Source organism: Choloepus didactylus, chromosome 18, assembly GCF_015220235.1.
Source record: "Choloepus didactylus isolate mChoDid1 chromosome 18, mChoDid1.pri, whole genome shotgun sequence".
NCBI lineage: Eukaryota > Metazoa > Chordata > Mammalia > Pilosa > Megalonychidae > Choloepus > Choloepus didactylus.
In genome coordinates, this window is record NC_051324.1 from 225,541 (window position 1) to 509,993 (window position 284,453).

The 284,453-nt window shown below is 50.6% G+C and overlaps 7 protein-coding genes across 14 annotated transcripts in view; 4 read left to right on the forward strand and 3 right to left on the reverse strand.

Annotated features, from left to right (window-relative positions):
- Positions 1–39,063: 39,063 nt before the first annotated feature.
- MAP2K3 (mitogen-activated protein kinase kinase 3) lies at positions 39,064–63,990 on the reverse strand. Its single transcript, XM_037808662.1, has 12 exons — positions 63,837–63,990; positions 52,541–52,607; positions 52,145–52,193; positions 51,270–51,383; positions 50,978–51,097; positions 49,632–49,748; positions 48,660–48,711; positions 47,372–47,499; positions 46,327–46,404; positions 41,194–41,333; positions 40,362–40,407; positions 39,064–39,971 (listed from the first exon to the last, which is right to left on the reverse strand). Exons 1-12 carry the CDS (start codon positions 63,883–63,885, stop codon positions 39,888–39,890), a joined length of 1,044 nt encoding a protein of 347 aa, XP_037664590.1. The 5' UTR covers positions 63,886–63,990; the 3' UTR covers positions 39,064–39,887.
- Positions 63,991–82,658: 18,668 nt separating this feature from the next.
- NATD1 (N-acetyltransferase domain containing 1) lies at positions 82,659–93,519 on the forward strand. Its single transcript, XM_037810221.1, has 3 exons — positions 82,659–82,825; positions 88,524–88,642; positions 90,901–93,519. Exons 1-3 carry the CDS (start codon positions 82,729–82,731, stop codon positions 91,015–91,017), a joined length of 333 nt encoding a protein of 110 aa, XP_037666149.1. The 5' UTR covers positions 82,659–82,728; the 3' UTR covers positions 91,018–93,519.
- Positions 91,236–92,878, forward strand: LOC119513814 (proline-rich protein 36-like). Its single transcript, XM_037809260.1, has 3 exons — positions 91,236–91,607; positions 91,651–92,579; positions 92,674–92,878. Exons 1-3 carry the CDS (start codon positions 91,236–91,238, stop codon positions 92,876–92,878), a joined length of 1,506 nt encoding a protein of 501 aa, XP_037665188.1.
- A 9,144-nt stretch (positions 93,520–102,663) lies between the features above and the next one.
- On the reverse strand, positions 102,664–143,511 carry LOC119514552. Of its 4 annotated transcripts, none has more exons than XM_037810386.1 (4): positions 141,166–143,511; positions 104,387–106,081; positions 103,549–103,641; positions 102,664–103,287 (listed from the first exon to the last, which is right to left on the reverse strand). In XM_037810386.1, the coding sequence occupies exons 2-4, from the start codon at positions 104,744–104,746 to the stop codon at positions 103,009–103,011; spliced, it is 732 nt and encodes a 243-aa protein (XP_037666314.1). In that variant the 5' UTR covers positions 104,747–106,081; positions 141,166–143,511; the 3' UTR covers positions 102,664–103,008. The 4 variants fall into 4 exon arrangements, 3 of the variants coding, with proteins under 3 accessions (XP_037666314.1, XP_037666313.1, XP_037666312.1); XM_037810385.1 differs by having other exon boundaries at positions 102,664–103,317; XR_005212852.1 differs by lacking the exon at positions 104,387–106,081 and having other exon boundaries at positions 102,664–103,317.
- Positions 143,512–143,629: 118 nt separating this feature from the next.
- On the forward strand, positions 143,630–159,705 carry TMEM11 (transmembrane protein 11). 2 transcript variants are annotated; one of them, XM_037810387.1, is made up of 2 exons: positions 143,630–143,703; positions 155,754–159,703. In XM_037810387.1, the coding sequence occupies exons 1-2, from the start codon at positions 143,642–143,644 to the stop codon at positions 156,268–156,270; spliced, it is 579 nt and encodes a 192-aa protein (XP_037666315.1). In that variant the 5' UTR covers positions 143,630–143,641; the 3' UTR covers positions 156,271–159,703. The 2 variants fall into 2 exon arrangements, with proteins under 2 accessions (XP_037666315.1, XP_037666316.1); XM_037810388.1 differs by lacking the exon at positions 143,630–143,703 and adding an exon at positions 145,692–146,615 and having other exon boundaries at positions 155,754–159,705.
- Positions 157,782–212,074, reverse strand: DHRS7B (dehydrogenase/reductase 7B). Of its 4 annotated transcripts, XM_037810381.1 has the most exons (8): positions 211,970–211,998; positions 207,860–207,950; positions 182,048–182,226; positions 169,937–170,046; positions 169,019–169,235; positions 165,620–165,712; positions 163,790–163,942; positions 159,985–161,051 (listed from the first exon to the last, which is right to left on the reverse strand). In XM_037810381.1, exons 3-8 carry the CDS (start codon positions 182,199–182,201, stop codon positions 160,846–160,848), a joined length of 933 nt encoding a protein of 310 aa, XP_037666309.1. In that variant the 5' UTR covers positions 182,202–182,226; positions 207,860–207,950; positions 211,970–211,998; the 3' UTR covers positions 159,985–160,845. The 4 variants fall into 4 exon arrangements, with proteins under 4 accessions (XP_037666310.1, XP_037666309.1, XP_037666308.1 ...); XM_037810382.1 differs by lacking the exons at positions 159,985–161,051; positions 207,860–207,950; positions 211,970–211,998 and adding exons at positions 157,782–158,019; positions 184,862–185,116; XM_037810380.1 differs by lacking the exon at positions 207,860–207,950 and having other exon boundaries at positions 211,970–212,074.
- Positions 212,075–259,659: 47,585 nt separating this feature from the next.
- Positions 259,660–284,453, forward strand: part of USP22 (ubiquitin specific peptidase 22) — a 49,501-nt gene continuing 24,707 nt past the window's right edge. The window contains exons 1-6 of the mRNA XM_037808598.1: positions 259,660–259,930; positions 265,401–265,533; positions 273,813–273,926; positions 275,809–275,910; positions 276,828–276,997; positions 281,074–281,221. Coding sequence (XP_037664526.1) covers positions 259,793–259,930; positions 265,401–265,533; positions 273,813–273,926; positions 275,809–275,910; positions 276,828–276,997; positions 281,074–281,221 — 805 coding nt within the window. The 5' untranslated portion in view covers positions 259,660–259,792. The remainder of the gene's footprint in view (positions 259,931–265,400; positions 265,534–273,812; positions 273,927–275,808; positions 275,911–276,827; positions 276,998–281,073; positions 281,222–284,453) is intronic.

Here is a 284,453-nt window from a genome sequence, read left to right on the forward strand (position 1 = left end):
GAGGCCAGGTGAGCACAGGGTCAGGTGAGCACAGGCCAGGTGAGCCTAAGGCCAGGTGAACACAGGGTCAGGTGAGCACAGGCCAGGTGAGCACAGGCCAGGTGAGCCTAAGGCCAGGTGAACACAGGGTCAGGTGAGCATGAGGCCAGGTGAGCACAGACCAGGTGAGCACAGGCCAGGTGAGCATAGGCCAGGTGAGCACAGGCCAGGTGAGCACAGGCCAGGTGAGCCCAAGGCCAGGTGAGCATAGGCCAGGTGAGCATAGGCCAGGTGAGCCTAAGGCCAGGTGAACACGAGGCCAGGTGAGCATGAGGCCAGGTGAGCACAGGCCAGGTGAGCACAGGCCAGGTGAGCATAGGCCAGGTGAGCCTAAGGCCAGGTGAACACGAGGCCAGGTGAGCATGAGGCCAGGTGAGCACAGACCAGGTGAGCACAGGCCAGGTGAGCATGAGGCCAGGTGAGCATGAGGCCAGGTGAGCACAGGCCAGGTGAGCACAGGCCAGGTGAGCATAGGCCAGGTGAGCACAGGCCAGGTGAGCAATGCCGAGGCTGGCAGGGGAGGCAGGTCTGGAGGTTCTCAGGTGCGGCCACAGGATCCTGGGGGCGGGATGGGGGAGGGGAGTGGCCTGAGGGCCAGTCTCGCCTCAGGGCGTCTGCACTCGCTGTTCCCTCTGCCCAGGAACGCTGTGCCTGCAGGGAGGCTTGTCCCATCCTTTACCTGCTTCCCAGCTCTCCCTCACCAGGAGGCCTTTCCTGAGCCCGGGACAAGTGCAGCCCCCCAAGCCCACCAGTGTGGGCCCCTCCCCCATCCCCTTATTTTTTCCAAGGCGCCTGTCGCCACCCAACGACTGTCAGTCTCCCCAACTCATACATCAGCTTCCCCAGGGCCGGGACGTTGGCTTGTCCTCACTGGGTCCCTAACCCGTGCACTGGGCCTCGTACACAGTAGGCGCTCAATAGGTGCCATAGGCCAGGGAAGGGGAATTGCATTTGGAGACCAAAAGCCACTGAGCAGGGGAACTGACACTTATTCGCTCATCGAGTTCTTCTATTCAGCAGGTATCTATTGAGCACCTTCTGTGTACCAGGCTCAGCTCTGGGCCCAGGGGTTGTGGCTCCAGAAGGGAAGACAACAGACGTGCGAGTGCATCATGGAAAACAGGTGACTCAGGCAGTGGCGAGGGCTGGGGGTGGATAAGAGCAGGCCCGGGGGGCTGGGGCTGGGGGAGGTGAGGTGGCCGTGCCCCTTCCACAGATGGGAAACCCCGGCTGGTGGGGGGAGCTGCACACACAGTGTCTTGGAGCCTCTCGGGGCTGGGCGTGGGGGTCCTCACTGGTCAGAGGACCTGGGATCTACTGGGCTCCGGGGTGGGCTGGGGGCCTCCTCCCCAGGGGACCCCACTTTGCCCACAGCCCACAGCCCACGGCCAGGCAGGAGGCGAAGCCCAGGGCAGCCACCCCCCAGCTCCATCTGCTCTGGGGGAGGTTCAGGGGTCCCTGTGCAGCTGGGCCCGCAAGCCCCCGCCCCCACCCCAGAGACCCCTGCCCATCCCTGATGGACGAAGGCCTGACCCTGTGGGCTCAGCCGGGGATGTCAGGAAAGCAGACACCAGAGGCCGCCCCCGGGCCCCTCATCCACTGCCACCCACTGTCCACTCCGCCCACCGTCCGCTCTCTCCAGGCCTGGTGGGGCCTCCTGGACCAACAAAGTGTCTCGGGGCTGCCTGAGGCCTCAGGAGGACAGGCGGGAGGGAGGGGGCAGCACCGCGGGGTCCCTGGAATCCCACAGCTCCCATCAGCCTTTCCTCAGCCTCGGTTTCTCCCCTATGACAGGAGGGGTCTTTTCAACATTCCCAGGAGCCCCGGGGACCTGCCCTTTGGCCTCAGTTTTCTGGGGAGCCACACAGCCCCCCACCCCCGGGCTCTTCAGGCTCTTTTTACCTCGGCTGCGAGTTTGGGCTGGAGGGAAGCCTGAGGCCGAGCAGCCGGCGTCCTCCTGTTGCTCTGTCTGGCCCCCCCGAGCCCCGGGTCTGAGCTCCACCCGGTGCCACCCGGGCCGCGTCCCCACTCTGGCCGAGCCTCTGAGTCACCCCCACTTCTGCCTGAGCTGCTGTGGGGAGCGAGTGGGGTGCTGGGCGGGGGGCAAATAGCCGGGCATCATGGAGAACAGGTGAAGACCTGGGTGCCCCCTGCCCAAGCGCCACCCTCCCCCTCCGAGCCCCGGGTCAGCTCTGCCCGGTTCTGGGGTCGGGGGCTGCTCAGTGGCCCCCGCGGGGTCCCTCGTGCATGGTCGGTGGTGATCCCAGGAAGGTTGGGGAGCTCTCAGGCCCTGCACCTGGCGCTGCATCTGCAGCGGGACACCCAGGGGCTGCTTGGTGGGGCGGACGGCGCCCGGAGGACACATTCCCGCCGGCAGCACGGACACCCAGCTCCCTGCCGTCCCCCGCCACCCTCCCTCCTGCACCCCCGGAGCCTCAGTTTATCCGGTGTCCAGTGGGGACGGACCAGCGGCCCCTGCCCCCGCTGCTCCCAGCCGGGCCGGTCGCCTCCCCGTCCCCACCAGTGGGCAGAGGGGCTGGAGGGTGGAGGAGGCGCGGCTGGGCCCAAAATAGCCGGGCTGGCAGGATGATGGAGGCGGCGGGCGGGCGTGGTAATTGATCGCTCTGCGGGGCCATGAATAAAACAGCACCGGCTCCGCTCCCGTTAATTACTTGTTAAGAGGGGCTGGGCCTCCGCTGTGGGCGCCTGGCCCTCCCCTCAGGCACGAGAAGACCCCGGCCTCGCCCCCCTCCCCCCCATGCCTGCCTTGGCTCCCCAGTACCCCGGACGAGCTCCAAGACCCTCACCAAGGTCACTGGCCAGGCCATCTTGGTCGGCTCCCCACGTGGCCTCCAGCCCCCCGTTCCCACACCTGGCGGCCCCCCGCTTCCGCCTGTGCCGGTTTCACCCCCGGGTTGCCCCCCCTTCTCCCAACAGGAGACTGTTGGGGATCAAACCCCACGAAAGACTTGGTCCTCACTTTCAATGTTTTATTGTAGTAACACACATGCAACTCGAAATTTCCCATTTCAACCACTTTTGCGTGTACAATTCGATGGCATTAGCTAGCTTTAGGGCATTGTGTTTCCATCGCCAACGTCCATTACCCCAAATTTTTGATATCACCCCGAACAGAAACTGCCCCCATTAAGCAGTAGCTCCACCTGCCCTGCTCTCCCCAGCTCCTGGTAACCGGTAATCCACTTTCCGTCCCTACGAATTTGCTTATTCTAGATATTTCCTGTAAGTGGACTCACAATATCGTCCTTTTGTGTCTGGCTTATTTAACTCAACGTGATGTCCTCAAGCTTCATCGACATCGCCTCGTGGGTCAGAACTTCGTTCCCTTTTACAGCTGAGTGATATTTCACTGCACATGGATACCACATTTTGTCCATCCACTCATCTGTCGATGGAGACTTGGGTGGCTTCCACAGAAGGCTGCGGGGAACACTGGTGTGCAAGTATCTGAGTCCCCAGTTTCAATTCTTTTTGATATAGAACAAGAAGTGGGACCACCGGGTCGTGTGGTAAATTCTATGTTTAACTTTCCAAGGAACCACCAAACTCTCCCACAGCGGCCGCGTCATTTTACATCTGCACCGAGACAAATAAGGCTTCCAGTTTCTCCTCCGCGCCCTCGCCAGGCCCATCCTCTTCTGCTATTTTAGTGGCGGCCATCCTGCTGCGGGTGAGGTTGCTCGCACTGTGGTTTGAGTTGCGTCTCCCCAGCGGCCGGTGAGGCTGAGCTTTCCCTGTGCTGTTGGCCATTGGTGCATCATCTTGGCAGAAACGTCTGTTCGAGTCCTTTGTCCATGTTTTAATCGGCTGTTTGTCTTTTTATTGTTGAGTTGTAAGAATTCTTTACGTATTTATGATCAGGTAAACGGTTAGCGATTATTTTCTCCCCTCCTGTAGGACGACGTGTTTGCGTCCACACAGCGGGCGTGAGCCCCTTTGTACGCAGGGCCTTTGGGAGACGCTGTTAGGGGTACGCTGTGGCCCCGCTGAACTGCGCGGGTCTCAGGCCGTGCCGGAGCCGTCTAAGGAGAGGAGATCCGGGCGCGGTTCAGCCTGCAGGGGCCGGAGAGGAAGGCACGCTGCACACGGCGGACGACGGCCAAGCGCAGGATGAAGCCCGACAGTGACGACGCCTCCACTTTCGGCTTCTTAGGCCTCGGAAGCCCCGTGGGGTCTGAGCCCACCCTCCACGTGGCATTTGTCAGCAGCCCTGGCCCACTGACGCTGAGCCCCTCACCCTCCACCTCCGAGGCCCGGCTGGAGGAGACGCCGAAGGCAGCTCTGCCTGCCCTGGGCACGTACCTGGGACAGGTGGGCTTTCCCCCTCCCCGGGCACAGGTGGTCCACCCCAGCCTGACGGGGGCTTTGGGGGTGCCTGGGGGCTGTGGACCCCCTTCCCTCCAGAGCATACTATCCCCACCCACCCCACCCCCAAACTGAATCTACTGGACGTGCAGCATTTCGGTCACAATTGGCTCAGACCCCAGTGGCGGCCGAGCTCTGAGCTGGGGAAGCCGTGGGGAAGTCAGCACGACGTCCACCACCAGCGACACGGGGTCACCAGGAGCCGGCACGCGGCCTGTCGAGGGGCAGCAGATCGGGACACCCCCACCCAGATTTAGGCGAGACCCCGGCCGCGGGCTCCCAGAGCCGGAGAGAGGAGGAGGGCTGGAGACCCCACTGGGGGCTGTCAAGTGAAAGCCGCAGGGGGCCTGGGCATGCTGTACGTGTGTGGAACTTTCCAGAAGGACACACAAGACATCAAGGAGCTGCCTCTGGAAAGGACACCGAGCGCCTGCAGCAGGGATGGAACGGAGAGTTGGTGCACACGTTATCCCTGAAAAACCAATATGCAACCTGCCACCCAGCGGCCAGCATCTCCCAGGGAAGCTAAACCGCGCCGAGGACGTGCCCACAGGGGCTCAGACACCTTGGAGGCCGAGCAGCAGGCAGAACCGAAGCGTCCAGCAGGGGTGGGCAAAACCGCAGCGAGCACCACAAAGACCTGCCATCGATGTGGCTGCATCCACGCGGGACACAGACGACGTGGAAGCTTCTCACGGAGTCAGGCAGGGACAGGCACAGGTGACAGAAAGGAAAGTGGTAAAATGTATTAAATGCACGAAACGGGCCTGGAAGGAGATGCCCCTGGATGCCCACAGAGCTCGCCCAGGGCCGCAGCGTTTAGTCTCCTCTTTTCTTTCTCTGCGTTTTCGAGGATGAGTCGTGCTGGGTGGATAAAGGGACTGACCCCTAACCTGCGGCCGAGCTGAGGCCCTGCAGCCCCGAGCGTGTCCTGCCACAGCCAGGCCACGGGGCTGGGCTCGCAGTGGGTGTGCCCGGTGGTGTGGGCTTGTGCATTGGACTGGATGTCCCTGTGAGGGTGCACCTGAGCGTGTGCATCTGTGTGTGTATATGTGTCTGTACGTGCAGTTCAGATCCCACTGCTGCCTCGTCTGGCCTCCCATGACTCAGTTTACCCTCTATTACAGTGCAGCCAAGACCAAGGAGAGAGCCCACGTGAAAACGTCAGCCCCAGATCTTACTGGACTCTGCAGCCAGGAAAGGGTTAGACCCCCCTGTTCTCAGGAGGCTCACGGGGCCGGACAGGGTGTTTGCACAACCTGGGCTTGGGGAGCAGGCAAATTGGGCAGGACCCTCCAGATCTCTCACAGAGAGAACCCGGTTCAGGTTGGGGTCCCCGAACGCTGTGCGAGCTAGGGAGGCCCTAGGAGTCTGGGTGACGAGGATGCGGGGGCTGACGAGGATGTGGGGCCTCTGCGGCCTGAGGCGCAGGGGAAGGTGAGGCCCAGGCCCAGGGCCAAGCTCACCAGGAGGAGCTGGAACTTCAGGAGGGGTGGGGAGGGGGCCTCAGCTTCCTTCCAACCCCCCAACTCCAGCCAGACCCATGGGACCCCAAGCGAGGGAGGGCAGCAGGGCCGCGGCAGGGACTTCAGTGGCACGTGCTCCCGGGGGCCGGTCCGAGCCCTGCCCGAGGCTCAGCCCACCAGCGGCCGGGCACATAGATGCCCAAACAACATATTCACCATGACCGTCGGGCGGGGAGATGCAGACCAGGTGACTGAAGGTTCCAGGCAGGAAGGAAAGAGAAAGGGCTCATTTGATCCCATATCTTAGAGTCACTGAACCGGAAGGTGCCGGAAGGTGCCATATCCGCCTTTTCTCTCTAACACTAGAATTGAAAAGAAATAAGATTTTTGCTCTGAAGCATCAAGCCCTTTAACTGCACCGTCTGTTCTGAGCTGGACAGGTCATTTGTTAATCCCTCTCCCCCTTTTTCCAGGCAAGGAAACTGAGGCACAGAGAAGTTAAGTAACGTGACCGAGTAGCACAGCACGGCCACAGCAAGGGGAGAGGACATGCAGAACTGCCCCTCCCACATTTCCAGAGTCGGGAAAATTGCCGTGTGCTGCTGGGGATTGGCGAGAACCATGAAAATGATGTTAAACGGGTTGGGCAAACCGTGCCAGTTCTGCTCACTCTTTGGCAGTGGTGCATCAATCACAAATTTTCCAAGATAGAATATGGACAAGCAGAGGCCTCCTGTGCTGGCATCTGAGCAGCCTGTGCCCCCTCCCCCAGCACACCTGAGGAACCCTTTGCCAGGAGCCACAATCCTGCAGGATCCAGGCAATGAAGTGCACGAGGATGAAGCCGGCGGGGAACCCGAGTCAAAGTGGTGGACGCTATTCGACTCCGGGAGATCTCCAAAGACGAGGGACCAGTGTTGTCAGATATCTGATTTCCTGAGAGGCTGGAAATCTGGATTTTTCACTGGGAAAAAAAAACCTCTGATTTAAAAACATTGGTCACCAATCAAAAACCTTAAACCATCACAAGGGCCAACCTGCTGAAGACTGAAATGAACGTCTGCCAGCTGATCTGGTCCATGAGCTCTGTCGATGCTTCAGCAATTTCCTCAAAAATACCATGACGGTTAATTTCATGTGTCAGCTTGGCTAGGTTTTGGTGTCCAGTTGTTTGATCAAACACCAGCCTACTTGCATCTGCGAAGGTATTTCACAGATGGGATTTGCTTCTACAACCAGTTGATTGCATCTACAATCAACAAAGCAGAATGTCTGCAGCATGTGGGGAGTCTCCTCCTCCAATCAGCTGGAGAACTCAACAGCCAGAACTAAGGGTGTCAGGGGTCAGAAGAAGAATTTCTACCTTGACTTCAGCAACGGCTTTTGCCAGAATCTCTGGCCAGTCAGCTTCCCCTGGAGGATTCAGACTAAAGACTTCAACATCAGCTTTCTTGGAGTTTCCAGCCTGTAGCCTGCCCTGCAGAGCTCGGACTTGCCAGCCCCCGTGGTCACATGAGCCAATTCCTTATATATATAGTGGTAGGTAGAATTATGTTTCCCAATTTAAACATGTTCTTAATCTTAATTCACATTCCCTGTGGGTGTGAACCTAATGTGAGTAGATCTCTTGAAGATGTTATTTTAATAAAGATATGGCCCAGCTGAAGGAAGATGGGCCTTAATCCAGGTTAATGAAGTTCTTTATAAGCAGAAGAAATTCAGACAGAGCGAGAGAAAGCCCCGGGTCAGAGCTGGAAGCCAGAAGTCAATGAAACCCACAGATTTTGGCCTCTGAAACCCTGAACCGATAAATTCCTGCTATTTGAACCAAAGCCAGTTTGTGGCATCTGTGAGTGCACCTGGCTGACTAGGAACTCCGTATGTCGGGTTCTGTGGGTTCTGTTCCCCTGGAGAGCCCTGACCCCCCCACCAAGCGCAGGCTGCCCTGCCCGGGGCCCTCCTCAGGCGGCTCACGCCTGGCTCTCTCCCAGTGTCTGCCCTGAGCCCTGGTGACCTTCTCCCTCCCGTTTCCCGGGGTTACTTTCCTTGGCAGCGCTCACCTCCATCTGCCATTTCAGGATAACCGTCTCCCAGTGGGAACATGGCTCCACGAGGTCAGGGGCTTGGCCTTGGGTTCTCTGGATGCACAAGGGCCCACCTGGCAGCAGATCCTCAGTCGGCAGTTGTGGAAGAGGGGCTGACGGGCGGCTGAGGGGCTGACGGGGGTCCTGGGCTGAGGGGTGCCCTGGGGGGCTGAGGGGCTGACGGGGGCTAAGGGGCTGACTGGGGCCCTGGGGGGCTGATGGGGGTCCTGAGGAGCTGAGGGGCTAATGGGGGCCCTGAGGGGCTGACGGGGGGGGGGACTGATGGCTTATTTAAACCGGAGCATTTCCGGGATGCATCTGATTGAAGAAGAAAAGTTCATCTGAGGTTGGCATCCATTGTGGATTCCACTTGGGTTATTATTATTATTACTTTGAGGCTCATTTCCTGCCCTGGATCTTCGAGGAAAAGATGTGACGTGCTCGTGCCACAGCACGGCTCCTCCAGGGGCACGTGCCCCCCAGTCTGAGACGAGCAGCTGTGGTGCAGAGAACCGGGACATGGTGTCCGACGGGACCACGGACGCCAACACGGGCAGGTGCTCTGTCCCACCCTGTCTGTAAAGAGGGCCTTTGTCGGTTAAGGCCTGGACTCATTCGGGAACAGGATCTAAAATCTCACCAAGGTGTGGCCAAACCGAACCAGGCAGGGCCGGAATCCATGTTACTGGAGGACTTTGTAAGCAGAAGAGATTCGGACACAGCGGGTCAGAGAAAACCACCCAGGAGGAAGCAGAGAACGTCGCTGTGCAATGGAGGAAGCCTGGCCTTGGTGGCGCCCGGGTTTGGGCCTTCTGGCCTTGAAACCCGGAGCCCACAGATCCCTGCTGTGTAAGCCAAGCCATTGTGTGGTATTTGTCACAGCGGCCTGGAAATTAAGACAGGAGCAAGCCACAGCTCAGCGCCCATTAGATGAGCCAACCCGGGGCCCACACAGGGCCTGGTACGTGGGAGCGCTGCACGTTCTCCAGAAAAATCAGGCAGAAAATGCAGAGCTGTCATGTACACCACACACACACACACACACACACACACACACACACACCCAGTTTCCCCATCATTAACATTGCATTAGTGTGGCACATTTGTTACAAGTGATGAAGCAATGCTATTAACTATAGTCCATTGTTTATATTAGGGGTCACTGTTTGCATTGGATAGTTCTACGGTTTTTTAATAATTTTTATTCTGGTAACATATAAACAACCTGAAATTTCCCCCTTTTAACCACATTCACATATATATTTCAGTGCCGTACAGTCACAATATTGTGATGCCATCACCAATCTGTCACCAAGATTTTTCCATCACCACAAACAGAGATTCTATACCCATTAAGCATTGACTCCTCATTCCCAGCCCAGCCCCTGGTAGCTTGTATGCTGTTTTTGGACCCCGTGAATTTGCTTATTCTCATTCTATTCTAATTATTTTGTATCAGTGGGATCATGCAATATTTATCCTCTGTGTCTGGCTTGTTTCACTCAACAGGATGTCTTCATGGTTCATCCATGTTGTTGCATGAATCAGAACCTCATTCTTTCCATGACTGACTAATCTATCCCCTTGTGTGGGTATGCCACATCTTATTTATCCATTAATTGGTTGACGGACACTTGGTTTGCTTCCATCTTTAGGCTATCACGAATGATGCGGCAATGAGCACTGGGGGGCAAATATCTGTCCAAGTCCCTGCTTTCACTTCTTTTGGGTATGTGCCTAGTAGTGGGATTGCTGGGTCATGTGGTAATTCTGTACTTAGCTTTCTGAGGAACTATCAAGCTGTCTCCCACAGTGGCTGCACCATTTTACATTCCAACCAGAAATGGATGAGTGTTCTTATTTCACCACATCCTCTACAAAACTTGTTATTTTCCAGTTTTTTAATAGTGGTCACGCTAGTGAGTGTGAAATGGTACCTCATTGTGATTTTGATTTGCATTTCCTTAATGACTAATGATGTTGAGCATCTTTACTTGGGCTTTCTGCCCATTTGTTTATCTTCTTTAGAGAAATGTCTATTCAAGTCTTTTGTCCAGATTTTAATTGGGTTGTTTGTCTTTTTTTTTGTTGAGTTGTAGGATTTCTTTGTGTATTTGGGATATTAAACCCTTACTGGATATGTAGTGTGCCAGTTTGAAGGTATTATGCCCCCAGAAAAAAGCCATATTCTTTGATGCAATCTTGTGGGGGCAGACGTATTGGTGTGTTGATTAGATTGGAATCCTTTGAGTGCTTCCATGGAGATGTGATTCAATCAATAAATGAGATCACAAACAGAAGGAACTCAGAGCAACTGAGAGTGACATTTTGAAGAGGAGCTGCAGCTGAGAGAGGACAAAACACCCCAAGCGAAACATTTTGGAGAACACCATTTTGAAACGCAACCTGGGAGCAAGTAGACGCCAGCCACGTGCCTTCCGAGCTAACAGAGGTTTTCCAGACGCCATCAGTCATCCCTCAGTGAAGGTATCTGATTGTTGATGCTTTACCTTGGACACTTTATGGCCTTAAGACTGTAACTTATAAAAGCCGATCCATTTCTGGTGTTTTGCATAATGACAGCATTAGCAAACTGGAACATGCAGTTTCCAAATATTTTCTCCCATTGAGTAGGTTGTCTTTTTAATTTCATGATTAAGTCCTTTGATGCACAGAAATTTTTAATTTTGATGAGCTCCCATTTATCTATTTTTTTCTTCTGTTACTTGAACTTTTGGTGCAAAGTCTAAGAATTGCCCACACAAGATATTGAAGGTGCGTCCCTCTGTTATTTTCTAGGACTTTGATAGTTTGGGTTCTTATATTTAGGACTTTGATCCATTCTGAGTTACTTTTTGTATGTTATTTCTGACTTTAGTTATTTGCGTCCTTTTTTCTTCTCTTTCAGTCTAGCCAAAGGTTTGTCAATTTTATTGATCTTTTCAATAAGCAAACTTTTAGTTTTGTTGATTTTCTCTATTTTTTAATTCTCTATTTCATTTGTTTCTACTCCAATCTTTGTGATCTTCCTTCTGTTTGCTTTAGGTTTAGTTTCCTCTTTTTCTCCAGACCCTCCATTTCTGAGGTTAGGTCTCTGATTTGAGATCCTCTTTTTTAATGTAAGCATTTAAGGCTAAACTTCTCTCTCAGCACTGCCTTCACTGCATCCTGTAAGCTTTGGTACGTTGTGTTTTCGTTTTCATTTGCCTCAAGAAATTTCCTAATTTCCCTTGTGATTTCTTCTTTGATCCATTGGTTGTCTAAGAACGTGTTTTTTTAATTTCCACATATTCGTGAATTTTCCAGTTCTCCCTCTGTTACTGATCGCTAGCTTCATTTCGTTGTGGTCAGAGAAGATATGTTGCATGATTTCAATATTTTTAAATTTACTGATCCTTGTTTTGTAACTTAAAATATGGTCTATCCTGGAGAATGGTCCACTTGCACCTGGAAAGAAAGCTTGTTCTGCAGCTGTCGGGTGAAGTGTTCTGTATATGCCTTTTGGGTCCAGTTGGTTTAAAGAATTGTTCGAGTCTTCTATTTCCTTACTCATCTTCTGTCTAGATGGTTTATCCATCACTGACATTGGTGTATTGAAGTCTCCGACTGTTAATGCAGAATGGTCCATTTCTCCCTCCAAATATGTCAATATTTGCTTCTTATTTGGGGGAGGGGGGCGTGACTTGGGCACATGTATATTTATAACTGTTAGATCTTCCTCTTGAATTGACCTCTTTATCAGCATACAGGGCCCTTCTTTCTTTGTCCCTCATAACAGTTTTTTACTTAAAGTCTATTCTATCTGCTGTTAGTATAGCTATCCCAGCTCTGTTTTAGTTACTATTTGCCTAGTATATATTTTTTTCCATCCTTTCACTTTCATCCTACTTGTGTCTTCGAATTTAAGGTGAGTCTCTTGTGTATTGCACATAGTTGGGTCATGTTTTGTTGTTGTTGTTTTTTATCCACTCTGCCAATTTCTGCGTTTTGATTGAAGAGTTTAATCCATTTGCGTTTAAAGTGATTACTGATAATGCATGACTCTCTTATGACATTTTGCTATTTGATCTTTGTAAGACATATGGTTTTTTGTACCTCAATTCTTCCATTAATGCATACATTCATATTTATCTGTTTTTTTGTAGTGTACCATTTTGAGTCCCTTCCCTTTTCTTTCTGTATGTACTTTTCTTGTTTTCTTTGTGATTACCATGGGCTTAAACTTAACATCCTAAATCTATAACAATCACATCTGATTTAATACCACCTTAATTTCAATAGCATACACAAACTGTGTTCTTATAAATACCCCTCCATACACACACGTTTTTGTTGTACTCATTACAAATTATGTCTTTAGACATTGTATGTCTAAAACCATAGATTTACCATTACTTTTTATGAATTTGTATTTTAGAAACTGTAGGAAGTAAGAAGTGGCGTTGCATACCAAAAAAATACAATAGTACTAACATTTATAATTACCCATATGGTTACCTTTACCAGAGAACTTTATTTCTTTATGCCACTTGGATCCACTGCCCAGTGCCCTTTCCTTTCGGTCTGAAGGGCTCCCTTCAGCATTGCTTGTAGGGCAGGTCTAGTGGTGATGGGCTCCCTCAGATTCTGAAAGAGAGTCTCACCATATGTCAGATTCTTGGTTGGTAGTTGTCATCTTCGAGCACTTCGAATGTTTTGTCCGCTGCCTTCTTGCCTCTATGGCTTCTGATGAGAAATAGGCAAGTAATCTTATGGGGACTCCCTCGTATGGCACTTGTTGCTCTCCTCTTGCAGCTCTCAGAACTCTCTCCCGGTCCTTGGCATTTGATGGTTTGACTACTGTGTGTCTGGGTGTGGTTCTCTTTGAGTTTATCCTCTTTGGGTCTCACTGGGATTCTGGAATGTGTATCATCATACATTTTGTTACACTTCAGAAGCTTTCTTCCATTATTTTTTTGAATATTCCTCTGCTTCTTTCTCTCTTTCTTCTCCATCTGGGACCCCCATAATAGTAAGTTGGTGCACTTGATCATGTCCCACAGGCCTCTGTTTCTGAATTTTCATGTTGTTCCTTTGTATGGGCCTTCATTTCCCTTTTCTTTGTTTGTTGTGTAATCTCTTGTTACACATTGTACATTTTAAGTTGCTTAGTCTCTGGGCTGTCTGTCCCTTAAATATGTACCCAGCTAGTGAAATGACAGAGATTTCCTTTAGTGCAGGAGCTAACAAAAGCAAACAAACCCACACACACACACAAAAAAACACTTTTCACAGTTTTGCATCTTGACTGTGCCTTGGCAGGTGCTCTCCTTCGGAGTTACCCTCCTGTCAAGACCCTCGGCCAAGGCGACTGTGCGGTGCAGGGTCCACTGTCCTCTCTGAGCCTCGTCTGTCCCGGGGTGTGCTGGTTCGTGGCCTCAGGGATCCCCCATTCACAGGATACAAACATCCCCTCTACCCTGATGAAATGGACTTTCTCCTCCTCTCAGGAATTCGAGTGCCTCTCTCCTGCCCTGGGCTGCTTTGGGTTAGTTGTTTCTTGCACAGCTTCAGCTGCCTGCAAGCTGCTTCTGCCTGCAGGGCACGCTCTGGCGGGGAGAGCAAGATACGCGTTTCCTGGTTCAGCCACCAATAGGTCAGCCTCAACGTGCAGGCACCCGGGGTGCGCGGGGGGTTACTCTGCTCCCTCCGGAACTCGGCAGGCAACCGCTCGGGGCTGGGGGGCATCTCCCACTGGTCTTAAAGCTGCATTTGCTCGATTCACACTCACCCAGTTACTGCAACCATTTAACTCTTTTCTGGAGTCTCGAGGAAGATAGCTCTGCCAGTTTTTGACAGTCGTTGAAAACTGCAGGAGAAATTGCACCCTGGAGTGTCCCTCACTGCCATCTTTGTTGAAGTGAAACTCCATGCTTTCTGCAAATTTCCTGTAGCCCTATAACTTCTCCAATTACAGGGAAACGGGAAGGAAGTTCTGGTACATGAACCTTGGAAGCAAGATGGTAAGTGAAAGAGTCAGTCACAAAAGGTCTATATTGTGTGACTCCATTTAATGGAACATCCAGGATAGGTGAATGAACCGTCAGAGAGAGAAAGCAGACGGGGTTGTCCGGCTGGGGCGGCCGGCAATGGGGAGGGGCTGCGTGGGGGGCGTGGCTTCCTCTGGGGGTGATGAAAATATTCTCCAACCAGATAATGGTGATGGCTGACAACATCGTGACTATACTAAATGCCACTGAGTTTTCACTTTAAAATGATCAATTTTATGTTATGGGAATTTTACCTCAACAGAAAGTAGAAACAAACACCAGGGAACCAGCAAGGCCCTGCGGTGGCTGAAACTCTAGGTTTCTCAGCTCTCTGCTTGGACGCCACAAGCTGTGTGGCCCTGGGCAGGTCGCTGCACCTCTCTGAACCTCGTTCCTCCATCCGTAAAGTGAGGAGAAAAACAGCAAAGCATCCCAGGGCTGCTGAGCAAACTAAGACGCGAGGCAGGGCCTGTCCGACCCAAGTGTCGCACAAACGTTCACAATAGTTGTCACTGTTCTTCCTTTCCAGAACGTGGAGCTCCGGGAAGGACTGGGTGGGCTGAGCCCGGCTGACCTGGACTGGGCGAGGCTCTGGGCCGACCCAGATCCGCTGGAGGTGGGAGATGGGGCGCGTCTCTGCCCACCCCCCGCGGTGAGCACCTGGCTGCTCGTGTGTGTCCTCCGGGCCTCTTCCCGGCCCCTGGAAGGGGTAGGGGTCCATCGGCTACAAATCTTTCAGCCCCAGGACTTCTGCACCTGAATCTTCGGTCGATGGAGAATGAGGCGGTGCAGGTGACGTGGGTTGACCGGCGTTCCCGAGTTGGGGAGTTCTTGGTCTCGCTCTGCATTCTGGGGTGAGGATCTGTTGTAAATAGGATCTTCTCGAGGGGCGGCCCCACTGCATCAGGCTGGGCTTTACCCGACGATGGGAGGCCTTTCTGGGCAGTGAGAGTCAGACGGAGAAGCCACGGGGCAGCCAGACGCTGGAGGAAACACCACCCGGAGGGAAAGGAGAAGACACGCAAGACAAGGACCAAAGACCTCCAGCCCAGGGCCCCAGTCCTCCGGGAGACAGTGTCGCCCTGCTGCCGCCTCGATTTTGGACCTCTCCTGGCCTCAAAACCACGAGCCAATAAAGTCCTGTTGTTTGAGCCAACCCGCTACACAGTCCTCGTTTAGCAGCCAGGAAACTAAAATAATGATGGGGGTGGGATCAGCAAAGCAATTCAGTTGGCAGATGAGGGTGTGAATCCTGGCTTCACCAGTTCCAAGCCTCCACCCTGGGGCAGGAAGTCGCTTCACCTCTCTGAGCCCTACTTGCCTCAGCTGTGTGCTCTGTGCCTCAGTTTCCCCATCTGTGAAACGGAGATGATAATCGCCACTGCTTTGTAGGCAGTCGTGGGGACTAAATGAGTGAGTGTGTGTAGAGCCCAAGAACGTTCCTGGCTCACAGTGAGGACTCTCCAAGCACAGGTGATTGTGGTACCTCATTCTCACAACAACCCATCCCGCTGCTGGGGAAACAGAGGCAGCGTGGGCTGCACCGGCCCGAGTACGAGAGGACACAGGCTGATGCCACCCCAGGCCCCCCAAAGTGGAGCCCCAGCCTGGCAGGGGACCAGTGAGGAGAAGGGAGGAGAAAGGGGGTGGAGGGGGGATGAGAAGAGAACTATCACACACACTCAGGTGCACACATGCACACACACACGCATGCACCTGTACACACTCACACACACAATACACACAGGCACACACGTGCTCTCAGGTGTGCAAGCACCTACGTGTGCACCCATCTGCACATCCATATGCACCCACACATCACACACAGACACACACAGCACACACAGCACACACATGCACACACATGCAGATGTACATGCTCACACACATAATACACACAGGCACACACGTGCTCTCAGGTGTGCAGGCACCTACGCGTGCACCCATCTGCACATCCATATACACGCAGGCACAACACAGACACACACAGCACACACAGCACACACACACAGCACACACATGCACACTCTCCTCCATATGTGCACACACACACACGTGCTCTCAGGTGTGCATGCACCTACGCATGCACCCATCTGCACATCAATATGCACCCACACAACACACACAGACACATACAGCACACACACGCACGCACACTCTCCCCATGTGCACACACACACGCTTGCATGCACCCACACACACACACAGGTACACACACATACATGCTCTCACACATGTGCACACACTCACACACGTACACACACACTGGAAGACCCACCAGGGTGGGGGGCAGGGGTCCGGCGTGGCCGTGCGCCCGGAGCAGACTCAGCCCTGCCAGCCACACTTCATAAATTTTGCATCAACTTGGCTATGAATAGCTTCCTCCGCAGCAAGACAGACAGTTCAAAGGAAGGAGAAGGGCCCGAGGCGAGGGAGGGGGAGGGGTGCGATGCGCCCCGAATTCCTACCTCAGACAGACCCGGGTTCTGGAGACGCTGGACGGGGGGCTCCGGGCAGAGAAGATGTTGGAGGATGGGCAGGGGCTTCACCGGGCCAGGGGTGTTCCAAAGCTAACAGGTGAGGCCCACGGAGTCCAGTAGAGCTCCCAGGACTGGGCCCACGATGGCGAAGGGGATGGGGAGGGGTCGGGGCATCCGGGAAGCCCTGGAGCCCCCCCGAGAGCCCCCATCGCCCGAGCCCCGGGAGGCTCCTCTCAGTCCCCCCAGCCGCGCCTTCTGGGCCTGACGACCAAGGTCACAGCTGGTCCAGCCGGAGCCCCTGGGGAGGGGAGCAGCCTTCCAGCGAGGGGCTGCCTGCAAGGGTGGCCGGACTGGACAGTGTCGAGGCAGCTCCTGGCGCCTCTGGGGCTGGAGGGCCTGGGTTCAAATCCCCACTGCACAGCTCCACTCTCCCTGCTGGGCAAGCCGGGGCAAGGCACACAACCTCTCTGTGCCTCAGTTTCCCCATCATAGCATTGCTATAGAGCAATAAAGCCACCACCTCACGGGGCAGTGGCTAAGGCCGGGCCCCTGGAACCCCGCCAGGGCTCGCCACGGCCGGCTCAGCTTCCCACCCGCAGGACGGAGTGACGTCACCTCCCACCCCGGGACGCGGAGGGGCCCAGATGAGCGTGGGAAACTGCGAGCGCGGCCAGGCGCCCTGTGGAGGCCACGAGAGATTCATTCTCATCGCTGTTAATTGTTGTCTCTGCTGACCCATCAACGGAGAAGCCGCTGCCGAGACCCCACCCTCTGCCAAAGCACGACACACATGCCCGGCTCCACCGGGCCGCGGCGGTGGCACCCACGTGTCCGGGCAGGGCAGCCGCAGTGTGTGGTGTCAGAGGGTGGAGGCGGCTGGGCCCGGCGGGAGCTGTGGGTGGTGAATCCCCTCGGGTCGCTCTCCACGGGGCCCTGCACCTGTAACCTGAGGCAGGGGCACCACGGCCTCGTTGGCTCGGGGATGAATTAAAAGGAACGTGCCCAGCCCAGGACCACGTTCTGTGAGTCACGGATGTGAGTGACGTCCAGCCGAGCGCCAGGCCCTGACCCGAAGGTGCTCATTCATCTCACTCCGCGAGGCAGGCAGCGTTAGCACCCACATTCTACAGGTGGGGAAACGGAGGCCCGGGTGGCTGCGGAGCCTGCCCAGGACGAGGGGCCTCTCCAGCACCCCCACTGCTGTTGGGCTGGCACCCCGCGTTTTTCCTCCTGGCTCCTCCATGCAAATGCCTGATGCCCGAGGGGCCCTTCCTGGGCAGGGGAGGCTCTGGGTGGAGGGCACGGCCCCACAGTCCCCCGCGGGCTGGGATGAGGCCGTGGCCCTCCCCGCTTTCCTGTCTGCGGAGCGGGTTGAGAGGGGCTGAAGCACGCGTGTAGTTAGAAAGCGTCTGCTGCCGTGGCTCTAAAGTGAGGGGTCCCTGGGGCCTCTTCTCACTCTGGAACCCCGGATTGGAGTATGGGGGCCTGGGAGGCGGCCTGGGCCCAGGGCCACGGGCAGCTGGAGAAACCCCTGCCCCCTTAAGCTCCAGCGTCCCTCCGTTCCCTCCAGAGCCCCTGTCGCGGATTGAATCACGTCCCCAACAGAGACAGGGCTGTCCGAACCCGGTCGTGGGGGTGTGAGCCGTTGGTCACCAGGATCTGACCATGTTACCAGTTCAGCTGAGGCCAAAGCGAATCCGGGAGGCTCAGCGCAGGGTGACTGGAGCCCTTGGAGCAGGAGGAGGAGCCGGGGAGAGGGACGGCCACGCGACGGGCAGAGGCTGAGCTACCGGAGGCCGCAGCCACCACCAGGACGTGGTGGGCTTTGGAGAAAGCACGGCCCACCGACACCACGATTTCAGACCCGAAGCCTCCCAAACCAAGAGAACAAATTCCCGTTTCAGCCGACCGGGCTGGGCCGTTCGTTCCAGCAGCCCTGGCAACCAAGACACCCTCCGCCTGCAAGGACCTTCCCCCCGAGGTGAATTTTCCCTTCCCTCCGGCCAAGCAGAGGGCCCCTGCAGAGGTGGATTTTGGGGTGGGCCTTCCCCACAGGGAAAGGTGTCCTCACTCAGCCAAGAGCCTGGAGCTTTCCCCACAGAGTAGCTGGAGCAGGGCCCACCTGCTCGGTCTGAGCCCTGGTTCTGCCCTGACAGCTGTGTGGCCTTGGGCAAGTCGCTGTGCCTCTCTGGGCCAAGTTCCCCATCTGCAAATGGCAGGCGACCTCAGAGGGGCTTCTCATGTGGGAAACTGATAGCTCCCGAGCCTCTCAGCGCCGGGCGGGAGGAAGGAAGCAGGGGGCCTGGCCTGGCCTCGGGTGGGAACCTTTCTCTCCAGGTGGGAGCAGGTGGGGACTCTGCCCCTTGCTTCCCAGTGCAGCGAAGTCTGAGAAGCCAACCCAGGGAAAGCGGCAGAGGCAGCAGAATCCACGGGACCAGAAGAGGAGGGAGAAGCCGGGAGCCAAAAGCAGGTGTCATCTCACAGTTTATCAGTTAGAAAGTGTTCAAGTGCAGGTGACAGAATTCCCCAACTGGCTTAAATAATAATGATGTTTATCTCATGTAAGAGCCCTTTATAAACAGGGCGAGTCCAGAGAGAGAGAGAAAGCCACAGAAGCCAGAAGCTGGAAACAGCGGAACCCAGGAGAGACGGGAGAGAGCAGCAGACGCCACCACGTGCCTGGCCGTGTGGAGAGGAGCCGAGGGTCAGTGGCAGCCGGTCTTTGGGAAGAAGGCGTTGTCTGATGATGCCTTGATTTGACATTTTTCTCAGCCTCAAACTTGTAAGCTAAGTTCCCATTGTCAAGTGAACCCATTTCACAGTATCTGCCCTCAGCAGCCTGGCAAACTAAAGCACCTGCAGAGCTGGCAGTGACCACCGCTTCCTGTGACTCCAAATTGGGCCCCGTCGCCCAGCACGCGGCCGTGGTCCCCGGCAGAGCTGCGGAGCCTCCAGGCGCAGGGTCTCTCCCCTCCGTTCATGGGAAACTGCCTGTTCCATTGATACGTGGTGGGAAAAAGGAACAGATGCTTTATTTCAGCATCCCCACAGCGCCCTCACAAAATAGGTTCACACAAAAAAGCTTGTGAAACGGAGCAAATCCTCACAGCTCTCAGAAGCAGAGAGGCTCGGAGCAGCCGTCCTGCCCGTCCTCCGGCCGTAAATCCACGTGTGTCCCCGTGACTCCCGGTCGAACGGAGAAGCAAGGAGTTAATGTTCTGTTTGCTTTGTTCACTTTTGCGAGGAACACACCACGTGAGAGGACACGTGAAAGGCCGCGTGGAGTCTGAGCAAGAGTGAGTTGCAGGCCCCCGGGGGCCCCCAGCCCCTGAGACACAGGGGTCAGCACCCTCAGGTTCACCCACTCTCCCTCCAGGAGGGGACACCCGTGTCGTCTCCCAGGGCCACGTGGCACCGGGCGGCTCAGAGATGCACAGACACGGTCACGCCGTGGGGGGCTGCGAGGCCGAGTTGGGGTGAGGGTTAGGGTTGGGTTAGGGTTAGGGTTAGGGTGAGGGTAAGGGTGAGGGTTAGGGTTAGGGTTAGGGTTAGGGGTAGGGTGAGGGGTTAGGGTGAGGGGTTAGGGTGAGGGTTAGGGTTAGGGTTAGGGTGAGGGTGAGGGTTAGGGTTAGGGGTTAGGGGTTAGGGTTAGGGGTTAGGGTGAGGGTGAGGGTTAGGGTTAGGGTTAAGGGTTAGGGTTAGGGTTAGGTCGGCAGGGCTAGGGTTAGGGGTTAGGGTTAGGTTAGGGTTAGGGTTAGGGTTAGGGTTAGGGTTAGGGTTAGGGTTAGGGTTAGGGTTAGGGTTAGGGTTAGGGGTTAGGGTTAGGGTACGGGTTAGGGTTAGGGTACGGGTTAGGGTACGGGTTAGGGTTAGGGTACGGGTTAGGGTTAGGGTTCGGGTGAGGGTTAGGGTTAGGGGTTAGGGTTAGGGTTAGGGTTAGGGTTAGGGTTAGCGTTAGGGTTAGGGTTAGGGTTAGGGTTAGGGTTAGGGTGAGGGTGAGGGTTAGGGTTAGGGGTTAGGGTGAGGGTTAGTGTTAGGGGTTAGGGTTAGGGTTAGGGTGAGGGTGAGGGTTAGGGTTAGGGGTTAGGCTGAGGGTTAGGGTGAGGGTTAGGTTTAGGGGTTAGGGTTAGGGTTAGGGTGAGGGTTAGGGGTTAGGGTGAAGGTGAGGTGTGGGGTTTAGCGGTTGCGAGGGATGCGGGTGAGGGTGCGGGTTTAGGGTTAGGGTTAGGGGTAGGGTTAGGGTTAGGGTTAGTGTTAGGGTAGGGTTAGGTTTAGGTCGCAGGGCCTGGACGTCGCTGCCCCCACCCAAGTTCAGGCCTTTCGCCCTGTGTGCGACAGTCCAAGCCGCCTTCGGTTGGGCCTCATTCCTACACAATCAATCCTCAGGGATCCCCTTTCTTAACGGATCACATCCCAGGGCCCGGCAATTTAGCACTGTGCCTTTACTACTCCCTGGCTTTTCTTTTATGTAATTTTTCTCTTTTGTAGTTTTACCAGGTATATTCCTAAAGAATATATTGTTCCATTTTGCTCAGTCTTGACCTCCAGATAAATGAAATAAGTAAAGCAAACACTCTGTCTCTCTGCTGACTTCCTTTATCCCCCTGACTAATTTTAGGGCAATTTTAGCATTTAACTTGTACACGCATCATATATTCTTGGTATGTCTCATAAACTTCACAGTTAAAAAATAAATCCAGAAAGTGCTAAGTAAAGATCAAAGCCTCTCGTCTTCCTCCATCTTCACTCGAGGAAGAGCTTTCCAAGCATAACACGGAAGATGGAAGTCAGAAACGGAGCGTTGACATGTTCGGTGACAAAACGATGCAAAAGGCCTGTGGACTGCAAACACCCTAGGCAGAGTTCAAAAGGCAAAATATAAAGTATGAGCGTCATGTAAGAGCCAGGAAGGAGCAAGTTCCTCCCTAGACGAAGAGCTTCTAGGAATCAGGTAAGAAAAATGAACACACCAGACAGGAAACGGAGAAAAGAACGGAAGATGTGGGGAATAAAAAGGAAATTCCACCAAAAACATTCAACCATGCTGGTATCACGACAAATGCAAATTAGAATAACATATAATTTTTAGCTGTCAAATTGGCAAAAATTTTTAAGACAATGAAATGCATCCCGCCCCCATATTGCTGATCTGAGCATAAGTTGGTACATCCATTTAAGAGGGTAAAAGACATCACAATTCTAAAGAAAAGTTCATGCTCTATAACCCAGGGACCCCACTTCTAGGAATTTTGTCTAAGTAAAGAATCAGAGATGTGCACCAAAATTCATATACAAGGATGTCTTCACAGTCATATCTATAATGAGGAAAAACATGAAGTGACCCAAATGTTAAACAGGATTGGTTGAATTTTTAAAATCACAGAAATCAAGTCCAGCAAAATGTTTACTCAAATGAGGAAATACTGCTGAAACAAAAAATCACATTGTACTCTCATAGATTGTTTAATGGAAGGCAATATAGTCCCATTCCTTTGAATAACAGTTTGGGGCTTCTTCTAAAGTCAAATATACATGTAACACACAACTCAGAAATTCTTCTCCTAGGTTTTTGCCAACAGAAATGAAAACATGTGGCCACACGAAACTCATACACAAATGTTCGTAGCAGCTTTTCCAACATAGCCAGGACTCGGAAGCGACCCAAACATCCACCAACTGGGGTACGGATAAATAAATCACGGTACATCCATATAATGAATAAATAAAAAGGAATGAACGTCTGGAGAGATCTCAAAAGCATTATGCTAAGTGAACGAAGCTAGACACAAAGGCTACATCCCGCAGGATTCCATTTGTACGGCATTCTAGAAAAGGCAAATGGTGGTGAGAGCAAGCGAATCAGCGTTGGGGTGGAACGCGACTGACCACAAACAAGCAAGAGGGAACTTTCTGGGTGGGAGGGAGCAGGTGGTGGAGGTTACACAGCTCTAAGGATTTCTCAGACTCATCAAACTGTCACCTGAAATTGGAGAATTTTGTTATGTATAACAGAAGTATTTGTTATATATGAATTATAGGGCAATAAGAAGTTTTAAAGTTTCTTTAAGCATGTTATAAAATAACATGATCGGTGGGATAAAGTACACATCTGTGTTGGTCGGACCAGGCTGCGATACGCTGTGGTCACAAAACCCCAGTCCCAGTGGTTTAACGTAGCCAACATTCGTTTCCTGCTCACGTCCCGTCTGAAATGAGCCGGGGGCCCTCGGGGGCAGCTCTCCCACACGCGGTGACTCGAACCACCTCGGCGTGACACTAACGCATCCCTGTGCTCACGGTCCATCGGCCAGAGGCATCGGACCCCAGCCCAGTGGCCGGCGAGCCCGGGAGACAGATGCAGCCGCGCAGTGAGCACCAGTCGCAGCCGCCCCGACACCCCCTTCTCATCGCCAAACACCCCATCACTCCTTCTTCCTACATTCGGAGCGCCCCCCACCAAGGGAAAACCCCAAGGCCCCCCGGTCATTGCCCCCCGCCCAGAGCCAAGGTGAGTGAGACGCGGTGGCCGCGGTGAGCGGAGGCCCCACGTTGTCCAGAGCCTCCGGATTGAAGGACTCGCCGTCTGCCGCTCCACACACACTCGGAAAACACAGTGGGACCGAGGCAGATTCCCACCGGGAGCGTTCCCATTTCGGAAGCCAGTCAGGCATTTCAAGATTCATCTCGAGTTTTGAATAAAAATCATCTAGAATGTCAAAACCCGTGGCAATTTTGAAACCCTGCCAGGCATACTTGGGCGGCTCCAGCCCTTAGGTGGGCCCTGATTCCTCTCCCCGGGAGAAGCCCCCACGTCCAGTCCCCCGTGGCCCCTCACTCCTTCCCCACCGTTTTCATTTTCCTTCGTGGCCGCATCAGTAGCGCCTCCGCAGTTTCTAGCCCACTGTCTGTCTTCCAGGAGGACGAAGGCTCTGACAACACTGATGCCATTTTAAGCCTCAAGCTGCCAAAGGCCTGGGGTTTTATTGGAATTATATTCCCTTTACAAACCTAGTAGGCTTCCGAACTACTTACCTCCAGTCTCTCCCATGGTCCATCGGCTGCACCCAAACTCGTTTTCAGAGGTAATTCTCACCCAGACGCCTTTGTTTACCACCTGCAGCCTCCTTCTCTCCACTGTGAGGCCTTGAGTCTCTCTGGAACAACAGGTGGGAAACCCACACCCTTAGCCTAATATTTCCCCTGAGATACTGAGAAGTTTTGCTGGATTTATGGCCCAAAGCCTTTTAAAATTCCATCTGTGATGGTTACGTTCATGTGTCAGCTTGACTGGGTTAAGGATGTCCAGTTGTTTGGTCAAGCAAGCACCGGCTTGAGGGAATTTCATGGACAATTTACATCATTATGCAGTTGATTGAATCTACTGCTGATTGCATCTACAATCAACAAAGGAGACGGTCCTCAGCAATGAGAGGAGTCACCTCATCCAATCAGTTGGAGGTTTTAAAGCCAGAACTGAGAATTTCAGAAGTCAGAAAATGGAATTTCTGTCTCTACTTCAGCCAGCACACTTCTCCTGGGGAACTCGACCTCGGCTTCATCAGTTTCCAGCTCGCAGCCTGCCCTACGATTCGCCAATCCCTATAACATAACCTCCCGGTCCTGTTTCTCCGCAGAACCCCGACCAGCACACCATCTCTTACAACTGCACGCTTCAGCCCTGCTTCACCATAAGTGTCTGGCTCGACCCAGCCCCTTTCAGTTCTTCTCTGAGCTCAGTTCTTCCTTGTAATCCTTGCTAAACGCAGTCCACAGCGGCTAACAGGCATGAGCTGCCTTCCTCTTTTCCAGCCCCTTCCCTGGAACTTTACCTTCAGGAGGCATTCGGTTTGCCTCCAGCATCACCAACAGCTTCTCCTGGCTTCACAGGGCCTCGACTTTGCCAGCCTAGGGTTTCCCCTTCCCTGCCATTCACCCCTGGACTGGGGTTGTCAGTGGCAGCGTCTCTCCTTCATACCGATTTTGTACGCGTCAGGAAAGGACAGGCTGTGGTAACAAGTACCCTAACTTCCCTGGCTCTCCACCACTGAGTTTTCTCTGCGCCCACACACAGTCTGACGTGGAACGATTGGGGTGCAGGACTCGGGGACCCAGGTCCCCGCAGCTGAGAAGCAGCCGCGTCTCCCAAGGTCACCGCTGCTGTGGAGGAGGAGGGGAGGCCTGGAGAGGACGTGAGCTTCTGCAGGCCCAGGGGCTCCGAACGACAGGCACCGCTGGAGCTGGGGGGCGCATCACGCTGCCCCACGGGGGTGACGGCGAGGGGCCCCCGTAAGCTCCGAAGGGCCCTGTGAACCCTCGAAACTAATAAACTGAAACTCCTCTCCAGGACAGGGCTGCACGGAGAAGGACTTACTGAGGGGAGAACCCAAATGAGGCAGGACGGAGACATTGGGGACCAACAAAACAAGGAAAGGAGGGGAAGGAGGAAGGAAGGAAAGGAAAGAGAGGGTGAAGCTCCAGGGAAAACAGAGGAGGGGACTGAGGACAGGACCATAATTTCAGCATTTCATAAAAACAGCAGAAGGGGGTGCTGTAGAGTCGTGAGGCTGGAGCGGCAGCCCCGACCCGCCCTCTTCATGGTACAGAAAACTCGTTTCACGTCAAAGGAGCAGAGACTGTGGTTAGATCCCATACAAAGTTACTACAAGAAAAAATGTGAAGAATGAGCCGAGTGATGCATCTACAGATAACGACCGCATTCCAGAAATACATGCCCATAAAACACATGCGTCAAAACATAAAAACTGCAACATAATATTTTTAAAGGAGCCAAAATAAATTAAGAAAGTAATAAAAGACATAGAGGAATAACAAATCAAAATTAGAAGCCTCAAAAAAGATGTGCTAGAACTCAGGAAAGAACTAGAAATAAAAACGAAAAAATCATGTCATAATGAAGACTAAACTACAAGGAACTCAAGAGGAAATAAACATGACAGATAATGCCTAAGATAATTAGAAAATAAAACAATAGGAAAGCTTTGAAGAAAAAAATTGAAGAAAGAAGAAAGATTTAAGAGAAAGCGACAATGCAGAGAACAGGCTAAAAAAGAAAAACCACACATAATAGAAGCTGCTGAAGAAGGACAAAGCTAAGGAATCAAAAAAATACTAAAAAGTTTAAGTGAAAAAAAAAAACTTTCCTGAAATAAACGAAAGCTTGAAACACCGCAGCATGCCTGGAGAAGCGGACCCTGAACATCCCACAGGGACTATTTATGACGTATTCTATAGGTGCCTTCGAGCATCCTGGAAAATCCGATTGTCACCAGACTTGTCCACACGCAGCCCGAGCAGGCGGCGAGAGCCGCGTGTTTACGGCAGACGCGGGTGAGCCGAGGGTGGTCCAGCCAGGCTGCCCTTCGGGTCAAAGGCCACAGACAAACCACACTCGACACGCAGAACTCCGAGAATGTCCCTCCTGAAGACTCTGGTAAAGAAAGAGCTCGAGACGGCCAAGGTGAGTAGAGAGACAAACACAAGGGCTGATGTGGGTGTTAGACACAAAGAACCTACAGTGACTTACAAAGTGAAGACCAAATGACGGTTAAAAGGGAGAGCGCCGTCTGATGAGTACAACCATCAAACGCCTGAGGGAAAATGAGAAGAGCATGAAAGACAGATGGAGCTTGGTGTTTGCAAACCTACAACTTCGCATCAGAAGGAAGGAAGATAAAAGCAAGTTTCAATATTGCTTATAGTAAGTAACCAATAGACAAAACTAGAGGAGACAGAAAGTATTATGTGCAGATATTAGTATAAAGGTAACCATTAAAAGAAAAATATGAACCTTCCTAAATACTAAAAAATGTTATAAAAGAGAGGATAAAACATACCAGAAGATAATTTATTTGAAAGACTTGCATAGGCACCAACGTAACATCACACAATATGACAGCCTGAGGCTAAACATATTGATTATATGGTCTCACCTCACCTATTAATAGAAAAGATTTTAGATTGACTAGCAAAGCAAGTCTCTATGGAGTGCTAGAAGACCATGAGGGGGAGAAAGTGGAGATTGTCCTCCACCATTTACCTGATAAATGTGAGGGTAACACACGTATGAACCAACTTATGCTAAGAATTAAAAGGGCAGAACGTCCTGATTATCTGTTGCAGCAAACAGTTACCCGCTGGCTGGCTTACAACAGGCCTTTCATCATGCAAACCATTCTGTGGGAAGGAAGGGCTGGGGGCGTCACTCGCATGACCGGAGCCGGGTGTGGACGGCTGGGGGCCAGGCCCAGCTGAGGCCGTGGACCCCCCAAAACAGGGGTCTGAAGAGCCCACCTCACACGGGGGCGCAGGGCTCCGCGCACAGGAGCTCCAGGTGAAGCGGGTGGGGGCTGCGTGGCGTTTACACCCCAGCCCGGAAGCTCGGCGCGTGGCCCCCGTCGCCTCTGCGGTTGAAGCAGCCCAAGCCCCCCCCCAGCTTCCAGAGCAGGGACACGGACCCGCCTCCACGGGACGAGTGTCAAAGAGCAGCTGCCACAAAGGATAAACCACAATTTTTTTAAATGGTTACCTAGTGGGGAGAGTGGAGACAGGGTGGAGCAGACGGGGATGGAAGCCAGACATCTCTGAATATTATTTGTTTTGTTTATTTGGTTTTAGAAGGGGTAAATATGTTATGTAATTATAACACAAAATTATTACAGATTTCCTAAAAATTGAAAATATGTGGAAACAAATAAACCTATCTGTGTGGATTGTCCAGGTTTTATAAGCACACAGAGAGGAACTACTCCAAGGGACTTTAAAATATCATAATTTGACTGTACATCCTAGTGCCATCTATGCTAAGGACAAAAAGAAATGCAGAAAAAGTATTTGTAAACTGTTTTCAATACTTGCGTTGGAGCTGGTGTGTTGGTGTTGTTTTTCTGTGTTTAACGTGGGATCAAGAAAATGATTTTCTAACTCTATTAATCCCAATGTTACTGAGAACCAGATTCTCAGCTGGGGAAAAGGAGATGTAGAGAGACGACAAAGTTAAGTAAAAGTCCTTAAAGTTGAACTGGCTCTGTATTCTATGCATGATTTTTCTGCAAACCTACAATTTCTCTAACTTTAAAAAAAATTGAATTGAAAGTGTCAGTGTGAATTAATGATGTCAAAATAATGACCAACCCAATAGCAGTTCAAGTCCTAGCACACAGACTGTAGTATCCAAACACCATTTCTCACTGAAAGGTCCTGGGGCTCCTTGGAGACGTGGCTAATTCTAGACTGAGAGCAGGAAGTGTAGACGAGCCTGGCGCACCTTGGCAGCCAGATGGCAAGAACACTCTCGAAGATCACCGGAGTCAAGTCGAAAGGACTCGGGAATCAACTTGAGAGAGGGGACAATTTGCACCTCAATAAGTATAACTATTTCAATCAATTGAAACACAATATCTTTGAATCCATGAGGCCATAATTATTTCCTTTCATCTATTTGATCACCATTGGAAGACCTATTTAATTTAGAAAACTACTAGAGGGACAAAATCAGGCATACATCCCGCCTTTCCTCTACAAACTGTACACAAGGTAACCAAACAGCAGATGAGGGGACGTTGCTCTCTATAGAAAATTCCAGCTATTTCATGAAGACGGAATGCTGGGATCGGAATACCACCATTTTGCAACCACTGATAAATTAATGAACCTCAGGCACCGCCAACACCACAAAAAGAGAGACGGTGGGTCTCTGTGCCTCCTGGTTGAGGCACACGGGGTTCCCCATGAAGTGCTCCTGCCAAATAAAATAAAATAAAATCTGTGATTGATTAAATCTCTAGATCCAGCTATCAATTTACAGGAAATACAGATGATGGGAAACTTAACAGGTCAAAAAAAGACCAGTGTCTTCAACAAATAAATTTCAGGGAAGAAAGCATGGAGGGGCAACCTCTAGATTAAAGATACTTAAGAGACATGTCAGCCAGTCATGATTCAAACAACTTTTTGTTAATTTTGACGTATGAAATTTGAATAGAGGTGAAATATTTGCTGATATTAAGGAATTATTATTACACGTGTGTGTTTTAAATAATGATGTCATCATTATGTTTTTTGAAGTCCTAATCTGTCAGAAATACACTCTGAAATACTTTAATTCTACAATGTCTGGGATTTGTCTCTGAAATTTTTCCTAAGAAAACGCTGATGTATGTAAATTTTTTCATAGTAAAATTTATATATGCATTTAGTTATACGCATAGAGTAAAGTCTGGAATGATGTAAGTCAAAAAGCTGACCAGAAATAATTCTGGGCGGATGGGATTATAAGTATGTTTGCCTTTTTAAATTGCTTAACATCTTCTACAATTTCTACAATGAACACACGGCGCTTTGAAAAGCAGAGAAAGAAAGATTAAACCAAACCAGCCCCTGCCCGCCTCGTTCCCGCAGGGAGAAGTCTCCTGTCGGCTCTGCAGGCGATGGGTAAGTGGCAGGCGGCCATTTGGCTGGACAAACCGTGGCCCTTACAGGCGCACTTCCCCTTTGCCCCACTTCTCTTCTGGGAATCTTGCCCGAGCTGCTAATCTACAATCTGAAATGCCAAGCAAGCTGTCTGCATAAGGATGTCCACCTGGGGAACTGTCTCAGCGGAGTGTGACACATCACCGCGATGGAGCCTTCAGCAGCCGTCCAAAACGGTGATCGCTGAGAAGAATGCCAGTGACAGAGTGCTGGGCGAGCCAGGGCTGCACATGGTACATCTGAAACGGCTCCACTTTGCAAATGCATGTGGGAAATGCATGGAACTCAGCCTCATGCAACACCCTGTTAATATTTAAAATTAAAGTGGCTCTGACCCCTTATGGGGGGATTGGGTTCCCTCACACATCCCCCTGGAATTCTCGGGGGGCTCAGGTCTCTAACCCCCACCTGCTCCACCAGCCTGTGCCTGTCACATGCTCAATTCCACTGTCGTGTGCAAGTCTTCCCTCTGTCTGCCTGGAGAGACCCCGAAGTACACTGGGCTTCCTTTCCCGGGTCCCACCAAACACCCCAGCCCCCAGCCAGGCTGCTGTGTGCGTGAGACTTCCACTGAAGTTGGGGGAAGTGTGTTTCAGAGACTTCCTGTCCCTACTTCCCTCCTCTCCGTTACACACCCACAGCGTCCTCGGTGTATTTTCCTAAACAAAGATAGCTTTCTCTAAAAGAAGGATTTTGTTCCAGCTTTCAAGTAACATTTTGTCCTCCCAACTTGTAGTGGGAACCAACAGACCCCCTCCATTTCTATTGCCCCTTCTCCTATAAGGCAGAGACCCCCTGGTTTGGGGGCAGCTGCCTGGCTGCAGAGACTACATTTCCCAGCCCCCCTTGCAGCTATGGCTGACCACGTGACTCTACACAGCCAATGGGGCCGTGAGACACTGCCCGGCTGTGCACTTGAAAGGTGAGGGACGTGCTGCCCCCTCGTCTCGCCCCTCCTGCCGCCCAGACGGCGGGCTTAGTGGTGGATTGGGAGGAAGAAGGCGTCCGGAGTCCTCAGGACGGAAAGACAGACGGAAGGAGCCTGGTCCCAGGCACCCCGGAGCTCCGGACCGCGGGCTCTCAGACGACCCGGGAGGGGACATCAACGTCCGTCTCGTTTCAACCGTCATGAACTTGGGTTCTTGTTGCAGAAGCCCAGCCCTGGCACCCAGCAGGCCGTCCCGTGTCGAGCTCTTCCAGAAGCAGACCTGAGACGAGAATGCCTGTGCTGAGGCTTGATGAGGGCCGTGCTGCCGGGAGAAGCCAGTGGGGGAGACGGGAAATGGACGGAGGAGGAGGAGCAGCCACGCAAGGCCACGGTCTCAGTGCCCGGCCTGCTCCTGGGGAAACGCTCTGGTTTGAGTGTCTGAGTTCGTCTGGTCCTAAGGCAGGGGCCAGGCATTCCCCCCGCAGTGCAGCTCCGCTGTCGGCCGGGCGCTGCCCAGGGCTGGGAGAGACGGACTCCCGGCTCCGCCTGCTCAGGGCCAAGCAGATCTCCAGGCTCCTGAGCTCTCAGAGGCGCTGACACGCTGAGCCCAGAGGCGCAGGCACTGGGAATGCCGTGTCAGTAATGAGGCCTGAAGGTCCCGGCCGGGCACCAGCATGTCCTCGCCCTGCCAGAGCCCACACTCCCTTCAATGATGCCCACGTCAGCCTCCCCACCTGCCCCGGCCTCCTCACGCCTTGGCTCCAGGGACGATGAACAAATGGCCACTCCTCAGACAGCCCCCTGGGCCCCAGCCAGCAGTGGGGCTCCCTGCCCCATCCCTCATTGCCTGACCCCCGGACTGCAGGCAGCCGCCTATGACGTGAGATCCTATGACCCAGGAAATCAGGCTGCTGTTTGCCCCGAGAAGGCAGAGGGTCCCAGCACAGGAGCTGAGAACAGGAGAATCAGAGAGGTGCAGTGACTGGCCCAGAGCCACACAGCTGAGATGGAGGGGAGGGAGGGGAGGAACAACGCTCCAGAAAAGCCTGAGGACCTGAGCGGGCCGGAGAAACTAGGGAAAGAAGACCCCAGACTCTGCCGAGAGCCAGGAGAGCTGTGAGGGTGGCGTGGCCCCAGTGGGGTGGGGGAGAACTGCAATGACATCAGGTGTCATTTACTGAGCCCTTGTACTATAAACTCCACCACTGTTAGCTCCTGCGTTCCCCACCTCAATGCTTGCAAGTGCTGCCTTGTTAGCAGCGTGTTAGCAGATGCTGAGACAAAGATTGGGGTGCAAGTGGTTTATTGGGAGGTGTTCCCAGGAAATGCCCATAGGGAAGAAAAGGGACAACAGCACAGTGACCGCGCAGGCCACTGGAGTGCGAACCTGCTGGGGGCCCCTGGGCAACAGCCTAGAACACGTCCCCCGGGGCTCATTACCCCCTGGCTGAGGTCCCTGAAGGACGTGACCCCCTGCACGCTGGCCTTGAGCCGTACAGGCAGCTGTGGCCCCAGCGTTGCAGTGACTGGGGGAGCTGGGCCACCAGCCCTGAAGTGGTGGGGGTGGGGACGGTGGGCACTGTGGTGTCTGCTGCAGGTGGGCGCTTTTATTCTATTTCACAAATGAAGAAAGTGCAGCTCCCAGAGGTGAGGGCACCTACCAAAGTCCACATGCCCAGGTAGCGCTGGAGCCCCAGGCCTGTCCGACCAGAGCACAAGCCCCAGCGTCTCCCTCTTGGTTTTGAGAATAGCATTTGTCTTAGTTTGCCTGAGCTGCTATGACAAACACCACACAATGGGAATTTATTGGCTCAGGGTTTCAGAGGCCGGAAGTAAAAATCGAGGCACATGGGCCAGATCACGCTTTCCCCCAAGGTTGGCAGCGTCCTGGCGCTGACCCACCGCCGTGGGTTCCTGGGCTTGCGTCACGGCTCCCCGTCACACGGCAATGTCCTCTCCTTTCTCCTCCAGGTCCCCACTGACTTCCTGTTCCCAGCTCTTCCCTGTGGCTCTCTCTCTATGTATGATTTTCTTCTGATTATAAAGGACTCCAGTAATCCAGATTAAAATTAAGAACATGTCTCAATTAGGGTACATAATTCAATCCACCACAGGCTACACTCCGGACCCCCAAAAGATGTGTTCTTTCCACAGGCAAATACATTCACACATCGCAACACTGCAAAAGCCTTAAGTCATTTTGGTAACTACTGGAGTAGACAAGTACTCTGGGTACAGATTTGCCTTCTCTGCACACAATGTTTCTGTCAAAACCATCATCTGTGGATTTAGAAAAGATCTTATCCACCGTCATGGTATTCCACACAGCATTGCTTCTGACCAAGGGACCCACGTCACAGCAAATGAAGTGAGGGGATGGGCACATGCTCGTGGAATTCTCTGGTCTTACCATGTTCCCCATCATCCAGAGGCAGCTGGGTTGATAGAACGGTGGAATGGACTGTTGAAGACTCAATTACGGCGCCAACTAGGTGGCAATACCTTGCAGGGCTGGGGCGGTGTTCTCCAGGAGGCTGTGTATGCTCTGAATCAGCGTCCACTCTATGGGGCTGTTTCTCCCATAGCCAGGATTCATGGGTCCAGGAATCAAGGGGTGGAAACAGAAGTGGTGTCACTCACTGTCACTCCTAGTGATTCACTAGGGACATTTTTGCTTCCTGTCCCTGCAGGCTTAAGCTCTGCTGGTCTACAGGTCTTTGTCCCAAAAGGAGGAGTGCTTCCACCAGGAAACACAACAATAATCCCACTGAACTGGAAGTTAAGGCTGCCACCTGGCCACTTGGGGCTTCTCATGCCTCTGAATCAACAGGCAAGGAAGGGGGATTACTGTACTGGCTGGGGTGATTGATCCTGACTATCAAGGGGAAATAGCACTGCAACTACACAATGGAGGTACAGAAGAGTTTTCCTGGAATACAGGAGATCCCCTAGGGCCTCTCTTAGTCCTACTATGCCCCATGATTCAAGTCAATGGAAAACTGCAACAACCCAATCCAGGCAGGACTACCCATGGCCAAGAAACTTCAGGAATGAAGGTTTCGGTCACCCCACCAGGCAAAGAACCATGGCCAGCTGCAGTGCTTGCTGAGGGTAAAGGGAACATGGAATGGGTAGTGGAAGACGGTCGTGATAAATATGAACTACGGCCACGTGACCAGTTACAGAAACGAGGACTGTGACGGCATGAATATTCCTCCTTGTTTTGTTATGAGTATGTATTTTTACACAAAGCAAATGTATTTGTTTTCTTCCCTCTCTTATCCCCTTATCATATAATGTAAGTTGACTTAACTGAATGTCATAGTGTTTAAGTTACAGGAAATCAAGGATAAGAGTAACTCACTCAAGGACCGACATCCACTTCCAGGAAAGGGATTAGTGTGGTTTGGTTGTACGCAGGGCAGGTGTATTATGTTAGGCGAAGTATGACTGTTATTGTCTTTAGAGATTTAGAGATTAAGTATGATTTAAGAAATGTCTGGGTGCCAAGTTGACAAGAGATGGACGGTAATGGTTAATTCCATGTGTCACCTTGGCTGGGTTATTGTGTTCAGTGGTTTGGTCAAGCAAGCACTGGTCTGCTTGTTATTGTGAGGGTATTTCTTAGGTAGATTTGCATCATTCAGCTGATTGCATCTACAGCTGATTGCATCTACAATCAACAAAGGAGATTGCACTCAATCCCTAGCCCTCCTTTCCTAACCTTTTCTGGGAGACCAATTCATTGAGACCCCAGGCTGGACAGGGGACTTCTGCTCCATTTTACAACCAACAAAACTGAACCGTGGGAGAAGTAGGTTCAGAAAAAGGGTCTGGAACCTCGCTCATGTCAGAGACCCAGGACCCCAAGATGGACAGGTCTTTGCTGCTGCCCCAGCAACCTCTGAAATCCCACAGTCCCAGGACAGACACATCCACCACGAAGACCAAGGCTTAAAAGTCGTGCCCATCTTGGTGGTGGACTCGCACCCCAGGGGCCCCACAGGAAATGCATGGGGGTGTGGGGGCATCAGAGTGGGGCTCTGGAGGTGAGAAGGCATCCAGGGGGCATTTCAGGCAGAAGCAGCAGCCATATCCCTCCCCTGCAAAAAGCCCTCCAATGACTTCTCTGCACCCTGAAAACAAATTCTCGACTCTGTCGTGGCCCCGTGTGAGCTGCCCTCAACCCCTTGGCGGGGTCTCTCCTGCCTCAGGGCCTGTGCACGGCTGTTCCTTCCAGGTGGGACCCTGCCCCCATCTCCCCACCCACTGAAACCCCCCACCTCCCCCTGACATGGGTCTTCCGAGGCTGCCCCCCATTGTCAGCAAAGTGCCTGCTGCCACAGTCCCATCTCCTTTCATGGCACAGAACCCAGTTCACAATCCTCTAAGCTGGGCACTCTCAATGGGGCCAAAAGCTGGTTCTTGGGGTGTGGAAAAGCCTTGAATATTACAGTTGTCTGGGCCTCCAGCGCTCAACCCCACCTGGCGAAACCTTGTGCATCAGTGGTTAATACCTCTCGTTAGGGAGGAATTAAATTTTTTGTAAATTTTTAATGATGGAATTAATTAAATTTAATTGCTTCGTGTTAATTTCATTTGATCATATAATTAAGATCTGATTTCAATGTTAATTTATTTTCTCTTCTTTAGGGACTGCTCCTAGAAGAAAGCACGGAGACACACTGCTTGCCGCGCCTGTGAGCTTGGGCTGTGTCTGTGCTCCTGCTGAGGGCCGGCCTGGGTCTGTCAGTCCTGCCATTTCCCCAGGTCTAGAGCACAGCCTGATGCTCAGCAGGTGCCCAGATGACACCTGGGTCCTGGGGGGACAGCCCAGGTGAGGCCCTGCTGGAAGGAGTTCCCGACAGGCTCCCTCTCCCGTAATCCCCAGGGAATAGGGAGCCATAGGGGGTTTGGGAGCTGGGGAAGAGAGGAACTCAACTTCCCAGCCAGGGACCGCAGCTGCCACTACCTCCCACCCAGCCCTACATGGACAGGAATAGAGCAGCCCACCGCTTCGCCACAGCCCTGGGGGGCGGCTGCAGCTAAACCCGACTCAGCAGGTGGCTCGCTCCTGGAGAGCCTGGGGGTGGGGGTCAGGCAGGTTCACCAGCTCTGCCTCGCCCTCTGGGTGAACTCCCCACTCTCACCATCAGGGCCTGACCCTCGCTGAGCCCCTAGAACCTACATTTTCCCGGCATTTGACTCTCCAGCTGCCCTGAGCGAGAAGCTAAGTGAGCGCCAATAAACATGGTGCAGCTGGGGTATATATAGACCCTCCCACCTGGTTTCCAAAAGGATTCGCAACTGCTTTCACAAGAGGCAAAAAAATGCGCACGGCGAGTGTGCCGAGTTTACACACGGGCCCTCACGTTACCAGGCTCAGGGAGTGGAGCCCAGACGAGAAGCTGCCTCTCAGACCCGGGCCCGGAAGCGAACTTCAGAAGAGACTGAGCTCCCCGTCAGGGAAGGTGTGCAAGCGGGGGTAGGGATGGCTGGGGCGGGGTTTGTGCATGGACAGAGGGTTGGCCTGTTAAGTCGCTGCTGGGAGAGGAGGTGACAGCCCTGCTCCTCCAGCCCCCGCCCCTGCCTGCAGAGAGGCAGGAAACAGCTGCAGGCAGGGACCCCGGCCCCGCTCCCTTCCTGCAACCTGGGCCACCACCAAGACAGGTTTAAAACCTGGAGTGGGGAAGAAACACTGAGCTGCTGGGGGCCGCAGTGCTGAAATAAACAGCCGCCTGTTCAGCCGCACAGGCCCTTCCCGGCTCCCGGCTCTGGGGGCTGCAGCCGGGCAGCCGACGTGCTGGGGACCCCGATGTGGGGGGTTCAGCACCCAGCGTTGGTGTTGCTCGCTGGGTGGCCTCGCGCTGGTGAAGCAGCACAGCGAGGGGTGGGCTTGCCCCTGGGGAGCCCTCCCGGGCCTGAGGCCACCTGGGCCTCACCTCAACCCCGGCCTTGGCACGGTCCCGCAGGGCCTGGTGTCTGGGCCACGCCTGGTCTCTGTGCCTGGCCCTGGGCTGGAGGCAGCCTCCCTGCGCTGGCCACGGCTCCCCACTGTCGTCTGACTCCACCAAGCTGAGAGCAAGACAGACCCTGGAAGCCCTCCCAGCCCAGTGTGGGGGCAGTCAGTGGGCAAGAACCAAAACAACATGCTGGGCGGTCAAGAGCTCCACGAACAAAATTAAGCCAGGCGAGGGCATAGAGCGATACGGAGGTCAGGGGTGGCCTCCCTGGGGAGGTGGCCTCTGAGCAGAAAAAACGCCAGCAAGACATGACGGGGAAGTGTTCTGGGCGTGTGCAAAGGCCCTGGGTGGGGTGGGCCTAGTGTGTTTGCAGCACAGTGTGTGGCTGGAGCACAGGGAGGTCATGGAAGGGCGGATGGCGTAGGGCCTCGCGGGCCACGGGGAGGCCTTCCTGGGGCAGGTGGGAGCCACAGCAGGGTTTATGGAAGAGGAGGCCTGTGCTGACGTTTGACAAGGGAGGCTGGCTGCCAGAAGGGAATTTGCCAAACCCTCCCTGGGAGGCTGACCCCTCCCCACCAGGCCTGCCTGCTGCATTTTTAACGCTGCCTGAGGAGCTCTGGTGGCTGTAATTGAAGCAGGAAGTCCACACGCCTCTGCCATCCATCCATCGCTCCACTCATTAATCCCTAGTCTGGGGTGGACGCCTCTCCCCGACCCTGCTGCCTGCTGGGAAAGGCAGACACCTGGCCTCAGAAAAGGGGACCGGGTGGTCCCTGTCCCCTGGGACCCCCACCTCTGGGGCAGGGAGCCTCACTGAGATCATGAGTTTTATAAACTGTCAAGGGCCCAGGAACTGGGTGTGTGCTTTGTGAATGTCGAAGACGCTGCAGGCTGTGGCTCTGCCCATTTGGATGCCCGAGTACTCTCTGCAAACTCTGGAGAGTCCTATGGAGGTAGCTGGACCTGCAGATGATGGGTGTGTGCAGTGTAAATGATGAGCAATGTGCACGCTATAAAGTCCTTCCTCATTTGTCCCATGCTTGGCAAACTGGAAACTACTCAGTAAACCACAAAGTGCTTTGTAACCCTGTAGAGTGCTTTGGAAACTGTAAATTACCTTGAAAGTTGTGTTTGTAACCAGTAAAATGCTTTGGAAGGCGCAAAGTAAGCTGTAGAGGAATTTGCAAACTGTAAAGTACTTTGATAGTGTAGAGAGCTTTAGAAACAGTGAAGTACTTGGCAAAATGCAGTTTTCTGCAAACTGGAGAGTGCATTGCAAATAGTAGAGTACTTTGCAAGTGGTCAAATGTTCTGTAAACTGTAGAGTGTCTTGCCCGATGGAGACGGTGCATCCACGAGCATCTGTGGTTGGCTCGGGGCCCCTCTCCCTGACACCCTCGGGGGCCCTCGGAGCTCAGAGCTGGGCCTCGGGGACAGCCAGTGCGCGCCCGGTGCAGGCGGGGGCTGCTCGGAGCCGACCGGGCCGGAGCCGACCGGGCCGGCGCCGGCCCTCGACTCCCTCCCTCCCCGGAACCGGGTCGGGCTCTGGTGGGCGCAGCAGGGCTCTGCCGCCCCCTGGCGGCCGCGGGGGGAGCTGGCGGGTCCCGATGTCCCACACCCAGGAGGGACGCGTGCTCATGCGTGTGCACGCTCACACGCACAGGCAGGCGCGTGAGTGCACACATGGCCGCGAGATTCACTCATCCACCCCATGCACTCGTTTTCTGCACTCGTCCATGCAGTCCTTGAGATCCCCTGCGCTAGTCCAGGCACTGGGGATACGATGGTGGTCAGAGGCTGCCCAGACGGTGGGGGATTAGTGACAATGGCTGAACCACATGCAGCCACTGTAGCCAGGGTGGTCAGGGAGGGCCTCCCTGAGGAGGTGACCATCGGGGAACGGTGGGGGCTGGGGTGAGCCTGCCACAGGCAGGCCTGAGGGGAGGGGGTCCCAGCGGATGACACAGCCATGCAAAGGCCCTGAGACGAGTGCAAGCCTTCCTGACGGGGAGGGAAGGGGCAAAAGCTCCTTGGAATTAAGTGCTGGGGCAGAGGCCCACTCAGGGCCAAGAAGCCGACTTAGCTTCTGGTGAGTGGAGACAGGAGGATGGTGGACAGGGAAGAGGTGGGCCTCGTGGGCACCCCCGTTTTCCTTGGGGGAGCCCTCCTGGCCCTGAGCTCCTCAGACCTTGCGACGTGGGTGAGCTCCCTCTCCCCCCAGTCTGGGACCCCTTCCCAGCCAATCAGAGCCGGCCCTGGGACCCCGGCTGGAGTCTGAACCCTGGTTTGCTAAGTGGGTGGGAGCCGCTGGGTCCTGACCTGTCCCCGAGAGGAGAGAATGAAGGGGAGATGGAGAAAAAGTGCTCAGGTGGAGACAAGTTCTTCAGGACATTCAGCAAGCCACTGGATCCAACTGTGCCTGAAGCCAGCCACCGTTCCGCTTACATGCATAAATGCCCTCTGCTGAAGTCTGATGGAGGTGGGTTTCTGACCCAGCACAGGCCTCCAGATCAAAAAGCCAGGCTGGATCCTGGCTAGGGGGCCTTTGTCGAGCTGCCCCCACTCCGTCCGGGCCCTCTGCAGGTGCCATTCCTGTCCCAGAGCTCCAGTTTCTCCATCGGTGGGGAGGAGCTGTGAAGGGGCTGCACTCAAACCTGCCAGGGATGGCAGCGCTGGGATTCCCATTGGGTGACGCTGCTCCCACGCCTTTCCCATGGCCTCACCACCCACCGCCCTCTCAGAGCAACCCCGGGCACCCCCGGCCCTGTGCACACATGCTGTGCCCGGCTTTAAAATTTCCGCTCAGACGTGACTTCCTCATGCCCAGTTTCCTCCACACGTGCTTCCACAGCACGATCACCCTGGAGCCAGACAACTAGGGTTCAAATCCCCCAGATCCCAGCTCTGCCCCTGACAAGCTGTGCGGCTTTGGGCCGTTTCCTCATCTGCAACCCCCAAGGGTTGCTGTGCACATCCAACGAGGGGGCATTGGGCCCGGCCGGGCTAGCCTGGGTCTCCTCGTGGCAGAGGACGGGCGGCCCCCTCTTCTGGGGGCCCGGGCCTGCTCGCCCTGCCCTGCCCGTCCCAGGAGGGAGGCTCAGACCGTCACAGTCTCACACAACCTTCTGTCCCACTTTTTTAAAAAATTAAAACAGCAACCAGGTAACTGCCCCAGCCAGTCAGAGAAACGAAGCCAGGATGGGCAAGTCCTCCTTCCAAAAAATATATTTTCTCTTTTTTCCCCTAAACAACACCAAAGCAAATCCCCAGCTCCCATTGAGCTGGCCCAGGGGGGGAGCGCGAGCTGCTGGCTCCCCGTGCCTCTCTGAGCAGACCCAGGGCACAACCCCCAGGCCCGGCCTGGGCAGGGGGCAGGGCTTGGCCGGCCGTGCCCAAGGAGTGCGAGAGAAGTGGCCAGCTCCAAACCACGCAAGATAAAACAGCCAAACCCAAAAAGCAAAAGAAAAAAATCAACAGAGGATAAATTAAAAAATAAAGTTATAAAAAAGAACAAGGTGAGCCGATGCCCCCCAGAGGTGGCGAGAGGGGGCTGGCAGCCCTGGGGTGCCCCCCAAAGCCCTCTTTGCCAGAGCTGGGGTGCAGGCCTCAGAGGGCTCACCCGGCTCACCCACTGTGTCTCCCCTGCCAAAGCCGAGACAGCAGGTGTGGTCACCCTGGGCCCAAGTGTGCAAAGTCCATTCAGTCGGGAGATAAAAAATACACAGCCCCAGCGGCACCTGGGGCCAGGCCGGGCCTTCCCACCCGCCACAGGCTGCCCTCGCTGTGGGGAAGGGGCTGCCGCGGACAGCCGGGCCCTGCGAGTCCGAGCTGGGGGCCAGGGCTGGGTCCTCAGAGCAGCAGGGCAGGGGCACGGAGCCCACCGGCCTGGTGGGTTCTTTGGCACTTGGGCAAACGGCCCACAGCAGAGCCGGACGGAAGTGGGAGGCCCCAGGCCAGGGAGGCACTGCCCAGCAGAGGGGGCGGCGGGAATCGGGGGCCCAGGGTGGGGTCCACACCCAACCCCTACGAGTCCTCTCCCAGGATCTCCTTCACGAAGGCCGCGATGTCTGTCTTCTTGGTTTTGTGCAGGGTGAAGAAAGGGTGCTCCTGGGGTGTCAGGAGAAGTGGGGTCACCGTGGGTGCCCCTCCTCCCAAGCCAGCCCAGCCCCTGCCCAGGACACCCCTCCCCTGCCCGGCCCACTCCTCCTCGTCCTTCCAGGGCCCCATCCCGGGGAACCCTCCAGTGAGAGGCAGCATCCCTGGCTTCCCCTCCACCCACCAGACCCGGTTCAGAAGGCGCCTCCTCCAGGAAGCCTTCCCGGATGCCCCCTTCTCCTGCTCCCTCAGCACCGCCTGTCACAGCCCTGCCTGTGGCCCCGAGTGACTGAGAACCCGAGAACTAGTGCAGGAGTGAGCCAGAGGAGCTGCCCACCCCCCGCCGACACAGCCTCCCCCAGGACCCGCCCGTCTTCAGGGGGCGCCCTTGGCCCCACTCACCATCAGCTCCAGGTAGCTCATGCGTTCCGTGGGGCTCTTCCGCAGGCTGGGGGAGAGGGAGGCAGTGAGGCCCGGGCCGGGACGGGGGCGAGGGGGGGGATGTTCCGGGCGGACGGAATCCCCGGGCACAAACCAGACTGGGGGCTCAGTGTCCCGACCTCTGCAACGACCTCTGCACGATCTGGGGGACTCAGGCCGCCCGGGGCCGCGGCGCCAAGCTCACGACCAGACGCACACTCGGCGCAGTCAAGGCGGAGACCCCACGCCACAGGCCCCACCGCCCCACGGCCTGCTCACGTGCCGTCAGCCGTTCTTATTTTCTAACAAAAATGTAGCTTATGGTTCCCTCTGAGCACCTCGTGGTCTTTCACCCCTAAATAGTTTGTACTTTGCAAAAATCTCTCTTAACCCAAGGGTTATTTAGAAGAACTTACTTCTAATTTCCACGTAGCTCCTTCTCTACCCTTGTTCTCTACTGAAGTTATTGATTTCGAGTTCTATTTCATTGTAGTCAAGAGAACAAGGCCTGTACGATCTTGCCCAAGGGGAAATTTTTGCTATTTCCCCCGTAATCTCAAACGTGATTAATTTTTACAAGGATCCCTCAAGCCTTCTTTAACTTGGTACAAAGTTGCAAACATCAGTGAAAGCCAGCTTGTTCATGTCACTCAACCCCACACCCTTCTGGGCTATTTCCAGGACTGTTCGGAGGGTCCCCCACGACGCCCTGGCAGATTTCCCTTCGGCCCTAAGGACGCCCGCCTCACGCACTGGGGGCCCCGAAGGAGCTGGGCTCTGGGCGCCAACGGGCCTGGGGAGAGCAGGGGCTCACCACTGCGCCGTGAAGTCCACAAACTCGGGGGAGAAGCGGTCGGCCGGGAGCTGGGGGGACGGCTCCTCCACCACCTGCTTCAGCTGCTGGAACGGGGTCCCCCAGGACTCGTAGGGGAACCGCAGGATGGCCATCTCGATCTGCAAGGGGACAGCGGCCCGAGGTTGGCACGGGGCGCACCACGCTGCACGCCTGGGGGCTGGGGACCAGGGACCGAGTGCTGGGGGAGCTGCCACCCCTCCCAGCTCCCAGGGGTTCTCGGCTCGCCTTGGACACAAGGACATCAGCCCACGGGGGAAGCCGGGGCACGTGCAGCAACCAGCTCCACCGAACTGGCAAGCTGAGACCTCAGGCACAAACCAGCCGCCAGGTGGAAGGATTCTATGAGAACACCCAGCTCTAGCTGAGCTGGGAATAGCAGAGGCACCGGCCACCCTGGGCCCACCGGCCACAGGCCACCCCCTCCCTAATCTCACTCCAGAGCGGACTCGGGTTGGCTCCATGTACTTGTGCCGCTGCTTTCGTTCCAGAGCACGCAAACAGGGCACAAAGTGACTCATGGGCCCCTCTCTCCGAGACGGTGAAAGGCCAACGCACCCACCGACATCTGCTGAGCCCTCCCCAAGGCTGCCACCTCCAGGAAGCCTGCCCCTCTCTGCCGTCCCCGGCCTCTCCCGGGCCACACCAGGGCCGGCTGCCCCCTGCCCCGCTCCAGCCACCCGCCGGTCAGCTTAGCACGGACTCGGGGTTCTGGTTTGGACTGCTGGGATGACACCCCAAACCAGGTCAGCCCAGGCCGTCATCACGGGAGTCTGTGCCCCCAGAGGGTCCTTGGCCCTTTCTGGAAGGAGGCAGTGACCTCTGTGCACACACCGGGGTGCCTGCATGTTGGTGCCAACCTCGGGGTGGCGGCCAGAAACACTGAACCGGGAAACACACCGGAGTCTCCCTCCCAGCCTGCCCTGAAGGCAGAAGCAGCTTGTAGAGAAGGCAGGACAGACAAAATCGGGTCCAGGCAGCCTGGAGCAAGGGGTCACCTGCTTCAAGACGATCACAGCACTCCCGGGACAGGGAGGGAGTCTGGGAAGAGAGGGGCTGTGCGGATCCCTACAAAGGGCCCCCAAGGCCACAAGTCAGCACAAGCCCAGGACAACACAAAGGCTCAAAAGACACAGGAACGGGCGGCTCACATTCCGGGCTAAGCCGCCGAGCACCGGCCAGCAGAGCTGATTTGCAGACTGGGAAGGGTACTTTTTGCACTGGTTTGTTTGTTTTTTGTTAGCTCCCAGCAATCAAGGAAACCTCTGTCATATCACAAGCCGGACACAAACTTAAAGACCAGAGGCTCAGGGACTAAACCCCACAGTTAACGCTTCAAAATACTAAATGTACAACATGCAACAAGAGACGGCAAGACAAATAAAGTAAGAGGAAATGACGGCCCCCCCAAAGGAGCAATATAAAAATCCAGAGACCATCAACAAAGACCAGATTCTAGACATGCTGGAAAAAGACTTAATTAAAAAAAAAAAAAGACCTGTAATGTGCTGAAGGGGACAAAGGAAAACACGGAAGAAGAGCTGAAGGGTGCCGGGAAAACAAGGCACGAACGGAATGAGAATCTCAATAAAGGGACAGAAATTTTAAAAAGGAACCAAACAAATGCTGGAGTTGAAGAAAACAGTAACTAAAATGGAAAACGACCTAAAGGTTCCAATGGCAAAATGGAGCGAAGAGAAGAAAGAAACAGTGAACTCAAAAGACAAGACAATTAGAACAATCCAGGCTGAGGAGCAGAGAGAAAAAAGAATTTAAAAAGGCAAACAGAGCCTAAGAGACCTGTGGGACACCATCAAGACCCAAATATACACATTATGGGGGTATCAGAAGGAGAAGAGAGAGAGAAAGGAGCAGAAGGAATATTCAAAGAAATTATGGCAGAAAACTTCCTGAATTTAATGAAAGATAAAAATTTGCACACTGAAGAAGCACAATGAACCCCAAACAGAACCACAGCTGGACGGACAGAAGTCAGACTGTCAGAGGCAGGGGATGCGGCGAGCTCTGCAGCTGCAAGAGAGAAGCAGCATGTGCTGTACAAGGAGACCCAACGTGAGCCCCAACTTCTCATCAGAACCCTGGAGGCAAGAGGGCAGTGGTGTAAGTCGTTCACAGAGCTGAAAGAAAACAACTGCAAACCATGACTTTTATATCCAGCAAGACGACCTTTCAAAAATGAGGGAGAAATTAAGAGTTTCCCAGATAAACAAAAGCTGAGGGAGCTCGTCACCACCAGACCCGCCCTACAATGCCAAAGGGGCTCTTCAGACGGGAAGGAAAGGACAAGAGACAGTGGCTCGAAAGTGGCACAAAGAAATAAAGATCTCCTATAATGGGTAACTGTAATTGCTAGTGCTATTGTATTGTAGTTTAAAGCATGTAGCTCCATGTTTTACTTCTTAAAGCTCCTAAAATGCGAATAGATAAAAACTGATAGCATATTTATGGGTTTGGACATACAATGTATAAACATATAATTTGCAACAAGTACAAGAAAAAGACGGGGGCACAGAGGAGTATAGGAATAGTGCATTGTATGCTATTGAAGTTAAGTTGATATAAAATCAAACTTTATTGTTATAGATGCATGCATGTTAACTTTAAGCCCCATTGTAACAGGAAAGTATATATGAAAAATATATACAAAGAAAATGAGAAGGGACTCAAAATGGTAGAATACCAAAAATCAAATAAATATATATTAAAAAAAAAGGCTAATGGAAGAATTGAGGGACAAAAAAGGTAGAAGACTTACAAAGACCAAACAGGAAACTGCAGAAGAAAGCCCTGAGATATCAGCAGTTATTTTAAATGAGAATGGATCAAACTCCCCAGTCAAAAGGCAAAGACTGACAGAATGGATAAATGCTGTTTACAAGAGACTCACCTTAAATTCACAGAAGCAAGCGGACTGAAAGTGAAAGGACGATGAAAAAATACACCATGCAAATGGAAAGCAAAATGCAGCTGTGGTAGCTACACCATCATCAGATAAAACGGACTTCAAGTCAAAAGGAAACAATATGCTAATAAAGAGTCAATTCAACAGAAAGACAAATTATAAATTTACATGCACCTAAAGGCAGAGCCCCAAAATAGATGAAGCAAATACTGGAAAATCTTTGAAGGGAGAAACAGACGGTTCTGCATTAAGAGAATAATGGATAGAACCTCTAGAGGGAGGATCAGTAAGGAGATACAAGGCTTAAATGATAAAATAAACCAACCAGACCTACTGACACACAGAGAACCCTTCACCCGACAGCAGCAGAGCCCTCCTCTCAAGTGCACACGCTCATTCTCCTGGACACGCCATCTGTCAGGTCACAAGACAAGTCTCAATTAATTTAAAACACTGAAATCATATAAAGTGCTGTCTCCAACCACAATGGAATGAAGCTACAAACCAAGAACAGAGGGAGAACTGGAAAATTCATAAATATGTGGAAATTAAACAATTTGTTCTTAAATAACAAATGGGTCACAGAAGAAATCACAAGGGACATTAGAAATCTCTTGAGATGAATAAAAACAAAAACACAGCATACCAAATTTATGGGATGCATCAAAGACAGTGCTGAGAGGGAAATTTATAATTCTAAATGCTCACATTAAAAAGATCTCAAATCAGAAACCTAATCTCACAACTAGTGGATGCAGAAAAAGAAAAGTAAACTAAGCCCAAAGAGAGCAGAAGGCACAGAATAGCAAAGACTAGTGTAGAGATAAATGAAATATGGGATTAAAAAAAAATAGAATTAAAAAAACCAAAAGTTGGTTCTTTGAAAACATCAATAAAATAGACAAATCTTTAGCTAGACTGAAAAGAAAAATAGAGGACACAAAGAACTAAAATCAGAAATGAAAAAGGGAACATTACTACCAACCCCACACAGAAAAAAAAGATCTACAGGCGATTACTATGAACAACCATTTGCAACATATAAAATAACCTGGATGAAATGGACAAATTCTTAGGAACACACAAACCACCTACACTGATTCAAGAAGATTTCAACAAGCTGAGAACTAGTAAAGAGATTGAATGAGTCATCAAAAATCTTCCAACAAAGAAAAGCCTGGGACCAGATGGCTTCGCCGGTGAATTCTACCAAATATTCTAAGACGAATTAACTCCAATTCGGCTTAAACTGCTCCAAACACTGAAGAGGAGGGAACACTCCTGACTCATCCTGAAAGGCCAAGATCACCCTCATACCAAAGCCAGACAAAGATTCCACCAGGAAAGAAAATTACAGACCAAGAAAATCTCTCTATTACTACAGATGCAAAAATCCTCAAAAAAAATACTAGCGAACCAAACTGAACAGCATTTTAAAAGAATTAGAAGCCATGATCACGTGGAATTTATCCCTCCTATGCAAAGGTGGTTTAAAAAGTGGTTTAACATTAGAAAATCAATTAATGTAATACATACATTAATAGAACCAAGGGAAAAAAACACAAGATCATCTCAATTGATGCAGAAAAGGTATTTGACAAAATCCAGCCGCACTTCTTGATAAAAACACTTTGAAAACTAGGAACGGAAGGAAACTTCCTCAGCATGATAAAGGGCATGTATGAAAAACCCACGGCTAAGTCAACTCCCGGCACCAGCTGGGGTCTGTGCCGGGGCCCACCGGCCTGGGGACCCTCCCTACACTCCCCATCCGGGTGCAGACTGGGGGCGCAGAGGGGCGCCCCCCTCCCGCCCAGCTCAGCCCTGCAGGGCCCGCACCTGCCCCCCGCACCCCGGGAGGGGCCTTTCAGGTGGCGGGAGGCCCCGCCCACCCCCCCACGCTCACCCCAACAGTCTCCCTGCAGCAAAACTTTCTTCCAAAGGATTTCTGCCCCTTTGCTTTGAGATTATTGCGCGTAAGGAGCTCACTTAATGCGCTGCGCTCCACGAGCACCGCGAGCTCCCGGGAACGCCTCCAAGGCGAGGGAGGCCGAGGGGGGGTCCCCCCACGCAGGTGAAGCGCGGCCCGCGGGGAAAGGCGCCCGCCCGCGCCCCCGCCCGTGCGCCCTGCAGCGGCCTTCCCGGGCCCGCAGCCCCGCCGGGCCACGCACCATGGTGATGCCGAGGCTCCACACGTCCGACTTGACGTTGTAGCCCTTCTGGTTCAGCTCCGGGTTGATCCTCTCGGGCTGGAAGAGGGACAGGGAGGTGGAGCCGAGGCGGGCCGGGGCCGCAGCTCCTCGGCGCAGGGGCGGGGGGGGCCTGCGCGGAGCCGCGAGGGCTCCATCTCCCCCACGTGGGGGCCACACGCTTAGCGCCCAAGGGGGGCACTGGGGCGCGGCTAACCACCAGGGTGAGCGGGGCTGCCGGCTGCGGGGCACAGGTGCCGCCGGGGGAGGAAACGCGCCGCCTGGGCGGGACCCCGGGGTGAGGGGGCGGAGCCTGGGCGGGACCCCGGAGTGAGGGGGCGGAGCCTGGGCGGGACCCCGGGGTGAGGGGGCGGGGCCTGGGCGGGAGCCCGGCTGGGGGCGGGGCCTGCCTCTGGGAGGGAGCCCGGCTGAAGGGCGGGTCTAGCGGTGGGCGGGGCCTCGCTCTGGGAGGGACCGCTGGGCAAGGGGCGGGGGGTGGTGGTGGGCGGGGCCTGGCCCTGGGAGGGAGCCCGGCTGAGGGGCGGGTCTAGCGGTGGGCGGGGCCTGGCTCTGGGAGGGACCGCTGGGCGAGGGGGCGGGGCACAGGTGCCGCCGGGGGAGGAAACGCGCCGTCGGGGGAGGGGGTGGCCCAAGCTGTCGGGCGGGAACCGCCAAGTGGCGGGGCCTGGGAGGGACACCGGGGGTGAGGGGGCGGGGCCTGGCTCTGGGAAGGAGCCCGGCTGGGGGCGGGGCCTGGCTCTGAGAGGGAGCCCGGCTGAGGGGCGGGTCTGGCGGTGGGCGGGGCCTGGTCTGGGAGGGACCGAGGGGCGAGGGGGCGGGGGCCTGGTCATGGGCGGGGCCTGGCACTGGGAGGGAGCCCGGCTGAGGGAGGGGTCTGGCGGTGGGCGGGACCTGGCTCTGGGCGGGACCGCTGGGCGAGGGGCGGGACCTGGCGGCGGGCGGGGCCTGGCGGTGGGCGGGAACGCCGGGCGACCAGCGGGGGCAGGGGCGCGCCGGGAGCACTCACGGCCATGTAGGGCTTGCAGCCCGCGTCCATAGTCTTGGCCACCGAGTCCACCAGGTAGCCGCTGATGCCGAAGTCGCACATCTTCACGTGGCCCTCCTTGTTGATGAGCACGTTGGAGGGCTTCACGTCTGCGGGGAAGAGAGGCCTCCTTCAGCCCCGCGGACCACCGCGCCTCCCGCCTCCTCTCCCGACGACCTCGGCCCGCGGGATGGAGGGAAAAGTGGGGCTCGGAGGGGTGGCGCTGGCCCGAGGCCTCTGGGCGGGTGGAAGCAGCGGGGTGTGGGGCCAGCTCCCTCCACCTGGCCCCCCTGCTGCACCGCCCCTGCCACTGAGCCCAGGCCCTGCCTGGAGAGCCACAACCTGGCCGGCCACCAGCACCCACGGATCAGTCACATGATGGCCGTGTGTACCAGGGAAGCCCCCAGCTCGGGTCCTTCCGGCTAAGGCAGGGCAGGACATGGACACAGCCCAGGAGACCCGGGGCCTCAGGGCAGCAGTGAAGTCCTGGCAGGCAGGGTCTCTGCATAGAGCTCGGAGGGTCCCCCAAAGCCTGTCAGCAGACACTCCCACTGCAGGGAATCCCCAGCAAGTCCACACCCACGCCACCCCCCCCATGGACCCCACTGCTTTCTAGGGGTGTGTAAGTGCAGCCATGCACAGGAACGGACAGTCACAGCAGCAGCCCCCCCCCACCCCATGCTGGGGGCACAGCCTAATCAACAAGTTAAGTATCAGCCCTGGATTGTGGGCTCCTCAGCAATGAAAGGGAACCCACCATGATGGCGGAGCGGGGCACTGGATGGGGTTTCCATGACGTTCAAAAACAAGCAAAACTCATCCACCATGGGGAAAGCAGCCCAGGGGCCACCCTCTGGGGCAGGGGCCTGGGAGGGGGGCTGACAAGGAGGACCCCTCCCTGGGAGCTTTCCAGGGTTGGGAAGTGGGGAAGCAGCCTGCCACTTGACTGCACAAGTGTGAACTTTTATCACAGTCATCAAAATGTGCTTGAAAATAAAAAGGAGCCAGTCTCGGCCAGGAGGAGGCAGGCCACACAGGGCCAGCAAAACCATGCAGAGGTGGCCGTGGGCCAGACCAAATCTGCTCAGCTGCTGACCCCGAGGGAGCTATCGCCACATGTCCCCTCCCCAAGCCTCAGTCCTTGACATGAAAATGAGGAGAAGTCCGCCCATCTCGCAGGACAGGTTGAGGGTGCTGTCTGCCGATGGCCAGGAGACGCCCCCAGCCCCGGCCGGGCCGGCCTGGGTCCCGCCAGGCAGGGGGCACATACCTCTGTGGATCACGGAGAGCTTGCTGTGCAGGTGCTCCAGGGCTCTTACGATCTGGCATTTGGGGCCCGGGGAGAAGGGACAGATGGGAGAAGGGGACAAGGGGAGGGTGGAGGAGGACCAAGACAGGACTGTGAGCAACCCTGCTTACATCACAAGGACAGAGATAAACCCCCCCCCACGACCCCCTTCTGACCTGTCTCCTCCCCTACCCCCCCCACTGGGGCAGTCTTGGCACCAACACATATGGCATCCTGCACTTCTCTCAGGCCTTCAAGCCTTTCCCAGGGATGTCTCATGCAGAGATCCCTGCAGAGTCCCAGATTTGTGATGCTCAGGGCCGTCCCCAACCCTACCAGGCTCTCCAGTAAAATCCAGCTTTTCCACAGCCTCCCTGACTCCTCCCTCCCTCAGAATGGCCTATGGATGTGAAGCCATTCTCCCCGGGAAGACGTCAGGGGGCAGCCTGGGCAGTCACCCCAAAGGCGCAGCTTTCAAAGGTTTCCAGATGATTCTAAGGTGCAGTCGCATTGAGGACCAGTGGAACGGCCGGTTCCATTTCCCTTCTCTGCTTTGGCTGCCGGGAGGCTTGAGCTACTCTGCAGCCCTCCTCAGGAAAGGCATCCATTTGAGGTGCTAACCCTTCCCCCATTTAGCTCGTCCCTACCAACCTTTTCCTCTTCGGTTGCTTACGTTTTGCTCTGAGGTCCTGCGTGGACCTCTGGGAGCTGCCTTGGGTGTTTTTAGAACAAGGAAGTTGTAAATGCAAAGTCCAGGAGTGGCACTAAAGGCCTCGAGACCTGGGTCCCACCATGGCTGTGGAGCTCGGAGCCCCAGGCCCAGGGTCTCCCCAGCAGAGGCTCTGCTCCAGGGAGGGGAGGGGTCACTGGGGGGCACAGCACTGCCTGGCCAGGCCCTGTGTCTCTGGCTGCACACCGGGACCTCGGCACCAGCCCTGGCCTGTGGACACTTACAGACACCGCGATCTCGCCCAGGATATCCTCAGGGATTGTCATGTTTTTCTCCAGCACCTTCCGGTAGAACTTGTCCAGGGAAGTGTCCATGAGCTCCATGCAGATCCACACGTCGCCCTGCACGGGTACTGGGGTCAGCCCAGGCCCCCGAGGCCTCCTGGGGAGCAGCCCATGCCTCCCGCACCCTGTCTGGACCACAGACGTTCAGCGAGCTCCTGCCTGTGTCCTCCTGGGCAGCTTCTGGTTCGATTCCAGGCCACCAGCGTCTCTGCCCCCGACCTGGTCTATACGCTGGGTCCGTGCCCCAGCCTCCTCACGCTCTCCCTTGTCTGACCCCCAATTCTTTGGCAGTTTCCAGGGAGAAGTGCCTGAAATGCCAGCCTGGTGGTGCCCATCTAAAGGGGGGCCTGCAGGATAGAGCTGAACCGGCTCCAGCCAAGCCCGCCCTGCAGAGCCGGCCCCACACATACCCACCCTCCAGCTGGGCCTGGGCAGATGGCTCCCTCCCTTCCCCTCCTCCCCCTGCAAACTCCTACACATCCTGCAGGCTCAGCTCAGAGGAGCCACCTCCAGGCAGCCTTCCAGAGGCTGGGTGAGGCATTCCCTCTGGGCACCCACAGGCCATGGGCCTCCCTCGGGCAGCACCAACCAACATGTGCATGGTCTGTATGTGTGTCTGTCTCCTCAAGGATGCAAGCACGGCGGACAGCCTGCCCTGTCCTGGATGAATGAAGCTTCGACCCTCGCGGGGTCTGTGCCCCAGGCTAGCAGGGCCTGACCTCACCCCAAACACCTGACTCAGGTACCCACAGACCACGTGACGGCTCCACGGAGGGGACCGATCGACACGACAACCCCAGCACGCCCAAACCCGGGCTCCCCACCTCCCCTCCTCGCCCCAAGCCAGCCTCTGCACGCCCCTCACATCACCTCGACTCCTCTCCGGCCCCACCTCGCGTCCATCTGCAGATCCCACTGCTGCCGTCAGGGCGCCACATGCCTGCCCCCCACCCCTTCGCGGCTGCCCCCATCAGCCCCTCACCGCCCACCGCATCTCGGGGCTACTAATGGGAATGCGCCTCCAGAAAGAACCAGACAGAGCCCCTGCTGCGTGCCAGGCCCTGTGCCATACCCTCGAACCTCCAGACCCCTGGCCTCGCTCTACAGACAAGACGGCCGAGGCGCAGAGCAGGCAGCCGGGAAGCAGGGAGCCGACTCGCTACCGTGTTCCAGCACGGAGGATGCTCAGGGAGGGTGTGCTGAGTGCAGACACGAAAGATGGCGGCTGCTGCAGGGGGGATGGCAGGGCCCGCCCAGCACCCCTCCTGCCCCCCGCCAGGCCCCACCTCTCGGAAGAGGGCCCCGTAGAAGGTGACCGTGTAGAAGCAGTCGACCGTCCGCATGTTGATGTCCAAGTCCATGAGCAGCCGCTTCTGCTCCTGCGAGTTCACGGTGGCGCGGATCCGCTGCGGGGCAGAGGGCCAGGTCAGGGCGGCCGCGGCGGGGCGGGCAGCCCCCAGCCAACCGCCCGGCGAAGCGCTGCCTCCATGCTGGTCACGGGGCCAGGCTCCGCGGCACCCCTCCTCCAGGCAGCCCCCAGGTGACTCCTGGCTCCCAGCCCCCGGCAGCGCTGCTCACCTTGACGGCCATGATGGTGCCGCTCTGGGCGTGCCGCACCTTCTCGACCACCCCATAGGCCCCACGGCCCAGCTCCGAGAGGGTCACCAGGTCGTCAGCCTCCACCTCGAAGTTCTTGAAGCAGAAAAGAGAGAGGGTTGCAAGCAGCCAGGTCGGCAGGAAGACAACTCCCCGGCAGCCAGGTGCGGGCGCCAAGCTCCAGCCACCTGCTTCAGGGCTGTGTGACCTTGGGGAAGTCACTCAGCCTCTCTGAGCCCACCCACCCTCTGGAAAAGGGACCCAGCACCGGCATTGGAGGGCTGTGGTGACGTTCACACATGACTGCCTGGGAAATAGGGCAGCCACCCCGGGGAGCTTAGTAAATGCCCTTTCCTTCTCCTCCAACCCCCTGTGGGTTTTTAAAGTGCATCGTTCACACAGCTAACATTTACATAGCACGTACTATGTGTGAGTCCCTGTTTCAGGCACTGGGGACCAGAAGAGAACCAAGGTCTTGCCCCACAAAGGCCACCCTCTACCAGGACAGACAGACAGAAGTCAGCTGATAGATGGACAATGCACACAACGGTGACAAGCGTCAGGAGACAACAGAAACCTGACAAGTTCCCTAAAGGAAACTGAGTCAAACAAGCCAGTTCCCAGGCCTGCCCTGAGTCCACCTCGGGAGGCCCCAGAGCCTGCACTTTGACCCACTGTTCCCAGGGGGAGGCAGGTTCTCCGTGGCTGCGGTCAGAGAGCTCCACGTGGGCCCAGGCAGGGGGTCAGAGAGGCAGTGGGCAGGCCAGGCCACACAGCCAGCAACGCGGGAGCAAAGCTTTCCTTCCGCCAGGGGCTCAGGGTACGAGGGGCTGGCCCGAGGGTCGCGCTGCACCCACCCTGTCTCCGATGGTGATGAAGGTCCGCGAGTCGAGGTTCCGGGGAGGCCTGCAGGGCGAGAGCAGACCCGTGAGCCTCAGGCCGGGCCATCCCCAGGAGGAGCCAACCAGCCCAGCAGGCAGGGCCAGCCTGTCCTGGAGACGCCTCGTCTCCACAGCTCCCGCACTTCGCTACATGCCAGGCACGAGGCCCAAATCCCCAGACCGGCTCCAGCCCACACCGTGTCTCACAGCTGGCGGCCCTGGGAGGGCCTCGGTTTCCCCATCTGTAGGCAGGATCCAGAGTGCCAGTGCAGTGTCTGAGAGCACCCCCTTGCCACCCCCAGGCCCAGCCCCAGCCTCCTGCTTGCTCCCTCCACAGCCCTGAGCCCAGGGGAGAAACTGAGGCAGACTCACGTGGGGTTGGGCACAGGGGGCTTGGCCATACAGCATATCCGTAAATCCTTCTTCTTCCTCGGTTTCCCTGAAAAGGAGAGAAAGTGAGTTATCTGGCTGATCGATATCCCCCAGGCTCCCTATGCCAGTTTGGATGTATTATGTCCCCCAAAACACCATCATCTTTGACGCAATCTTGTGTGGGCAGACGTATTAGTGTTTGATTAGACTGTAATTCTTAGCTCGAGTGTTTCCATGGAGATGCAACCCACCCAGCTGTGGGTAATGACTCTGGATAATTTCCATGGAGATTGGCCCGCCCATTCAGCGTGAGCCTTGATTAGTTTGCTAGAGCACTACATAAGCTCAGACAGAAGGAGCAAGCTTGCTACAGCCAAGAGGGACACTTTGAAGAACGTACGGGAGCTGAGAGAGGAGCTGCAGATGAGAGACACATTTTGAAGATGGCTGTTGGAGCTGACACTGACGTTTTGGAGAATGCCATTTTGAAACACAACCTGGGAGCAAGCAGATGCCAGCCACGTGCCTTCCTGGCTAACAGAGATTTATGGACACCATCGGCCATCCTCCAGTGAAGGTACCCTGTTGCCATGGACACTTTATAGCCTTAAGACTGTAACTTTGTAACCAAATAAACCCCCTTTATTAAAGCTAATTCATTTCTGATATTTCGCATTCCAGCAGCATTAGCAAACTGGAACGCTCCCTGTGGTCTGGACAAGGCTGGGGACGGTGACGGTGCAGACCCATCCCTGCCCTTGAGGGGTCCTGGTCTTACAGCAAGACACTGAGGGTCAAAGGTCAGGGCTGAGGGGCCTGGGATCTGGGTGAGGGTCAGAGGTCAGGGCTGAGAGGCCCAGGCTCTGGGTGTCTGAACCAACCAGGCTCTGGCAGGAAAGGAAGGGAACGGCCTGCGGGCAACAGAGGGCAGGTGGGAGGGCCCGAGGACTGGGGGTGCCGCAGGAGCCGCGATGACCAGGGTCAGGGAGGGTCAGGGCCAGGACTGAGCTCAGATCTGGCTCCTGAATGGCCCCGGGAAGCAGCTGCTGCTGTGAGCATCACCTGCAGAGCCGCTGGATGGGAGACGGAGCCGCCAATGCTCCCCCAGCCGGAAGCAGCCCCACCGCGAACCCCCACCCTGCCCGGTCCCACAGCCGGCTGCTGCCGGGCACCCATGTCCTGGCCGGGCACCCGTGACACCAGCCCATTTTCCAGACGGGGCAGTGGAGCCTGGGCAGGACGGCCACCCAACGCGGTGCCGGGGATGAGCAGGTCGGAGCATGCCAGGGTCCACCCCAGGCAGAACCCCCAGGTCCTGAGTTCCAGCACCCCCATGGCTGCGCTGACTCCAAGCGGGGCATCCAGGGCACATGGAGCCCCCATTCCGGGCTCAGCTCGGCACCGCACCCTCCTGCCCCTCAAGCTCCCCATCTGCCGGGGTGACAGCAGGACACCTCTGGGGGCCGGAGGCTGTGCAGAGGCCGGCCTGGAGGCGCCGAACCCACTGTCCGGCCCCAGCGGTCCCCGTCCTCAGTCTCAGCTTTCCCCCTGCAAAGCAGAGGCTCCGGTGGGGAAATCAATGGTGCGCCTGGGCCCAGCCAGAGCAGGCAGCGCCCCCACCCTGAGCCCCCTCCACCAGCCTCACACTGCCCCACTGCCCAGACAGCGAACTGAGGCACCCACACTGGGCGAGCGTCCCAGGGCCTCCCTCAGTACCCACCTCGCTGTCGCCCACCCAGGGCCTCCCTCGGGCCAGGCTGCGGGACGGGGGGGGCGGCGGTGCCCACTGACCAGGTGGGAGAGCCGGGCAGCTCCAGCCGGGGGGCCGGCCAGGATTCGAACCTGAGTGTGTCCAGGAGACCAAAGCCGGCACCCACTTCTCCCCACCCCCTCCACCACGCTCCCCAAGGCCACCCCAGGAAGCCCCTCATCACCCCCACCCGGCAGGGTGACAGGCCTGGGTCCTGCTCCCCGGGGCTGGGCGAGGGGCTCAGTTTCTCGGAGCCCACGTCTGCAAGGCCTGTACTAACAGGGACCAGCTGCTGAGCGCAGGGGGCCGGCACGACCGGGGCTCTCCTGGGGCCTCCCCGAAGGGAGGTGGAAGGAGCCAGGGCCCTGCTCACCGCACCATCCTCCACGGGGCGTGGCCAGCCCCTGGCACATGGCAGCAGTGCTGGGGTGCACACACAGCTCCCCAGACCACCCAGGCCATGCCCGCACTGGAGGGTCGTCCTGCCCACCACCCACACACCTGCCGCAGCGACTCACTCTGCCAGCCCCTGGGACCCCCAGCCTGCCTGGAGCCCTGACACCTGCCTGTGTGCTCATACTCTGGGGACCCCAGCCCCCAGGACCACCGCCCACACCTGAGGGTGGGCACTGCACCCCTACCACACAGGCCCCACAGCCAGGTGCAGAGACAGAGCAGGTGCTACCATGGCCAGTGCCCTGGGAGGGCTCGTGGCAGCACCACGGACAGGCAGAAGGTGGGTCAGTGAGGGCAGGGGTTCCAGTGGGGTGGGGATCCTGATGGGGGTCCGGTGGCCACATGGGGACAGGTGGGCAAAGCTCAGGTGCGAGGCAGGCAGAGACAGGCCCACGTCAGCCTCCCAGGAGGCCCCGGTGCCCCTGCGGCAGCTGCTCTGCTGTAACTGTCACCAAGGGCGGGGGCTCTCCCTGCCTCTCCAGGCTGGGGGGCTCGGGCCAGGTCCAGGGCTCTCGGAGCCTCCGTCCTCTCCCGCGTCACAGAGGGATCAAAACCGATTCGCTCACAGTTAGGACACAAACCCGGCGAGCAGCACCCAGCAGCCAAAAAGCGCGGTCACTCCCTGACTGGGGCCCGGGCGCCCCACATGTGCACAGAGCCCACCCTGCGGGCACGGAGCCCTCATCTGTCACGGAGACAGCGGCACAGGAGGGCCCCATGCCAGGGCCAGGCCCTTCCCGTCAGTCAGCTCTGATGCCCGTGGTGACCTAGAGCGGAGGCTCCCAGCCTTGCCTTCCTTGGGGACACCAAGGCTCAGAGGAGGGAGGCCAGTGCCCAGCCCTTGGGGTGTGCCGACCGAGACCCCTGAGCCCCCTGGGACCCCCCGGTCAGGCCGTTTCTCCAGGTGGCCTCCTGCTGCACCCCAAAGGGAAGGCAGTGGCCTCACGCTGATGAACGGGGGCGGCAACCAGGCCTGGAAGCCCAGAGGCCCCCAGGCTGCGCCGGAAACCGAGAGAAACGCCAAGGCCTGTGGCCATCGGTCCCTAAGGCCCCCTCCACCACCGCCCTCCTCCATGAACGAGCTCCCAGGGGACCCAGGGCTGTACTGACTGACCTTGGGGGTCCAGACAGGGGCTCGGGCTGCAGGCCCTGTGGCCAATAAGGCCAGCTGGCCAGGGACCCCCGTCTCTGGGACCTGCTCGTCACCCTCCTCTCTGCACCCTGCCCTGGCTCCAGGACCCCACGGCAGAAGCGAGACCCTGCCTGCGAGGCCCTGGGCCCACCGCTCTGCCTGACCTCTCCACGGAGGTGCAAAGTCCACCCCACATCACGGGAAGGACGTGGCTTCCACCCCAGACTGACCCTTCTCCGTATGTCCTCAGCTACCCGTGATGGCGGTGCCTGGCTTCATAACCAGGAAATAAACGTTCACATCGAAAGTTAAAGGTCCTCCCTGATCCCCCAGCCCCCTGCGGACATGGCCTTTCCCCGGCACAGGCCCCTGGGCGGTGCCTGCACACATGCCTCGTGCCGGGACTTGGGGAAATCCTGGGAGCGCCTCCCAGCTGCACCCTGGGCTGCGTCCCCATTGGTGGATTGCGTGTCCACGGCTTGCGGCTGGGCCGGGTGGGGGCGGATCTCAGTGTGGGCCCCCACCTGCCCCCACTCCTGGGCTTTGCAGGGGCTGCTGGGAGGACAGGGGTCCCGGGGGCGAGGAGAGGGCAGGGGTCCTGGGGGTGGTGTCCGTGGGTTCCGGCGGGGGGTGTCCGTGGGTCCTGGGGGTGGTGTCCGTGGGTCCTGGGGGTGGTGTCCATGGGTCCTGGCGGGGGGTGTCTGTGGGTCCTGGCCCCCAAACCGCACCCATCGGGACAGACGACCCACTCTCCTTGTTGGGGTCACAGGGCCTCCCCAGGGTGACATGGGCTCGTGGGCAGCTGTGCCAGCTATGGGAGAGAGTGGGCAAGGCTGCCAGGAGACGGCCCAGAAACAGGCCGCAGGCTCTGGCTGCTACTCGCGGCTGACGTCAGGCCCAGGGCTGCCCAGGTGCCAGCCCCCATGGCGACGGTCGCCACAACAAACAGGCCCGGCGGCCAGGCCGGGCGAAGCACAGAAGCGCCAGGCTGGCTCACAGGGAGCCCGGCACAGCGGGCAGTGGACCAGGCCCTGCAAGTCCCCGGGCCCCAGTCTCAGGGCAGCCCGACAGGGGGCAGATGGGGAAACCGAGGCCCGGAATTCAGCAACAGCCTGGGCCATACGGCTGGGGGAGGGAGGTGCCGCTGCCTCGCCTCCTGCCCTTCACATGGCCGCATGGCACCCCCTCCTTGTCCCCTCCCCTCCTCGTCACCCACTCCCGAATCAGCCGCCTCCCCTGCAGCCCTGGACCCTGGACGTACTGCTCCAGCTGTAAAACGGGGACGATTTTGCAGGACTGGGGGTGCGCCCAGTGAGAACAGCCAGTTCTCAGACACCTCCCGGCCCTGGACTGGGCGTCCCCCGTGAGCATCTGGAGGGACAGACGTGAAGACGTGTCCATCTGGGACCAAGACCCAAGCATCAGAAGGGACAACAGGAGAAGGGCCTCCCGCCCCAGGCCCAGCAACCCCCAGACACCCCCACCCCCCATCTGCTTTCCTGGGATCTCAGCTCCCCCACCTCGCTCCCGTCCTGGGGGGCCCTCAGCCAGGCCTGAGCCGGGGGCCCCGGACCTCCCAAGCTCCTTGGCCCAAGCCGGGCTCCTCTCAAGGCCACAGCAGGCACAGGGTCTCCTCTCGGCTCCCTGACCCCCGGGGCATGCGGAAACATCTGGAAACATGGCTATGGGTGCCGCTGGTGTCTGTGGGTGGAGGCCGGGGCTGCTCTGCACCCTCCAGTGCACACCCCACAGCGGCCCCGTCAGCAGTGCAGACAGACAGACCCGGGTCTAGGCAGCACCAAACCAACACATAAAACAGGGAAGCAGGAGGGCACTCAGGGCTCCAGAGAAGAGCCTGAGACAGGCCGGGGGCAGCAGGGTGGGCCACCCGGGGAGGATTAGGGTGCGGGGGTGCAGCCGGGAGGGGACGGAGCTGGAGAGCCGACAGAGAGCCACAGGGGCAGAGCCTGCACAGGGTGGGGTGCGGGGAGCAGGCAGTGCAGCCCCCGGGGTGGTCAGCAGCAGGTGCAGGACGCCCCCACGTCCCCCTGACTGGCCTGCCCATGGCGGCTGCATGCGGGGCCCAATGTCGCCCCATCAATGGGGGGGAGCAGAGACGCCGCCCCACACCTAGGACAGGCTCCCAGAGAGACAAGCCACCTGGTTGATCCCCGCAACAGAAGGAAGTGGCAGGTCCCAGCTCGCTCATCTTGCAGGCGAGGAAACCGAGGCCCGGATTTGGTCACACAGAGTCGGGACACCAGGGGCAGGGAGACATCTCCAAGGCACAGGATGGGGCAGAACAGCAAAGTTTGCGAAAGAGATGCTTGTCACTGTGGAGAAACGGCCCCTTCCTCCCTCTGAGGCTTCTACACGCGCAGCGCCAGGCCCCACACCTAAGTAATTTATGAAAGTGGATAAGGAAGGAGGCGCCCAGGGCCGGTGCCGTGGGGCCTCGTGTCCCCTGCACTGAAAGGGGCCGCGGGCTCGCCAGGGGTCCCTCCTAGGGAAGCTGAAGGCTGCGGCCCCCCGAGGCTGCTCACTCCTAGGGGAGCCTCAGGCCTATCCAAGACGGGCCCAGGGACCGGCCTCCGAAGGGAAACGTCGGGGGGCTGCAGGTTGAGTGCCGGGCAGGCTCAGAGGGGAACGGAGGGGAGAATCGCCCCCACCCTGCCCTGAGTCTCTGTGTCCTCCTGACCAAAGAGGGGTGACAGCACCCCACGTGGCTGGGAGCCCTCTGCACAACCAGGTCCGGTGGGTGATCCCCTGGCCCAGCCCTGCCCTCAGGGCACCAGGGCCTGGACCCCCAACCCCAGCGAGCCCCGTGGCCCCAGACGGAGGGCCAATGCCACAGCTCAGGATGACCAGGCAGGGTCCTTCCCGGGGCCCTGACCCCGCCTGCTGGCCCTGACCCCGGCCTCCACCCACAAGCCGGGGGCCACTGCTGCCTCGGCCTGGGTGGGGTCCGAGTCTCAAGGTGTGTGGAGACCTGCCATGGTCAGGGGCCAAAGAGGGGCAGAGCTGGGCCTGACAGCAGGAGGGGGCAGGTGGGCCAGACACATGGGTGTGCAGCCTCCTACCCAGGCCTCAGCCCCAGCGCCCACCAAGACCCTCCTCCTGGGTGTGCAGGGCCCCTCAGCACCCTCACTGCCACCCACGTGGGCCCAGGAACCCCCGCCTGGCACCCAAGGCCCTGCCTGCCCCAACTGGGAGCCACTGGCTCACATGGCCTCAGAAGCCAGGCTCTGCCAGCCCTGGGGCGCAGAGGAGGAAACCGAGGCAGGGGAGGGGCGTGGCCCACCTGAGCCTTCCCAGCGCGTGGCCTGATCCCATTTCTTTAGCTGGGTGCCAGGTACCCAGAACTTTTTGTTTTTGTTCTTTAAAATAGGCAAACAATGCACTTTCTTCGGGGGTCTGTAATACACCCACAATTAAATGCGAGAAGGGAAGGCCTTGCCGTGGGGGGGACGCAGCAGGAGGTTTCCGGGCTGGATTTGGATGTGGCAGAGGCATCAGCACCCAGCCCGGGGTGTGGGTAGCTGGGTGAGGGGTGGTGGGCGGGGCCTCCCCAGAGAAGCCAGGGGGTCCCACGGCACCCAGAGGGGGACCCTCAGGGCAGGAAGGGGGGCAGGGACCTGTGTCCAGGCCTGACGGGGGTCTCCCTGCAGAGGCCCCGAGCTCCCTGGGGTTAGACGTGCGCCCGTCCTGGTGTAGGGGACACAGAAGGGCCCGGCAGGCTGCTGCTGCCCGTCCACCCGGCCCTCTCAGGCCCTGATGCCTTTACACGAAGCTCTTTGGGGCATCCGTGGCCACTGCTGGGCAACAGGCCTGTCCAGGTGGGCAAGGCCAGAGGGTGGCCGGGGGGAGGGGCGATGGCCCTGGGGGCTGTGGGCCCAGAGCAGGCTGCCCACCCTCCCGCCCCTCGGCCAAGCTAGTCCCCACCGTTATTCCCCAGGACCCCTGGGTGACGCGGCGGCTACCTGATAGGCTAACAGCCACTCCCCCCCATGCCAAGCCTGGCAGTCGGACCCTCGGCCAGCTGGGCCCCCGCTGGGCCTCTGCTGGGCTCGGCCACCCCCGCACGCCTGACCAGGGCTCGGTTCTGCCGGCATCTTCCCAGCACAGCGGACGCCCTTGACCCCTGCCACGAATGGCCGCCTGTCCCAGGCCTCGCCTGTCCCCAATGTCCCGGCAGCCAGCACCACACCTGCCACCCCATAAGTGTTTGCCACCTGCAGGCTTCCCGGGGTCCCACACCCTCCCTTGCTCTCCCTCCGCGTGTCCTTTTCACGCTGCCTGGACACTCGAGCCAGGGGACAGACCTGCAGAGACAACTGGGTACCCCAATCCTCTGTCCCCCCAACCCTCCCCAGGAAGGCCTGAGAGGCAATGGGGAGCCCAAGTGCCACCCGAGGGAGCAGGGAGAGGAAGTCCTGAAACCCAGTTGTGCTGGCTCCGAAGGATCCTGCAGCCAGGTAGGCCGCGGGCCCCAGCCACATCCACCATCAGGGCCCCATCCTTGGAGCAGCAGCCACACAACACAGGAGGCCCTCGGCTGGGAAGCACCACCCACTCTTCACCTCCATGCTGCAAGGGAGGGGTGTTTAGTCCCACCGTGCGGAAGAGGAGACAGAGGGTCAGAGAGGAGAAGCAGGGCAGCAGGCCGGGCTCTGGCCCCGGAGCACAGTGTCCTGGGCCAGGATCTCTGTAGCAAGGGCAGCCCTGCTGTGCCCAGGTGTGGGACGAGGCCGTCTGCCTCCCACGCTGTAAGCGAGGAACTAGGAAACCGGGCGACTAGCTGGAAAGTTGGGCCGTGCCCAGGGGACGTGCCGAGAAAGGGCCAGCTGCGGCATGTCCACTGCCACACGGCAAGGGGGCCGAGCTGGGGCTGGAACCCAGGCATCAGGCCTCCCTGTGAGGCGTCCCCAGGGCCCAGGGCGGCCCACAGCCGCGGCCGCCTGCTTCGGGAGCAAGAGGAAACGGCCTCTTGCCTAACAGAGGAAGTTCCTGGGCGGGGGCAGGGTCCCCCTCGGGGGCCAGGGCTCTGGAGGGCCTGCACCTGCAGCCCCCTCCTCACTCCTTGAAGTGCAGCCGGCTGGCGGGCACGCTGGGGTGAGTCAGCACCCAGTGCCCGCTGACTCACCCCGGAAGCCTCCCGCCACCAGGCCTCGCCCCGCATGGGCTGACTGGGAACTCCGCTCCCTTTGGGCCCCGGCTCCGGGCTGGCTGATGGAGCATTTCCTGTGCGTCAGGCCCACAGAGGGGAAGTCCCAGCGGAGCCACACTCCCGGCCTTCCAATGGCCAGGCCGCGGCCAGGACACAGGCACGATTCCTGCAGGCTCAGGGACCCGGGGTGGACGGAGGCAGCCACCACACGGACACACGTGCCCCTGCCACGGGGCCCCTGCCCTGCCAGAGAGACAGCAGGGGGCAGGGGTCAACCAGCAGGCTCTGGGAAAGCCCTCCAGGGGCACCGGGGACGGGCAGGGCACACTGCCAGAAGCCCGAAGGCAAGGTCCTTCTGGAAGCTCACGGCCAACCACTCCCCACGCTGCTCGAATTCCCCCGAGAAGGGAGCTCACTGCCGCCCCAAACCCAGGACAGGGTGGGCAGGGGGAGGACCCGGCCCTGGGGACTCGGTCTGGCCACTCCCCACCTGGCCTCAGTTTTGCCTGTCAAATGGGTCGGGTGGAGGCGAGTATGCAACATGCCAACTGTGAAGGGCTGTGCACACAAGAGGCAGCACCTTGGCCTCACTGGTCTGGAGGAGACGCCCGCTAGAAACGGGTATGACGTGGAGGGGGTCTCCCAGCATGCTCAGCTTCAGCAGCAGCACAGCAGTGGGAGGTGGGGGAAAGGGGTTGGGGAGGCCCTGTGTGTCCCCAGGCAGGCACTTAACATCTCTGAGCCTCAGTCTCCTCCTCTGTAAAATGGGCTGCGGTGAGGCAGGTATGCAGAAAGGCTCAGAGGCGGGGGTCTTATCATTTTTGGTGAGGAAGCACTGTGGTTCCCCCACCACATCCTTCCCTGGACCCCGAACAGGCTGACAGGGTCCCTGGGCCCTGGGCCTCCTCACAACCCACTCACAGCACCTGTTGCCTGGAGCCACAATGAGGGCAATGCCAGGCCTGAGGTCACACAGCACATGGGGTCAAGCCGTGCTGCCCCCCACACCCACGGCCTCTCCCTTCACAAGCCTGCAAGTGTATCCTTTAATTCAGCCTGCAGGAACAGAAAGGGCCTCCAAAAACAAACACTGCTTCCAACCCTTTCCTCCCACCAGAGAGGCTGAGGACCTGCCCTAAGGCACACAGCACATCCATGACACACCAGGCCCAGACCCTGTGCCCCAGAGAAGGGAAGCATCTTTTTACAGGCCCCCAAGCCCCATGAGGTCCACAGGCCCCTCCCCTGCGACCTCCCCCACGAGTGCCTCCTGGGTTACTCACGATGGTTGGGCAATGGTCAGGGATCCGGTCTCCCACTTATGTAAGACGTGAGACGTAATGACCCTGCCCACTGGCCGGCCGGGAAGGGCCCACAGCCTCCAGGACCCCACCCAGGCCTCCTGCCCCTGGGCCCCTTCAGGGAAGGCGGGAAGGGACCCAACCCCTGAGAAGGGCCCACTGATGTACTCCTTGGCCTGCTCCAGGGCCCTTCTCCCCGTCGCTCTGCAGCCTCAACCCAAACACAGGCATGTCCTTGACCTTGCACAGCCGAGGCTTTTCCAACAATCAAAATGGTAACACTAACCACACATGCAACAACTGTCCCTTCCTGAGCTCCTCCGGTGTCCTCACAGCATCAACCGTGTGTTTAAAAACATTTAGAATTCCTGATCTCAAGTCACACTCCTGATGTGCACAGAAGGGAGGTGTGGTCACTCCTGCTTTACAGACGAGGAAACTGAGGCCCAGAGGTGTTAAAGGGGCCCACTGGGGTGAGGCGGCAGCAGGTGCGGAGAACAGGGAGGAAGTCCACTCACTACAAGCCATGCCCGGTTTGGAAATCGCTCACACCACCCAGCCTGCTGCGAGTCTAACACGCCAAAAACATCCTTTCCTCTTCCTGCAAAAAAAAAAAAAGTCCCCTTTTCGCCCTCCAAGTCCTGTCCTCCCCCTCTGCATGACAAATCCTGCTGCTGCCGCCACCGCCACCTCACAAGAAAATTTCCCGGAAGGCCGGCTACTTGGGGAAGACAAGAGCAAGCAAGTGCCTCGCAGTGAGCACCCTGGCCTGGCGGCCGGCCCAGCACCGTAGGCGGCTGGGACAGGCCGGCAGCAACCGGCCCCAAGCCCTGGAGAGGAGCTGGAGACTCTGGGGCTCGAGAAGGGGGATGTCCCCAAGTGCAGAGAGAAGTTTGCACGGGAAGAGGAGGAGGCGCCATGGGAGAAGGACTGTGGAGAAGGGGTGAGGCCCGAGGCCTACCACAGCGGTCCCCCAAATTGCCAAGACAGGTTCCAGGAGACGCGGCTGCAGGATGGAGTGCAGGGGTCTGGGGAGAAGCTCCATGCAGGCCAGCCAGGGATGGAGCAAAGAGGGGGCCTCCAAAGATGGGGTGAGCTGGGGGCGAGGGGACACGTTTCCAGGGCGTGCGAGGGGGGATTCTAAGCTGGGGTGTAGCCCGACACCAGGACCGGGGCGGTACAGGGAGGTCCCCAGCAAGGGAGCACCAATGGGGCTGAGATGGGGGGGTCCGTGTTCTAGCTCAGCCTGGAGACCGTCCTGGGACCCGGGATGGGAAGCGGGCTGGGTGCGCGCCAAGGACCGGGTGGGGATCGGCGTGCCGCCTGGGACCGGCTGAGGGGCCTGGCCAGGGTGCAGGCCCGGGGCCTAAAGTGGGGGTCCGAGTGAGGTCCAGGCTCGGGCGGGGTGGAGGGGTCAGCCAGAGGGCAGCCCCGGCCCCGGAGGGGCTCGCGGGCAGGTCCCGGCGGGGGTCCAGCCGAGGCGCCCCTACCTTTGGACGGGGGCACGCCGGCGGGCTGGCCGGAGGCGGGCGACTCCATGGCGCGGGCGGGGCCGGCGGCGGGACTAAGCCAGGGGGCGGCGGGCTCGAGCGGTGCCGCACGGGCTCATGGCTGCGGGCAGGCGGCCCGGGCGCGGCGGCGGCGGCGGGGCGGGAGGGACGCAGCGCGGGCAGCGCCGAGGCCAGACTGGGCAGCGCCGCGGGCCCGGCCCGGACGGCGCCCGCACGCAGCCCCGCCCCGCGCGCCGATTGGTCCGCCCGTCTTCAGAGCCCGCCCAGAAGCAGGCCCCGCCCATTGCCTGTCAGGCCCGCCCCCCACCCGGGAAGACCCGGCCCCTTCAGGCCCCGCCCCCAGCTCGCCAGCCGCAGGTTCCGGCCCCGCCCCCAGCCCGCCAGCCGTCAAGCCCCGCCCCCGGCCGGCTGGCCGGAGCTTCCGGCCCCGCCCAGTCCCCCGGCTCCGCTTGCGGCGGGTCGGCCATTAGACCCCGCCTCTGCCTGGCCGGCCGCCAGTCCCGGCCCCGCCCAGACCCAGGCCACGCCCCAACCCGTCAATCATCAGGCCCCGCCCCCAGCCCGGCGCGCGCGGGTCTGCCCCGGCCCCCGCGAATGCGGTGCGTGGGCCCGGCCCGGCGTGTGCAATCTGGAAAAACCCCGAGATGCCCCGGGCGACCGGCCAGCCCGCCGAGCGGCGGAGGGTCTAAAGCGCGCCCCTGCGGTGAAACGTGGGTTCCGATCCCCCGGGCCTCGGTTTCCCCTTCTGCAGAACGGTGACGTGCCGGCCCTGCCCGGGCGCTGCTGGTGCCAGCCCCCTGGAGCGCTCGCCGCGCGCAGCAGTGCTGGTGGAGTGCAGGACGCGCAGCCGCCCTCGGAGCGCCGGGGGAGTCCGCGCAGCGGCGGGAGGTCAGCTCGGGCAGCTCCCACTGCGGAGAAACTGAGCCTCCTAGGGAGGGAGGCGGCGTTGCACCTCATTTTTCTGCGTTCAGCAGCCCTTGACCGAGTCCCTTCCTGGCGCTCCCTGCTCTCTTCCGGGCCACCTGCCCAGCGGGGTGAAAACGGCCAGGGGCAGAGCCTTCCTTCTGCAGGGACAGGAGCCTCGAGGGGTTCAGGAGCCCCTGGGCAGTGGCTCGGAGGGAAGGTCACAGGCCGGTGACCACGGCGCCCGTCAGGTTCCACCACCCCCTGAGACGCTGGGGGCCGGGTGCTGACCTCCGCTTGCCCACCTGTAAAACAGGGTGATCCCTGAACGCCTCTTTGTTGCTCAGATGTGGCCCTCTCTCTCTGGCTAAGCCAACTTGAAAGGTGAAATCACTGCCCTCCCCTCTACGTGGGATCAGACACCCAGGGGAATGAATCTCCCTGGCAACGTGGAATATGACTCCCGGGGAGGAATGTAGACCTGGCATCGTGGGACGGAGAACATCTTCTTGACCAAAAGGGGGTTGTGAAAGGAAATGAAATAAGCTTCAGTGGCAGAGAGATTCCAAAAGGAGCCGAGAGGTCACTCTGGTGGGCACTCTTACGCACACTTTAGACAACCCTTTTTGGGTTCTAAAGAATTGGGGTAGCTGGTGGTAGATACCTGAAACTATCAAACTACAACCCAGAACCCATGAATCTTAAACACAATTGTATAAAAATGTAGCTTATGAGGGGTGACAATGGGACTGGGAAAGCCATAAGGACCACACTCCCCTTTGTCGAGTTTATGGATGGATGAGTAGAAAAATAGGGGAAGGAAACAAACAAACAAACAGACAAAGGTACCCAGTGTTCTTTTTTACTTTAATTGCTCTTTTTCACTTTAATTATTATTCTTATTATTTTTGTGTGTGTGCTAATGAAGGTGTCAGGGATTGATTTAGGTGATGAATGTACAACTATGTAATGGTACTGTGAACAATCGAATGTACGATTTGTTTTGTATGACTGTGTGGTATGTGAATATATCTCAATAAAATGAAGATAAAAAAAAACTATTAAAAAAAGACAAAAAAACAAAACAGGGTGATCCCGCGGGGCTCCACCCACACGGAGTGGGAGAGCCAGAGGAGTTAAGAAGTGAGCGAGTCTTACAATTATGGCCATTCTCTTCCTGCATCTCTCTCGCACCCTTTCTGGGCAGTGGGATGGAAAGTCATCAGATTTGGACTCAAACGGCACAGGTTCGAATCCCAATGACTTTGGATGACCCCCTGAACTGGTCCGTGCCTTAGTTTACTTGCCTGCCCCATGGGGCATTGAGGACTCCCTGAAAGCACACCGAGCTCGGAAGTGCCTGCCTCAGGGCCCTGCCTGGCACACACACAAAATGTGAATTTGTAGCACTCTATGGGCCGCCTCCTACAGGAAGCCATCCCAGCTTTTTACCACTCCTGGGTGTCCGAGTGGCCCAGAGCTCTCTGTCCCAAATGGGTGGGGTGAGCTTGGGCTAGTCATTTCCCCTCGGGGTCGACCATTCATCTCTCTGGAAAATGGGCACCTGCGGCAATTGTCTTCTGCGGGGCGTCAAGCCTGACCAGGTTGAGGTCCTTGCCTCGGGCCCCTGCCCACCCTGTCTCCCCCTCCTCCGCTTTGCTCCTTGGCATTTGAAGGGTTAAGGCTTGGGACCCTTGTCGTTTCCTGGAACACCCCATCCTCCGGGGCCTCCTGGAGCTGGCTCCCTTTCAACCCACGGATCGCCTCTCACATGAACCTCCCTCCCAGACCTTCCCGGTTTCATTCTCCACACAGTACTCACCACCAATGCCCCTCTTGTTGGCTCTGTTTGAATCCCACCTCCCTCTAGAACATCTGGCTCTCCCACCACACCACACCCTGCCCATCTCATCCCCGACTGCATTCCCAGTGCTTAGCCCACCTCTGCATGCACAATGGATGCCTGGAAACTGTTTGGGGAATGAGAAAAGGAAGGAAGGACAGAATGCCACAGACACCCTCAGAGTGACTCTTGTCCTGAGCTGGCCTCCAGCCCCCGGATGAATCAGACACGGCCCTGGCATTCGAGGAGTTAATGCATTAGTCAGGGAGCCTGACACACAGTCCAAGAATCACAAAACTCCATGTGGGGTGCTATAAATAGATACATGAGCAAAGCCAAGGAAGGTGCCAGAACCGCAGCTGGGATGGGGTCAGGGAAGGCTTCCCAGAGGAGGTGACTTTGAGATTGGCTCTTTAAGGACCAGTAGGAGCTTGCCAGGATGAGGGCTGGCATGTGAGGTGGTTGTTCCTGCTGATGCTTCTTTGCCACAACATCCTTGGCCTCCCTCTGCCTGGGAGTGGTGCCGTCCGTCCGCTGGGACCTCTGAGACCGCCCAGAAACCAGAAACTCAGAAGGGGCATTTGATGGGGGTCATGGCAGGCCACCTCCTTGTACTGACTCCTGGAAAAGTCCCAAACACCCCTCTCTGTCGAGGCTGGGAAACTGAGGCTCAGGCTGGGAGGGGGTGTGGCCAACGTCAGGATGTGGGCGGGACCTGGGAAGACAGAGGGCTGGACAGAGGAGATGGTCCAAACCGGGGATCAGGACAGCTGATTCATTCGTTTGGTCATTCATTCATTCACTCAGCAAATATCTGTTGTGCACTTGCTGTGTGCCTGGCACTGAGGGTACAGCAGTGAGCAGGGCAGCCACCACTCCCTGCCCTCAGGGAGGTGAGGCTCTGGTGGGCAAGGCCAGCAAGCAAAGTGCATGAGTTAAATTACAGTGTGTCAGACGGTGGTAAGAGCTTTGGAGGAAATTAGGGAAGGGGGTAGGGAGTTGCGTCTAGGGCGGGGGCTATGGGGGGAGCCAAGCAGGCATCGGGGCAGAGCGCCCCAAGCTGTGCAAAGGCCCTGCGGTGGGAGACCAGGGGCCCCCTGTTCTCACCTCTAGGCGCCCCTCGCACATTCTCAAGCCCGTATCTCCCTTGCACACCCGTGCAAGCCCACACACCCCAAATACACGCGCGCACACTCACGAACACGGGACAGCCCCTCGCCCGCCCACGCCCCCCGAGTCGGGCCCGGTCCAGCCTCTGTACTCCGTGTGTCCTCCCTCCACCAGGGAACCTTCCAGCAGAGCTGACCGCGCTCCCAGCACTCGGGCCCTTTACCCTCGGGTGCCTGCCAGCCTCTCCAAACACCCACGCGATCCAGCCCTTCCCACCCCAAGCTCTCCCAGCCCCAGCCTTTGTTTGCAAAGGCGGTTCCCTGCTCTGGAAATGCCCTTCCCTGCCTCCCGCCCTTCCTCCGAGGCCCGATCCTGAGAGCAAGTACCATGTTTAAAGCAGCCACTGGTGCCCATTCCTTTACACACACGACCTCGTGGGCTCACGTGATGTAAGCCACGGGGGCACCGACGTCACCCCAAAGCAGTGCGTGGCAGGACTACTGTGGAACACCACCCTGCAGAGGCCATCCTATAATTAGCATCTCCGTTTGACGGATGAGGAAACCAAAGCTCACAGAAGGTGCCGGAACTTGTCCAGGGACACGGGTAATAGGGGAAGGAGTCACGATTCCAAATCCAGCCTGTCAGATAGGGACACGGCTTCCCCTGCCTTCTCCTTCTAAGCTTCCAGAAAAAAGAGGTTTGGAAACCTTTCTTCTGGGCAAAGGAAGCCGCCGGCAAGCTGGCTGCGCAGCGTTCTGGAAAGACGTCAGCTCTTTGCTTCTGACAGCCCTCATCAGGACACCTGAGGCTCCCTGGGGCGAAAGAGGAACCCTGGCAGCTCCCAGCCCAGGCGCGGAGCCTCCCGCCTCCAGAACCCTCCGGAAGGCCCCTGTCTGCACTCCAGGGCATGTTCCCAGAAGGCTGGTATGCGTTGCCTCAAATCCAGGTGCACAGAAGGAGTTCTTATCACCACGACACGGTGAGGAAGTGCTGTGAACACAGCGAGGTGAAGCAACCGGCCCCAGATCACACAGCCAGGACTTGCAGTCGCATCGGGCTGAACTGCAGGGCCCGTGCTCACTCCCACAGCTGCCTGCAAGCGGCTCTTTCTGGTCTGCGGGTTGTTCCGGGCATGTCGGGCCCAGGCTGCCCCAGGAAGCACTTGTACGGGGAGCCAGGCCTTGGAGGACACTGCTTCCATCCTACTCGATGCTCCTGTCCCCTCTCAGGCCCGGCTCAACCCCTCCCTCGACAGACGTCTCGCCTCTCACCCGGCAGCGTCTTCCCAGGAAGCTCTGGCGCTTGACGGTTTCTCCCTTAAGTTCTGCAGAAGTCTGCCTTGTGGAGAGCCAGGCGCCAATCTACCAGCTCCTTCAACAACTGTTTCCCGAGCTCCTGGCATGATGCTAAGCATTGAGGAAACGATGCAGAACAAGATGGAAAATGTCCCTGACTTCACAGAGCAGACGATCTGGGGTGGCTGAGGGAGAAGGCAAATACAGTAGTGAAAGTGAAAATACAAGGTAATTTCCGACAGTGATGAGGGTTACAGATAAAAATAAAGCAGGCTACCTCTGGAAGTTTTGTTCTGTTCCACTGATCCATACATCTATCTCTGACAACACTACACTGTCTCAGTTAACCTTCCTCGACTGTAGGTCTCACAACTGGGTAGAGTGCAAACTAGTGATCAATAAGAGGGAGGGGTAAGGGGTCTGGGATGTCTGGGGTCTTCTTTCTTCTTTTTATTTCTTTTTCTGGAGTGATGCAAATGTTCTAGCAATGATCATGGTGATGAATACATAATTATGTGATGATATTATGAACCATTGATTGTATACTTTGGATGGATATCTCAATAAAATTACATTAAAAATAAATAAATAAAGCAGGGTGACGAGGCAGAGAGGCCCGAGGTGGGGTGGGGTGGGGGGTGGGGATGGCTCTCTCAGACCGGGGTGGTCAGGGAGGCCTTCCTGGTGGAGGTGTCACCGGTGCTCAGACCTGAGGAGAACTACAGAGGAAGGTGAGGGGCTTTGAACAGGATATCTTCCCCCCTCCCTCCCAAAACTCCACTAAAATGAGGACGGGGTAAGGCAGAAACCCACAAGGATGGGGAGAACCAGGAAAGCAATGACAGGGATCAAAATTGTCTGCAAACTTTTGGAAGATGGAAAATATTGAACATTCTTCACTTACCGGAGTGGGGTACAAACCCATGCAAGCCACTGACATGACACAGTCCCCAGAAAGACCCCGCCGTGGGAGGCCTCTGGCCCTCGGGGTGGGGGGACGAGATCAGAGTTTGTCAAAGGAGCCCTCAGGCCCCCAGGGTCCCAGAACTAAAGTCCAGGGGTCAAAGGTCAGGGGGCTCCACACTGAACAGACCCCTGAGCGCCCCGCTCAGTGAACGAGACAACACGGCAATTATTAAGTCCCAGAAACACAAATAATACAAACCAGAAAACGCTGTCAGAACCTGCTGGCGGCTCAGCAGGCACAATATTTACATAGTCACGATGCTGTAAACACCGAGCGGTGATCTGCCCGACAATGGCGGCGACGTGAAGCTGGAAGCTTGTGGGAGAAGTGCAGAGACGCACACGTCAGAGAATTAAACCCTCATCTTCCGTGGCGGCAAGCCACGGACAATGTGTAAAGTTGAAAGAAAGAAAAAAGACATTTCGCGATTGAGAAATAAGGAGGACAGAGCTGAAGGGCCGGGAGCGGGTCAAGCTGGAGTGGAAGGACGGGCGCCTGGTCGCGTTGCTCCGAGCCGCCTCCTCGGAGACCGAAACATCCCGGGGCCAGTTTACGTCTGCGGTGGTGGTTACGGCCTCGCACTGCTGTTGGACGGCTAGCACTGTGTGCACGCATTACTTTAAAAAAATGTGCATGTGCGTTTAAGGAACGATGAAAAGGGCAGCGTGTCTGGGTGGAGTGCGAGACCGAGGGAAAGAGACCCGGGCAGAAGCAGATGAGGTCGGGAGGGCGGCGGGCCCAGGTCACGGAAGGCTGAAAACGGGACAAAGGTAGAGGCTCTCGGGTCACCGTGGATCTCCGACCTGCCAGCGACGCGCTCAGGGACAAGGCCACAGATCACCCCAGACCGAGGCAGGAAGGCACCGTCCCTGCTGTGGCGGCGAGGCCCGGGGCAGCCTCGGGCAGCGCCCCCCAGTTCCCTTCCCCACCTCCCCGGCCTCCCGTTCAAAGTCCCAGGGCCGCCTCCGATGGGCGACCCCGGCCGCAGGGAGGCTGGAGGGCAAAGGAAGGCGGAGAAGCCCCCAGACCCAGGGGCGACCGAGGACTGCTGGGCATCGGGGGCCTGCCGGAGCCACCTGCTGTGTCCTGTCCCCAGGTAAGTTCTCTCCGGACATATCTATAACTCTGGGAGACCTGGGATCAAGGTCTGGAGCGGCAGCTGGGTGGCGGGAGCTGAGTGCAACACCCACCTGCCCAGGTTTGCTAAAGCTGCGGGGATGCAACAGGCAGAGATGGGTGGCTTCTGCAGGGGGGTTATTAATAAAATTCACAGCTCTGAGGCCTTGGAAATGTCCACTCAGGGAATCAGCAGGACGTTACCTGGACTCTGGAGCAGGCTGCCGGCATCTGCCACACGGGGAGGCGCATGGTGGCGTCTGCAGGTCCTTCCTGCCCGGGTTTCGTTGCTTCAGCTTCTGGCTTCAGTGGAATCCTCTTCTCTTCTGTGTGTGTGTGTGTGTCCTCATCTCTCAGCTTCTCTGCGGCTTCTCTGAGCTCTCTGGGCTTTTTCCATGGGTCCTTTATCCCCTCACAAAGGACTCCAGTAAGGGGATTAAGACCCACCTCAAATGGGCTCCGTCACATCTCAGCTGAAATAACCTAACCCAAAGCTCCCACCCACAGCCACTCTGCAGCCTCAGGAATGGAGTAAAAGATCGTGACCTTTTCTGGGGTACAAACAGCTCCAAAACAGCCCAGCACCTGCGTCCGGCCTCTCTCGGGGGCTGTGGTACCGTGGGAATAAGGGGAGGGGCAGGTCGCCGTCCAGCCCCGCAGTGTGGCCTGAGCTGAGGTTGTGAGGAGGGGCCCCGAGGGCTCTGGACACCCATTCATGAAGCGGGAGAGCTGAGGGGTGGTTTTCGTGAGCATTTTCCCCCGGTCCCCATGTAGAGGGGGCAGTGTCTCCTCAGGGGGCTTCCTCTAGGTGGGTGGACGCCCTGAGGGGCGGCTCAGGGTCCCGAGGGAACCACATCCCACCTGGTCCCCTTGGCTTGGAGCGTCCCACCCAGGAGAGGAGGGTCCCCACCGCCCCCTGCTGTGCTCGCAGGTAAAGCCTCAGCCCCCCACCCTGGGAAATGTCCCACTTTCAGACCCTGCGTAAAAGGGGGGCCGGGGAGAGGGGACATCCAAGCTGTCCCTCGTCGGAAACTGCCCTCTGGGGCGTTGCAGACATTCCCGGGAGGGGATGAGTTTCTCCAGGCGCCCCGACTCCGAGTCAGACGGGGGCAGGGGGGACAGGAACGGCCTCGGCTGGAGGGGAGCGGGCTGTCCCGACGGGCTTGCTCTGGGTCCGGGGGTGATGGCTTTTGTGCTTGGGGATTTGAGAGCCATGAACGGCGACCGCATCAAGGGTGGGCGTCTCCAGACCCGGCGGGCAGAGTCGGGGGGCCCTCGGACAGGCCCTGTGGGTAGGGGAGGTGGAGGGCCCGGCCCCTCCCCGGGACGGAGCGGCCATCACGCTGCGCCCCAAGGTGCGGGGCCTCCAGGATGGCCGGCGCCTGCCCTTCCGAGGCCTTCGGGAAAAGTTCCCACAGTCCGAGGCGCACCGTGGAGACACCGACGACACCAACGTGGCAAAGTGGGGATTTCTGGGCATGGAGATGACAGAGGACGTGTGTTTCTTCTTTACGGCTTTTCCTGGCAAACATTTCTGCAAGAAGCACTTATTATTTTACATATATTATCTTAATATAGTACTATCTTCAGGCAAGATAATTACTAGTCATCTCTTGATATAATTGATATACTATTTTAATATGTTAATATAAGTAAACGGAATATCGCAATCATTTTTAATTCCTTCTGCTCTTGACAGCTCTTAAGTGCAGCTCTCCCGGATTACCCAAACTGAGATCCTCCCAGGAAATCCGGGCCGGAACAGAGTAGACACCGTCTAACTGCCCAAGCCCCCAGACCCAAATGGTGTGTGTAGGGGTTTGAGGGGGCCGGGGGGGGCACAGGTCACCTGATGCTAACCCAGCCCCGGTGATTTCGAGGTGGGACGCGAGCCGTGGATGGGGAACTTGAACCCTGCGCTGAGTTCCGAGCCAGTGCTGCTCCGCGGCGCCCAGCCCCTCACGGAGCCCTGCAGACGTGTGCCGAGTAAAGGAAAACCGCCCCGAGGTGGGGGCGGGCCCAGAGCCCCCACCTGCCTCTCTACTGCTGAGCCCCAGGGCGCCCTGAACTCGGTGGCTCAGAAACCGCCCTTTGGTGACGCTCAGGGCCAGTGGGGGAGGCTGGTCAGGGCCTCTGCTGCGGAGACGTGCGGCTGGCAGCTGGAATCTTCTGGAAGTCCCTTTACTCGTGTCTGGCTCTAGGTGGGGATGTCACCGAGCCCGGGCTCGGCTGGGGTCTGTCGAGGGCAGCACCTTCCCGCGGCCTCGGCGCAGGACTGAGCTTCCACCCAGCTGGGCGGATGTGCCGGCGCGAGCGATCCGAGGGCACTGCAGCAGCTCCTCGCTAGTCCTGACCAGCGTGAGGAGCCGCGGCGTCCCTTCTGCCTTCATCGGCCGGTTGAAGCAGCCCCAAGCCCACCCAGATTTAAGGGGGTGAGACATGGACACACCCCCACCCCATCAATGGCAGGAATGACAGGCAATTTGCAGCCATTTTTAAAAAAAACTCTGCATCCTTTCTGCAACTTATTGTGGACAGAGACCATTCACTGAGCCACTCACTGCACTTTCCAGTTTGTCTCCCAGAACAACGTCCCCACGACGGGGACTTCCTTGTCCAGCAAGGAGCCTGGAGCAAGTTTGGATGGGCAGGCTGTGGGGGTGGAAGCTGGGGGTGGGGGGCTGGATCCGAGAAAGACCCAGAGCCCTCATGGCTGGTGGGAAAGGGGGTGGAGGCTGGGGGTGGAGGTTAGGGTGATAGAGAGGCTGGGTGCAGCCGGCAAACAGCAAGGATAAAACCAGGCAGAGCAGTAGGTGTGGGGAGAGGAGACGAGAGCTTGGTGAGGGACATGTTAAGGTGATGGGTCGTTGAGCTTATCTTTCAAGGCCTGGCACCAGTGCCGCCTCCCCCAGGAAGTCTTCCTACTGCTCCCTTCTCTGGGTTCCCACATCCCTGTCCTGTCCTCATCACACCGAATCACAGTCCCGGGGGCACAGGTCTGCTGCTTTGTTGGGTCCCCAGCCTCAGCCCGGGTAGGACATGGCACCGCCAGGCCGAGGGGATTTCCCAGCAGCTGGAGGGAGGGTGGGGACCCTCCCGTCCCCGCCAGGCCCCTTTGCCAGAGCTGCTCAGAGCCTCTGGGATGGAACTTGGGCTCTTCCCTTGACTTGCGTGTGATTCCTAAGCTTCTCTGAGGCTCGGTTTCCTCACCTGGAAACTCTTTAGAAGAGTTCGGGTGAGGGCTGGAACATGCTGGAGTGACCCCAAAGCTGGGGGCGAGGAGCCGGGGGCAGGAGGGGGGATTTCAGTGAGGAATTCAAAAGGTAGCCAGGTGGAGAGGGGAAAGCACCGCACCTCCACCCCCAGTCGCCCAGGCCCCCCGGGACTCAACCAGTGTCCCCTGCGGCCTGTGGGTTCTTTCGGGCAGAGTCTAAGCAGAGGTGAGACAGTATCTTTTCTTTCTTTTCTTGCAGGAAATGCTGGGATCGACTTCGAGGGGCGCTGCGCCTGCCCCCAGGACCGTACCCACAGTGCCCGCGTGCCCCCAAATCGCCGGCCGAGGTGGTGGCGTGCCCGGGTCCGAATCTGTCCCCTTAAACCTCAGTTTCCTCGTCTGTGAAGTGGGCACTAATAGCCGAGCCTGGTGCCCGACACGCAGCGGCTGTGTGTCCTGGGTGTGCGCCGCTCTCCCTGGTGGCTGCGGGGCAGACGCTCGCCGCGTGAGAGAGAGAACCTGCCTCCTGTCTCCGCAGGCCCCTTCCGAGCCTCCCCCCTCTGTGAGCCCTCCCTGAGCCCCTCACACGGGGGACCCTGTGCCCCTGCCCAGCGCTCGAGGCCGCGGACGTGGCTCCGGGAGTGGGGGCGGGCGGGGCGGGCATGGCCATCTCGGGCCTGGGCCGGGCCTCCCTCCTCCGGGAGCGCCCAGCGGCCAGGTGTCCGGGTCTGATAAACACGCAGCACCCAGGGCATTCTGGGGCCTGCGGCCCCCTTGGGGTGCTCCGGCCTGACGGGGAATCTGAATGGAGGGTTCTGGGCACCAAGGAGGCCCCTAGGGGCAGGAGCCATCGTGAGTTCCAAGCCAGCGGCCTAAGGACACATCCTCCCTGTGAAGACACAAGCGAGCAACTTCAGAATAATGACAACATCATAGTGATAAAGCACCCACTGACAGAGGGTTTATGATGTTACTTCATCCTCTGGCAGCCCTGAGAGAGGATGTTTGCAAAACACCTATCAGAACACACAAGGAAGTCCCACAGCTCAGTAACAAGAAAACAAACAACCCAATAAAAACTGTGCAGAAGACTTGAACAGATACTTCGCCAAAGAAGGCATATGGATGGCAAATAAGCACACGAAAAGATGTTCAAAATCTTTAGTCACTGGGGGAATGTAAACTAAAACCACAAAATACCTACTAGAATGGCAAAAACTAAAAACACAGACAATTCCAAGTGTTGGTGGGAACGCAAAATGGTACGTTCTGGAAGGCAGCTTGGCATTTTCTTATCAAGTCAAACATTCACCTATGTTTGACCCAGGCATTGCACCCAAACTTATGTTTACACAAAAACTGTATGTGAATGTAATAGCGGCTATATTCATAATAGCTAAAACCCACAAAGAACCTGAATGTCTCATGAACTTGTGAATCAATAAACAAATTGTGATATATTCATCAACAGAATACCACCCCGCAGTGAAAAAGAAGGAACTTAAGCCCACAACTTCTCTAATAAAAAAAAAAATAATTTTTAAATGTGGCCTCATGGGGGAAAAAAAAGGAATGCAGCGTGGACGCATCTTAAGTGCACGATGCTGAATAAAGACGCCAGGCTGGAAAAGCTGCATTTGATGTCCCTTTATATGACATTTGGAAAAGGCAAAACTGTAGCGACCCCAAAACAGAGCACTGGTTAGGTGGCAGTGGGGGGCGAGGAGAGGGAATTTACCGCCAAGGGGGCATGAGGGAAATTTGGGGGTAAAGGCAAAGTTCATGGTCACAATTTTGGGGGAGGTTACACAGCTGTACGGGTTTGTCAGGTATCATCAAACTGTGCACTTAGCGGACTGGGTTTCATTGTATGTTTCATTGTATGTTTCATTGTACGTAAATTCATTAAAGCTGGGGGCTGGGGGCTGGCCCTGTTACAGATAGGGAAACTGAGGCTCGGTGGGTCTGCAGGAGGCCTGAGGTCTGCAGGAGGCCGTGGTGGGACGGGGTTTGACCGCTCCAAGGCCTGTGCTCACCCTCTGGCTCTGCCCTGCGTTGGCTGTGACTGCAGGCTGTGGGCCTCAGTTTCCCGTTTGGTTAAATGCATGGGGATGGAAAACACCCAAGCCTCCCAGGCCTGTGGGGTGAACAGCTCCAGACCCACACATTGACGACACTCGGGGAAGCTGTGGGAGGCCACGAGGTGGCCTGACCCAGCTTGGGTGGGGTTGGAGAAAGCTTATGGTGGATATTTGAACTGGGCTTCAGTGGATGAATAGGAGTTTGCTGACAGGATGTCGTCACCCACTGCATGCAGGGCAGAGGGTGGGTCAGGAGCCTTCTCACTTATCTCCTCATTAACTCCTCACCCCGATTCTGGACTGGGGACATGCTTGCTCCCGTTTTCCAGAGGTGGTAAGGTGCAGCTCAGAGAGGTTAGGTGAGTCATCCAGTGTCACACAGCAATCTGGTGGCAGAGCCCGGCCAGCCGACTCCGAAGCCAGTGTTCTCATCCCGGGGACAGGAGAGGACACGGGGCCCTGAGGCCAGCTTCCCTTCCCCGGGCCTCAGTTTCCACCTCTGTCAGATGGGGGCAACGACAGACCCACTCACAGAGAGCTCTGGGAGGGTCACAGAAAAGGGGGAAGTGCCCCCCTAGCCCAAATGCCAGCTTTCAGGCTGAATAAGGAAAAAGGAAGTTGGAAGATAAATAAACAGTGACAAGATACTCTTTCCTCCTCTCTGGGCCTCAGTTTCCCCATCTTGCAGTGGGGGTGGGGTAGGGAGCTGGCCTAAATGACAGGCGGCAAACTGGAGCCAATTCTAGCACCCGCACATGTTACATTTCACCCACGTGGTTGCTTTCTATTTCCCTTTTCCCCTTGAATTTTTATCATGAAAATTTGCGAGCACACAGAGAGTTGGAAAGTGCCGTCTGTGCACACACAGGCCCACAACCCGGGGCCAGCCAGGGTTAATCCTTGGCCACTTTTGCTGGCTCCCTCCGTCCAGAGTCACAGACATCATTTTCCAAATCAGTTGAGAGTAAGTTACCGATTCAAGACCTTCAGCATGTGTCTCCCGGGACTAGGGGTGTTCTCCCACAAACACAACATGATTGCTCCCCCCGAGATAACGCACTGAGATTACAGACATCGAGTGCACAGTCCACGCGCAGGTTACCCAGCTGTCTCCAGTTTCCCAGATCTACCTACTCTCTCTGCCCTTCTCCCCCCTAACCACTTCACAGTTGCAGACACACGTATTCAGGGCTTTCTAATCAGTTGCCATCACTTGAAACTCAGGAGCTCTCACGTTAGGATTTGATTTCCAGCTCCTGTTGAAAATCAGAAGGCCCAGCAACAGCTTCCACGTGTCCAGGAGGCAGGAGGGAGGAGCAGCTGTCCCTGTAAGGGCAGCTGGGCCCCACTTTGCTGCAGTCCTCACTGCTCCCTCTTGCCTGCTGTTCAGCCTTCTCCCTCCACGGGAGCGCTTTCTGCCCATCGATTCCAGCTGCCCTTGAAGGGCCTGCAGGAGGAGGCCGTTCCAGGGGCTCGGGGCTGCTTGTCCCCTGCTCAGCGTGGATGCTGGCATTGGCCTCATGCGGTTCAGATGCCAGCTCCACCAGCTGCCACCAAGGAGACCCTCGGGAAGTTGGCGGCCTCCCCAAAGCCCCAGCCCCCTGCTTACAGAATCCTGCTTCTCAGGATTGAATGAGCTAACGCCGAGCAGCACCTGGCACAGCACGTGCAGCCAGTGTCACTACCGGGATCACCTTCCACAGAGGTAACTGGGCAGATGGGCAGAAACGCCCGACAGAACGTGTGCACCCTGATGCCGAGAAAAATCGCCAAACGCCAGGGAACTTTTGGTGCGTCCACGAGACGAAGGCCCAGCTGTGGCACGTGCCACATTCAGAAATGGCCCAGGGGCGCGAGGACACTGGTGAGGCCCCTGTCCACGGTCAGCGGCGCCACATGGTCCTCCAGTGGAAACCACGCCGCCCGGGAAACAACGCGGTCCCTCTCCACCAGCCGCCACGGACGATGCTCTCGGACGTGCCACCAGCGCGAGAACGCAGGGGTGCTGGACACCGACCTCGGGCTTAAAAACGGGGGTGAGTGGGAAGAACGTGCATTTAAATTTGCTTGTGCTTATGTACAGGAAACTCCGGAAGGGCTCCCAGGAAACAAGGAAAAGTGTTTCCCTGTGGTGGGGGGGAGTGTGAGGCGGCTTCCCCCGGTGCCGTTATATGCTTGGTTTTATTTTGAAACATGTGAACGCATGGTCTAATAAAAAATTAATTTTAAAGTATTCTTAAATATCTGCTTTTGTGGCTTTGTATATATTAAGGAAAAACATTTATGGCATATCATTAAATGGAAAAGAAAGAATAGGCTACGAAGCCACCCGTTGATTTGTCGGACAAAAATCCTATGTGAGCGTAGAAAGCAGCGTGGAGGGTTAGAGTTTGCTCCTGTCCACCTCAGGGTCCCCAGAATCCAAAACACGTGTAGAGGCTCAAAAGTCACTGAGCAGATGAATGAATGAATGAAAGAGAGAATGCTAAAATGAGCGGTATGGACTGTGGAGGGTATTTATGAGGGACTTTTATCTTTTTTATGTCGTTTCTGTTTACTCCAAAAGTTTTAAATGAGCACCCCTCTACACAGCCAACGGAAGGCTCCGTCCAGCGACCGTGGGGGTGACGGGCTCCTGAGCGGGGCTTCCTGGGTGGGCCCAGAAGGACTGGGACTGAGAGAGGGAAGGGGAGGCCTGGGCTGGGGGCCCGGCCTCGGCCTCTCCATGAAGGCGATCACAGCCCTCGGCTCCATTTCACAGATGTGGAAACTGAGGCCCAGAGGTATGGAGCCAGAGGGGACAGATCTGGAGAGAGACTCGGGTTCAAATCCTTGACTCCCAGGGGACCCTCCTCCTCACAGAGCTTCAGCCTCCCCTCCCTAAAATTGGATGGTGACGCCGGTGCCAAGCCTGGGAGCTGCTAGCACCTGGGGGGTGTCCCCAGGCAGTGTGGCAGCCGAGGTTGGCATCGATGAATCTGAGGCAATCTCGGCAGCCTCCCTGGAGTCAGCGTCCCGCGGCCTCCCGCCTCACCCCCACCCCTCCGCAGGCAGCACACAGAGGGTCCCGCTAAAACCGAGGCCACTGCCTCCGTCTGGGGGAGTCCGACAATAAAAAGGAACTACTGCCAGGACAAGGGTGGATCCCAAAGGCACGATGCTGAGCAGAGGAGACGACATCCAGCAGGATTCCCTACATGAGACATTCCAGACAAGGCAGAACTAGAGGACAGAACGCAGCTCGGCGTTTGCCAGGGGAGGGATGGGGTGGGCGTGCAAGGGGCGTGGGGAATCTGGGGGGACGGGGATGATAAACCGTTTTATAATTTGATTGTGGCGGTGGTATCTGCCGACGCTTGCAGAACTGTACAGTGAAAGGCGTGTTTTTACCTTTTGTAAACGACGCTTGACCCTTTTTATAAAAAGGGAAAAGAAACCCTTAGCCACGAAGAGCGACTTCATTGTACTGTTCTATTTACAGATGTTTGACTTGTTCCGTGTTTAGAAAATGAGCTAAATCACGTCCCTCCTCCCGAGCCTCCCCTGGCGCCCCAGGAAGGGCCCGAGCCCCCTCGACCTGCCCGCAGCGCGTCTGCCCTCGCGCCCCCCGGGCTGTTCCCAACGGCGCCCCAGGCCCCTACTCCACTGGTCAGGCTGGAATCTCCCCCACAGACAGGAGGCCCCAGCTCGGGAGCTCCATCCTGCCCGGGCCTGTCTGACCCCAGGACCTCCCCTGGACGCCCGCCCGTCTCACCCCTTTCCAGGCTGCATCTCCCTCCAGGACACACACGGCCTCAGCCCATGTGTATTTCAGTGTTTGCTTCATCTCTCTCCCTCCCAACCACACATCTGCTCCAGAAGAGCAGGGGGTCTGCCTGCTTTGTTCACTGGTGCATCCCCGGCACACAGTAGGCTCTCAACAAATGTTTGTTGAATGAATAAATGACTGATGACTCCACAGGGCCCCACCCAGGCCTCATCTACCCCAGGCCTGTTGGGACACAGCTTTGTTGTCCAACTCCGGGGGCCGGGGCTCAGGGGGCTCACGTGTCCGTTCAGCAGCCCTCCCCCTAGATCCCCTCCATGACCGGCCCACACTGGGGGATGACAGACAGGGCACATCCACTCACCTAAGCAAACATCCATTGTCCACTTTATTCTTTTATCGATCTGCTGCCTTGTTCCAGAAAGGACTTTTGCAAGGTTCAAAAACCCCAACAAACTAAGGGACAATTAGAAGTAGGGGAGGAAAAAAGAAGTCAAATACAGGGACATCCTGAGCTCTGAGGGTTGGCCAGGGCAGGGACTACTTACTCGGGGAGGACACTCTCCCAGAGCCAGGCTGGGTGGGCAGAGAGGCACTAAACATATTTCGATATCGTGCAAGAGGTGTCGACTCAGAGGTGAGGGCTTCCCGGAGGAGGTGAGGTTTGGGCAAGAGCACATGCAAAAGCCCAGAAGTGGGAAATAGCATGACGTTTGTCACGGAATTCCCAGGAACACGCCACGCTGAGTTCTTTGGAAGCAGGCAAGTTGCCAGGGATATGCACAAGGTCATATCTTGCTTGCTGAGGATCACAGGCAGCCTGGACTCAGGGAGCTCAAGGCCCCTTTGACCCCAGGATCCTTTGCTGTCTCCATGTATGTAATGACTCACTCCCCAGCCCTGTTTTGTTTCCAAACTCCCTGATACAACACATACTCGTAAAATAAAAACGATCTGCTAGGAGAGGATCTTCTCAATAAACAGATCTGACAAATGACTCATAGGCAAACTATATAAAGAACTCCAATAAATCAAAAAGAAAAAAGGAAAAAAAGCTTGATGGGCAAAATACCCAGGCAGGCACTTCCCAAAAGCAGATATTCCAACAGCCAAGGGGCACTTGAAAAGAGACTCATCTTCGGTCTTCAGGGAAGTGCAAATTAAAGCCACAATGAAACACCAGTCACACTCCCCGAACTGCTAAAATTTAAAATGCTGATACCTCCAAAAACATCAGTGAACACGTGGGGCAAATGAAACTCTCAAAACTGTTGGTAAGAGCGTAAAATGGCACAAACACTTTGGAAAAAGGTCTGGCAGTTTCTGATAAAAGTAAACAAACACTGACTAAGACCCAGCAATCCACTTCTGGAGCCTACCCAAGTGCGAAATGGAAACTAAAAGACTCGCTCAAGGACTCTCATAGCAGATTTACTGACAATAGTCAAAAACTGAAAACAACCCAAAAGGCCCACTGACAGGTAAAAGAACAGATTGCGGTATTTGCACCCAGTGGAACACTGTTCCACAACAGGAAAACTACACACAACAACAGGGCGAGTCTCGTAGCTAAAACACTGAGCCAAAGAAGCTGGAGGTGACAAGTGCGTGCCATTCCATGCAGATCAAGTTCTAGAAAAAGCAGATTAGCCAATGTTGCCAGAAGTCAGAGGCGGTGGCCCAAGCGCGTTCTGCATCTGCATGTGGGTGGCGGGTACGTGGGTGCGAGCCTCAAGCCTACACCTTAATTAACAAAGTATTAAAAGTAACCTGTGCCACGGGGCGCAGCCTCAGGTGCCGGCAAGAGGGACGAGCTGGGCTCTGCGGCTGAGCCTTGGGGTGGGCTGGGGGTGGGGCCGGTCAAGTTCCCTTTCCAAAGAAAAAGCCCGCCTCTGAGAGCCCTGCCCCTCTCCGGGACTCAGTTTCCCCATCCGCGGAGTGGGCGGATCCGGGGACCCCCAGGGCCTCTTCCCCCTGCCCCCCTCGGGGAGAGGTGCACTTCGCCCCACGCCAAACACGGCTTCTGGGGACAGCCCCTGCCCAGCAGCTCGGTCCCACCGCGCACCCGCGCCAGGCCCTTCGGTGCCGCGGCCGGTCTCGCCTCGTGCCAAGTGGAGCCGAGCGCGCCGGTGTCTGAGGCTGGTGGGGAGGTTCCCACCACGCGCGGTGCGCACTTACTGAGCGCTTCCTGTGTACCGCAGCGAGGCAGAGGCCGTGCACACAGCAAGTGCTTAATAAATGGTGCCTGTCGCGATCTCCAGAACCTCTCTGAGAAGGGGTCGGCGGGGAGCCAGCGAGCTGCGGGCGGGCCCGGCGCGGGCGGAGACGAGAGGGTCTGCCCGGCGCGGTGGGCTCGGCCGGGGCAGGGGTGCGCGGCGCCTTTAAGAGCCGGAGCGAATGTAGCCAAGCAGAAAGGCCGCGCGCCCATTGGCTGCGCGCGGGCACGTGACCGCACAGCTGATTTCCTGGCTCCCCCTTCTTTTTTTTTTTTTGTCGGCGCCGCCGCCGAGTGTCAGTCTCCGCGCCGCCGCCTGCGGTCTCCGCTCCCGCGCGCGCCCCCCGCCGCCGCCCCGATGGCGCACTCGGCTTCCCCCGGCGCCCCGGAGCCCGGCTGCCCCGTCCGCGTGGAGCACGACCGCCGGCGCCGCCAGTTCTCCGTGCGCCTCAACGGTAACGCGCCGCCGCCCCCCGGCTTTTGTCTGCGCGCGCGGGCGGCGCCGGGACCCCGACCCCGGACCCCGACCCCGGCCCGGCCGTGCGCCCCCGGCCCTGCGAGCGTCCCTGGCCGCGGCGGGGGCTCCTGTGCCGCTCCAGACGCGGGCCCCGGGGACTGCGCTGCGGCCAGAGCGGGCCGGGGGTGGGCGGACAACTTCCCGGGAGGGCCCTCGGGCACCCGGCGAGAGCCCGGACGGGGAGGACGGCCGAGACCGCCCCTTCCCGCTGGTCCGCTGTCCTCGGGAACCGCGGCGCCCCGGAAGCTGGGTGGACCTGGGGCTGGCGGGGAGGGGGCTCCTGCCCTGTGCGGGGTGTGGGATGGGCGCGCCATCTACCCCAGCGGCTCCGGAGACCTCCTCTCTGTGTGCCCCGGTTTCTCCCTGGGAGGACTGAGGGCTCCTGACTGTGGGGATGTCTAAGCTGCAAGGGCCTGGAGGCCCTGCTGAGCCCATTTCAGAGGAGGGTAGACTGAGGCCCAGGAAACGGGGAGGCTGGGGTGAGGAGGGGGCAGGGCTGGGAGAGGCTCCCGTGGCCTGGCTCTGAGCTGGGCTTGTCCCCACCTGCATGTGGCCGGGCAGGAGGGGCCTGGGGCAGCGAATTTTCTCAGACTAAGTCATGGATGGGGACGTTTCAGATGAGGAGAGGAGGATGGGATGACAGGGAGGGAAGTGACTTACCCAGCCGGCCTCACACAGTGCCAGAGCCAGAATTCAAACCCGGCCTGGCGGCCCTGCAGCCCCCATTCTCTCCTCGTGGAAGCAGACGTGGACCAGGGGAGCCCCCAAACAAGCCCAGAGGGCCCCGGGCAGGGATGTGAGGAGAGGCAGCCCCCTGGCCTCGGGGCTGGGTGTGTGTCTGTGGGGAGGGAGAGGATGGCCCGGCCCTGCCCGCAGCCCTCGAGGCCGGCCTGGCTGAGCCACGGACAGGGGTGAACACTGGGGGCCCCGGCTGGCCGGTGAGGCGAGTGCCCAGGTCCACACGGTGGCCAGGTTAGGCTGATGACCTTCCAGCCCACTCCAGTTCTGGGTGAGCAAAGAGGCTTTAGCGGCTGCACTTATTAAGCACCTGCTGTGTTCCAGGCCCTGCACACGTGGAGTCACTTCCTTTATCCTGGGAGCAGCGTGGGGGGGTGGTTAACTGCTCTTCCCACTGGACAGACAAGGAGACCGAGGCAAGAAGTGCAGACGCCCCTCGGCAGTGGACGAGCTGGGCCTCTCCTGCAAGGATCTGTCGAGCACCTTTGGGTGCCAAGCGCTGTTCTCAGTGCCGAGGACCCAGCAGTGAGCACGACCGACCGAGCCCCTGACAGCCTAGAGGGGGGATGGGCAATAAGTAGCGAAGTCGGGGGCACAGTGAAGCAAGGGCTCTGGTGAGAAATAAGGTGGGGAGAGGGCAGTGGGGCGTAGAAGGAAGAGCTCCAGGGGGGACCCCTGGGCAGGTGACATTTCAGTGAACTCACGGGCCAGGAAGGGAGCTGCGCGGGGGAGAAAGTTTCAAGCAGAGGCGCAGCGAGTGCAATGGCCTGGGGGTGCCCGTGTGTCTTTTGGAGAGGCAGGGAGGCCCGGGTGGCCGAGTGGACAGAGCGGAAGATGGGGAGGCGGGTGGACGGGGCAGGGCCTGGCACCACCGTGAGGCTCCGCCCTGGGCTCTGAGGGAGGGTCCTGAGCAGGGGAGGGGACATGGCCGGCCAGGGGGCCGTGAAGCCAAAGTCGAGCCCCCAGGTCTCTCCATGACCACTGCCCTGAGCCACCACTGAGCCAGCAGCGTGTGCCCCTCAGGCTGCAGCTGCCCCCATCCCTGGTGCCCGGAAAGGCAGCGGGCGTCCCTGGGGCCTGCTCTTGCTTCGTCCACACGCTCGTCCTTGCCCCACTGCCCCAGCAGGAGCAGCAGACCTGGGTTCTGGCCTGAGCTCGGCCTTCGTTTCCTCGTCTGTGCGGTGGGCATTTTGATCTGCCCGCCCTCCTCTCAGGGCTGGGGCGGCCGAGATGGTGGGCATCAGCGACACGCAGAACCCCCGAGCCCCTCTGTGACCCTGACACCCTCCTGCTGCCCTTTGGTCCGAGACTGCAGCTGCCTAGATTTGGGGGGGGGCGGAAGGCGCCGAGACCCAGGGCGGGGCCTCCGCTGGCAGAGGGGCTCCACATTTCTCAAGGTTGTTTGCATCTCTGACCTTGGTGCAGTTCTCAGGGCCACGGGACTGCCCACCACGGTTGTAGCATTGCCCAGGTGCGGGTGGGCTCCTGGGCTCCTGAGGCAGAGGCAGTGGGCCTGGCAGGGCTTGTTCCTGAGGTCCTAGTGGCCCCCTGCTCCCAGGGTGACAGGCCCTGTCCCAGAGCCCTCCAGAAAAGGGCTGGGACCTGAGCCAGGGTGTGCCTAGGGGTAAGGGGCTCAACCCATGGCCCTGGGAGCTCAGATAGCCATGGCCAAGGCTGGTGACCGGTGGGTGCGGTGTCTGGGGTGGGAGGGCAGCCCATGGCACTGCCCCCTCCTCTTCCATCGCATGGTGGAGGACGGGGCTCTCCAGGCCTCCTGGGAAGGGGACATTGGGGCTCACCTAGAATGATAAGAAGGAGCAGCTCTGGAAAGCGTAGGGAGAGAGGCCCCAGGTGGAAGGAGCTGCCAGTACAGGTGCTGAGAGCTTGGGGTATTTGAGGTGCAGCGAGGAGGCCGGCGTGGCAGGGGCAGGGGGCACCCCCTGCGGCTGTGTGGCCGGGGGTGTGAGTGCTTGGCGCGGGGTGACCCCGAAGGCCGTCCAGCCGGAGGAGGTGCGGCGCCCAGGAGCTGCCTGGGGAGAGCTCTCCAGGTGGGGAATGGCGAGTGCAGAGGCCCCGGGCAGCGTGCAAGGGACGTGCGGGAGGGGCTGTTGGCCAGAGCCGGTGGCTGCCCCCCAGCCCAGGGAGGTCGGGTCCAGCCATGGTCAGGGTTTACAGCCGTCTTCTCCCTCACGCTTTGTCCTACACCCGCCTGGTGACCCAGAGAACCCTCCGAAGTGAGCTCAGCCCGTCTGCAACCCAGCTGTCCCCTCTGAGCCAGTGCCCTGGCTTCTCTGACCCTGGGTCTCCTGCTGCGGTTTCATAGGGTCGTGGTAGGGACTGAACAGTGAGTTGGGAGAGCAGCTGCTCCTGGGACCCTGTGGCCCGAGCGCGGAGGCCGGTGTGTGGGTGGAGCCGGAGCCGCAGGGCTGCCGAACCCCTGGTGCCCATTAGGGAAGGTGGGCAGTCGTCTGGACAAAGTGTCCTGGGTGTGTGCTCTGGGCCAGGCACAGGCAAGTGTGCGTGCACACGTGTGTGCACAAGTGTACCTCTGTGCGTAGGCGTGCGTGTGTGCGTTTGTGTGTGTGCATCTGTGCGTGTGCACGCTTGCATGTGGGCTTGCATGTGGGCGCACGTGTGGAGATGACTGAGCCGTGCTCCCCGGGCTGTGGGGGTCGTACAGGTGGGACTCAGGGAACATGTATACAGGGAATGAATGAATGAACAAATGCATGGGGCGCTAGCAAGTCTGCAGGCCTTCGAGGCCCTCTGCCTCCCTGCTCTGCAGAGACGGTGACGGGGCCAGGCCGAGGCCTGTCAGCGGCCGCTCGCCTCCCTGCCCTTCTTCGCCCCTCCGTCGGCCGCCCACCCGCACAGCCTCCCCACTTCCTGAACTCTCTGCCTCGGGCCCTGCACCTGCGTGGTGCGTCCTCCCCAGCGTCCTCGTGGGCCCGCCTCTCCTTCTGGTCTTTGCTCGAGTTGCTCTCGGAGAGGCCTGCCCCGTGCACCCTCTGAGACGCAGCCCCCGCCCAGCCCTGGCCCTCTCCCTGTGTGTGGTTCTCCGTGGCAGCCAGCACCTTCTGATGGATTATTTGGAGTCACCTTATCGTCTGTCTTCCCCACACCTTCCAGGAAGGCAGGGGTTGGGGGGTTGCCCGCTCCTGGGTCTCCGGCACCTGAAATGCTGCCTGCCCTGTGGCGGGCCCCGAGTGAGCATTTGATCACCAAATGGCCGGAGCAGTGGGCAGTTCCTTCAGCTGACCCGGCAGCCCCAAAATAGCCACCCAGTCTCTGCTTGCCGCAACAGGTGGCAGGAGCTGGGCACAGGGCACAGGGCAGCAGGGGTGGAGGGGACAGCTGGGTCCCAGGCCGGGGCAGCGGGCAGCGGAGGGCTGTGGGCAGATGTGTCCGGTGCTGGGGACAGAGGGCCGAGGAGCGGGTGGGGCTGGGGGCCCCCAGCAGGTCCTGGGAGGGGGAATCTTCCTGGTCAGGGGATCGAGGCATGAGATCGAGGCTTGTAGAAGGGGGAGTGGGGAGAATGGACTCAGCTCGGGGGTCCAGAGGCCTGGGCTCCAGCAAGCCAGGCCCTTCTCTCTGGATTTGTTTTCCTACCTGGAAATGGGGAGCTGAATCGGAGCTCCCCCCCCCCCGAAGCTTTGGGGAGAACCGTGCTGGGGTCGGACCCCATTCTGCGGTCTGACTGTCTAACCCGGGACTGGGGATCGCGTCTCAGCCTGTGGGTGTCGTCCTCACGGTACCTGGCACGGGCTGGGGGCATTGGGAAGTGACTTCTCCCTGTAGTTCTTTGAAGATAGAGCACATGGGGTGCACTTGCTTTTAAGAGAAAGACGCTTGGCCTTGAAATGCTCTCCCTTAGAGCCAGTGAGTCTTGTTTTACCCACCGGCCACTCTCCCCTCGGCCACCTCCTGCTCCTCGTTCACAGCTCAGCCAGAGGTTTCTCCATGGAGGGCCCCTCCCCGACTGCCCTTGGCTGAAACGCCCTGCCCCGTGCCCCAGGCCCCGCTTGTTTATTTCCCTCATGCACTCAGAGCTCCCTGAAGCTGCCTCGGAGTGTCCTCACCTCCGCTCCCTCCAAGCCGCGTCCCCGCCGGGGGACCCCAGTCACCCCTGCCCATCACTGCCCCGGGGGACCCCGGCCATCCCTGCCCATCACCGCCCCGGGGGACCCCGGCCATCCCTGCCCGTCACCGCCCCGGGGGACCCCGGCCATCCCTGCCCGTCACCGCCCCACTGGCCCCGCTGCTACCACCCGGCCCCGTGTGTCCCTCAGCCACACGGGGTTCTCCCCAGCCGGGGGCTCTGCACGGGCTCTTCCCCGAGAACATTGTTTCGGGGTATCCCCCGACCCTCTTTCTCCTTGGTGGCTCTGTGCTAACATCGCCTGCCTGAGGCCCCTGCGCTGTTTGCTTTCCCCTCTGGCACTCACACCCCGATCCTCCTCGGTCTCCCGTCTTAGAACGTCAGCCCCACAGGCCGGGCTCCCCGTTTGGTTCCTCAGTGCTGCGTCCCCAGCAGTTGAGACGCTGCCCGGCAGGCAGGGGGAGCTCAGTAACATTGTCAAATGAGTGAATGAGTGAATGAATGAATGACAGATAACTAAAAACGATGGTTGGAGGAACTTCGGTTAAACTCCAGGAGTTAAATCTCCTCCCATCACAGAAGGAGCTTTGGGGTGGACCGGCAGGCCTGGCCGGGATGAGCCCACCTAATCCTCCAGACTGTCCCGTGAGGAACGGAGATGACATCCCCCCTCTACAGGCGGGAAACCGAGGCACAAGAGGTTGGAGCCCCTGCCCCGGGCTATGGGGGATCCGACTCCAGCAGCCGGGACCTGGCCTCGCTCGGCCACTCTGCAGCCTCACCCGTCTCTCTTCTCCAGGCTGCCACGACCGTGCCATCCTGCTCTACGAGTACGTGGGCAAGCGGACGGTGGACCTGCAGCACACGGAGGTCCCCGACGCCTACCGGGGGCGCGGCATCGCCAAGCATCTCGCCAAGGTAGGGCCGGAGCAGGTGGGGCCGGGGCGGGGTCATGCGTCCCAGGGCACGGCGACCGGAGGCCGTCTGCTTCTGCAGCAAACGCGTCGTGGCCGCCGAGCAGGGGCGGTGGGCAGAGCAGGATCCGCTCTGGCTTCCACGGGGCCGGCGGCTGCTCTCCCAGCTTGAAGGGGCTTCTCCCTGCAGACCTGGTCCCCAGGGAGCGGAGCCCTGGCCTGGCCGGCTCAGCGTGCACCTGCCGTGCTGGGTGCTCTGCAGACGAGCCTGACCCCCACCCCCCGGGCCCGGCACGTGGCGGGTGCTCAGTAAACTCTTGCTGAACGAATGAATGACCCAGAAAATCGACCCCAGCCCACTGCAGCCCCCTCCCGCCTCCTTCGGCCCCAGGCTGTGGGGTCAATGGGGGGGTCACGGCAGGGAGTGAGAACGGCCTTAGGCCCTGCTGGGTGGGCTGCCCGGGAGTTGTGGCTGCTGGTGGGGGTCCGTACTCCTGAGGTTCTCCCCGGCTCTGCTCCTCAGCCCTGCAGGCGTCAGGGCTGCCTTCCCGCCCGGCTGCTTGGTGCCCTGAGGCCGGGCTGGGCCGAGGGGGCTTTGCCGACTGGGGGAGGAGCAACTGATCGTGGGTGGGGGTGGCATCCCCCTCTTTCCTTCCTGCGGGGGCGTGGGGTGTATGTGTGTGTGTGTGTAGACGGGGGTTAGCGCTGCTAACAGGCTCCGAGTGGGGGACCCCTTCACCTGGAGGCCCCAGCTGGGGTCTGCCTTTCCCAACGGCGACGCTGGGTCAGCCTGAGGCTGCCCTGTCCCTGGCTCAGGAAGGGCCTTCCCGGGGCTTCGTGCTGACTCGGGAAACGCGGGTGTGGGCCCAGAGCCCTGTCACTAGCTCTGCGTGGACCCCCGTGAGCTCAGGTGAGATGCAGGCAGGACTCGGGTTTCAGGGGGAGCCAGAGCGGCTGGGCCAGGAGGGGTCAAAGGTGCCTTTGTAAAGGTCACCTGCTCCCCCCCCACCCCGACCTGGCCGCCCCACCCAGGCTGTCCCCCGCTTTGCCCAGCGAATGTCCTGCAAGGCCTGGGGGCTGTAAAGATGGACCGGGTGTGCTGCTTGCTCTCAAGGCCCGTGAGCTGGGTGGAGGGAGCCCCCACCACACGCGTCCCCAGGGACATTTGCGTTTGGGAGCCGCAGGGCAGAGCTGTCTGCTCTGGGATGGGGGGAGCTGCTGACCCAGCCTGGGGGCCACACAGCGGCTGAGAGCCGGGGCCCACGGCTGCCTCGGGCCTCACGGCCTCCTGGAGGAGGTGGCCATGCGGGGGGCTTTGTGTGGGGACTGTAGCCCCATCAGGCTCGTGGTCTTCCCTGCCGTGTGGCCCTGGACAGTTTACCAAACCGCCCTGCCTCAGTTTCCCCAAATAAAACATGCGGGTGGGAGTGGACCCGTGGCCGGGGTCAGCCCAGGGTGTTGGCGTCGCTACTGCTCTCATCCCCAGTTCTCAGACCCCCCCCCCAGCACTCTTATCCTGGCCGGAAATTCTGACCTCTGTCCCTTCTGCCCCTGAATTCTTGATTCCGGAATATTCTGCTAGAGCGAGGGCACTCAAACTACCTCGGGTGAAGGGCCGGCTTTTATTTTTTTTAGCTGCCAATTGACAACAGACTGATATTTTTGTAAAATACAATAAAGATTAATTCCTAGAAAAATGAAATGAAAAGAATTCGTCACAGACAGGCCCAATTTTTTGAAGAGCCGCCACACTGTCCCCCACGGCGGCTGCACCATTTTACGTCCCTACCGGCAGCGAATTTGTCCTCCTGTGTCTCCGCATCCTCTCCAGCACTTGTAGTTTTCGGTTTTTCTGGCAGTGGCCGTTCTAGTCGGTGTGAGACGAGTCTCCTTGTGGTTTTGATGTGCGTTTCCCCGACGCTGATGCTGCTGAGCCAGGAGGCGGTGCCCGGGCCGGGGAGTGCGGAGCTGCGGGCTCCGGGCCCGGCTCTCCCGCCCCAGGAGGGAGTCTCTGAAACGCCGGGTGGGCGGGTGGGTGTTTGTGCCCCGTCCTCGTCTCTCTGCGGAGAGGTGCCCCCGTTTACGCCTTGCAGGGAGCAGCGGGCGGGGGGCTGTGGGCGAGGAGGACGAGCCCCCCGTCCGCGTCTGGGGCAGCAGTGTCCGGGGCCCCGGGCAGCAGGAGGGCGGGCGCCGGCCCCACCTTCCCGGTGACGGCCCGGGGCTGCAGCACGCTGACCACCCTTCCTCTCTGCCCGGCCGCAGGCTGCGCTGGACTTCGTGGTGGAGGAGGATCTGAAAGCCCATCTCACGTGCTGGTACATCCAGAAGTACGTCAAGGAGAACCCCCTGCCCCAGTACCTGGAGCGTCTGCAGCCGTGACCCCGGCCCCAGGGCGGAACCACTCCCTTCCGGACCTTCCTGCCGGCCCCGCCCGCCGGCCGTCTGCTCTCAGGAAACCCTGTCCCCGTCGGGAACACACTCAGTTACTTTGTTAAGGACACGTCCCTGTAGCCCCATCTCCAGACCCAGCGGCGTCTGGTTTGCCGCATCTGGACCTGCCCTGCCTCGGGGGTCGGGAGTCACCTGCGGAGGCTGGGATGGGGGGAGGCAGCCCCCGCCCCGTCCTGCTCGCTCCAGAGCCTGTCCCCGTGTGCCCCCCATCCCCTGTCCCCCCGTTCCCCTGTCCTCCAGCCTCCACCTGCAGGAGGAGGTGGAACACGGCCCCTGGTCGGGCCCCTGCGAGGGGCAGCGGGCGGGACGTGGGGGCTGAGCCATGCTGCCCCGAGAGGGCCGGGAGCGAGCACAGGAGGACGGGCAGGCCGAGGGGGCCGGGGGCTAGTGACCCAGCTCGGGAGGGGGCTAGTGACCCTGACCGGCCGCGCGAGGGGGGCCTGGGGCCAGGACACCTCTCTGGCGGGTCCAGTCGCCATCTGCTGACCCCTGCCCTGGGCTCCCTGAGGGGCCAGGACGTCCGCCTGGGGACCCCGCGGCTGAGCCCTTCCCGCCCGTGAGGAAGGCGGTTCCCGAAGCCAAGAGGAGCGGAGAGAAGTCCGGGTGCCGGGGGCGCCGGCCGCCTTCCGTCTCGCAGGCTCTGCCCTGGCGCGGGGCGGACCCCGGAGCGGTGGGCTGAGCGCGGCCGGGACCCCGCGGTGCCCACCCTTGCGGGTGCATCGCGCATCGGTGGGGGCTGGCTGGGGAGCGGCGGGGGTCTCCCTCCGCACCCACTCCCCTCTGCGCTCGCATCTGCGGGCCCCGCGGGAATCCCCACTCCCATCCTGCCCGCCCATCTGCCCTCCTCCCCCGGCCAGGGCTGCGCGGGGGCTTCGCTGCTGCTGCCGCCGGGGGAGGGAGCGAGGGAGGGAGGCCAAGCACCCCCCGGACCCTGCTCGTCCCCAAAGGGGCGGCCGCGTCTGCGCCATCCGAGGCTCCCCCGCCCTGCGCGCCTTCCCCTTTGCCTGCTCCCGACGCGCCCCAGACGCACCCCTCAGGTCCAGCCTGGGAGCCGCACCCGGGCTCCCCCGGGCACTTTCTGGGGGTCCCGGTCTCCTGTCCTCGGCTCCCACAACGGCCACGTCCATTCCTGCCCGCAGTGGGAGGGGAGGGGCAGCCAGCAGCCAGGGTCTCTTTGGGGCTGGGGTCCCTCCGGGCGTCTGGGCAGGAGCCCCGGCCACGCCCCCTCTGTCGGACGACCCCGCCTTGGCGCCCAGGAGTCCCTCTCCTCCCCTTCCTCGCGGTGGAGGGACACCCCCGCCCTCGAGCCCACCTCCCCACGCTGGCTGCATGGAGCCTGGCAGTGCCCTCCGGGGCCCCCGTCCTAGCCCTGTCGCCAGCCCCCTGCCAGCGGCCCCCTCAGCAGAGTCCACAGGACTGGGGGTGCCCCGGCCTGGCACGCTGAGGCAAATGAGGTGGAAGGTCCTGGAGTGGACGATGGGCCAGCTGGGGTCTGAGCCTCCCCCTCCCTCTGCTGTCGCCGGGGCAGACAGGCGGGGGTCCCTTTCCCTGCCCTCTCCAGGACCCCCCCCCCCCCCCCCGCAGCCGCACACATCCCTCCCCAAGGTCAAGGGCAGCCTGCCTGGAGAAGTGTTCTCTCCCCGGTAGCCCGGTGACTGCGCTACTCTGTGTCCTCGGCCGCCAGCCGGGCAGTGCCGGCCTTCGGGGGGCCCTGGCCTCGGTGTCCACCCTGGCCCGGCCGCGGGAGGCCGGTGGTGCAGCGCGGGAGCCCCTTCCCCCCTCAGCCTGAGCCTGAGCTCCCCGGCGCTGTGTCCCCAGAGCGAATGGCCAGCCCAGCACACACGACACTGAGTACTTGAACCAGGACACGCATGGGCGCTGGAAGCCTTGGGTGGGCCCGGGCCCCTCACCACGGGCTGCCTTAAAGCACCACTGCCCCCGCCAGCAGGGGGTCTCCACAGAGCCTCACTCAGCAGCAATAGCCACATCCCGGAGTGGGGTTCAGGGTCTGCCCCACCCAGGCTCCCCTGGCCCACACCCCCGTTCCGGCCACGGCCGCTTCTCCCCACTGGTGCTGACCCATCTGTTTTGTATCCCAGGACGGCCCCCGCCTGCCAGGCTCCCTGGGCGCAGGTGGCAGGGCACGAGGGGGTCATTTCACAGGCCACGGAGAGGGGACCAGCGGGGGCGTCAGGGAGAACGGGGGCCCCACACCAGGCTCCCCAGGGATCTCCCTGCAGCCTTGTGCCCTCTTGCCACGTCTCACTCTGGGTCTCTCTCTGCCCCGTCAAGGGTGGAGACTCATGTGCCTTCCCCACTCAGGGCCCGTTTCGGGGGTGCTGGGCCAAGGCCGGTCTCAGACCTGCTGCCGTGTTGTCTAAGTTCAGGAACCTGCTGCCTGGAGGACGCTCAATAAAAGCTGTGGCCTGAGGTTCGGGCTCCAGGCTGCTCCGTGGGAGGAGGGGCGCCGCCGGGGAAACCGAGGCCCAGAGCCAGCAGGCTGGGGGGAAGGGAGGGGAGAAGGTGGGACTCAAGGGTGTTTCCCGTTCCTCGCTCCTGGTTCCGCCTTGTTTGATCATCGGCACAACCCAGCCAGGTGGAAATAACCCGACTTGGTGCTCAGGAGAACAGGGTGCGGCTGAGGTCACGACAACAGACTGTCGGGGTCAGATCCAAGGCCGGGTCCAGGTGACCTGACCCACACCGCCCCCTTCCCGGCCGGCCTGAGCCCCACCCTGGGGTCTGCAGCCCCCTCGGACCCGTGCGACCTGTGGCCGGCGCAGCAGCTGTCAAGGGTTTACTGAGAAGGGGCGGCCGAGTTGGATGCGCGTCCTCTCCATCCTAAAAACGTCTTTTCCTTTGCTCCTTCTGGCCCAGCAGCGAGGCCAGCCTAGCCCCGCGGCAGAGTCTCAGAACACGTGGGAGTGGGATTAAATCCTGTCCCGGGGAGGGCCTCTTGCCCCACCCGGCCGCCCGCGGAGGACGCTGACTCCCAGACTGGAACTTTCCTCCCACATTTGCACTGGAGATAGCACCGCTGTCCCCAGCAAAGGAGGAAGAGGGCACCGCAGCGGCCAGGCCCCTCACAGATCGCATCCGGATTCTTCCCCTAGCGAGTCCTGGGGGTTACAGTCTTAGGCCCATTTCACAGAACAGGAGACTGAGGGCAAAGCAGGAGCCGCCGGTCTGCAGCCCAGGCAGCCAGAGAGGAGGGCGCGGAACCAGGATCCGAGCCCAGTTCCCACCCGCTCACAGTGGGGCCGAGCAGGAGGCCTCCAAGATGTAGAAATCATGAAACTTCCCGCATCTTTGGTTTTGCATCTGATGGAAGGTGAGCATCCAATTTCATTCTCTTGCATGTGGGTGTCCAGTTTTCCCAACACCATCTGTTGAAAGGACCGTCTTTTCCTCGTTGAATGGTCTTGGCTCCCTCGTCAAAAATCAACTGGCCACATGTGAGGGTTTAGTTCCGGGTTGGTCTGTGTATCTGTTCTTATGCCGGCACCACCCTTCTGATTCTGTAGGTTTCTAGAAAGTGTTGAAACTAAGTACTGTGGGTCCTTCAACTTTGTTCTTCTCAAGTTGGTTTTGGCTACCTGGAGTCCCTTGGAATTCCATACGAATTTTAAGACTTTTTTCTATTTCTGCAAAAACGCACCATTGGGATTTTCATAGGGATTGCACTGAATCTGTAGATTGCTTTGGGTAGTGTTGTCATCTGTGGTAATCAGATATTTCTCCAGAGAAGCAGAACCAATGAGCTATATTATAGGAATGGTACAAGCAACTGTGGGAATTAGCAAGTCTGAATTCCATAGGGCAGCCTGCAAGTTAGAAACCTGATGACGGTGACATGGGGTTGTCCAGAAGCTGGCTCTCCGGACTAGAGACTAATTCAGACCTACCCTAAATGGGTATTATCCAATCAAGGTCTTGTCCACAGTTGATTGAGTCACATCTCCATGGAAACATTCAATCAATAGAACTACAATCTAATCAACACTAATAGATCTGCCCACACAAGATTGCAACAAAGATAATGGCGTTTAAGGGGACATAATACATTCAAACTGGCACAGCAACCTAGCCAAGTTGGCACATGAAACTAACCATTACATTATCTTAACAATATTAAGTCTTCCGATCCATGGACAAGGGGTATTGTTTTAGTTTCTCAGCAGCTACAACAAATACCATACAAGGGGTGGCTTAACAACAGGAACCGATTGGCTCACGGTTTCCGAGTCTAGAAGGCTGGCTGCCTCCTGGGGTTGGCGTCTTCGGGCTCGCAGCCTTTGGGGCTCCTTGCTGTTTCTGTCCCACGGCGATGCGCATGGCGTCTTCTTTCTCTTCCGGGCTCTGTTGGCCTGCCGCTTCGGCTGCTCCTGCACCTTCCCCTCCTGCGTCCACTTCCTTTGCTTGTAAGGACTTGAGCCACATTGGTGGAGGCCACCCCCACTCAGTTCGGGCCTCACCTTAACCAGTAACATCCTCAAAGGTCCTATTTACAGATGGGTTCACACCAAAAAATCGGTTAAAACTAATAGATGAGTTTGGCAAAGTAATAGGATACAAAATCAACTCTCAGAAGTCAGCTATATTTCTATACACTAGCAATGAACAATCAGAAAAGGAAATTACAGCCCAGTAACTCTGATGAATACAGATGCAAAAACCCTCAACACAACACTTGCAAATCAAATGCAATAGCACATTAAAGGAATTAAACACCACGATCAAGTGGGTTTTATCCAAGACAGGCAAGGGTTGTCCAAGACAAGAAAAGCAATTAATGTAGGACCCCAGATTGGCAAATCAAAGGGGGAAAACCCCGTAATCCACTTGATGCAGAAAAGTCATTTGACAAAATCCAGAATCCTTTCTCAATAAAAATGCTTCGAAAGAAGGAAACTTCCTCAACGTGAAAAGCCCATATATGAAAAACCCACAGCCAACATTATACTCAGTGGTGAGAGACCAAAACCTTCCCCTCTCAGATCTGCAACAAGACAAGGGAGGAGCCTACTGGCACCGCGGTGATTCCACACCTGCTAGTTCTAGCTAGCACAGTTAGGCAAGAAAAAGAAAAAAGGGCATCCAAATTGGAAAGGAAGAAGTAAAACTTTCCCTATTTGCGGATGACATGGTCCTATACATAGAAAGTCCTGAAAAATCTACAGCAAAGCTACTAGAGCTAATAAATGAGTTTAGCAAAGGGGCAGGATCGACACGCAAAAATCAGGAGTGCTTCTCTCCAACAGTAAGGAGCAATCTGAGGAGGAAATTTAGAAAAAAATCCATTCACAATAGCAGACTAAAAGAATTAACTATTTAAGAATAAATTTAACCAAAGGAGAGGCTTGCGGGTGCACGGCAGGCAGGGAACGGGGCGTGTCTCATCCAGAGGGTGCCCCTGAGCTACTCCCAGGGCCCATCTGCCCAGGGCCCATATGGCCCCCCAAGGCAGGCAGCCCCAGAGCACACGAGATCCCGGCACTGATTGGTTCCCCAACCAGTTTGCGCTCAGTCCACCGCACAGGAGAAGTTGTGGGGAAACCGGGTTGAGAGCACCACCTGCTGGTAGGTTAGGGAAGCTGCACTCCAGCGAGCTGTGTCTCCACAGCGCCACCTGCTGCTGGGGTAGGGAAGCTGCACCCCAGCGAGCTGAGCCTCCACAGCGCCACCTGCTGGTGGGATTGGGATACTGCACCCAGCAAACCAAATCATATATAAAGCCTCAATTCTGCACTTCCCAAAAGAACCCTATCAAGATGAGGAAATGCCCTGAAGCCAGCAGAAAATTACAAAGCACTTGAAGGATATAGAAGATACGGACAAGCCAAACAAACAAATTAAAAAGCCAGAAGAGACACAAAATTTGGAGCAATTAATCAGACGTGCACACATCAATATTGTGGCTCGGGATATAAAGGACATGAAGAAGACCCTAGAAGAGCATAAAGAAGAACTTGGCAAGAGTAAATGAAAAATAGTGGCTCTTGTGGAAATAAAAGATACTGTTGATCAAATCAAAAATATTCTTAAGACACATAACACCAGATTTCAAGAAGTAGAGGAACAAATTAGTGACCTTTGAGATAGGGTGATGGAAAGTGAAAGCACAAAAGAATGAATGGTGAAAAAAATAAAAAAAAATTGAAATAGATCTCAGGGGAATGATGGACAACATGAAGGACAAAATATGAGAATAACTGATGTTCCAGAAGGGTTAGGGTTAGAGAAGAAGAAAGGGCTAGGAAGAGTATTCAAAGAAATTGTGGGAAAAACTTCCCAACCCTTCTAAACAATGTAAATATGCAAATCAAAGATGCCCAACAAACTCCAGATTGAATAAATCCAAATAAACCCACTCTGAGACATATACTGATCAGACTGTCAAATGCTGAAAAGAAGGAGAAAGTTCTGAAAGCAGCAAGAGAGAAGCTATTCGCCACATACAAGGGAAACAACATAAGACTAAGCAGTGACAACTCAGCGGGCACCATGGAGGCGAGAAGGCAGTGGCATGACATATTTAAGATTCTGAAAGAGAAACACTGCCAGCCAAGAATTCTTTATCCAGCAAAACTCTCCTTCAAATTGAGGGAGAGTTTAAAATTTTTACAGACAAACGCTGAGAGAATTTGTTAACAAGAGACCTGCCCTGCAAGAAATACTAAAGGGAGCTCTACCAGCTAAGAAAAAAATGAGAGGGAGGTCTGGAGAAAAGCACAGAACTGAAGAGTTATTAATAAGAATAATTTAAAGGAGAAAAAGAGAGAAGGGAAAAAAATAGATGTAACAACTAAAAATCAAAGGATAAGATGGCTGGTTCAAGAACTCCCTTCACAGTTATAACTTTGCATGTGAATGGATTAATCTATCCAATCAAAACATACAGACTGGTAGAATGGATTAAAAAAATATGACCCAGCAAAATGCTGTGTACAAGAGACTCATATCCTGTGACACAGAAAGACTGAAAGTGAAAAAATGGGAAAAAAATATTCTATGCGAGCTGCAAGCAAAAGAAAGCAGAAGTAGCTAAACTAATATTGGCAAAATAGACTTTAAATGCAAAGATGTCATAAGTGACAAAGAAGGATACTATATATTAATAAAAGGGATAATTAACCAAGAGGAATTAACAATTATAAATGTTTATGCACCCAATCAAGGAGCTCCAAACTGCATGAGACAAACATTGGATAAACTGAAGGGACCGATAAACACATCTACAATAATAGTGGGAGACTTCAATACACCACTCTCTTCTATGGATAGAACAACTAGACAGAGGAGCAATAAGGAAACAGAGAACCTAAACAATATGATAAATGAATTAGACCTGATAGACATATAGATCATTACATCCCAAAGTACCAGGATATAAATTCTTCTCTAGTGTCCACGGAACATTCTCCAGGATAGATCATATGCTGGGGCACAAAATAAGTCTTAATAAATTTTAAAAGATTGAAATTATTCAAAGCACATTCTCTGACCATAAAGGAATGCAACTAGAAATCAACAACCATCAAAGAACCAGACCTTTCATAAATATATGGAGGTTAAGCAACACACTCCTAAAGAACCAGTGGGTCAAAGAATAAATTGCAAGAGAAATAGGTAAATATCTAGAGACAAATTAAAATGAGAACACAACATATCAAAACCTGAGAAATGCAGTGAAGGTGGTGCTGAGAGGAAGATTTATAGCTCTAAATGCATATATCAAAAAGCAAGAAAGAGCTAAAACTAAAGACCTAAGTGAACAACTGAAGAGGCTAGAGAATGATCAGCAAACTAACCCTAAAGCAAGTAGACAAAAAGAAATAACAAAGATTAAAGCAGAAATAAATGAGCTGGAGAACAAAAAAACAATAGAGAGAATAAATAAAACCAAAAATTGGTTTTTTTAGAATATCTACAAGATTGACAGACCCTTAGCAAGACTGCTGACAAAGTCAAAAAGAGAGACTACCCAAATAAACAGAATCAGAAATGAGAAGGGATAATTACTATGGAGACTGAAGAATTTTAAAAAATCGTAAGAGGATACTATGCCAACAAACTAGACAATTTAGAGGAAACCAACAACTTCCTGGAAACACATGAACAACCTAGACTGACCAGAGAAGAAACAGAAGACTTTAACCAACCAATCACAAGCAAAGAGATCCAATCAGTCATCAAAGAGCTTCCTACAAATAAAAGCCCAGGGCCAGTTGGCTTCACAGGGGAATTTTACCAAACTTTCAAAATGAAAGAACTGACACCATTCCTGCTCAAACTCTTTCAAAAAATTGAAGAAAATGGAACACTACCTAACTCATTTTATGAAGCTAATATCACTCTGACACCAAAACCAAAAAAAGATGCTACAAGAAAGAAAAACTACAGGCCAGTCCCCCTAATGAATATAGATGCAAAAAAATCTCAATATAATACTTGCAAATCGAATGCAAAGACACATTCAAAAAATCATACACCGTGACCAAGTGGGGTTCATCCCAGGCATGCAAATGTGGCTCAACATAAGAAAATCAATCAATGTAATACAGCACATTAACAAATTGAAAGGGTAAAAGCAAATGATCATCTCAATAGATGCTGAGAAAACCATTTGACAAAATACAGCATCTATTTTTATAGAACTACTTCAAAAGGTAGGAATTGAAGGAAACTTCCTCAATATGATAAAGGGCATATATGAAAAACCCACAGCCAGCATAGTACTCAATGGTGAGAGACTGAAAGCCTTCCCTCCAAGATCAGGAACAAGACAAGGATGCCCGCTGTCACCACTGTTATTAAACATTGTGCTGGAAGTCCTAGCCAGAGCAATCTGGCAAGACAAAGAAATAAAAGGTATCCAAATTGGAAAGGAAGAAGTAAAAGTGTCATTATTTGCAAATGATATGATCTTGTATTTGGAAAACCCTGAGAAATCGACAACACAGTTACCTGAACTAATAAATTCAGCTAAGTGGCAGGGTACAAGATTAATGCACCTAAGTCAGTAATGTCCCTGTACACTAGAAATGACCTAACTGAAGAGACACTCAAGAAAAAAATTCCATTCACAATACCAACTAAAAAAATCAAGTACCTAGGAATAAACTTAACCAAGGATGTAAAAGACCTTTACACAGAAAGTTATATAACTTTACTAAAAGAAATAAAAGGGGACTGTGATGGTCGGGTTCATGTGTCAACTTGGCCAGGTGATAGTACCCAGCTGTCTGGTCAAGCAAGCACTGGCCTAACCATTGCTGCGAGGATGTTTGTGGCTGGTTAATAAACCAACAGGCTGGTTTATTAAATCATGAGTCAATTGGCTGCAGCTGTGACTGGCGATGTCAATGAGGGGCGTGTCTTCCACAATGAGAAAATGCAGTTGGCTGGATTTAATCCAATCAATCAGCTGAAGACTTTTAAGCGAGACAGATAGAGAACCTTCACTTCTTCGGCTGATCAGTGAAGCATTTCCTGAGGAGTTCGTCAAAGTTGCCAGTTTGTTTCCTGAGGAGTTCATCAAACATCTTCATTGGAGTTGCTAGTTTGCTGCCAGCCCTACCGAATTTGGACTTATGCATACCCACAGTTGCGTGACACTTTTATAAATCTTATATTCATAGGTATCTTTCATTGATTCTGTTTCCCTAGAGAATCCTAACTCATACAGGGACCTAAAGAAAAAAAGGAAGGCTAAACATCATTAAGGTATCAATCCTACCCAAACAGATCTACAGATTCAATGCAATACCAATCAAAATTCCAACAACTTACTTTGCAGACTTGGAAAAGCTAGTTACCAAATATATTTGGAAAGGAAAGGGGCCTCAAATTGCCAAAAACATCCTAAGAAAGAAGAAACAAGTGGGAGGACTTACACTTCCAGACTTTGAAGGCTACTTAAAAGCCACAGTGGTCAAAACAGGATGGTATTGGCATAAAGATAGACATACTGATCAATGGAATTGAATTGAGAGTTCAGAAATAGACTCCCAGATCTATGGTCAACTGATTTTTGATAAGACCCCAAATCCACTGAACTGGGACATAAGAGTCTCTTCAACAAATGGGGCTGGGAGAACTGAATATCCATATCCAAAAGAATGAAAGAGGAGCCCTACCTCACACCCTACACAAAAATTAACTCAAAATGGATCAAAGACCTAAATATGAGATCCAGGACTATAAAACCCCTAGAAGAAACTGTAGAGAAACATCTTTGGGACCTTGTCGTAGGCACTGTTTTCTTACACTTTACACCCAAAGCACAAGCAACAAAAGAAAAAATAGATAAATCATACCTCCTCAAAATTTAAAACTTTTATGTTTCAAAGGAATTTGCCAAGTAAGTAGAAAGGCAACCTACTCAATGGGAGAAAATATTTGGAAACCACATATCCAATAAGGGTTTAATATCCAGAATACATAAAGAAAACCTACAAATCAACAATAAAAAGACAAACAACCCAATTTTAAATGGGCACAATACTTGAATAACCATTTCTCCAAAGAGGAAATAAAAATGGCTAAAAAGCACACGAAAAGATGTTCAGCACCAGTAGCAATTAGGGAAATGCAAATCAAAACCACAATGAGATGTCATCTCACACCCACTAGAATGAATGCGTCAAACAAACAGAAAGCTACAAGTGCTAGCGAGATGTGGAGAAGTGAGAACGCGCGTGCAATGCTGGTAGAAATGTAAAATGGTGCAGCCGCTGTGGAGGGCGGTTTGGTGGTTCCTCAGGAAGCCAGTACAGAATTGTCACATGACCTGGCAATCCTGCTGCCAGGTGAACACTCAGCAGATCTGAAAGCAGGGACGTGAACAGACGTTTGCACACTGATGTTCCTAGTGGCGTTGTTCACAATAGCCAAGAGATGGCGGCAACCCAAGTGTCCATCGACATGAGTGGAATCACCCAGGAATCACCCAGGATGATTTCCTCATCTCAAGGTCCTCAACCTCTAAGTACACCTTTTCATCCCAAGTAAGATTCCAGGTTAGGATATGGCATACCTTTGGGGGGGCCACCATTGAGCCCACTACAAAGTGACAGCGAGATAAATCCTTAGCTCAAAATTAAGGAAAAGAGCAGAAGCCATCAGAGCTCTTGGAAAAGGAAGGGACTTCCTAAAACTGATTGTGGTGATGGAAGCATAACTCTGTGAATATACTAAAAGCCACTGAATTGCACACATAAAACTAGAGGGAAGGGACTGCTTTGTGAGGTGGAGAGTTCCCCATCCATGGAGGCATTCAAGCAGATGTCTCTGTGGAGGGCGTCTCTGGGTAGCAGTCCTTCAGATCTCGGGACTCAGCACTGCTGGGGTTTGCAGCGAGTGAGGGTTGGAAGCCGCGGAGGCAGTTCCCAGGCCTGGCAGCTGGGCGAGCCGTCCAAGCCTCCGTTCCTTACCTGTGAGGAGCAGCTGGGGCTGGGTCTCTGCTTCTGGCCTTGTTGATGTCTTAGTTATGTCCTTTTCTATTACCTGAAAGTTTAGGTCAAGCTTTTTTTTTTTCTTTAAATTTTTTATTTTGAAATAATTTCATGCTTACAGGACATCTGCAAAAATAATTCAATCACCATATGCTCCACAGACCCCCAGATCCACCAATTTTAATATTTGCCATATCTTTGTGTCTATCCATCGATCAATCATCTGTGCATCTATTTACCAGTCTGCTTTCTGTAGGCTATGTACACCAGCTTCCTGGACACTCGATCCTGCCACATGCATTTCCTAAGACCAAGCATACCCACTTCTGTAGCCGCCTCAAGGGCAGTCATCAAGTTCAAGCAATTTAACACTGATATAAAGCTTACAACCTAGATTTCAATTTCATCATATGTCAGTAATGTCCTCTTGAGCCTTTTTGCCTCCTTGTTAGATCCCGTCGGATCATGTATTGAATGAGTCAGTTTTAGGTGGGGGGTGGGTCGTGCATCCCCTGAATTTCACCAGCTCCCAGCTCCTGGCTTGCAGCGCGTGTGGGGGTCGCCGGCCTCCTCGCCCAGACCCGAGGCTCGCTGCCCAGTCACTCCAGCCGTCCGCCTTCCAGCTGCTGTGCGCGGTTTGTGACGGCCCACGGCGGCCCGGTGTGTTACCTGTAGCTGAAGAGGTGACCGCGGCCTCCCGTGCGGTCCCACTGCCGTCCTCTCTGGCTTCTGGCTTCACGCACTGTGAATTCAGCGGCGGCGAGCGGGTGCCCTGAGCCAAGAACAGGAGACGAGGGTCCCGTCCAGTGTGCCCCCAGCTAACCAAGCCCAGGAGGGCCCCAGCCCTGGGCAGAGGGGATGGGGACAGGGGACTCGGGGTTCTGAGGGGGGCGGGCTGGTGGGAGCAGCGGGAGCCCAGGGAGGGGGACCCGGCCGGACCCCACAGCCCCTGCAGCGGGCCTGACTCCTCCCGTAGACGGGCCAACCTGGCAAACTCCCTCACCTTTTCCGGATGGTTCTGAGAGGGGTCTCTGCTCCCAGAGCCTCTGGCTGAGTCGCTCTCCCCCGTGCAGTGCAAAACTGGGCTTCCAGGGATCTGGGGAGACACAGAACTGAGGCTTCTCTCCAAGACCCTCCGGCTGAGGGGTCCAAGTGAGCTGGGAGCCTTCCATCTGCAGACCCCCCGGCTGATGTCTGCGCCTCTGCTTCAGCCAGGCCTGCTGGCGTCACCGACCCCGGGCGTAGTGTGAGCCAAGACTCGCAGGCATTGCAGAAGGGATCTGCCAGGTGCCCACGGCTGTGCCCCCCGCCCCACCCCAGGGCACACCCTCAAGGGGCTTCACGTGGGGGCTGGTGTCAGAGCCAACAGGGACTTCTCTTTCCACTGAATTCAGGGAAACAGCCAGCAGGTCTGGGGGGCTGGGGCACAGCCTCCAACACTCACCCCAGTCTATGCAGAGCTCAGCAGGACGTCCACCCGGGAAAGACCCTGAGCCCACGGGATGCCCACTGGGAACTGACCCTGAGCCCACGGGATGCCCACCCAGGAAAGACACTGAGCCCATGGGACGCCCACTGGGAACTGACCCTCAGCCCACCGGACGCTCACCAGGAACTGACCCTGAGCCCACAGGACACCTACATGGGAACTGACCCTGAGCCCACAGGACACCTACATGGGAACTGACCCTGAGCCCACGGATGCCCACCGGGAACTGACCCTGAGCCCACAGGACACCTACATGGGAACTGACCCTGAGCCCACGGATGCCCACCGGGAACTGACCCTGAGCCCACAGGACGCCCACCAGGAATTGACGCTGGGCTCACGGGACACCCACCCAGCACATGTGGGACCCCACGGTCTGCAGGCGACGCTTGTCCACGGAAGCAGCCAGCGCGGGGGACAAGCTGGAACATCCAGGCCCAGGGTCATCAGATCTCCAACATGGAGGAGCGAGAAGGCCCAGGAGCTCCCCCGACTCCTCCTGCCAGAGCCGCTTTTGAGAACAAGCGTGATGAACCCCACTGGGTGCTGAGTTTTCCTCTCCCCATCCAGGCCGCCACGCAGGCTCCTTTTCTCTGGCCGGAGCCTGCAGGTGGGTTTGGCTGCCTTGTGACCGCCCAGAATCCACAGAGGCCCCATGATGGGCGGGAAAGGCCCAGGCGGGCACCAAGCTAGCTGGAGGACTGTTTTCCATTCCTTCCACGGGTGTTTATTGAGCATTTCCTATGTGCCAGACACTGCACTAGGGCTGGGGTTTTAGCAATGAACCAGATGGGCGTGGCCCTGCCCTAATAGAGCTTTCCCTCCTGTGGCAGGAGATAGTCAACAGGCAAAGGAACAAATAAAAAAATTCTAAGTGATATGGGATAACAGTAAGATGGAATAATGGGATAAAGAGCACCTAGGGAAAAAACAGTAGATAGAGCAATCAGGGAAGGCCACAGCTGCCCTTCTTCCTGCCTGGAATGTGGATGTGATACCAGGAGATGTGGCAGCCATCTTGTGCCATGAGGCAATAAGTGTGATGACAAACTGGGAACGAGACCCAAGCCCTGGTCCTGTACATGTGGGCCCATTTGTGAATAGGGCTTTGAAGGTGTTTTAGTTAAGGTGAGCCCAAACTGAAGGAGGGTGGGCCTTCATCCAATATGGCTGAAGTCCTTAGAAGCCATAGGAACAGCCGGAAACTGGAAGTCAACGGAACCCAGAAGAGAAAGGAGAACACACCACCATGTGCATTGCCATGTTGACAGAAAAGCCAAGGAACCTCGGAGATTGCCGGCCAGCCCGAAGATGCAAACCCTGGGAGGAAGCCTTCTAGCCTCTAAAACTGTGAGCCAATCAATTCCTGTTGTTAAGCCAACGCATTGTGTGGCATTTGCTTTAGTAGTTGGAAAACCAGTGCATGGGCTATCCAAAGCAAGGCACTGTCACTGTCAAACCACCTTTGCCTGTTTTGCTGCACCCGAGTGTGCCCAGCTTGGCCCAGTCTGCCCGGGACTTCCCCAAGATTAAAGCTGAAAGTTCCGCCTCCTGGGAACCCCCTCAATCCAGCAAACAGTTGGTCCCCCTACTGTAACCCGCCCCCCCCCCATGTAATTCCAGGGCTGGGTGGGGCCTTTTCCAATAATTTCTCTATCACCAGGGCTTTTCCAGAACTTGATATGGAGTAGGGGGCTCAGCAAAGTTTTGGTGACAAATGAGTGAATCCGCACAAACCACCAAGTGAGCCCAGTTCTCCTGCTGACTGTATCAACCTCCACCGCGGAGGGCACCAAAATCAAAGAGAGGCAACCCGTGCTCTTCCAGCCCCCCGCCGTGGTAACGTGGGGACACAGTGAGAGTCCCGCCACGTCAGGCATGTGCTCTGGGCTCCCTGGGTGTAGGTGGGCCCCCGGCAGGGCCTTTTCCGTGATGGAGGGGAGATGTCGGCAGGAGGGAAGAATTCAGGCTCCATCTGGCTAAGGAAAGGGCTTTCATTCCACCAAGCACTGTGAGGCCAGCTTGAGTCTCGCCCAGCGGAGAACAGCTGCAGGCGGGATTGCAGAGAGAGGCTTGTTTCAGCTATCTGTTGCTGCGTAACAAAACACCTCAAAATATAGTGGCATAAACGACAGCAATTTTGTTATCCCAGATTCTGTGGGTCAGGAATTCCAAAGGTCTCGGGGTGGGGGGGGGGCTTGTCTCTGCTACTTGGAGTTGGCGGGGAGTGGGGTGCTCAGCTGGGAGGAGGTGAAGGTGGGGCCCGGTGGAGACGGCTTTCTGCAGCACCTACGCGTGGCCTCTCCATGTGACTTCGGCTTCCTCACAGCACGGTCAGACTCCTTACCTGGCAGCAGAGGGTGCAGGTGTGACGTTCCAGGGGACAAGGCATAGCCAGGGTGGCCTTCTGTGACTCACTGCCTTCCTACCCTAGAGACCAACACAAATCCAAAGGGGGACGTAGACGCCATCCTGACGGAAGGAATGTCAAAGCATTTGCAATCACACTTCGAGACCACCATGGATGCCCTTTGCTTCAAGATATTTCTTAATTTTCCTTGTGATTTCTTCTTTGACCCATTGGTTGTTTAAGAGAGAATTGTTTAAAATTCAGACATTTATGGACTTTCTAGCTCTCTCGCTGTTACTCACTCAGAGCTTCACTGCATTGTGGTCAGAGAGGATACAGTGTATGCTTTCAGTATTTCAGAGATTAATGAGATGTGATCTGACCTAACATTTGGTCTCTCCTGGAGAGTGAACCAAGTGCACTCGAGAAGAATGTGATTTTGCTGCTATTGGGTGAATGTTCTGTGTGTGTCTTTTAGGTCTAGTTCATTTATGGTATTGTTCAAGTCTTCCGTTTTCTAATTGATCTTCTAAGTCTTCTATCAATTTTTGAAAGTGTTGAAGTCTCCTACTATTAATTTAGAATTGTCAGTTTCTATCTTTGAATCTGTCCATATTTGCTTCATATATTTTGGGCTGCTGCCATTAGGCACATATATATTTATAATTGTTACATCATCTTCTTGAATTGACCCCTTTCTGGGTATGTTTGTGTGTGTGTGTGTGTGTGTGTGTGTATATATATACATAACACAAGGGAACTTCTTTGTCCCTTGTACATTTTACTTAAAATCTATTTTTTCTGATATTAGTTTAGCTCCCCAGCTCTCCCTTGTTTACTGTTTGCATGCTTTACATTTTCCATCCTATCACTTTCAGCTGACTTGTGCTTTTTAATTTAAGGTGAGTCTCATAAACAGCATATTGTTGGATCACGCTTTTTTAGCCATTCTGCCAGTCTCTGCCTTTTGGCTGCAGAGTTTAACCTGTTTACATTTAAAGTGACTACTGACAATGCAGGACTTTCTTCTGCCATTTTACTATTTGGTCTTGGGAGTCTTACACCCTTTTTGTGCCCCAATTCTCCCACTAATGCATTCTTTCATATTTCTTTGTTTGTTTTCTATTGTACCATTTTAAGTCCCTTCTCATTTCCTTTGCATATATTTTTTTTTGTATATTTTCTCTGTGGTTATCATGAGGCTTAAATTTAACACCCTAAATCTATTAAAATCATGTGTGATGTGATAAAAATTTAACTTCAATAGCATATACAAACACTGTTCCTATACCCCACCATCCCTTCACCTTTGTTTTGTACTTGTCACAAATTATATCTGTATACATTGTATGTCCAAACTGTAGACTTATCATTACTTTTTATGAATTTGCATCTTAGGACCTGTTAGAAGTAAAAAGTGGATTTACATATGAAAAAATACAGTTCAGTAGTACGGGCATTTGCAGCTACCATATGGAGCTATACTGGGGGTCTTTATTTCTTTGTGTCACTTCAATCCACTGTCTAGTGTGCTTTCCGTTCAGTCTGAAGAGCTCCCTTAGCATTGCTTTGCAGAGCAGGTCCAGTGGTGACAAGCTCCCTCAGCTTTTGCTTATCTGGGAATGTCTTAGTCTCTCCCTCATTTTTTCTTAATTTTTTAATTTATTTTTTATATATTTTTATAGTGAAATTTAACACATACACATAACAGTGATAACTTTCAAACTATGATTCAACAAGTAGCTAGAGAGCAAATTTCAAAGAATGTTTTGGGTTACAGTTCCACCTTTTCAGTTATTTCCTTCTAGCTATTCTAATACCCTAGCATCTAAATATATATATATATTTATATAAAGTTTCAGTATTCCTAATCCTTTGTTAAATTCTGTCTTCTCTGTTACTACCCCTTCCTCTCATTTAATCACTTTCTCGATCTTCAGGGCTCTCTAGGCAGTGGCCACCCTAACTTGTTCATATTGAAAAGGGGTGCTGACAATATGGGAGGGGGCTGTACCTGGTTGTTATTCTTAAAGAGGCTGTTGCCTGTGGGTTTCAGACTTGTCTGGCATAGGAACACTCTGGTGGATTTAAGTTCCTGAGAGATAAACTTAGTGAGCGAAACTTTTATAGAGTCTCAGGTAGGGACCTGGGTATTCGAGACTGTTGGTTAGGGCATGGCACTGTGGCATTTGGGATATCTAGCTGGAGCTTGTATAAGAGTAACCTCCAGGATTGCCTCTCAGCTCTATTTGAAATCTCTTAGCCACAGTAACCTTATTTTGTTACTTTTCTTTCTTCCCCTTTTGGTCAAGAAGGCCTCTTCAATCCCTCACTGCCATGGCCAGGCTCTTTCCTGGGAGTCATGTCCCACGTCGCCAGGGAGATTCATTCCCCTGGGAGTCATGTCCCACGTCGCCAGGGAGACTCATTCCCCTGGGAGTCATGTCCCACGTGGTGCAGGGGGAGGTTAATGAATTTACTTGCTGAGTTGGACTTAGAGAGAGAAAGGCCACATCTGAGAAACCAAAGAGGTTCTCTGGAGGTGAATCTTAGGCATAATTATAGGAAGGCTTAGCCTCCTATTTACAGCCCTAAATCTCAAAAGAGCAAACCTCAAGACCAAGGGCTTGACATTAACGATGGGGTTCCTAATTTCACATGGCATCTGTTCTGTCCAAGACAAACAATCAGTGTCCTACATTGTCTTCACTCAGTTGTGCAATCATCATCACTCTCAATTTTAAACAATTATCATAACACAGAACATCCCAGAGCTCTTATCAGCCACTAATTATTCATCCCTAGTGTTAGTGTAGCACTGATAAGGTATTCCTATTAAACATAGTCTATAGTACATAATGGGTAGTTATTCCATTTACCTCTCTGTTGTTAACCCTCTGCACCAGTGTCATGCCTTAGAAGCAGATCATGCAAGCATTTATTTATATTCGTGGTGCTGATCTGTGCGATACCTGCCTGTAAACAACCACTTTCAATCATGTTCACCTTCATTGCAGCTCCGATACTTATAATCCCATTAAAGAACCACCCTTGCCCCGTCCATTCTCGTACCACGAAGTTCACCCTCGTTATCATGTCTGTTCATATTAGCTTATCATTGTCCCTTCACTAGCTTCTGTCTACCTCTAGATCCCTATATTCTACATTACGAGACACTGATTGTACATTGTGCAGGGCGTTCACATTACTGGTAACATACAATATCTCTCCTTTTGTGTCTGACTTGTTTCACTCAGCATTAGATCTTCAGGGTTCACCCATGTTGTCATACGCTTCAGGACCTTGTTCCTTCCCACTGCTGCAGAGTTTTCCATCGAATGTGTACACCACATATTCTTTAGCCACTTGTCTGTTGAAGGGCACTTGGATTGTTTCAACTCTTGGCAATTGTGAAGATGCTGCTATTAACATCAGTGTGCACATGTCTGTTCATGTCACTGCTTTCAGATCTTCTGGGTATATACCAGATCTCTCCCTCATTTTGGAAAGACATTGTGGCCAGATAGAAAATCCTTGGTTGGCAGTTGTTTTCTTTTAGCACTTTAAATATTTCATCTCATTGCCTTCTTGCCTCCAGTTTCTGATAAGAAATTGGTACTTGGGCTGGTTTGTATATATTATGTCCCCCAGAAAAAAAACATGTTCTTTGATGCACTGTTGTGGCAGCAGATTGATTAATCTTTTTGGTTAGGGTGTGACCGTTGATTGGATGTTTCCATGGAGATGTGACTCAATCAACTATGGGTGAGAACTTTGATTGGATAATTTCCATGGAGGTGTTACCCCACCATTCAGGGCGGGTCTTAATTGAATCACTGGAGTCCTATAAAAGTGTCCACAGACAGAAGGTGCTGCAGCTGAGACAGACACTTTGAAGACAGTGATTGAAAGCTGACATTTTGGAGAACGCCATTTTGAAACGCAACCTGGGAGCAAGCAGACGCCAGCCATGTGCCTTCCCAGCTAACAGAAGTTTTCCAGGTGCCATTGGCCACCCTCCAGTGAAGGTACCCTATTGTTGATGCATTACTTTGGACACTTTATGGCCTTAAGACTGTAACTGTGCAACCAAATAAACCCCCTTTATAAAAGCCAATCCATTTCTGGTGTTTTGCAAAACAGCAGCATTAGCAAACCAGAACAGTACTTAACCTTATTGGGATTCCCTTATACAAAACACTTTGGTTTCTCTTGCAGCTTTCAGAACTCTCCCCTGCCCTTGGCATCCAAGAGTTTGACTACTGTTTGTCTAGGTATGGTTCTCTTGGAGTGTATCCTGTTTGGATTTAGTTGGGCTTTTTTGAATGTGCATATTCATGTCTTTCCTTAAATTTTGGGAGCTTTCTGCTGTTGTTTCTTTGAATATTCCTTCTTCCCCTTTCTCCCTTTATTCTCCCTCTGGGATGCCCATAATGCCTATATTGGTGTGCTTGATGGTGTCCCACAGGTCTCTTGGGTTCTGTTCACCTTTTTAATTCTTTTTTCTTTCTGCTTCTCAGCCTGAATCATTTCAATTGTCTTGTTTCCAAGTTCACTGATTGTTTCTTCTGCCAGGTCCAATCTACTGCTGAAACTTCCTATGAGATTGTTCAATTCAGGTATTTTGTTCTTCAACTCCAGTATTTCTGTTTGGTTACTTTTTAACATTTTTCTGTCTTTATTGAGATTCTTGTATTGTTTGTGCCTCATTTTCCTGATATCATTTAGTTCTGTCTCTGTGTTTTCCTTTATCTCCTTGATCTTTTTAAAAATTTTTTTCTGATGTGTCCAAAGTCTGGTCTTCTTCACTCTGATTTCTGGATTTTCATCTGGTTCCTTTGGGCCATCATTTCCTATTTCTTAGTTTGTCTTGTAATCTTTTGTTGCACACTACTTTTTAATGTTTTAAAGTGTTAACCCTGGGAATTAGTCCGTGAACGATGTGTTCCTTAAGTTTATATCCAAGTCATGTTATGACAGAGATTTCCTTGCATGCCAGGAGCTAGCAAAAATCAAACAGCTCAAAACACACTTTCGAAATATTCACAAATGGGCTCTGTTGGCTGGTGCTTTCTTTTAGAGTTTAGCCCTTCTGACAAGAACCTCAGCCTAAGGCAAAATGTTAATAACAGGATTTTCTTTATCTTCTCCTGGGCTTGTGCTTACTTGTGGCCTTGGGAAATCTCTTGTTTACAAGAATCCAAATATCTATATCAATATAATGGACATTTTCCCCCTCCCGAGAGCTCTATAGTGTGACTTACAGCAGGAAACTCTTCATCAGGCTGCTTTAGCTATTGTTTCTTATACTAGTTTAGCAACCCACAGCTGCTTCTGTCTGCAGGGCATGCTCTGGCTGGGTGAGCCAGAGATGCGTGTCCTGGTTCAGTCTTTCAGGCCGCCACTGCAGATTGGCACGTACGTAAGGCACCCTGTATGCACATGGGGTTTTTCTGCTCCCCCCAGAACAGGGCCAGGGGCCCCCCATGGGAGCACGGGCTGGCTCCAGGCTAGCAAGGGTGCCGTGAACTTCCCCTACCATTTTTAAAAGCTGTGTTTTCTTGATGCGGCACTCACTCCATTAGTTCAATTCTCTAACTGTTTTCTGGGGTTTGAGGAAAATGGCTCTGCCAGTTTTTGCTAGGTGTTCAAGGATTGTGTGGGGGAAAGACACCAGGAGTGCCTTACACTACCATGTCGGTTGAATGGAAATCCCTAATGGTTTTTATTCTAGTGGAATCCTTAGGATATTTTATTTTATATTCAAGATTGTTGTTAGTATCTCTTAAAATTTAAAATATGCACATGCTGTTAATTGACTACCCTGCTTTGGAACTCTTTTCTATGTAGAAGTATCTATTTATAGCATTATTTGTGAGTCATGCTGGCCATTCATACAAGTTTGAATATGTTATAATTTCCCAGACTCCTGAATATGGAGTAATTATGTGTAACTCTTAAGAGTTATTTGTGTTAAACTGGGATGAATTTCAATGATATGATATTAAGTGAAATACAGGAGGTTGGAAAAAAGGTATAGTGACCCCGTTTTGTAAAAATACTCTGTGTGTGTGTTACCATTAAAAAAGGTAGAAAAGGATACACATCTCTGTTAACATTCATACAATCCAGGGCAATGTGTGGAGGGAGAGATTATTAACTTTCTTACACAGCCTTATATTTTTTCATTTGATATGCATGTATGAGTTGAGCAATTGAAAAACAACATCCAGTAGCATGAAATTTCTTGATGAGAATTAAAAAGATATTGGTGTTTCACATTAATGTATGGGAATCAGAAACACAGTATCAAAATAAAAATTATAGAATCACAGTAAAAGAAATTTCTTTTAAGAATTGAATAAACTGACTTTTATACCTGTGTAAACAGACATTGCTAAAGCCACCTTTAAAAAAGAGCCTTGTATTCAGGATGCTCCACTATACTCATAAGAGAAAGACAAATTTTAAATATGATACAATTTTTTAAAGAATCTTTTAATTTTGGAACAATTTTAGATGTACAGAAAAGTTGCAAAAACAGTACAGTTTTCATGTGCCCCTCACGCTGTTTCACCTGATGTTACTATTTCACAAAGCCACGTTACATTTGTCAGAACTAGGAAACCGATGTTGATCCTTTACCGTAGGCACCACCTGTTTCTCCGCTGATGCCATTTCTCTTTCCAGGCCCGAATCCAGGCCACCGTGTTGCATGTATCAAGACACCATTTTTTAATTATCAGATCAGCAGAGATAAAATGTTGGTAACTGACTGTGCTGGTGAAGCTGTGGCTAAACAGGCACTGTCCTATATTGCTGGTAAGAAAGGAGGGTAATTGGGCAATATTCACCAAAACTAAAGAAAGCTCACAACCTTTGGCCCAGCAAGATCTCGTCAGGAAATTATCCCACAGTTACGTTTGCACATAGGCACAAGGAAGTTGTTGCAAGCGTATTTATTGCAACATTCTTTGAAATAGTAAGACTATGGCATATGCAAACACTGGAGTAACATGTTCTGTTAAAACAAGTCAGGTAGAGAGTGAACTCCAAGATATAAAGTGAAAAAAAAATAAGATGCAGAATTGGGTGTATACTGTGCATTCTTTGAGTAAAAGAAAAATAATTGTTTTAAATATATGTATACTCGTCTCTGTAGGGAATCTCCCAGATACATAAAAACATCAAGTGGAAACCTCTGGAGGACGTGATGTGGAGGGAACCCGCTAATGGGAAGATAGGGGTGAGAGAGAATAATTTTCACTGCATATTGTTTTTTAATTTGAATTTTATACCATTTATATAAATGATCTGTTCACCACTTTGCTGAATTCATTTATTAGCTCCAGAAGCTGTGTTGTGGATTTTTCGGGATCTTCTGTGTATCGGATCATATCATCTGTAAACAGGGAATGTTTTACTTCTCCTTTCAGTCTTTTACCATCAAGTAGGACATTAGCTGTGGGCTTTTCATGTATGCCCCTCATCATATTGGGGGAGTTTCCCTCTATTTCCAGACTTCTAGGTGTTTTTACCGAGACAGGGTGCTGTGTTTTATCAAATCCCTTTTCTGCATCAATCGAGATGATCATGTGATTTTTTTCCCTCCTTCTGTTAATGTGTTTTACATCAATTAAGCTTCTTATGTTGAACCCACCTTGCCTGCCAGCATATTAATTCTTTTAATAAGCTATTGGATTTGGTTTGCTAGTATTCTGTTGAGGAGTTTTGCATCCATATTCATAAGAGATATCGGTCTGTAGTTTTCTTTTCTTGTAGTATCTTTATATGTATTTTGTATGAGGGTGTGTTGGCCTCAGAATGAGTTAGGGAGTGTTCCTTTCTCTTCTATTTTTTGGAAGAGTTTGAGCAGAATTGGAATTAAGCCTTTTTGCGATGTTTGGCAGAATTCCTCTGTGATGTCATCTGGTCCTGGGCTTTTCTTTTTTGGGAGGTTTTTGATGACTGATTCGATCTCTTTACTAGTTCCTGGTTTGTCAAGGTCTCCTATTTCTTCAAGAACAGTGCAGGTACTTTGAGTTTTTCTAAGAATTCATCCATTTCATCTCGACTGCCTAATTCACTGGCACACAGTGCTTCCCAGTGTCCTCTTACAGCCATTTTCATTTCAGCAGGGGCAGCAGGAATGTCCCCCTTTCCATTTCTGATTTTCATTATTTGTATCCTCTCTCTTTTTCTCTGTGTGAGTTTAGCTAAATGTTTCTCAATTTTATTGATCTTTTCAAAGAACTAAATTTTGGGTTTTTTTTATTCTGTCCATTGTTTTTTGTTTGTTTGTTTGTTTCGTGTTCTATTTCATTCATCTCTATTCTAAACCTTGCTATTTCCTTCCTTCTGCACTTTTTGGATTTAGCTTGCTCTTCTTTTTCTCCTTCTTCCAGCTTTAAGGTTAGGGCTCTGATTTGAATCTTTCTTCTTTTTTAATGTAGGCATTTACAGCTATAAATTTCCCTCTCGGCACTGCCTTCACTACATCCCATAGTTTTGTTATGTTGTATTTTCATTTTCATTTGCCTCAAGATATTTCCTAATTTCATTTCTGACTTCCTCTTTAATCCATTTGTTGTTTAAGAGTATGTTGTTTAATTTCCACATATTTGTGAATTTTCCATTTCTTCCTCAGTTATTGATTTCTAGCTTCATTCTTACATAGTTTGAGAATATACATTGTATTTCAATATTTTTAATTTATTGAGACTTGTTTTGTGACCCAACATCTGGTCTATCCTGGAGAATGATCCACGTGCCCTGGAGAAGACTGTGTGGTCCGTTTTCGTTGGGTGCAGTGCTCTGTCTGGTCGGCTTGGTGTGTCGTTCATGTCCTGTACTTCCTACTGATCATCAGATGAGATGTTCCATCCTTTATTGAGGGGTGTGTTAAAGCCTCCTACTATTAATGTAGAACTGTCTATTTCTCCCTTCAAATCTGTCAGTGTTTGCTCTGCTGTTAGGTGAATATATATTTAAAATTGTTATATCTTCCTGTTGAATTGTCCCCTTTATCAGAACACAACGACTGTCTTTGTCCCTCATAACTGTTTTTGACTTCAAGTATATTTTATTTGCTATTAGTATAGCCACCCCACCTCTCTTTTGGTAACTACTTGCATGGTATATTTTTTCCTAGCCTTTCACCTTCAACCTACTTGTAACTTTGACTTTAAGGTGAGTCTTGCAGACTGCATATAGTTGACTCATGCTTTTTTATCCATTCTGCCTATCTCTGCCTTTTGACTGTTAATCCATTTACATTTAAAGTCACTTCTGCCATTTTGCTATTTAGCCTTTGTAAGTCTCATATCTTTATTTGCCCCCATTTCTGTTAATGCCTATTTTTATATTTATTTGCTTTTTTTGAGTTGTACCATAAGGAGTGCCTTCTCACTTTTATCTGGATATATTTTTCTTCTCTTTTCCTTGTTCCTACCATGGGGTTAAAACCCTAAATATATAGCAATCATGTTTGGTTTGATACCAACTTAACCTCAATAGCATGCGCATAGACTTTTCCTATACCCCTTTGACCCCTCCCATTTTTCTACTTGTTACCACTTATATCTTTGTACATTGTATGCCCAAAAACCTAGATTTATCATTACTTTTAATGCATTTGCATTTTAGCACTTATAGGAAGAGATTTGGAGTTACATTCCAAACATACGAAAAATAATATTATCACTTACAATTGCCCAAATGGTTACCCTTAGCACAGGTCTTTATCTCTTTATGCCCAGGTCCTTTCCTTTCAGTAGGAAGGACTTCCTTTAGCATCGCTTTTTTACCTGTTTATCTGATCATGTCTTAATCTCTCCCTCATTTTTGAAAGAAAGTCTCACCAGATATATAATTCTTGGCTAGCAGTTGTTTTCCTTCAGCACTTTAAGAATCTGAACGCTCTGCCTTCTTGCCTCCCTGGTTTCTGATGAGAAATTGGAACTTAATCTTATGGGCTCCCTTGTATACAACACATTGCTTTTCTCTTGCAGCTTTCAGAACTCTCTCCTTGTCCTTTCATTTGATAGTGTGAGCAATATATGACGGTGTACTTTTCTTCATGTTTATACTATTTGGTGTTCTCTGAGATTCCAGGATGTGCACATCCACATCTTTGCTAAGTTTGGGAAGTTCTCCAGCATTATTTCTTTGACTATTCCTTCTGCCCCTTTCTCTCTTTCTTCGTCTTACGGGACCCCCATAACGCATATATGCGTGCACTTGATGGTGTCCCATAGCGTCTTAGGCTACTTTGCTTTTAATATTTCTTTTTTTTTTTTTTCTTTCTATTTCTTGGCCTGACTCATTTCAAGTGTCTTGTCTTCAAGTTCACTGATTCTTTCTTCTGTCAGCTCTAACCATCTCTTGAAAACTTTCTGGGCATTTTTTCATTTCAGTTTTTGTGGTCTTCAACTCCAGTAGTTCTGTTTGGTTCCTTTTAAAAATTTCTCATTACTTAAACTTTCATATTGTTCATTCATTGTTTACTGATATCCTTTAGTTCTTTCTCTGTACTTTCCTTGCTCCTTGAACAATTTTTTTTTTTGTCAGAGTAGACGTGGGTTCTTATTTCTTCATTTAGACAGAAATGACTAATGTTTCAAAGGTCAGTGGGTGGGGACTTAACACCACATAACATATTCACTGAAAACCTTCAACAATCTCTCAACACCACAAAAAGGAAGAGCCTTGAGTTGGCAGTTTTGGAGAATGATCATGAGGCACCCTTGAGCTCTGCAAACAAGGGATCCGCCTCTACACGGTGACCTACTGACCTTGAACCACAGCCTCACCATTCGGAACCACCTGTCCCAAGCCACTCCTTTTTTTTTTAAATTAAATTCAGTTTTATTGAAATACGTTCACACACCATACAATCATCCATGGTATACAATCCACTGTCCACAGTATGATAACATAGTTATGTGTTCATCACCACAATCTCTCTCTTAACATTTTCCTTACATCAGAAACAACCAGAAGTATAAAAAGTAAAAGTGAAAAAAGAACACCCAAATCATCCCCCATCCCACCCCATTTGTCCTTTAGTTTTTATCCCCATTTTTCTACTCATCCACACACTAGATAAAGGGGGTGTGATCCACAAGGTCTTCACAATCACACTGTCACCCCTTGTAATCTACATTATTATATAATTGTCTTCAGGAGTCCAGACTGCTGGGTTGGAGTTTGGTAGTTTCAGGTATTTACTTCTAGCTATTCCAATACATTAAAACCTAAGAGGTGTTATCTATATAGTGCATAAGAATGTCCACCAGAGTGACCCCTCGACTCCATTTGAAATCTCTCAGCCACTGAAACTATTTCGTCTCATTTTGCATCCCCCTTTTGGTCAAGAAGATACTCTCAGTCCCACGATGCCGGGTCCACATTCATCCCCGGGAGTCATATTCTGCGTTGCCCGGGAGATTTACACCCCTGGGAGTCGGGTTCCACGTGGGGGGAGGGCAGCGAGTTCACCTGTCGAGGTGGCTCAGTTAGAGAGAGAGAGGGTCACATCTGAGCAACAAAGAGGTACTCAGGGGGAGACTCTTAGGCACCGTTACATGTAAGTTTAGACTCTCCTTTGTAGTAATGAGCTTCATAAGGGCATGTCCCATGTCCTTGAGCAATTTTTAATGCAATTGTATTGGGATATATTCACACACCATACAATCCATCCAAAGTATACAATCAATGACTCACACTATCATCACATAGTTGTGCATTCATCACCACAATCAATTTTAGAACATCCCTTGAGCATTTTTAAGATCATTTTTAAAGGCTTTGTTCAGTAAGTCCATATTCTCATCTTCTTCATTGGTGTTTTCTGTATTTTTATCCTCTTCTTTTACATGGGCCATCATTTCCTGTTTCATTGTTTTCTTGTACTCTTTTGTTGCACACTGTATATTTTAATATTTTAAAATGTTAACTCTGGGATTTACTTCCTGGGATGTCTGTTTCCTGGTTTTGTAACCAGCTGGTGATAAGTCAGAGATCTTCCTGAGCTCCAGCCCTCCTCTCAGAAGGGCTGCCCAGGGAGAATGCAGAGTGCAGGTTTTCCCCGTCTTACTGGGCCTCTGTCTTGTCCTGTGCTTCGGCTCATTAGTTGTTTTGGAATTTCCCTGTTTACAGGGGTTTTGTTGTCCTCTCTGCTTCGCAGGACAGACCTCACTCTCCAGGTGTTTGACACCGGCAGGCCTTTGCCCCAGAACTTCTGCCTCTATAGTTTTTTACTCTCTTTTCCTTGTCTTGTGTTGCTTTTGCCTGGAGGACAAATTCTGGGAGGAGGGTCACCCAGAGAAGACTTTCCCATGCCAGTCTTTTCCAGCCAGAACGAAGGGGCTGCAGACCAGCTCCAAAGTGCCCTGGGGAGGGGGTCAGGAAGGGCGCCCAAAGTCTCTGAGGGTCCCCAGAGCCGAGCTTTCCTGGCCTGCCCAGAAAACGCAGCCATCCGGCTAACTGTCCCCTGCGTCCTCACCTCTCCACCGCCTCCGCCCCTGCTGGGGAGGGCTGGGGCAGTGGCTGCCTGCACTTCTGGCGGGGTGCAGTTGAAACAAGGGCTTCCCTCGGTGCTGGGGCCCAGTGAGCTGAATTCACTAATCAAAAGCCTCAACCAGCAACCAGCCATGCCCACCCCTGCTCTCGGGGAGGAGAATTTTCATGTCCCTTTCCGTCAGCACCCGCGCGTCGGTGATTCACGCGCCTCTCCTCCCGCGCTTCCCTGGAGGCTGCGCCGTGTTCTCCCGGCCTTTTCAACAGCTGTTTTAGTGAGCGGACTGAGTCCTGGCGCTCCCTGTCCCACCATCGTCCCCGAGGTCTCATCGCTGCATGTTGTTTTTTAATTTGAATTTTACACCACTTGACTATATTATCCATTCAGAATTAATAAAATTCTACTTTTAAAATGCTCATTTTTTATGCTATAATCTTACATTCAAGGGTCAAACCTTCATGCAGAAATCTCATACCACGTGTAAGTTTTTGGAAGACTCGCCTCCCCTCGGATGTCTGCTCTGTGCCGTGAAGCGTAAGGACAGGACCTGCCGGGCGCGCGCTCCTTCCCGCTCCCCGGGGCGCCCGCGGTGCGCGCTGTGCTGAGCGGGGCCTGCTGGCTTCCCCCGGCCTCGCGTGCCCCGTGTGTGCTTCCTCCCGGTGGCCCAGGCTGGGAGCCTGCGAACTGCGTTTCCCTCGCCGGCGGACCGCGCGTGGAAGGCGCAGGAGGGCGTGGACGGCGGGCGGTGGTGGGACCTGAGAGCGCGGTGGTGGGCGGCACGCCCGAGGCCCCCACCCCATCATCAGGCTCCTGGGCTCCCGCTCGGCCACTCGCCGCACAGCACGGGAATCCTGGGCTCTCGGAAACTATTTTTCCTTTTGTTCCTCCAGCCTTAGAGGTCCCAGCAACCACCTTCAGTTGCTCAACTTTGGGCATCCTCATCTCCCCACTTCTTGTTCCCCAGCCATTCCAGTACCTTTGTAATTAATACCCTGTATGAAATCCCTCCTGTTTGAAATATCTGTGGTGATGTAACCCTAGTTAGGCAGTGACCAATACAGAGACAATTATGCCCATTTTACAATTGAGAAAACTGAAATTCAAAGAAGGGAAGTTATCCAACCAAAGGCAAACCAAGTACCACTTCTCCCTCAGTATGTCCCAGCTACCTTGTCATGTGATTGGAATACATCAGAATTATCCCTTCAGAATCTTTGTATTTGTTTTCTTTGTCCTCAGAATATTGTGTCACCAGATCCTCACTTCATACTCTTCCTTTCCTTCAGGTCTCATTCCATGTCATCGCCTGAATGAGGTCTTCTCCAACCACCCTGTGTCTCGAAGTCACTCTGTTACATCCTTGGTATGTGGCACTCTATGAAAATACATATTTATTGTTCACTGTTTATCCCACTGGAATGCAAAGCCCATGAAACCAGGAGCAGTGTTTGTCTTGATAAAAGCTGCATCTCTAGTGCCTGGCACCAAGTAGGCACTCGACGATGATTTGTCTTAAGAATAAATGAATGCAAAGTGCAGTAAGGAAAGTGGCAGGTTCTTAAAAATCATTTATTTTTAATTGTGGTAAAATATATATAACACAAAATCATTTTAACCATTTTAAGTGGACAATTCTTTGACAGTAAGTACACTGATATTGCTGTGTAACTTCACCACTATCTGTTTCCAGACTATTTTCAACATCACAAACCCTAAACTCACTCTTTAGCAGTAACTCCCCATTCTCCCCTCCCCCACCCCCAATAACCACTATTCCGTGCTCTGTCTCCATGAATTTGCTTATTCTAAGTATTTCATATAAGAGAAATCATGCACTGTTTGTCCTCATGTCTGATTTATTTCACTCAGCTTGAAATCTTCAAGGCTGGTCCATGTTGTAGCACCAGCACCTCACTTCTCTTAACAGCTGTTTAATATTCTATTGTATGGCTGCACCGCATTTGGCCTGTCCATTCATATCTTGATGATGCTTAGGTTGCTTCTACCTTCCGACTATTGCAAATAATGCTGCAGCAAACATTGTTGTATAAATATCTGAGTGCCTACTTTCAATTATTTAGGGTATGTGCTGGTTTGAATGTCTGATGTCCCCCAAAATGCCATTATCTTTGATGTACTCTTGTGTAGGCAGACTTACAGTGTTGATTAGATTGTAATTCTTTGAGTGTTTCCATGGAGATGTGACCCACCCAACTGTAGGGGATAACTCTGATTGGATAATTTCCAGGGAGGTGTGGCCCTGCCCATTCAGCGTGGGCCTTGATTAGTTTACCGGAGCACTATATAAGCTCAGACAGAAGCAACGAGCTTGCTACAGCCAAGAGGGGCACTTTGAAGAATGCACAGGAGCTGAGAGAGGAGCTGCAAATGAAGACAGTTTGAAGACAGCTGTTGAAAGCACACACTTGCTCCGGAGAAGCTAAGAGAGGACAAACACCCCAAGAGCAACTAAGAGTGACATTTTTGAGGAGCTGCAGCCTAGAGGGGAACATCCTGGGAGAAAGCCATTTTGAAACCAGAACTCAGGAGCAGACACCAGCCATGTGCCTTCCCAGCTAACAGAAGTTTTCCAGACACCATTGGCCATCCTCCAGTGAAGGTACCCGATTGCTGATGCCTTACCTTGGACACTTCAGGCCCTTAAGACTGTAACTGTGTAACCAAATAAACCGCCTTTATAAAAGCCGATCCATTTCTGGTGTTTTGCATCCCGGCAGCATCAGCAAACCGGAACAGAGCACATCCCTGCATGTGGAGTTGCTGGGTTGTATGGTGATACTATGTTTAGCTTTCTAAGGAAATGCCAAACTGTTTTCCACTGTGGCTGCATCTTTTTTTTTACATCCTGACCAACAGGTACAAAGGTTTCTGTTTCTCTGGATCCTCACCAACACTTATTTTCAGTTTTTTTAATAATAGCCATCTTGGTGTGAAGTGGTACCTCATTGAACTTTTACTTGCATTTCTCTAACGGCTAATGGTGCTGAGCATCTATTCATATACCTATTGGCCATTTGAATATCTTCTTAGGAGAACTATCTACTAAAATCCTTTGCCTGTTTTAAATTGGATTGTTTCCTTTTGTTGTTGAGTTGTGGGAGTTCTTTATATACTCTGGATATTAAACCCTTATCAGATAGATGGTTTCCAAATATTTTCCTCCAATCTGTAGGTTGTCTTTTCAATTTCTTGATAATGTACTTTGTTGCATGCACAGAAGTTTCTAATTTTGATGAAGTCTATTTATTTTTTTCTGTTGCTGCTTGTGCTTTGGGTATAAAATCTAAAACTCCATTGTCTACTACAAGGTCCTGAACATATATCCCTATGTTTTCTTGTAAGTGTTTTATAGTATTAGCTCTTATACTTAGGTCATTAATCCATTTGAATAAAGTTTTGTACATGGTGAGAGATAGTGGCCCACAATGATTCTTTTGCATGTGGATGTCCAATTGTCCAAGAACCATTCCCAAACAGAATACTCATTCCCTGTTGAATGGACTTTGCACCCTTGTCAAAAATAGATGTGTGGTCATAGATGTGTGGATTTATTTCTGGACTCTCAATTCTATTCCATTGGTCTAGATGTCTACCGTTAGGCCAGTACCACAGTTTTGATTGTTGTAGCTTTGTAGTAAGTTTTCAAACCAGGAAGTATAAAATTAGAAGTTTGGAAATGAAGTTTGTTCTTTTTCAAGATGGTTTTGGCTATTCAAGTCCCTTGCAATTCCATATGACTTTGAGGATCAGTCTTTCTATTTCTGCAAAAAAAAAAAAAAAAAGAAAGAAAGAAAGAAAGAAAGAACCTGCTAGAATTGTGATAGAAATTGAATTTGTAGGTTGCTTTAAGCACTATTGACATCTTAACAAAATTAAGACTTCCAGCCATGAAAATGGGATGTCTTTCCATTTCTCTAAATCTTCTTTCTTTCAGCTATGTTTTGTAGTTTGCAGTGTTCAAGGCTTTTAGCTCCTTGGTTAAATTTATTCCTAGGTACACTATTCTTTTAGATACTATTGTAAATGGAATTGTTTCCTTGATTTCCTTTTCAGATTTTTCCTTATTGGTGTAGGAAACCTAATGACTTCTACATGTTTAGCTTGTATACTAAACCTTCTTGAATTTCTTAGTTCTAGTAGCTTCCTTGTGTATTCTTTGAGATTTTCTCTATATAGGAGTATGCCACATGTGAATAGAGGTCATTTGACTTCTTCCTCTCCAATTTAGATGCCTTTTATTTCTTCCTCTTGATTGCCCTGGCAGGTTTCTAGTACAATGCTGAATAATGGCGGTGACAACAGGCATGCTTGTCTTGCTCCTGATCTCATGGGAAAATTTCAGCTTTTCACCATTGAATATGATATTTGTTGTGGGTGTTTCATAAATATGCTTTATCATGTTGAGAATTTTCCCTTGTAATCCTAGTTTTATCTGTGTTTTTATCATAAAAGGATGTTGGATTTTGTCAAGTGCCTTTTCTGCATGAATTAAGATCATTCTTTCCTTCACTCCATTAATGTAATGTCTTACATTATTTGATTTTCTAATGTTGCGCTATCCTTGCATTCCTGGAATAAATCCCACTTAGCCATGGTGTATAATCCTTTTAATCTGCTCCTGAATTGGTTTGCCAGTTTTCTGGTGAGGGTGCCTGCGTTAATAGTCGTAAGGGATATCGGTCTGTAATTTTCTTTTCTTGTGTTCTCTTTTTCTGGGTTTGCTATCAGGCTAATGCCAACATCATAGAATGAGTTAGGAAGTGCTCCCTCCTCTTCAATTTTTGGGAAGTTTGAGAAACATTGGTGTTAAATCTTTAAATGTTTGGTAGAATTAAGCATGAAATCATCCAGTCCTGACCTTTTCTGTTTGGAGAGGTTTTTGGGTTTTTTTGTTTGTTTGTTTTGTTTTACCATGGTCTTATTTTTATTTGAGAAAATTAATATTTACATACAAGTATACATTAAGTATTGATTATGAGAGTTTTATATTTTATTGTATACATTTCAGTATTTTCGAATTTTTGACACTGGACATGTCACTGTTGACATTGAAAGAAAAACATTTAAATTCAATAATGTTTGCATTTATGAATAGAAAATATAGGAAAGGATATACATCATACTGGTAAAAGCAGTTATTTCTCAGTATTAAGATTTCTCTTTTTTTTTTTTTGCTTTTATTTGTATATTCTAAATTTCTTACACTAAAACACATACTAATTTTGTAATCAGAAAAAAAGTAAACAGAAGTTATCTCAAACATAAATCCCAGATTTCAGCAAACCACTAGGTGCCTACAGATAACTGTGCCCATTAAAATGTATGCCTCTAACTTGAATTGCTCAGGCCCTTATAACTCTTACACAATGATTTAATGACCTCTTGTTAACGCCCAGTTAAATAATGATAGCGAGGAAGGAGGTGGGGGGGGGCCGCAGCAGGGGTTGGGGTCTGGAGGGGGCAGGCTGAGCATTTTGGGGGGCTTTACTGCAGGGAGCACAAGTGGAATCAGCTGATCAGTTACCTGCTCTAAGTTTGGGGAGAGCAGTGGAGCCTCAAAACAGCACGGAAGAGGATGGGAGAGAGGCGGGGCAAGATGGCAGACTGGTGAGCTGTATGTTTTAGTTACTCCTCCAGGAAAGTAGGTAGAAAGCCAGGAACTGCGTGGACTGGATACCACAGAGCAATCTGACTTTGGGCATACTTCATACAACACTCATGAAAACGTGGAACTGCTGAGATCAGCAAAATCTGTAAGTTTTTGCGGCCAGGGGACCCATGCCCCTCCCTGCCAGGCTCAGTCCCGGGGGAGGAGGGGCTGTCAGCTCCGGGAAGGAGAAGGGAGAACGGCAGTGGCAGCCCTTATCAGAAACTCACTCTACTGATCCAAACTCCAACCATAGACAGACTGAGACCAGACACCTGAGAATCTGAGAGCAGCCAGCCCAGCAGAGAGGAGACAGGCATAGAAAAAAAACAACACAAAAAACTCCAAAATAAAAGCGGAGGATTTTTGGAGTTCTGGTGAACACAGAAAGGGGAAAGGCGGAGCTCAGGCCTTGAGGCGCATATGCAAATCCCGAAGAAAAGCCGATCTCTCTGCCCTGTGGACCTTTCCTTAATGGCCCTGGTTGCTTTGTCTCTTAGCATTTCAATAACCCATTAGATCTCTGAGGAGGGCCCTTTTTTTTTTTTAATCCTTTTTTCTTTTTCTAAAACAATTACTCTAAGAAGCCCAATACAGAAAGCTTCAAAGACCTGCAATTTGGGCAGGTCAAGTCAAGAGCAGAACTAGGAGAGCTCCGAGACAAAACGCAATAATCCAGTGGCTGAGAAAATTCACTAAACACCACAACTTCCCAAGAAAAGGGGGGTGTCCGCTCACAGCCATCATCCTGGTGGACAGGAAACACTCCTGCCCATCGCCAGCCCCATAGCCCAGAACTGCCCCAGACAACCCAGTGTGACGGAAGTGCTTCAAATAACAGGCACACACCACAAAACTGGGCGTGGACATTAGCCTTCCCTGCAACCTCAGCTGATTGTCCCAGAGTTGGGAAGGTGGAGCAGTGTGAATTAACAAAGCCCCATTCAGCCATCATTTCAGCAGACTGGGAGCCTCCCTACACAGCCCAGCAGCCCAGAACTGCCCTGGGGGGACGGCACTCACCTGTGACATAGCACAGTCATCCCTCAACAGAGGACCAGGGGGTGCACGGCCTGGAAGAGGGGCCCACTTGCAAGTCTCAGGAGCCATACGCCAATAACAAGGACTTGTGGGTCAGTGGCAGAGACAAACTGTGGCAGGACTGAACTGAAGGATTAGACTATTGCAGCAGCCTTAAAACTCTAGGATCACCAGGGAGATTTGATTGTTAGAGCCACCCCCCCTCCCTGACTGCCCAGAAACACACCCCATATACAGGGCAGGCAACACCAACTACACACGCAAGCTTGGTACACCAATTGGAACCCACAAGACTCACTCCCCCACTCACCAAAAAGGCTAAGCAGGGGAGAACTGGCTTGTGGAGAACAGGTGGCTCGTGGACGCCACCTGCTGGTTAGTTAGAGAAAGTGTACTCCACAAAGCTGTAGATCTGATAAATTAGAGATAAGGACTTCAATTGGTCTACAAATCCTAAAAGAACCCTATCAAGTTCAGCAAATGCCACGAGGCCAAAAACAACAGAAAATTATAAAGCATATGAAAAAAAACAGACGATATGGATAACCCAAGCCCTAGCACCCAAATCAAAAGATCAGAAGAGACACAGCACCTAGAGCAGCTACTCAAAGAACTAAAGATGAACAATGAGACCACAGTACGGGAGACAAAGGAAATCAAGAAGACCCTAGAAGAGCATAAAGAAGACATTGCAAGACTAAATAAAAAAATGGATGATCTTATGGAAATTAAAGAAACTGTTGACCAAATTAAAAAGATTCTGGACACTCATAGTACAAGACTAGAGGAAGTTTAACAACGAATCAGTGACCTGGAAGATGACAGAATGGAAAATGAAAGCATAAAAGAAAGAATGGGGAAAAAAAATTGAAAAAATCGAAATGGACCTCAGGGATATGATAGATAACATGAAACGCTCAAATATAAGACTCATTGGTGTCCCAGAAGGGGAAGAAAAGGGTAAAGGTCTAGGAAGAGTATTCAAAGAAATTGTTGGGGAAAACTTCCCAAATATTCTAAACAACATAAATACACAAATCATAAATGCTCAGTGAACCCCAAATAGAATAAATCCAAATAAACCCACTCCGAGACATATACTGATCACACTGTCAAACACAGAAGAGAAGGAGCAAGTTCTGAAAGCAGCAAGAGAAAAGCAATTCACCACATACAAAGGAAACAGCATAAGACTAAGTAGTGACTACTCAGCAGCCACCATGGAGGCAAGAAGGCAGTGGCACGATATATTTAAAATTCTGAGTGAGAAAAATTTCCAGCCAAGAATACTTTATCCAGCAAAGCTCTTCTTCAAATTTGAGGGAGAGCTTAAATTTTTCACAGACAAACAAATGCTGAGAGAATTTGCTAACAAGAGACCTGCCCTACTGGAGATACTAAAGGGAGCCCTACAGACAAACAAAGAAAGGACAGAGAGACTTGGAGAAAGGTTCAGTACTAAAGAGATTCGGTATAGGTACAATAAAGGATATTAATAGAGAGAGGGGAAAAATATGACAAACATAAACCAAAGGATAAGATGGCTGATTCAAGAAATGCCTTCACGGTTATAACGTTGAATGTAAATGGATTAAACTCCCCAATTAAAAGATATAGATTCGCAGAATGGATTAAAAAAAATGAACCATCAATATGTTGCATACAAGAGACTCATCTTAGACACAGGGACACAAAGAAACTGAAAGTGAAAGGATGGAAAAAAATATTTCATGCAAGCTACAGCCAAAAGAAAGCAGGTGTAGCAATATTAATCTCAGATAAAATAGACTTCAAATGCAGGGATGTTTTGAGAGACAAAGAAGGCCACTACATACTAATAAAAGGGGCAATTCAGCAAGAAGAAATAACAATCGTAAATGTCTATGCACCCAATCAAGGTGCCACAAAATACATGAGAGAAACACTGGCAAAACTAAAGGAAGCAATTGATGTTTCCACAATAATTGTGGGAGACTTCAACACATCACTCTCTCCTATAGATAGATCAACCAGACAGAAGACCAATAAGGAAATTGAAAACCTAAACAATCTGATAAATGAATTAGATTTAACAGACATATACAGGACATTACATCCCAAATCACCAGGATACACATACTTTTCTAGTGCTCATGGAACTTTCTCCAGAATAGATCATATGCTGGGACATAAAACAAGCCTCAATAAATTTAAAAAGATTGAAATTATTCAAAGCACATTCTCTGACCACAATGGAATACAATTAGAAGTCAATAACCATCAGAGACTTAGAAAATTCACAAATACCTGGAGGTTAAACAACACACTCCTAAACAATCAGTGGGTTAAAGAAGAAATAGCAAGAGAAATTGCTAAATATATAGAGACGAATGAAAATGAGAACACAACATACCAAAACCTATGGGATGCAGCAAAAGCAGTGCTAAGGGGGAAATTTATAGCACTAAACGCATATATTAAAAAGGAAGAAAGAGCCAAAATCAAAGAACTAATGGATCAACTGAAGAAGCTAGAAAATGAACAGCAAACCAATCCTAAACCAAGTAGAAGAAAAGAAATAACAAGGATTAAAGCAGAAATAAATGACATAGAGAACAAAAAACAATAGAGAGGATAAATATCACCAAAAGTTGGTTCTTTGAGAAGATCAACAAGATTGACAAGCCCCTAGCTAGACTGACAAAATCAAAAAGAGAGAAGACCCATATAAACAAAATAATGAATGAAAAAGGTGACATAACTGCAGATCCTGAAGAAATTAAAAAAATTATAAGAGGATACTATGAACAACTGTATGGCAACAAACTGGATAATGTAGAGGAAATGGACAATTTCCTGGAAACATATGAACAACCTAGACTGACCAGAGAAGAAATAGAAGACCTCAAGCAACCCTTCACAAGTAAAGAGATCCAATCAGTCATCAAAAATCTTCCCACAAATAAATGCCCAGGGCCAGATGGCTTCACAGGGGAATTCTACCAAACTTTCCAGAAAGAACTGACACCAATCTTACTCAAACTCTTTCAAAACATTGAAGAAAATGGAACACTACCTAACTCATTCTATGAAGCTAACATCAATCTAATACCAAAACCAGGCAAAGATGCTACAAAAAAGGAAAACTACCGGCCAATCTCCCTAATGAATATAGATGCAAAAATCCTCAACAAAATACTTGCAAATCGAATCCAAAGACACATTAAAAAAATCATACACCGTGACCAAGTGGGGTTTATTCCAGGCATGCAAGGATGGTTCAACATAAGAAAATCAATCAATGTATTACAACACATTAACAAGTCAAAAGGGAAAAATCAATTGATCATCTAATAGATGCTGAAAAAGCATTTGACAAAATCCAACATCCGTTTTTGATAAAAACACTTCAAAAGGTAGGAATTGAAGGAAACTTCCTCAACATGATAAAGAGCATATATGAAAAACCCACAGCCAGCATAGTACTCAATGGTGAGAGACTGAAAGCCTTCCCTCTAAGTTCAGGAACAAGACAAGGATGCCCGCTGTCACCACTGTTATTCAACATTGTGCTGGAAGTGCTAGCCAGGGCAATCCGGCAAGACAAAGAAATAAAAGGCATCCAAATTGGAAAAGAAGAAGTAAAACTGTCATTGTTTGCAGATGATATGATCTTATATCTAGAAAACCCTGAGAAATCGACGATACAGCTACTAGAGCTAATAAACAAATTTAGCAAAGTAGCGGGATACAAGGTTAATGCACATAAGTCAGTAATGTTTCTATATGCTAGAAATGAACAAACTGAAGAGACACTCAAGAAAAAGATACCATTTTCAATAGCAACTAAAAAAATCAAGTACCTAGGAATCAACTTAACCAAAGATGTAAAAGACCTATACAAAGAAAACTACATAACTCTACTAAAAGAAATAGAAGGGGACCTTAAAAGATGGAAAAATATTCCATGTTCATGGATAGGAAGACTAAATGTCATTAAGATGTCAATTCTACCCAAACTCATCTAGAGATTCAATGCAATCCCAATCAAAATTCCAACAACCTACTTTGCAGACTTGGAAAAGCTAGTTATCAAATTTATTTGGAAAGGGAAGATGCCTCGAATTGCTAAAGACACTCTAAAAAAGAAAAACGAAGTGGGAGGACTTACACTCCCTGACTTTGAAGCTTATTATAAAGCCACAGTTGCCAAAACAGCATGGTACTGGCACAAAGATAGACATATAGATCAATGGAATCGAATTGAGAATTCGGAGATAGACCCTCAGATCTATGGCCGACTGATCTTTGATAAGGCCCCCAAAGTCACTGAACTGAGTCATAATGGTCTTTTCAACAAATGGGGCTGGGAGAGTTGGATATCCATATCCAAAAGAATGAAAGAGGACCCCTACCTCACCCCCTACACAAAAATTAACTCAAAATGGATGAAAGATCTCAATATAAAAGAAAGTACCATAAAACTCCTAGAAGATAATGTAGGAAAACATCTTCAAGACCTTGTATTAGGCGGCCACTTCCTAGACTTTACACCCAAAGCACAAGCAACAAAAGAGAAAATAGATAAATGGGAACTCCTCAAGCTTAGAAGTTTCTGCACCTCAAAGGAATTTCTCAAAAAGGTAAAGAGGCAGCCAACTCAATGGGAAAAAATTTTTGGAAACCATGTATCTGACAAAAGACTGATATCTTGCATATATAAAGAAATCCTACAACTCAATGACAATAGTACAGTCGGCCCAATTATAAAATGGGCAAAAGATATGAAAAGACAGTTCTCTGAAGAGGAAATACAAATGGCCAAAAAATGCGGTCGTACTTGACTCGTCTGGGGGGGGGGGTGGCGGCCGGTTACTAAGTCCTAGGCTCTCAGGATTGCTAGGAGGGTACCGGCGGCGGGGGCTCTTTCCCGGAGGCGAGGGCGAGGCGGGGGACTTGGCCAGGTCCCCGGCGGAGGCGTGCAAAGTATGGAGGGCGGCGAGAAAGGAACAGGCGGGACACGTTTCTTTTTAGGGTGAAGAAAACCAAGAGAGTTTATTAGGGGAGAGTACAAGCTTATAACGGGCGGTCTAGAGGGCGGGGTAGCTGTAGAGGTTAAAGGCTTGGATTGGTTCTGAGAGGGCGCGGAGGTTGGTTGTTGGGTGTTGCACAATGATTGGTGCATGCGCACTGGCAGTAGGGGACGTTGCATTGTAACGGAGGGGTTGAGTGGTTAGATGAGGGAGGCGGTCTTACCCGGCAAGCTTCCTCCAACGGTTGGTTTTGGGTGAGGAATTGGGGCCTGCCTCCGGCCTCACCTTCTCAGGCCCGGGGGGCTGTGGAGGGCGCTGTCACCCGTACCCACTACCCTCCCCAGGGGTGGATCCGGTCCCCCGGCCCAGGCCCGCCAGGTTGAAGCACATAATCAGTATCCCGCAAAAAAACACATGAAAAAATGTTCAGCTTCACTAGCTATTAGAGAGATGCAAATTAAGACCACAAAGAGATACCATCTAACACCGGTTAGAATGGCTGCCATTAAACAAACAGGAAACTACAAATGCTGGAGGGGATGTGGAGAAATTGGAACTCTTATTCATTGTTGGTGGGACTGTATAATGGTTCAGCCACTCTGGAAGTCAGTCTGGCAGTTCCTTAGAAAACTAGATATAGAGTTACCATTCGATCCAGCGATTGCACTTCTCGGTATATACCCGGAAGATCGGAAAGCAGTGACACGAACAGATATCTGCACGCCAATGTTCATAGCAGCATTATTCACAATTGCCAAGAGATGGAAACAACCCAAATGTCCTTCAACAGATGAGTGGATAAATAAAATGTGGTATATACACACGATGGACTACTACGCGGCAGTAAGAAGGAACGATCTCGTGAAACATATGACAACATGGATGAACCTTGAAGACATAATGCTGAGCGAAATAAGCCAGGCACAAAAAGAGAAATATTATATGCTACCACTAATGTGAGCTTTGAAAAATGTAAAACAAATGGTTTATAATGTAGAATGTAGGGGAACTAGCAATAGAGAGCAATTAAGGAAGGGGGAACAACAATCCAAGAAGAACAGATAAGCTATTTAACGTTCTGGGGATGCCCAGGAATGACTATGGTCTGTTAATTTCTGATGGATATAGTAGGAGCAAGTTCACAGAAATATTGCTATATTAGGTAACTTTCTTGGGGTAAAGTAGGAACATGTTGGAAGTTAAGCAGTTATCTTAGGTTAGTTGTCTTTTTCTTACTCCCTTGTTATGGTCTCTTTGAAATGTTCTTTTATTGTATGTTTGTTTTCTTTTTAACTTTTTTTTTCATACAGTTGATTTAAAAAAGAAGGGAAAGTTAAAAAAAAAAAAAAAAAACAAGGAAAAAAAAAAGATGTAGTGCCCCCTTGAGGAGCCTGTGGAGAATGCAGGGGTATTCGCCTACCCCACCTCCATGGTTGCTAACATGACCACAGACATAGGGGACTGGTGGTTTGATGGGTTGAGCCCTCTACCATAGGTTTTACCCTTGGGAAGACGGTTGCTGCAAAGGAGAGGGTAGGCCTCCCTATAATTGTGCCTAAGAGCCTCCTCCCGAATGCCTCTTTGTTGCTCAGATGTGGCCCTGTCTCTCTGGCTAAGCCAACTTGAAAGGTGAAATCACTGCCCTCCCCACTATGTGGGATCAGACACCCAGGGGAGTGAATCTCCCTGTCAACGTGGAATACGACTCCCGGGGAGGAATGTAGACCTGGCATCGTGGGACGGAGAACATCTTCTTGACCAAAAGGGGGATGTGAAAGGAAATGAAATAAGCTTCAGTGGCAGAGAGATTCCAAAAGGAGCCGAGAGGTCACTCTGGTGGGCACTCTTACGCACACTTTAGACAACCCTTTTTAGGTTCTAAAGAATTGGGGTAGCTGGTGGTGGATACCTGAAACTATCAAACTACAACCCAGAACCCATGAATCTCGAAGACAGTTGTATAAAAATGTAGCTTATGAGGGGTGACAATGGGATTGGGAAAGCCATAAGGACCACACTCCACTTTGTCTAGTTTATGGATGGATGAGTAGAAAAATAGGGGAAGGAAACAAACAGACAAAGGTACACAGTGTTCTTTTTTACTTCAATTGCTCTTTTTCACTCTAATTATTATTCTTGTTATTTTTGTGTGTGTGCTAATGAAGGTGCCAGGGATTGATTTGGGTGATGAATGTACCTCTATGTAATGGTACTGTAAACAATCGAAAGTACGATTTGTTTTGTATGACTGCGTGGTATGTGAATATATCTCAATAAAATGAAGATAAAAAAAAAATAATGATAGCTTGTCATCTCATCACACCTCTCCAACCCAGCTGAAGAATCACTTCTTATACTGATGTGAAAATGGATGCCATCCAGTGTGTCCCCAAATCTTTTCTTCTCTCCTCAAATATCTCTTTGCAAGTTAACTTTTCTCTCTTTCTTAGCTTCTGTCATCTGTCACAAATGATTTATGTATTTTTTGAAAATTAATTCAAGAATTTTGTTTTTATTACCTGGTGCCCTTCCTACCAAAATTAAGGAGATAATCCAGGAAGGAAATAAGGAGGGTGGTACTATGATGGTTAGGTTCATGGGTCAACTTGGCCAGGTGACCCAGCTGTCTGGTCAAGCAAACACTAGCCTAACAATTGCTGTGAGGACATTTGTGGCTGGTTAATAAACCAGCAGGCTGGTTTATTAAATCAGTCAATTGGCTGCAGCTGTGACTGATGACTCACCAAAGGGCGTGACTTCCACAATGAGAGAATGCAATTGGCTGGATTTAATCCAATTAATCAGTTGAAGACTTGTAAGCGAGACAGATAGAGGACCTTCATTTCTTCTTCGGCTGCCCAGTGAAGCGTTTCCTGAGGAGTTCGTCGAAGTTGCCGGTTCGTTTCCTGAGGAGTTCATCGGACATCTTCCTTGGAGTTAACAGTTTGCTGACTGCTCTACAGAATTTGGACCCATACATACCCACAGTTACGTGAGTCACTTTTACAAATTTGATAGTCAGAGACACCTCTCATTGATTCTGTTTCCCTAGAGAACCCTAACTAATACAGGTACATTAAATTATGTACCCCAGTTTAGACATGTTCTTAATCTTAATCCACGTTTGCATGGCTGTGAACCCATTGTAACTAGGACCTCTTGAAGGTTTATTTTTCATTAAGGTGTGGTCCAGCTGGATGAGATTGGAGCTTAATCCTGATGCCTGGAGTCCTTATGAGCAGAACAAATTCAGACACAGAGATAGGAAGTCATGGGGAGGAACTGGGCACAGGAATCCAACAGAACCTGACAAATGAGGCCAAGCTGCTGGGATGTTGTACAGTCAGCCCGAGCATTGGTGTCTGTCTCCCTTCCGTCCACCTGGATGTTACTTCTTGTTTCCTGCTTCCTCCTGAAGACTGGCTGCCGGCGATCCTGGATCCTGGACCCATCTGCCACACGGCCGGCACATGGCGGTGTCTGCTAGTCTCTCCCTTCTCTTCCCAGTTTCATTGCTTTCAACTTCTTGCTTCAGTAGCTTTTAGGGGAGGTTTTTAATTATGGATTCATTCTCTTGTTATAAGTTTGTTAGGATTTTTTACTTCTTCTTGTGTCAGATTAGATAATTTGTATACTTCAAGGAATTTGTCCATTTTATTCAGGTTTTCTAACTTGTTAACATGTAATTGCTCATAGTACCCTCTTAGAATTCTTTTTATTTCCATAAGGTCAGTAGTAATGTCCCCACTTTCATTCCTACTTTTAGTTATTTGATTGTCTTTTTTATGTTGAGTTGAAGGATTTCTTTATATAATCTGGATATTAAATCTTTATCAATATGTGGTATCCAAATATTTTCCCCCATCCCATAGCTCATTGTTTTATTTTCATGATAAACTCCTTTGAGGCGTGACAGTTGTTTTGTTTTGTTTTTTTTTAACTTTGATGAGGTCTTATTTAGCTATTTTTTCTTTTGTTGCTTGTGTTTTGGGTTAAAAATCTAAGAAATGATTGTCTAACACAAAGTCCTGAAGATGCTTCCCTATGTTTTTCTTCTAGCAGTTTTATAGTCCTGGTTCCTATATTTATGTCTTTGATCCATTTTAATTTTTGTATATGGTGTGAGGTAGGGGTCCTCCTAATTCTTTTGCAAATGGAGACCCAGTTTTCTCAACACCATTTGTTGAAAAGACTGTTCTTTCCCAATTGAGTGGTCTTTGCCACCTTGTTGAAAATCAGTTAGCCTTAAATGCAAGGGTTGATTTCTGAACTCTCAATTCCATCAGTCTGTGTGTCTATCCTTGTGCCAGTACCATGCTGTTTGGTTACTGTGGCTTTGCAATAAGCTTTAATATTGGGAATCATGAGTCCTCCAACTTTGCTCTTCTTTTTCAAGATTGTTTTGGCTGTTCCAGGCCCTGTACCTTCCCATATAAATTTGGTGACTGACTTTTCCATTTCTGCAAAGAAGGTTGTTGGAATTCTGATTGGAAATGCATTGAATCTGTAAATTGCTTTGGGTAGAACTGCCATCTTAATATTTATTCTTCCAATTCATGAACATGAAATGTCCTTCCATTTATTTAGGTCTTTAATTTCTTTTAGCAGTGTTTTGTAGTTTTCTGTGTACAAGTCCTTTACATCCTTAGTTAGATTTATTCCTAGATTTTTTATTCTTTTAGTTGCCATTGTAAAAGGAATTTTGTTCTTGTTTCTTCTTCTGAATGTTCATTGCAAGTGTGTAAAAACACTACTGATTTTGGGGTGTTGATCTTACACCCCACCACTCTGATGGATTCATTTATTAGCTCTAGGAGCTGTGTTCTGGACTTTTAAAGACTTGCTGTATGGAACCGTATCATCTGCAAATAGGGAAAGTTTTCTTTCTTTTACTTATTTCTTTTTCTTGCCTAACTGTTCTAGCTATAACTTCCGGTACAGTGTTGAATAACAGTGGTGATAGTGGCATCCTTGTCTTTTTTCTGATTTTAGAGGGAACACTTTCAGTTTCACCATCGGGTATGATGGTAGCCCTTTATCAGGTTAAGGAAGTTTCCTTATATTCCTAGTTTTCTAGCTTTCTATCAAGAAAAAGTGCTGGATATTGTCAAATGCTTTTTATGTAGCAATTTAGAGGATTGTATGTTTTTTCCCTTCATTGTTAATGTGGCGTATTACATTAGTTGTATGGTGAAACAACTTTGCATACCTGGGATAAACCCCAGTTGTTAATGTGCTGTTGGATTTGGTTAGCTAGTATTTTTTGAGGATTTCTGCATCTATATTCATAAGAGATACTGGTCTGTAATTTTCTTTTCTGATAGTATCTTTATCTGGCTTTGCTATTAGGGTGTTGTTGGGCTCATGGAATGTGTAAGTCCAATTCTTACTCCCTACATGTGCTAAAATGAAAATGCATATGGCTATCCATAAGCAAAAGAATGAAGGAGGATCCCTATCTCACACCATATACAAAAATTAACTCAAAATGGATCATAGATACAAATATAAAAGCTAGTACTATAAAACTCCTGGAAGAAAATGTAGGGAAGTATCTTCAGGACCTTGTGCTAGGCAATGGCTTCTTAGACTTTACACCTGAAGCACAAGCAATGAAAGAAAAAATAGATAAATAGGACCTCTTCAAAATTAAAAACTTCTGTGCATCAAAGGACTCTGTCACAAAAGTGAAAAGACAACCTATTCAATGGGAGAAAATCATATAGCTCATAAAGGTTTAATATCCAGAATATATAAAGAAATCCTACATAGCAACAATAAAAAGACAACCTAATTTTAAAAATGGGCAAAAGACTTAAACAACCATTTATCCAAAGAAGATATACAATGGCTGAAAAGCACATGAAACGTGCTCAACATCACTAGTTATCAGGGAAATGCAAATCAAAACCAAAATAAGATATTATTGACACACTCTAGAATGGCTACTATTTTTTTAATTCATTTTTATTAAGATATACTCACATACTATGCAGTCATACAAAGCGTACATTCAGTTGTTCACAGTACCATTATATAGTTGTGTGTTCATCACCAAAATTAATTTATGAACATTTTAATTACCACACACACAAAAGTATTAAGAATAAAAAGTAAAGTGAAAAAGAACATTTAAAGTAAAAAAGAACACTGAGTGCTTTTTTTTTGCCCCCATTTTTCTACTCATCCATCCATACGCTGGACAAAGGGGAATGTGGTCCATATGGCTTTCCCAATCACATTGTCATCCCTCATAAGCTACATTTTTATACAATCATCTTCAAGATTCAAGCATTCTGGGTTGTAGTTTGATAGTTTCAGGTATCTACTGCTAGCTATTCCAAGTCATTAGAACCTAAAAAGGGTTGTCTATATTGTGCATAAGAGTGCCCACCAGAGTGACCTCTCGGCTCCTTTTGGAATCTCTCTGCCACTGAAGCTTATTTCGTTTCCTTAGAATGGCTACTATTTAAAAAACAGAAAATAACAAGTGCGGGAGAGGATGTGGAGAAGTAGGAACACTCACTCACTGTTGTTGGGGACATTAAATGGTTCAGCCGCTCTGGAACACAGTTTGGCGGTTCCTCAGGAAGCCAGGAATGGAGCTGTCATATGATCAGGCAATCCTGCTACTAGATATATACCCAGAAGAATTAGAAGCAGGTACTCATATTTGCACACCAATGTTCATAGCAGCATTATTCACAGTGCCTAAAGATGGAAGCAACCCAAGTGTCCATCACAGATGAACGGAGAAACAAAATGTGGTGTATGCGTGCGATGGAACATTATTCAGCTGTAAAAAGAATGAAGTTCTGAGACCTGTGACAACATGGATGAAACCAGAAGACATGATGTTGAGTGAAATAAGCCAGGCACAAAAGGACAAATGGTGGGTATATCACCAACATGAAATAATTAGAATAAGTAAACTCATAGAATTAGAATCTGGAATATAGATTTCCAGGGCTTAGGCTGGGGTAGAGAAGAGGATGCTGATGCTTAATTTGTACAGAATTTTTATTTAGGTTGATTGTAAATGTTTGGAAACGGATAGTGGTGATGGTAGCACATTATTGCAAGTGTAATTAACAGTGCTGAGTTATGTATATGAGTATTGTTGAAAGGGGTAAGATTTGGGTTACTAGAATGGAAAGTAGAGGATAAAACATGGAATTGTGTAACAGTGAACCCTGTTGTAGACGATGAACTGGGGTTAACAATACAAGTATAGGAATGTTCTTTCATGAATTATAACAAATGTATAACACTAATGCAGCATCAATGATAGGGTAATATATGGGAGAAACACACCTAATGTAAACTGTGGACAATGGTTAATAGTACTCTTTTAATATTCTTTCATCAACTGTAACAAAGGTTCCACACTAATGCAAAGTGCCAATGATAAGGGTGTATATGAGAATATTGTATTTTTTACATGACTTTTCTATAAACATACAACTCCTCAATTAAAAAATAATAATTTACTTTGAAAACATTTTACTAAATGAAACCAGAAAAAAAATAATTTAAAAAATCCATTATGCTAAATGAAATAAACCAGACACAAAGTACTACATATTGCATGATTCTATTTATGTCAAATGTAAATATAAACAAATCTATAGCGACAGAAATTGATCCGTGGTTATGTAGGGTTGGGGAAGCACAGAGGGATGGAAACATGACTGCAAAGGGGTACAGGGTTTTTCTTTCTGGAGTAACGAAAATGTTCTAAAATCGATCGTGGTAATGAATGCAAATGAATGCAATGAATGTGATTATAAAAAGCCACTGACTGCACACTTTGGATGAATTTTTATGCATGTGAATATATCTCAATAAAACTGTTTTTAGAAAAAAGAAGTGGCATTACATACCAAAAAAATTAATAGAATGGTACCAGTGTTAATTATTACCCAAATTACTTTTACCAGAGGTCCTTATTTCTTTATGCCACTTTGAACCACTGCCCAGTGTCCTTTCCCTTCTGTTGGAAGGGCTCCCTTCAGCATGGCTTGTAGGCAGGTCTAGTGGTGACGAGCTCCCTCAGCTTTCGTTTATCTGGGAAATCTTGACCTCTCCCTTGACTTGACGGATATAAAATTCTTGGTGTGCGTTGTTTTCTTTCGGCACTTTTAAGTATTTCAGTACACTGCCTTCTTGCCTCCATGGTTTATGAGAAACTGGAACTTAGTGGGACTCACTTGTACATGATACATTTCCTTTCTCTTGCAGCTTTCAAAACTCTCTCTGTCCTCTGCATTCGATCATTTGATCAGTATGTGACAGGCCATGTTTTTCTTCAAGTTTATCCTGTTTGGTGGTATCTGGGCTTCTTTGATGTGTATATTCACATCTTTTGCTAAGTCTGGGGAGTTTCCAGTCATTATTTCTTTGACTATTCCTTCTGCCTCTTCTTTTTCTTCTCCTGGGGCTCCCATAGTGTGTATATTGGTGCACTTGATGGTGTTCCAGAGGTCTCTCAGTCTGTTTTCTCTTTTTACAGTTCTTTTTACCTTGTGCACCTCCACCTGACTCATTTCAATTGTCTTGTCTTCGAGTTTGCTGATAGTTTCTTCTGCCCACTCTAATCTGCTTTTGAAACCTGCACCCACCCTGGATCCTGAGGAAGTGGGTTTTGTCTTTGGTTTCTTTGTTTGTTTGTTTTTGGCACTGGCGAGCTGTGAGAGTGGGGAGCGGGTGCTGGTGGCCGCTGTGCAGACAGAGCACTTGACTGGCACTGACTGTAACTCACCAGCCCCTTCCTCCTGCTCTTCCTGATGCTGTGCAGTTTTTCCAAACACTTGCTTCATATTGTTCTTGCCTGTTTAACATTTGTTCTGATGTAGGGACTTTTTCCCGCAGCTTCCTGCTCTGCCATCTTCCCACAATCGCTCTCCTCTCCTTCATTTTTTTTTTTTTTTGGAGAAGTTGTGCGTTTACAGAACAATCGTGCGTAAAATATAGGATTCCCATAAACCACACCACCAACTACAATTTGTATTGGATGGTTCCACCAATTTGATACAATTGTTGATAGCACATTGTTTCTTTTTTTTTTTTAAATAGCAATGTTACAGATTACACCATTAACATAAGATAATAACTTCAATAATAATAAACCCACTGTAGCCAGCAGTGCATTCCTCAATCTTGAGGGATTTGGAACGATGACCACTCAAGCTGGGGAGGCACAGAGGTATTATGGAGCAGAGGAATGGAATTATTTTGCTTGCCCTTGAAGATAATCCTTGCTTTCAGGATGGGACTTAACATCCTTATCTTTCTATTAGTTTCCCAGGGCAGGCTGGATATATCTGATTTACCAGATATAGAATTCTTGTTTGACAACTTTTTCTTTAAGGACTTTAAATCTGACATCTCACTGTCTCTGGCCTCTGGTTTCCAATGGGAAATCCACCGTTAATCTTACTGGGAGCCCCTTGTATGTGGTAAGTCGTTTTCCTCTTGCTGCTTTCAAAATCCTCTCTTTGATTTTGGATTTTGACAGTTTCACTGTAACATGTTATGATGGAGATCTCAGAGTCTATCCCACTTGTATTTTGTAGAGTCCCTGGGTGTGTATATTCATGTCTTTCATCAGATTTGGGAAGTTTTCAGCTATTATTACTCATTCATTTACTTTTTCTGCCCTGTTCTCTCGCTTTTTTCCTTCTGGGGCTCCAGTGATGTTTATATTGTTAACACTTGATGTTGTCCCATGAGTCCCTCGGGCTCTGTTCATTTTTCTTCATTATTCTTTCATTTTGCTCCCCACACTGGAAAATTTCAAGTCTCTCATTCAAGTTTGCTAATTCTTTATTAGGCTTATTCAAATCTGCTGTCGAATCCCTCTAATGAGCATTTCATTTCAATTACTGTATTTTGCAGCTCCAAAATTTGTTTGGTTCCTTTTAAAAATTCCATAAATTTTGTTCACACATTTTCTTAATTTCCTTTAGTTGCTTGTGTATGGCTTCCTTTATCTTATTGAACATATTTAAAGCAGCTGATTTAAAGTGTTGCACTAATAGTTCCAATGCATAAGCTTCTTCAGAGATGATTTTGGCAGATTATTTTTTTCTGTGAATGGGCAATACTTTCCTGTTTCTTTGCATGTTTTATAATTTTTTCTTGAGAACTGCACATTTTGAGTATTGTGTTTTTATAACTGTGTAACTGTAGTTATCCCACTTCTCTGAGATTATAATTGTTGTTGAGGGTTCAAGCCATCAATTTAGGATTTTTCCAAAATATTTTTGCTCTCAGAGAACAGAAAGAGAAAAGAGAAAACAAAATTGGTACTGCCTCTTTAAGATTCCTCTGCCACTTGTGCCTGAGGGGTTTTGGCACAGGGGCCACCCTCAGAGCCAGCCCCCACCCCAAGCAACTGAAGTAGCTGATCAAAGCAGTGATCACACCCCTGGATTTTGGAGGACTGGGTCCTTATAGCCCAGCCTGGCACCAGCCAGCTCCACCAGGAGCCCGGGCTGCAGGACAGCGCTGAAATTCACCAACATTTACTGCAACTTACCTGCCTGTTTATCCGGCTTTTCTCTGAATGCAGCTCAGCATTCCCCTCGACACCAGTGTTTCAAAAGAGTTGCTTCAGACAGTTCCTGCCAGTCCAATAACTATTTTGGTGGAGGAGCTGATTCCTGGAACTTCTTACTCTGCCATCTTCTTACAGTCCTATCCAGAAGATTTTTTTTTTTTTAGCACCAGCTGGGACCTGCCTATCCTCCCGGCTGCCTCTCTGCCAACACTTCCAGCGTCTCTTCAGGAGCCTCTGCTGCATGAGAGCCACGGGGATTCCAATTCCACATTTCAGGTTGTGCCCTCGATAGGTTCACAGTCAGTTCAAGCTGAAGGAATCAGTTTGCCTCTGAACCTTCCAAATGCTGTGTGTGCATCAACAGAGATGAAGAAACATTCTAGGGATCTTGGCTCTGGTCAGCAGACTGGAAACAGATGGCTACTTAGAAATTAAGAGGGTAATGGAGAAGGTGGAGAGGTGGGAGGGTCATCCTAGGTCAACAGGTGTTTGAGCATTTACATTTACTTTGTGCATCTGGCAGTGACTTGAACCCTATTCTCATTAACAATGACAGCATTTGCAAAGCTCTTCTGAGAGGCAGTAGAGCAGTGCAATCTCTGCAACCAGACAACCTGGCTTAAAATCCTGGTGCCACTCCTTAGTTGCAGAGTGGCCTTGGTAACTCAGTCCTCTGTAACTCAGTCTCCCCATTTGGAAAATCTGAATGTTGATAATTAACAGTATACCTTCATAAGGTTGCTACAGTGATCAAAAGGGTTAAATCATTTAAAATATCTAGAACATTGCTTGGCATTACATAACTGTCAGTGGTTACTGTTACCTTGAGTCAAGCACTGTTCTAAATTCTATACATGTATCATCTCAGTGTAATACTGATAGCACTCTTTGTGATCTAGGCTTCACGACCAGGTGTTCTGGAATCCCTACTAAACCTCTCAGTAACAAGGTAACATGGTAAATACTCAGAGGTCTGTAGAGCATGCATGTACTTCACATTGGCCCTTGGAGGGGTTGTGTGACCCAACTGTAAGAACAGTACTTCCTAGACATCAGAGACGCCCAAAATCTTGAAGCGTAAGTTTGTCAGGAGGGAAAGGCATATTAGGCAGAGCATGGAACATCTGGGGACCTACACACCTTCTGAATTTACTAGAATGGAAAATTCCAGGCAGGAAAGCTGGAGAGGTAGGCAGCAACCAAATTTAGGAGGTGCTTCTAGATTGTGCTAAGGAGCTTGGACTTCATGCAGACAATGAGGGACTGAGATTTGGGGGCAGATAAAAATTTTGTAGAATGTGAGCTGGAAGGAAATCCAAGGGACTCTTGGATGATGAGTCACCTGACACCCTCCTGCTTTGGCTTGAGAAGTTCCGCCAGATGGGGCTATGCAGAGCAGGGGATCCCCCTGAACCTGAGGCAAATTCTCACAGGGATTAGCTGCTCAATAAATACTTCTGGAACCAATGAGTATGTCTAGTAACGTTATCTTTGGGAAGCAGGAGAGAGACCAGAAGTTAAAAACCTGCGAGGAATCCCCAAAATAGCGCACAGGTGTGAAGGCATCGCGGAATCACCGGGGTCTGGCGAGCCCACCCTCACCCGGGCTTCAGGGCAGTGTCCAGGCGGGGACGTGCCCGGTCCCCGGCGAGGTTCCCGTTGGGTGGATGCTCTGCGCAGCACGTGCCTCCGGGGAGGTCGGCCTGCGAGATCACGGCCTCCAGGCAGCCGAGGAGTGTGCTGCGGAGCTCCGGGCCCGACCCGACCTAAAATAGGCCCCTTCTTGCTCTCCTCCCGGCGGACCTCATTTCCGGCATTAACAACGATGGTGTCGAGTTATTTCCCTTCCTTGCTTGCGGCCTCTCCTCCAACGGCCCCCGGCTCTGGGACGGCAGGGCCACGCCTGGCTGGGCCCCCAAATCATCCCCGGTGTCCAGAAAGGTGGAGGGAATGGAGCGACAGCGGCGACTGCCTCCGAGAAGGGCCCGCGCGGCGCCTCTCTCCCCACAGGGCCCTCGGTGGGCCGAGGCCGCCGAAGAGGGCAGGTCCCGCCTCCCGCGCGATACTCTGGGAGTTGTAGGCGGTGTCTTTCCGGCCCCCTACACCTACTAAGTATATAAATCCAAGGACGGCCAAACCCAATGTGGGCGTCTGTGACACCCAGGGTCTGAACTTTGTTGTTTTAATTTCTAAAAGGTGCCCTGAAATAAGGCTTTTCCCAGTTGGGTCCCCTTCCACTCAGCCCCTGTTAGAGGACTACATTTCCCGGGGGGCAGGTAGAAGGCGGGCCTTCCGGTTCACGCGATGCATTGTGGGCATTGTAGTTCAGCCGAGGACTTGTTTTCCGCCTCCTGAGCAGCCCCTCTGCTCGGGGCCGGACTACATTTCCCATCAGCCCGCCCGCCACACCGAGGCCGCCTTGGCGCGAGACATTTGCGAGCAGAGTGTCTCCAAGATGGCCGCTTGGGGAAGGAGGCGTCTTGGCCCGGGCAGCAGTGGCGGCAGCGCCCGAGAGAGGTGAGACTCAGGGCTCGTTGCTCCCCCAGAGCAGTCAGCCCCGGAGCCGCGGAACCCGGCGGAGCCCCCTGGGGCTGCAGCGCTCTGCCTGCCTCAGCCCCCCCGGCTCCCTCTTCCCGCCTGCCCTTCCCGTCCCCTCGCCGGGCAAGGGGATCCAGTCCGGGAGGATCCGGGATCCGGGTGGGAACCGGCGCCCGCTCGGAGCGGGCCGAGGCGAGTCTGCGGGGCGCCGGGAGCTCGGGGGAGGGGCACCGGCGGGCAGCGCGGGGTGGCCGGGGCCTTGCGGGTCCGCGCCAGGAGGACCCGACGCCCGCGCAGGCCCGAGGGACCCGCCTGGCCCCCGCAGGCCGAGCGGCCCCGGCGTGCGGGAGGGTCCGGCGGCCTCCCGGGGGCGAGTTTCCGCTGGCGGCGGCCGGCTGGGGGGGCGGAGGAAGGGGAAGCGGTAACAGCCGTGGGTTGGCTGCGGAGAGGCGGTGCGAACCGGCACGTCCACCGAGGGTGGCCTTGACCCTTCCCGCGTGGCGCTCCCGGCCGCCATCCGGCCGCTTCCTCGGGCCGCGGTTCTTGGACTTCCCGAGGTTTCTCGGCAAGGCCCGTGCGTGGAAGTCCTTTCAAGTGCCCTTTCCTAATGAAGCTGCCTGGGTCGGCGCCAGGAGCGTGTTGCTTCTGAGGCGGTTGGGTTCTCTCGTCTGAATTCTAGAAGGTGAGATTGGAGTAGATGAGATTCGTGTTTCGTGTTGAATTTGTCGTTTTTGCTTCTCGAAAGTAGTTTCAATGACTAGGAGCCACTAGACTGTTCAGCCACTAAAAGTTTCCGGGAGGGCGTGTGTGGTGGGGCCACCTGGAGTAGAGGACCCTGTGCGTTCTCTTAGGCCTGGGTGGTATAAGAGAGGTCAGCAAGAAAGGAAAGTTTGTTTTGTTTTTGCTTTTCCTTTTTTGTGTGTGTGTGAAAATTCTAAACAGAAACATTCTCTCTTTTTCTGTCTCTCTTGGCTACTCTATTATTCCTTTTCTTTTACTCCATTACTTAGTCATTAATATTATTGCCGGCACATGGCTTTCCCAGCCAGGAAGAGTCTTCCTGTTTGGCAGTTGGCATAGAATCCTCTACCTTACATTTTATTCTTGTGCTCAGTGTTACCCAACATTGTCCATTCTGCATTTTCTCTTCTTTGGAAAAGTAGTGGCAGGGAGATATTTTTGTTTTTCTAACTCTACCAGATCAGACCATAGAAAGAAGGTACCTTGATGGTTTACATTTGGCCATAAGAACTGGGAAACACTTTCAAGGTCTTCAGTGCAAATGTTAGTCCTTTAGTAATAGAAAATAACCTGTTAAGAAAATTCAGTGTCTGAGGCAAAGGCATTCCTCCTCATTGGATGAAAACAATGGAAAGGGCAGGGGAGTTCCCAGGGCTTGGCTCAAGGGCAGTGCCAGCAGAAGCTGAGGTGTAACTGACCCAAGAAGATAGAGCATATTGATTTTGGTGGTTTTCCTTGGCTTGAGACAGCTGTTAAACAGCTCTTGACTGTTGGCCCTCACTTTTTAAAAGAATTTACATTAGTTGCCGACATTTATAAATTGAGAGATTTCACATAAAACTTTCCCTGAAAAGTGGGTAGCAGCCGACTCTTTTTGGACAGGGCAAGTGCTCTCCAGTTCACTCCCTGCCTGACCTTTGAAGGTGTTCGGGCTGTGTCCTTTGGCCTGGAACTGAAGGGGCACCTGGCTTGGGTTTAGGTGGCACCGCCGGCCCTCTTCCCAGATAGCACGGTGTGGCTGCCCCGTCGTTTGCCTGGGCTGGAAGGCCCCGGCCAGGCTCTGTCGGAGGGGTCTTTGCGGGAACCCAGCCTCGCTGCAGCCTTCCACGCTGAGCTGGGGATGGGAGTGTGGCCCTGCCGCCCGTCCAGCCAGCTGACTTCTGGGGCCCTTCTGCACTCCTGCCCAGTTGGTGGGAAGATTGTTTGGGGTGGGGCAGGGGGATTGATTGATTGTGCAGCAGCCATATTATTATGAAGCCAGAGTGCATTATTGGGTCTTATGACTGAGCAGGCTGTTTATGGCTCTCTTAAATGACTTTGTTCCATGTCAGGTTTGCACTGACTCACATCTTAGCTCAACATTATAAGATCACTTTTCGAGTTGCTGGTTGGAATCTGCTTTATGCTGAAACTGAAGAGAACATTTAATTTGGGGCAGGGGCTGGAGCAGAGCAGCATTTCTGGCCGAGTTTCTGGTGCTGCCAGTGCCTGCAGCCTCTGAAGCACGGCTCGTCTTTGAAGGCCCCGCCCGGTGCCAGGCGCCCTCGTTACTACCACGTTCGGCTGCGAGTTATTACGGCCCAGCTTAGAGCACTGCAGCTTATGGATTCCTGCCCTGCTTTGCTCTGAAGACTACAACTGCTAAGTCAGTAGCCACTAGCCACAGGTGGCGATTAAATTAATTTAAATGAAATGAAAATTTCTGCACCTTGGTTGCCCTAGCCACGTTTCAAGGGCTCAGTGGCCATGTTGTGGCCCATGACCTACCATACTGGGCAGTGCCTCTGTGGACCATTTCTTTTGTTGCAGAAAGTTCTACTGATGGGGCAGTGCTGGTCTAGATTGAAGTAGGAGGGGTGGAAATAGGAAAATAGTAGCTGCTTGCATGTTGATTTTTCTCTCCACTCCATTAAACCTAGGGGCTCATCTGTGTTGTCTGTAATGAAGAGCGCCAGACTCTGAGCCGTAGCCTGAATTCTTGTCCAGAATTCAGCACGCTGGCAGCGAGCATAGCCAACAGGATGCCACGTGTCCCATTGGCGTCTGTGAGACACCTCTGCCCACCTAGGAGAGCACAGTGCAGGGCCAGCTCGGACCACCTCACAGACAGCCCTGGGCGTCCCTGAGTTTCCCCGCGGTGGCTGTGGAATGTGAGTCTAGCCACGTCCTTTCCGTGCACTCCTGTAAAGACGGGCTCGACCTGCTTCTGCTCCTGATGCGAGGCGGTGGTGCTGCTGGAAGGCCTGGGGTGTTCACGGTGCCCGGCTGACGGGGACTGAAGGCTCGGGTGTTAGCTTTAAATCATCTTTTATGGCCATGTCCTCCTCAACTTGTCCCAGCTTGTTTTAGGGGCCAGTTCCATGGGGTTACTTCGGCATCCTTCAGTGCCAGGCTCTGTCCTTCTGGACTGGCCCAAGTGGCTAGTGGGTGGGCACATGCTCCCAGTCCAGCAGAGCAGGTGGACCCCGGCCATATGGGCGGGCTGGGTAAGTTGGTTCATGTGCCTGGAGGAACTGCCCCTCAGATCGAGCACTTGGTCTCCTGACAGGCCCCCTTTCTGACTGGGGAGCACGCCTTCAGGGTCTGCTTGGTTCATTCTCTTTGGCGTTGCTATGCTTGAGGGCTGGCAGGATGAGGTTGTTTTCCTTGTTGGACTCAAGCTGAATAAGCTGTGCCTCCGTGGTGCGGTCCTCTAGACATGGCCGTGTGGTCCCAGCTTTCTGAAGAGCGGGGACATGCGGGTCCAGTGCGGGGTGGGGGGGACTGGGCGCTGTGCCGCGTCTGGATGGGGCGCTGTGGGCGTGTGAAACCTGCGGTTCTGCGGGAGGAGCGGGGTGCACGGGGCCTCTCGGGTGCCCTGTGTTCTGTTCCTGGGTTTCACGGCCACCGAGCTCTTTGGGCCAGGGCTGCCAGCAGGGCTTCCTGTAGCCGTGGAAAGGTTCTTTTCCCGCCTTGTCCGTTAGGGAGGCCTTTAGCACTTGGGGCCACAGACCACTTGAAACGGGTCTGGTGTGACTGAGGAAGTGAGTTGTCGATTTTATTTAGTTTTCATGAATTTCACGTGTCTTGCCCTGGGGTGTGCTCCACAGGTGCCCCTTGTCTCACCCGCACTCCCCACCTGCCACCTCCACGGCCAGGCCCTGGGAGCGCCAGTGGCTCTGCCCCACTGGACTGGAGGGAAGCGGGTTCAGGGCAGGAAGGCATTTGCCCTTGGACCCAAAACCAGTAGGGAGCTGAGACGAGTGTGGCTCCAGGCCTTGTAGCACCCATGCTGCACTACGTTCTTGTTCCCGGGCCAGTGGACAGAGGGGAGGGTGTCCTGCGTGGGGTTTTCTTTGAGACGCATGAAAACGGCAGGTGCTCCATGGACGTCCCCTGGGCTGTTGAAAACAGTTCTTGATATTTGAGGCTACTTGCCAGTGCCTTTCCATCATAACTGGCCTTTGACTCTGCAGTGTCGAATTTTCTTAATCTTCCTGCTTTCGTTGGGCTGCCGAGGAAGCAGTTCTTGGTTAACCCTGAGTGGGTTTCTCTAGCTCTGGGGGGTCGGGTCCACCACCACGCACATCATCAGCCCTCATGTGACCACGTGTTTAAGTGAAAAAAATGGGCATGTGGACCCTGTTTAATTCTGCAGGCCACCAGTTTTCTTAATTGCTATTCTGTGTTTCTTCTTCTGTCACTCATGATTAACCTACTTCCACAAACATTTACTGGGAACCTGTTCTGTGAAGTCCCAGTGCTGGGGATACTGTGACTAAAAGACGGTCTCCTGCCCGCAAGGAACGTGGAATCGGCTTCCCTTTGTATTTTAGATGTGACTGCAGGAATCGGGGGGCTCCTTTACATACCTAGCATTGTGTTTCTTTTTTGTCTTTTTTTTTCTTTTATCATTATATTTCTTAAAACATGCTTGTAAATAGATTTTGTGAATCTCACCTTATCCCATTGGTTCACATTACTCTTTTAGCAGTACTTAATTTCTGATACATGACTTCTTTCCTGTCAGTGCTCCGGGTAGTTCTGGGTGAACACAAGTGAGACTTGGCAGCGCAGAAGTCTTCTGTCTGTGCTCTCATAGGCCCTGCCCTGAGCTATGTGGGAAGTGGGTCCAAACCCAGCCCATCCGCTCCAGGCAGAAGACGTTCTTCTGTTCCAGCAAGAGAAGAATACGATGGTGGCTTGCAGGTCCACCAGGCCAGTGCCGGCAGGGCCACAGGGTGCGAGATGAGCACCCCCTGCAGCCTTGAGAAGGCTCGCCCACGGGAGACACAGGCAGGTTTCCATGATCTGGATTCAGTAATGGATCCTTGGATACGACTCCAAAGTACGAGCAGTAGAAGAGAGAATAGATGTATTCAACTTCATCAAAACTAAAAACCTTTGTACATCGAACGACATTATCAAGAAAGTGAAATGACAGCCTATGGAAAGGAAGAAAATAGTTGCAAACCATATATCAGATAAGGGCCTAATAAGCCAGAATATATAAAGTACTTTTTACCAGGCAACTACAAAAAGATATAAACAACCCAATTAAAAAATGGGCAAAGGACTTAGACATTTTTTCAAAGATAGAAAGATGGCCAATAAGCATGTGAAAAAATGCTCAACATCATTAGGAAAATGCAAATCAAAACCACAACAAGATACCACTTCATACCCACAAGAATAGCTATTGTTAAAAAGACAGAAAATAACAAGTGTTGGAGAAGATGTGGATAAATTGGAACCCTGGTGCCGCACTGGTAGCAACATAAAATGGTGCGGCCTCTGGAAGGCAATGTGGCAGCTGCTCAAAAAGCTAAACATAGAATTACCATGTGACCTGGCAGTCCTACTTGCAGGTATATGCCCAAAGAAAGTGAAAACGGTCTCAAAGAGATACTTGTACATCGGTGTTCACAGCAGCCTTATGCACAGTAGCCAAAAGGTGGAAGCAACCCGAGTGCACATCTGCAGATGAGTGATAAACAAAACGTGGCTTATCTATACCACAGGGTATTGTTCCACCGTAAAAAAAGAACGACGTTCCGAGGCAGGCTGCAACATGGAGGTACCTCGAAAACATTATGCTCGGTGAAATAAGCAAGGCACGTAGGACAGAACCTGTATGATGTCGCTTACGGGAGATGTCTAGAAATGGCAAATCTGCAGAGACAAAAAGTAGTTTAGAAGTTATCAGGAGATGGGGCAAAGGGGTAGAGAAGTGTGTATGTTTGGTGGGTATGGAGTGTTTGTAAATAAATTTAATTTTTAAAAAAGGTAAGCCGAGTCATGACTGTGGCCTGAGAAGGCTCACCACGCCGGGCCGTGGGTGAAAGCCGCACCGGGCCCTGCCGCGGGGGCCCCTCCCTGACTTGCCCCCAGGCACCAGGGGCTTTTCTGTGGGCACCAGGGAAGCTACCAGAGCAGGAAACAGGCAGGGGGACCCCAGGGGCTCTGGTCCCTTCACCCCAAGGGAAACAGGGTTATCGAGTGGGGTTTTTCTTTTTAAGAAGATTATAATTATTTTTCCCATTATAAAAGGAGCATCTGTTTGTTTGAAAACAGAAATGGCAAAAGTCACCTGTTAGGTCATCTGAAGAAAACACTGTTGACTTTTTTGGTGTATAGTCCCTTTGATACTTCCTCATACACTTTATCTTAGATTTTTAAAAATTCAGTGTTAAACACCTCGGTGTTTATAACATGCGTAAGGTAAAAAGAGTGCTACATGTGTGACAACACAGAAGAACCTCGACAACATGCCAAGTTAGAGAAGCCCACCTTGAAGGCCTGGTCCTGTAGGAAATGCTCGGAAGAGGCAAATCCGTGGGTGCCAGGGGCCAGCAGAGGGCAAAGGGGAGTGGCAGCTGTGGGTAGGAGTCTTTTGGGGTGATGGAATGTTCTGGAATCAAGTGTGGAGATGATTCTGTAACTCTGAGACTGCTCCTGAGGCCGCTGGATTGCGCACGTTACATGGGTGTATTAGGTGGCGTGTGGGTTATGTCTCAATAGAGCTGCTATTAAAAAATAAAAGTCACGCACACCGCGGCTCCCCACACAGCTTGAGAAGTGGCGCTCACGTGGCCTTGCCTCGGCACGTCCCTCCCACCGGGCCGAGGCCACTGCCCGAGCGGTGTCGCGCTCTGCGTGCTCTTCTGACACGTCGCCTTCTGCACAGTGTGGTGGGTGCGGGAATCCACCGCGCTGAGTGGGCAGCTGCACCGCCCGCACGGCGCTGTCCGGGTGTGGGTGCCGTTCATTTTCCTCTCCCGGCAGTGATCTTTTGCTCTCACCAGTGCTGCTCGGTCACACCCCACTCATGACCTGGGGAGTCCCACACTGGCGGCTCCTGCCATCCCCCAGATTCCTCCTAGACTGGCTCCCCGCTGGCTCGGGTGGGCTGCAGGGCCTTGCCGGACACGGGTTTCACAGCTGCCATGTGCACCCCAGGGTGTGGCCAAGACAGCCTCGGCCCGAGCCCACAGGAGGTGGGCATCGTCGTGTGACTTCCCATTGCACCTGGGCTGGAATGTCACCTTTCGCCGGGACTCCTTTGCCGGCTGCCCACCTCCAGTGAGGAGTCTTGCCAGGAGGGTAACTGGAGAAACGAGGACCCTCTCAGCTGAAGGCAGAGGGAGAGCGCCGGGTTCCTGACCCCCAGTGCTGCGGTCCCCGAGGCCATCATGGGTCTGCCCAGGGCTTGAATGGGCGCAGCTTCTGCTCCGCAGCTCCAGCTGAGAGCTCGGAGGGCACAGGGGGCTGCAGTGGGGCAGAACATACCATCCCCTAAGCCCCAGAGTGTGCGCGAGAGCTCAAGGTGGATGTGGGGCCAGAAGCACCTGGTGAGAACCTTCCTGTCCCCTCCTGGAGCCGCCTGGACCCCTCCTCAGTGACTGTCGTGCTCTCAGGGCTGGGTGTGTACTCAGAAAGTTTCTGTGCTTGTGAAAGCAGATACACCTTCTTCCGACCACCATAACTGCTGCTCCCCACCTTGCCTTCTTGTCTTCTTTACTAAACTGTATGCCCTGGAGCTTTCCGTGTCAGCACTCTGTTTTTGTTGTTGTTATGCTCTCCTCCTAATGACCACTTTGCACCTGCAATGGAAAGCAAAAGTGTGGTCCTCTGTGAATCCCAGAGCCACCAGGATACCCCTGAACCTGCTTCCCTGCACTATGGCCAACATCTTCCGGGCTCTAGGACCCATGGCCTCGTGGCTGGGTTCAGCTGGTCACGCTCCAGTTCGGCTCAGGGCACCCTGCCTGGATTCCTTCCTCAGTCACGTTTGGCCCAGAAATGCAGGCAGGCCCGGGTGGGCGCTGGGGAGCGGCAGGGCTGGAACGGCCCCCTTCTGGGAGCGCCCAGTGTCACGGGGCAGATCCGGGGGTGGTCTCCAGCCCTGTGTGTGCAGTGCACGGTGCAGGACCCACCAGCTTATGGAGAAGGAAGGGCGATGCCTGCTGGGCATCCGGCAAAGGGTCCCCTTCGGTGTGTGTCTGCATCTGTGTTTGTTTTTTCACCTTACAGCCTCCTTCCTCATGCAACATCATGGAATCCTGAAAACTTCCTTCACTAGATTTCAGATTTTATCCTTTCCCAGTGGAAGCTTGGAGTCCTGTTCCTACTTGGGTGTGTCTGGGTTTGGCTTTGAAAGCAGACGTGGTGGGTATGTGGTCTGGGGCTGCGTGCATGGCCCCCCTGGTCTGCAGCCTCCTGGAAACTCGCTCCTTGTGGCTTGTGCTCTTTGGAGTTTCACGCAGTATATACCTGGTTTAAGTCCTAGGTGTTAGGATTCTCCAGAGAAACACCTGGGAGGAGAACTATCTGTAAATATTAAGGGATTTATTATAGAAATCGGCTCACGCACCTGTGGGACTGGCAAGTCCAAACTGTAGGGCAGGCTGCAAGTTGGAAACTGATGAAGATGAGGTTGACTTCCCCAGGAGAAGCTGAAATACAGCCAGGACTTCTCTTTTCTGATGTGTGAAGTCCTCCCTTGTGGTTTAAGGCCTCCAGCTGGTTGGATGAGGAGACTCCCCCCCATTGCTGAGTGCAGTCTCCATTGTTGATTGTAGATGCAGTCAGCTGACCAGTGTAGATCATCTGTGAAATACCCTCACGGTAACATTAAGGCCAGTATTTGAACAAACACTGGACACCATAATTAGCCAAGTTGACACATGCAAGAACCATCACATTCCATTTTTATAGTAATGGGTAGGAACAGAGTGACTGTGAACCTTAAAGCTTTTTTGTGCCCAAAGGCAGACACCAGGGACTTGAGGAAGCTGCAGGGACACTCTGTGGGACAGTAGGGGCTTGCTGGGGTCTGTGGACCTGGGGGAGGCTCCCATGTCTCCACTTGCTCAAAGCCATAATGGGCATAAGACTGCCCTGTGGCCGAGGGCAGTGGAGGGCACCGACCCTCCAGGCCAGGAGGGATGGCCCTGACAAGGCACGCCTGGCCGTGCCTGTTCACCGTTGCGGGCTCTCCAGGGTTGGCATGAGTGCCCCTGGCAGCCGTGGTGAGGCCGGGCCTCGAGGGGTCAGCCTCTCCTCTTGCACACCCACTGACCAGCCTTTACAAATGGCAGCAAGTGGCCTTGTCCACCTGCCTGTCCACAGGCCCACAGGGTCCGGCCTGGACAGGCTGGAAAGGTGGGCAGGGGCCAATGTGGACTGCTGGCTGAGGTGTGGTGTGGGAGGGAGCAGCCTGTCCTGGGTGTTGGACCTCAGCGGGGATTTTCTGACGGGGGCTGACAGTGTTCTCCTGCCATGTTCCCGCAGCTGCAGGGCTGCAGGGCTGCTAGGCAGAGGGAGCACGGCGCACAGGTAGATTGGGGCTGAGCCAGGTCATTCTCTGACCCTGGCCTTGACACACACACCTTTTGCCCTTGGTCACAGCAAGGTGTTTCTTGGAGTGCCCCAGAGGCTCTGTCCTGGCCACGGCACAGAACTGCTTTGAGTGACTTCCTCTCAGTGTCTCAGGTGACTTGGCCTCCTTCTCCCCGTTCTTCCCTTGCCCTCCACGTCTCCTGGCTGCTGAGCCTGAGGACACAGTCTCCTGGTGGCACGTGCCCCCGTGGGAGTTGAGCCCCCAGGTGGACGCTGTCCTGCACACATGGGGTTTGCGATCACTCTGTTACAAAGACATTTCAGGTACGATGCGGCCCCTTGCGAGCGATAACCAGATGTTTGACCAGCTAGAGGGAAACCATTTCTTAGGTTTGCTCATTTGTGAAGGTGGCTCTTGCTGTACTGAATTCTGTCTGGGAGGAATAACAGATAAACTCCCTTTCACGTCTCCCCTGTGAACTAAAACCACGTGGAGAAACTCCTCAAAGGTATTCAAAGGGGAAAAAAACAGACTTGTATGGTTTTGTAAACCTCCAGTGGATTCTCACAGAAACAGCTGATTTGTCCCCAGAAAGGAAGCCCCCGAGTGTTGGCACTCTGCAGCAAGCCGTTTCTGCAACATCCCACGTGTGGGGCTTCTTGTCCCTGCCAACCTCTGGCCTCTGGGGAATTGAGGCCTACGGTTTAATTAGGGCCTGAGATTTAATGAGGAGGCTTCACCCCAGCCCAGGTCAATGAGTGACTTTCTTCCTTAGGATAAGGCTGGGCTGAGCAGGTGCAGCTGTCTCACGGCAGTGGCTCCCCCCTGGAGAACACTGCCCCCTGCACCTTGGGGCACACAGCCCATTCCCAGTGACTTTCCATGTCCAGTGTGTGGTCACCCAGAGCACTGACTGGTCCCTTGTCCAACTAGAGAGAGACCCTCGTTTGTGAAGCCCCATGGCTCTCACCAGGCTGAATTTGGCCTGGGAGGAGCACAGGGGAGCCATTTGGCTCTCCCCAGCCTGAACGTGTGATGCGTCTCTGGAGGAAGAGGGCTGGGGCGGCCTGGGTTGGGGTCCTTACCAGTTGCTTGATCTGAGGCTCCTGGAGCTCTGCCAGCTTCACTGATCGGCTGCACTGTGCTGGCCGTTCGGTCAGCGGGCACCGCAGGAGCCTACTTCTCAGGACGGGCCACATTTGTCTGGGTGTGGACATGGGGGTGGGGTCCCTGGGGCCACCTCTCCTTGGTGATGGGTCTGAGCTCCCGGGATCAGGGGCTGTCAGAGAGGCCCAGGACAAAGGACAGCGCTTGGCGGAGCCTGGGTGGCAGGGCGGTGGCTGAGCCACTTCCTCCCACCTCCAGGGCCGCGGCGAGCAGCGTCCGACTGAGGCTCGGATAGAGAAGGCCTCTGAGCAGACGGACAGATACCGCAGGCGGGGGGGATATGGACACTTGCTGACGGGACAGGCAAGCAAGCAGAATGAAACATGACACGTATGACACCGTGTTTAGGTTTGCCTGTCGGGTGAGAAAATGCAGCTTTGGGTGGGAAGTTACACGGGAGGGGTCTCAGAGAATTCTGAAGCTGCCTCAGCGCAGAGCCGAGCTGTCGGGAGGCCCTGGGGACCCTCTTCCACGGCTTTGGACCAGGCCAGCCCCCCAGCAGTGCGTCTTAGGTGAGTGGGCGCAGCCTTCCTGGTCAGGGGGCTGGGCCTGCTGGTCTCGGAGCGCCCGGGGCCTTCTGCCACCACGTGACAGGTCCTTTTCTTTTTCTTTTCTGTAGCAGTTCAGCACCTGAATGAGCTGATAACAATTCCATGAGTGCAGGCTGGGCCATGCTCTGAGGCTGGGAGGACACGGTTCTTGGTTCCCCTGAGGAGAATGGGAGGTGGGGTCCTTCTGGGGTTGGGGCTTCCTGCTGCCCCGGCCCCTCTTCCACAGGGGCTGGGGGCTTGCAAGGCTGGTCCTCCCAGGGGGCCGGGGCAGCTTTGCCCCTCAGGGCCCTGGACTCGGCTGTCCTTGCCTTTTGTTCCGAAGGCCAAGGGTGAGTGCTTCTGAGTGGGCAGCGGGAGGCTGGCAGCAGGTGCCTCGGGGGTCTGCTTTCCACCAAAGAGCCCTTCTCTAATGGTCCTGAGTTATGGACAGCAGATCCGTCCTGTGGGCCTTGTGTTTCTGCTGCATGCATTAAACACGATTCTGCACTGAAATCCTGTTTCCACAGCTCTGGGATCCTGCTGACGCATCTGCTCATCCACTGCGTCAGGGTGACCAGCAGGCCTGACAGATGCCACGGGGTTGGGGTGGGGGTGCTTCTTCTCTTTCATTTTTATACTTGACCATTTCAGAAAAGAAAGGTACTCATGATATTGTATGTTGGCGTCTGCTAGAGCTAAACAGGTTGAGGTCCCCTCAAGTCTAGCAGCTCCCAGCCTAACTGTTCTCTCTCCCCACCCCTCCATCAAAGGGTGAGCTTGTCGGCCACGGACTGTTACATCGTGCAGGAGATCTACAATGGGGAGAACGCGCAAGACCAGTTTGAGTACGAGCTGGAGCAGGCCTTGGAGGCGCAGTACAAGTACATCGTCATCGAGCCCACCCGCATCGGGGACGAGACGGCGCGCTGGATCACCGTGGGGAACTGCCTGCACAAGACCGCCGTGCTGGCCGGCACCGCCTGCCTCTTCACCCCGCTGGCGCTGCCCCTGGATTACTCCCACTACATCTCCCTGCCTGCGGGCGCGCTGAGCCTGGCCTGCTGCACCCTCTACGGCATCTCCTGGCAGTTCGACCCGTGCTGCAAGTACCAGGTGGAGTACGACGCCTATAAACTGTCGCGCCTGCCCCTGCACACGCTCACCTCCTCCACCCCGGTGGTGCTGGTCCGCAAGGACGACCTGCACAGAAAGAGACTGCACAACACGATAGCCCTCGCCGCCCTGGTGTACTGTGCAAAGAAGGTCTACGAGCTCTACGCCGTATGATCCCGGCCGCCAGGAGAGCAGCGCAGCCCAGCCCGCGGGAGGCCGCCACAGGGACATTCTCTGCTCTGAAGCCGCAGAGCCCGGGAAGGCGTTTGGTTTAGTATTTGTTGTTTTTTTTAAAATAACAGAGATCACGGTGTACCAAGGGTTTTTTCAGCTCCTTACACTAAGATGTGATTTCCGTAACCCAGGAGGGCCTGAAGCTGTGGAAGTCAGATTGGGCGGCAGAAGGCTGGAGGAAGCAAACGCTACTGAGGGGGTGTGAGCGCGCTTTTTTGGGGGGAGGGGGTCTTTAAAGTATATTGTTTTACTGTACCATCCAGAGTCAACCAGAAGATATTTACCATTAAAATGATGAGAATTTCACATTCAGCCGTTTCTCCTTCCAAGACTCCCTGAGCTGCTCCCAGCCCCTCTGCTCAGTGGCACAAACAAGCACACGGGAGCGTCCTGTCACGTCCACTACGAGGCCCCCCGGGGGGTGCTGGGCCAGCTCCCGGCCCCTGGGAGCCTTGTCCTCCGAGGCCAGCACTGCCCACCTATTCCTGAGTGAGGCCTCAGGTCCTGGGGGCCCCATCTGGCTCAGGAACTCAGGGACTGGGGCTGTCTCCAGAGATTCTGTTTTAGGAGGAAGCAGACTAACATCTGTGTTTGGTAAAGCACCAAAGCTGCTGGTGAAGTGGGTCTCGAGTTGAGCCCTCCACCACGTCCTCGAGGCGCTGCCAGCCTGGGGAGCCACCCCCTGCTCCACAGCGAGTCACACTTTCCTCCGTCCCTCCCAAGGGGCCCTGGAGCATGTCTCCCACAAACTCCTCCACAAGAGGTCAGAGCCCCCCAACAACTGCCATTTCTGTCGCCCCTCCCCCCCCAACTGCCGTTTCTGTCACCCAGAAGAGCTGTACGTGGCTTCTTATAGAAACACCAGTTAAGAAACAACAGGTTGATCTCTGTTTCTGACCCATCGGGAAGCTCTGTTGCCAGACTAACTCTCCCTGGGGGCATGGGAAGGCTGCAGGGAGGTCGAGTGCCCCAGGCATTCAAAGGGTTTAGAAAGTGACCACGAAGAGCTTAAGGAACCTGAGTGTAATTCCCAGGACCCTGGAAGTGCTGGTCTCAGTTGCGCGGCGGGTGGGGTTAGGCACCTGCTGGTCTACACAGCGTTTGGAAATGTGAACGGGTACATGAGGATCCAAAATACACCCCTCGTCCGGGCAGCATGTGGTCACATCCTGGTGCCCCTCGGGTGGCTGGGTACCGGCTTCCGGGCCTGCTGGGGGGCAGGTGCTTTCATAACACCAGGCCCAGATTTGCAAAGGGAGCCCCTTGCCCGGCCTGACGTGCTTTGTCTGCAAATTGATGCCATGGGGAGAGGTGGCTGGAGTCAGGTCGGCAGTGAGGGCTGCAGGTCAGCTGAGCAGAGCCCTTGCCCAGAACACGAGCCTGGTACAGACAGCGCTCCCCCCACCTCCCCAGCGGCATTGGCCAGAGTGGTTCTTGTTGGCTGAACTAACCTGGGTTCGGAGCCACCATCGTAGTCACACGTCTCATGGCCAAGGGGATGGGGGCATGGGGTGCTTGGTCAGGGGGCAGGCTGCCGCCCTCCCGTCCTCGGTGTGTAAAGCTGAGAGCCTCAGCTCCCCCGTGTGAGCAGTGCTTCCTCTGTTCAGTGCTGGGTCTGTCTCACTCAGACTGGTCACCTCGAAGCGCCTGACAGACGGGTTGTGCTGATCTGTGTTGTGTCCTGGTGCCCTGAAGAGAGCATCAGATAACTATCAACTGAGAGGCAGCAAAAGGCTGGGGTGCTTGGGCCTCCTCTGCGAATTCAGGGCTTCTGTGTGCACCTCTCAGGGAGTGGAGCTTGTAACACAAGCAACTCCTGTTTACTACCCAGCCCACCCGATTTCAGGGAGGGTGAAGAACCTTCACTGGAAGGTCAGCTAACTGGGAAGGGTCCAGGAGCAGACCCTGGCACACCTCGGACTCCGTGACTCCTCGCTGCAGTCGGGCATGCCCTCGAGTCTCCGCATCTGCTTTAGCAGCGGCTGGTCCCTGGCGAGGGCCGGGAAGGAGCTCCCGCCGTCGGGGCCTGTCAGTGCGGCACCACCCCGGGCCGCAGCTCCTCTCCATCCACTCCGGGATGAGCCAAGCCAGCAGATGCTGCCTGACGGGTGCCTGGTTTTAATTTTCAGCCTTTGGTTTTGGCATAAAGCACTAGATCAGAGGCTTGCAGAGCCAAGTGGAAAATGCCTATGAACCTTATCAGACATCTGAAGGTGAACCCATGAAACCCCCAGCAGCACTGAAGGATGAGAGAGACGGCAAAGGAAACCTTTGAGGAGAGAAAAGAGAAACTGGAACAGCCACAAACATTCACGCTCAGACGTGCTGATCTGAGCAACATGTCCGGTTGTGAGTGTCTGTCGAAGAGCAGATGGGCTCTGAGTGGGTAAGGGGGGCAGAAATAACTCAGGAAAGAATTCTTCCCAGTTGGCACCCTGGCACAGGAAGACGTCACCTAAGGAAGCCTTCTCCTGGGGCACGGGACCTTGTGTTTTTGATAATTCCTTCGCAAGTGTCATTTGATGTCAGTCAACACGTCCACATGCGACAGGGCTGCGGACGGAAAGGCTGCTCAGAGGCCACCGGCCAGGCCCGGCTCTTGTCTGGCAGCATGGTGGGGGCACGGCCACCCAGGGCAGGACGGGCCAGCAGGCTCGCAGCTCGCGCCTCTGCCTGCACCCGTGCCGTCCGCGGGGTACGGGGAAGTGCGGAGTCACTCGGCCCGAGGCCAGGAGGGCGTCACCTGTCTGGCCTGCCGCCCGGCACAAGGCCAGATCCAACTAGGTCTCAACAGCTGCTCACTCTGCATATACTGTTTTCCATTTATGGCATATGATGGTGGGTTTCCATATTCAGTAAAATGCAGTTTCTCAAGTTTAGAGTGAGCTGGGGTTTTTTAAATGTTAGGAAACAACCACACCAGGTACCTGGATGTGGCTGAAGTGCGAAGGTGCATCCAGGCTGAGAAGCCCAGGTGCCCGCTCAGGGCCTTGGGTACTGCCCCCCACCTGTGAACAGAGGGCTTTCCTCACCATTGGCTCCATCTTGGATGGAGGAAGCGCTCTCTAAACTTGGCTCCCCAGAGAGCCGGACGCCCTGCCAGTCTCCCACGGCTGACCCCAGGTTCAGTGGAGAGAAAAGGACGGCACCTGAACACGGGCTCTTGAAAGCGCCCATCAACAAGTGGCAAAGAGGCGTTCTCGTTTCTGCTTAGAGGGGCTGTGTCCCCCGCTCCGACCACTGACTGAGAACCTGCTCCACCCGGCATCTCAGGCGTCTGCCTCGGCTCAGGCTTCAGAGCCCTGTGCTGCTGCTGTCTGGGGCCCAGGTCCTCCTCGGCTCCGGTGGCGTTGCCGATGGGCAAACTAAGACCTTTCCCTTCCAGGGTAGGAGGGAGGGGGGTGGTTTAGGTCCCACCTGGCACATCTGAATCCACATTTTGACCAAGGCCCTGTGACGTCCAGGCCTGTTGCCTGGGGCAGGTCAGCAGCTCTGACCACCCGCCCCGCCTCCCTCCTCCAGGACCCTGCGAGCCTCCGTGCACCCCGGCCCAGGTGGGCTGCGGCTGCTTCCTTTGTCTCCCAGGGCGCAGCTGTTTACAGTCAGCTGCATCTGGGCCAGGGTTACGACACAATGTAAGGGCCCAGGGTGACGTACTAGCAGGTTCTTAGTTTAATTCTGGGATGTCTAAAATGAACCCCCCAAAGGTGTAACTTCAATGGTCAGTTTCAATAATAGGAAGTTTCTTCTTAAACTTCAGAGCCGCATTTGACTTACTCAGGGAACCTCAATCATGTATTTTCAATTAAACAGAAAGCTTTCTTTCCGGCTCCAACCCAAGCACGTCCATCTAGCAGATGGGACCACTTCCACCAGGAGGCGAGCTGCTGCCTTTGGAATCACTCCCCACCTGGCCAGTGTTTGGAACATTTGTTTTCTGGAGGATACACGGGGATACCAGGCAGGGGCACCTTCCTCCCTCTTGGCTGCTGTCTTCTTAGTGACCCACCTTTGGCTCGCAGTGGTGGCCAGTGGTGAGCACCTTTGGGGCTTTGGAAAGTCCTTTGGGTGCCGGCACCACTGGGGAGGTGTCACAGGAACCTGCGAGCCAGAGCAGGACCCCGGAAACGGCCGTGAGGAGTGAGTTCACAGAACCAGCCTCCTCCCTCCGCACCGGAAGTGGGCTCTGCCCCACAGTGAGGTAAGTCAGAGGTGAGAACCACAGGGTCATGTGCTGCTGTCACATCTGATTCCAAACTGAAGTGGTTAGTCCTTGAGGACGCCACCCTTCCGCTCCCCTCATTCCATGTGCAGAGGTCACACCACGTTTACTGCTGTGTTTACTCCTCGTTTCACCCTCACTCTGGGCAGGAGCAGTGCAGCCCGGTTTGGTTCCCGGGCTCCGCCGGCCGGGCGCAGCCAGGGACCTGCAGGAGAGCTTCTGCCGCCTCTCCCACCACATCTCCACCCGCCAGTCCCTGGACAGGAGCAGCCCCGCCCCGGGTCTGACGGGCACTAGGAGTGCTTGGATTTCCGCTCCTTTCTGGCCCTGGAAGCCATGAGGCTGAAGAAAAGCCCAGGAGCCAGAGTCCGGAGATAAATGGCCAAGAGAGGCAGCACATCAGCCAGGATCACTTCTTTCTCCTTCTTCCCCACAGCAGCAATGATGTCTCGGGCCACCTCCTCGGGGCTGCGGCCCTGGGCCGTGGTCTCGTCCATTACTAAAATAAACACAAAACAGAAGGCACACGTGGTGTCACTTGGACACATAAGTCCCCTCTTGAGGACTCGAGCTGGTGCACACCATCAGCCAGCTCACCCCATTCCCCGCCGGGAAGCTTCTCCCAGAGCCTCGGGCATCGGGGCCAGGCCGCATCCCAGCTGAGTTCCGCTGTGTGGAAGTGCAGCAGGGAAGTGGTGAGGGAGGCCTTTCCCACACTCGTGCTTGAACTTGGAAACCCTCTTTTCACGCTTCCTGGTTTGTCCCTCTGGCTCCAGGGGAGGCCCTGGGCACACAGGTCTACTACTGTCACAGGCTGTCTCCGAGAATGGCTCTCAGTGGGCGGCTCCTGTCCTCAAGCACCATCACTAGAGACTGACAGCAAAGCACGGCCACCAGGCCCAAGAGTGAACTCAGAGGGCCTGGGTGACAAAGTGACCTCCAGAACCAGGACTCTGTGCAAGAGAAATGTTTTGCCCAAATACAAAATGGAAGGTGACTGATTAGATTCAAGTATGGTGGGGAAAGATTTAGCTAGGGGTCACTGTGAGGAGCCAGCAGGCAGGGCTGGCCATGATGTCACAGGTGTGGATGGCACTGGGACGGCAGCTGCTCTCCAGCCCGGTGGTGATGCACCACAGCCTCTGGACAAACCGCCATACACTGGTGGGCCAAGCCCTGGAGCACAGCCAAGGATGCGGAAAGGTGGTTGAAGGGCTGAGGAAGGAGAGCTAAGAAGAAAGATTAAAGGAACTAAGGTTATTCAGCTTTAAAAAGCTTAAGAACTATTTAACCATGGTTTTCAAATAAATGACTGTGCCGGTCTGGAGCTGTTGTGTACCCCAGAAAAGGACATGTTCTTTTAACCCATTCCTGTGGGTACAGACCTGCTGCGGGTGGGACCGTTTGGTTGGGTTATTTCAACTGAGATGTGACCCAGCCCATTCAAGGTGGGTCTTAATCCTTTTTATGGGTCCTTTATGAGAGAATAAAGGACAGAAAAAGCCAAGCTCAGAAAGAGCAACACCCAGAGAGATGAAAGAGAGTAAAAGGCCCTGGAATATCTAAGAGGACCCACAGAAGCTCAGAGAGAAAGCCACTGAAGCCAGAAGCTAAACTCAGGAGTGAAGGATGCGCAGACATTGCCAGGTGCCTTCCCATGTGACAGGCGTCGCGGATGCCGGCAGCCTTTCTTCAGAGATGGTGTCTTCCTGTTGACGCCTTAATCTGGACGTTTTCATGGCCTTAGAACTGTAAATTGTAAGTTAATAAATCCCCCTTATAAAAGCCGACCCACTTCTGGCATATTGCACCTCGGCAGCTTTAGCAAACTGAAATGACAGAATCTAAGATTTCCAAGTCCAGCTTCATTTCACATGTAATAAACATAGAAGAGAACCCTGGGATCTGGGGCAAGCTGGGCTGGGCCTTCCCCCCGGCAGCAGGAGTGGGAGTGGTAACGGGCAGCCTGGGGGGGTCCCCTCGCCAGGGCTTTGAACAGAAGAGAGCCGTCCGCTTGCTGCTCCCAGATGGAGACGGAAAGCCAGCCCAGACGGGGTCATCCCATCTGAGGAGCTCCTGACCCAGGGAAGTCTGCCTCTTAGAGCCGCCCGTTTCTGATCTCAGGGCTGCTGTGGTCCAGCCTGTCTTGGGTCGCTTGGCTTCAGGTCTCCTGGGAGGAGATGACCTCCACGTGCACTGTGACCTCATCAAAAGTGGAAGTGAATGACAGTGTCTGGAACAGGGACAGATGTCAGCCCCCAGTGCAATGTGCTGATGGAGGAGGAGAGAGGAGGAGGCTTGTGGCCCCACTGAGCGGCAGAGGGGACAGCTGAGGGCCGTCAGGCGTGTGGTCAGCAGCACCTGATGCTCCTTCCTCCTGAGGGACCTGACAGTGCTGCTGGCAGAGCAGGACCAGCTGGGGGGCACAGAGGGGAGGCCACCACATGGACCGTTTGGACCGTCTGAGCCATGCTTAGGCTCTCCAGACCACCTGCGCTTCCTCACTGGGCCCATTCTTGCTGGGTTTCTGTGAACACAGGGCAGGTTTCCAGTGTGGTTTATTTGTAGGTGCCACCAAAGAGAACTTTTGTGTAAGTCTGTAGCTCTCTGACCCCACACATCTGTGGGCTTTCTGTTGTGGGGAGAAAAGACCTGCTGGGCGAGGCCTGGCTGGGGTGGGTGCAGCACAGGGTGGGCAGGCCTGGCCAGAGCCCCAGGAGGGGGCAGCCCCACACCCACCAGTCGCTTGGCCCAGAAGCAGAAGCCGCTGGTCTCTGGAGGCCCGAGCCTGCACACTGGCCCCTGCAGCTCTGTCTCTGAAGCACGGGCCTGGTAGCCCCTTTCTCCTCCCCAGAAGACTGAGCCATTTGCTTCAGGTGCCCTGACGTGGGTCGTTTCTCAAGCTGAATGGGGTGGGGAAGTTTTTGTAAGGTTAATTCTCTTTAACCCCAATCTGGGAATGGGTATTTGGAATTTGTGGCTGCATTCTGGCTTGGGAACTTCCTTTCTTTCCCTCAAAGCCCTGGTCTACAGAGGCCCCAATTCAGAGGCTGCAGCGGTTGATGCTGGGTGAGGATGGCTCACGGTGGGGGTGGATGAAGACTGCTATCTGCAGGCAGAACCTGAATGACGAGTGTTTTACTTAAGTTGAAAAAAATATATTCCAAATGATGATGGCCAGATAAGAGTGGCACATGCCACTCTTTCTGTGGAAGGAAACAGGAAGCTGGGCCTCACCTCCATATCTGGACCCGTCGGCGGTGACGGCATTTACGGAGAGATTGGTGTGGATGTAGCCTGGGCTGATCACAGTCACGGCAATCTCATACTGCTCCATCTCGGCGCGCAGGCAGTCAAAGAAGGCCTGGGTGGCATGCTTGGAGGCCGCGTCTGCAGTGTGTGGCCGAGAAAAGCAGGTGAGTGCTCCACGTGGGCCACAGCAGAAGCCACAGACGCATCCACTCACTCATCCGTCCATTCATCGATAGCTCTTTCTATCTTTGTAAGTTGGTTTTATAATTTAAAAAAAAATCCTGGATTGGATCCTGAAAAGACCTTTTTTTCTATAAAGAACATTATAGGGCCAATTGGAAAAATGTCAATAGAGTCTATGGATATAGCATCAATAATTTCTTGATTTTGATCACTGCACTCTTAGGAGTAAAGGAGAGTCCTGTCTCCAACTTTGTCTCCAGTGATTCAGGAAAAAAAATAGGTGCGCCTGTGCACGTACATTCACACTTACACACGTGCGCAGGCCACACACACACCCAGACATGCAGACGGAGGGAAAACGTGACAAAGCAAATATGGTAATTAGGGAATCTAGGGGAAGGGTACACGGAAGTTCTGTGCAGTTTCTACAACTTATCTTGAAGTCTGAAATTATTCCAAGTTATAGTTGGAAACAATGCCTCCTGGATAACACATTCAAGCACCTAAGGGTTAAAGAAAAAGCGAAAGTCTTCCCCAACCTCCTGTCCTGTTCCCCAGGGTAGCCAGTGCCCCAGCTTCTCATGGTTTGTTCTCTGATCTCACACGCGATGTTTTTACAGAGCTGAGTGTCAAGTTCACGTGGCTCCTGCAGTGGTGTTTGGAGGACCTAGTGATCGCGGAGCCCCTTTCCGTGAAGGTCCACGTGGCCCTGCCACGCTGCCTCGTTTACCAGATAGCGGAGCTGCCCTGGCCGGGAACTTCTGCAGGCTGTTGGTGGTTTTTGTCCTGACACCAAGTGCTGCCTGTGAGCGCTGTGTGTGTGTGTGTGTGTGTCTGTGCGTGTGTGTGCAGGCGAATGTGTGAAGTGACATCTCCAGATGCTGGTGCAGCCACTCTCTCTGTGGGGGTGAGAGTGTTTACTGGAAATCACTCTGGCATCTCTATTGTTTGGTCCTACCCAGTACTTGCACTTCTTAGATTTATTTTTCTGAAACCTTTCTGTAAGTGCCCAGAGATGTGAACAGTCACACGTGTCCTCACAGCACACTGTTGCCACAGGACAAAGACTGTCCACTGGCAGGAAGACGGCTGGACAGACTATGTCCTGTCCGTTCAGTGGGTTACTATTCAGCCTGGTAGAAGGGCATGGGGAATCTGGATGCGCTGAGGTAGAGATGTTGTCCAGTGAAGTGAGCGGCCACAACACAGGGTCCTGTCTGCGTGCGTCATTCTATGAAAGTGGGAGGCCTGTGGCTGGCACCCTCCCTCAGCCTGTCTGTGGGCGACAGAAACCAGCAGCCTGACAGCAGCTGGCGTTTGTACAGAGCACGGCACTGGGTGCCAACTTCAGCCCTCGACTGGCGGCGCTCAGAACTCCTTCCGTCTTCCTGACGAGCCGCTGGGGCTGGGGCTGGGCCGTCTGCATTCTGCAGATGAGACCGGTACAGAGGTAGGGACACCTGCCCAAGGCCACACGGCAGGGACTTGGGCCCAGGCACTGGCCCTGGAGTCCACATTTCAGTGCAGTTCTATTTCTGTACTGTCTGAATCCAGGACCTGAGGCAGGTATTCTTCACATCCTCAGGAGAAAACAACAAAAACCTTCTGGGTGAGGGAGAAGGAAGTACTCACATGCTGACCGAAAGGGGATGCTGACTTTGCCCTGAATGCTGCTGATGACGACGATGTGGCCTTGTCTTCTTCTGATCATGGGGGGCAGAAGTGCTAAGGGAAGAGAGGAGAGCCTTCAGAAGGGGCCCCTCCCTGGCCACCGAGGCCTGACAAGGAGAGGAAACCCAGCTGCTTGCATTCCGGCGGAGCAGGGAAGCTGCTGGCTGCAAGCCCTGCAGGTGCAGAACCAGCTCCACCAGAACACGGAGGCCTCCTGCGCCAGCAGGCCGACAGCAGGGGGCCTGGGCCAAGGAAGCAGGGACAGAGACAGCCTGTTTGGGGTCGGCCTGTGTCTCCAAAAGAGACGCTGAAGCCCCAATCCCAGGACCTTGAACGTGACCTTACTTGGAAAAAGGACTGGCACAGATGGAATTCGTTACATTAAGGTCACACTGGAGCAGGGTGGGCCCCTAGCCAGCATGTCTGGTGTCCTCATACGAAGGGGAGGAGAGAGAGGGGAGAGAGCACGCGCGGATGGTGCACAAGGACAGAGGCAGAGCCTGCGATGGAATGACGCTGCCACGAGCCAAGCAACAGCAGGGGCTGCCATTGCCCACAGAAGCCGGGAGGGAGGTGCGGCCGCCAGCAGCGGGACCCGGGACCCGGCCTCCAGAGCGGAAAGACGGTGCACTTCTGCCATCCTAAGCCGCTTCGTCTGTGCTGTTTTCCTACAGCAGCTCCAGGAACAAAGGCAGATTCTGGTCCCGGGAGGCAGGTGCTGCTGTGACACAGACATAAACGTGAACACGGCCTGGGCGCCGGGCCGCGGGGAGGAGCGGAGGAGCGCCGAGGTGCTCGAGAGAAAGGCCTCGGTCCCTGAGGAGACCCCTGGGAGAAGGTGATTCTGCTGAGGGCTGAGGAAGGAGTGCGGAGCGCTGTAAAGAGGGCGCCCGTCGTCCTGGGGAATCTGTAGATGACTGAACAGAAGGCTGCCGGGAACGTGAACGCTAGACGTGCTTCGGTGAGGCCCTGGATGGAAGGAGCAGCAGGTGAGTGGACAGGGAAGAGAGGTGAACCAGAGAATGTGGCTGAACTGCTTTCTATTCGGGGGAAAGCAGAACCTGTAAGTAATGAACTTAGTTGTTTAGCTGAGGAGGTTTCCATGCAAACAGTGGAAGTGCAGCCTGGTTTCTCCTTGCTGCTTATAGTGAAATGTGGGAGGAAAGAGATGAACTGATGTGGTGACTTGGAGCTACATACCCCAGGAAAGCATGTTCTTAAACTCTGTCCATGCCTGGGGGTGTGGACCCTTGGTAAGCAGGACCGTCAGTTAAGACGGTGTGGCCCGCCTCAGTCAGGAGGGATTTTAACCCTGTCCTGGACTGCTTTATAAACAATGAAATTCAGAGAGAGAGAGCGAGGGCCACGGGTAGAAGCCGGAGGTCCACGGAATCCAGAGAGGCCAGCAGAGGCCACCATGTGCATCACCATGTGACAGAAAAGCCAAGGACAAGGGTCACCGGCAGCCAGCCCAGAACACCACAGTCTTCTGGGACAAAGCATCATCTCAAAACCGTGAGCCAGTAACTTCCCATTGTTCAAGCCAACCCATGGCATGGTATTTGTTTTAGCAGCCAGGAAGCTAAAACAATTGGAGAAGGAATTACTAAGCAAAAAGGACCCAGCACTTGATAATTTGAGAAATTCCCCACCTATCCAGAGAGCATATTGTGGAGACAGGGCCAAGGGTGTGGCTCGGCAACCATTTGCTAAAAAGCTGAGATGTGTGACTCATAGACCTAACTCACCATCTCGGTGGAAGCCAGGAACAGAAAGGGAATTACCCAGGAAAGATCTGTGGGGGACCCTTTCATCTGATGACTTGGGTTGCACGGAAGCCAGGAACAGAAAGGGAATTACCCAGGAAAGATCTGTGGGGGACCCTTTCATCTGATGACTTGGGTTGCACGGGAGAGTGAATTGCACAGGAGACCAAGAAGGCTTTGGGAATTCTGTATCAGCAAAACATGGCTAGCTGAGACTGAAAGGGACAGGGGCAGGATGAGACGAAGGAAGAACGACTCTGAGGACAGAGCCTCAAGGCAGAGGTCTGGGCTAGAGGGGGTGGGGGCATCGAGCCACAGGGGAATTGCTGTGGGACTTGAACTCTAACACAACTTGCCCTGCCAGAATGGGACTGTCCACCCTCTGCCTGTCCCATCACTGTGTGTTGGAAATAGAGAACTTGTTTCTGGTTTCCAGGTCCACAGATGGAGAGAAATTTTTGCCCCAGGATGAACCATACCCCAAGTCTCACCTGTAACTGATTCAGATGAGATTTTTGGACTTGGAGTTGATGCTGGAACAGTTACAACTTTTGAGGATGTTGGGATGGGATGAACATATTTGTACATGGGAAGGACATTAACTTGGGGAGGACTTAAATTTCCAACATTCGTTTGGCCAGAGGGTGGACTGTTATGGGTTGGATTGTGTCCCCCAAACAGATACGATGAAGTCCTAACCCAGTACCTTGGAGTGCAACTTTTTTGGAAATAGGGTCATTGCAGATGGAATTTAAGATGAGGTTTCATTGGACAGGGCAGGCCCCTAACCAACATGATGGGTCCATAGAAGAAGGGGAGGAGAGAGGGAGAGAGAGAAGAAGGGAGGGGAAGGGAGAGGAGGAGGAGGGAAGAGAGGGGGGAAAGTGAGAGGAGGAGGAGGGGTGGGAGGAGGCAGGAAGGGACGGAGGAGGGAGGGAGGGAGAAGATGGCCCTGCGAGGACAGAGGCACAGAATGCTGTACACTCCCTCGCACCAAGGAGCGCCACGGAGCGCCGAGCACTGCTGGCCGCCACCAGCAGCCAGGAGAGGGGCAGGGTCCAGCTTCCTCCTGCGGCTTCAGAAGGAGTGAGGCCCTGCCCACACCTTGATCTTGGACCTCCAGCCTCCAGAAGTGTGACAGAATAAATGTGTTTTACAGCACCCAGTTTGAAGTTCTTTGTCACAGCAGCCCTAGGAGAGCAAAACCCAGACTGATAGCTTGCTGGCTTTAAATGGTCTGCTCAGTTCCCTTTTCCTACAGAGAACCTTACAATGGATTGAAATCTGCGACTGGACACAAAAACACCCCACTTTGTAAGGGTTATCAAACACCACGAAAAGAAAACAGGCAATGAGTGCAAATGATGCTTTCACAGAAGAGAACAAATCTTGATTTGAGGCTAGAAAGCAGATCAGAAAATGCAAATAAATGCTTGCAAAAGGCAAACACCCAAACTGGAATGACAACCACCCACTCCAGGGTAAAACAGAGGATGGGGCTGTTTAGCTGAAAAAGAACCAAGTAAAAAGAATCCAACACCTCAGTGCATTTTTTGTGTGTGTTTTTTGTTTGTTTTTAATCCAAGACTGTTACCTTTTGTTAGGGCCACTGGACCAAAGTAGTTAGTCTCCATCACTCTCTTGTCCACATCTGCTGTGGTCTCCGTGATGGCGCCACGGTAGCTGATGCCAGCATTGTTGATGAGGATGTCCACACAACCAAAGCACTTCAGGATCTCAGCTGAGGCCACCACGATGGTGCCAGGGTCTGTGAGGTCGAAGGTCACCATGCAAGGCTTGTGTGTCTGCACCTGGACAAGCACAACAGAAACACATTCACTGTTAGTCCCAGGAGGGGCTCCCTGGGCATGAAAAGACATAGGCTGCAGCAAACCCTTCTAAAGAGGTGCAGCCTGGGGGGTCTGCCTCTGGGGCTCACTCTTGCAATGCAAATGGTAGGCCCCGAAAATTGTAGCCGAGGGTCCCTCAGCTCCAGCTGCAAGGCTGTGGGTCTTCGCTTGTCCCTGGAACATGTTTTAGATGTTCCCTAGGGGCTAGACGCTGGGGGCATAGCAGGAAACAAGGCAGATGTGGGTCTGTCCTCCTGAAGCGCACAGCCAACAGGGAGGACAGCAGAAGAGTGAAGAATGCCGGGAGGAGAGACAGTACGAGGGGAACGAGTGCCTGTGTGGTCTAGCTTGGAGGCTCCCCGTGGAAGTGGGGTATGGCAGGAGCACAGAATGGTGAGGAGGAATTAGCCAGGGAAGAGGCAGGGAAGAGCATCCTCCACAGGGGCCCTGCCCAACGCCCAGTGCTGGAGTCAGGACGTGAGGCTGCACCCACATTCCTCCATGTGATAATGAGGCCCGAGGGCTCCCGGGGCTGTGAGTGCCTTGGACGCTGCTGCTGGCGTGGTGGGACCTGCAGCCTGGAAGGGGCCGCACTCTCCTCAGATGCCCACAACAAAGATCAACTGCAGCCCTTCCCGCTGAACACAGGTCCCTGGCCTCACCTTGGTGGCACGAGAGGCAGCAAGGTCTCTGGTGAGCTTTTCCAGGGCCTCTCTGTTCCGGCCACACAGCACCAGCTTAGCACCCGCAGCATGGAAGACTCTGGCACATTCTGAAGGAAGAGAAAAGCCCTGACAGTTGAGGAGACCCAGCACCTTTCTTTACCAATGCATGTTGGTTTATTCATGCATCCACAAATATGTACCAGCCCCTGCTGTGGACCAAGCTTGGAGGAAGGGCCTGGGCCCCAGTGGGCTGTGAGCACTCTCGCTGTCCTTGTAGAAGTCACATACAGGGGTGCAAAAGATGTCAAGAGGGGAAAAGGAAGGAGGGGAATGGACACCTGCTAGACCCATGCTTGAGCTTGGCACCATTATCTTGTTTGACCCTGTGAGCACTCTCTCCCCTTTCTCCCATGGAAGAGACTGGCAGGGCTAAGCGAGGCCCAGGGGTCAGGCAGGGCCAGGTCTCCTCACCCGCGGTGTGCCAAGGCCTGTGCACTGGCACCACCCCAGGCTGCTTTCCAGTCACCTGCATGCAGGAGGCACACACCTAACGGGGGTGTACATGGTTCAGGAGAGCAGAGGCAGCCAACTCGGGTGAGAAGGGATGGGGAGGCCCACCGCGAGGAGGTGGCATCCACAAGGAGTCCCGAGCACGAGGGGCTGCCTCCAGGGGAGGGCTCGGGAAGGGATGTGCACAGCGCCTGAGGGGCTGCAGACACACAAAGCAAGAACAGGTCGGGACGGTCGGCATGCTCTGGTCAGGAACTGAAGGGGCAGATGCACGTCACGTGCTACCATGGTGCCTGCTCCTGCTGGGCGGGAGGGGCCTGGAGGAAAGCCAGTCCCACTGGGTCACTGCACTATTCCGGTAAGAAGAGAGGAGGACTTCAACTGAGACCACAGTGCAGGGATGATTCCAGAGCTATCTCGTCACGCATATTAGTGAGTATTCTTTTGGTGGCAAGAAACAGAAACTCAATTCACACAAAGAAAAAGAGGATTTATCAGAAGATTCTGTGGTAGCTCAAGAATTAAGAGAAGAAAGCAGTGATGTCAGTGAAAATGGTGGCGAATGCAGCTCCAAGCGCCCTTCCCTCCAAAGAAACACTGAGAAACAAGCGGGAACTGTCAGGACCAACTTCGTCAGAACTCTGGGAAACAGCCAAACATTTACATCAACTAAACTAACACTAAGCCAAGAAAAAGGTGATTAAAAATGGTAGGAAGCTCTGTGGGATTTTCACTTGCCCCCGCTCACCCCCTCCCCAGCAGTCTGCTCTCAGTGTGGAGACCCTGGTCCCTGGTTAAGGAGGGAGAAGAGCAGGCTTTATTTGCAAAGAATTACCCGCCATTCTGCCCTGTCTCGGGGCTGCCTGACACACAGACTCCACACACTGGCTTTGTTGATTGAAACCTAAACCTAACTTGCAGATCAGGCAGGGCAGAAAAGTGGTGGGCGTTGCTCAAAAACCATGTAAGGTGAACGGAAAGCCTGCAGCCAACCAGAGCAAAAGATTACAGTTAAGCCATAAAACAGAGCACCCACAGCCCGAGAGGAAAAGCTGGGAAGAGCGCTCCTCTGGGAACTAAGGGCATTCAAATTCCCTCATGTGTGTACTGGGGAATTCAGAAAGCAGGGTGCCTAGGAAAGAATGCATGATCAGAAAGGATCTGAGGAGACCCTAAGCTTTCAGCGCTGGCTGATCACGGGGCTCAGTGCAAGCAGGAAATGAAGGGTACGGCCGAGTTACACCTGGCCTGGCTGTGTGGTAAAGGAACGCCCAAACACAGAGCCAATCTGCAAAGGCTGGGAGAGGTGATTTGCTTTCTGTGTTTTATTTCTTCTTTCTGTTTTTTACATCTTCTCTTTTCCTACCCCACCTCTCTTTTTTGGCCCCTTGACATTCAAGGAGACCTGTCCAAATCATACCTGGACACCAGCCAAGGAGATAAAGACAGACCAGTGACCGCATGACAAGGAACACCGATCTTTGCAGAGACAGTGTGGAAAACTCAGTGAACAAACTGACAGCTGCAGCCCTCACCAATCGAGAACAAGTGGGCTCTGAGGAAGGGGTAGATCTGGTTTCAGAGTGACCATAAATTACAAGGCATACAAAGAAGCAGGAATGTATGACCCATCCAGAGGGAAAAAATGGAAAGAAAATGCCTTAGAGGCATCCCAGACATTGGTCTTTCTGGACAAGGACCTTAAATCAACTGCTCAAAGAGCTAATGGAAGCCATGAACAAGAGATAGAGAAAATCAGGAAAACAATGTAGGAATAAAATGAAAATATCAATAAAAAATAGATATTATAAAAAGGAACCAAACAGGAATTATGGAGCTGAAAAGTACAATAAGTGAAATGAAAAGTTCACTAGATTTGAGAAGGCAGAAGAAAGAATGAGCAAACTTGAAGATAAGACAATTGAAATGATGCAATCTTGAGGAGTAAAAAGAAAAAGGGAACAAAAGGAACTGGAACTTTTGTGCACTGCTGGTGGGAATGTAAAATGGTGCAGCCACCGTGGGGAAGTCTGGCAGTTCCTCAGAAAGTTAAGTATAGAATTACCACATGACCCAGCAGAATCCCACTTCTAGATTTATCCCCAAAAGAATTGAAAGCAGGGACTCAAACAGGTATTGGCACACCAATGTTCAAAGCGGCATTGTTCACAACTGCCAAAAGATGGAAGCAACCCAAACATCTATCAACGGATGAATGGATAAACAAAATATACATACAATGGAACAAGTTCTGATATGTGCGACAACATGGATTTATCTGGAAGACAACTTGTTGAGTGAAATAAACCAGACACAAAAGGACAAGTATTTTATGATCTTAGTGTTATGAAATACCTAGAATAAACAAGTTCATAGAGTCAGAAACTAGATACAGGTTACCTGGGACTGGGCTGAGGGTAGGGAATGGGAAGTTAATGCTTAATTGGTATCGAATTTCTATTTGGGGTGATAGAAAAGTTTTGGTAATGTATGGTGGTGATGGTAGCACAACGTTGTGAATGTAATTAACACCACCAAAATATATATTTGAATGTAGCTAAAAGGGGAATTATAGGTTGTATATATGTTACTAGAATAAAAATTTTTAAAAACAACAAATTGGGCTGTACAGTATAGTGAACCGTAATGTAAACTGTGGACTATTATTAATAGTATAATTATAATAGTAATCTTTCATCAGTTGTAACAAAGGTACCACACTAATGCCAAGTGTTGATAATAAGGAAAACTGTGTGCATGAGGGGAAGCATATGGGAACTCTGTATTTTCTGCATATTTTTGTAAAGCTACAACTTCTCTAATTAAAAAAAAGTTAAACATAGAAGCACCATATGATCCAGCAGTTCCACTGCTAGGTATATACCCAGAAGAAACAAAAGCAGGACTTAAACAAATACATGTACATACAGTCATGTCCAAAACAGCACCATTCACAAAAGCCAAAAGGTGGAAACAGTCCAAGGTCCATCGACGGGCGACTGGATAAACAAATTGTGGTAGGTCCGACAACGGCGTATCACGCAGCCAAAAAGGGCTTGGTGTACTGGTACACGCTGCAACGCGGATGAACCTCAAGAACTTGACGCTAAGTGAAAAGGTCACATGCTGTGTGACTCCACTCCTGTGAGGTCCAGAAAGGCAAATCCATAGAAACAGAGAGCAGGTTGGTGACTATCAGGACCTGGGGGAGGGGGAATGGGGAGAAACTGCTCAATGACACGGGGTTTCGTTTTGGAGTGAGGGAAATGTTTTGGAACTAGACAGAGGTGGCGATTGTACAATATTGTGCACGTAGGACAGGCCCCTGAATTGTTCACTTTGAAATGGCTGGTTTTATGCTATGTGAGTTTCACCTCGATAAACTATAAATGAGCTCACTGGCCAAGGCTCGGGAGGGACAGGAGAGGCCACCTGAGGGCCTCGGCTCCCTCAGCTCCAGGAGATGGGAACGCAGCTCTGCACATCTCTGGGCTCCTATCTGCACAGTCCCTCTGCCAGCCGGGAGAGGGCCTTTTCCTCATCTCCTCCTAGCTCTGGGGTCAAAATCCCAGGGAGGGCCTGGGAGCCACCCTGGGGTGGGGCAGCACAGAGCATATGGGAACTCTGCCACCCCCTCCAGTGACCAACAGGAAGGGCTTCTTGGGAGGTGGGGAGTGCAGACCGGACACCACTGGGAGGCAGGGAGTGGTGCGTCAGGGTCTGGGGGCCCCTGCATGTGCACAGTGAGCAAGAGGAAGATAACATCTCCCTGCTTCTTGCCTGCCCTCCCCCACACACGTGTCCTAACGAAATTCTTGGGGCCTGGGTTATCTGTGCAGCCTTTGAGATGCACCATCAAGAGGGGGACTCCGGCCAGACTTCCCATGCTCAGCTCCCACGTCTGCCACTCACTGGTGATCCAGACTGTTTGTGCCTCAATTTCCTCTTCTGTAAAATGCAGAAAGCAATAGTTCTCCACCACTCGGGGTAGCTGTGAGACCGAGCTACGGCCTGTAAAACACTTAAGACTTTGTGGATAAAGTGCTTTGTGGATAAAGCACTACAGCAGTGTTACCTGTTAATTTTAAACTTCCCAAGTACCTTTTAAAATCATCCTGAAAACTGACCAGTGGTGAAAAGGGCCTGGGTTTAAAGAGGCACTGCCCGTCCTCCCCTGACTTCTGGGACGAAACTCTGGTCCCAGCTGTCGATGCAGTCTGGCTGTCAGCAAGCCTCCCAGAGGGCCCTGGCCCTGACAGTCCAGGCTGAAGCGGCCGGTGGCACCTTGTCTGCCCCTGGCTCATGGGGCAGCGGGTGGGCCCTACCCTGGCCCTCCCTTCTCTGGGGAAGCCGGTGGTGAGAGAGTGAGCATTCCAGGCTCTCACTTTCCCAGCTGGGAGGGGAGGAGGTTATAGGGTTCGGGCAGGGAACGTGGTCTGAACACACTTCCCCACACAACACCTAATTCCTTAAAACTAGAAGGGTTCAGTAACCATCAAAGAGTTAGAACATTCACAAATACCTGGAGGTTAAACAACACACTCCTAAATAATCAGTGGGTTAAAGAAGAAATAGCAAGAGAAATTGCTAAATATCTAGAGACAAATGAAAACAAGCGTACAACATATCAAATCTTATGGGATGACAGCGAAGGCAGTATTGAGGGGGAAATATATAGCTCTAAATGCATACATTAAAAAGGAAGAAAGAGCTAAAATCAAAGAACTAATGGAACAACTGAAGAAACTAGAAAATGAACAGCAAAATAATCCTAAACCAAATAGAAGAAAAGAAACAAGGATTAAAGCAGAAATAAATGACATGAGAACAAAAAAAAAACCAGAATAAATAAAACCAAAAGTTGGTTCTTTGAGAAGATCAATAAAATTGACAAGCCCCTGGCTAGACTGACAAAATCAAAAAGAGAGAAGACCCAAATAAACAAAATAATAAATGAGAGAGGCAACATTATTGCAGATCCCGAAGAAATTTAAAAAATTATAACAGGATGCTATGAAAAACTGTATGCCAACAAACTAGATCATATAGAGAAAATGGATAATTTCCTGGAAACACATGAACAACCTAGACTGACCAGAGAAGAAACAGAAGAGCTCAACAAACCAATCACAAGCAAAGAGATCCAATCAGTCATCAAAAAGCTTCCCACAAATAAATGCCCAGGGCCAGATGGCTTCACAGGGAAATTCCACCAGACATTCCAAAAAGAACAGACACCATTCTTACATAAATTCTTTCAAAACATTGAAGAAAATGGAAAACTACCTAACTCATTTTATGAAGCTAACATCACTCTAATACCAAAACCAGGTAAAGATGCTACAAGAAAGGAAAACTACAAGTCAATCTCCCTAATGAATATAGATGCAAAAATTCTCAACAAAATACTTGCAAATCAAATCCAAAGACACATTAAAAAAAGCATACACCATGACCAAGTGGGGTTCATTCCAGGCATGCAAGGATGGTTCAATTAAGAAAATCAATGTAATACAACACATTAACAAATCAAAAGGGAAAAATCAAATTATCATCTCAATAGATGCTGAAAAAGTATTCGACAAAATCCAGCATCCTTTTTTGATAAAAACACTTCAAAAGGTAGGAATTGAAGGAAACTTCCTCAATATAATAAAGGGCATATATGGAAAACCCACAGCCAGCATAGTACTCAATGGTGAGAGACTGAAAGCCTTCCCTCCAAGATCAGGAACAAGATAAGGATGCCCGCCGTCACCACTGTTATTAAACATTGTGCTAGAAGTGCTAGCCAGAGCAACCCGGCAAGACATAGAAATAAAAGGCATCTGTTCTAGTTTGCTAATGCTGCCAGAATGCAAAATACCAGAAATGGACTGGCTTTTACAAAGGGGGTTTATTTGGTTACAAAGTTACAGCCTTAAAGCTATAAAGTGTCCGAGATAAGGCATCAACAATCAGGTGCCTTCACTGAAGGAAGGGCATTGGCATCCAGAAAACCCTTTAGCTGGGAAAGCACGTGGCTGGCATCTGCTTACTCCCAGGTTGCATTTCAAAATGCCATTCTCCAAAATGTTGCTCTTGGGGCAGCTCCTCTTCAAACTGTCCCTCTCAGTTGCTCTCGGGTCCTCCTCTCTGTAATGTGAATTTCTTTATACGACTCCAGTGATCCAATTAACTAACACCCACCCTGAATGGGCGGGGTAACACCTCCATGAAAATAATCCAATCAAACATTTCACTCACAGTTGATTCAGTCACATCTCCATGGAAACACTCAATCAAAGGATTCCAATCTAATCAACAGGAATATGTCTGCCCTTACAAGATTGCATTAAAGAATATAGCTTTTTCTAGGGGACATAATATATACAAACTGGCACAACATCCAAATTGGAAAGGAAGAAGTAAAACTGTCATTATTTGCAGATGATATAATCTTATATCTGGAAAACCTGAGAAATTGATGACACAGCTACTTGAGCTAATAAGCAAATTTAGCAAAGAAGCGTAATACAAGATTAATAGTAATGTTCCTATACACTGAAAATGACCTAACTGAAGAGACATTCAAGAAAAAAATTCCATTCTCAATAGCAACTAAAAAAATCAAGTACCTAGGAATAAACTTAACCAAGGATGTAAAAGACCTATATATAGAAAACTACATAACTTTACTAAAAGAAATAGAAGGGGACCTAAAAAAGATGGAAAAATATTCAGTGTTCATGGATAGGAAGGCTAAATGTCATTAAGATGTCAATTTTACCCAAACTCATCTACAGATTCAATGCAATCCCAATCAAAATTCCAACAACCTACTTTGCAGACTTGGAAAAGCTAGTTATCAAATTTGGATGCTGTGCCAGTTTGTATATATTATGTCCCCTAGAAAAAGCTATATTCTTTAATACAATTCAATGTCTTGAATTGCTAAAAACATTCTAAAAAAGAACAAAGCAGGAGGACTTACACTCCCTGACTGTAAAGCTTATTATAAAGCCACAGTAGTCAAAATAGCACGGTACTGGCACAAAGACAGACATATTGATCAATGGAATCTAATTGAGAATTCAGAGATAGACCCCAGATCTGTGGTTGACTGATCTTTGATAAGGCCCCCAAAACCACTGAACAGAAACATTAACAGTCTATTCAACAAATGGGGCTGGGAGAGCTGGATAGCCATATCCAAAAGAATGAAAGAGGACCCCTACCTCACACTCCATACAAAAATTAACTCAAAATGGATTAAAGACCTCAATATAAGAGACAGTATTATAAAACTCCTAGAAGATAATGTAGGGAAACATCTACAAGACCTTATATTAGGAGGTCACTTCTTAGACCTTACACCCAAAGCACAAGCAACAAAAGAAAAAATAGATAAAGGGGAACTTCTCAAACTTAAAAGCTTCTGGACCTCAAAGGAATTTGTCAAAAAGGTGAAGAGGCAGCCAACTCAATTGGAAAAAATATTTGGAAACCATGTATCTGACAAAAGACTGATACCTTGCATATATAAAGAAATCCTACAACTCAACAACAACAGTACAGACAGCCCAATTATAAAATGGGCAAAAGATATGAAAAGACAGTTCTCTGAAGAGGAAATACAAATGGCCAAAAAACACATGAAAAAAATGTTCAGCTTCACTAGCTATTAGGGAGATGCAAATTAAGACCACAATGAGATATCACCTCACACCGATTAGAATGACTGCCATTAAACAAACAGGAAACTACAAATGCTGGAGGGGATGTGGAGAAATTGGAACTCTTATTCATTGTTGGTGGGACTGTATAATGGTACAGCCACTCTGTAAGACAGTCTGGCGGTTCCTTAGAAAACCAGATATAGAGTTACCTTTCAATCCAGCGCTTTCACTTCTTGGTATATACCTGGAAGATCTGAGAGCAATGACACGAAGAGACATCTGCACACCAATGTTCATAGCAGCATTCTTCACAATTGCCAAGAGATGGAAACAACTCAAATGTCCTTTGACAGATGAGTGCCTAAACAAAATGTGGTATATACACAAGATGGAATACTACACAGCAGTAAGAAGGAACGAGGTTGTGAAGCATATGACAACATGGATGAACCTTGAAGACATAATGCTAAGTGAAATAAGCCAGGCACACAAAAAAAGAGATATTGTATGTTACCACTAATGTGAACTCTGTGAAAAATATAAAATAAATGGTTTATATTGTAGAATGTAGGGGACATAGAGATAGACAGCAACTAGTGAAGGGGGAATGATAATCTAATAAGAACAGGTAAGTTATGGAGGGTAAACTTAGTATTATGGGAATGTTCAGGAATGACGATGGTTTGTTAATTTTTGGAAGGTATAGTAGGAACAAGTTGGCAGCAATGTAGTTATTTTAGGTTATTTTTCTTATTCCTTTGTTAGGTTGTGGTTTGTTAATTTTCTTGGGGTATGGTAGGAATATGTTAGAAGCAATGTAGTTGTTTTAGGTTTTGTTTTTTCTTATTCCTTTTTTTTTGGTTTTGTTTGAAATTTTTTTATTATTGTTTGTTTTTTAATTTCTTGATAAAGTTAAAAAAACAATGAACAAGTGTTAAATAAAGTAAATAAGTAAATGAACTATGGCAGGGAGGAGAGGAATAGAATGTTTTGGATGTTCTTTTTTAATTTTTATTTTATTTTTTGGAGTAATGAAAAAGTTCAAAGATTGTGGTGATGAATGCACAACTATATGATGATACTTTGAGCAACGGATTGTACACTTTGGAGGATTGTATGTTATGTGAATATATCTCATTAAAATTGTATTTAAAAAAAAAAAAACTAGAAAGGTTCACAATGTCACAGGAAGAGAAATCCCAGGGTCCTTCAGGACTCAGGATCTTGCCTGGGTGAAGCCTCTCATGTCACCACATAGCAACTCCCTTAGCTTCTCCTACAGCATTGACACGCCATCCCCAGGCGCATCTCTCTCCAGGCCCTCAGACCATGTTTTCTGGAAAAGGTGCTAAGCAGACTCCATCAATATCTTTCAAAGAAAATGTGCTATGCCATTTTCTTTGAAGGACAGTTAATTGGTTTGCTCACTGGCTCATCCTGACAATGGTCACAGAGCAATGGCCCATCCCTGGACGTCCACTGCTTCTGCTCATCCCCAGGTGTCCACTGCTTCTGCCAGTCCCCAGATGACCACTGCTTCTGCTCATCCTCAGGTGTCCACTGCTTCTGCCCATGCCCAGATGACCACTGCTTCTGCTCATCCCCCAGTGTCCACTGCTTCTTCTCAGCAAAGCAGGCATGAAGTCAGGGTGCTCCCACAGCCAGATGCCAACATTCCTGAGGCTAGAGTGCTCATCGTTGAACCAAATCACTCCTGAAGGAGGTAACCTGGGGCCCTCTGGGCGCTCTCACCCCATCTCATCCTGACCTGACCAAAGCAAAGTACGTTCTGTGAGGTGCCACCAAATGCTGGAGACCCAGAACCACAGGTGGGGAGGTCTGCTGGTGTGCACACAACTTCTGGAAAATAGACTGCCCAAGTTCTGCTTAAGCTCTAAGAGGAAATTAAAAGTTTGTGTAGGGAATGACAGAAATGAGAACCAGAATGAAAGATTCTCATATGGCACAGGGAGGCAGGCAGGGCAAGGGGAAAAGGAGAACCAGCCCACAGCACCAGGGATCTCAGGCCACCACACATGGCGCCAGCACCGCCTGTCCTCCTGGGTTGTAAATCATGACAGCTGCACACACCATGGGGCTTAGGCTGGCTCAGGTGGGCATCCAGAACATTCTGTCCCTTTCATCAGTGTCCTACTGTTTTACAAGGAGCTTAAATCCACCCATGGAGAGCTGTCTGAAGACTGGTCACCTAACCCCAACCTCCAGGGCAGATGCAAGGTAAGCGCGACCTGGGGGGCAGGATGGAATCACCCTCCTTATAGAAGCCAAGGAACCCTGGCAAGGCCAATGCAGTGTCTGCACTAGCTCCTGGTTCTCCAGTTGAAGGGAAAGAGAGCTACAGACTCCCGCCCTGAAATGTGTGTGGGGCAGAAATCAGCAGAGTGGTCTGGATGAGGAAGTGCCTGGCCCAGCAGGCTGCACACACAGTGGCTTAGTAGGGTTTTTTCAGTGACTTTTTCTGGACTCTTCACAGTTTTGGTGTCTGGAAGAGGTGATGTGGTATCATGAAGGAGACAGTGTCCTCTCCAAGCACCTGCTCAGATGCTCCTCAAGGACTTTAAGGAATGCTCTCTGGGATCACGAGGAGCGGCTGCCGACCCTATATATAGCAGGTGACTAAGGGCAAAGCCTGGCGATGGCAGGGCTGGGGCAGCTGTCCCGACACAGGCCTGGGTACCCGGGGAGACCTGGGTTCACCCCAGGGTCCTCTCCTCACATCTGCAGTGTGGCAACAAAGTGGGCGCTGCCGGCCCCTCCCAGGCCCCCAACGACCACGAGCCGCCAGCCCCACCGACCAGCTGTGTCCATGCCCTGGTTCTCGCAGTGCCCTGCCTCCTGGCACACACCCCTTTCACCTGAGCTCTGGAGTCAAGGAGATGTGGCTTCGACCTTTGCCCCTTCCAGCTGGAAGGCCGCAGGCACATGCTGCCTTCGACTCTAAGCTGTGACAATTCAGTGAAGCAGTGCCCGTGAACCAAGTCCCAGCACACATGAACACGCCTTTCCCCAAGCAGGCTGGGAATCCCGTGGCTGACGCGGCCACGGACTATCACGAGACCGTGAACTCCTTAAGGAAAGGAGTCCATCACTCACCCATTTCTCCCAGAGCCTGGCTCAGGGCCCAGCACGTGGGGAGGCTCAAGAGGCACTGGCTGTGCTGTCACCCATCACATGTGCAGCACTGATGGCCTTCGTCCATGGAGCTGCACCCAAGCGCGGAGACACGCTGCCACGGTGCGTGTGTGCTGGGTGGATGCTCTGCACAGCCTGCCCACATGTGCCCTTTAGGTACCTGCCAAAGCCGACATTCATGCAGGGGGCCCACCTCCACCCCCGGGTAGGCTCCTGCATCCCAGCACGCGGTTCCTGGGGCCGAGAGGCGCACCACGGTGGCCAAGCTGAGCGGAACCAGACTGGAGAGCTGGTTAAGGGGCGGCTGAGGCCTCGCCTAGTCTCCCCCAGCCCACCAAAGCCAGACAGTTGCAGGCAGGTCTCGGGAGGGACAGGTGTGGAGAAAGGGGTGCATCGAGACCACCAGCCAGGCTGCTGCTTGGATCCAGGCCAAACCCGGGTTTGCTTAGTCCACAGAGAGTTAACAATTTTTCACTAGTTGCCCATTTTTGTAAATTGGGAGACTGCACATAAACATTCCTATTTCAACCATCATCTGGAGCTGAATGTGGGACAGAGTCTGGAGACTTGGCCTTTTTTTCACCACTCAGACCCCGAATGCTGCACGTAAGCTGTTGCTCTCTTCCAGCTGCACAAAGCACAGTGACGGCTCCTGTCCCCAAGCCAGCCACCTCACCTGCTGCCACCGTGGCACCTGGGTCGGTGGTACACGGTGCAGCCAAGCCACCCTCCTGCCCCATCCTCCCCACCTCCGCCCAGCTCTCAGCACAGCCACTGACGGACCCACCTTTCCCCAGGCCCGAGGTGGCGCCAGTGATGACCACCACGGCGTCCTGCAGGTAGGCCTTCATGCGCAGCCGCTGCAGCAGCTTGAAGAGGCTGAAGATCCCCACGCAGCCAAAGAGCAAGGGCAGGATGGCCGTGGAGGTGACAAAATCCATGACTCTCCCCTGCAGAAGACTCCTCCTGGAAGACCAGGCATCACAGAAATCAGTGACAAACAGAAGAAGCCAGGGACTTGCTGGGCCTCCAGCGCTCCCTTCTGCAGCCTCAGCCGCACGCAGGGCCCAGCACCATGCTGCGTGGCTGTTTCCCACCCTCCATGCTGACATAGCGAGCTGCAGAGCCAGCCCCACGATGCACCTCCAAGGCAGCTGGAGTTCCAGAACATTCACTCAGCACTCAGCTACCACGTAAGTAGTTCAAAAGATGGGTGAGATCTCAGCACTCACCTGACTCTCCTTCAGAAACCCACTGGGAGCACTTAAGTAAGTAAAGCCTACTGTGATTTTCAATCCCTGAGAAACTGTGAAGCTAGAAAAAGGAAAAAGAACCAAATCATAGCAATTCCTGCACTGCTCCTGAGAGGCACTAGGGAGGGCTGGCTGTGTCTGCGTGGGGCATCTCCTGCCTCGAACTTCTGGCCAGGCCTCCTGGATGCCCCAAAGGGGAGCTACCATGGGTGCCTGCCCTGTCCCAAGTGGGGACCCTGCGGGAACTGTGGCATGTTCTCAACCAGTACCACTGGGGGCCAGGTGGAACCAGAAGGCTATGTGAGTGTGCATGAGTGCAGTCGATTCTTTGGAAAGGCATCCGCCCTCTCCACAACCGCACTTAATTTCCTTATTTTCTCGTGCCTCTCCCATTCTTCGTCACCCACTCATGCCCCCAAGCCTAAAGCAACGGCTGGGAGAGGAGACATGTGGCAAGCCAGTGGGGATCAGCACCCCACTTGTAACTTTGGAGCTCCTTGATGAGTGGGCCTGCCCCAGGGTCTCCTGCAGCCCACCACCAGCACCAAGGGTGTGAGCCCAGTAAGCCTTTCCAGAAGGAGGCGGCGGCTGGGAATGAAGCGCCGAGTCCTGCACACCAGCCTAGACCACGGAAAACCCTCATCCGCTCTACCGAATGTCCCGTCTCTTCAGCCCCACTTGGTAAAAAAAAAATATATCTCTGTCTCCTTTCCCAAGACCCTAATCTTAACTCCGTGGATGTGGCTGAGAACCACCAGCATGTAATCCAGAAGCTGACATTTGGAGGGCCATCCTGAAGCTGAGCTAAGCCGTCCCGTGCAGAAGGGCTTTACTCCTAATGGGAACTGTCACTTCAGCAAGTTTAGCCTCTAATTTTTCACCTGCCCATCCAAATACTCCTCAACTCCTGATCACCATAAAAGAAAGATGAACCACATTCTTGAACAAACATCTGTAAAACTGGCCATGACTCTTCAGCTACCACTTAATCCACTTTCGAAAAACCCTCAGCGGCTGTCTGCTACATGGATACGTTTTCTTCTCCCATCACGTCCTGCCAAGCCTCGACTGGGGTGAACTGGAAGGTGAAGTGCTTCCTGAAGTGCCAAGCTCTGCCTCCAAGGGGAAGCTCGGGCCAAGCACTCGGACCCACAGGCCATCTGCTTCCCCACGGGAGATGCTGGGACCCCGGGGCCAACAGCCTGACAGCTGGGAAGTGCTCAGTCAAGGTTCAGAGCAGGTGTCCACATCTGCCAATCTCTGCGGGGCTACGGGATGTGCAAGTGTTTCCTGGGGGTGGAAGGGCTGACTGCTGGGGGCAGGCATGAAGAATGAGTGCCAGTTTGTCTGGGTAGCTTTACCAGAAACTTGTAGCAATTTGACAGAAGGGACAGGTAGGTTCTGAGGAACTAAGGACTTTCATGTATGGAACTAAGAAAATAAAAAAAAGTTTTCCTCACTGTAATCACCAGACCACAGGTCCTTCCTGACCAGATAAGTGTTAGGGTGGGGCTCCCGCTGAGGCCCTGCCACTCCCTACAGGCCGAGAAGCACCTGGCCCCACAGGGTCCTCTGGCTGGAGCCCCGAGCCCTGCTGAGTCTGCCCCATTTCAGACCTGCCCAGAGTGGGAGCAGGGCCGGGGGGTCCAGCCCCAGGTAAGCAGCCTGGCACCCCGACATCAGGAGTTTGAGAGAGCACCTGAGGGCGGCCCCCGGCACAGCAAGAAGGCCGCAGAGCAGGGGTCTCTGAAATCAGGGAGCGAAAGTGCCTGTTTCCCTCATCTGTAAAGCGGGCAACGAAACATGCCAAGTGTGTGGACAGCCCCTAGCTTGGGTTAAGGGACATCAGCAGGTCCCAGAACCACCACTAACTCACAGCTCAGTCCCAGGGATTCCAGCAGCCAGGTCTCCAAGGTTACCGCAGAGTCCCTGATTTACGTAAATGGGCTCTTTCCAAATAAAGGAAACTCATTAAATACACAGCTCAATATAATTTAATTTTTAGGCCTTCATAAATCACCTCCTCCCCCTCCCCTTAGTTTAATTAAATTAACAAACAGAGAAAAAGGAAACAACGACCAAAGAGTCAGGATCCCATGTCCCACATTTTATATGAGAAAATGTAGTGCCGTTGTGGTGGTCGAGGCCAGCGAGGCCAGCAGAGAAGGGACAAGGGCTGAAATGTCCCTTTTACCCTTTTTCACCCAAGGGAGGAGCAGGATAAAAATAAACAACCAGCCTGGCTCCCTGCCGAGGAGTGTTAAAGCTCCCAACAAATCACGTTTTCATGCAACCTAGTTAAGCCCAAGCCAGCAGCTAGGACACGGAAGAGACAGAAAGCTACACACCATCGCGGACCCTTCTGGGGCCCCTGGGACGCCTGGCGCAGCACCTCCCGCCAGCCTTGGTCTGCTGGCCCCGGAGACCATGTTGCCAGAGGCGACCAGGGCGCCAGGCAACGGGGCTCCATTCTCAGCCCCGGGCCGCTCTCCCAGAGAGGGCACCGCCCGCACTCAGTCCCGCACGGGCATCAGGAATCAGAAAGCAAAACAAAGTTAGGATCAGTTCCGAGGCTCCCCGGCTAGGGAAGAGGCTGCCCCTGGGAACGGACACACTTGATGGCTGCCCCGGAGGAGCACAGAGAATCGGTTCCCTTCCGGGGAACTCTCCCTTATGGGCAATCCCGACCCTCCCGGGAGTTTGCAGATCCTTAAAGAGCCCTCCCAACTCTAAGCCACTCTGCAAGTGCTCGTGGCCGCAGTGATGGGTCCTGGGGTTGTGGGGATCCCCACACTCTCCAAAACAAGGGTCCCAGCTCCCTGTGTCAGCCTCAATAGGTGGGAAGGCCGAGCACACTAAAACCCCCACTGCCTTGTCGTGGGGTCTGGGTACCTTCTCCCAGCAAAAGGGACAGCACCAGAGTAGAAGAAAGGACTCGTGTCCTGGCTGACCAAACCTCAGATTAGGAAATAAATTTCCCTTAGAGAATAAAGTCAAAGGGGGCTGATTACTCTGAAAAATCATGCAAAGAAAGACTTTAATAAGTTTATAAATCACACACTTCACACCCAACATCTCATTAACCACTCTTTCCGATACATGGCCGGGTCATGGACAGGAAGGCAAGGTTGATGGTATAAAAAGGGAATGGGAAAAAAGAAAAAGAAAAAAAGGGGGAAAGGGGGGGAAATATCTTGCTGATGATTCCCAGCATTTGGAGACAAGCCTGGAGGCAGAAGGCCAAGGGCCCCCTGAGAACCGCACAGTCTGCAAGCAGCAGCTGCAGCGCGGGCTGTGCACACACATTCACCCCGCGAGGGACGTGCAGGCAAGGCGCACCCACTCACGCTAAGGAGAAAGAAAAGCTGTGGGGAGGTCACGGCGAGGGGACGAGGGGGAAGGCCGGCTGCTTGTTTTTTTCACACACCACAGATTGCTGCGTTCTGTTCTCCATCAGCAGAGTGTAAAGGGAGAAGAGCCCCAGCAGCGAGGGCATGCACTGTCGTGAACTCTGGCATTCAGCTGCTCCCTTATTTTCCACTGAGAGGTTCTTTTAAAGGGCTTTCGGAACCTCAAATTAGAAATGAGACTATGAGCAAGAACTCAGCATAAATGTCACCCCTTATGCCAGCTATTCCATGCCTCCTCCTTCGGCCAACCAGCTCCATTACATTTCACAGGTGGAACCAGCTCCTAAGATTCCTTCCTTCTTTCAAGCAATAAAAATAAATAAATAAATGAAACTAAGTGAGCCTCCAATAAAAACAGAAAGATTAACAACCACATCTGAGAATCACAGGAGGGATCTGAAAACCCCCAAAGTCAACAAAGTTAAAAAACAGTAATGATTTCGAGTATGTAGGAAAGATTTGTCATGTTTCACACAGGAAAATCAGGTTAAAGGGCAGAGGGGGTTCCAGCTGGGAAGCAGGGCACTGAAATCAGGCGGCAAGCAGCGGATTAGTGTGTCACCCACAGCAGTTAGGATCCCGCTCCCACAAACCTACACCCTTTTACATTTCATAGCTGACAGCCAGTTCTAATCAGCTGTTCTATTTAAGGGACCTATCCGCAATGGGAAATCTATTTTCAGAAAGTAAAAGCAGAGTAAAGCTGCTCTTTCTTTTGTCTCAAGCGTCCGAGAAGCAGCAGCTAACAGCTGTCTCCGGCCGGGAAGAACAATATCCTACCTCGATGGCAGCTGCTTGCCAGGAGCGGGTCCTGGTGCCAGCGTCCTCTCTGGTCCCCTGACCCGGGGCAGAGGGACTGATGCGGGAGGCCAGAGGAAAGCCTTCAGGTCAGCGGGCCCCCCCGGGAAGGCCGGAACAAGCTGCGGGCAAGTGGCCTGTGGCACTTCTGGGGATGCCAGCCTTACAGCCCCCAGTTTAAGGAGCGCAGGCTGGCATTAGCAGAACCAAAACTGAAAGGAAGGCCGGGGAGTATTTCCGCCCGGGCTCCAAGTGCCCCATCGTAGGAAGGGCAGCCACGCTGCAGGGAGCTCGGCTCTCCAGTGGACGCTGAGCTCACACTTCTCAGCAGCCCCAGCCAGTGAGGGCGGGAAAGGGTGCCAGAGCACAGGGACGAGGGGAGCAGGGGTACACTGGAGTCAGCTGTGCTGTGGCACGACTCTTCGGCTTTTAACATGGCACTTGCTATGGCTAGACAAACACCAATTCTGATTTCTAATGTGCTCTCTGAAGTGAATTCCGTCATTGGAAGATCCCACAAAGATGCAAGGAGTCTATCTACCCTCCTTCCTATAAAATGCACAAAAGGCCCCAGCTGCCCAAGCAGAAACTGGGTAGTGCATCCCTGATGGCGGTGGGGCAGAAGAAAGCATCGAAGTTGCCTCATGGCTGGGTTCGAGTCCACCCCGCTGTGAACTTGCTGGGTGACACGGGCACTCTCTCTAGGTGTCCTCACTTAAAAATGAGGACAGCATACCAGTGAGAAAACGCACAGGAACACACTTTGCTGAAGCCATGAACAAATGTGCCTGTTGACTCCTAAACTGACCTTAAAAGGCAGTTCCCAGAAAGGATTTCAGAAATGTTTTGAGCAAAGGCAGCCGGGCTGACAGTTGTAAGGGCTAGTCATGTTCAAACGTATTTGTTAAAAGATCCAAACTCATCGCGTTATCCCCACACCTCACGTAATGTGGCTGGTCTGGGTCCTGCTCAGATGTGTGAAGCGGCCGTGGTGTGGTTTTCTGACCTCGCGGAGCTTACAGCCAAGAGGGGGAGACCGACGATAAACAAAGAAATACATCAATGAAAATATTATAAGGCTATCACAGAAGAAAGACTCTTGGGGCAACGATCAAGAGGGGAGGCCTGTCTAGAAAGCCCTTCAAGCCTTGCCTGAAAGCATTTAGATTCACAAATATTCCATCACTGCGCTGGCCAAACAACACCCAGTCTGACCCAGGGGCAGCTGCCAGTTTGTGACTCCCCGAATTTCAGATTATTACCTTCAGATACTGCCCTAAGAACATCAGTAAGTCAGAAGAGGGGATTATGTAGATACAAGGTCAGGAATCCAGGGTGCTTGAAGGAGCTGTGGGAGCCCAAACCACAGAATCTACAGAACTGTGGGTGCAGCTTCAACTTCAGAAAGAATAAAACATACGAAGTCAAGGTGAAGCACCATTACCCAAGAGAACTGCTGTAAGGTGTGTTCATTCAACAAGGGTTTCTTGAGCACCTACCATGTGCTCACTGCTGTCCCCATGGAGATGACATACAGGGCAGGAGGGACAACCAACAAGCAAGATAAACACACCCCGTATTACAGCCCATAAGATGCTGTTACCGCGAAGGAGAAAAGTAAAGGTGGGGAGAGGGAGAGCCGGGTGATCGGGACATCTGTGTAAAGGTCTGATGGAGGCTGGACATCATTCCGATGGAGAACTTTTTCAGTGACCTTCCACTCACTTGAAACATCAGACCCTTCAAATTTCATTCCTTCTCTTGACCAGCCAACAAATACTTACTGAACGCCCGCCAAGGATCTGGGGCTAGAGCAGTATCAGCAAATAACGAGACAGACCCCAACGTCCTTGTGTTTACAGTCCATGGAAGTGAAGAGAACTAACGGTAAAGAAACCCTCGTTTAACTGCCGTGGTGGTGAAGGCTACAAGGGAGATGGGCCGGATGTCCTTTAAGTACATAAGGAATCGAGTCACTGGTGTGGCTTTTCCCCCCAGTAAACGGTCCTGTAATGTTTCATGGGATTTTCTTCACGGGGGCTTCAGAGGGAAAAGAAATGGGCCTCATTGCTACTGCGTCAGAGCAGGCAGACTCGGGGAGCTCAGCAGCAGGAAGAGAGGCACAACAAAAGCCAATTTTAGTTTGTGATGTGCTTCCTAAGGTAAATTTGGTATTCCCAAAACGCAGTGGAGTGGTCAGGACAAAGACCCAAGATGTCAAAGACAGAGAACTGACGAGCTCTCAGGAGTAAATGTCTCCCAGTGTCCTGACCATGCCAAAGCCACCTCAATCCAACTGATCTCAATCTGTAGCCTAAACCTGTGTTTTAAATGGTACCAAGGATGCTCAAGAAGTAGTCAACTGTGGAAAATATTCTTCCAATGCTAAATACTTGGGTAAAAGGGAGGCAGAAGAAAACTCAGGTTGTGGGGAGCTCTTGCCTGCTTCTCCCTTGGTGACTCCTACTCAGCCTTCAAAGTCCCGCGCGGGCATCGTCTCCTTCCTGAAGTTTTTCAAAGCACCCAAAGCTCTGCCTGCTGTCCCTGGAGAATTAGCTCTTCCCGGTCAGGGCTTCCCCTGTACCTTGTCCACGCTGCCACGGTTACCCTTATCACAAAGTGCTCTGATTATTTACTTATACGCCGTCTCCCTTGCTGGATGGCAGTTTTCTGAGAACAGGAATCAGTCTTTCATTTTATGCCTCTCACACCCTGTATGTAATAAGGACTTACTGCATGTTTGTTGAATAAAACTGAATCATGGGGACAATTTAATCAGATCCCCTCATCTCCAAGATGGGAAAATGGGGACCCAGATAAGTTATTTTACTTGTCTAGGCTCACACAGCAATATGCAGCGACCCCAAACCTGAAGCTTGAGGGACAAATGTACTCACGATCCATTTTAACTACTTGCCTGTGGTCACAAGAATACCAAAAATCCCTGCAGCTTCTTTTTGACACAGGATCGTCAAAACACTTAAGAGCAAACAAGTAACATCCCAGAATTAAAGTATGTCGTTCACAAAGAATTAAACATTAAAGGCTGTCTAATTTCAAGTAGTCTCATGGCTGAATTCAGGTTATTTTAAACTCTAATAAATTGCTGTCTTGATTTCTTCATGGATTTAGATAAATCATCTGCCTTTGCCCAATGCCTCTAGTTCAGACAATCTGCCTTACTGTAACTTATCTGGGATAATGGTTCACCCTGAATTCCAAGGTATTTTTAGGACTGAAAAACATCACTGTGCAATTTAACCAGGAAGTGCCCTTTATTCCAGCTTTCTGAAGGAAGGTTTTTGTAACATTTCTACTTAAAAACATTTAGTGCACTGAATTTAATGCCAGAAAACATAAAGTATGGAATGCCACGTATTGGAAGGACTCGCTGGGAACGAAGGCCTAATAATCCGAGAGGCCTCTGCATTGCCAATGTCTATGCTTTCACTTAAAAATAACCTCGCGGGTGCCCTAGCACTTCATTTTACCAGGTGTCCCATGGCACAGCCGTGTCTTTTCGGGACAGGCCACAGTCATCCATCAATCTATTTCCTTCACCCACTGTTAGATTCCTACATTTTTTCACAGATAAATCTTCTCCCTCTATTTCTGTCTCTGGGCCTTTTCAGACTGAAAGAAACTATTTGGCAAATTCAGGAGTCTGTATTAAAAGAAGAAACATCTTAAATTGAAAAAGTCCTTAATACATTCTCCATTTTTATTGTCAGTGTTACTAGCAGAAAGGCTATCTTTTTAGACTGTGTTTAAATGGAAAAGTCAACATATACAGTTCTGTAATGAAGCCTTTTCTGGTCGTATAAGCATTAATAAGCTTAGCCACAGAAGGAGGTACAAGCAAATACATTTTAAAAAGCAAATTTAGAAGTTAGGAAATGCAAGGTTTATATTTCCTTCCCTCCATATGGCAAAACACTGTTGAAGACGGATATAACAGGTACATGGGATGTGCTGTACTGGTCTCTACTTTTGTGGATCTTTGAGCTTTCTGTAATATTTCCTTGATGCTCAACTTTGCTCAGTGGAGGCTGGTAGTGAATATATTTCACTCCACTAGAAGTATCACCCTGCTGTACAACTGTACAATTAGGTAAAATAACAAAACAAACAAATAAAAACCCTGGAAAAGGGAATCCTAGAGATAATCTAATCCAATGCCCTAATACTACAGATGAGAACACTGGGCCCAGCTAAGTGATTTTACTTGGCGAAGTATGAAGGAGAACTGACAATGTCCAGTTAAAGGCAGCCACCTGGGGCAGCACGGAGGAACGGGGTCTCGCCTGGGCTCTGCCCACAGAGGCAGACACCTGACCTTCCAGGTCCCGCCTCCTGGTGGGTTTGAGGAAGGAGCCACATTGCTCCCTGGAGTCCAGGCACCTCCCAGAATGCAGATCCGGGGTCCCAGCCCGGACCTTCGCAATCACCATCTCCAAAGTGGGTGAGACCTGAGAATCTGAACTCCTACGACCCTCCTCCTCTGGTGTTGCCATGGGCACTACAGCTTGAGAGCCTCTGAAGATCTATGCAGCTGTCTCCCCGGGGGATGTGCCACCCTGAGGGGAACATGGAGGACCCCTGCACCCCAGTCAACACCGCCTCTCCTCCAGCCTGTCTCCTGGAGCCAGCTACACCCAGCAAGCCCCCACCAACCCTGTACCCCAACATACAACCTCACTACCCCATCTGCCTGGAAATCACTAGGACCAGTCTCATCGTACCCTTTACCCTGTTTATGTCAGTCATCACAGGAAGTCCAGGTCTCCTGGGACATTCCCTGGCTTCCTGGCCTGTCCTCAGCACAGTCCCCTACGTCTTCACCCCACTCAGGGCATCTCCTTCCTGCTCTGACAAGGCCCAGCTCCTCCTGAGAACACAGATTCTCCGGAGCCCCCTGCGGTGGTGGCCAGTCCCTCTTCCACACCCTCGTGTCCTGCAAGTGCACTAGGGCACCCTCTGCCCCTCATTCCACTTCCAGACCATTTTCCCTTCTTCCTCACTCAAACCACACAGCTGGATTCTCCTGCCAGCCCTGGCTGCCCACTGCTCCTGGCTGTCACTGTCTCCAGCACGTCTCCCATCACAATTCTTGGTGCATTTGATGTCCACATGGGCCCTTCCCACTGTGGCCTCCTGGCCTCTGTTATCTTCTCGCCACCACTTCAGCCCCCTCCCCACATACAGCACAGCTTCAGCCTTATAATTTCCAGAGCAGCCCCTTCTCATCTCCGTTTCAAGCATCCCGTTCTGGCCACTGCCTCCTGTCTTTCCAGCTCACTATTTCTAGTCTTTCCAATTCACTGCAACCTACAACCACCGACCCTGAGGTAAGGGCACACCTTACCTAGCCCCTGCGAGGTTCCAGGCACACACTTGTGTGCTATATACATAGCAATCTATTTGCCTTAACTTACTCAATCCTCACAGTGACTGATCTGGGTTTTTCAGATGAGGGGCATCAGAATCTGAGAAAACCAGAATCCGTCTGAGGTATTTCAAATAGAGGAAGTATAAAAGGCAGGGAATTGGAGAGCTGAAAAGCCAAACAGTGAACAGTGAGGCAACCTAAAGGTTAGCAAGAGCAGGAAACTGCTGCCACCCCTAGGGCTGCAGGAACATAGGAAAAGGTGGTATTACCAGTACCCAGAAGCCAGGGCCATCCATGGGAGCTGATGCAGCGCGGGAGACTCCGGCAGGATGGAAAACACTGCTCCCGAAGAGGACAGCACAGGGGAGAGACCCTGGCTTTTCCCTTCCTGTGCCCTCCAAGGTCCCACCAGGGCCTCCCATTGTCCAACTGCGCTGGAAGCCAGTTGGCAAGGAAATCTGGGGGGTGGGGTGGAGGAGATGGCCCCTTGCAACACAGAGAGAAGCAGAGGAAGGGTGGAGAAAAGATCTAAGAGCAAACAGGCAGGGAGAAAGAGAGGCATTAAGTAATTTGCCTAAAGTCACAATGTCGACTGATTTCAAAACTTCCTACAAAGTACAGTAATCAAGACAGTGTGTGCTGTCACAAGGACAGACAGAGAGCAACAGAAGAGAACTGAAGGCCCAGAAATGAGCCCATGCACTTACAGGCACTGATGTCACCAGGGTGCACGACAATTCAATGGGGGACAGGATGGTCCTTTCGACAAACGGTGCTGGGGAAACTGGATATCCACATGCAAAAGAATGACCCATACCACACACCATATTTAAAAATTAACTCAAAATGGGTCATGGACCTACATGTAAGAGTTAAAACTATAAAACTCTTAGAAAAAAAACATAGGTATAAATCTTCATGACCCTGGATTAGGTGATGGTTTCTTAAGCATGACACTTAAAGCACAATCAAAGACAAAAGTGAAAAACTGAATTTCAGCAATATTTACAACAGTTGTGCTTCAAAGGACACTATTAAAGAGAGTGAAAAGAAACTCACAGAATGGGAGAAAATACTTGCAAATTACAAATCTGCTAGAGGACTAGTATCCAAAATATGTTTAAAAAAAAAAAAAAAACTCTTACAACTCAACAATAAAAAGACAACAGATGAATGTAACAGATCAATGGACATTTGGGTTGTTTCTACTTTTCAGCTATTACGAATGATGGGCACAAGTTTAGAATGGACATGTTTTCATTTCTCTTGTTAAACCCGTAAGAGCAGGTTTTAGTTTCCCAGCTGCTAAAACAAATATCATACAATGAGTTGGTTTAACAAGGGAATTTACTGGCTCATGGTTTCAGAGGCTGGAAGGCTGGCTTCCTCCTGGGGTCAGTATCTTCTGGCTGGCTGGCAATCTTTGGGGTTCCTTGGCAATGCACATGGCAGCATCTTCTCCTTCCTCTTCTGAGGCCCGCTGACCCCTATGTTCTTGCTCCTCGTGGTTTCTCTCTCCAGCTGACTCCTGCTCTGCTCATAAAGGACCCCAGCAACCCCCTAAAGCCCAGCGTGATGCAGTGGGCACACCTTAATGGAGGTCACATCTTGAAGACCTCTTACTTACTATGGGGGTACACCCACCAGAAGGCGTCTTAAGACCAAGAACACGTCCAAACTGGGGTACAAAACGCAGTCTACCACAGAGTGGAATTCCTGGGTCACAGGAAATGGCATGTTTAACTTTTTTTTCCAGATAAAATATACATAGAATACAATTTTCCGTTTTACCCATTTTGAAGTGTACAATTTGGTGACATTAATTACATTCACAATGTTGCACAACTATCACCACCATCCATTTCCCAAACAGAAACTCTGTACCCATTAAGCAATAATTCCCCATTCTCCCTCACCCACAGTCCCTGGTAACCTCTAATCTACTTTCTGCCTCTATGAGTTTGCCTATCATAGATATTTCATATAAGTGGAATCATACAATATTTGTCCTTTTGAGTCTGGGCTTATTTCACTCAACATGATGTAGTCAAGTTTCATCCATGTAGTAACACATATCAGAACTTCACTCCTTGTTATGGCCAAACACTATTCCACTGCATGGATGCACCACATTTGCTTCCCATTCTTCTGTTGATGGACACTTGGGTTTTTTCACCCCTTTTGGCTACTGTTATTAGTGCTGCTATAAACACTGGCATATAAGTATCTGTCTGAATCCCTGTTTTCAGTTCTTCGGGATATACACCTAGGAGAACTGAGGGTCATATGGTAATTCTATGATTAGCTTCATAAGGGAGTGCCAAACTGTCTTCCACAACAACTACAGAATTTTACACTCCTACCAGCAATGCACAAACGTTCCACTTTCTCTGCATCACACCAACATTTGTGATTGTGTGTCTATTCCATTATAGCCATCCTAGTGGGTGTGAAGTAGCATCTCACTGGTTTTGATTTGCATTTTCCTAATGGCTAATGATGTTGAACATCTTTTCATGTGCTTATTGGCTATTTGTATATCTTCTTTTGAGAAATGTCTATTCAAATACTTTTCCCATTTTTAAATTGGGTTTGTATTTTTATTTATTTATTCTGGATACAAGTCCCTCATCAGAAATACGATTTGTGAGTATTTTTTCCCATTCTGTGGCTTATTTTTTTCATATTTGTAACAGGTATCTTTTAAAGGACAAACGTTTTAATTTTTTATAAATTAACCTGAGCAAACTTTGAGAGTTAAAGCTGAGAACACAGGTTATCAGGAGATAGAAAGAGGGTAGAGATCAGCATTTGATGCTGAAGGAGTATAGAATGTTCAACAAGACTGACTGTATAGATCCAGAAATGGAAAGCACAATACTGTGTAATGGTATCATAATTACACTGTATTACACAATACTGTAAGTATACTGAACAAAGATGACTGTGAACACAGTTGAAAGAGGAAGTTTAAGGAAATGTATGACACCAGAAGGATAGAAGATAAAGACTGGGACTATATAACTTAGTGAAACCTAGAGTGGTCAAGTATGGCGATTAAATGTACAAATATAAGAATGTTTTTATATGATAGAGAACAAATGTCAACTTTGCAAGGTGTTGAAAACGGGATGGTATTGAGGAAAAATACAATCAATGCAAACTAGAGTCTATAGGTAACAGTAACATCGTAATGTGCTTCCATTAATTGTAACAAAAGCAATATACCAAAGCTAAATGTCTATAAGAGGGGGATATAAGGGAGGGGTATGGGATTCTTGATGGTGGTGCTGTTGTCTAACCTTTGTATTGTATTTTATTTTTATTTTTTATTCATTATTCTTATTTTAATTTTCTTCTGGAGTAATGAATGTGTTCAAGGGCTGATTATGGTAATGAATGCACAAATACATGATGACACTGTGAATAACTGACTGTTCACTGTGGATGATTGTATGGTATGTGAATATATCTCAAAAAATTGCACAGGAGAAAAATAGAGGGTAGAAGTGCTGGAGAAAATATGGTGAGAGGGATGTACCTATTCACTACTGGGGAAGTAGAATGGTACAGCCCATCTGGAGGGCAGTGCGGTGATTCCATAAGAAGCTAAGTATGGGGTTACCATAAGGTCCTGCAACCCCATTATTGGGTAAATACTTGCAAGAACTGAGAGCAAGGATACAAATGGACATTTACACACTGGTGTTTATGGCAACAGTATTCACAATTGGCAATGGATGGAGGTGGCCTAAGGGTACATCAACTGATGAACCGAATGGTGAACTGTGGTGTGTGCATACAATAGAATATTGAGCAGCTGCAAGAAGGAATGAAGTTGTGAGGCATGCAGCTAGGTGAATGGATCTTGAGGACAGCATTTTGAATGAAATAAGCCAGGCACAAAAAGACAAACATTATAACGTCTCACTAATACAGACTAACTATAATGTGCAAACTCTGAGAATTAAATCTTAGAGCACAGGTTATCAGGGGAAAGGCTTATTGTAAAGGTTCCTAGATTATAAGCTCTCACAGCAGTCACATCTATTCCTGAGTTGTAATGGTTATCTCTGAATTCTGAGATGCTAAGCTCTTTGTGTATAACTTGGTCGGTCCCTGGAACTTTGGGTACCCGTGTGACATCTGAGACTCTGAGCTAGAGTTCGGCAGCTATGAATGTCAGTATTACTCCATACAGCAACTGTTAAAACAGCTGAAAAAGAATCAGACTTCAATTAGAGATATGAATGAAGCTGATCTGATTGGGAACTAAGGCAAATCGGACTAAAGGGAAGATACTGATGTATTTTAAAACTTCAACTTCTGTGTGAAACCAAAGGAAAAGATGTTTATTTGGTGCAAAATCTATATTTTAACTTGTATGGTCAGCTTATTCAAACACTTATAATTACACGGAACTTTGAATAGGGAGTGAGATCTGGTTGGTTTGTACAGGCTAGTATAAAGCCCTGAGGCATCCCAGAGTAATTTGGGCTCAGAATAAAAATGTATTTGCAAAGCCCCCTTGAGGGACTGGGGGAAAATGTGGAAATATTAAACTTCCCCACCTGGGGAATTACTGATATTCTCACAAGCATTGGGGACAACCAATTTAGAATGCCAAGCCCTCAATCTTGGGGCTTGCCCTTATGAAGCTCATTACTGCAAAGGAGAGGCTAAGCCCACTTAAAATTGTGCCTAAGAGTCACCCCCAGAGAACCTCTTTTGTTGCTCAGATGTGGCCTTTCTCTTTAAGCCAGCTCTGCAGATAAACTCACTGCCCTCCCTCCTATGTGGGACATGACTCTCAAAGGTGTACATCTCCCTGGCAACGTGAGACATGACTCCCGGGGATGAGCCTGGACCCAGCATGGTGGGACTGAGAAAGTCTTCTTGACCAAAAGGGAGAAGAGAAATGAAACAAAGTAAAGTTTCAGTGGCTGAGAGATTTCAAATGGAGTTGAGAGGTCATTCTGGAGGTTATTCTTATGCGTTATATAGATATCCCTTTTTAGTTTTTAGTGTATTAGCATAGCTAGAAGGAAATACCTGAAACTGTCAAACTGCAACCCAGTAGCCTTGATTCTTAAAGACGACTGTGTAACTATGTAGCTTACACGGTGTGAATGTGTGATTGTGAAAAGCTTGTGGCTCGTACTTCCTTTATCCAGTAAATGGACAGATAAGTAGAAAATGGGGACCAAAACTAAATTAATAATAGGGGGGATGGGGGGTATGGGATTTTTGCATGTTCTTTTTCATTATTTTTATTCTTTTTTTGGAGTAATGAAAATATTCAAAAATTTATTGTAGTGATGAATGCACAACTATATAATGGTAGTGTGAGCAACTGATTATACACTGTGAATGACTGTATAGCATGTGAATATACCTCAAAAAAACTGAATTTTAAAAAAAGGAAAAAATCCAATATATTTTTTTTCCTTTGTGGATATTTTTAGTGTCATATCTAAGAATTCTTTGTCTAACCTAAGGCCATGAAGACTTTCTTCTATGTTTTCTTCCAGAAGTTTTATAATTGTCTATTTTCTGAAAGAGTTTGTGAAAAATCTGTATTATTTCTTCTTCATACATTTAATAGAATTTACTAGTGAAGCCGTCTGGGCCAGGTCTTTCCTTTGTGGATAAATTAATTACTAATTCAATCTATCTAACTGTTATACATTTTCACATATTGTACTTCTTTTTAAGTCAGCTTTAATTGTCTCTCAGAATTTCTCTATTTCATCTAACGTATATAATCTGTCAGCATAAATTTTTTCAGTATTCCTTTCTAATCCATTTAATTTCTGTAGGGTTGGCTGTAGCCTCTTTCACTGCTGATTTTGGTAATTTGTGTCTTCTACCCTTTTTTCTTGGCCTAGTCTTGCTAGAGGTTTGTCAATTCTGTTAATCTTTTCAAAACAACAAACTTTTGGTTTCACTGATTTTTCTCTATTTTTTTGATTTATGTTTCATTGATTTCTACTCTAATTTTTATTATTTCCTTCCTTCTGCTTGCTTTAGGTTTAATTTGCTTTTCTTTATCTAGTTTCTTAATGTACAAGCTTAGATTATTGATTTGAGACCTTTCTTCTTTTCTTTTAAATAAAGTGCTTGAAGTCATAAATTTCCCTTAAAGCATAGTTTAGCTGCATCCCATAAATTTTTATATGTTGGTCCATGGTTATCTGGCGTTATATTAATTTTCAAATACTTCGGATTTCCTAAATTTCTTTCTGTTATTGATTCCTAATTCATTCTTTTCCTTTTTTAATGTGCAATTTTATTGAGATACATTCACTCACCATACAATCCATCCAAAGTATACAATCAGTGGCTCACAGTATCAACACATAGTTCTGCATTCATCACCACAATCATTTTAGAACATTTTAATTACTCCAGGAAAAAAACAAAAAGAGAGAAAAAAAAGAGAAAAGTCCAAACATCCCATACCTCTTATCTATCCCTATACTGACATTGGTGTGGTACATTTGTTACTGTTGAGGAAAGAATATTAAAATATTGTTAACTACAGTCCATAGTTTGCAGGTGAGTGTTTACCCCTATACCACTCTACTAGTAACTCCTTCTAATAGCTTCATACATTTGTTCTAGTTCATGGAGGAAATTTTTTATATTTGTACTGTTAATCACAGTCGTCATCCACCACAGGATTTAGTGAATTATACAGTCCCATGTTTTAACCTCTGGCTTTCCTTCTGGTGACATAAATAACTCTGAACTCCCCCTATCAACCATATTCACATACAATTCAGCACTGTGAATTATACTCACAGTAATGTGCTACCAGAAACTATCTATTTCCACTCGTTTAAATTCAACCTAGTTAAAAATTCTGCACATCTTAAGGAACAAGTCCCCATTCTCTAGCCTCATTCTATCTCCTGGTAACCTACAGTCTGGAGTCTACACCCATAACTGTTCCGAGTAAGGCAAGGGGTTGTGTAATAAGACAGCCTTCCGCCAAACTGTGAGGGGTAAGACAGACCAAAGAATGACTCAGACAAGGCCAGCTTGAGGGAAAATGAGCAGATTTGGGGGGGGCTTACATGGGGTCCTTGTCCTCGGCTGCAGGAGAGGCAGCACCTCTGGAGTCCGATCGCCCGCACTGAGCAGAGGACAGGGCAACGTTTCATAAGATCTGAACGAAGGGAGGTGGGGTTCAGGCACTGGCGCAGTGGTCAGCTGTGTGTGCATCCAAACTAAGGGCTACACGTTGGTCTACCAAGTTTCTACAATACTTTAGGTTTTCCTCCTGGGCATAACTTCTGACAACAGTGCTGTTATCCTACTGAGCACAGCTTCTGACATCACCGCTGCTTTCCTCAAGCAAGATTTACTGTTTTACTGATAGGGAAACATCTGTTCTCTAGGCCCATGGGAGAGGGAAGAGTTGGGGGACAATGCAAAAGTTCATTACGTTACAATCCACCGGTCCCACAACTCTTACAATCTTCCCATCACCTTGTCTGCGTAAGTCTCTGAGTGTGGGAAGTGGAGGGCACCAGCTTACAGCTGGAAATGTTGAGAAATGAGGCCACACTACAATGCAAACACTAACAAGGTAGACAAGTCATCAATACAGTGAGGACTCCAGAAGAAGGGTATAGTCCAATGTTTTAAGGGTATAACTTCAAGGGTGAGCCATGAAGAAAAAGAGCCAATAAATCCCTACTTTTGAATTTTATTAATAGAAGTCTGCACTTGAGCTAAAGTATCAGTGATACTGGCTTGTTCATCTGGCACATAAGAGCTACAAGCAGTGCCAACCATGGCACAGGTGCTGCCTTGGGGGCATGGGTGATTAACGATTATTATCTAATTACTCCAGTTAACTAAAGACAGTGGAAGAATGTTCCATGGGAGGCCAGAACTACTTGAAGCTGGTACATTTCTGCATACATTAGATGAACTTAGATGAAGCAGGAAAAGAAGCCTAGGACACAAACATAAATGTTTAGTGGGTACCTCAATGGGAAGGTCTTCTCCTGTGAGCAAGATTACTTAACTTTCTCCCGGGGGCCTAGGATGCTACCGCTGATGGGTGTCTGTTAGCCTGCCAGCCCCACAGGAACAGCCTTAATGCCAGTCACGTCTCTTAAGGCTCTCGCCACATCTCTCTGATAGTTACACCTGCAGGAGGTGTGTTCTTGGTACAGCTGCTGGAGTGCAGCATCATGGGTCCCTGGCGAGCAGGACGTGGGTGCAGGCACCCCTCAGCCTACTGCTCAGCACCACCCGGGACCATCAGACAGAGTCAGGCGGGAGGGGGCGTCCACCACAGGGCCAGGGAAGCTGCGCCATTTCCAGCCGCAGCGTCGTGGGCGTCTTCAATAACAGTGTGTTCCCATCTACCTCTGGAGCATGTCCAGGTGACGAGGCTGACACCGTTATACTTTTAGTGACCACAAAGAACTCAGCTGGGGAGACACAATGCACAGCCCTGGGTGCCTGGGTCAGACGTGTAAGTGCGCCAGTTAAAACAGAAGTCCAGTTTCGTCTTCACATTTTTACCAGGGTTATGTTAGTTCCTGGTAGAACATAAAATATTTATATACTTGCTTTGTTTCTGGTTTAAAGTTCCTTTTTCATTTTTATTTTTGAAGATGAAGCTTTGACCTGCAGTTGACCATGAGTACTTTCAGAGGAGCCTTAGAATAAAACATGTAACTAACAAGGGAAGTTGGTTGTTTCTGTGACATGTAATTCTTTAAAATAATTAAAGCTATGACTCATGACACTATACTGATGTTGAATCTTGTGCAGATCAGTAACTAACAGAAGGTTAGAAAATCTCTTAATTTTTATAACATTTTCTAAACATTGCCTATACAACTTACATAAAATGAAAACTATTTTTAGCACTTCTTTTTTTTTTTTACAAGATGAAAAACAAATCCTTCACAACTGTTTGGAATAAAAGATATCCTTTAGAGGTGATTTTGAGAAAGCAAAATGTTAAAAGTTGTCAGGATTGAACATTATGTTAAATGGAAAAATGGGTTATTATGAACAATATTTGGTTTATTTAACTGAAGTTAAGGAAAAGACCTAGTTCTTTTACAAGTGAGAAGACTTGATTTTTTTTAAACAACCAAGGACATGATAATGTCAACATAAAGCTCAAGAAGTTATTCTGATAAAACATAACCTTTCTGCCTTTTATACTATTCAGAAAAAAAAACATTTATAACCTCTTACTAAAAAGACTAATAATCCAAGAAAGCATTCTTACTTTAAAAGAGGAAAAACTAAATTTTAGTTTTGCATCAATATATCATTTGATACCACAGCTGCTGCCTATCGTGTGTGTTTTTCAACCCGAAAGTGTCAAGTGAGATCAGGGAGAAGGCCGGGAGTCGCCTGGTGCCTCCTGCAGGCCTCCCAGTGCACTTGGATGCACCTTGTCTGACCACTTGTGGTCTCTGTCTGGTGACCTCAGATAAGTTGCTCGATGCATCTTCACGTTTCCTGTAAGGTGGATGTTCAGCGAACGTTTGCTGAATGAACAAATGAAAACCATGCATGAGATGAGCAAGCCGAACGCCTTTACCTTGGGCTCCCTCGCTGTCTCCTACCTCTTAGTTTTCAAGAACTGGGATTCTGGAGCCCCAACTGCTACCCCAAGCGTAAGGAGCCAACAGGAACTGGGCCCTTGGGAGGTGCACTTGGAGGTGTTTGAGAACCACCATCAGCTCCAGGTTAGGATGGGAGAAGAAAGCTCACCCTTTGTAAAGACTTGGCAGTTGAAAGGAAAAAATGGTTCTGTCCTTTCAGATACCGTTTAGACATTAAGAAATGCCCCAAAGTCTAATGTCACAATCCTTCATTCCTTTGAAACGCCAGCTCCTCAAACCAGTACATTTTTATTTCTAACAGAATTAATCTTTTGCCTATTCCTTGCTTGTTTCTAAGCTACATGACAACTTTGAGTGAAACTTTAATATTATGCAGATGTCAAAATCATACTAAAAAGGGTAATTTTTAGCCTGTTGTTGAAAGAAAAATATTAATAAGAACAATTACAAACATATTTTTAGGGTCTGCAGTGTGCCAGGCCCTGAGCTACACATTCAGTCCCACAATCTCATCTCATCCTCCTAACAGACCTTTGAGGAAGGTCCGACAGTGTTTCCATTCGCTGGACGAGAAAGGCTGAGGTCACACGGCCGGTACATAACAGAAGAGCTCTCAACCCACGTACTGAAACGCAAAAGCCAGTGTTCTTAACTCTTAGGAACATCAGATAGGGGACTGTGTAAAGACAGTTTTTAATCCTTATAATTGGAGCCTTAAAAAGGAAGGTTTCTAAAACTGTCTGGGAAATGAATAGATCTCTAAACTCAGTTTCAATCATCCAAATTGTTTCTATGCAGTAAATGAACATAAAGAAGCTAATTGCTTAAACAGGAACTCAGCACAATTTCCGATTCAGTTTATCTAATGTTTTAAACCATTCTGGATTACAGTGCCATATTCACAGAGAAATCTGATGCAATAGTAGTTTCCTAGCATAGTTTCCAATTTAACAACCACCGAGTACCACTAACATAAACCTGGAAAAATTCACATCCCCTTTCAAAACTTACTGGTCCCAGTACAAACCTGACCTTACTTACCACAACAAGATCTAATTACAACGAGCAGGCTTCAAACTACCAGTGAGCAGTGTTCAATCGATTCAGCTGCCTCCAGCAGCCTTCTCCCTACACTCAGCAGTTCAGCCACCAAGTCGCAGTTTACTGTGAACTTTTAGAAGATGGCGGGAGAGTTAAGGTAGAAGCCAAAGGAATTTGTTGGATTTCCTTACCTTGAGGAGCAAAAAGCAAGAGGCTTCCAAGCTAAATTTACATGCCATTCAATTTCAGTTTTTTCTCTATGCTTATGAGCATCTAGAATAGATTAATCCAGGATTCTCATCCACAGTAAAATCATAACACTAGCTACCTGAGTGAGAAGGGGAATGACATTAGTGACATTGAGGAGGACAAGATAAGCCCTGGACAGGTTAACAGCCAGGGACAAGAACACTGTCTGGAAACCAGTGGGGTCTTAAGTAAATCCTACTGGGGATATTTTCCTTTAAATCAATATACAAGAAATTATGGGCTAGATGTGACCACTTGAGGGCACCCTAACCATGCACAACTACATGTAACTCATTTAAAAACATCCTCCACCATTAGGGAAATGACTAGGATGACTCTTATTTTTAAAATGGGAAATATGTGCTGGCAAGACACAGAAAAATAGGAACCCTTGCATATTGCTGGTGGAAATACAGAATAGTGCAGCCACTGTGGAAGACAGTTTGTAGTTCCTCAGAAAATTAAACAGAAAATTACCATATCACCTGGCAACCCCACTTCTGGGTATATACCCAAAAGAACTGAAATCATAGACTCAAATGGATAGTTGTACACCAATGTTCATAGCAGCATTATTCACAATAGCCAAAAGGTAGGAGCAACCTAAGAGAGCATTAACAGATGAATGGATAAACAAAACGTGGTCTGTCCAAACAACGGAATACCATCAAGTCATAAAATGGAATGAAGTTCTGGTACATGTGACAACAGGGACGAACCCTGAAGACATCATATTGAGTGAAATAAGCCCAGACACAAGGGACAAATACTGTATGATTTCACTTATATGAAATACCCAGAATAAGCAAAATCAAAGGGACAGAAAGTAGATTACAGGCTATAAGAGGTGGGGTGGGAGTAGGGAGTCACTGCTTAAAGGGTACAGAGTTTCTGTTTGGGCTGATGAAAGGTTTTGGTAATGGATGGTGATGATGGGAGCACAACATTGTGAATGCAACTGCTATCACTGAATCATACACATCAAAGCGGTTAAAATGGAAAATTTTGTGTTTTAAATAGGTTACCACAATAAAAAATTTTTAAAAAGAAAAATGTCTCCAGAATAATCCCATACCATGAGTGCTCCAGTCCAACACTGAATTTTTCCCATTGCCAAAAGGGAAAAATACCACCCCCCACTTCCATTTTTGAGTATTTAAAAAAAAACCAGTGTTTGTAAATCTTTTCTCTCTCCCCTTGATAAGTATATAAATCTTTTTAAAGGCTAAATAAGCTTCTTGCTGGTGTTACAGCTCAGGAATGTTTTTCTTAATTAATAGCCTGGGAGCATCAAGGAAGACAGCCATCTATGAGGGTTTGGAAGCTTTACGGACCCCAGAAAAGTGTGTTCTTAAAGCTAATCAGTTCCTGTGGCTGCGGATCTTCTGTGAGTAGGATCTTAAGATGTAACCCACCACATTCAGGGTGGGTCTTAATCCTCTTACTGGAGTCCTTTATAAAGGGAATGAATATGGAGAGAAAGCCACAAAAGCAAGAAGCTGAAGAAACAAAACCCTGAGAGGAGGCAGAGAGCAGCAGTCACTGCCATGTGCCTTGCCATGTGACAGAGGGCTCCAGGATCACCAGTAACTGGTCTTCAGGGAAAAAGCATCTCCTGATGATGCATTGATTGGGACATGTGCATGGACTAAGAACTGTAGGCTTGTAAGATAATACACCCCCATTGTAAAATCCAAAGCATTTCTGGTATATTGTGTTTCAACAGCCTAGCAGACTAAGAGCACCCCATTGTCCAGTCACCACGGGAGTTTAGCTTAGGCAATTAATTGGCACACATGGCTACTCCAATTACCAGGTGACTTTAGGATGAACTATGAAAATATGCATAGCAAACGGTGCTGTCAAGCCCTTTTAAATGAGGACACATTTCCATTCATCTTGAGAATATGTACATAATGGATTATAACTGCTTGACTGTATACAAGGATGGTGTTTCTTTCTGTCTCTATAACCTATTAGCAGATTCCCTGGGAGGCACTGCAGTCTGGTTTAATGCTTATTCAAGAACAGAACTATTTTCTTTCTTTTCTAGACTTGTGAAGAGGATTTCTAGGTTGACAGGATATTTTATTTAAAAATTTTTCCCCAACGTAAGTTTGAAGAACATTCTGTACCCTATCCTGGTCTACCTCACTGCGGCTGGCCCCAGCTTGGGGACTCCCTCGATCCAGGAAAAGTAATGACACTCCTCTCGGAGGAGAGCTTTTTAAGACATAACAGCCCACCCATCTTCCGAGTGCCTTTGTGACATCTCCATTTGTTTGGATGATGTCAAAGACATCTTACTCAAAACTGAATTCATTGTCTTCCTCCAGGGTTTCCTATCCCAGATGCACAAACCAGAAAACTAAAAATTGGGCTTGATACCTCCCTCTCCCTTCTTACCCCAGAGTCAACTAATTACCCAGCTCTATCAAGCTCTCCTCCTAAATATCCCTCAAATCCATGGACTTCTCCTTCTACTGAAGTGCCAGAGAGATCTTTTATAAAGAGACCTAACCCAACTGTGTTACTCCCCTGACCGAAACTCTTCGATGGCTTCCCCACTGTTCATAAGATAAAGCCCCGAACCTCACCAGGGCCCTCGAGACCTGCGTGGTCGGACCCCTCGCCTCCCTCGCCAGCCACATCTCCTGACTCCCTCCCTCCCTCTCAGTCCTGCGGCCCTAGCTGGCCTTCTTTCAGCTCCCACAGCCAGGCCCCCTCTGGCCTCAGGATTTATGTGCATGTTTTTCCCCATATCAGGAACACTAAGTCTTTATCTCGCTAAGTTGTCCTTATTGTTCAAATTTCAGTTTAAATATTACATCCTTGGGGAGGTCTTCCCAGATTAGAGTGAGTCCCCTTATTATATATACACAACTCCCTGGGCTTTTACTTCAGAGTCTTATCACAACTTCCAACTGAACACATGTGTAAGCTCTGTGAGGACAGAGGCCACATCCATTTGCTCATCCCTCTATCCCTCGCACACAGAAGTGCTAACTAAAGGTGTCAGAAGATAACGCTGATAAAACAACTGTAGCATCTCAAGTGGAAGGCAAATAAAACATTAACTAAAGCATGAATAGCGAGGGAGAGTACAAATTTACAGAAGTCTGCATCCTAGATGGCTAGAATAGGGCTTGGACCTGAGTGGGGCTAAAAACTGTGTGACAAATCAATTTTCAAACCAGAGACAATTAAGATGAAATACAATGTTGGCACTCCATGTCTGTGGCAGACGGAGTTACGTACCCCAGAAAAAAAAAAAGCACATCCTTAATCTTAATCCATTCCTGTAGATGTGAAGCCGCTGTAAACAGGATCTTTTGAAGTGTGGCCAACTGAATCAGAGTGGGTCTTAATCATATTACTGAGGTCTCTATAGGAAAAAAAAAAAAAAAAGCCAAAGGAAAGAGCCGAAAGTTGGAGGTCAGTGGGACCCAGAAGAGAAAGGAGAGGCCATCGCCCTGTGACAAGAAAGCCAAGGAAACCCAAGGACTGCCAGCCAGCCAGAACACTTCCTGAGAGGAAGCCAGCCTTCCAGCCTCCAAAACCATGAGACCAATCCCCATGGTTTAAGCGAACCCATTCTGTTGTATTTGCGGTAACAACCTAGAAACTAAGACAATGTCTATTGAGCTTTGCAGTGCAAATTTACAAACACAAGCACACTATAGGAATATATTAGCTAAAGGAGCTCTGAAGCAGATCTGTTTATAAAGCCAAGAATCCTTTTGAATGTAATCAATACACATTTTAGGTATCTATCTGTCTTCTCACCCTCAGTCCCCTCCTGTGGGCAACCAGAGGTCTAACAACATGTTTGAAGACAGAGCTCCAAGAGAGATCTGGAGACTAGATGAGGGCTGTGGGGTTGATCATACACTCTGCGAAGCAAACCACGACTGGGCAGCAGTGTTGCTCTTGTCCCACCTCCTAGCTTTCTCCACCCCTGGCCACACAGGCCTCCTTTCAGTAACCACGAGAGACAGCAACTCATAGTCTCAAGGCCTCACACATGCCACTCCCTCTTCCCGGTAGCTCTTCTCCCTTCTCCTTGCCCAATTCAACTCCACGTCAGTCCCTCAGGTCTCAGCTAAATATTATTTCCTCAGGAAATCCTTCCCTCTCTCTCCCCCACGCTTCCCTCTTGCCAACTGACCCTATTATAAATTCTCATACCACCCTCCACCTTGTCTCCACAGCATGTATCAAAACTGTAATCAATATTTTTTTGAGGTAATTCATCATGTATGGCTATCTCCCTTGCAAGACTTATAAGCAACTTGAGGGCAGGGGCTGTGGATGTTTTGGTCTTCAGTGTCTCCCCAACACCTACCACACTGCTGGTACAGAGTAGTTGTTACATAGCTAATGAATGAATGAATGAGATCGAGATAAGCACTGGTGTTGGAGTGAATGGAATTGGCTATGCTCTTACTAGCTATGTACCTTTGGACAAAGTTCTTACCATTGATGAGCCCATGTACAGTTTTTGCAAAAATTTCTACCAGAGTCACTGCAGTAACAATTCAATTCTGACTCAAGGTACCAGGAGTTAGGCCAGACTCCTCAAGATAAGGGCAGTTCCCCACGAGATGGCCCTCCAGGCCACCTGTATGTCTCATCAACTGGCTGCAAATTCAGAGGGTCCTTCCTCTCCCTCAGGTTTGAGAAATCACTAGAACAACTCATGGAACTCACTGAAAGCACTATACTTGCAATTACAGTTTTATTATAGAAAAGGAATACAAATAAGAAGACAAAAGAAGAGGTGAGGTCTGGGAAGGTCTCCCATGCAAGCATCCATGTCCTCTCCACATGGAGTCAGAAGACACTGCTCACCTGGCACATCAGCAACGTATTTCTCAATCATGGAAGCCATCAGAGCTCCAAGGGTTCCAAGTTTCCATGGGGTTCCATGACGTAGGCATGACTGATGGATCAATGAACACATGGGTGAACTCAATCTGCAGCCCCTTCTCCTCCCAGAGGTCAAAGCTCAACGCTCAACCCCCCCAATCACAGGGCTGGTCTTTCCAGTGAGGCCAGCCCCCACCCCAGACTGCAGGTGCCGCTGGCCCTGCCCTGCAACTGTCAGTGTGGTCTGGGCCCACCTGTGAAGAACAAAAGACACTCTTGTCACAGGAAATTCCAAAGTCTTTAAGGTTGCTTCCCCAGGAACTGGGAACAAAGAGGAGCCAAGTTTTTCATTATACCACCGTCCATTTCTTCCTCTATAAATGAAGATAATGATAACTACCTTACAGTGTTATTTTGAGGATTGAATCATCCAGTAAAGTGCTTAGCACAGTGCCTGGAACATAGCAAACACTCAATAAATATTAACTATGATTACTATTATTAAAGAATGGAGAAAAAGAGGAGTGTATACGGTGGGGGGGGGACATTCCACACCCCTTGCCTAGGACACAAACATAGGCCCCTTTATGCAAACACTGTTGCAAATCTGAATGTAACACATATTTTAAGCACACTATAGGAATGTATCAGCTAAAGGAACTCTGAAGCAGATCTGTTTATAAAACCAAGAACCCTTTTGGATGTAATCAATACACCAATATCTCTGGCTTGCACTGTTGTGTGCAGTATCAGGTTCTTTCAAAGCAAAGCACTTAAGGAATCCATTACTTCAGGGCAGCAGGGTTCCAAACCTGGGCTACAAAATCTACAAAATCTCAGTCCAAGTCAGGCTTCAAAATCTACAGAATCTCAGCCAGCTGTCCTGCCCTTGGCCCAGGACAATCAGACAAGACAACAGGCTCTTGCCTTTAAGATACAGGCGTATCTTGTTTTTTGTGCTTCACTCTATTGCTCTTCACAGACATTGCATTTTTTACAAATTGAAGGTTTATGGCAACCCTGCAGGGAGCAAACCTGTCGGTGCCATTTTTTTCAACAGCACATGCTCACTTCATGTCTTTGTGTCACATTGCAATATTTCAAACTTTTTCATTATTATTCTATCTGTTATGGTGATCTGCGATCAGTGATCTTTGATGTGACTATTGTAAATGTTCTAGGGCGTCACGAACCGCGCCCATATAAGATGGCGAACTTAATCAATACCTGTTGTGTGTGTTCTGTCTGCTCCACCGACTCATCAGTCCCCCATTCCCTCCCTCTGCTTGGGCCTCCCTTTTTCCTGAGACACAACATTGAAATTAGGCCAATTAATAACTTCTGGTCTCTAACCGTTCAAGTGAAAGGAAGAGTTGCACATCTCTCACTTTAAATCAAAACTAGAGCTCAGATGTGGCCCTCTCTCTCTGGCTAAGCCAACTTGAAAGGTGAAATCACTGCCCTCCCCCCTACGTGGGATCAGACACCCAGGGGAGTGAATCTCCCTGGCAACGTGGAATATGACTCCCGGGGAGGAATGTAGACCTGGCATCGTGGGACGGAGAACATCTTCTTGACCAAAAGGGGGATGTGAAAGGAAATGAAATAAGCTTCAGTGGCAGAGAGATTCCAAAAGGAGCCGAGAGGTCACTCTGGTGGGCACTCTTACGCACACTTTAGAGAACCCTTTTTAGGTTCTAAAGAATTGGGGTAGCTGGTGGTGGATACCTGAAACTATCAAACTACAACCCAGAACCCATGAATCTCGAAGACAGTTGTATAAAAATGTAGCTTATGAGGGGTGACAATGGGATTGGGAAAGCCATAAGGACCACACTCCACTTTGTCTAGTTTATGGATGGATGAGTAGAAAAATAGGGGAAGGAAACAGACAGACAAAGGTACCCAGTGTTCTTTTTTACTTCAATTGCTCTTTTTCACTCTAATTATTATTCTTGTTATTTTTGTGTGTGTGCTAATGAAGGTGTCAGGGATTGATTTAGGTGATGAATGTACAACTATGTAATGGTACTGTAAACAATCGAAAGTACAATTTGTTTTCTATGACTGCATATGTGAATATATCTCAATAAAATGAAGATAAAAAAAAATCAAAACTAGAAATGATTACACTTTTGTTGAAAGCTGAGACAGGCCGAAAGCTAGGCCTCTTGCACCAGTTAGCCAAGTTGTGAATGCACAGGAAAAGTGAGGAACCAAACGCACAGTAGCTCTGAGGTATGTCTGAAAGTGCCATTCTCTGCCAGTCGGAGCCCTGTGCCTCACTGATAAAATGTGCACTTCACTCTGATGTCCTCCAACACCCCAACGTCATTCCCCCTTCCTGGTGCACTCTACATATACCAAACCGCTCCCTTTAGCTTTGTTTTGTTCCTCCTTAGATTTTCAAACTTTGAACATAATGATTAACTTCTCTGGGCCCCAGTTTCTTCATGCGTAAAAATGAACTAAAAGAGTACTTCCCTCTTGGGTAAATGACACACTGCATGCCCAGTAACTACTGATGTAGTATTTCTGTCAGATTCCTTATCAACAACCCAAAACAAAACTACAACAAAGATCCTTTCAGCGGTGCAGATACTTTTTTTTGTTTTCCCAGTTTGTATTTTCTATAATAAAAAAATCCCCCACCCACCCCATTAGCCAATGTACTGAAATAAAATCACACACCCACCCCATTAGCCAATGTACTGAAATAAAATCCCCCACCCACCCCATTAGCCAATGTACTGAAAATAAAAAAAGAAGCTCCAAATATGCAATGGAAAATAATTAATATTTAACAACTTAAGTAGTCCTGTTTCCTAAAAAGATTAAGGCAGCAAAACATTTGTATATCCATTTTTATAATGTTCTTCCTTTAAAGCAGGCCCTAATATGACTACATATGGTTCGGTCAACTGTTAATCTGGAAGCCTCACTACATTGCTTCTGGGGCCAGCAAAATGCTATCCTGGGGAGTTCCAGCAAAAAAAGAAGCACTATCAGTCTTACTGGTCACCTCTCTCCAAGGCCTAGTCATGGCCTTATCCCATTTTCCATCTCTACTCCCATCATGAGCCACAAGAGAAATAAAAAACATCACATGACCTTAGGAAACAGTTGGAGGCCCCTGACATGTTGATAAATTATACTATGGCAAGGCTCCAGATTACCTTTTAAATATATATTATTTAAGAAGGACCTCACAGGTTTTGCAGAGAGACCTGGGTGTAAAAGCCTGACTCCAACTTATTTGCTGTGTGAAATGTCAACATTGGTAGCCTCTTCCAAAAAATAGTGATACCGACCCCACCCACTTCACTCCGCTGGGTGAGGAGTAATAGAGAGATCTAACAGCCATTCCTGAGGGTGCTCAAAAGAGCTAGTTCCCCTCCCTGGCCTTCCCAACTTGGATCTTCTTTGTTCATCATAACCGTGTATCACGAAGCTAAGGATCCGTTTTCCCATCCGCCACTTCTCTACAAACTGACTTCCTCTTCTTTTTCTCCCACGCAGGTGGGACAAGTGAGAAGGGCTTCCTGGCGCTTCCACCACGGGAAGCAATTATTATGGTCACTGAACACACGGGTGTGTGAAGGCCAGCAGTCTCTTCTAAAGTAACTTCAGTTCCCAAATCGCTGCACCAAAGGTCTGGGAACTGAGACGAATTAAATGGGTACCAGTTAGTGAGTTCCTCCGCGCCGGGCACGATCTCCTCCGGCGCGGCGAACCCCAGGGGCAGCCGGGCAGACGCGCGCGAGGAGCCGAAAACGTCTGCCCCGCGCTGCACGGCCAGGCTGCGCAGAGCGAGAACCCAAAGGCGCCGTTCCCGCGGGCTGCCTGCTGCAGCCGGGCCTGCCCCGCCAACCCCAGCTCCGCCCGACACGCCGCAGCCCCCTGCAGGCCCCTCCGCACCCAGCCCGGAGGCCGCGGCGGGAACGCGACCGGGCCGGCCTCCCTCCACGGAGCCCACGGCCTCGCCCCGCCCCGGAACTTCGCTCGGCGTCCGCCTCGAGGCGGCACCCCCACGCGCGCCTCAGCCCGGGCCGGCCCCATCCCGGTCACCCGGGACCCCTCTCGGAACACTACCTGTTGCCGGGGCGACCGTAGTGGGTCAACTTCATCCTCCAGCCTCGGAAGGGGCGTCTCCCGCCCCCCGCGATGCGCATGCGCGGCGGGCGCGCGTCCCTCAATGCCAAGGCCCCGGCGGGTTCCTCCTGCTTGAGTGACCCGGGCGGGAAACGGGATGCGCCTGGTTTGGGTTCCGGGCACGCTCGCGGAAGAAAGTTGGAGAATTTACACTACACTTACTGAGATTTATTATAAAGACTTAGTAATTAAGACGGTTTATTTCCTTAAAGAGCTGCTTTACATCTAAATGTCCACAGCTAGTAGCCCAGCCCTTCAGTGTATAATTTTAATATATTAATTTCCTGTGAATTATCCTGAAAAATTTTAAACAGAATGACTTCAGAGTTTTTAACAAACATTTTATTTACTTAAAATGTGCTAGTATACATCCTAGAGTAATTTGGGCAGATAATAAAAAATATATTTACAGCCTCCCCCTCCCCAGCCCCGAGGATCTGGGGGAAGGTGCGGATGTGTTGGACATCCTCACCTGGCCTGGTGTTGATGTTGTCACAAACATTGGGACTGGCGGTTTGATGTGCTGAGCCCTCGAGCATGGGACTTGCCCTTATGAAGCTCATTACCACAAAGGAGAGTCTAAAGTTGTATGTAATGGTGCCTAAGGGTCTCCCCCTGAGTACCTCTTTGTTGCTCAGATGTGGCCCTCTCTCTCTCTCTCTCTCTAACTGAGCCATCTCGACAGGTGAACTCGCTGCCCTCCCCCCTACGTGGGACCCGACTCCCAGGGGTGTAAATCTCCCTGGCAACGCAGAGTATGACTCCCGGGGATGAATGTGGACCCGGCATCGTGGGACTGAGAGTATCTTCTTGACCAAAAGGGGGATGCAAAATGAGACGAAATAGTTTCAGTGGCTGAGAGATTCCAAATGGAGTCGAGAGGTCACTCTGGTGGACATTCTTATGCACTATATAGATAACACCTCTTAGGCTTTAATGTATTGGAATAGCTAGAAGTAAATACCTGAAACTACCAAACTCCAACCCAGCAGTCTGGACTCCCGAAGACAATTATATAATAATGTAGATTACAAGGGGTGACAGTGTGATTGTGAAGACCTTGTGGGTCACACCCCCTTTATCTAGTGTATGGATGAGTGGAGGAATGGGGATAAAAACTAAAGGACAAATGGGGTGGGATGGGGGGATGATTTGGGTGTTCTTTTTTCACTTTTATTTTTTATTCTTGTTCTGGTTCTTTCTGATGTAAGGAAAATGTTCAGAGATAGATTGTGGTGATGAACGCATAACTATGTTATCATACTGTGGACAGTGGATTGTGTATCATGGATGATTGTATGGTGTGTGAATGTATTTCAATAAAACTGAATTTAATAAAAAAAAAGATTAAAAAAAATGTGCTAGTATAGTATCTTGCTCACCTGTAATTCTATGTTGAAACTTTAATAAACAGTGGAAACTTTCTATTTTAAAGTCATGTATCCCATCAATTGGAACTAGTATCTCTTTAAAAAGGCAGCTCTTCAGTGGAATTAACAGTGATTTTTAAAATGTTTGATACAGGCAGTACTTTTATAAAATAAGATATGTTGGAAATAATTTCCTGTAAAGAAATACATAAAAAGATCAATGTAAAGGAGAGGCCAGAATCAGACCCACAGGTGTATGGTCACATTTTCACACTGTAATAAAATGAGCAAAGTTCTTTTCAATAAATGGCAATATACTGTAAGTCAACTGAATGTTGATTGGAGGAAAAATGAACCTTGACCCCTGCCTTATACCAAAAAAAAAAAAAACTATTCTAGATGGATCAGAGATATGAAATATGAAAGCTACAACTTCCGGAAGATAACATAGCACAATATATCATTATGTCCATTGGACAGGAAAATACTTTTTAGTAGGACACAAAAAGTACCAACCCTAAAAAAAATGGCTGCTAAATAAGGCATCATTAAATTTAAGACACTATTAAAAGAGTAAAAATTCAAGCAATAGATCTGAAAATAACTTTTATTCAAAATATGTAAACAGTACTTGCAAATAAACAAGAAAAAAAACATAAGTGGTAGAAGAGATTGCTGTAAGGGAAGAGGGGGTGGATCTCTTTCCCTTTTTGCACCAGGGAAAATTAATCTAAATATATATTTTTTTAATTTATATTTACCCTTACACTATCCTATGCATAACAAGCAATTATGTATGCATTCAGCATTTTCCCTTTATTACACAAATGGTAGTAGGTATAACACTGCCCTATACCTTGCTTTTATTCACTTTACAGGTATCCACAAAATCTGGAAACAGAGGGAAATTTTTGTTTTTAACTAAATGCTAGTTAGATTTTCACATAATACGTTCAATGTGTTTTCCTTTGCTGTTTTCACAGGAGTTTTATACTATTCTGGCCCCTCTGTGCTTTCCTGAAAACTCTGGACCCCTGCTTGCCAGTTCACAAAATGTGAGTACCCTGGCAACTGCCCCAGTAAGATCCTGAGTCCTTATTGCAATACCAGGTCCTGCTCCCAATGTTAACATCCCAGGCTTCAGCAATACAATGAATTCCAATGTTTTGTAGCCAGTTTCAGTTGAATTTTCTGTTAAATGCAAGTGTGAGAACTTTAATTTCCTAGTCAAGATATTTATTATATAAACTCTGCCTGTTAACACAATCCCTGGCCTACTATAAAATCAGAACAAAGGGCTTTGCTTCCAAAACTATAGAATAGACACATTTTCCCCTATTCCTCTTGCTAAGGACAACTAAAAATCGTGGACATTATATAAAAAACAAACATAAGAAGACGCTGATGCTATTCTAGCCCATGCAATAAGGCAAGGAAAGGAAATAAAACATACAGATTTGAAAGTGAAAAATGAAACTGTCTCTATATGCAGATGACATGATGGTCTATGTAGAAAATCTCAAGGAATCTAGAAAAATCTCATAGAACTAATAAGTGAATTCAGTAAGATCCCAGGATAGAAATTCAATTGTATTTCTTTATACTAGCAATGAACATGTGAAAACCAAAATTAAAAATACAATACCACTTACAGACACTCAAAAAATGGAAATACTTAGGTATAAACCTAACATTTCAGCTCAGAACCTGTGGGCTGAGAACTAAAAACAATGAAATCAAAGAAGATCTAAATAAATAGAAAGATATACCAAGTTCATGGATGTTAATTCTTGCCAAACTGATATATAGTTTTAACACAACTCCTACGAAAATACCAGCAAAATTATTGTAACTGATAGATAAGATTATTCTAAAATGTATATGGAAAGGCAAAGGATCTAGAATAATTTAAACAATTTTGAAGAAGAATAAAGTGGAATGAATCATTTTACCTGATTTCAATACTTATTATATAACCATAATAATCAAGACCGTGTGCTATTGGCAAGGGATGAACACATATTGATGGCACAGAACAGAGGACCCAGAAATTACCCCAAACAGCTGCAAAAGCAAGAGATGGAGAAAGGATAGTCTTTTCAACAAATAGTGCTGGAGCACTTGGATAAAACACCTCCACCTATACCTCACAACTTCTTCAAAATTAACTCAAAAAGGATCATGATTCAAAGGTAAAATATAAAACCATAAAACTTTTAGAAGACAACACAAGAGAAAATCTTTGGGACCTGGGGCTTAGTGAAGAGTTCTTAGACATGATACCATAAGCATTAGCCATAAAAGAAAAATTGATCAATTGCACTTCATCAAAATGAAAAACTTGCTCTGCAAAAGATTCTGTTAAGAGGATGAAAAGACAAAGTACAGACTGGGAGAAAATATTTGCAAACCACATATCTGAAAAAGGACTCATATCTAGAATATTTGAGAACTCTCAAAACTAACCACATTAAAAAAAGAGCAATTCAGTTAAAAAAGGGGTAAAACACATGAAGAGATATTTCACTGAAGAAAATATACAGATAGCAAATAAGAACACAAAAAGATATTCAACATTATTAGACCTTAGGGAAATCCAAATTAAAACCATTATGAGATTTTTATACATACCTATAGGAACAGCTGAAATGAAAAACAGTGAAAATATCAAATGCTGGCAAGGATGCAAAGAAAGTGGATTTCTCTTACATGTAAAATGGTACAGCCTCTCTGGAAAAAACAAACAAAACAAACAAACAAACAAACTAAACATATACTTAGCACACGATCCACCAATTGCATTTATCCCAAATAAATGAAAAACTTATGAACAGACCAAAACCTGTACACAATTGTTCTTGGCAGCTTTATTTGTAAGATCCAAAACATTGGAACCAATAAAAATGTCCCTCGATAAGTGAATAAACAATGGTAGAGCCATAGCATAGAATACTAGTTGCCAATAAAAAGGAATGAACTATTGTTACATGCAATAACTTGGATGAATCTGAAAGCCTCTGGGCTGAGTGAAAAAGCCAGCCTCTAAAGGTCACATATTTATGATTCCATTTATATAATATTCTTAAAAGGAAGAATCAGTGGTTGCCAGGGGTTAGGGATGTGGCTGTAGAGGGTAGCTGTGGCGAAGGAACATGTCTGTATCTCGATCATATCGGTGATTGCATGGCATGGAACTACACACACACACATGGCCATATTCCTGGTTTTGACATTGTACTAAATTCCCTAAGAGGTAACCATGGGGAACCAGGGGCACATGGCCCCTTTCTGTACTACTTTGGCAATGTCCTGTGAATCTATAACTAATTCAAAATGAAAAGTTAAAACATACACACCCACAGGACAATTGTTGGATGATTTCTTAACACTCCTAAACCATAGCCTCCTCATCCATATAACGTAGCCTCAATAAGTTGAAGCCGTTGATATTATTGCTTTTGGTGGTGGGGTAGTTGCAAAAATATTAACCCTATTTTCTTCTGGCAAGGAGCAGAAAAAGAAAAAGATGTTTCCGTGGTGACTACATAGGTGCAGGTTCGCTCTAAGGAGAACTTTTCGCCTTAAACAAGAACTCTAACAGGCCTGCTGGTTGGTTTGCTTTCCTGGAGATCTTTTAATACCGTCTGTTTCCTGCTGGTGCGTCCTCTGCACGGGGCTGCTCTGAGGCCGAGGACCCCTGAAACACCTTCTCCAGCGCACCTGGAGGCCTCTCCCGACGTACCTGGTGCAGAACCCACGCGGGCGCACCTGTCCGCGCTCAGCCCTTGCTCTGAGACACCTGGGGGGCTAAGGGTTCCAACGAGGAACAACAGGATCAGAAGAACAGCTGGGACGCCGCGAGCAAAGGAAGGCTACAGGTCTTTAGAACATGTCTGGTTTTAGACCAGAGAGCCTGAGGTGGAAACACAGACAAAATGTCCCATTACCTGTGGTTCTGGGAAAATGCCCATCTTTCTGGCAGGAAGGGAAGGTTTCATGCTATTCACAGAAACTTAGAAGAAAAGCCAGCGTTGGTCTGCAGCACAGAGACTGGGACTCTCAGAAATAGGAAAGCTCCTATTTCTTCCTTTGGAGGAAGGAGTTTATTTTTTAAATTTCTTTAGGGTCCTCTTGCCTATTCTAACAAAAAATATCAACCCTGCATTTCTTCAGATATTAACCGGGTGTCATATTAAAGAAGAACATCAAGAAAGGCTGGTTGCAGATGGGGGTTAAACTGTGCTCTCCAATGCAGGAGCCACCAGCTACATGGGGCTATTTAAAGTTAAATTAATTGAAATTAAATAAGATGAAAAATTCAGTTCCTAGTCGCATGAGCCACACTTCAGGTGTTCAATGCAGCACAGAGGTAGAACATTTCCTTCATCTCGGAAAATTCTATAGGACCTACTTAGATGAGCCACCATAAAAGCACAGAGGCCTTGGAAAACAGCCCTTCTGCAGTCTGCTATTTCCACCTGGTATTTGTACTCCTGTTCAGGACCTCTCCGAGCCCATGCCAAATGGAAAAAATTAACCCTCTGAAAACTGGGATTTGAACCCGGAGAGCCTGGCTCCAGAGGCCCCATAATTGCAAAAATAATAACACATCCTGCCTCAGATATTTTGCAAAATGTGCAAGAGACCTCGACCTCCCAAGAAACCAATTCCATTTTATGTTCACCAGGAACTGGTCGGGTTTCGTTTTAATCAGATCATGTCAATTTAATTTGCTAAATCTTAATCCTGGCTTGCTGAGAGAAGGTCTCCGTGCTCAATCCCCAGGCTTCTGCTTTTTGAGGCTCCTGGTGGAGTTAATAAATGGGGGCAAAAAAAAAAAAAAAAAAAAAAAAGCCAAAGGCCAAAATGGGATCACAATAATTATGCACTGTTTTAAGTATTTTCGTTTAACAAATCAATGATTTTAACATGCAGATACAGTGTAATGAATTTGGCTTAGTTACAGGACAATTCCAGAATCAAAAGCCGGATTGAAACAACTGATGATTCAAGCCAGGAGGCGCTATGAGGTCCAGTCCGAGACTGTCCGCGGCCAGGGGGCGCAACTGCACTAACCCTGCGGCTCCTTTCGGCCGGGAAGTCGGGGCCCCGCCCTCGCCACGCCACGCCCTCGCCACGCCCACGCCACGCCCACGCCACGCCCACGCCCACGCCCACGCCCACGCCCACGCCTCCGGGCGGGAGGGCGGGGCTCGCGGCCGTTCCGCGCTCGGCCGGCAGGGGGCGCGTGGGGCTCGAGGAGACCGCGGGGCGCCCTCCCCGCCGCCATCTTCTTCCGGTTCCTCGCGAGCGGCCCCCGGGCCTGCTTGTCCCTCTGCCCCCGTCTTGCCAGTCACCCCACCTTTCAGGCTCCTCTTTTTGGAACCGCGTACAGAGAATCCCGCGATGAGGCGACCCCTTTCATCCTGTTTCCCTGGGGAAGTGCCGCATAAAGCCACTCCAGTTCCCCTCCCCGTCCCCACGGGAGGTTCCAGGGAGGCTGCAGAGAGGGAGACGGTCCGTGCAGACTCCCCAGTGCTGCGGCACAGACGCACTCAGGAACGCAGCTCCGGGCCTCCGAGAACCTTCCGTTTCTGAGGGCCCAGCCCTCCTGGAGGGGGACATCCGGCCTCGGGGCCACACCGGTCCTAGGGGTCTCCCGGGAGGGAAGCCGGATTCAGAGCTCAGAAAGCTGCAGCCCAGGGGCTCCTGCCGGGTTCCGAAAACACGTGTGGTTCTGCAGCGTCCTGCTCAAGGATCCCCAAAGCGCGTTTGCGCCGCAGCAGGGCGCGGGGCAGTTCTGCGTGACCCAGACCGCCCGCACCGGGAGGACACACGCCTCCTTGCCCCCGTCTCGTCTGGATCAACCCAACAGATGCTCACGGAGCACTCAGTGTGTGCAAGGCCCTGGGGAGGAAAGGGGAGGCGCCGCTGCAGCCACAGAAACTCACAACCTGGAGGAGAGAGAAGACAGTAGACACTTTGCTGCAACAGGAGAAAATGACGTGTGGCGTAGTACATTGGTGTGGAAACTCAGAGTCTTCCGGGAAGACTTCTTGGAAAAGCAGATATTTACGTGGGACCTGGAAGGATGGGGAGACTGGACAAGTCCAGTGCTCCTTTAGTGACATTAGCAGGGCACGGAGGAACACAGAGATGAGATCAGATTCGGCGCTGGTTTGGCTGCTGTGCAAGGCGGGTGAGGATGAGAACTGGGAAACAGACTTGGGGAAGTAGACAGGGTTGGATTGGGGAGTCTTCAGTCAGCATCAGGGAGCAGAGATGGGCTTTGGAGCAGGAACTGGCCAGCTCTGCTGTTGCATCAGAAAGACCCCCAGGACAGAAGGGGCCAGTGGCCCAGGTGGGAAGCTGTGGTAAGGCTGTTGGCAGAGGTCTGCTCACAGATGCATCCCCTGCACCTGGCTTGCTGCAAGTTCTCAGACAATACTGTGGAATTATGGGGAATTCATTTATTCATTTAATAAATACTTCTTGCATATCTACTACCTGCCGGGCTCTTGGGATGAATGATGGAAATTCCCAAATTAGAGTCCTGAGGGCAGAAATGGAAAGGAAGGAGACAGGTTCGCATGGACTCAAGAGGGCCTGGCGATGGACTGGTCGTTAAAGGGAGCAAAAGGAGGGGAGGCGCCAGGGTGATGTAGGTATCACAAAAGAAGGATTGGGGCTCCAAGCTTGAGGAAGTAGGAAGGGTCTGCACATAAAGGAGACTATTAATGTTTCAAATAGAAGAAAACTCAATTCCTGCTGGTTTTGACTGAGGATATTTATAGAACATGACTGGAAATCAGGAGGTTAGGTTTGGCCAATGGCCCAGCGCTGTTGCCAAGGACTGTTCTCTCCTCTCGGCCTCCCACGGAAGCAGTTTCATTTTGGCTGATTCCTCTTGTGGTCACAAGGTGGCCACCTCCAGGCTAAATAGTTCCTCTTTCACATCCAGAGAGAAAAAGAACACATTCCTTCCCCTGGACAGTGAACGATGGTTCTGAATTTCTTTCCGATGAGGCCATCTTAGGTCAGGCGTCACCACGGAGACAGGATTACCAGGACTGGCTTGAGCCCACCCGGCAAACCCCAGGAGCTGGAAGAAGGATCACTACCACTCAAACCATGTGATGGGGAAGGGTGGCCTGGGTGTGGGAAAGGCCTCAGTCTGCAGAGAGGCTGCACGTAGGGGTCAAGGCAGAGATAAAGAAGAGAAACTGCAGGGAAGGGTCACAGGTGAAAAAACTTGCTCATGGTCACTTCTCTAGCAACCACTCCAAGACAGACACCACTGGTGTGGACTTACACCTGGAAGGAAAACACAAAATCCCTAATGGGACTTCATAGGGAAGAGACTTAAAGGTTATTTTTTTTAGTTGTGTGATATAATATGTTTTTTTGGAAGTGCAGAAGGGTTATTTCAGGATTTCTCTATTTTTATAGAATTCTCTCCCTCCTGATTTGTCCAAATTTTGTGAAAATAAGTCTGGTCTGAGGTCATCTTCATTGCAAGGAACAATGGTAAATGGTACAGGGAGTCAAAATTAAATTATCAAATTTACAGAAAAAAACAAATTATCACTGCAGTCAGAAAGAATTTTACTCAGAAACAGTCAAGAAACTGCTATTCCCTTTTGGGCTAATGACTTAAAATTCCAAAAGGTGGGCAGACACCAAAGAAGATACACAGATGGCAAAGAAGCAGGTGAAAAGATGCTTGATATCATTTGTCATTAGGGAATTGCAAATTAAAACAATAATGAGATGCCACCATACCCCTGTATGAATGACTGACATTAAAAAACTGACAATAGTAATGGCTAGCAAGGATGTGGGACAGCAGGAACCCTCATTCGTTGCTGGTGGGAACGCCACTGTGGAAAACAGCTGCGCAGCATCTTATAAAACTAAACAGTCTTAATGTACGATCCAGAAATCATACTCCTAGGTATTTGCCAACTGATCTGAAAACTTATGTCCACACAAAACCTGCAGGCTAATGTTTATAACTTTATTCATAATTGCCCCAAATTGGAAACAACCAAGATGTCCTTCAATAGGTAAATGTATAGACAAACTGTGGTATATCCATACAATGAAATATTACTCAGTGATTAAAAGAAATAAGCTATTAGCCATGAAAAAACATGGATGAATTGTACGGGCATATTTCTAAGTGAAGAAGGCAGTCTGAAAAGGCTACAAACTACATTGTCCCGATTATGCAACCCTTGGAAAAAGGCAAAGTTACAGTAAAAAGATTAGTGCTTGCCAGGGGTTTGAGAGGACAGAGAAAGAGTTGAATAGGGGAAGCACATTAGGATTTTCTAAGTCAGTATGATCCTGTAATTGTTGACACATGACACTGTGCATTTGTCAACATCCATAAATCCTTACAGCACAACAAGTGAACCTTAACAAATGTAAATTAAAGAAAATTATTCAGGTTAGGGAATCCCAGGATGGATATGTTATGTGACAAAACAACCTAACTATTACAAATGTATGAAACGACCTTCCCTGAGGGTGGTGAGGAAAGAAAGGGGCTGACCTAAGTCAGCAACTCTGGAAATCAGCGGAAACTGTTAAGACTAAAGGCAAAGGAACCGCAGGTGAGCACTGTGCTCCGGTTGATGAAGTCCTTTCCCACGGGGGCAGGCTAGTGATTCTGATACTGCTATACACGTATGCAAGGGCTGAGCAATTAAATAAATGGAGGGCAGATGGGGGAGCCAGGTTTCCCACTACTGGAGTGGGGGTTCACTTATTATAAGCAAGGGGAGCAGCCTCTAAAAGCTCCGGAATGCCGAGTATGGCTGGGCCGCCAGGGGCTGGAAGAGACAAGGGCAGATTCTGCCCTGGGGTTTCAGAGGAAGCTCGGCTCTCTCGACACTGAATTCAGACTTCCAGCCTCCAGAGCTGCCATAGTGAATCTCTGTTGTTTTAAGCCACCCATGCACATGGTAATGGATTCGCGTTGCAGACTCATCAGTATGAACTCATATTTACCTTAACACAAATACAGATACTTTACATCTGGAAATGTTTATAGATACACACATACATTTCCTTGCTTGGTTGGCTGGGAGGGCCTAGAAGCAACGTCCAAAGAGCAACAAGTACACCCAGCAACCAGATCTTGGTTTCTAACACCGTTCTCCAGTAAAAGGTACCAGGGAACCTTGGAGAAAAGGCTGTTTCTAGGGCTGGGGCAGGAAATGTACAACATGAGCCTGAACAAGGACAAACTAAAAAAAAAAAAAAAAAAAGGGAAGAAAGAAGGAAATCCACCCAAAATGATGGGGGTATGTAATAGGGTAAGTAATAAGGACAAAGGTGCCCCACTGCTCAAAATTGGAACAATTTGAGCAATGAAATAAATAATACTCAGAAAGTTAAACATAGAGTTATCATATGACCTGGGAGTTCCACCTCTAGGTCTATATCCAGAATAACTGAAACCAGGGACTCAAGTTTTGTTTTTAGCAGCATAATTCATAATAGCCAAAAGGTGGAAGCAACCCAAGTGTCATCAACAGATACATGGATTTTAAAACTGCAGTCTTTCCATTTAATGGAATATAACTGAGCTGCAGAAAGTAATGAAATTGAGATGCATGGGGCAACATGGGTGAACCTTGAAGACATCATGCTGAGTGAAATAAGCCAGACATGAAAGGCCAAAAATTGTATAATTTCTCTTATATGAAATAATTACAATAAACAAATTCATAGAGGGAAAAAAGCAGCATACTGGTTCCCAGGGCCTGAGGGTAGTGAGGGGGACTGGGGAGTTATTGCTTAACAGGTATGAGTTTCTATTTGAGATGATGAAAATGTTCTGGAAGTAGATAGTGGTGAAAGTTTCAAAATATTGTCAATGTACTAAATGTCACAGAATTGTACACTTAAAAATGGTTTAAATTATTTTTATGTATATTTTACCATGATAAAAAAAGAAAAAAAAAAAACACAAAATAACCCAAGTATTGGGTTATAACCTAGAGTATAAGATAAATATCCGTGAGTCCATATTGATACAAATTAATGGGGGAAAAGAGAAGATCTCCATGCAGAACAATTCCACATAATTTACGCAGATTCTCTCCCCTTAAGGACATGGAGCATAGCTCCCCATCCTTCCAGTGGGCTTCACTTATTGACTTCCTTCCAAAGACTACAGGAGAGAAAAGGAGAAAAAATAGTAACTTGGCAGTGAGAAACCTGGCAAGCGCGGTCTCAGCCAGGGGGTCCAGGTGCACATCAACAGGGATGAGTTGTCTTGAGAGTGTGTATCCTTGACACGCTGGGATGAGAAGGGGACTTTACCTGTGTGGTCTTCTGTCCCAAACCCTGAAACTCCATACTAATTATGTGAAAAATATCAGACAAATCCCTGCCTGGGGCCTTTCTACAAAATCCCTAACAGGGCTCCTCAAAACTGTCCAGGTCATCAAAAACAGGAGAGTTGGAGAAACTGTCCCAGCCATGAGGAGCAACGTGGTGCCCTGAATGGGATCCCAGGACAGACAAAGGACATTGGGGAGAAAGTAAGGAAATCTGAATAAAAAATGGTCTCTACTTAATAATAACATATCAGTGTTGGTTCATGAATTGTAGCAAAAGTACCATAGTAATATAGGATGTTAATTAGAGAGGAAACTGGGTACATGGAAACTTTGTACTCTCTTGGTGATTTTTCTGTAAATCTAAAACCATGTAAAAAATTAAGTTTTAAAAAAAACAATGTAAGTGTGCAGATAAAAAGCCTTCTAGCTGTGATAAACTGTATGAATCCATGTATACAACATTCTAGAAAGGGCATAACTATAGGAATAGAAAAGAGGTCAGGGGTTAGGGGTGGGGATGATGGAAACGGATTTCCAGTGGTAGTTAAATGACTGTATTAACTCTGAATTTTACTTATGAAATGAGACCTCAGTAAGACTGATTAAAAATCAAACAAACGAAAATCTTCAAGCAGTGATCACAGCCCCACACAAAGTTCCCTAAAACTCAGGCTTCTGTCTCCCTGCAAAATGATTTGTTGTCTGGTGTGCCCAGGTGTCATTCAAAGTGCCTTCGGATGTAATTTCACAAGTAATTTGTAAATATGATATTAACAAATGAGGTACCATGCAAAATGTTAACAAGCAGGGTGGTATACGGGAACCCTGTATTTCATGCGTGATATTACGCAGCCTGTGGGTTCCGGAGGACGCCCCGGGGACCCAGGCTTTAGGGACAGGAGCTACCGGGGGCCAGCTCTCCCACGGTGGGGGACAGGCCTGCAAGACTCTGGGGCAAACTTGCCGCGCCATCTAGAGCCCCAGCTTGGAAATAGCGCGCTGGCACTCGCGCCCACTCCCATTCGCCGAAGCGAGGACACGGCCGCGCGCAGGCAGCGTGAGCGGGAGGGAACTCGACCCCAGGGGAAGTGGTGAGGGGGTGAATACCGCTGAGCAACAGCCCAAGTTCACACGTAGGAGCCGAGCTCAGAGGTGAGCCCAGGGAGGGCTGCACTGGACGCAGGTAGACGGGGCCAGGGCAGGGAGGGAACGGCGGCAACTGCGCGGCAAGCGGGGCCACGTCGGATCCCGGCGAGCTCCTTCCGTGACCTGAGGGGAGAGGGGCGCCACTCGCTGGCTCTGCAGCGGGTCTCAAATCAGGGAATTTGGAATCGCCGCGGGAAGCACGTGCCGCAGGCGGACCGACGAGCCCGGCCTGGGCGCGCGCCCCGGTGGCGCTTTCCCCCCAGCTCCACGCCCGCGGGCGCGCCGTCACCGCCGCTTCCCCTGTGTGCGCACGCGTCAGCCGCGAGGCCGCGTCCAGGTCTCGTGGCGCGGCTGAGCCAATCAGGCTCAAGAGCCAATGAGGCGATTCACGAGCCAATAAGAAACGAGTAGGGGTGGGGCGGCATTGGCTGATATGTTCCCTTCGGTTATGGTAATAGGCATAAATGTTGAGTTTGTCCATACTGATCCTTAGTGTTGAAGGACCCGGCTTTTTAGCGGTCGCGCGGCCCAGCCCACCCCGCCTCCCACCAAGACTACACCTCCCAGCGTTCCTCGCGCGCTAATCGCCGAGGAGGCGGAAGTAATCGTTCCCGCTCTGGGCCCTTCCCACCCAAGCAGCTAACCAGTGTCTTCGCCTGGCCCTGTGTTTGCACAGCTGTTCCCTCTGCCCGGAGCGCTCTTCTCTGGGGCTGGTCTGAGGACGCACCTAGGGCACCAACAAAGTAGGGGCACCCCCTGGTCCCCAAAAGAAAAAACAGTGAGAAAAAAACATTTATCTCAAGTATTTGATGTTTTGTACCCCCCCACACACGTGCACACACAGCATGAAGTCAGTCATCATGGGGAACACCTATCTGTAGAGCTGCATTGTGCTTATTTTGTGGCCTAGTACTGTTTGTATTGAATGATGTTTGGGTGGTGGCCGGGGAGGCAGCATAATCTCCTCAGTGCGTAGGGCCTTCGGGTTCTCAGGTTCGTTGTGGCAGATTGTGTTTTCCAAAATGGCCACAACGATATCTCCCATCTCAACTGCTTTTCCTTGCGCTGTGATTTTGACACTTTTTCCCTTGAGGGGTGGTAACGCCCAGGTGAATCCGGGAGGGCTCGAGGCCACCGCAAGAGCCGTGCTGTGTCACGTCCAATCCCAGGTGCCCCTACAAGGCTCCCTCCTCGTTGTGTTGGGACACTCTCTCCTGGAAACCGGCCCTCTGCCACGAGGGGTCCAGGCCACGTGAAGAAACAGCAGTGGGTGCCTGGCATCCGCCGGCGGGAGCCCCGGGACGTCCAGCGCCAGCCGCCATCGGGCTGCAGTTGTAGGTGAGATCCTGGGAGCACCGGGCTGAGCATCCGCCCTAACTGCCAGAGCGTAAGAGAACTGCTGCTCTGTCGACCCCTGAGTTTTGGGTTATTTGTTACACAGAAGGAGGTAACTGGAACAGTCTTTTTTTTTTTTTTTTTCCTTAATTTTTATGATGTTAACAAACATACAACAGAAAATTTCCCATTTTAGCCACTGTTGTGTGTACATTTCAGTGGCATTAATTACATTCACAGTGTTGTGCAACCATCAGCACTGTCCATTTTCAAAACTTTCCATCACCCCAAACAGAAACTCTGAACTCAGTAAGTAATAACTCCCAATTCCCCACCACCCCCAAATCCCCTGGTAACTTGTATGCTACTTTCCACCTCCATGAAGTTGCTTTTCCTAGGCATTTCATATCAGTGAAACCATACAAGAGTTGTCCTTTGTGCCTGTTTTATTTCACTCGACACGATGTCTTCAAGGCTCACCCGTGTTGTCACGTGGATCACAACTTCATTCCTTTTCATAGCTGAATGATACTCCATGGCATGGATGTAACACATTCTGTTTGTCCACCATCTGCTGTTGGACACTGGGGCTGCTTCCACCTTAGGCGACTGGGAATCATGCTGCTGTGAGCGCTGGTGACCAAGTGTGTGTCCGATCCCCTGTTTGCACCCTCTTGGGTGTGCATCGTGCAGTCCCTCCTACCCCTTCCCCACTAAATAATCCTACTTCTTTCAAGACTCAGCTCCAGGGTCCCACCCCTGGGAAGCCTTCCTTGACCCCCAGGCCTGGATTACGTTCCCTTCTGCTGGGTTCCCACAGCCCTCTGTGCTCCCCTCTCTCCTGCCCCCACCACACCCTTTTATCACTGTCTGTTTCCTTGTCCAACATCCCCACCTAATCTTTAAACTCCTGGGGACAATGACTTTTATCTTTGGTGTTCCCACTGTCTAAGACAAAACTAGAAAGAAACAAAATAAAGGGAGGGGTTGGCAGATTATCTGGAAAGAACAAATTGTTCAATAAAGCAGGTGCCCACCACGTCAGGCAGTGTCAGGTCAGGGCTCTGGGGACAGAATGCTGGCTGTCAGTCCCAGCAGGGTAGCCTCCAGGAGGTTACCTCACTTCTCTGGGTCCCAGTTTCTGGACTACACTGATGGTGATGGTGTTGAAGAAAAAAATCTCTTGTACAAGTTTTGAGCATTGAATAGGTTCCAAATGTAAAACATACAAGGGGGTAGAATAAAAAAGATAAGACGGTGTTTATAGTTCAAATTATCATGGAGGAGTCAACAATTCTGCATGAATAATGCTTGTGTTCCTTTTGATTAAATCAGAATTTCCTATCTTTTATTAATGAAGAACAAGATACGGTTTATCTAAAGAGCCCAAATTTTGGTCTTTGTGTTTCAAGGCTTTCTGGAAATGTCTCTGTTGGCATGCTATCTCAATGCAATGTTTTTAGAAATACAAAACTTTTTACTTTAAAACAAATTGTTTTGTTTGTATATGTATAAATATATATATATAATAAAATTTCCCATTTAACCACTTTCAAGTATACAGTTAAGTGGTATTAATTACATTCTCAATGTTATGCTACCATCATCACCAGCTGTGTCAGTTAGGGTTCTCTAGGGAAACAGAACCAGCAGGAGATATCTGTAAATTTGAGGTTTTATAAAAGTGTCTCACACAACTGTGGGGATGCACGAGTCCAGATTCTGTAAGGCAGGCAACAAACTGGCAACTGATGAAAGTCCTCATTGAACTCCCCAGGAGAGACTGGCTGAAGAAGTGAAGTTTCTCTTTTCTCCCTACAAGTCTTCAGCTGATTGGATTAAATCCAGCAGATTGAGTTCTCTCATTGTGGAAGACATGCCCTTCATATATGTTATCAGCCACAGATGGCAGTCGCTTGACTGATGATTTAATAAACCAGCCATCTGGTTTATAAACTGGCCACAAATGTCCTTGCAGTAACGGCTAGGCCAGTGCTTGTTTGACCAGACACCTGGGCACCATCACCTGGCCAAGTTGACACATGAACCTAACCATCACACCATCCATTACAAAAACATGTCCATCACCCTAAACAGAAACTCTGAATCTATTAAGCAATCACTCCACACTCCCCACCCCCACCCCTGGTAACCTCTGGTCTCCTTTCTGTCGCTATGAATTTGCTTGTTCTACCTATTTCACTTTTAGTGAAATCAGATTTTTTTGCTTTTGTATCTGGCTTATTTCACTCAGAATTATGTCTTCAAGGTTCATCCATGTTGTAGCAATATCAGAACTTCATTACTTTTCATGTCTTAAAATATTGCATTGTATGATATGAATATAACATTTTGTTTATCCATTCATCTGTTGATGGACACTTGGGTGGTTTCTACCTTTTGGCTATCATGAATAATGCTGATATGAACATTGGTGTATAGGTATCTGTTTCAAGTGCCTGTTTTCAGTTCTTTTGGGTATATACCTGGGAGTGGGATTGCCAAGTCATGTGGTAATTCTATGTTTAACTTTTTAAGAAACCGCCAAACTGTTTTCCATGGTGGCTTCACCATTTTACACTCCCAAAAACAACGTCCAAGGGTTCCTCTTTCTCCACATCCTTGTTGAAACTTTTTTTCCATTTTTAAAATAATAGCCATTTTAGTGGGTGTGATCTTTTTACTTTTTGAATTACAAGCATTTTCTGGGCTGAGGAGTCTGATGAATCAATGTGAGACAGAGCTGGTCTTGTAGCTTCCTCATTGGGTTGTTGAAAGGACTAAATGGTATGTATATAACTATGTATATACATTAAAACACATTGAACAGGTCTGGGATGTAGTAAATACTTCATAAATATCTGCAGTTATTACTATCGCTATCACCGTCATCGGAGCCCCAGATTGCCTCTGAGCCTCAGGTTCCCTGCTGGCAAGATGGAACGCAACGCCCGATTCCCAGGGCTCTTGCAAAGAAGTCAGCAAATTATAGATGGGAATGTGACTATTCAATTAAAGAAGCACAAGAGATTTGTTAATACCTTGAATGTTTTCCCAAAGAAAGCTAAATTCAGGATCACCTGACTAGTTGGGATGAATGCACTTCTTTTCACCGTTACTAAGTAAAATACATATTCAGCCCTTTCTTCAATTCTGCCAGTAAACTGGAGCTTTCCGGGTTTCTTCTTTGCTGATAATGCCAATGAATGAAACTTCGGAGCCAGGCCTTAAAAATGGCAAGTTTTCTTACTTTACAAAGGGAGTCTCAGAAAGAACCGTGGGAGGTGGAGAGCTTGTTCCGTCCCATAAACTGTTAACGGAATCTCACTTGGTAAGATATTAAATTGGGAGCAGCACAGACAGTTTCATCCTATTCTCTGCTACAAAATGTAGAGTTGGGTGAGTATTTGTAACAGTTACTGCCTTGTTCTATTTGTGATTAAAATAAATCCTTTGCAAGTGTTACTTGAACACAGAAGGCTTTAGAAACTGTTGTCGTCCCCTGCAGGAGGTGGGGTGGGAGGTACTACAAAAAGGCCACTATTTCTACAGGGTCACCTTGTTGCCCTGGTGACAAGATTATGGACATCTCTGTATTCTTAACAGGCACATTAAAGATTTCTCTGTTAAATATGAAGAGGCTTCTGGTGGCTTGGAGCTCCGTACCCAGGAAGACATGTTCTTAATCTTATTCTGTCCTGTGGGGGCAACTCATTGTAAACAGGACCTTTTGAAGATATGATTTTTAGTTAAGGTGCAGCCAACTAAACCAGGTTAGGTCTTAACAGAGACCCGGAGAATGTCCCAGGGAAAAAGCCACAGGAGAAGCAAAAAGCTGGAGGTCGGCAGAACCCAGAAGAGAAAGGAGAAGACTCCACCATGTGCATCGCCGTGGGACGGAAAAGCCAAGGAGCACCAAGCACCACTGGGCAAGAAGATGCCGACCCCGGGAAGTATCTGTAACAAATTGGAAGTCCTGATTGAATTTATGAAAATCCTGAAATGTTAAAATGGTACCAAGTTGGGTTATGAATTTCCAACCAGAATCAAGTGACTCTTGCTTTGGAGCCTTTCTGAGAGAGGCAGGGGAAGGAAAGGGTGTCCGCAAGCTCTGAGGTCTTCAAGAAACTGCTGAGCAGTTTTCGTAAGTACCTTAATTTAACTTTTTGAACAATGATGACAACATGCTCATGCTTCCGTCTAACAAAAGCATGTGATGGTGAAGTTTACCTGTCAGCTTGGCCAGGTGATGGTGCCCAGTTGTTGGGTCAAGTAAGCACTGGCCTGTTACTGTGAGGCTATTTCCAGGATTCAAATCATCAGCAAGTTGATTGCATCTATGGCTGATTACATCCAACGTCAAAACTGGTGGATGTAATCAACAATGAGAGAACTCTCATCCCATCAGTTGAAGGCTTTAAAAGGAGAAGTGATGATTTCAGCAGTCAGAAGAGAGAATTTCCATCTCCACTTCAGCCAGCCAATGTCTCGTGGGAAATTCATTGAAAAGCTTCAGCAGAGTTCCCAGCTTGGGTCTGCCCTATGGAATTTGGACTTGCCCATCCCCACAGGCATGTGAGACAACTATTAAAAATCTCATATGTTAGGATATATATACACACACATATATGTTTATATCCTGTTAGTTCTGTTTCTCTGTAGAACCCTGACGTACACGTGCATCTCTCCTTCATACAAGTTATCCTCTTCCCGAACACGGGAGACAAAATCTCATCAGTCACTGCATTCAATTCTTCGTGATGCTCATTCCTCTTCGATTTCACCCTGAGTTCTGGGATGGCCTGAACCTAAACACCCTCAAGTGAAGCACCACCCACTCTCCTTACACAAAATAGCCGGGGAAGGGAGGAACAAAGAAAACAGAAATTGATTAATATATACAAAGACAAGCAAAGACAGAAGTATGCACATCTGGCACATCCTTTTTTACTACAGCTGATCAGAGTCCATCATCACTGATATTTACAATTTCCATCCTTCATTATCCATTCCATGTTACTTTTGCCCTCAGCCCACTTCTCAGCTGATCAGGGTTCTGTACCTGGTGGGGTGACCCCCAACTTTTATTCCTGAAGGGTCTGAGCCCTTAGTGGCCTATTTTTATTGGGTTCCTATATTCTTCCCTTAACTTTTTTTTTTAAATCATGTTTGTGTGTGTGTATGTGTGTAATATGACATGCATACATAGAAATGATAACTTTCCAAGTGCAATTTAAAAGTAGTTAGCAAATTTCAAAGAATGCTGTGGGTTATAGTTCCACAATTTCAGTTATTTCCTTATTGTGAAATATATATACAAAAAGGTGATAACTTTCAAATTACAATTTAATAAGTAGCTATAGAGTAAATTTCAAAGAATGCTATGAGTTACAGTTCCACCTTTTCAGTTCTTTCCTTCTAGCTCTTCTAATACCCTACCAACTAAGGAAAAGAAAATTATATAGAGATTCAGTATTCATAATCCTTTGTTAAATTCCATCTTGTCTGTTGCTATCCCTTTCTCTAGTTTAATCATTTTCCCAATCTTCAGGGATGTCTAGGCTGTGACCACCTTAATTTGTTCATGTTGAAAAGGGGTGTTGACATTATGAGAAACGGGGACACATCTGGTTGCTATTAAACTTTCCCACCAGCTGTGCATAAGAGTTCCCGTTTCCCCAACATCCTCTCCAGCATTTGTTGTTTCCTGTTTGTGTAATGGCAGCTTCTTCCCTTAGCTTTACTCCTGAACACGGAAGAGGCTCCCCAGAGGACCCCTAGGATATAGAGAGTTCTCCTTGCCCTGTTTGTAGCAGCAACACTATTTCCCGTTGGTACTCGGGAACTTACACCCCACCCAGTCCACGTACTCCCCTAATTGCCAGTCAGCTCAGTGGAAGCACCCAAATTAGCGAGATGGCCGTCTCCACCTCCAGTTCACCGGAGTAAGGGTTGTGAGCCCGGGCGGAAGCTTTCCTCTGCTCACAGCCAAGACCTCTGAACCAGCCGAGTCCAGTGTTGTCGGGATGAGGAGCAAAACTTTTGCAAATGAGTTATGGGTAGGCACGAACGGAGCCACTTCCAATTCCACCCAACAAATGTCCGTTTTTCGAGCCCCCCCATTGCACGGTATTTGCTCTGTCAAGAAGGAAACACAGACACCTGTTCACAGGGACCTGTACGCCCCATCCTCTCCCTATGAAATAGATGTCCCCCCACCCTAAGTGCTCTTTTGTGTGTCTTAAAGCAGGTCTCCTTTGCCCCAGGCCACTTTGGTTTGATTCTTTCTCACACTGATCTAGCTGTCCACAGCTGCTTCTGCGTGCAGGGCAAGTTCTGGGGTGATGAGCAGGTGACGAGTGTCCTGATGCGGTCCTGTTGCTGCCTTATAGATTGGCACCAAGACACGTGCACCCCAGGACGCACATGGGGCTACTCTTCTCCTGCTGGAACAGGGACCAGCTCAGGCTGGCTCCACACCAAGCCATTTTAAAGTTGTGTTTTCTTGATTCTGCACTCTCCCAGTTACCACAACCTTTAATTGTATTCTGCATTTCTGAAGAAGAGGGCTTTGCCAGATTTTACCGGCCGTTCAAGGTTCTGTGCGGGAGCAGGGCATCTCACACCACCATCTTGGTTGACCAGAAACCTCAACATCATTTGATTTTAAAAAATATTTCACCATCTTTGCCCCAAATATCTCTTTCTGTTTTTAATGAAACAACATGTTACAGATACTGCTGAATTTTTTGCATGTGGTACCACATTGAATTAATGTTCCTTAATTATGTATCTAGGCTCCTACTGATTGTTTCAGTCTTCTGTGTCTGCAGACAATGTTGCCAGGAACTGATCTTGCAGTACTCCTTTGTACAAATTTGTAACCAAGTATGAAATGGAGTTGCTGTGTCAAGTGGTACATGGATCTGTACTTGCAAAGGTCTTGCCAGATTGCCTTCTCAGAGCTCATTCCAATTTACCCTGCTATGGTCCTTGCCTCCCCTAAGATTTCTTTTTTTAATGCAATTTTATTGAGATATATTCACATACCATATAATTCATCCAAAGTATATAATCAGTGGCTCACAGTATCATCATATAGTTGTGCATTCATCACCACTATTTTAGAACATTTTCATTACTCCAAAATAAGGAAAAAAATGAAAATAAAAACAAAAAAGGACACCTAAAATATTCCTTACCCCTTATCACCCCCTATTCTTTATTTTCTTACTCATCTGCCCATACACTGGTTAAAGGAAGTGTCAGTCACAAGGTTTTCACAATCACACAGTCCCACAATAAAAGTTATGTAGTTATATAATCATCATCAAGAATGAAGGCTATTGCATTACAGTTCAACAGATTCAGGTATTTCCTTCTAGCTATTCTAATACATTAGAAACTAAAAAGAAATATCTATATAGTGCATAAGAATAACCTCCAGAATGACCTCTCGACTCTATTTGAAATCTCTCAGCCACTGAAAGTTTATTGTTTCATTTCTCTCCCCCTTTTTGTCAAGAAGGCTTTCTCAATCCCATGATGCCGGGTCCAGGCTCATCACCAGGAGTCATGTCCCACATAGAGGGGAGGACAGTGAGTTTATTTGCAGTTGGCTGAGAGAGAGAAGCCACACAAAGATTTGTTTTTATGTAATTATTTTTAAGGTAATTACTTCTAAAATCCCTACAAGGGAAGTCTTCATTTGAATATCACTGCTGCTTTTACTGATGTGTTTTGTTTTCAAAGGTGTCTGTGACAGGATATACATTATATTGCAAATACTTTAGCTTACATTTTTTCCCCACCAAATGCATTTTTTATTAACTTTGTTTATCAAAAAAATTTTTTAAAAACATTTCCAGATAAAACATAGCAAAGGAATAAGAAAAACAAATATCCTGAAATGCATTTTTATCCTCCACAGGCTCAAAGACTCAGAGTCCCGTAGGGTCAGCAGGGAAGGGACATGTGGGTCAAATCCTGTCATCTTCACCCGCCGGGCAGAGCCCAGGATGTCTAGTTACCCGATTCACGTTAAACACGTACCAAGCAGCATTTCACAGTGGTCAGGGCTCAGGCCGTGGAGGCAGAGTTCAAACCCAAGATCCACGGTGGCCTTGGGCAAGTCACTTACCCTCGTCCCACCCCACTTTCCTAAGTGTCTTTGGGAATTGTGATGATCTGTGTCTGTGCAAGTCAATTTCCTGGTACTGACATGGGCTGGCCCAGGCTGACTTGGAAATTACTGGAAGGCTGCGGGGGAGTGAAGAGTTTGGAGAACCAGAACCCAAGAAGGAGGATGTCAAGATGGCCCCAATGTTTGGGAGGTTGGTGCTAATGCCAGGGCCCCTGAGATACTCTTTCCCAACCTTCGCACTTTTAAAGCTTTTCCTTCAGAATGAAAGTCAGGTGAGGCCTCTGATGGCTGAGCCTCGGTCACAAATTGCACCTGGAACCAGGACCATCTTCACCTTTCCTCTCCCAGCAAGTCCCACCCCACGGAGGGTTCCCCCAAACAGGAAGAAGGTTTGGATGTTGAGCAGCCAAAAAGGGACAGCTGGCAAAGTCCTCTATGCTGTCAATTTCAGAGGGATGTGACGACGAGATGGTTTACATAAAGCACATTTAGCACCCTACTAGGCATATAGAGGATGCTCAAAAAACAGTAGCTATTATTATCATTAAGGACTGGGCTGCATACTAGGAAATCAAAGAGAGTAAGTTGTTCCTGGTTCTCAGAGACTCACAGTCCATTACAGGAGAGCCACGTGTGCCAGTAACTCGAATGCAGCCAGAACCTCACAGAACTAGAAAAGAGGCACCTGTAGAAGGAGGGAGACGGAAGCAGAGAGAGGGAACTCTGTCTTGGGGAGCAAGGAAGACCTTGCCAAGACGATATCTGCTTCCATCTGAGACCTCTGTAGGAAGAAAGTGCTACAAAGGGCATCCATGCGGGAGATGTCACCAAGGAGGCTCAGTGGCCCTTGCACATTAAAAAAATAAGTGTGGAGTTGGTTGAAATGCTGGCTGGCTTTGGTTTCTAGCTCTGAGCACTTGGTATGAAGTGAATCAGACATTCCTAAGTGAATTTCAGCTCTCGGGAATGGAGGGTTTATTTTATTCCATTTGTTTTCTGAAATGTTGCCATCTAATTCAAAGACATAGTAGGAAAGAAGCCTACTCATAGGTAAATTTCTTTTTTTGTGTGTTTTTTAATAAACAAGGCTTACTGAAATCTAATGGAAGCTTTCAGGTGGTGAAAGAAAATAAGCAGGCATTTGACAATGCAAATATAACTTGGTGTGCCATTGTTATGTTTTGCTAAAGCTGCCGCAGTGCAACATACCAGAAATGGGTTGGCTTTTACAATGGGGATTGATTAATGTACAATTTACAGTTCTTAGGGTGTGAAAATGTCCAACTCAAGGCATCAACGGGATGACACCTGGACTCCGAAGACAGGCTGCTGGCCCCTGGGAGGCCTCTGTCACGGGGCATGCATGCAGCCGGTGTCTGCTAGTCGCTCTGGCTCCACAGGCTTCCCCTCTGTTTTCTGTGGGTCCCAGCTTCTCCAGGGTGTTCTCTGTGTCCTTTATCCTCTTATAAAGGACTCCAGTAAGGGGAGTAAGACTCACCTTGAATGGGGTGGGTCACATCTCCACGGAAACAACCTAAGCAAAAGGTCCTACCTGCAATAGGTCCACACCCACAGGAATGTATTAAAAGAACATGGCCTTTTCTGGGGTACACAACAGCTTCAAACTGCCACAGCCACAATTATGGGTTGGATTGTGTCCCCCAAAAGGATATGTTAAAGTCCTAATGCCCAGAATGTGACTCTATTTGGAAACAGGGTTGTTAGCGGTGGAGCTGGGTGAGTTACAGTGACTGGTGTCCTCAGAGGAGGGGAAGTTTGGACACACAAAGGGGAGAAGGCCCTGTGACAACTGCAGTAGAGATCGCAGCCCAAGGAGCGCCAACAAGCCACCAGGAGCCAGGAGGAGGCAAGGGAGGGTTCTCTCCTGAAGACCGTAGACTTCCAGCTCCGGAACCGGGAAGCAGTGAATTCCGGGCGTTTTCAGCCATCCGAGGAAACGAAGATGGCCAATTTCCCACTCCCCGCTCCTGCTCTCTCGCCTTCCTACCTCCTCCCCTGTCGACGCAAGGAAATCCGTCCAGACATGAAGTCTGTTGTCCTGGTGATCTAAGGGGCCTGGGACCTGGGGCTCACGCCCTCTCCTCCCCGCAGCACTGTTCTTATAAACAGCCGAGTCTTGCTTTCAAATTCGGGGTCGTCGCCTTTTCCCACCACCTGGGCCTCTTCCCGTCCCGGTAAAGCTTGAGGACCCTGAGGGATGGGATGGACGGCACGAGGACATGTGGCCTTCCCTGCCCCGAGTTCGGGCATCACAGACTTGCGAGTTCCCCTTTGAACTCTCTCTAAACCCTGCAGAATCACACCCTCAGGCCCCAGGGCCTCCTGCCGGACGCAAGCAAGGAGAAGTAAGGAAGCGAAGCCGCTGTGCGGGGCCTGGAGGCAGCCGGCGGAGCCAGCTGGGACCGAAGCCACCGAGTGTCCTCCGGAAGGTTGCTGAGCTCAGGGTTCCTCTTGGGCAGGAACCACCCAGAAATACATCCCAGAATCGGTCATCAGATTGGCTCTCGGCTTTACCCTGACTCAGACACTTGCTGATAATTAATAATGAGAGGAATGTACGTGGGCCCAAGTCGTGTTTAATAAAGCAGAAATAAGTGAGGGAGGAAGGCGTGGGCAGCCTGCGGGAAGAGCGTTCCGGCAGGGGGAACAGCGTGCGCGAGGTTCTGAGGCTGGAACGGGTCGAGCGTGTTTGGGAAACACCCTGGTAGGCAGAGCTGAGCCTGGGAGGGGATACACAGGATGTGCTCAATTTCTTCTCTCAAACTTGCCAAACAGATAACTACGTAGTCCCTTAAAAGATGTGCTGCTCCCACGCATCTCAGTTCTGAGGAGGAGAGAACAAATTCCCTCCCTTCTCAGGAACCATGAGTATTGGGGATAAGTGTGTGCAATGAAGAGTTAAGGCAGCAAGCCTGGGGCTCTCCAACCCTGCGCATTCCAGAGAAGAGACCTGCCCCTGGCCAGCTCCCGGGAGGCAACCACGTGGCCCTTAGAGTCCCCTGCCTGATGAGTGTCTTTGTTACCTCAGGGCCTTGGAGCATTCTAGAGTGTTTATGCTAGCAGGGTGATTGGTTGCAGGCCTTTTTCCGCTCACCTGGAGCCCCGGGCCCCGCTGGATCCGTTTCACTTTGGAGGGTGAGGAGTGGGGACTTAGGTCACGTGACCGACCCCCAATCAAAGCTTGGGCACTGGGCCTTGGGGAGCTTCCCCAGGTGGTAATACTCTGCGCGGATGTCACACACCGTTGCAGGAAGGACGAGGTGTCGTCCGTGTGACTCCGCTGGCAGCCGGGCCTGGCCCCTGGACTCTGCCCCGGGTACCTTTCCCCTTTGCTGACGTGACTCTCCCTCCTTTCTGGGACAGACTGAATCCCGTCTCCCCCAGACCCGTTCCCAGTCTCAGTCCACGTTCCCGGGGTGTGAGCCCATCCGTAAGGGCTATGGCTGAACAGACGGGCTCCTCGGAGAGGCCGGGCTGAATTCGGTTCCTGGAGCCTCATAAGAGAGGAAATTTGGACAAGGTCAGAGAAAGCCGTGGGAAGAGATGAGGGAGTCGCCTCCAAAATGCCACGGAGCCCGGCAGAGAGCACGGCCTTCCGGCCGTCAAAGCCATGAGACGGCAGATCCTGCTCGTGCCGACCCGGCGCCCGGCATCGGCCACAGCAGCCCGGCCAGCCAGGGCCGCGCACCCTGGTGAACTGCACCTGCGGGTGGAGCAGGGCTCTGAGTTCTCCGAGTCCTTCCAGCAAGTCATCGACCCTGAGGGTGATCTTGGAGACCCTCGCCACAAAGTGCAGTCTCCGGGTTGAATCACTCCGTCTATTTGGTCAAAGGCTGCAGGGTGAGCCCACTTGGCTGACCTTGAGTCATCTGGCGCCCCGGGCCATCAGAGGGCAGGACACCTTGCCTATGGCCCCTAGGCTGCCCCGAGGGGGAAGCTGCCCAAACTTGCTGGTGCCAGTGGGGCAGGGGGACGGGAGCTGGGCCGGCAGGAGGAACCCGGAGACCTGCGGAGACGGTCACCAGCAAGGTACTCAGGTCCAGTTTACATCACCCAGCTGTCGGCATCGGGGAACCACGGCTTCTGGTGATGGACGGAGCCAAAGAGGGCCAAAGATTCCAAAGGTCATCGTTGTGGACTGAATGCGTCCCCCAAAAGGCATGTTCAAGTCCAACCCCCGGCCCTGTGGAGTGACCCCATCCCTAACAGCATCTTTGAGGATGTTATCAGTTAAGGTGAAGCCAAACCAAATCAGGGTGGGCCTCGGTGCAGTGTGACCAGAGCCCTCAGAAGCTGAGGAAATCTGGGCCCAGCAGGAGGAGAAGCCAAGGAGAGGGACAGCCATGCAATGGGGCAGAGGCCGAGCTGCGCATGGCCACAGCCACCACCAGGGCACGACAGCCTTCGGAGAAGTCACGGCCTGCCGACGCCTCGATCCCAGACGTGTCCTGCAGAACTTTGGGACAGTGAACTCCTGGTGTTTGAGCCGAGCAGTCCAGGTATGTCCTTATAGCAGCCCTGCAAGTGAAGACGGTCCTCAACATGAAACGGGGTCAGCGGGAGACAAGCTCTAAATGGGGGCTGCGTGCAGGGTTGGAGCTGGCCTCCCCGAGGTGAGTTCGGAAGAGCAAGACAAAGCCCTCGGCCTAAAGGGCCGTGGTCCCGGTTCCCAGGAGAGCCGCCCATCAGGGGTCCTGAAATCAGGGATGAAAATAAGAACCAGGACAGAGGTTGTTAGTTGCCCCCAGAGCCATCTTCCCCAATGTCAGTAGGACAGAACCCACATGGCCACCGGAGCACAGAGCAGCACGGTCTCACTGGCGCTGGGCATTGCCACGGAGCACAGCGATGGGCAGAGCCCTTTGGGGACAGTGTGTGCTCTTTCCTTTCCTTCCCCCTCTCCTTCCCAGAGGCTGCAGTTGGCAGTGGCAGTGCCATCCTGTTCTGGCAAAGCCGGGAGACGCCGACGATGGGGGGAGCGAAGAGGGGGGAGGACGCTGGTTCTGCCCCCGAGCTTGCCTCCTAGCGCCGCCTGCTCACGCCATGCAGTCCCGCAGTGAACGTCCATCTCGCTCAGGCGCCTGCCGTCGCGTGTTTCTGTCACGTGTAGCCCGTTTGCTGACATGCATGGAGACCTGGAGTGGACAGCATAATGTGGGGGGCTGTTATTATGGGCTAATTGTGTCCCCCCAAAAGTAAATTAAAGTCCTAATCCCCAGAACCTCTCCATGTGACCTTATTTGGAAATACAGTCTTGACAGATGGAACTGGGAAGTTAAATGAAGTGGACACTTAAATCCGGTAGGACTGGCACCTGATAAGAAGGGAATCTGGATGCACAAGACTCCGGGAATGCCCGAGGGTCACTGCAAACCACCCGAGCCCGGAGGAGGCAAGGAAGGATTCTCCCCCAGGGGTTTGGAAGTCTGGTCTCCAAAACTGTGGAACCATAAATCTGGGCTATGACGTCCGGCCAGGCCGCAGTGGCAGGGAGGATGGCGGGACCCTGGCCTGAGGCGGGTGTGGGGTGAGCGCAGCAGGGAGCAGGGGAGCCGGCAGGCTTAGCTATGGACCGGAACAACGGACAGGCAGGCCTAGGTGTGCAAAATGTGCAAGGGTGTGGGTGTGGTCAGGTCAAGGGCTGTAGTCTCCCCGCACCCGTGTCCGCCCCAGAGAACTCACAGGGTTTGTGCTTGGGTTTTCAGATGTCGAGCAGAACCCACTAAGGGACTGGGAAGTTAATTTAGTGGGTCTAGAGAGAAAACTTAGTGAAATAGAAAATACCAGAATGTTACTCTGAGTAGGATAAAGTGTTGTTTTGTGGCATTATTTTGATAATAAACCCCTCTGTCTGTGTATGTGAGTCTGTGTTGTGTTGCTAAGAAAATGGATCTCTAACAGAGATCTTGGCCGATGATGAAAGCCACTGTGGTCTAACTTAGCCAAATGCCCGACTTTCCCAAAAGTCATAAAAGAGCAAACATTCACATTTGTAAGAACATGTGCTCCTGGGTTCGCAGCCCAACTGTGCAGCGAGGAGCTGAGGACAGGGGGCCTCTCTGGACCTCAGTTTCTTCATCTAGTTATGGGAATAATTGGAGTTCCTGCTTCGTAGGGTGAATTACTGTGGCAATTAGATGAGAGAATAACTGCAAAGTGCTTAGGAGAGTAATGGTGTATCGTCATTGTTACTATTGTTGATAGTAGCATGGATTATGCTAACTAACACTGATTGATTAATGCTAGATAGTAACATCAGTTATTACTATCTATTAGACCTAAAACTGATGGGACTTATAGATGGAGAAGGCAAACTACCTTCCACTGAACTGTAACCTGGCTTCGGGTTGGAAGGCTCGCGTCCCCGTGAGCCCAGCTGACGGGGTGCCTTTTGCTGCAGTCTCTGGAATCAGCAAGTGTCAGACCTGGGGGCTCGGGGAGCTCACTGGCCAGCCCCTCGTTTTAGCGGAGGCCCAGACAGGGAAGGAGATTTTCCCGGCCATGAGCGGAGGGCCTGGCACCATCGAGGACAGGATCTGCCTTCCCTGAGGCCCCTCCGGGGGCCCTCTGTGGACCCCTCCCTCCTGGCCCTGCCTGGCTGCTGTACCCGGGTTTGTGCCGACACAACGCCCAGGCCTGTCCCTGCCCGGCGCACGGCTGACCCCTCAGTCCCCTGGGCCCTCGGGACTTACTCCAGCTCCTGGTCCAAATGCTCAGCCCACTTGCAGCCTCCCCTGTGTGTTCCGTTTGTCTCCCACCCCCCCTTGCAGTCGGCCCTTTGTGCAGGGATCGAAGGATGGAGACGTGGTTAGCAGCCGGGCGGGGCCCCTGCTCGCTTCTGTGGCAGCGGATCCCCGGGGACCTGCAGCAGCTGATCTCGGAAACAATCCTGCAGCCCGCGGCCGCCACTTGGGGAGAGGCGTTTTCTCCCCTGGATGCAGGAGGCTTCCTGCTGCTCGGCCAGTCAGAGTCCCAGGGGGAGAGAACCAGTGGGATCTGGGTGCACACGCGTGGGTAAACATGCCTGTGTGTGTGTGCACATAGACATGCATGTATGTGTTAGTAGACGTGTGCGTACACGTGTAAGCATGTATGTGTGTGTTCACATGTGTACACGTGTAAGTGCACACGTGCGTACACCTATAGACACAGGCATGTGCACATACATGTGTGGACACGTATGTGCTTGTATACATGTGTGGACACATATAGACACACGTGTGCACACACACATACATATACACAAGGAGCGTTATTATAAGGAATTTGTTCTGGTGATGGAGAGGCCGCGGCCTGGGGATTCCAGTCGGGGTCGAGGTTGAACTCTGGAGGCAGAGATTCTGCCAACCCCGGATGTGGAGACCTTCAGCCGAGGGGTGGAGCCCACCCACGGGATGGCGTGGTCTTCACTTAATGTCAACTGATCTAGAGGCCGGTCCTGTCCAGCAGTCCTCCCACGGAGACCCCAGGCCGGAGTTTGAACAAACAGCCGTCCCCGTGCCCGCCCCCGACACACATGAGCCGTCGCTGCCGGGACCGAGCACCACGGACGGGGCTCCGAGCGGCTCTGGGCTCCCGCGTCGGGCACGGTCTCTCGGGGCTGGAGTCGAGGTGTCGGCGGCAGGGCTGGCTCCTCCTGGGGGCTCTGGGGGTCTGTTTCCTCGCCCTTTCCAGCTGTAGAGGCGCCCGCCTGCCCGGCCCCGGGGAACCCCGTCCCGAGGGCCTTCCCCCGCCTGCAGAGGCCCCTCTGCCCTGTGCGGTCACAGTCCTGGGCCCCCGGGTCAGGTCAGGGTGGCTTTGGGGTCGGCAGTAACTGGCACTTTGGAGGGTTTGGGGGGAAGGAACCGTGTGCAAAGCCTTGCTCTGCCCTCTGCCGCTTGAGCCATCCGCAAAGGAAAGGAGGTAATGTCCACTGTGTCGCTACCTGAGATGCATTCGACGAGGCTGGAAACACACCCAGCACCTGGCACCCTGCACCTGCAGGGCTCAGAACTGCGGGCTCTCCTGGCCCCACGTCCCTCCATGGGCACCAACCCCCTGGGAGGAGCCCCCGGGCCTGGGCACCTGCTCGTCCAGCAAAATTCAGTTGGTGCTGATTGAAGGGCAGGGAGGTGGCTCTCCAGCCCCGGTGTCACCTTAGAATAATCTGAGGAGCTTTAAGGAAGAAAAACAAAAATAGGGCTGCTCGGTCTGTCCCCAGAACAATAGGACTAAAGGGGTGAGGGGCCCTTGGCGAAATGTCACCCAGCCCTCGGGGGCTGTCCCCAACGGGAGGAAAATGTGGGCACCGAGAAGACAGTGACCTGGGACGGCGCCAGGCCCTGCAGGCAGCCAGACCTACAGACGACAAAAATCAGGGCAGAGGGGACAGCTGGGGCCGCCCCGAGGTGGGTGGGTGACAGGGGCAGCGGGGCCATCGGGCCAGGGCTGCACCTCATTCCCGGGGCCGTGGAGACTCGGGCAGCGTGGCCCGGTGGGGTCCCTCAGGGGTCTCCAGATCGCCGGGCGGGAGCTGAGGAAGGGGCCACGCAGGGGCTCTGGCAGGACCAGGCCAGAGCTGGACCGTGCGATGGACATGGAGGGTCAGAACTACTCGGGAGGGAGAGTGAGCAGGACTTGGGGTCGGAGAGGAAGGCCGTGAGGGCCGGGAGGGGGTTCCTTGGGCCCAGGGGAGACCCTGAGGAGGAGAAGGAAGGGGTGTGGGGGTGAGAGGAGGATGCTGGGAAAGTGGGGGGCCGGAGCCTCCCCCAGGCCGGTCTGTTGGCTCGTTTACTGCCGAGGGCTGGCCTAACCCTCAGCAACGGGCAGGGTCCTGATGGGGGGCTGGAGTCGGCGAAAAAACGAGACAGACACCTTGTGTCCGGGTACGAAGATGGACTCTCCGACCAAGCAGAGCATCAGAGCTTTATTTTTATAATTCTCTGTAACATACACACTAGCATTTAGGCAAGCAATACTAGAATAGTTTGGCTAAATCTCAGACATTATTTATTCTTACACAGTGATCAATGGGCCAGCAGGGACAGACTCCCTGGAGCGCAGCAAGACACAGTGCTCGGCACAGGCATAGCGGTTCCTGTTATTTAGCACCAAGCAACCTATAACTATTTTTTGTGTTCATGTTTTTGAATCTGTTAATCATTACCTTTTTGTTTCTTCTAGCTAACTCCTTCAAAGCTATTTATTTCTTCTAGCTAACTCTTTCAAAGCTTGGGAAGGGGGATTTTGAGCGGGAAGGGTGGTGATCTATTGTTTTCTAAGAAAGAAGCAGGCATTTTCACTACGCTGAAGCTAATGCAGGGTAAGCCGTTGGCTCATTAATGCAGCTAGGTGTGGGAGCATGCCACCACCACAGAGCCCAAAAGACGTCAAATGAGAAAAAGAGGCAGTATGAATATAAGAAACATATAAGAAACAGCATAAGAAACAAATTCCTTTTAGGCAGGAGTCGTAGGTGCCACTCGGTGCTCTGCCTTGCGGAACGGTCACCGCGACATGCACTGAAGGCCCAGGGACCGTCCACTAGGCCGACTGCCGGGTGCTGAACTGGCTGCCCACAGTTTACAAGCATTTACTGAGTGTCTGCCCTACACCCAGCGCCAGCTTAGGTCCAAAGTACACATCCGTTGAAAAGGAGTCCACCCTGGAGGTGCCGGAGAGAGGAAATAAACATGGTGAAAACGTAACGTGACTTTGTGGTGCTGTAGTGGCTCGAAGCTCTGTGGACCCACCGTAAACAGGACCTTTGGATGAGGCTCAGTCAGGATGGGTCTTAATCCTCTTACCGGGGTCCTTTATAAATGGGGTGAACATATACATATCTAAAGAGAGCGAGAGAAAGCCATGGAAGCAAGAAGCTGAAATCAGTGAAACCTGGAAGAGAAGGGCGAGGCCGGCAGACGCTGCCGTGTGCCTGGCCGTGGGGCAGAGCAGCCCAGGACCCCGGCAGCCGGGCTCCGGGAAGAAGCCATCGCCCTGATCATGTCCTGATTTGGACATTTTCACAGCTTCAAAACTGTAAGCTTATAAGTTAATAAATTCCCATAGTTGAAGCCAACACCTTCTATGGCATCTGAGCGGGAAAGAGCGGGCTTAATTGTACAACTGGAGAAAAAGGGTTTAGATGGGAAACTGAGCCCTTTATTATCAGTACAGGAAAAATCAGCAAACTGAAAAGCGTGTCCAGAGAGTGGAGATGAGAGCCGAGGGCTCCCGCCTCCAGCCCAGCGTCAGCCGGGGGCCTGGCCTGGTGACGAGGATCTGGCCTAGCCCTCCTCCCTCCCTCACGCTGTAAAGATTTAGCTGCTTCCCGGCTGCCTCTCGGTGGAGCTGACCCTGGAGGCTCCTGTTCACCCTTTCTGGGTCTTATTTGCAGTCTGTTCCACTCTTACCACCCTGGGGCCTTGGGTCTCCTAATGCCAGAGGAGGCGGCACCCACCTAGGGCTTTAGTTTTTACAGTTCCCTGGTGGAAGTGAGTGCAGAGCTGTCTTCTCATTTTGTTGGCATATCCTGGGTCACTGGTCCTCAGTTTGCTTCCTTGGAAACACGTCAATGATCTGTCAACTTGGCTGGGTTATGGTGTCCAGTTTTTTGGTCAAGCAAGCACTGGCCTGACGGCTACTGGGAAACTGTTTCATAGACAGGATCACTTCATTAGTCAGTTGACTGCATCTACAGCTGATTGCATCTACAATCAACAAAGGAGATTGCCCTCACAGTGAGGGCAGCCTCTTCATCCAATCAGTTGGAGGTCCTGAAAGTGAGAACTGAGGATTTCAGAAGTCAGGAAGAATTTCCATCTCTACTTTAGCCAGCCAGCTTCTCCTGGGGAATTCAACCTCATCTTCGTCAGAATTTCCAACTTGTGTCTTCTGGGGAACTCAAGGTCCCCTTCATTCAGTTTCCAGTTTGCGTCCTGCCCTATGGAATTTGGATTTGCCAATTCCCACAGCTCCATCAGCGAACTAAAATAAAACTCTCAGTATTTACATACACACACACCTTCCTTTCCAGGACAGGGATAAGGAAGCCATTATGGATCAAATCTCTCCCCTTCCCCAAAAAAACATGGTCAAGCCTCCCCTCACAGGGGGACGTGAGCCCCGGTGTAGAGGATCTCTGAAGGTGTTACGAGTTAAGGTGAATCAGGGTGGGTCTTAATCCGATGTGACCTGAGTCCTGTCAGCAGAGGAAGATCGGACACAGGAAGAGGAAACGGAGGGGGGAAGAGACGGCCACGTGGTGGGGAGAGTGAGCTGAGCGTGGCCGGAGCCACCAACCGGGACGCCCCGGACCTCAGGGAAAGCCGGATCCTGCCAACACCCCGACGGTGGCCCTCTCGCCTCCAGGCCCTGAGACTGACTTTTGTTGTGTGAGGCTCCGGCCGGGCAGCCCTGGCAGAGCAGGATGGGAGCCGCTCGCTCCGCGGGGCAAATCCCTGCTCCTGGGCAGGGACACGTGGTCTCCGTCGTCCGCGGCCAGCGCACGGCCCGGCTCCCTGCTCTTCCCAGCGCTTCACGTCACCAGTCTGCAACATGCCAGCCTCCCCCTTTCCTGCCACAGAGATGGCTTGTTAGAGACCACAGAGACGTGCTGGAAATGGGGGGGGAAGGCAGAGGGAGACGGCTCTGTAAAGAAAGTGCCACTGCCCTGTCCCAGCCCCTGGCAGAGGACGCTGTGGCGAGGTCTCCGAGCCTCCGGATGGCATTGCCTCTGCAGCGTGCCGTGGGCTCAGACCCAGAGGGGCAGCTTCCCGGGCACAGCAGCCGGGCCCCCGGTGTGGCAGGAGGGGCCAGAGTCCCAAGACCAGCAAAGGCCGGTCATGTTTGCTTTCCGGAGTCCCTGGGAGCTGGTGCGTGGCAGAACAGTGATCAAAAGCATTGCGCGCGTGCGCGCGCGCGCGCACACACACACACACACACACACACACACACACACACACACACACAGAGGAGATTCAACGTGACCCAGTTGCAGAAAGGTCGGTGGAATTTGCGAGTTTAATTCTGATGCAATCCTCGGAATGCTGTTTCACTCCCCCCCCTTACATCTATGTGTCCATTATTTTAGAAACAACTTTCTTCTGTGCTTTCTTTTATGCAGAGAAGTGCAACAGCCGGACTATTTCAAGAGGCCCCAGCATGCCAGGGTGAACTAGCAACATTCCTTCACCAAGTAAAAATGAATTTTCAACAAAGCCTCCAAGTGACTGCAAGGAGGAGGCTGTGACAGCGACCGCGGCCGGGCCACAGGCTCACTTGGCTTCTGGACATCGTTCGTTCTTATCCTCCGAGGGAGCCCCAGAAACTCGGCCTTCGCCGTGACCTTGGGCAGCTCGCTGACGTTCTCAGAGGCTCTAAACTTCAAGTTAACGAACAGACAACTAACAGGATGCGATGTTTTCCTTTTATGACCGATAGAGAAAGAGCACCCCGGGGTTTAAGGTTGAACTTCCCCGCCCGAAGGTTCTTAGAGTGGGATCCGGCACAGCAGCTTGGCCTCACCTGGGAACTGATCAGAAATGCAAATTCCCTTGCTCTACCCTGGCCCCACTAAGCCACAAACTCTGGGGCAATGGCCAGAAATCTGGTTCAAAAATCTCCCCTGGTGATTCTCTCTTACCCTCAAGTTTGAAAGCCACTGCTGTAGGACTGAGACTACTTCTTTTTCTTTTTTTTTAAATTCAGTTTTATTGAAATACATTCGCACACCATACAATCATCCATGGTATACAATCCACTGTCCACAGTATGATATCATAGTTACGCATTCATCACCACAATCTATCTCTGAACATTTTCCTTACATCAGAAATAACCAGAACAAGAATAAAAAATAAAAGTGAAAAAAGAACACCCAAATCATCCCCCCATCCCACCCCATTTGTCCTTTAGTTTTTATCCCCATTTTTCTACTCATCCATACACTAGATAAAGGGGGTGTGATCCACAAGGTCTTCACAATCACACTGTCACTCCTTGTAATCTACATTTTTATATAATTGCTCAGACTACTTTTTAATCTAACTTAAGAAATCTCACCATTCCCTTTTCCTTCAATGACCACAAAAATCCCGTTTTCCCTCACTTTCTTTTGACCTGTCTAATATTTCTGCTGGTTCCCTCATTCATAAGTTTAGCATTTGACATGTGCTCCCTCCCCATGTATATGAGAATTATGTTCTTAGCATTTTGAAAGTTATACTTTGACACCAACATTGAAGGAAAAAATGAAATTTACATTTCGTTTTGTGACCCAGTTGGGTGCTGCCGTGGATCCAGCGTCTTCTGAACAGCCATCCTCATTTGGGGAATGTTCCATGTGATGGCTTGGAGGCTCCGTGGACCCCAGAAGAGTATGTTCTTCAAGCCAATCTGTTCCCCTGGGGGTGCACCCGTTGTAGGTGGGACATTTTGGTGAATAGGAGCTTAACTTAGGTTGAGATGTGACCCTGCCCATTCAGGGTGGTCTTAATCCTCTTACTGGAGTCCTTTATGATGGTAAAAGACAGAAAAAGCTCAGAGAGCTCAGAAAGAAAAAAACTCTGGAGGAGCTGAGAGAGGACGCCACTGAAGACAGAAGCTGAAAGCAATGAAAACCAGGAGTGAACGACCAGCAGATGCCAGCCGTGCACCTTCCTGTGTGAGAGAGGAGCCCTGGATCCCAGCGGCCTTTCTTCAGAGAAGGTGTCCTCCTGTTGATGCCTTAATCTGGACATTTTCACAACCTTAGAACTATAAATTTGGAAGCTAATAAATCCCCATTGTTAAAGTCAACCCATTTCTGGTATATTGCATTCCAGCAGCTTTAGCAAATTGAAACAATAGCCTACTCTCAAATGTTTAGAAAATAGATAGATGTGTAGATAGAAGGATACAGCAAATGTAGCAAAATGTTAAGAGTTGGTGGATCTGGGTGTCTGGGTGGGAGACATGCTGAAGTTCTCTGTATGCATTTTGTATTATTTTTGCAACTGTCCTGTAAACTTGAAATTCTTTCAAAAAAAGGTTTTAAAAAATGTGGGATGTTGTGTCCAAAACCCTTTACATGAGGTTCTGCTCCTGGGTTGGGAACAGAAGCTGCTTCTGTGTCAAAGAAAGTTCCGTTCCCACCGATGTGACTTCAAAGTCTGTGATTCTGGAGAACATTGTCTCAGCACTTTGTCCTTTGTTTGAGTACCAAAAGGCGGTTTACATAGGTTCACCATTGTCATTGACGGCTGTCACCAAAAGAGACACTTGTAGGCATTGGTTATCGTGAGAGGCAGAGAAGGGGGGACTCCCAAGAGGACCCAAGTGAGCTGCTCTAAGTGAGATAAAGGGTGGTCTGCAGCCCGCAGGCAGCTTTACACCATGAGCTTTCCAGAATCCAGCTCCTACCACAGTCCCAAGGTTATTTTCCCGCCTCTCCACCTATTGTAGTCTTCGCTCATTTGGTCATGGACGCCACTGGGTTCCCCTTTGAGACTTTCAGAGTCTTCCATGGCATCTGGATCTGCAGACAAGCCAGGCTCACCTTGTTTTGGTGGCAGCTTTGCTGTGGTGTTGACTGGTCTATGTTTTTAGTGCTGGGCAGTGAAGGAGCAAAACCTCGAGGGATGTCCAGTGCATTGCACAGAGAAGGGGCTGGTCGAGGGAACTGCGTGGGTCCATTTGCGTGGAAGGTAGTTTTCCTCTAGAATTCCAGCTGGAAAGCATGCGGTGGTATGGAATCCAGTGTTGGCATGGCGACCCACTCTTCACCGGCAAAGGAGGTTTGACCGGGAAGAGAGTTTTGAGTGAACACATGGAATCTGAACTGAAACCTCACAGTGATTTCATAAGCCCCAAAGCCCTGGTCAGTGGGCAGTTCCGTGATTGTTCCTCAAGATACCCAGAACGGCTCCGGGCCATTTGTGGTCTATGTGGTCACCTGATGTCGGCTACCAACAGAGATCTGCTAGATTCTTGTTTGTGATTGGATGGATGGAACTGAACATTATTTAGGATTGTTATGTCAAAGATTCTATCACTTCAAGAGGGGAGAGGTTGTATGGCCCAATTCTCCGGATCAGGTTGTGCTTATGACCTGGCTCTTATGTTTGCTAACAGGACACTCGACACCCCCCACCCAGGCTGACAAGCTGTTAAGATACGTAAATAGCTCTTCTCCTACGTCTATATTTGTGATGCCCAATTCTGTAATTACTGACTACTTGTGGCTACTGAGTACTTGAAATGTCATTAGTGTGGCTGGGGAACAGAATGGTTAATTTTATTTAATTTTAATGAAATGAAATCCAAAGTGAAAAGCTGGTACCTGATTCAGTTATTGGAAAGCTCTTAAGCATGTTTGGAATGACTTGCAATGTGAATTTTTTTTTCATTTTGAATGGGGATGGTTATACTTAGAAGGGAAATTCGAGCACAGCAATGAGATGACAGCAAACCTGACTGAGTGTGATACCAACACCAATCAAAGTCAAGGGTTCTCTGCCCGATGCACTCAAATGACCAATTCCCAAGACACTGGGGTTTCAGAGAGAGAGTTATCATTAAGTGGGAAGCAGGAGGTCAGATGGGCTAAGAGCCTAAAAATCTGTCTGTCTGAAATGCAGAGCTCTGATGGTTTTATAATATCAAAAGATGGGCAGATTTTCGGATAATGAGCATAAAGACTCGAGATGATGAGGTAAGAGATGATCTAATTATTAAACATCTGCAGATTGATGACATGCTTAGTCATAGCGTGTGTAAGAATATTGCAGCCTTAATATGGTGGGTGTGATATATAGTATTATAACAAAGTGTAGGTGATTTATAGGCTAGAATTTAAGCTACTGTATATGTCAGGTTGGCCAATTTTGGTTCAATTCAGCTCTGTCTAGCAGGATAGTTTAGGAATTGTGGTGGGTTAGTTCTGGTCTGACTCAATTTCCTTCATTAATAAACGTTAGGGGCTGTCTTTTGGAATCATATGAAAGTTGAAAAGCAGGATAAGGGGGTACAGGTGGGGCCAGTCACAAGGTTCTCACAATCACATGATAAAGTCTGTATAGTTACACAATCATCGTCAACAATTAAAGCAGCTGGGCCACAGTTCCAAACCTCAGGCATTTCCCTATGATCATTTCATGATATACTGGAAAGTAAGAAAAGAATCTATATAATGATTCAGTAATTGTTAATTATTTGTTAATTCTTAACGCTCAATTACAATACTGGGCAGGTTTTAAGGTGTTCATGTCAGCATGCTTTTATTGAGTTCTGTCTAGGAGGAAGTCAGCGTGGTGGTGTAGGCAAACGGTTCCGAGTTCGAACACCCGCCTCACCACTTACCAGCAGTATATTGGCAGTTGCTTTGCCCTCTGAGTCTCCATTTCCCCATCTGTGAAACGGGAATACTCACACTTCACAGGGTTCTCGCGAGGACACGGGATAAGTCAATGTGTTTAAAGTGCCTGGCAGAGTGCCCAGCACATGGGAGCAAGCAAAGTTTCCTCGGCTTCCCAGGCACAATACGGGTTCTCCCCACGAGGGCTCACAGTTCAGTGAGGAAGACACACAGACGGACAAGTAACCATGATATAAGGCAAGCCGTGGCAAGCGCCCAAAGGAAGCACCAGGGGGAAACAGAGCAGGAAACGACAAATTCATCTCTGAGGGGTGGCAGGCTTGTCCCACCAGCCATCCACTCAGCACCCAAATTCCCTCTGCAGAATTCCTGCCAAGCAGGTCCCCACTGCTGGAGCCTCTGCTGACGGGATCTGTGCTGGGTGCTCCGTCTTCTGGTCTGTCTGTGGTGGCTCCATGGTAAAGCCACCGATCCTCCGTGGAACTGGGATCCATCTCCTCAAAGCACCTACCTCCGGCCAGGCTGGTTCACTCCATGGGGCAGGGGCAGGAGGGTGGGCTTTGGAGCCGGGGCCTGGGGGTGAGTTGCACTCCGACCCTGGCCAGTGCGAGGCACGTCTCCTCCGCGGGTGTGTGGTTTTGCTCCCGATCCCGCCTGGAGACTCCAACTGCGCACACGTTAGGTTGCTCCAAGTTGCCCCTGCTCACCCAGGCCCCGTTCGTTTTTCACCTCTTTTTCTCTGTTTTATTTGGACAGTTTCTACTGATAGCTCTTCTAAGTTCACTAACCTTTTCTCCTGCAATGTAAAATTTGCTGTTGACTCCATTGAGTATATTTTTCATCTGTCATTGAATTTTTCACCCCTGGAAGTTTGATTTGGGTCTTTCTTATAGATTAACATGTTGGTAACGTCACATGTTTAATATTTCCTCTAGTGTTTGGAACATATGGGATATATTATAACAGCTGTTTTAATGGCCTTGTCTTCTGTATCTGACAACTGTTTCATTTCTGGGTCTGTTGCTATTGATACATTTTTCTCTTCATTATGTGTTTTATTTTCCTGCTTCATTGCGAGCTTGGTAATGTTTGACTGGATGTCAGACATTGTGATTTTTACCTTGTTTAGTGCTGGATCTTTTGGTTTTTCTTTTGTTTTCCTTTTTATTTTTCTTTTTGTTACTGCTTTGAATATTTTTTAGCTTTGTTCTAGATCACAGTTAAAGTACTTGGAAGCAGTTTGATCCTTTCAAGCTTTTAAACTTTATAAGGAGTTACGGGAAGAGCCTTATTCGGGGCTACTTCGCCCCTATACGGAGGCAGTAGCCTTCTGACTACGCTACTTGCATTGCAGGATTTCCGCACTCCGGCTGTGCGGAATGTGGACCATTCCCAGCCCTAGGTGGGCTCCGGTAATGGTTTTGCCTTGACTTCCTGGCGGTTACTCCCTCCGCCTCAGGTAGCTGACCTGCCTGCCGACACTGACCTGAGCTCAGCTGGACACCTGCCGGGAGCCACCTGCAAATCGAGGTGCCCAGGGCCGGGGGTTCCCAGGATGCTGGACTCTCGGTGCCAGCACAGGGGACGCCCAGGCAGACCGGATGCCCCTTCCTGCGCCGGCTCCGCGGACCCTTCCGGCTATTGGCTGTGGCAGTCGGAGGGCTCCCCTGTTCCCGTCCCTCCCTCGGGGATCCCTGTCCTGGGCTCCCTTCTCCGGTGTTTGAAAACCATCGTTTCACGTATTTCATGCATTTTGTTGGTATTTATGGCAGGAGACAAAGTCTTTCCTCGGTACACCATCAGGATGGAAGTGGAAGTCTTCTAGTCTAGTAACATTTAGTGGAGTTATTGGTATGTTTGCATTTAGGTCTTTTATTTTATTTTTTGTTTTTGTTTGTTTGTTCCCACTGATTTTCATGCCTCTCTTCTTCCTTTCCTGACTTATTCTAGAATATTTGAATGTTTTTATAATTATATTTTAATGTATCCATTGGCTTCTTAGCTAAACCTCATGGCATTATTTTTTTAAGATGGTTGTTCTAGGAATTAAACTATACTCCCTTAACTTTTCACAATCTACTGATAAATTTAATTTGTATCACTTCACACAGGAAACCTTGAAACCTTACAGTCCACTTACCCTTCCTTCCTGTCCTTTGTGTAGTAGTTGCCATATATATTACCTCTATATATTATAAATCACTTAAGACAATGTTAAAATTTTTGCTTTAAATACTCATATATATTTTTAAGCCATTAAAAGAAAAAAATAGTCTTTTGTATATTCCCAGATAATTACAATTTCTGATGTTCTTCATTTCTTTCTGGATATTCAATTTCTATCTGGCACCTTTCCCCTTTGGCACATAGACTTTCTATATCATTTCTTGAAGAGCAGATTTGCTGAAAACAAATTCTCTTAGATTTCTTTTATGTTAAAATAATTCTTGATGAATATTTTCATTGCATATGTACTTCTGGGTTGATAAATTTTGTCTTTCATCATGTTCAATATGTCTTTCCACTGTCTCCTGGCCTCCATTTTTTCTGGTAAAATGTCAGCGTATGTTCAATAATTGCTATTACACCTTACTTTTCTCTAGCTACTGTCAAGATTTCCTCTTTAGTGTTCGTTTTCAGTAGTTTGACTATGATGTGCTTAGGCGTGGTTTCTTCACAGTAATCCTACTTCAGGTTCACTGATATTTTTGAATTTATACACTTAGGTATTTCAACCGATTTGAGGAAAATCTGCCATTATTTCTTCAAACGTTTTTTTCTCTCTCATTTTCTCTTGTTTCTCCTTCTTGGACTTGAATTATGCCTATGTTAGTCCTTTTGATATTGTCCTACAGGTCTGTGTTCATTTTTTAAAATAGTTTTTTTTTTTCTTCTCTTCTGATTAGATGATTTCTATTGATCTATCATTATGTTTATTGACTCTTTCTTATGTCATCTCCATTCCCATTCTGCTCTTAAGCCCACTCTAGATCTTTTTTTTTTTTCCACAGTATCATCATATAGTTGTGCATTTATCACCTAGATCTTTTTAAAATTGCAGATACCATGTTTTTCTGTTCCAGGAATCCTTTTTTTTTTTTTTTTTTTTAATGTATTTTCTGTTTTACTGCTGATGTCTCCTCTTTTCTTTCATTTCAATCATATTTTCTTTGCTTTGAAGTCTTCATATGCTAGTTCCAATATCTGATAATCTTGAGGTTGGTCTCAATTGACTGTCTTACCTCTTTGAGAATGGGTCACTTTTCGTGTTTCTTCATATGTCAAATAATTTTGGACTGTATTCTGGACATTGTGGTGCTGTATTCTTGAGTGTCTTGATTTTGTTAAATGCTTCTGAAGAGAGTTGATGTTTTTGTCTTAGCAGACAATCAACTTAGCATTTAACTGCTTATTTGACAATTGCTTAAATCTCCCTTCAGCTGTTTTTTTTTTCCTTGTTGTTGTTGTTGTATCCAGGCTGCTTGGAATCTGCCCCTCAGGAATGGTTCAGCCAGAGACTTGGGAATGGTTTACCTACAGCCTTTGAAGTTCCAGCTCTCTGCCTCTCTCTTCACTTTTCAGTGACTTTGTTTGTTCCGTACTTTGTCCTCTGCTGTTTTCAGTCCAGAAAGAATGTGGTTTTCTATTAAAGTTTTAGCTTTCCTGCACATGCCAGCAAGCATGATCTGTCTTCAGTCTATCAGCCATGGAAAAGCAAGTTACCCCTTTGTGCAGCTCCTTTCTTCCCACCATCCACCTCTCCTAAGTCTGCCGGCTTTTGTTCATGCACCGACACTTCAGGTGTTTGAGTTTTACATTCTGACCAGAGGCTGCAGCTATTAACTGTGGAGGCTTGGCCTGACAGGATCTGTCTTGACCACTTTGGAAGCAGAACTTGATGGGTATTTTGGATTTTTTAAAATTTGAAAACAAAAGAAAAATAATAACAGATAAATACAGAAGTATGTTTTAGGCTATACCACTCCCTTGGACAGTGGGAAAAGTATTTTGTGACAAATCTCTCACCATGTCACTTATTTTTAAAAATCCGTTAACTCCTACCCATCCTCCTGTACTCAGGTTGTGCATAGATTTTTCCCAACTCCGCCACTAGTTCTCTCCAGGTGTGGCTGAGGCTAGATGTGTTTTGATAGCATCTGGGCTTTCCTTAATCACAGCCATTTCATGTTGCTTTATAATTGCCTGCTAATGTTGCTTTTTTTTCCCAACACAGTGAGGGATTCTTTTTTTTCTTACATGTTTGAATTGTGAAATACAACATATATAAAGAACAGTGATAACTTTCAGAGGACGATTTAACAAGTAGAGAGCAAATTTCAAAGAATGTAATGGGTTATGGTTCCAGTGTGGGATTCTTAAGGTAGGAAATTGTCTTAATCGTCTCAATTCCCAGCAACTCCCAGACCAGGAATGTCTGTTGTTCTTGAGCCCTTATAAAAGCAGGTATGCACCATGGGGTTTGCACAGATTGACACATTTATCCCTCACCAAACCCCACAAGGTGAGCACTGTGCTCTTCGCTGTTTTATCCCCATTTTAACGGATAAGTAAACAGGCTGAGAATATAGGCCAGTCTGCCCAGGGTTACAAAACTAGTAAGTGGTGGACCAGGATTAGAAGTTAGCCGTCTGATTTGTTTTTGTTTTTTTCTTTTCTTTCTTTCTTTTTTTTTTTCTTGGCGTAAGATGACAGAAACGTGTTGTCTCACGGTTGTGGAGTCTGGATGTCTGAGATGTCCCGACACCCGCAGGCGAGAGCCCTGCCTTGCCCGCACCTGCCCTCGCGCCCCTTGGCTTGTGGACGCCTCACCAACCTCTACCTTCTTATCTCCTGTGTCGGCCCGTGACCCTTCTCTTCTTGAAAGGACACCCGACTTACTGGATTTGGCCTCAATCCAACTAGTCACATCTTCAAAGACCCCATTTCGAAGTAAGGTCAACTGGAGGACAGGGGCTGAGCATTTAAACATGTCTTCTGGGGACACAACTCAACCCATAAGTACAAAGGAAGTAACTGTTATTTCATACTTAATCTTCTGCCCCTAAAAAGCCAGATTTGCTCCTGTTAATTGGGCTTCATCGTTGAGTTAACAAACCGTGGATTCATAGCAGTGTCCTTCCTTCAGTGGGCTGGTCTCTCGGCCTATGGAAGGTTCTGTCTCTCCTCCTAACCCACTCCACTCCGGGAAGTCGTCTGCCCTGTCTCCCCTCCCTCGCTGAAGGCCCTTTCCCAGCAGCTTGGGGACATGTGCCAGTCTCTTCCGGCTTCCGTCCCACCCAGCCTGGCTCGTACGATCACCCTGTATCTCATTTCTCACAGTTGAACTTTTAAAAAGTGTCTCCATCCCTCACCTCCCGTTTACTCTTGAGTCGCTCCAGCCTGGCCTCCGTCCCTGCTTCGCCACCCAGGCCCCCCTGGCGTGCTGTCAGCTTCCAGCCCTGGGGTCTTACGGCTGTCCTCTTGGGTGATGGCGCAGTGAGCCCCCGACATTGAAAGTCTCCTTCCCGGGGCTCCGGGCCGCGCCACCAGCCCTGGCAGCTCCCGCAGTCACCGCACGGTCACTCCTGCAGGTGTGAGCCCTTGTGGACGGGACCTTCCCACGCGGTGGCTGCAGGCCAGGAGGGGCCGAGTCGGGAGGCGTCTTGGTCCTGTTGCGGATGCCCATAGGGAAGGCCACAGAGAGAGAAGCCGGGGACCAGCCGAAGCTGGAAGTCAGCGGGATCCAAAAGCCAGAAGCCGCTGCCTCGTGCGTCACCAATGACAGAAGAGCCGGGGCCCCGGGTCGCCGGCAGCCAGCCCTGGAACCGCGGTCTGCAGGGCGACAGCATCGCCTCCCGGATGCCTCCCGTTCCCACGTTTCCTGGCCTCAGAACGTGAGCCAAGAAACTCCAGGTCGTTTCCATTTTAGCAATGAGGAAACTAAAACAGAATACCATATGGATATTTAAAAAATGAGATACAGGTAGATATTAGGTGCCTAAATGCTAAGTGCACATTTTTGAAACCAAATCCTTTTTGTAAGACCAATAATATCGGGATACTCCTAAGATACGATATGATGAAGATGAATCATGTATAATTTGTAATTACTATCTTATTGATCATTTATGATTTTACTTTTTGGCAAACTGATATTCTCTAACATATTCCTAGCTTGCCTTAACCAATGTTTCATAATAGGTATGCTCTTGTTAGAGTCTCCTATAGCAGTTTGTTTTGATTAATCAGTTAATTTTTTGACATTTATTTAGAGTATCTGCATGTAGCAAATACTTTTCTGGGCACTGGGGGACAGTAGTGATAAATAAAACCCACAAAAATTATCAACCTCATGAACTTCAAAAAATATATGTATTTTATTTATTTATTTATTTATTTATTTTTTTATTTTTTTAAGATAACTGCTTTACTTCCAACCTGTTCCTACTTTACCCCAAGAAAGTTGTTAATTTCTGATGGATATAGTAGGAACAAGTTCACAGAAATGTTGCTATATTATGTGATTTTATTTATTTTTAATTGGTGTTAAATATACATAAAAATAATTTTAACTATTTTTAAGTGGACAATTCTGTGACATTCACACTGACAATATTATGTGCATTATTTTACAATGTACTAAGGTTCCTGTTTGTCTGCATCCTCACCAACACTGATTTTCTGTTTTTTAAATAAAGTCATCCTAATGAGTGTAAAGCAGCATCTCATTGTAATTTAACTTGCATATCTCTGATGGCAAATGATGTTGGACATCTTTTCATATTCTTATTGGCCATTTGTGTATCTACTTTGGAGAAATGTCTACTCAAATCCTTGGACCATTTTTTAATTGGGTTGCTTATTTTTTTTGTTGTTGAGTTGTAGGAGTTCCTTTTATATTCTGGATGTTAAATCTTGACCAGATACATGGTTTCCAAATATTTTCTCCCATTCTATATGTTGTCTTCTCACTTTCTTGATAATGTCCTTTGATTCACAAGTTTTAGATTTTGATAAAGACCATTTTATCTATTTTTTCTTATGTTGCTTGTGCTTTTGTAGTAAAATCTAAAAATCCACTGCCTAATACAAGGTTCTGAAGATATTCCCCTATGTGCTCTTGTAAGCGTTTTGTAGTATTAGGTCTTTCATTTAGGTCATTGATACATTTTGAATTAATTTTTGCATATGGTGAGAGGCAGGAGTCCACACTCATTCTTTTGCATGTGGATTCACAACCCACAAGGACTTTTAATGTTAGTGTGGAAATGGCAATAAAAAAAAGAAGCACATAGTGATACATTCTTGGGCAAAAATAAGCTAAGTGAGGAGATGGGGAGGTTTTTCTTGGGGCTGGGGGAGGCGTTTGCAAGTTTCAGCAGCCTGCCCAGGGGAGGCATCACTGGGAAGGGACGTTTGGCAAAGCCTGAAGGAGGTGGGTGGAGAGCACATTCCATGGAACATTCTGGCAGAGGGGAAGGCAAAGAAAAGGGCCTTGGGCCAAAGCATGCCTGGAAATTTGTCCTCACCCCTAACCCCACCGGCTGTACTCCAGTCCTCAGTGGATTAAACCCTGCAGCTTTCAGCATCACTGCACGTTCTTTGTTTATTTATTTTTTAACTTGTGATAGCTCTCTGACAGGAGCAGGCCTGGATAGCAACTTGCCATTTTCTCCAGCCTGTCAAGAAATGCAGCAAAGCAGTGAGGTGAGTTCCGCTGTGTACACCACACCTCCTCCAGGAAGACCTCCAGGATCCCCTGGCCTTTACTCTCGGAAGGCACTGCCGCACTTGCCTCTAAAATCTTCCCAGTGTGTGGGTGCAGTTATTTATGGACTGATGAGTCCTGGCAGTCCAACACCGAACGCTCGAGGGTTTGTCCAAATGGGACATGCTTCAGTGTAAAATACACACTGGATTTCAAAGAATTAGTGCAATGGATGTGAAATATCTTACTGTTCATCTATAACTATCACCTGTTGACAGGACAATATTTTGGCTGTCTTGGGTTAGATCAAACATTGTAAATTTAATATCCCGTTTCATTCCATTTTTTAAAAGAAATTTATTCTGCTAACAAATGTACCACCTAAAATTTCTCATTTTGTCCACTTTATTCAATTAAGTGGCGTCAATTACCTTCACGACACTGTGCCATTAGGGACACTCTCCCATCACCCCACACAGAGACTCCTCACCCATTAAGCAGTAACTCCCCACTGCCCACACTGCCGGCTCTGTTTCCTGTCAATGGAATCACATAGTATTTCTCCTTGAGCGTCTGCCTGATTTCCCTCGACATGATGTCAAGGTTCATCCATGCAGTCCATTTTTTTCCACAAAATGTAGCTACTAGAAAATTTTAAATTATTTTTAAATTTTAAATTTAATATTAAATTTAATTCGAATCGCGCTGGGGTGGACTAGACTGCGGGACGTGGTGGGGCGGCCGCCGGTCGGCGTCCTGGGGGCGCAGCGCCCGGGGGAGGGGCCCGCGCTGCCGGGGGGGGGGTCGTCGGGGCAGCAGCCTGCGGGGACCCGCACCCCCCTCCGCCGCAGAGCTCGGGCCGGCGCAAACCGGCTCAGCGCCGCGACGGGCCCCGCGGGCCGCCCCGCCCCCGCCCCCGCCCGGCCCTCTGCAGCTCAGGGGGAGTCGGGGAGCGGCGAGGGCCGGGGGCCCGTGGGAGAGGCTCCAGGTGGGACGGACGGTCCCGACGGCCAATGGCCAGGGGAGTGAGGGCGGGCCGACGACCAATGGCGGGAGCCGGGGGCGGGCCTCCGCGGCCCCACCCCTCGGCGCGCGGCCGCCCGAGGGAGGGCGGGGCTCCCGGGCCGGGCCTGCGCAGTCGCGGCCGGGCCTGCGCGGGGCCTCGTCGGGTCTGTGGGGCTGTGCGATCGCCGCGCGCTCTGCTCCGGCGCCGGGGTCCGGGCCGCGCCCCCCGCCCCCCGCCCCCCGCCGCCCTGGCGTCGTCCTCGCCGCCCTCGCCGCCCCCGCCGCCCCCCGCGCGCGGCCGGGCGCTGCCCCCCGCCGGGTCGCGGCCCGAGCCGGAGCCCGAGGCCATGGACGCCGAGCTGATGGCCTCCGCGCACGGCTGCTCGCACCTGAGCGCCTTCAAGGTGGACAACTGGAAGCAGAACCTGCGGGCCATCTACCAGTGCTTCGTGTGGTCCGGCACCGCCGAGGCCCGCAAGCGCAAGGTGGGGTCCCCGAGAGGGGGGCGGGGGGCGGGCGGGCTCGGCTGTCCCCTCCCTGGCCGCGCAGGCCCGCGGGGGCGGGGCGGGGCCACCCCCTCTCTCCCGTTCTCTCCCGGCTGCCCGGTTCCCGGCTCCCCTCCTTTCCCCCCCCGCCGCCCCCCACCTCCCCCCACCTCCCCCCACCTCCCCCCTCCCCTCTGACCCTCCCGGCTGCTCCTCCTCCTTTCCCCTCCCACCATCACCCCTTCCATCTGCCCCTCTCCCGTCTTTCCTCCTCTTCCATCTGCCCCTCCCATCTCCCCCTTCTCCCCCTCCTCCTTTCCCCTCCCGCCATCACCCCTCCCATCTCCCTCTCCTCCTTCCCCTCCCGCCATCACCCCTCCCATCTCCCCCTCCTCCTTTCCCCTCCCGCCATCACTCCTTCCATCTCCCCCTCCTCCTTTCCCCTCCCGCCATCACCCCTTCCATCTCCCCCTCTCCCGTCTTTCCTCCTCTTCCATCTGCCCCTCCCACCTCCCCCCTCCTCCTTCCCCTCCCGCCATCACCGCTCCCATCTCCCCCTCCTCCTTTCCCCTCCCGCCATCACCCCTTCCATCTCCCCCCTCCTCCTTTCCCCTCCCGCCATCACCCCTCCCATCTCCCCCCTCCTCCTTTCCCCTCCCGCCATCACCCCTTCCATCTCCCCCTCTCCCGTCTTTCCTCCTTTCCCATCTCCCTCCCTCCCACCTTTCCTCCTCCATCTCCGCCCCTCCTCCATCCCCCCTCGCCCTCCTTTTTTTTCTCCTTTCTTTCCTCCTTTCTCCCCTCGCAGTCATCCTCTCCTCTGTTTTGGGCGTGGTTTGGGGGCGGACCGGTTCCAGCAGGGTGGGGGGCGAGGGCAGGCTTGGGTAGGGGTCGCGTTGGGAGCCGGGGACTGCGGAGGAAGGCCCAGGTGTTCCCGCCCGAGGCCGCATGGGGAGCCCTGCAGCGGCGGGAGGGTTCGGTTGCGGGGAGGGTGCCTCGGGGTAGAGGGGCGAGTAGCGGGTGGTCCTCGGGGGCCCAGGGCTTGCAGGGACAGGTCTGGGGAGTTGGCACCCCCCCCCTTCAATGCAGCCAGCCCTGGGCGCGGTGGGCGTGATGGGCGGGGCTGGGCGGTGAGCGGTGGGGGTCGCGCCGCCTGCGGAGCCACACCCGGAAGAGGCCGCGGACGCGCGGACCCCGGGGGCGGGTGTGGAGTGGGGTTCAGGCGTCACCCCGCGGGGCTTCGACGGCCCGGGTCTCCGTGGCGGCCCCCTTCCCTACATTGTCGTTGTAGCTCAGCAGTGTGACTTTATGGGTTGGGGACTGAGTAGATTTTTTTTTTTTTTTTAACGAGGAAGCGGACCCACTGAGGCAGGTTTTTTCTTTTTGTCCCTAATGATGCTGGGAAGCCTTACCTCTTCAGGTGCATCAGAATCAGAGTTGAAATAGATTTCTGGTAGGATCAGTGTGTGAGATTCCAGGCGCTATTTAATAACATAGAATGGTGAGCTTTTAAAAATTCTGCCTGGCTGAAACCGGTTTTTCTGCAGGTGAACTTATTGTTCTCCCCAGACGCTGCTCTCTGCAATTAGCTTCTTGAATGACATGCGTAAGATTCCTTTCCCCTTGCTATTAAGTAGAGAGTTCTTTGCTCTTTCACTCTTCAAAATTTTTAACGGGGCTGAAGGAGTCAATTAACTTTACCATATGTCCTAAAGGAAGGATTTATTATTATTTATTTTGCTGTGTGTGGCTCAAATTAGTCCTGTAATTTCGAATTTCAGTTGCTTGGTTTGAAGGCTGGCAGCATACAAGATGTGTAACCTACGGTAGTAAGAACCTGAGCTGTAGGTGGACAGGATGTGGTGATGCGTGTTTCTGTCCAGTCCAGGCTCTCATTTGCAGTACTTGCTGGTAGCATGCTGGCAGGGAGCTCTCGTGGCCTTCGACGGTTATTCCCACTTGAGTTTTTGGAGGGTGGTTTCCCTGCGTGGCTTCAGGTCGGGCGTGAGTCCCTTTCCAGCGCCCTCTAGCGCCCAGTGGCGGAAGAGCTGGTTTGGGAAACAGCTGGTGACTAACCCTGGCGATTTGGTTAGTACCATTCACAGTTTGACAGTTTGCACCGCCTTAGCACATCTTTTGGTTCTGAAAATAAGTTTCCTGTAAAAATTCTTCAACGTAAGTTATAATCTTTGTAACCAAAAAGTTCATATCTAGTGAGAACACAGCTATGAGCCAACTACAGAGGTAAATCCACTCCTTTGCATTTCTGGTGTATGATCCATGAGCAGGTGTGTGTGCAGTGTATATTGCTTATTTTTTCCCTTGCCTGTATGTACAGTTCTCACTTTATTTTTTCAGCTGTGCCATTAATACCCATGATTGGAAACCCCATTGTTTCCTTTTTTCTTCCCCCCTCCCCACAAATTTTTATTTTGGGGGGTTTACTAAGAATTTTTAACTTTGGCCTGGAAATCAATTTAAAGAAGGAATAGTCTTAGTTAAGACGTTTTTAACTGTATGGTTGGGTTTGCTGAGGGGTTGAAGTCAAACCTGACGTGCAAAGACATTTACACAGTGCCCGGAGTGAAGAGGCTGGGCAGCGCCCTTGGATGCCGGCAGCTCGCAGGGCTGTTCAGCCATGCCCCGGGCAGCCGGGGCTGCTGCTTGAGCGGCACAGAGTTTTGTTCTGTTTTGTTTCTTAAATATCATTGGTGTCTGTTGATCCAAGCGAGAGCACATGGGAGTTTATCATTCTTTGGTGTGTCTTTGACTTTACATAGCAGAGAGTGGATCCATTTAAAAATACTGTGTGCCCTTTTATGTATAGGCAGCAAGGGGGGTGTGGATAAAAAACTAAAAGTAAAACATAAACTTGTACTTATAAGATAGGTTTATAGAGTACAAGTTTAGTGGTCTAACTTCCGTTTTGTGACTTTACAAAGTAATGATACAGGCTATCATTGGTGTACAAATGTCTATTCTGAGTCCTGCTTTCACTTCTTTTGGGTATATACCAAGTAGTGAGATTGCCGGCTCACATAATAATTCTGTTTTCAAGTTTCTGAGGAACCACCAAACTGATTTCCACAGTAGCCGCACCATTTTACAGTGCCACCAGCAGACTAAAAGTGTTCCAGTTTCTCTGATTCCTTGCCAACACTTACTGTTTTCTTTTCTTTTTTAAAAAATAACTTAGACTCTCCAGAAACCTGTTTGTAACACACTATTCTATGTAAAGGGAAAATTTCCATGTTATTTGGAAACATCATTTTGTTATCCTTCAAATAATTTTAAAACTCCCCTTGTATTACTGAAGGCAGTGATAAGCAATTCCCTTGGTTTGTCACTGGAAGAATAAACGGACGATGCTCCTGTTCCTGCTGCAGCGCTGAGGTCGTTCCGTGCCGCTCCGCGGGTGCCGCGTGGCCGTCGCCGAGGCTCTCGCCGGGCTGGGGAGGGGTCCTCAGGGGCACCCGGCGGGTCGGCAGCGTCCTTGGCTTCTTGGTTGTCTCAACTGGGAGGGCCCCGGCATGGCCGGGACAGGCAGGGCTGCCGGAGCAGCACGGGGTCGGGACAGCCGCCGGGGTTCACGGGGAGTACCGCTTCAGGTTGTCCAAAGGGGAGAAGGTAACCACGGTGAGTGACAGAAGTCGTTTTAATTCTGAGATCGGAATTTGCGTTTGCAGAGATGAAACGGTACCAGGAGTGGAACGAGTCTCAGCCGGAGGGGCTGGGGGCTGGGGGGCTGCGGCTCCGAGCGGCGAGCATCGGGCCCGGCGCCGTCCTCCGAGCGCGCCCCTGCGGGGGGACACCCCCAGCTCTCCGCGGCGGGAGGCCCGGGGAGCGCAGCGTCCCCCTGCGGCGGGCCTCGGCCAGGCCCCGGACCCCTTCCAGCGGGGCCCCGGAGGCCGTGTGCGGCGAGACGTGGCCCTGGCCGTGTGGCCCCGGTTGCGTGTCCTCGTGGGCCGGGGATTGGAGCCTTTCTCGTGGGATCCGACGCGACGGACTTGCGGACGCGCCCGGCACCCGCGTGTGGCCCGCGCGCCCGCTTATCCGGGTATTTTTGTCGGCGGCTCTTCCTGTGTTAACCTGCCCTTCTTTGACCCTCTGAACGCCCCTTCCTCGTCTCCTCCCCCAGCTCCCCAAGTCCAAGCGGAAGAGAGTTAGTGCGGAGCCGTCTCCGAGGCCGGGGTTCGCCTGCTGCCCCGCAGAGGCCCCTGGTGAGGCCGTGCTGGGGACCCGGCGCGCGTGCGCCTCAGGTGCCCACCGGTTTTTGGCCACTGGGCTCCTAACTGCTGTGGTTTAAATTTTGAGGTTTCTATGGTCTGGGCAATGAATTGTTCCTTCTTTCAGTTCCTGCACATTTCTTTGATTTACGTCCCTTTCCCTTTCTCTTTTTTTGTTTCTAAATTTGCTCTGCTGTTGGCACCCAGATTATCAAATTTAAATTACACCCAGATTTAGGGCGACTGGGCTGGGAGTTGTCAGCTAGGAGTGGGAGTTGGGGCTCCAGTGAGGAGACTGCAGAGGTTTGCTTGCTCCGCTCGCTTCACGTGGTGAGCGATTGAGCCGCTGGTGGTGCTGTCAGGAAACCCAGTTTTCAGCAGTCGGGCCCGCCTGATCCCACGCTCAGCAGAGAAACACGACTCCTGGTGAGAAGGTGGGCTTGATTGAGAATGCCTCCACAGGAGCTGGAGGCAGCTTTTCCCAGACCAGTTCAGAGTGAGAAAGAGGACTCAGGTTTTTACAGCTGAAGGAGACAGAGAAATGGCAGGGGTCCAGAAGAAAACAGAAAAGAAGAAAAAAGACCTGAGTAATAGCCACAGGGGTCATTAAAACTGCCTCATTCAGTGTTTGGTGAGCACATCCTGTTACCCTGTGGGCCTGCTCTCTGCTGACCATTCAGGCTTTGATCTCGTCCTTCCAAGAGAGGAGGGTGCTGATTTTAGTCCTTCTGTGTTTCTGGGCCGTTTCATCTGCTTGGGGGATGTTATCTTACCCTGCAAGAAAAGGAAAGCTGGAAAGGTCTCCTCGTTAATGTAACTAGGAACAGAGAGTAAACTTTATAGATTAGACCAAGAGTGAGTTATTCCAGCAAGGTAATGAATCAGAGCTGCTTAAGTGAAGTGAATATAATAAACACCTTCTAGCATTTTCCAGCTAATGGATTGTACTGAGCGTCTTTCTAACCATCCAGCCATCAGTGGCTGGACTTGATAGCTGAGATAGTGGGCTCAGTTTTCTTATGGAGCTAGTTTTGAGCTAAATGAAATAAATATTTTTGGGGTGGAGTGGATTCATGAAAAGATCTTAGAAAATTATCTTTCAGTATAGTGAGGCTTCGAGGTGAAACCAGGTGTCTTCCTCCCCTCCATAGCCTACCCCTTGCGGATCACTTCGCTTGAAAGCTGCTCTATGAGAGCTCCTGCCCTGCCACTTGCTATGTGTCATTTTTCTCTCTGCCTTCCAGGCGAAATCGTGCGTCTGTCACGTGTGTGGGGTCCACCTGAACAGACTGCACTCGTGCCTCTACTGTGTCTTCTTCGGCTGCTTCACAAAGAAACACATCCACGAGCACGCAAAGTCGAAACGGCACAACCTGGGTAAGTTTCCCTCCAGGTGTGTCCTGGCACGGCCTTGGCAAAACTCATCCCCCAATTTCCCGTTCTTCTTCTAAAATATGCATAACCCCAAACATTTTGTCTTTATGTGCTTTAGAAATCTAAAATATTTTTTTCCTCCTTGTGAAACTTCACCCGGGGAGATGACAGAGATGAACTGAGCCCAGATGGGTCCAGTTTCCCTGAAGCCTTTAGAGCCGGTGTTATCATCTCAGGCAGCCGTCAACCATAAGTCACAGCGTCTCAGGGTTTGTTACCATCAGCTTCCTTTGAAAAGTTGATGCGAGACCTTTAGTGTCCGTCTGCTAATGGAGACTCAGAGCCTCATCTTTCCCTTGAAACACGTCATCGGCGGTGGATTAGGCAAAACTTTACAAAGAAATGTCTTGGATGCAGTATTTAGGTTATTGCTGTCCACATGGAGTCCATTGTACTTGGGTGACATACTGCTTTCGGTGATGGGTTCTTGTTGCTTTCCCCAGATCTGTTTACCTTTATATACTTAAAAATTCAAACTGTCATACTCTGGCAGTTATAGCAAATTAAGTTTTTTTAATTTTATTTTCTGACTGTAGTCATTAAAGTTCTCTTTCTCTTCTCCAAATTAGTGTTTTCAGTTAAATGATTGTGAAGTTGTTAGGATATCTTCAAGGAAATCACTTTCAAAAGTCCAAGTAGAAAACCTATTACGGAAAAGACTTCATCAGGGCAATTCCAGTTAAAGATATTTTAAAGCTTTTTTCTTAAGTGTTATAGCTGATGCTTTCTTAAACATTAGCCTGAAAAATCCTAATTGAAGACAGTATTACATAAATTTTCCAAATGAGTACATTAATCCATGTCCCTGAAGCTGTATATAGTAAAAGTAAAAATCCCTTGGTTTTAGCTGGGAGTTTTCTTCATCCCAGCAATGTGTCAAGAAGCAAGAGCTTCTGAAGGCAGAGCTTCTCTATTTATGATCTGATGCTTTATCAGCTAATTGCTTTATTACGAAAACACAGCAGCTGTCACCTCCCTCATGCTGTTTGCAACATCTGTGATTGTAGCAGAAACATCTCTTTAATTTCTGGGTAGCATATGGTGTGCTTTCTTACTGCAGAAAGCATGAAAATTCACAGAGCAGAATCCTTACCTCACTGTTTTCTAATTTACAAGTTTTTTGGTCAAAGTTTAATGAATATGAGCAGTACAAAATGGTAGCTTAAGTTTTAAACTGAAGAAGTAGATAGCAGAACTTCTCACTTGTATAATTTTTTTGGTCACTGTTCTTGTTTTCGTGAAGAAGATGCTACTGACCCACTAATCAGGGTTTTTTGCCTGGGTTTTTACACCTAGTAGAGATGGAGTCTTTCTGACTCGGGCCTGAGAGCTGGCAGCCCGAGTGCTTGCAGAAGCCTGCTTGGAAAGGGCTCAGGCCACGGGCCCTTTGGGAAGGAGGACTGACGACACGCGCTGTGAGGAGCAGACTGCCCGCACCTGCGGGGACCTGGCACTTACGACCCCCTGAAACCGAGAGATGAAGGGGAAAGAAGCGCATGGGGAGAGCGTGGTGCAGATGTTCCCGCCGAACCAATTCTCTGTCTACACCTGGGCTGTGATGCTTAGTGCTTGGAAAGGATTATGGAAAATGGGGAAATTGGAAATGTGTGGTTGGAGTTGTCTCAAGAATCTTGCTGTGACCCAGTAGAGATGGTCTTTGCCTGAAGAAAGATTTCTGAGTGACACAAGTGAGCCGTCTACATGGTTCGCACATAGCGTCCTGAGGCCCGGCGCAGGCACACCCCCAGTGTGGACACAGAGCCCCGGGCCTTTGAAGGAGTTGGGTCAGGAGATGGGTGATTTAGTTTCCTTTTTTTTCAGGGTGGACAGTAAGTTGGAGCAAGGACGGAGTTGGCTCTCCTTAGAAGGGCCATGTCCAGGGAAAGAAAGGCGAAGCGAAGCATCTTTCTTTGAGACGGGAGAGGCAGGGGCGGTCTGGGGGCGGCATCTGCGTCACACGGCCAGGAACAGAGGACCCGCCGGGTGTCCCAGCAGGTGCTTCCCACCGGGGCGCCGGGGCTCGCTTGGCCGCGTCACCTGTCGAGTGCTTTTCGGTCTAAACTTGCTTCTAGAGAAGTCAGGCTGGATACATGTTTTCCATACCCTTCAGGAAAACTTTTCCAGGAAGGCAGCAGTACAATTTAGCAAGTAATGAAAGACATGATTTGCGAGACAATGCCAAAGCGTAAGAATGCAAGAAAATACCGTTTTCCTTTCTTGATATAGAAAGGAACTCAACAATAAGAAATGTGAATTGGGAAACTACACAAAGTGACATGTTAGATTATCCCTAGTTTCCTGTATTAAATTAGCAACCACACTTTATAGATAAAAATATCCAATCTAGAACATTGTCCAACACACAGCGGTGTGTGTTAGCTCTCGGGGATTGTTTATTATGAATAAGTAGGTTGGCTCAGACAAATACTCAGTAAGCTGGGTGTGCTGGTTTGAATGTATTATGTCCCCCAGAAAAAGCCATATTCTTTGATGCAATCTTGTGGGGCACACATATTAGTGGGGATTAAGTTGGAATGTTTGGATTAGGTTGTTTGCATGGAAATGCACCCCACCCAACTGTAGGTGATAACTCTGATGGGATATTTCCATGGAGGTGTGGCCCCACCCATTCAGAGTGGACCTTGATCAGTGGAGCCATATAAATGAGCTGACAAACAGAAGGAACTCAGTGCAGCTGTGAGTGACATTTTGAAGAGGAGCTACAGCCAAGAGGGACACTTTGAAGAAAGCACAGGAGCTGCAGATGAGAGACGGTTTGAAGACGGCCATTGAAAGCAGACTCTTGCTCCAGAGAATCTGAGAGGACAAATACCCCAAGTGCAACTAAGAGTGACATTTTTGAGGAGCTGCAGCCTAGAGAGGAATGTCCTGGGAGAAAGCCATTGTGAAACCAGAACTCTGGAGCAGACGCCAGCCACGTGCCTTCCCAGCTGACAGAGGTTTTCCGGACGCCATTGGCCATCCTCCAGTGAAGGTACCCGATTGCTGATGTGTTACCTTTGACACTTTATGGCCTTAAGACTGTAACTGTGTAGCCAAATAAACCCCCTTTTATAAAAGCTGATCCATATCTGATGTTTTGCATTCTGGCAGCATTAGCAAACTAGAACACCGGGTCTGTGTGGGTTTGAGAGTAAGACTGGTTATTGTTAGAAACAAGCATTATACCTTAAAAATGCTCACCTGGTTGTGGAGGAGAAAAGAATTTATTCACGATCTCGCAAGAACAGAAGCACAGCCACATGGCAGGTGCACCAAAAAAAAAACAAAACATATGATGATAGTTACATCCTTCTCCTAACACACATGTCCCTCCTGTTTCCCCACTGGCTGGGTCCTCCAGAGGTTACAGCCTATCCGAGAGAGCTGAGTAGCCCGCCTTTGAGATTTTGAATTGTACAGCCTATCAGGGAGAGTTAACTAGTTTAAATTTTCTGCCAAGAGTTTCTGCCTTTGATTATACCCCATATCCCTTTACATTCCGGTAACCCTGGTTATCTTTCCCATCTAAGGAGCTGGCGCAGATTCTGGACTTACTTCACGGCGCTCTCTCTTTCCTTCCCCTCACCATGGGGCTGGTTTAAGCCAGCTCTTCCGCCCAATCTCCATCTTTCCTATTCCATGTGGCCTTTATGTGAAAGCTAAACTTAACCCTTTCTTGCGGTTACCTTGCCAACAGCCTGGCCGGGTTGGCAGGATCCTTCCCTCTTTGTAGAAAGGAACGCTGAGCTGGAGGGCTAGATTGCTCACCGTTTTCTGCGCTTGGTATTTAGCTCACAGTAAATGGATACTTTGGTAAATAACTGTTAGCAAATGCTGAGTAAATGAGGGTTAGGTAGCGTGTCCAGATTATGTAGCTGACAAAAGGCAGAACCGCGATTTGGGTCCAGGACTGTTAGATGACAAAGCCTGCATCCTCGTTCTCTTTCTCTAGGATGTGCCACCTCTTGTCCTAGTGTTCCCACCACTACGGCAAATGCCCACAGTGGGTTGGCCTAAACAATAGGATTTATCGGCTCAGGTTTCGGGGACTGGAAGGCCGGCTTCGTCCCGGGTCAGCAGTGGTCTGGCGGGCGATCCTCGGGCTCCTTGGCTTTCCCGGCACACGGCCACGTCCTCTCCTTTCTCTCCCTGGTTCCGTTGACTTCTGGATCCAGCTCACCCCTGGCTTTCCTCTTGTAAGGCCTCCAGGGGTAGCAGTGAGACCCCTCTGATTCCTGCAGCCAGGCCTGAACTAAAAGGACCTTGTCAGATGGTCCTGTCTGCAGTGGATTCACGCACCCTGGAATGGGATTAGGATTAAGAACATGCATTTTCTGGGGAACATAAGTCAACCTACCCCCCCATCTTCCCCCTGTTAAAGAGAAAGAACAGGCACTTTGGTTTATTTTATTTTACTTCCGAAATGGTTTTACTTTTGTCACTAACAATATGCACAACACTGCAATTGCATCATTACTTTGCTTGATTTTCTTTGAAATAACACTCATTTAAGCAATTTTAAAATCTACTTTTCTACAAGTTTTATTTTTCAATACAGAAATGATCAGGTTCACGTTATTAACTACCAGCCAAACTTTATGTTTAAAAAACTAAATATTCTGTCTTGAAAGAGCAGGTCACATGATCTTATAAAAAACAAATTCCGGTATACCTAATGAATCTAAATAACAGTTCCCAAATCATGGCTGAAATTCTGGCCACTTTCAGCCCAACACAATATAAATCCTCAGTCCTGTACATAAGTGGTTCAGAATGAAAGTTTTTAGTGGAAATGTCAACAAGGCGTGACTGCTGTAATGTTCCTGACTTGTCCCACCAGGTTGGGACCAGGCATAGCAGATGTGACAGGCTGCCTAGAAGACTAAAGCTATCAGAGCTATAAGTAAGGGATACATAAGTACAGGCACATCAATGCATTAGTGCCTTTAAAATAATGAGTGACACATGAAGTCAACACATCTGATAGTTCTCTCCATAAGCCGCTTTTCTCTGATTCATAAAGCTATGGTTTTATAATCCTTTTGAAAAGGAAACTGTTTCTACACTGCTGCATGTGGTGTTTTCATTCCGCATTCTTGACTGCAATGCAGTCTTCGTAGCCTCTTGCAGAGCCTGACGTGCTCATCAGGATTTCCCCAGAAAGCCACCTTGCCAGTGCTCTGGTGGCCTCGTGAAGCCGTACGTACGCACACAGACGGTTTCCCTACCTAAGCCAGCTCTCGAAATCCTTGAAATCTCAAGGGGAACGTCTGTGTCTCCCTCACCACATTCCGATTCACTGCTGTCTTGGCGTCACTGCTAATGTTGGTGTGCTTTGGTGCGTAAATGACTGTACTCTTAGAGCAGGGGAGAGACCAGTTGTGCCTCCGTGGGAATGATGGATTGGCTTACTGTTCCCCAAGAGTGGGATGGAGCCCTGGGAAAGCACTGGGCATCCACTCAGGGAGGGAAGGGAGCAGGGCTGGAAGCTGGGAAGAGCAAGTGTTGCAGGAAGAAAATGGGGTTGAGAAGCTCCTCATTCTGCTTGGGCTTTTCTGACCTGCTGAAAACAGATTCATCTAGGCTGTGCTCCTTACTCCACTCCACGCACCCGTCACCCCCCGCGCAGCTCACAGGCTGTCAGGGTGTGGGTTGCCATTTCATGCGGGGCTTTTGCAGACGTTTGAGGGCACTGTACCTCAGCAGCCTGCTGCTGTAACAGCGAACGTGGGAATCCCCATAGATCCTTGATGTCCTTTTGGCCGAGTTTTTCTGCATCCCAGGGAATATTTGGTCATATGATATAATGGGACTTTCTTGGGCATCCAGTTTTTAATTGGAGAAACCCGACAGGCCTGAGAGGCTGGTCTGAATGTTGTGGGTGACTCACTTAAAAAAGAATGAAAGGGCAGTAGGGGTCATTGAAGACCTGTGCGGGGACAGAAAGCTCTGATGGCAGTGTCGTGAAAGGCTTGACTTCCTTTGTCTAATGGGCCCTTTTTTGAAATTTCATACATATATGCATATATAATGTATATAATACAGCATAACAGATGCATATGTGCGTGTATCCTTTCTGGTAATCAGATAAAATGCTTCAGAGCAACAGAAGACGCTGTGGTAACCTGGTGTCATTCACCTTGCTGGCGGCCTCCGTCCGTAAGGGCAGGCGAGCAACTTGCTGATCCGTCAGGAGTCCAGCCTGGGCAGAGGGTTGGGTTGTTGGAGTGGTTTGTCTTCACACTTTTCAGTTTCCTGTGCGGTTTGGTTTGAGTCACAAGGGTTTGATTTCATCCATACATCTGAGAAGGGTTGTGATAGTGGCCCAGAAAGGATGGGGGAGAAGGTGGGATGGCTCTCAGCTCATTCGTCTGGGTGACATTTTCCCTCCATTCTCAAGGTCATCCTGTGATGAAAGGACAGGGAATGTAAGTGGTGCCTGCCGGCCACTGGCTTGGAAATTCCCAAGTAAGCCACTCTCCGGTGACAGAGCCAGGCCCCCTTGCCGATGGGAGAGCTGCTCCACACGTTCACCTACCGGAAAGCGGTTTGCTCTCATTTCACATGGCTTTTGTCACGTGCAAAGCTTTGTCCATAGAAGAGTTACTTTGACTACAAAATGGTTTTCCAGGAGCACCTCGAAGGTTTGCTTTGGGTTTTGTACAGTGGAATGGTCGTCGTGTGAAAGTCTCTTGAAGAAGGGCTTAGCGAGGAGGGCTTTCCCACACTCTGAAGTAATTGCAGGCCTGCGCACGCCGGTGCCTCTGCTTGGTGTGGCTGTCGTCGAGTCCCTCTGCTTTCCAGACGGGCTCCAATAGCCTCGTTGGAAGCGTGTCTCTGACGAGATCGCTCTTTGCTGCCCATGTGCTGGGATATATTGCACTGGACATAGGGCACCTGGGGCGGCTGGCCGCGCGCTCCGTGGCTTTCCGGGGACTCAGCACAGGCCGCGGGAATTTCCTCAGGGTTTTGGGGGAGGGGAGAGGGATAGCATGGGATTCTTTTTTTTTTTTTTTTTTTTGTATCCTGATAATGTATTTTTTTTATTAAATTCAGTTTTATTGAAATACATTCACACACCATACAATCATCCATGATATACAATCCACTGTCCACAGTATGATAACATAGTTATGCGTTCATCACCACAGTCTATCTCTGAACATTTTCCTTACATCAGAAAGAAAGCATGGGATTCTTAATGGTTATTTAGATTGAATATTATTTCTTAAATTGTTATTTAATAGATCAGCTTTTAGAGGACTTCTAAAGATCCGCCACAAGATTAATTATCTGTCATAGTACTTTAAGACATAGGATATAATAAAAGCCACGATTTATTGACATTACTGTTTACCAGGAGCCAAACTTTAGTTGAGATACATGGATTAACTGAGTTATCACAAACCTGGGAGGTGTTGGTACATTTGTCTCCATTTTACCGATGGGGAAACCAAGGCTCAGAGAAGTGGAATCATTTCTGGGACTGATGGCAGTTATTCTAAATCTGTGTCCCTTCCTCTGTGCTGTGCTTCCTCCAGACATACGGGATTGCTTGGTGAATTTCAGCAACAAAATTTTGTTGTTTAATTGAGATATAGTGCCTTTTTTTCCAAGGTGCTCAGAGCACTTTATCTTGTTTATCTTCATAATAAAATAAACAAGATAACTAAGAGCCCAGATATTATTCCTGTCTTAGAGATGACGCAGGTGAGAGTGTGCAAGGCCCAACAGCAGGAGGGCAGCAGGCAAGTCTGGGTCAAGAAGTCAAGGCTGTCTGTTCAGAAAATATTTTACCATGGCTGTTAAAGCAAGAGGAAGGCACAGAGCTGTGCCTTTCTTCCTGGGATCAAGCATCTGGACGAGGTGACGTAGTGTCAGGTGGCCGAGACCCTTGTGGATTTACGGTGGTCGGCGGAATTGCACTCGTCCTGAACGTCAGCCTTTCCGAGAGAGGGTGGAAGGGCCTCCAGGTTGTGTCAGGTGCTCTGAACAGTGGCGGTGCGGTCCCTCTCATTCTCGCGCTGACACCTCGTCCCCGAGGACGACGTCCCTAGGGGAAGTGCACACACATCCTCTGCTCGCACTCAGCTTCTGCGATTGGAGGATGGGGAAATGGCACAGACAATTAAATGTCTACAAACTTTTATTGTGTTCTTAAGCATTGTCTTTCAGTTTTTAATTAGGTTTTGTGTCCTCCCCACCCCTTCTCTTTGCAGCCATAGACCTCATGTACGGAGGTATATACTGCTTTTTGTGCCAGGACTACATATATGACAAAGACATGGAAATAATTGCCAAAGAGGAACAGCGGAAAGCTTGGAAAATGCAAGGTCTGGTTTTGCTCAACTTTGTCTTCCTGGTTTGTCTCGTAAGCCTGCAATTCCCTCATGTCTGTTAAGGGCAAAACTCACTGGAAGAAAGGTCAATGTCTAGGGAGAGAGTAAGAGCTGAAAGACGGCAGGCTGGGTTTTCGGAGGCTGGGTTATGGTTTGGTGGGAGGATGCCAGCCTCATCCCCTCCTGTAGGTTCTCCGTGGAGCTGGCTGAGCGGGCAGAGGCAGCGGCTGGGAGGCGCAGCTCATCGCCTGCAGCTTACCTCCCCTGCCCAGGCTGCCCAGGCCTGCGGCTCTTGGGGTGCATGCACAAGTGGGGCTCAGTGGGAGCTGAGAAGGAAGGTGAACTGTTGCTGTGCCTCTCTACTGTTCTGCTGGGGCACTGCAGAAGGGTGTGTGCCGGCAGTTCACGTGCCTCCACCTGAGGGGCCATTTGCAGACGCAGAGCTGACCCCAGTGTGGCACCAGCAGGGCCCTTTCCCAAGGGGTGGACAGAAAGGTTTTTGGAGAGTGATGCCTGCAGCTCTCCAGGACTCGAGAAAGCGGTGGCTCTGCACTAGTATTAAATATATATATATATATATATATATGTATGTGCATCCATACGTCTTCCTGCCAGGAGGATAAACCATTTTCCTGGTTAAATTGTTGTAGAATCTCTTCTGAAACTCTTAACTGTTTTGAGAACGTTAAGTGTGTGTCAGCAGAGTAAAACTGCCAGATGACAAATGTAACAATCTGCCACTTAACTGAACCAGGTAGTTCAGATTTTTGCTGTTGAGTGGAAGTACCTGTAGCTCTGGTTCCAGCACACAGACCGATTTGGTTGGCTGCCACTTTCTGTTGTCTGCCTAAAAGCTCTTTATTGGGAGGATAAAGAGTCAGAGATACATGCAGACGTTTTCTTTATTACTCATCTTGTTTCCCCTGAATTTTTTGAGTTTTCAATGCCAGTCATAAGTTCACTTTCCCCAGCCGACTGATGAGCTTGTCTCGAGTGGCAGGGCCGTCACGTCTGTTCACAAAGGGAGCAGAGAAATGTGGAATCTGTTTTACAAGTTCTTGTTTGTTCTTGAAGAATACACCCCCCCCCCTTTTTTAAAAAAAAGAAAGAAAAGCGATAGCTGCTCTCAGTGATCCAGTTTATTTGTGTTTCCCTGATCTTTTCTGGATGACTGCATCATCCTTTTCTCTTCCCCCTCAAAAAATTCAATAAGTGTTGCAGCTAAATCTGAGTATATTATTTCTTCGGGCAGAACACTTCACCACAGGGCTAAGAAATGTGTGTTCCAGAATGAAATGGAATTCTTCTGAAATCATTCTGTAATTCCATGTATCAGCAAGATGCTGTCTCTTTCATGTTTATTGAATTACGCAGGCATTTTATGTGCCATGGAAGAGGATGTAGATTAGGATGAAATATGTTGCTTATTAGCATTAAACCCTTGTTGACTTTGGTTTGAATCTCTTAGGGGATGCAGCTCGTCAAGTATGTTGAATCTATTTTGCTCAAAAATGCCTTTTCTCTGTTAGTTTTGCTCACTCACAGGAGAGCCCTTCATAAGTGGCCGAGTCCTTCCCATTGTGCTGAGGCTGTGTTCTGTCTCCTCGAGGACTGGAAGCATGAAAAACCGCACTGATGTAGCATCAGGGTAGCTTTAAGAGGAGGTTCTGTTTTCCTTCTGTGCACAGAAACAGCTTATTCACAGCATTCTCTCCAGAAGAAACTCCTTGAGTGTTCTTTTTAGCCCATCTCACATAATAGGGCCTGAGAACGAGCTCATCTGATGGCTCTCCCTCCTTGAAGTGCAGCCTGGTACTGTTGTATTTCAACGATGAAAATGTGCCTGACCACCTGGAACTGCCTTTCCTCTGCCCAGGCGTCGGAGAGAAGTTTTCCACGTGGGAACCAACCAAACGGGAGCTGGAGCTGCTGCGACACAACCCTAAGAGAAGGAAGATCACCTCCAACTGCACCATAGGTGGGTGGAGGGCGCGGCGCGGAGCTCGGCTGCCCACCCTGCGGGCCGTGCCCTCCGGAGCTGAGAGGCGGGTGTGGAGTGTGGTCACCTGAACACTCATCGAGGTGCCCGACAGCTGCTCCGGGCACCTGCTGCCCGCCAGGGCCTGCCCCGCGGCCTTGCACCTGCGCGTGCGGGAGGACTCGCGCTTATTTTGGCCTTCGGGGAGAGGGTGATAAGTGGGAGAGTGTTCTCTGAGTTTTCTGAGAACTAGGGAAAGAAATTGTCAAAAATGAAAGGAAGCTTTTTTCCCCATCTTTTTGGAGAGGCTCTTCTCCTGACCTGGCCTGCTGGTGTAAGAGGTGACTTCGGGTGGTTCTGTCACAGCTGACGGTGGCTGACGTGGGAGGGATGACAGCAGTGAGCATTCCTTGAGACAGTCATGTAAAAGTGTTCTGAGAAGTAGGAAAAAAAGTTTGTTTCTTCTTGCTCTTTTCTTTTTTTTTTCTAAATGCAATTTTATTGAGATGTATTCACACACTATATCCATTCAAAGTGTGCAGTCAGTGGCTTACAGAATCATCATATAGTTGTGTATTCATTGCTACAGTCAATTTTAGAGCATTTTCACTACTTCAAAATAAAGAGAAAAAAAAAGAACACCCAAAACATTCCACATCCCTTCCCGCCCCCTATTATTTACATATTTTCTGTCTTTATTTTGTTACTCATCTGCCCACACCTGGGTGAAGGGTTTGTCGGTCACCGGGCCCACGGTCACGCGGTCACTCGATAGATCTTGCTTTCCTGAGGACCGGGTGGATGAGCAGAAGAAAGTGAGGGCACCTGTCGGCATGGGGGTAGCACTGCCCCGGCGCGTCGGGGACTCCCTGCGGGAAGCGGGTGCCTCGGTGACGCGCTCCCCGTCTGCCCCCCAGGTCTGCGAGGGCTGATCAACCTCGGGAACACCTGCTTCATGAACTGCATCGTGCAGGCCCTCACCCACACGCCGCTGCTGCGAGACTTCTTCCTCTCCGACAGGCACAAGTGCGAGATGCAGAGCCCCAGCTCATGTCTGGTCTGTGAGATGTCTTCGCTTTTTCAGGAGGTCAGTGCTGTGCTGCCTTTTGCAGTGCAGCTTTCCTGTAACTTTCTTTTTGCCCTTTTTTAAACAATGAAGTAAGGGTGACTATAATAGAGGAGGGTGAATTGTCAGAAACTTAGGTAGTGAGGGAGTACTTCATCAGTACATCCATTACGGATGGCATGTTTCTTTCCAAAGGAATCGTCAGGTGGGAGACATGTAGCTCATGAGTTTTAGGGGCACACTGCATGGTAAAGAGCTCTTCAAAAGGGGGTGTCAGCTGTCCCTCTAAACGCTCAGGATTCCGCTTTTACAGGCCTGACGTCACAGTGAGGCGTCTGTGCTTTGGGAGGTCGGAAGGATTTGTGCGTGGACGGGCACATGCTGGTTGCTTGCTTTGTCCCGCAGGAGGGTGGGTCTTCTCCTGTGTTGCCAGACCTTTCCGTCGGTGCTCCACGTTTGCTTCGTGCCCCTCTGCCCTGACCTTTCCTACGATGAGTGCGCGGCCTTGGAGAGCTCGGGCCCTGGGGTGCAGCCTGAAGGAGCCTCGGCCTGTGCCAGCCAGGAGGCTTCCAGCAGGTTCTCAGAGCCGAAGGGCCTGGCCACCCCCGGGAGACGGGGTGATGCCTGCCTCCTGGCCGCGGAGAGACTGCAGACGTAGATCGAGTGCGGAGCGGGCAACGGCAGCGCAGCCGCGCCCGGCATCTGCGGATTGCTCAGGCCCTGCCTGCCTGCCCCGGCCGCGGAGGCGGAGGTGGAGGTGGCTGTTGAGTGGCCTCCACAGGGCCGTCCCCCGCCTCGCCCAGCGCATTCGCTCAGCACCCACAACGTGGCGGAGCCGACCGGCACCACAGCAGAGAGGGGAGCATAGGGCTGTGGTGGGGCCGAGACAGGAGAAAGAAGGGTGAAGTGTGGAGATCACGGGAGGTTCAGCACACACATGGGCTACTATTACGCTGCTGAGGTGACAAATCCATCTGTTACATTGGTTTTGTTTTTTTCAAGGTAGAAAGTAACATTTGCATGACTTTTACTGAGATAAAATATACATGACACAAATTTTCCCATTTTAACCATTTTTAAGTATACAATTCAGTGTTGTTAATTATATTCACAGTGTTGTGCTCCCATCCCCACCATCCATTACCAAGACCTTTTCATCACCCCAAGCAGAAACTGCCCCCACCCCCGGTGACCTGTAATCTACTTTCTGTCTCTGAATTTGCTTGTTCTAGATACGTGATACAAGTGGAATCACAGGGTTTGCCCTTTTGTGACTGGCTCCTTTCACTCAGTGTTTTCAAGGTTCATCAAGGTTGTCGGAATGTCTCAGAACATCATTTTTTTTTGCAGCTGAACGATACTGTTGTGCGTCCAGAACACGTTCTGCTTCTCTGCTCCTGCTGACGCACACTTGGGTTCTTCCACCTTTTTGCTATTGTGAGCGCTGGTGTACAAGTGTCCGTTCCGGTCCCCACATTCGGTTCTTCCGCGTGTGGATCAAGGAGTGGGACGGCCGGGACACCTGTTAATTCTATTGGATGGTCTTTCAAATGCAGGTGTATTGGGGTGTAATTTATATTCGGTGCTGTATGGCACTCACCAGTACCACAAGCAGGAGCGGTTTCCCGATCCCCCTCCCCAAATCCCCTTGTGCCCTTCTGAAGTCAGCCTCCCGCCCCAGCCCCGACAGCCCCGGTCTGTCTGCTGTCGCTGTGGGTCCCTTTTCCTGACTTCCACGGAGGCTGACGCATCTGAGAGTCGTCCTCGCTGAGCGTGTCGCTGAGCTGCTGCGTGTTGCTGAGCGAGTCCCCTGTGTGGATGTCGGCGGCGCGGTCACCTTCACCAGTTGAAAGACATTTGGGTTGTTTCTGGTTTTGAGCAATGATGAATAAAACCACCGTAAACATTCATGTACAGGTTTTTGTGCGAACATAAGTGTTTCTCTCCCGTGTATCTCTCCTGTTATTTAATTCTTTAGTTTCTCTTACTAGTGTCTTACAGTTTTCAGTAGACGAGTCTTGTACATGCCTTGTTCTGTTCATCCATAAGTGTCTTGTGTTTTTGGTGCTAATGTGATAAAGTACTGATTAGTTCAGTTTCTAATTGTTTGTTGCTAGCATCTGGGAATCCAGTTAGTTTTGTATATTAGCCTTGTGTCCTGTGGCCTTACTAAACTTACTTTTTAGCTCTAGGAATTGTTTATATAGATTCTTGGGTGTTTTCTACACAAACATGCCATGATAATGAATAAGCAAGGTTTTACTTCTTTCTTTCTAATCTTTATGCCTTTTATTTCTTTTTCTTGCATTGGTGTAGCAGCTAGGACCTCCCATGTAATGCTGACGAGGAGCGGCAAGAGCGGGTGGATGGACATCCTTGCCTGTTCCTGATAGTGTGATTTGGCTCATGCTGTTTTCCTCGGATGTGTGTCAGCAGACTGAGAAAATTTCCCTCTAATCCTAGTTTGCTGGGAGTGCGTTGTCATGAATGGATGCTACATTTTTAAAAATCTTTTTTTCCAAAACTATTGAGATGGCTTTTCTCTTTTATTTGCTAATGTGGTAACATTCATTTATGGATTTCAAGTGATGTACCAATTTGACGTTCCAGTTTGGAACAAGGGGTATCACTGAGATGAAGAGAGCTATTACGTGACGATAAAGGAGTCTTCTAGATCCTGACTGATTTTCATGTACTTGGAACGAGTTTTGAAATCTCCAGTGCTCTTTGTGGATTTGTCTGTTTCCTCATTCATTGCTGTTAGTTTGCTCTTTGTGCCTCCCGGAGCTCTGTTATTTGTCGCGTGTGTGTTTAGTACTGTTGTCTGCTGCTGGCCCAGGGGTCAGGCCTAGAGAACCAGTGACCTGTCGTGTGGCCTCGAGGTCCCTTTCTCAGTGTAGGCAAGAGGTGCTTGTGCTGTTCCGTTTAGAGATCTGACCATTCTGTGGCCTTTCTGTCTCATAAGCTTTTGTAGGTGTGGGTTTTATAGCCAATATAATGGAAACGCTGCATATTTACAACTTATAGGAGTTCTGTATCCATCTAAAACACTGTCACCACCCGGTCCGAGATGCTGTACATGACTGGCCGCTCGGCTCTTCTCGGGTTCCGTCACTCGTTACTTCTCTCTGTTAGAATTAGCAGTCACCTGTTTCTCCTGTCTGCTGACCATAGCTCTCAGTTCTCTCTACAGATGAGTACGTTAGCCTCTCTCTTCTTTATGGCTGCTCCCCACCCTCAGCTTCTGTTCCTAATACCATGACGTGTAACCCCAAGCCCCTTAGGAATTTGAGGCTTCTTGCTCCCGTGCCGTCTCCTTCTGCTTCCTTGTGGACAGCTGTGGGTTAGTGCAAAGTGAGGGAGCGCCTTGAGGCTGTAGGCCATTCTGGAATTTGAAAGGGGCGCATAAAGCTAACTTCAGTATCATCTATTCATAATAGTGTATTTGTTGCTGTGTGCTTTTGCTTCCATGATCAACCTTAGCATCTGTAACATAGATTTATTAATCTGTCCTTAAGAAAGGCACTTTGTACACATATTCCAAGCAAAATTATAGAGGTTACCTCAGAAGGTAAATCCAAAACGCAAATATCAAGTGGTCTCACGTGTTCCTGCTGCCCTCTCGGAACCACCAGGAGCCTCAGCGGTAGGCTGCGCTGCGGGGTCTGCGGACTGGAACATGCAGTGCAGCGGCCAGCCACCCAGCGGGCAAGCGCTCCTGAGTCCTGCCCAGCCGTGGGAGAGCCTCTGCCGACACCCCGCAGGCGGGGCCTGGGCGTCGGTGCTGGGCGCATGAGCCTGTGTCGGTTTGGCTGGTGGCTTTTGAATAAACCCATGTTGGCAAGCTGAGTCACTTTTATTTGCATTTGATCTGTTAGCAAGTCATAAGTCACCATTTAGGCTTATGTGTGGAAAACTAGGTGCTGAGAAGGGAGAAAACAATTGTAGACTCAGAAAGTCCAAGGAGCCTAAATAAAAATACAATTAAATAAGGTAAATTGAATCCTTTCCCTCCGCCTGGCTGTAGAAAGTCTAGGCAGGTTAGAGGCCCCTTTGGGGCGTGTGCCTTATGCTCTCTCTCCTTCTCCCCGGAGCAGTTCTACTCGGGGCACCGGTCTCCCCACATCCCGTACAAGCTGCTGCACCTGGTGTGGACGCATGCGCGGCACCTGGCCGGCTACGAGCAGCAGGACGCCCACGAGTTCCTCATCGCCGCGCTGGACGTCCTCCACAGGCACTGCAAGGGTGAGGGCCGGCCCGGGCGGCGGGATGGCTGGCAGAGGGCTCGCGAGGAAGCACATGGCCTGATTCCGCTTGAAATGTCTGAAAAGAAACGGGAGCTTTTCTTGGGAACTGGGTCGTCATGGTGGCCAACTCGGGCTCCTGGGAAGGTCCTTTAGCCCAGGATGCCCTTGGGAATGTACTTTTCCCTTCTGGGATCGGACCTGCCAGGCATCTTGCAGTTTTCCTTTGTGTCTTCCTAATAAGTGTTTTCCTGTATCCCAGTATCTTATCCCGTGAGACCCTCTGGGTAGCACTTCTCCCTAATCTTAAATTCTCTAGGCACCTGCTGTCAGAAGGCCCAGTGGCCATTCTTTATGCCTCTGTAATAGTTTAGCTTCTTTTAATGCAATTTTATTGCAATATATTCATACACCATATAGTCACCTAAATTGTACAATCAGTTGTTCACAGTATTATCACATAGTTGTGCATTCATCGCCACAGTCAATTTTTTGAACATTTTCATTACTCCAAAAAGTAAGAATAAAAATAAAAGTGAAAAAGAATATCCCAAACATCTCATACTCCTTTCCCCCGCTATTATTCATTTATTTTTTGTCCCTGCCTTTTCTACTCATTTGTCCATACACTGGATTAAGGGAGTGTGAGCCACAAGGTTTTCACAATCACACTGTCACATTCTATAAGCTTCATAGTTACATGACTGTCTTCAAGAATCAAGGCTACTGGGTTGCTATTCAACAGTTTCAGGTATTTCCTTCTAGCTATTCTAGTACACTAAAAACTAAAATGGGATATCTATATAATGTATAAGAATAACCTCTCAACTCCATTTGAGATCTGTCAGCCACTGTAACTTTATTCTGTTTAATTTCTCTTCCCCCTTTTTGTCAGGAAGGCTTTCTCAATCCCACAATGCCGGGTACAGGCTCATCTCTGGGAGTCATATCCCATGTTGCCAGGGAGATTTACACCCCTGAGAGTCGTGTCCCATGTAGGGGGGAAGGCCGTGAGTTTACCAGTTGAGTGGGCTTGGAGAGAGAGGCCACGTATGAGCAACAAGAGAGGTTCTCTGGGGGTGACTCTTAGGCATCATCATAAGTAGGCTCAGCCTCTCCTTTGCAGTAACAAGCTTCGTAAGGGCAAGCCCCAAGATCAAGGACTTGGCCTACTACAATGGTAGTCCCCAGTGCTTGTGAGAATATCAGGGATTCTCCAGGTGGGGAAGTTTAATGTTTCCACATTTTCCCCCTGTCCCTCAAGGGTGTTTTGTAAATACGTTTTAATTCCATGCCCAGGTTACTCTGGGATATAATGGGACTTCATACTAACCTGTACAAACTAACCAGATCTCACCCCCTGTTCAGCGTTGCATGTAATTATGTTGTTTGAATAAACTGACCATACAAGCTAAATTATATAGCCTGCTACAGAAAATATAGATTTTGCACCAATAAACTTCTCTTCCTTTCGTCACACAGAAGTTGAAGTTTTAAAGCACAGTCATTATCATCCTTTTCCCTTCAGTCTGCTTTACCTCAGTTCTAATCAAGTCCAGTTTGTTCATGACTATAATTGAAGTCTGATCTCCTCTGCAGCTCCTGTAACATTTGCTGTGTGGAGTAGTGCTGACGTTCACAGCTGCCAAACTCTGGCTCTGACACCTGAAGTTACAGGGACTGACCATCTCAGAATTTAGGGATAACCATTACAACTCAGGAACAGATGTGACTGCTGTGAGAGCTTATAAACTAGGAACCTTTACCACAAGCCTTCCCCTGATAACCTGTGCTCTAAGATTCAATTCTCAGAGTTTGCACATTATAGTTAGTGCATATTAGTGAGGCGTTATAATGTTTGTCTTTTTGATTCTGGCTTATTTCACTCAACGTACCATCCTCAAGGTCCATACACCTAGTTGCATGCCTTACAACTTCATATCTTCTTGCTGCTGCTTGGTATTCCATTGTTTGTATACACCACAGTTCACCTCCGTTCATCAGCCTATGTACCCTTATGCCACCTCTGTCCATAGCAAATTGTGAATACTGCTGCCATAGACACCAGTGTGCAATGTCCACTCATGTCCCTGTTCTCAGTTCTCCAAGTATATACCCAGTAAAGGGGTTGCAGGACCAAATGGCAACCCCATGGTTAGCTTCCTGTGGAACCACCACACTGCCCTCCAGCTGGGCTGCTCCATTCTGCTTCCCTACTAAAAGGGAATAGGTACATCCCTGTCCACATTTTCTCCAACACTTGTATCTCTCTGTTTATTTTTTACTAGTTTTGTTCACATAGCATATAATCCACCCTAAGTAAACAATCTGTGATTCCCAGTATAATCACATAATTATGCATCTGCCACCACAATCTATATGAGAACATTTCCATCTCTTCCCCAAAGAAAGAGAAAAGAAGAAAAAAAAATGAAGAATAAAAAGAAAAAGATAGAAGAAAACTAAAAATACAATACAGTGAAAAGTTCAGACAATATCACCACCACCAAGAACCCCACTATCACTCCCTTATATCCCCCTCTTGTAGACATTTAGCTCTGGTATGTTGCCTCTTTTACAATTAATGGAAGCATTTGACAATGTTACCATTAACTATAGACCCTAGTTTGCATTGATTGTATTTTCCCCTATACCATCCAATTTTCCACAGTTGCAATGTTGACATTCATTTGTTCTCGCTCACTTAAAAACATTCCTATGTTTGTACATTTAATCACCATCATTGACCACTCTAGGTTTTGCTGAATTATACAATCCCAGTCTATATCTTCTGTCTTTCCTTCTGGTGTCATACATGCCCCTAGCCTCCTATTTTTTTAAAAAAAAATTCAGTTTTATTGAAATATATTCATATACCATGCAGTCATCTGTGGTGTACAATCATCTGTTCACAGTACCATCATATAGTTGTGCATTCCTCATCCCAATCTATGTTTTGAACATTTTCCTTGTACCAGAAAAAGTAAAAATAAGAATAAAAAATAAAAGTGAAAAAGAACATCCAAATCACCCCTCCACCCTATTTTTCATTTAGTTTTTGTCCCCATTTTTTTACTCATCCTTCCATACACTGGATAAAGGGAGTATGATCCGCAAGGTTTTCACAATCACACTGTCACCCCTTGTAAGCTACATTGCTATACAATTGTCTTCAAGAGTCAAAGCTACTGGGTTGCAGTTTGATAGTTTCAGGTATTTACTTCTAGCTATTC

Excerpts from the sequence above, each read along its gene's own strand:
- MAP2K3 (XM_037808662.1), bottom strand. The coding sequence starts at position 63,885 with ATGGAGTCGCCCGCCTCCGGCCAGCCCGCCGGCGTGCCCCCGTCCAAA. Across the intron at positions 52,194-52,540 it reads CCCCCTGTGCCCAACCCCAC|GCCTCCCCGGAACCTCGACT; the intron begins GTGAGTCTGCCT and ends CTCGCCCTGCAG. Across the intron at positions 40,408-41,193 it reads GTGGACTTCACGGCGCAGTG|CCTGCGGAAGAGCCCCACGG; the intron begins GTGAGCCCCTGC and ends CCTCTCCCCCAG.
- NATD1 (XM_037810221.1), top strand. The coding sequence starts at position 82,729 with ATGGCGCACTCGGCTTCCCCCGGCGCCCCGGAGCCCGGCTGCCCCGTC. Across the intron at positions 82,826-88,523 it reads GTTCTCCGTGCGCCTCAACG|GCTGCCACGACCGTGCCATC; the intron begins GTAACGCGCCGC and ends TCTCTTCTCCAG. Across the intron at positions 88,643-90,900 it reads TCGCCAAGCATCTCGCCAAG|GCTGCGCTGGACTTCGTGGT; the intron begins GTAGGGCCGGAG and ends GCCCGGCCGCAG.
- LOC119513814 (XM_037809260.1), top strand. The coding sequence starts at position 91,236 with ATGGGGGGAGGCAGCCCCCGCCCCGTCCTGCTCGCTCCAGAGCCTGTC. Across the intron at positions 91,608-91,650 it reads GCTCCCTGAGGGGCCAGGAC|GAAGGCGGTTCCCGAAGCCA; the intron begins GTCCGCCTGGGG and ends CCCGCCCGTGAG. Across the intron at positions 92,580-92,673 it reads TGGACGATGGGCCAGCTGGG|CCGCACACATCCCTCCCCAA; the intron begins GTCTGAGCCTCC and ends CCCCCCCCGCAG.
- LOC119514552 (XM_037810384.1), bottom strand. The coding sequence starts at position 104,746 with ATGGAAAACAGTCCTCCAGCTAGCTTGGTGCCCGCCTGGGCCTTTCCC. Across the intron at positions 103,642-104,386 it reads TGGGGTCCCACATGTGCTGG|ATCCCTGGAAGCCCAGTTTT; the intron begins GTGGGTGTCCCG and ends GTGTCTCCCCAG.
- TMEM11 (XM_037810387.1), top strand. The coding sequence starts at position 143,642 with ATGGCCGCTTGGGGAAGGAGGCGTCTTGGCCCGGGCAGCAGTGGCGGC. Across the intron at positions 143,704-155,753 it reads GGCGGCAGCGCCCGAGAGAG|GGTGAGCTTGTCGGCCACGG; the intron begins GTGAGACTCAGG and ends CCTCCATCAAAG.
- DHRS7B (XM_037810380.1), bottom strand. The coding sequence starts at position 212,049 with ATGCGCATCGCGGGGGGCGGGAGACGCCCCTTCCGAGGCTGGAGGATG. Across the intron at positions 165,713-169,018 it reads TCCAGTGGCCCTAACAAAAG|CACTTCTGCCCCCCATGATC; the intron begins GTAACAGTCTTG and ends CTCTTCCCTTAG. Across the intron at positions 161,052-163,789 it reads CGACGGGTCCAGATATGGAG|TAATGGACGAGACCACGGCC; the intron begins GTGAGGCCCAGC and ends TGTTTATTTTAG.